Source organism: Bos indicus x Bos taurus, chromosome 6 (genome assembly GCF_003369695.1).
Source record: "Bos indicus x Bos taurus breed Angus x Brahman F1 hybrid chromosome 6, Bos_hybrid_MaternalHap_v2.0, whole genome shotgun sequence".
NCBI classification, from domain to species: Eukaryota; Metazoa; Chordata; class Mammalia; order Artiodactyla; family Bovidae; genus Bos; species Bos indicus x Bos taurus.
The window spans coordinates 110,696,649-110,949,512 of record NC_040081.1 but is presented as its reverse complement, the minus strand read 5'-3'; the positions used below and the strand labels follow the sequence as shown (position 1 = coordinate 110,949,512).

General features: G+C 47.4%; 2 protein-coding genes and 1 non-coding gene across 6 annotated transcripts; all 3 read left to right on the top strand.

Moving 5' to 3' along the window:
* The first annotated feature begins 79,461 nt into the window (after positions 1 to 79,461).
* PROM1 (prominin 1) lies at positions 79,462 to 202,999 on the top strand. Of its 4 annotated transcripts, XM_027545079.1 has the most exons (25): positions 80,260 to 80,347; positions 85,667 to 86,111; positions 127,490 to 127,545; positions 138,536 to 138,741; positions 150,827 to 150,947; positions 151,809 to 151,872; positions 152,728 to 152,817; positions 159,759 to 159,976; positions 162,371 to 162,445; positions 164,787 to 164,850; positions 168,781 to 168,940; positions 171,904 to 172,056; positions 176,905 to 177,028; positions 179,305 to 179,408; positions 184,117 to 184,201; positions 186,025 to 186,171; positions 186,894 to 186,965; positions 187,651 to 187,743; positions 190,082 to 190,135; positions 190,733 to 190,813; positions 190,919 to 190,987; positions 194,639 to 194,731; positions 200,139 to 200,269; positions 200,751 to 200,828; positions 201,246 to 202,999. In XM_027545079.1, exons 4-25 carry the CDS (start codon positions 138,599 to 138,601, stop codon positions 201,298 to 201,300), a joined length of 2,274 nt encoding a protein of 757 aa, XP_027400880.1. In that variant the 5' UTR covers positions 80,260 to 80,347; positions 85,667 to 86,111; positions 127,490 to 127,545; positions 138,536 to 138,598; the 3' UTR covers positions 201,301 to 202,999. The 4 variants fall into 4 exon arrangements, with proteins under 4 accessions (XP_027400879.1, XP_027400882.1, XP_027400880.1 ...); XM_027545078.1 differs by lacking the exons at positions 80,260 to 80,347; positions 127,490 to 127,545 and adding an exon at positions 79,462 to 79,536; XM_027545081.1 differs by lacking the exons at positions 80,260 to 80,347; positions 200,751 to 200,828 and adding an exon at positions 79,462 to 79,536 and having other exon boundaries at positions 201,752 to 202,626.
* On the top strand, positions 169,105 to 169,211 carry LOC113894865. The gene has a single exon (XR_003511702.1). It is a non-coding gene; the product is annotated as a U6 spliceosomal RNA (small nuclear RNA).
* Positions 203,000 to 239,168: 36,169 nt separating the features above from the next.
* LOC113894745 (fibroblast growth factor-binding protein 1) lies at positions 239,169 to 242,203 on the top strand. Its single transcript, XM_027545412.1, has 2 exons — positions 239,169 to 239,277; positions 241,125 to 242,203. The coding sequence occupies exon 2, from the start codon at positions 241,145 to 241,147 to the stop codon at positions 241,847 to 241,849; it is 705 nt and encodes a 234-aa protein (XP_027401213.1). The 5' UTR covers positions 239,169 to 239,277; positions 241,125 to 241,144; the 3' UTR covers positions 241,850 to 242,203.
* Positions 242,204 to 252,864: the final 10,661 nt, after the last annotated feature.

The window sequence follows — 252,864 nt, the reverse complement described above, 5'->3', positions numbered from 1 at the left end:
ATAAATTCGATTTTATAATCTTTTTTTAAAACGGCCACTGAATTTATTTTAATTATATTGACTGCTATATTTGGTGGAGTGAATTTCCCACTCTGTAAGAATTTCCTTCCAATTCACAAGTGACAGGACTGTCTAATTTTAATTACTCTTTTGGTTTTAATGAGAGAAAAATGTTTGATTTCTTACCTTTGGAGAGAGAGATAATTAGAAAGTGTTCCGTCAGAAATGTTCCTACCATCCCTGGTCACTCAACAGCGTTGTGTGCTCAGCTGCTAAGTCATGTCTGACTCCTTGCGACCCCATGGACTGTAGCCCACCAGACTCCTCTGTCCATGGGATTTCCCAGGCAACAATACTGGAGTGGGTTGCCATTTCCTTCTCCAGGGGATCTTTCCCACCCAGGGATCGAACCTGCTCAATAGTGCTCGTTGTCCACCAGCATCTTCTGTGGCTAAGCAGAGTTGTAGCTGGGCACCTGCCTGCTTCAAGGGGGACTGCTTTCCCGGGCCCTTCTTGCTGTTATGAATACATGGGGTCAAATGACAAATTCTCACCAGGAGCTGGAAGCTGAAGGGTATGTGTCATCATGGGTCTCCTCCAGCTCTCCGCTTCCCACCAGCTGGAACCCGGAGGTGTACCTTCGCCCTAGCCAGGCAGGTGAAGGCACAGGGCTCGCTGGATGGCAGAGCCTGGGGTGGGGAAAAAACCCAGGTCTCTGAATGCCTCTGGGAAGCAGAGTTGCCCGTTAACTTGGATCAATCAGCACAGACTGAACATGCTTTCGGTTCTGAGCCACTGAACTGGGAGGGTCTGCGTTGCAGCCCCCTGTGCTGTGTGAAGTCACATCAGTCGTGTCCAACTCTCTGCGACCCTATGGACTGTAGCCCTCCAGGCTCCTCTGTCCATGGGATACTCCAGGCAAGGATTCTGCAGTGGGTTGCCATGCCCTCCAGGGATCTTTCCCACCCAGGGATCGAACCTGCCTCTCCTAAGTCCTGCGTGGGCAGGCTGGTTCTTTACCACTAGCATCACCTGGGTGGCCCATTAGAACTCACATTCACATGGAAATCTGAAAGGGCCTATTGATAGAGATCCTCACATCAAAGGAGTGATGTTAGACCTCACTTCCCAAACACGTGCTTCTGAAAGGACACTGGGTATTTGCTATTGATTGTCGGGAAAAGGGAAAAGATAAAACGACTACACCCCACTTACTCAGAGGTCAGACTCCCAGATCATCTCATTCTGGGTGAGAAAACCTTAAGTGTGTCTTTAATACACTTTAAACATTAAGTGGAGAAGTCCTCTTTGTTCGTATACTCTAGGGAAGGTGGGCTTCCCAGGTGGTTCAGTGGTAAAGAATCCGCCTGCAATGCAGGAGACACAGGTTCAATCCCTGGGTCAGGAAGATCCCCTGGAGAAGGAAATGGCAACGCACTCCAGTGTTTTTGCCTGAGAAATCCCATGGACAGAGGAGCCTGATGGACTACAGTCCACGGGGTCTCAAAGAGTCAGACACAATTTGGCGACTAAACCTAACTACAGGGAAGATGTGCCTTGCCCCGTGTCTCAGGCCACTGTATAGGAAGAGTAGATCATGAGAACAGCCTAACAGCACAGAGGACTGGAAAGAAAGGGCGTCAGTATATCAAGAGAGTCTCAGAGCCGCGATCATCTGGCAAACGGTGCCACGCACACACGTGATGGCTGCAAATACTCCAGTGTTAGGTGGGAGCAGACACCTCTGATGCTTTAGATTAGGCTTAATCTGATTAAGGAGGAACGTGTACCACAGAGACCGGAAGTTGTTAAAAAGAAATTGGCTTTCTAAGGCAGTTTGCTGTATCAGAGGAGTTTCCTTAAGAACAGCTGGTGCTCAGCAGGTTGGGACTTGCTGTTGTGAATGTCAGTAAGAAAAGAAAGACTTCACACACCAGCAACTGAGTAAAAGACACATTTTGGCTTAGCACAGTAAACTTGCCTTTGAAGTCGTTTGATATTTCAAGTGAAAAAGAAGGTAAGATGTCTGCACGATTTATTTTGCTTTTCACTTACAACTTTGGCAGGTGAGGAAGCTGAGGGTCTTGAGAATACAGTTGGCGCCTTTTTGAGGGAATTAGGTCAGGTATTACTGACTGTTAAAGCTCTTGAGGAGTGAATCACCTCCAAAGTGGGTGCTTTTGAAACTGCAATTATTTCCAAGAAGGAAATTTTCATTTCATTGTAGATATGTATTTATCTACATATCTATTTATGTAGATAAAGATGTAAATACTGGGGAAAGTCAGAGATCGCTATCTTGTCAGGATTAACCAGATAAAGTGAAACCCAACAAAAATGCATAAATAGCTTGTCAGGCTTGATGTAAAATAGTCATGGCTCAGCCCCTGCGCACGCATAGAACTGAAAAAGCTGTGCTCTCAGCTCAGAGTTTATCAGCAGTCTGGCAGGGACCGCTTGCCGAGGTAAAGGGCTTCCATAAACATAGCTGCCGCTCCCGGCAGAACATCTAATTCTGATGGGCTCCACCGTGCCCACTGTAGCCCTGGCATCTTGTACAATTCCTGGCACATGGATGCAGCCAATACATGTTTATTGGATGAATAAACCTGGGAGTCATTCAGGAGGTTCATTTAGGCTTCTTTGAAAATAGAAGAAATTAAATGTATAAAAAAAAAGAAGGGCGATTCAGAAATGAACAAAGGAAGGAAGAGCATAGCATGTTTGCAACACAGAGCTTTGTTCACGGAGACATGCATACCTGAGTGCCTAGAGGGTGCCAGCCGTCATGCTCAAAATACCTGAAAAAAACAGCTTTATCCTGGGGGGGATTTAGAGAAGGGGACAGGCTAGGTCTTACAGAGCTTTTAATGCCTTGCCAAGAATCTCAGATTCCAACCTGTAGGCAATGAGAGGCAATTAAGGGAGTTTGTGTTTTTTTAATTGTTTTAAACCACTGTGTGCTAAGTAGCTTCAAGTTGTGTCCAACTCTTTGCAACCCCTTGGACCCTCCTGGTTCCTCGGTCCATGGGATTCTCCAGGCAAGAATACTGGAATGGGTTGCCACGCCGTACTCCAGGGGATCTTCCCAACCCAGGGATCAAGCCAGCGTCTCTTAACGTCCCTTGCATTGGCAGGCGGGTTCTTTACCACTAGCGCCACATGAGAAGCCCTTAAAACACTATGGTTTATTATAATTAATTAATTATATATTTCAGGAGTACAGCATTGTAGTTCAACACCTATATATACCAGAGTGATCACCGCCTGTCAAATGAGAAGATAAACGGAAAAGAAAAAACTGCAAGCATACCTCGTTGTATTACATTGCACAGATACTGCACTTTTTACAAATTGGAAGTTTGTGCCCCACAACAAACAAGTCTAGCAGCACAATTTTTTCCAGCAGCATTTTCTCTGTCTCTGTATCACATTTTGGTTCTTAAAATATTCTAAACCCTCCCTCAGGAAAAAGACACAAATGAAGGTTAGCATTTTTTAGCAATAAAATATTTTTTAAATTAAATTGAGGTATATACTTTGGGCTTCGCAGATGGCTCTAGTGGTAAAGAACCCGCCAGCCAGTGCAGGAGATACAAGAGATGCTAGTTCGATCCCTGGGTCAGGAAGAGCCCCTGGAGCAAGGCATGGCAACCCACTCCAGTATTCTTGCCTGGAGAATCCCATGGACAGAGGAGCCTGCTGGGCCACAGTCCACAGAGTCACACACAGCTGGACACGACTGAAGCGATTGAGCACACACACACCCACACATATACATTACTTGTTTTCTTAAGACCATGCTATTGCACACTTAATAGATTGTAAGATAAGCATAATTTTATATGCACTGGGAAACCTGAACTATTTGAGTCCCTTTATTGTAATGGGCTTCCCTGATGGCTCAGAGGTAAGGAAATCGCCTGCCAATGTAGGAGATGTGGGTTCCATCTAGGAGGAAGATCCCCTCCTGGAGAAGGAAATGGCAACCCACTCTGGTATTCTTGCCTGGGAAAATCCCATGGACCGAGGAGCCTGGCGGGCCACAGATAGAATCCGTAAGAACTGGACACAACATAGTGGCTAAACAGCAGCAACTTTATTGTGATATTGGATTTGGCGGTGATCCAGCACCCAATCTGCAATATCTTCTCAAAGGTGTCCCCATGCTTTGTAAACTACAGAGTGTTCCGAAACTTGTCCCAGATCCCACATGTTGCACCGTCAGACCACAGAGTTAAAACCCTCTCCTAACTAGAAAGCTGTTCTCTCAACCCCGGTGCTCTGCTGCTTTGGGAAGAGGGCAAAGCAGAGGCAGAGACCCCTTAAGGAGGCGACTGGTTCATTCACGCCAGAGTAGCAAGACCTAAGGGGAGCAGGGTGTGGTGACCTAGTGGACGTCTAGGATGTTCACCCAGCCAGGAAGCCCAGGGAGGGCTGTCTGGCTGTGCGGTGTTGTCGGGGGCTTCCTCTGTGTGACACTGCAAACCTCCGTCTACTCCTCTGTTGACTGGGCTTGATAATATTGTCAGGGCTGTTGGGAGGAATGGGCAAGATAATGCATCTAAAACTCGGTTTGCAAATGAAAAACACTGTACAAGTCCAAGTTGTGCTGACCTGATGCCTCGTGGCCCAGACAAGTGGTCCTCAAGGCGTGGTCCCAGAGCAGCAGCATCTCACCACCTGGCAACATGGAAATGCAGATTCCTGGGCCCTGCCCAGCCCTGTTGAATCCAAAACTGGAATCTGTTTTCACAGATCTCCAGGTGATTGTCGTGTATGATCAAGTACAAGAACCCTTGGCCTAGAGCCATCACGGTGTAGGATGTGGACCTTAAATTATGGGGCCAAAAACAACTCCAGCTGCTCTTCCCAAGGTAAAGGTTGAAAAGACTAAGATACAATTGGTGGGCGGGGCCAGGGGTGCGGGCAGGCGGGGCAAAGAAGGTTCTTTGGTGGTGGTTGTTTAGTCTCGAAGTCGTGTCCAACTCTTTTGAGACTCCATGAATGGTAGCCCACCAGGCTCCTCTGCCCATGGGATTTCCGAGGCAAGAAAACTGGAGGGGGTTGCCATTTCCTTCTCCAGGGGATCTTCCCGATCCAGGGATCGAACCTATGTCTATTATATCTTCTGCATTGGCAGGTGGATTATTTACCACTGAGCCACCAGGGAAGCCCAGGGTTCTTTAGCATATGCTTACATTTTATTTTAAATCTGCACTTTACTGATGCTTGCTCAAGGGGCAGCTGGACTAGGGAAAGCAGGCCTGACCCAGGGGCTTCCAGGTCTTCAAGCCCCAGCACTCCACCGACTGCTCCCTCGAGGCTCTGCGGCCAACCTCTGGCAGTAGAACTTTTCAGATGAGTCACGCAGACATCACAGAGCGTGGGGTCGAGATATCACTCCCAAGTCTTAATCACCAAAGCTGAGGAAGAGAGAAAGGGCACACAACCCATTAAGCTGTCCAAGTGCATGCGTGTGTGCTAAGTTGCTTCGGTCCTGTCTGACTCTTTGCGACCCCATGGACTGTAGCCCACCAGGCTCCTCTGTCCATGGGACTCTCCAGTCAAGAATACTGGAGTGGGTTGCCATGCCCTTCTCCAAGGGGTCTTCCTAACCCAGAGATCAAACCCGTGTCTCTTACATCTTCTGCATTGGCAGATGGGTTCTTTACCACTAGCATCACCTGGGAAGCCTTAAGCTGTGCAACTGGGCATCAAAACCCTTTGTGGAGAAATGTCTATGTCGGTTCTTCTGCCCATTTTTTGTTTTTGTTTTGTTTTTGTTTTTTATCGAGTTGCATGAGTTGTTTATATGTTTTGGAAATTAATCCTTCATCAGTTGCTTCAGTTACAAATATTTTTTTCCATTCTGAGGGTTGTCTTCTCATCTTATTTATTGTTTCCTTTGCTGTACAAAAGCTTTTAAGTTAATTAGGTCCCATTTATTTTTGACATATATATACTACTATGTATAATATTTAACTTCTATGCAGAGTACATTTAACTTCTGTGAGAAATGCTGGGCTGGAAGAAGCACAAGCTGGAATCAGGATTGCCGGGAGAAATATCAATAACCTCAGATATGCAGATGATACCACCCTTATGGCAGAAAGTGAAGAGGAACTAAAAAGCCTCTTGATGAAAGTGAAAGTGGAGAGTGAAAAAGTGGGCTTAAAGCTCAACATTCAGAAAATGAAGATCATGGCATTTGGTCCCATCACTTCATGGGAAATAGATGGGGAAACAGTGGAAACAGTGTCAGACTTTATTTTTTTGGGCTCCAAAATCACTGCAGATGGTGACTGCAGCCATGAAATTAAAAGACGCTTACTCCTTGGAAGCAAAGTTATGACCAACCTAGATAGCATATTGAAAAGCAGAGACGTTACTTTGCCAACAAAGGTCCATCTAGTCAAGGCTGTGGTTTTTCCAGTAGTCATGTATGGATGTGAGAGTTGGACTGTGAAGAAGGCTGAGCGCCAAAGAATTGATGCTTTTGAACTGTGGTGTTGGAGAAGACTCTTGAGAGTCCCTTGGACTGCAAGGAGATCCAACCAGTCCATTCTGAAGGAGATCAGCCCTGGGATTTCTTTGGAAGGAATGATGCTAAAGCTGAAACTCCAGTACTTTGGCCACCTCATGCAAAGAGTTGACTCATTGGAAAAGACTCTGATTGGGAGGGATTGGGAGCAGGAGGAGAAGGGGACGACAGACGATGAGATGGCTGGATGGCATCACTGACTCGATGGACATGAGTGAGTGAACTCCGGGAGTAGGTGATGGACAGGGAGGCCTGGCATGCTGTGATTCATGGGGTCTCAAAGAGTCGGACACGACTGAGCGACTGAGCTGAACTGATAATACAGATAACTAATGAAAACCTATTATATGGCTCAGGTAACTCTACTCAGTGCTCTGTGGTGACCTAAATGGGAAGGAAATCCATAAAAAGAGGGGATATAGGTATACGTATAGCTGATTCACGGATGTTGAAGTTGAAGCTCCAATACTTTGGCCACCTGATGAGAAGAGACAACTCGTTGGTAAAGACCCTGCTGCTGGGAAAGATGGGGAGCGGCAGAAGATGAGATGGTTAGCATCACTGACTCAATGGGAGTCTGTGAAACTCTGGGAGATAGTGAAGGACAGGGAAGCCTGGCATGCTGCAGTCCATGGGGTCACACAGAGTCGGACATGACTGAGGGACTGAACAACAGCAAAAGCTGACTCACTTCACTCTGAAGCACAAACTAACACAATGTTGTAAAGCCACTATCAGTTCAGTTCAGTCACTCAGTCGTGTCCAACTCTGCGTCCCCATGGACTGCAGCACGCCAGGCTTCCCTGTCCATCACCAACTCCCGGAGCTTGCTCAAACTCATGTCCATTGAGTCAGTGATGCCATCCAACCATCTCATCCTCTGTCGTCCCTTTCTCGTCCTGCCTTCAACCTTTCCCAGCATCAGGGTCTTTTTCAGATCAGATGGCCAAAGCATTGGAATTTCAGCTTCAGCATCAGTCCTTCCAATGAGTATTCAGGACTGATTTCCTTTAGGATGGACTGGGATCTCCTTGCAGTCCAAGGGACTCTCAGGAGTCTTCTCCAACACCACAGTCCAAAAGCATCAATTCTTTGGCACTCAGCTTTCTTTATGGTCCAACTCTCACATCCATACATGACTACTGGAAAAACCACAGCTTTGACTAGACAGACCTTTGTTGGCAAAGTAAAGCCATTATACTCCAATAAAAATTTTTTTTTAAATCCTTTGTAGGAGATCGGTCCCCTCTGGGAGCAGCCCTGCTGTTCTGGGAGCCTCAACACAGCAGGGCAGGTAACAGCTTACTCTCCAGTGGAGAAACCAGACAGTGATCTTGAGAACAGCTGAGTAGTTCAGCAGGTGGTGGGTGAGGGTGCCATAGAGAAAGCCAGGTAATGTGACAGGGGTGGGATGCTTTCATGAAGCTGGATGGTCAGGGAAATCCTCTAAAAGGTGACATGTGCAATGTGACCTCAGCTGGTAGGAACCTCGTTCGGGCAGAAACCAGCAAGTTCACAGTTGCAGAGGGGAGAGCGAGCAGGGTATAGTCTACCCACAGAAAGAAGATGGTAGGGCTTCAGGGTGGGGGTGACGGTGGGGACAGGTGGCAGCTTGAAGTGCAGTAAAAGGTGGGATGGGGGGCAGGGGTCCCGCTCAGCCAAGCCCAGGAACCAGGAGGAGCTAGGATGTTCCTGGTTTCAGGACCAGGCAAGGGGTCAGGATGTTGCATTTTCCTGCTGTGTGAAGGACGGGTCCCAGGCAGCTAGTGTGGAATCAAGGACATCAACAAGGGGGTGGTTTTTAGGGAATAAACCACACTGGGGAAGCCCTAGAGTTGGGCCAAGTCAGGCCCAGGAGCAACCCCCAGGCTGACCTCGCTCTGTCTCCACCTCGGAAGGACAAAGGAGCACCCCGTACCCCCTGCAGGAACCTGTAAAGCTCCATTGGCCATACTGACACGGAGCAGAGGACTCAGTCTAGGCTTCCTCCTGCTTTGTAATATCGGCACTTCGGAGGAGGTAAAATCAGTCTGTGTCTGATTTTCTGTTTCTCACCAGGTTATGTTGTGATGAGTGGCCTCTGGGTCTGCTAACCTGAAACGACTGCCCAGGCAGGCTGGGACCCGGTCACCAGCCCAGGGTGGAAAGCACATTTGCATTACAGGAAATGGAAGGCAACACCCCTAGAGCCCCCAGCTGAGTAACAGGAACCCGGGCTCAGCTCCCCTGCTGTTGGGACTGCACTGAGAACTGGAAAAAAAGAAGCCGGTGGCAGGGTGACATCAAGCCATGCAGTTTCAGATTCAACCCATATTTAAATGGAAATCAGCAACAAAGAATATGACTTTCCCTTGCAAATATGGGTGTTCATTTCTCCTTCAAAGGTAATGCTTTTAAAAGATGGTATAGGTCCTAGAAGATGGGATTTTGCCTCAAAGAGACTCTATCAGGCATCCAACCTCTGTCCCAGGGCAAGTTGCTTGTACCCTGATGTTATACAGCAAGAGCTGTAGTAGTAATAAGAATAAGAATGATTTATTTTAGAGCAGTATTTAGGGCTTCCCAGATGACTCAGTGGTTGGTAAGAATCTGCCTGCCAATGCAGGAGACACAGGACACAAGTTTCGATCTCTGGGTTGGGAACAGCCCCTGGAGGGGGGCATGGCAACACACTCCAGTATTCTTGCTGGAGAATCCCGTGGACAGAGGAGCCTGGTGGGCTACAGTGTCCATAGCGTGGCAAAGACTCAGGCACGACTGAGCAACTGAGCATGCACACAAGCCATCATACAAGGCCCTTGTGATTCATAGCTCATCTAATCTGCTCAATATGCCTGTACAGTCCCCATTTTGCAGATGTGGAAACTGAGGCTAAGAGGGTTTTTCTCAACAGTCACATACGTCGGGAAAAACAGGACCAAGATTTTAAAGGCTGGTCCCTCTGATGGCAGAGCACCAGTCCTTCACAATAGCTCGGTGTTCAGACCCCAGGGCAGCCCTGCATGAGAGCTCTTCCCAACAGGCGCAAGGCTTTTTTCTTAAATCAAGGAGTTTTCCGGGACTTCCCTGGCAGTCCAATGGAATACTGTGCCTTCTAACCCAGGGGGTGCGGGTTGAACCCCTGGTGGAAGAGCTAAGATCCCACATGCCTCAGGGCCAACATAAAACAGAAGCAACATTGTAACAAATTCAATAAAGACTTTCAAAACAGTCCACATTTAAAAAAAAAAGAAAAGAAAAGTAGTTTGCTAACAAAAGCACGAGTAGTGAAACAGACTTTCCATTCCTCCAGACCTCTTTTCGGTTCACGTTTTCCGGTTCACACTCTCATATGATTCTAATTCTCCAAAGCCTGGCTTGGCTGAGTGCTATTTTTTTAATTTGGATTAGAAGTGGATTGTTCCAGTTCTGCTTCTTGTTGTTGAATCACCCTTGTTTTCCTCCCCAAGGAACCAAGACAGTGTGAGGCGTGATGGCGTGGCTTTATGTGATGGTGGGCACTTTTCTGGAGTCTCTCCTTGGTCTCTCATCCAGCCCTCCACGGTGGGTCCTGATGTCCATGCACCAACTGGGAAACCAAGGCCTTAGTTTTCCAAGAGTTTGGATGCACGTGCCAGGACCAAGGAGCAAGGCTCGCCACTACTGGTTAGTCACGTGCTTGCTAAACACGTGGAAACAGCAGGTCCTGCACGGCTCTCTCTGTGCTCAGGAAGGAGGGTGGGGGTCCCCGTCCATTCTTGAACAGTGGTAAGTATTTTAAACCCTTATGTTAGTTTCAATCTTCAGGTAATAGACAACATTCATTATAGAAAAATCAGAAGATTTTTTAGAAAAAGGTGGAATGACTTCCCTGGTGGTCCAGGGGCGAAGGCTTCAAGCTCCCAAGGCAGGGGTCCAGGGTTCAATCCCTGGTCAAGGAACTGGATCCCACAGACCACAACTAAGAGTTTTCGTGCCACAGCTAAAGATCCCGCATGCTGCAACGAAGACCTGGGGCAGCCAAATAAATGAGTGAGTAAAATAAACATTAAAAAATAAAAGGGGAGAGGAATGTCCATCATTTCACTGTCTGACTTGGTGCATGTTCTTTCAAATTGTTTCTGATCATATACACACAGGTGTAGGTTTCTACATGTGAATGCATTTCCATCTACATTCCTGGTTTACAACAGGCTTCATTTCCTTCACATGGGGTGGACATTTTTCCATGGCAACGATTTAAGATATTTTCAAGGGCTGCATAGAATTCCATATACAGCCATATCATAATTTGTTTAATTCCTTCCTTTGGTTGGACATTTGATTATCTCCTTAACATAAATTCCAAGAGCTGGAATGCCTTGGACAAAGGTTCCAAACGAATTTTGTTGTAGTTGTGAAGCTGGCTTCCAGAGGCACTGTGAGCACAGCAGAAGCCCACCCTCCCTCCGGCCACGGGCTGGATGGCTGTTCTCATCCTTGCCAGCCTTACGCATGGATTGTGGCCCACCGGACTCCTCTGTCCTCAGTTCATGGGATTTCCAAGAGTACTGGAGTGGGCTTCCATTTCCTTCTCCATAAAAAAGGGTATTTACTGTTAAGAGTGAGATTAAATATTTTAAATATATTTATTAGATGTTTCATTTTAGTGACGTGTATTCATATCTTTATTTATTTACTGGTATTTAGTTACAAACGGGTCTGGGAGATGGAAACCTGAGAGCCTCGTGTTTGGCCTCCACCGGTGATTTGGGAAGTTTTTGATGGAGGCCCGTAATGGGAGGCACAGCTGACCCTTGAACAACATGGGGGCTCGGGGCACCCACCTCCTTGCAGTCAAAAATCTGTGTCTAACTTTATAGCAGGCCTTCTGAATCCACCCTTCCACATCCTTGGATGCAACCAACCATGGACTGCGCGGGACTATAGTAGTGTAGTAGTACTGGGGCTTTTCCAGTGGCTCAGTAGGTAGAGACTCTGCCTGCAATGCAGGAGACAAAGCACACATGGGTTTGATCCCTGGGTCAGAAGGGTCCCCTGGAGAAGGAAATGGCAACCACTCCAGGATTCTTACCTGAAAAAATTCCATGGACAGAGGAGCCTGGTGGGCTACAGTCCAATGGGCTGCAAAGCATGAGACATGTCTGAGTGACTAAGCACAGCACAGTCGTCATATTTATTGGGAAAAAAAAAAAGAAAAGTGGAAGTGTTAGTCACTCAGTCAAGTTCGACACTTTGCAACCCCATGGACCTGCCAGGCTCCTCTGTCCACAGAATTCTCCAGGCAAGAATACTAGGGTGGTTGCCATTCCCTTCTCCAGGGGATCTTTCCAACCAGGGATCGAATCCGGGTCTCCTGCATTGCAGACAGAGTCTTTACTGTCTGAGCCGCCAGGGAAGCCCTAAAGTGTTAGTTGCTCAGTGTCTGATTCTTTGTGACCACATGGAATCCATGTATAAATGGACCCACACAGCTCAAGCCCATGTTGTCCAAGGGTCAACCGTACATGGCACATTGAAACCAGTGCAGCACATAGATGTAACTAAAAAGTAAAATTTCGCCAAATAATACTTACCTTCACTCTGATTCATGCAAAAATAGTCTCTAGATGCTAGTCACACTAGTAAGCTGATTTCATAATCTTGTGATAGATTGTGTCCATAGTTTGAGAAACACCAGCTTACACCCAGCATAATCAACTGCCTGGAGGATATTGGCTGTGAACAAAATCAAGGTTTCAGTAACACAGAAAAGAAGGTAAGGAGGGACTTCCCTGGTGGGCCAGTGGTTAGGGCATCACCTTCCAATGTAGGTGGTGCAGGTTCCATCCCTGGTCAGGAATCCCACATGCCTAAAAACTAAAATATCAAACAGAAGCAATATTGTAACCAATTCAATAAAGACCTTTAAAAAAATGGTCCATATCCCGCACCCAAAAAAAAAAATCTTTTAAGGAAAAACGTGGGGAGAGACTTCCCTGGTCGTCCAGTAGTTAAGAATCCAACGGCCGATGCAGGGGACACGGGTTCGATCCCTGGTCTGGGATGATTCCACGTGCCATGGGATAACTAAGCCCCTGAACCACAACTACTGAGCCCACCTGCTCTAGCGCCTGTGACCCATAACAAGAGAAGCCACTGCAGTAAGAAGCCTGCACACTGCAATTAGAGAGTCGCCCCCAATCGCTGCAACTAGAGGAAGACCACGTTGCAACCAAAACCCAGTGCAGCCAAAAACAAACTTTTTAAATTGTGTTAAATATTTTAAAATAGGGGAGGAGACCTCAGGTAGACATCTGAGCCAACATCAGTCCTTGAAGGCTGGGCAGGTGTGCACACGTGAACGGGTGTGAACACGTGAGCCCCAGGAGAGCAACAGGGTGAGTGAAGAGAGGGATGCAGGAAGGCGAGTGTCCAGCGCCAGGGGGCTGGGTTCTGGGACGGCCGGAAGGAGGCTTGCTGGGGAAGTTTGAATGCCGCCTGCCCTGGAGGCTGTGATGGCCAGGCTTCAGGAGAGCCTCCTCCGGGCTGTCTTAGCCAGTCAGGCGGCTGTAACAAATTATCTAAGATGGGGTGGCTTAAAGGACGAATCTTCCTCAGTTCTGGAGGCTGGTAGGCCAAGGCTGGGGTGCCAGCAGATCTGGTCCGATGAGGAGCCTCTCCCGGGCAGGCAACCATCTTCGGGAAGAAGAAAGAGGAGAGAACACTTTCTCTCCTGTCTCTCCTGATAAGGGCGCCATGATGGCTAATTTAATGTGTCAGCTTGACTTGGACTACAGGCACACAGGCAACTGAGACAACGTTGTTTCTTGGCGTGTCTGTGGAGTGTGGGGGCGGGGGGGGGTAGTGTTTCCAGAAGAGCTTAGCGTTTGAATCAGAAGAGGAATAAAGGGATCCCACCCTCTACAAGTGTGGCAACATCATCTAATCTGTTGAGGGTCTGAAAAGAACAAAAGGGGGAAAAGAGGGTGAATTCTCTCTCTCCCTAATCTGGGGCATGCCATCTTCCCCTGCCCTCGGACATCAGCGTTCCTGGTCCCCAGGCCTGCAGACAGAGGGACTTAAAACCAGTAACTGCCCTCCCCACCCAGTTCTCAGCCCTGCAGCCTTGAACTGAATTTGACCCTCAGTTCCTGATTCTCCAGCTTGCAGAGGCCAGACTTTGTGACTTCTTGGCCTCCCTAACCAGATGAGCCAATTTCCAGAATAAATCTCCTCTTGTATATAACTGTATGTTTCCTATGGGGCTTCCCAGATGGCTCAGTGGTAAAGAATCCACTTCCAATGCAGGAGATGCAAGTCTGATCCCTGGGTTGGGGGTTAGAAAGATCCCCGAGAGAAGGAAATGGCAACTTACTCCAGCATTCTTGCCTGATTAAATCCCATGGACAGAGGAGCCTGGAGGGCCACAGTCAATGGAGTCACAAAGAGTTGGATACAACTGACCGACTAAACAACAACTAAACCAATGTCTCCAATTGGTTCTATTTCTCTGGAGAACCCTGACTGACACGGCACTAATTCCGTCCATAAGGGCACCACCCTCATGACCTAATCACCTCCCAAAGGTCCCCCCTCCTAATAGCACCACACTGAGACTAGCGTTTCAGCATATGAATTTGGGGCAAGGCCGGGGAGTGGGGTGGTGGGCGGACACAAAGATTCAGTCCAGAGTGAGGAGACTTATCCTTGGGCAGGAGTTCTCGTCTCAGATACCCAGCGTCCTTTCTTCATTTCAGGGTAGCAGGCTCATCCTCCTCAGGTCTAGTCACCAAGTCCAGTGGTGGTTCTCCAGGTGTGTTCAAGCTTCACCTATTTCTCTGCACTCTTTTTTTCACGTGGGATAAGTTTTCCTTGAGTCTTCTTAAGCACACCGTCCTCACAATCCTCCCCAAATGTCCAAATGTCATTGGACAGTTCTCCGGTGGCTAAGGACAACCGTGCCACCCAGGAGTCGTACTCAGCGGGGCCCGTATCATCTTGAGTTGTGGTGTACAGAGCTGATCTGGTGAACTGAGCCCTGCTGGGACAGCATGGGCTGTCAGTAGCATGGGCTGTCAGAAAGGATGCTCACAGCATCCTTTCATTTCCCTCCATCGTGGTTTCCCCAAAAGACTGAGGACACAGCAATTGGTCCCCATTCTATCCTGATCAGGCTCAAGATTCCCAGTTCTCCAAAGAAGAGCTTTGCTCGGTTCTATTGTGTTCAGGGATAAAGCATCTGTGTTTCTACCCGTGATTTGGGTCCATGCCATCAGAGGGTGCTTCATCAAACCTTTGATCATGTCACATCCTGGGTCCTGCCTCCTGTCAATGTGGACTGTCAGCCTCTTTGTCATCAAGCAGATGCTTGGTGATGATGGATAGAAAAACGGATCCCTTTCTTATGATGCCTCTGGGACTGGATTATGCTCGTAAGGGAGAGATCACCCAACAAGTTATCATGGACTCTGCAAAAGTACACACTCCCTACACAAAGGAATCTTCCTGAAAGGGAATCTTAATTCATTACCTTCCACTCATTCATTCATTCACTCAACAAACCAAGTGGGAAGTAGAATCCCAAAGAATCAGTTGTACTGCACTGCATTGCCTGTAAGAAATAGCCCTCTGTGATTCACCATGGTGTGTATTGGAATGCTGCTAGACTATGTCTGTTTCTATATGCTACTTTGATGGATTAGTTGCTAAGTCGTGTTTGACTCTTTCGACCCCATGGACTGTAGGCCACCAGGCTCCTCTGTCCATGGGATTCTCCAGGCAAGAATACTGGAGTGGGTTTCCATTTCCTTCTCCAGGAAACTTTCCCAACCCAGAAATAAAACCTGGGTCTCCTGCATTGCAGGCAGATTCTTTACCAACTGAGCTACAAGGGAAGATATATATGCTACTTTGAATCCTTGTTAAGTGGTCATCAATAAAGAATTAATGAACAAAGAAACAAAAATCGCCATTCTCTGGTGAACTTGGGCTCCCTGGACATAAGCTGAGAGAAGAATCTAATGTGATCATGACATAACCTTGCATTTGTGTAGGACTTAATACTTTCTGGATTTGTTCTCCTCAATTATCTTTAATAGATGACATAGGTTTGACTACACCCATGTTTCAGGTGGCCAGCGCAGCAGGTAGGGATCAAAAGTGATCAGTGCACAGTTTGAGGGGAAAAAGAAACTAGAGACAGAAATAAAGTTTTAAGATAGGACCAGGGGACTCAAGACCTCTTGGATCAAGAGCCCTGTTCCTCGGAGCTCCATCACGTTTATTAAGTATCTTGGCAAGTGGAAAGTATCTGTTGTGTTATGATGAAGTCAGCCTCTTGTGTCCCCAGTCATGTCTCCCATTTTATTGATTACTTTAAACTATCTTTGTTATTTTCTTGTACGAGGGGTATCACCTCGCTGGAGATCATAGACCCACATATGCCTTGGGAAGACGTCTTGGTGTGTGCACAAGCAGCATTCTGAACTCCACACTATGTTTTTCCTTAGCTTAGCGGGGCATGACGATCCCAACTAATCCACCCAATGTACTTTTATTTGGGTTATGCTGTATTGCTATATTTTGCTTTTATTCTTTTCCCATGGTGATTTTCTCATGGCTTAGCCGGAGTAACAGGCGGATGACTATTAACCCCAGCACCTGCCAATGCAGAAGACATAAGAGACATGAGTTCAATCCCTGAATGGAGAAGATCCCCTGGAGAAAGGCACGGTAATGCACTCCAATATTCTTGCCTGGAGAATCCCATGGACAGAGGTCTACACAATCCATAAGGTCGGAAAGAGTCAAAGACCACTGAAGTGACAACATGCATTCTCATGTTTCAGAGTAGGAACACCAGACCGGGGAAGGCAGACAACTTCCCCTCCAGGTGACACATCTGGCTGGTAATGGAGCCAGGACTCTCCAAGATGCAGCCCTGTGTCCGCAGCCACAGGTTTGCCCCACCCTCCCCCTGAGCAGGACACTCTGCTGCCACTGCAAATTAAATTCCTCTGATTTTCTAATTACAATGGCATTAATTAGCTCTGCCACTTTAACACAGATGACTGATATGGATGCCGTCTTTCCTTCACTTTGCGAAGTCCTTTGCTTCAGTTTGCAAAAGAGGACTATGCAGTTACGCCACAAGACAGCCCCTACCCACCTGTCCCCAGCAAGCTGCACACCGACTTTGAAAAGCTGAAGCCAAACCTCAGTGTAGACGAACTACCTGAGACCTAGAACTTTCGGTCTCTGTGTTCCTGAACTTAGTCCAAACTGACAAGACCAGCCTCCCAACCTTGTTGCTGTTTTGTGCACTAAGTTGCTTCAGTCGTGTCCGACTCTATGCAACCCCATGGACTGTAGCCCGCCAGGTTCCTCTGTCCATGGGATTCTCCAGGCAAGAATGCTGGAGTAGATTGCCGTGCCCTTGTCCAGAGGATCTTCCCAACCCGGGGATCGAACCCATGTCTCTTACATCTCCTAGCACTGGCTGGCAGGTTCTTAACCACTAGCACCAACTGGGAAGCCCAGCTGCTGTTTCGATCAAATGATAAAAAGCCTTTATTTTCAAAAAGCGATGTACAACTCACCCAGAGCCTGCATACTGCAGTTTCATTGGATGTTCAGGGCAACTGGTGAGGTTGAACCACAGAACACTAGTTTGTATTGACGGGGTGCTTCTTCCCAGGTCTGGACTCTCCGCTCACAGAGTGGGGGTGCTTAGCTCATTCCTTCTGCACGTACCTTTTCTGAGCTGGGTACTCTCACAAGATACTCCTTTTTCTAGATAAGACTGACTTCAGATAAAAGCTGCAAGTTCAGAGGAACACAGGAAGGGGTGGAGGCAGCATTCAAACCCAAGCAGTCTAGCTTCAGACCTGACTGAACCACCAAGCTGTTCACTCCATCTGTAGCCTTTCTGCAGCCCTGGGGCTGTGTTTACCCCTTGGATCATGATCATGTGCTGAGAGCCGGTGGAGCTGGCAGAGAGTGGAGGGTCACAGAATTGTCCTCTCCTATGGGTCCCAGAGGGCATGGACACCCACCCGCTGGCTCAGTCCCGGAGGCTGAGGGGTGCAGAGAAAGAAACTCCCTTCTGTTGCTGGCCGGCTTGACATCAACCAGAGGGCTATGTCCTTCCACACACTATTTTAATTCTTCACCGCAAGAAGCACACTCTTTTATTTTTATTTAATGCTTTAATTTATTTATAAATTGACATATAGTTGATTAACAACGTTGTGTTAATCTCTGCTGTACAGCATAGCGATTTGATTATACATTGTATGCATTCTGGTTTAATAATCTTTCCCATTAGGGTTCATCACGGGACATCGACCATAGTTCCCAGTAGAACTTGCTGTTTATCCATTCTGCACGTTTGCATCAAATTTCAAACTCCCACTCCCCTCCCCCTCCCCTTTGGCCACCACAGTCTGTTCCGAACGTCTGTGAGTCGATTTCTGTTCCCTAGATAGGTTCGTTTGTTCTTATTTTAGATTCCACATAAAGTGGTATCATATGGTCTCTGTCTTTCTCTCTGACTTCCCTTAGTATGACCATTTCTAGGTCCGTCCACATTGCTGAAGCTGGCCTTCTTTCATTCTTTTTTACGGCCGAGCAGTATACCACAAGGAGGACAGCCTTATCTCAGGTTTTTAACTGAGGAGCCTGAGGTCCAGGAAGACCAGGTGAACCCCCTAAGGTCACGCAGCAGGCAGTGGAGATGAGAACTGAACCCAGTTTGCTGACACCAGGGGCCGACAGAAAGGTGAGGTCATTAATCCCATCCACCTTCAGAGAAATATTCCCGGGGTTGGCGGGGGTGGGGGCGGGGGGAGGCAGCGCGGGGGCGGGGGTGGGGGGGACACGGGTGTCAATCATGAAAGAGGGTGGAGCCTGTTGAGCACTGATTAGATTCACAGTATCAACCAGACTCAGGCTGGATCAGAAGCTCCTGAGCAAAACACCTTAACAACGCCAGGGCTTTTGTTTCTCTAGGCTCAAGAGGCAGCCTAGGGGGACTGTGCTTGCCTTGTGGGAGACCAGAAAAACCAAGGCTCACGTTGACCTCTCTTCTGGGTGAGAAGGGTGGAACTGAGCCCGTTCTCTCAGGCAGGGAGACAGAGAGGACTCAGGACTCAGCGATGAGACCTGAGCACTCAGCAAAGCTAAAATAGGAAACACACGAAGGCGGGCGCAGTTTCTAGTCGGGGTGGAGCATTAGAAGAGGACTCAGAGCATCAGAAGAGAGATCGGGTAAAGCGGGGAGCGCAGAGGGAGAGGCTTCCTCCAGGAGCACGCCTGTGGGGCTGAGAGAACACAGGCCACAGATTCCACCTCCCACCGCTGCGCTCAGCCAGCCCCGTCCTGATGCCTGAGACCTACCTGCATTCGGAGGGTGAAGCCCCCTAGTACGGCAGGTACGTGGGAAGAGGTAACCACTGCCCCTCAGTACCTGCGGACATGGGGGTGCAGAGACCCAGGGATCCAGGAGACCCGCCCATCCCTGCGAGGGGAGACCCCAGCAACAAGGCACACCAGCTCCATCCTTCATCCTGTAGCAGACAAGGGGCAGGGTGTCCAGGACCCAAGAGTAGGGGAGCAGGATGTGGGTCATGGGGAGTGTGGTTTGCACAGGGTTTGGGCTACGGTGGGGTTCAGCAGACACTTTCTCCTTTCCCATCCCCATTTAAAAGGAAGATTCCCTTGCACCAGTTCCCTGGGGACTAATAGGGGGAGGGTCCTCTCCCTGCCATCTCCCCACAGTCCAGCCATTCGAAGGGCATCACCCGGCACAGCTAGGGCTGAGTCTGTTCTGAGGGGCCGGTGCTAGGCCTTGGGATTGTGAAATATTTTCCCCATCACCCTTCTGTGTGCTGGGCGCTCAGTCGTGTCAAGACTCTCTTGTGACCCTGTGGACAGTAGTCCGCCAAGCTCCTCTGTCCATGCGATTCTCCAGGCAAGGATACTGGAGTGAGTTGCCATTTCTTCCTCCAGGGGATCTTCCCAACCCAGGGGTGGAACCCACGTCTCCTGCATTGGCAGGTGGATTCTTTACCCCTGAGCCACCTGGGAAGCCCCATATCACCTTTGGTTCTGAATAAAAAATGCAATCTGACAAAAATTGTCTACTACTTTAAAACAATTGAGAACCATTCTATTCCAAGCCACTTTTCTCTGTGTTCAAGTTTCCTAACTGGGGACCACAGTTGATTTTGACCCACGAGTGTTTTCAGTTGGGGCCTTCAAAAGGTGTTTTAGAAACCAGACAATTTTGGGGGGGAAAAAAAAAGTATATATATATAATTTCGGTTTTTTAATTTGGTCTGGTCCTATCCCTCACTTTCCAGCTCATCGGTAGCCTTGAAAAATAACTGTCTGCATTCCTGGTACTGGATGGAGCAGAACAAAGCTGGAATTCTTTCAAAACTTCGTTTCCAAAGAATGAGCATCATTTGACATGTCTAGTAGTTCCCTGGAAGACCCACTCAGAAAACGTGTCTTCATTTCAACAGACTCAAAGTCCCCTCCATAAAGAAGTCTCCCTCTAGGATGGCCATAATAAAAATAAATACGTTTTAAAATAACAAGTATTGGCAGGGATGTGGAGAAATTGGAACCCTCACACATGGCTGGTGGGAAGTGAAAAATAGTGCAGACTCTATGGAAAAATTTAGCACTTTTCCAAAATGTTAAATAATGTTACTAAGTGAGACAGCCATTCTCTTGGATACATTCCCAAAGGAAGTGAAAACAGACCTCCACGTGAGAATTTGTACATGAATCCTCATAGCAGCAGGATTCATAGTAGCCGGAAAGTGGAAACGAGCAATTGTCCATCAACGTTAAACGGAGGAACACAACTCCACACAATGCAATATTGTTTGGCTACAGAAGGAAAAGCACTGACTCTAACTGCAGCGTGGAAGAACCTTACAAACGTGCTGACTGAAAGAAACCAGGCACAAGGACTGCATGTTGTAGGATTCCATTTACACAAAACGGGTGAATCCATAGAAACCGAAGGCATGGGAGTGGTTTCCAGGGCTGGGGGAGGGGAACTGGGAGAGACTGCCTAACTGGGATGGAGAGTCATTTTGGGGAGGGATGAAAACATTATGAAATTAGAGAGTAGTGATGGTTGTGCAACCTTGCGAGTGTGAGAAAGCCATTACATTTTACACTTTTAAATGGTAAATTTCTTGCTATGTGAATCCTATCTTAAAATTCTTCATCACTTAGCAAAAGTATAAGGAGGACTTTGCTGTGTTTTTTTTTTTTTTTTTTTTGTCTTACAGACCAAATGTCAGCTCCAGATTGCACTTTTGATATCGACTTTCTATACCTGACGTTCAGTCTGGCTTTTTGAAGCATAAAGTAAAGAATATGAATATTTAATCTGGATTTGATTGGAGAGGAAACAAGAGCAGAGATTGGTTTTAAGCCATTTCAGGGGCTGGCTCTCTAGCTATTCTTAGCTTGTTCCTCGTGGAACTCTGTTGCTGCTATACTCATGTATAGAGGAGTCAGTAAGGGAATCTTTTAAAGTCTAAAAATAAAAGTCAATAAGAAAAAAAATGCAAATTGTCACGTTACAATGAAAAAACATGAAGTATGAAAATATTTGAAAATTATATAACAAAAATCCAATGAAAGAAAAAGAAAAGCATGTTCAAAATTGATTCTTGAGAAAATAAATGGATACAGGCAATAAACATACAAATATACAGTCAGGTAACTTAAAGATTACAGGTTGAAACAATAACAAGACATCATTTTTTTTACTATAAAATATCAAATTACACAATGATTACGATGAACTGTAAAACCAGTGTCGCTGAGAGTCAAGAGTACATTCCTGTAATTTTGGTAGGGCAATACAGGAGACCCAGGTTCTATCCCTGGGTCAGGAAGACCCCCTGGAAAAGAGAATGGCAACTCACTCCAGTGTTCTTGGCTGGAGAATCCCATAGACAGAGGAGCTTGGCAGGCTACAGTCCATGTGGTCGCAGAGTTGGACATGACTGAGCAACTAACACAAGACATACATTACCACGAACTTTCTGGAGGGCTTTTTGACAGAAGGTATGGAAAGACTGAAAAGCTACAGAAAATTATTCCGTGTGTTTAGGGATCAGAAAAAATTAACAGTATAAGTTCTCAGTTCAGTTCAGTTCAATTCAATCGCTTGGTTGCGTCCAAATCTTTGCAACCCCATAGACTGCAGCACGCCAGGCCTCCCTGTCCATCACCAACTCCTGGAGTTTACCCAAACTCATGTCCATTGGGTTGGATATGCCATCCAAACATCTCATCCTCTGTCGTCCCCTTCTCCTCCTGCCCTCAATCTTTCCCAGCATCGGGGTCTTTTCAAATGAGTCAGCTCTTCACATCAGGTGGCCAAAGTATTGGAGTTTCAGCTTGAGCATCAGTCCTTCCAATGAATATTCAGGACATAAGTTCTAGAATCATGTAAACCTAAGTTTGATCGTAGTCTTCACTATTTACTAGCTGTTTAACTTTGGACAAGTCATTTGATGTCTCCAAACCTCAGTCACTTCACCTGTAAAATGGAGTTAATTCTAGTACCAGCTTCCTCAATTTCTCTGAGCACTTGTTAACTGAGACAACATTTGTACAGCACTGGAGCAGTCACTGGCCCTTGTAAACACTCAACAAATATTCACTATTTATTGTCATTAAGAATTTATTCTAAGAATGTGTGAGGTTTGTGACAATATTCTTTATACTAACACAAAAGAATGTCTAAAAAGGTGAAATGTTAAATAAATTATAGCTCATCTACATAACAGATTTCCATGCAGATATTTTAAAGTATAATAAAAATCTTTATTGACTTAGAAAAATGTTTACATTATACTGCTGCTGCTGCTGCTAAGTCACTTCAGTCGTGTCTGACTCTGTGTGATCCCATAGACAGCAGCCCACTTGGCTCCTCTGTCCTTGGGATTCTCTAGGCAAGAACACTGGAGTGGGTTGCCATTTCCTTCTCCAATGCATGAAAGTGAAAAGTGAAAGTGAAGTCGCTCAGTTGTGCCCGACTCTTAGCGACCCCATGGACTGCAGCCTACCAGGCTTCTCCGTCCATGGATTTTCCAAGCAAGAGTACTGGAGTGGGGTGCCATTGCCTTCTCTGACATTATATTGCTAAGTAAGGAAAAATGGGTTAAAATACTATAACATGAAACTATATAAAAAGTCTGCAAAACTCCAAGCACACAGTTCAGATGGTTGAGTGAACATGGATGTGTGTGATCAGTCTCTAACTGATTTTTTTTCCTTCAAATGACTTATTTAAAAAAAAGTAAGCCTTATTTTTTAAGGCCAGTTTTAGGTTCACATCAAAACTGAGTGGAAAGTGTAGAGTGTTCCCATAAGCACTCTGGATTCAGACATTCACAGCCTCCACCCTCTGATCAAGATCCCCAAGGGAGTGGTACCCATTGAAAGGTTGTTGTTGAATCACGCGAAGACACTGGGATTCTTGGCCCCCGGAGGAGAAGAATTCAATCCAGGGCCAGAGACAAGGCTTGATCGCTCAGAGCTTTTGTGTAATAAAGTTTTATTAAAGTGTAAAGGAGATAGAGAAAGCTTCTGACATAGGCATCAGAAGGGGGCAGAAAGAGTACCCGCCTGCTAGTCTTCAGCTGGATGTTATATAGTCACTAGCAGTCTGTTAATGAAAGAAAGGAATGTCTTAAAACTCAGAATGGGACCAGGCTCCTCACCCATAAGATGCATTTTGGGATAATCTTGGCACCAAATGGTTCATCCTGGGCCATAAAATGATTAACTTGAATCTTGAAGAAGGGCAGACCACCATACAAATAGTTTCATTTACATAGATTAGGGGAACAATATCTGAGTATAACATACTGGTTCGTCAAGTAGGTTCTGAGCCAAGAGGCGGAACCAACTTGAAGACAGAGTTTGGGGTAAATGCATAGTACATTAGCATAGCTTAAGACAAACATTCCCATAAGGAAAAGGCATTGGTTATCTCTAGGTTTGAGAATAGTTAACTTCAGATGAAACCAGGTGTCATTATGGCAACATAGTATTTTAAGAGAAACCTCCTTTTAAATTTGTATAGAGAAGGAAAAAATATCGCTAGTTTGTTTCCTCCTGCCACTTAAGAGAGATAAAAATGTCTGACTCTTGCAGGCTATTTCCTCCGTTTGGAGACCCCTGGCCTTCCTGCCTGTTAGCCTCTCACCATGATACAAAGATGATCCACGTGGACACTTCATGATCACCCAATGTCCATAGTTTACAGGAGGGTTCACTCTTGGTGAGCACACATTCTATGAGTCTGGACAAATATGTAATGACATGTATCAACAGGATCATCCAGAATAGAAGCACTGCCCTGAAAACCCCCTGGGCTCTGCTTTTTCATCCCTGCCTCCATTCCCCCAAACCCTGATCTTTTTGTATTCTGTGTAATTTTGACTTTTCCAGAAAGTCAGATTGTTGGACCCATATAGTTGCACTTACCTCACACGCTAGCAAAGTAATGCTCAAAATTCTCCAAGCCAGGCTTCAACAGTACATAAACCATGAACTTCCAGATGTTCAAGCTGGATTTAGAAAAGGCAGAAAAACCAGAGATCAGATTGCCAACATCAGCTGGATATCAAAAAAGCAAGAGAGTTCCAGAAAAACATCTATTTCTGCGTTATTGATTACACCAAAGCCTTTGATTGTGTGGATCACAACAAACTGTGGAAAATTCTGAAAGAGATGGGAATACCAGATCACCTTATCTGCCTCCTAAGAAATCTGTATGCAGGTCAAGAAGCAACAGTTAGAACTGGACATGGAACAACAGACTGGTTCAAAATTGGGAAAGGAGTACGTCAAGGCTGTATCTTGTCACCCTGCTTATTTAACTTCTATGCAGAGTACATCATGTGAAATGCCGGGCTGATGAAGCACAAGCTGGAATCAAGATTGCTGGGAGAAATATCAATAACCTCAGATACACAGATGACACCACCCTTATGGCAGAAAGTGAAGAAGAACTAAAGAGCCTCTTGATGAACGTGAAAGAGGAAAGTGAAAAAATTGATTTAAAACTCAACATTCAGAAAACTAACATCATGGCATCTGGTCCCATCTCTTCATGGTGAATAGATGGTGAAACAATGACAGACTTTACTTTTTTGGGCCCCAAAATCACTGCAGATGGTGACTACAGCCATGAAATTAAAAGACACTTACTCCTTGGAAGAAAAGCTATGACCAACCTAGACAGCATATTAAAAAGCAGAGACATTACTTTGCCAGCAAAGGTCCATCTAGTCAAGGCTATGGTTTTTCCAGTGGTCATGTATGGATGTGACAGTTGGACTATGAAGAAAGCAGAGCACTAAAGAATTGATGCTTTTGAACTGTGGTGTTGGAGAAGACTCTTGAGAGTCCCTTGGACTGCAAGGAGATCCAACCAGTCCATGCTAAAGGTGATCAGTCCTGAATATTCATTGGAAGGACTGATCCTGAAGCTGAAGCTCCAATACTTTGGCCACCTGATGCGAAGCACAGACTCACTAGAAAAGACCCTGATGCTGGGAAAGATTGAAGGCAGGAGGAGAAGGGGACAACAAAGGATGAGATGGTTGGATGGCATTACCGATATAATACACATGAGTTTGAGCAAGCTCCAGGAGTTGGTGATGGACAGGGAGGCCTGGTGTGCTGCAGTCCGTGGGGTCACAAAGAATCAGACATGACTGAGCAACTGAAATGAACTGAACTGAAGGTTCCTCCATGTCTTCCCATGGCTTATGGCTTTTTAACTTCCATTGTCTGGATGGATCACAGTACCCCTTCACCTACTAAAGGCATTTTGGTTCCTTCCATGTTTTAGCAATTATGCTATAAAAGTTGCTATAAATATCCATACACAGATCTTTGTGTGCACATAAATTTTCTTAACTAATTTTCATGACAGCTTCATTGAGTTATAATTCATACACCATAAAATTTACCCATTAAGGAATAAGATTCAGTGATTTTTAGAATATTCATAGAGTTGTACAATTATTAGCACAATTAGTTTTGAACATTTTTATAACCAAAAAAGAAACCCTCATCTCGCATCCCAACCTTGCTGCTGCTGCTGCTGCTAAGTCACTTCAGTCATGTCCAACTCTGTGCGACCCCATAGACGGCAGCCCACCAGGCTCCCTGTCCCTGGGATTCTCCAGGCAAGAACACTGGAGTGGGTTGCCATTTCCTTCTCCAATGCATGAAAGTGAAAAGTGAAAGTGAAGTCACTCAGTCGTGTCCGACTCTTTGCGACCCCATGAACTGCAGCCTACCAGGCTCCTCTGTCCATGGGATTTTCCAGGCAAGAGTACTGGAGTGGGTTGCCATTGCCTTCTCCATCCTAACCTTAAACAAGCACTAATATACTGTCTGTCTCTAGATTTGCCTGTTCTGGACATTTTTGCAACATGTGATCTTCTGTGAGTTCTTTCACTTAACCTAACATTTTCAAGGTTCACCCATGGTATTGCCTGTGTCAGGACTTTGTTCCCTCTGCCCCCACTGTCTGGAGAGAGCACCTTTTTCTATACCTCTTCATCAGCTGATGGACATGTGAATTGATTCCACTTTTCGTCTCCCGTGAATAATTCTGCTGTGAACATTCGTGGGCAGGCTCTTGAAAGATTGTTTCTTTTTTTTTTTTTCAGTGTTACAGCTCTATTTTATTTAGAAGATAGCAGGAGAATCCAAGACTTGAAGAGAAGAGAGTGGAGGAGTGCGTGGGGAGGGAGGGAGAGAGAGTGAGAGAGAGAGAGAGAGAGAAAGAGAGAGAGAGCGCGCATGCACGTGGGAGAGAGATTCCAAGAGAAAGCGCTTTGGCTCCTCCTTTTATATATTTTTTCCTCCACCTGGGCCTGCCCTATGCAAATTGGGCTTAGCCAGGAGTGCTGTTTGTTCTGCCTGAAGTCTTCACTCTGGTCCTCGGACCTTCCTTGTCTTTCAGCCACTGCCGTTTTGGACTCCTTTTCCCTATTCTACCTACCTAACATTCCCCGCTCAAGAGATGGGAGGCCCAATTCTTTGGGAATAGGGGCATCGAGGTCTTTCTGGCTACTTCCTGCTGAACTGGGATGGCGAGGGGTATTGGGCCTCCCCCTCTTGCTAGTCTCACTCCTCAGAGTCCTTATAGCGGTGTCCAACGGTGTGTGATATTTTCTGTGGTCAGCTGTAGTTTTATATCTTTGTTGAACTGGCACTGCATGTTGTAGCTGGTTGACCTGGTGGCAGAGGCTTAGCCTCTATGGTCTCAAAACTGGAGACTACTGCATACCCAGCTCTTCTTTTTCCATCCAAGATAAAGCTGCTTCCATCAGTGTACCAGATTTCCTCAGGATTGGTCAGAGGATCTTCTGAAAATCCCTCTCGGGGTTTTGTCCAGTGGTCCAAGGTTTCTGCCACATCCAGTTGCACCCTTGGCTCCAGCCCCGTGATGGTTATCTGTGACAGGCGGGCTGGCTGGAGCGGCCGCTTCAGTCCTCTTGAACCATCGTGAGGGTAGGCTTGGCGCTTGACCTTGAGGCTCTTGGGTCCCGAGGGCAGAGTGCTGCCCAGTGTCCCAGTTGATGGCATTTGTGGCAAGCCGTTCTAGGAGACTTGTCACAGTTTGGACACTCTTTGGCCCAATGCCCTGCCCGTCTACAGATCAGGCATCTGTCTCGTGCCTTGTCCCTCAAGGACTCGGGGTTTGCCATAGGGCTTCTCTGGAGGGCGGCCAGCATCTGGGCATGCCTTGTCTTTCTTTCTCTCCTTCTCCTGGGCCTTGGCCTCCTTCTCCTGTTCCCTGTTATAAAAGGTACTGGTGGCTGTCTGGACCATCTCATCTAAAGAGGCAGCAGAGTCCTGCTGTTGTAGCTGCTGTAACTTAATTCTGATATCTGATGCACACTGGGACAGGAATTTGTCCTTTAAAATCACCCGTCCCTCGTAAGAGTCTAAGTCCAGGTTGGTAAACTTTTGGAGTGCCTCGTTTAGCCTCTCCAGAAAGGCAATGGGGTTCTCACTGGGCTCCTGAGTTATTGCTGAGACCCGGGCACAGCTAATTACTTTTGTTGGGCTGCTTTCAGTCCTGCCTTCACACAGATTAGAAAATGATCCCTTTCCCAGATGTGCTCAGGGTCATTATAATTCCAATTAGGATCGGAGGAGGGAACTACAGTTTCCCCTACTGAGTATCTATCACTGGACATGTGGAGCCCTGTTGCATACCTCCAGGCTTCCTTTAAGACCCTGGTATGTTCAGGATCAGATAAAGTTTGACTAAATATGACCATGATGTCTTTCCACGTCAAGTCAAAGGCCAAGGTAATATGTTGGAATGTATCTATATATTTGCCTGGGTCATCTGTATAGCTTCCCAGGTCTTGTTTGATCTGCCTTAGTTCTAAGAGGGAGAAGGGCTTATGGACCCGGGTTGGTCCGAATTCTCCACCAGTTTCAACTAAGGGACATACTCGAGCTGGCTTTTTTGGAGGAGGTGCTCCCAGATATGGGGGCACGTTTGGGTATGAGGAAGGAGCACCAGGCAACTCAGGAGCTGTTGGAGGTGAGCCTTCATGAGGGGGGTTCCTTTTCTTGGTTGCCTGTGCCTAACACCATTTGCCTAGTGGGCTCACTTTTAGGGTGTACTACAATCCCATACTTAAGACAGTTCCTTCATATCTCTTAGTCAGAAGAAAATTTGGATACAGGGGATCTCTGTCCATTTCCCTTGTCTTTTGCAGAATAATTCTAATTGCAGGATGGTATTGTAATTTAAAGTTCCATCCTCAGGCCAGTGTTCCTTGTCCCCCAGTGGATACTGTGGCCACGCAGTGGCACAAAAGAATTTCAAACGACTTCTCCTTAGAGCTAGAGGGTCGAACAGTTTCCAGTTATCAAGGATACATTTCAAGGGCGTCTGCCGGGAAGTGGATTTGTTATTTCCCATCTTAACCAGAGGTCTTCTGGAATCTGAAACTGGGTCGTGTGAGCTTCCTGCTGAGTTTGTTTTTCACTGTCCCGGTTTCCAGCACGATGGGCCTTCCCCTGCGCTGGGTTTCTTCGTCTTCTGCTTCTAATGCGGGAGCTTCACTGAGTTGGGCTCCTGCTGTGCTTGGCCTCTTCCATGCAGAGGTTGTTTCAGCCAGGTTATATCCGAGTCACGGCACCATAGATGTCACGCGAGTGTATGTTCCTCGGTTCTTTGTCTCGTCACAACAAAGATTTGGAGCGACAGACATTAAAGCCCTCGGTGCGTCACAGCTCTTGGGTCTTGGACAAACCATGCTACAGCTCTGAAGCAAATCAGTGTTACAGCTCTATTTTATTTAGAAGATAGCAGGAGAATCCAAGACTTGAAGAGAAGAGAGTGGAGGAGTGCGTGGGGAGGGAGGGAGAGAGAGAGAAAGAGAGAGAGAGAGAGCACATGCACGTGGGAGAGAGAGTCCTAAAGATTGTTTCTGAGCCATGAAAGGCACTGGGATTCTTGACCTCCAGAGGAGAGGAATTCAATCTGGGGCCAGTGACAAGGCTTGGCTGCTCAGAGCTTTTGTGTAATAAAGTTTTATTAAAGTATAAAAGAGATAGAGAAAGCTTCTGACATAGACATCAGGAGGGGCAGAAAGAGTGCCCCCCTGCTAGTCTTTAGCTGGGTGTTATATAGCTACAAGCAGTCTGCTAATTAGAGAGAAGAAATGTCTCAAAACTCAGAGAATGGCACCAGGTCTCTCAGCCACAACATGCATTTTGAGATAACATTGGCACAAGGTGAGTTGTCCCGGGCCATAAAATGATTGACAGAAATCTTGAAGAAAGGCAGGTTTCCAAGCAAATACAGTCTCATGAACATAACTTAAGAGAACATTTGCATGAGTAAAACATACTGGTTTGTCAAGTGGGTTCTGAGTCTTATTAGGCGGAACCAACTTGAAGACAGAGTCTAGGGTAAATGCATAGTTCATTAACACAGCTTAAGACCAACACTTCCATAAGAAAAACGCACTGGTGAGCTCAAGATTTGAGAAAAGTTAGGTTCAGGTGGAACCAGGTGTCGTCATGGAAACAGAATTTTAAAAGAAACCTCTTTTTAAGTTTGTATAGAGAAGGGGGAAAAAATCTAACACTTGTTTGTTTCCTCCTGCCGCTTAAGAGAGAGAAAAACATTGTCTGACACTTGCAGCCCATTTCCTCCACCTGGAGACCCCTGGCCTTCCTGCCTGTTACCCTCTCACTCTTCTGTGGCCATATGTTTGCATGTCTCTTGGGTAAGTCCCGAGGAGAGGAATTTCTGGGTCACAGGATAGTTCTGTTGAACATTTTGAGGAGCTGCCAGACTGTTTGGCAGAGCAGCTATGCTAACGCCAGCTGAGTCTGAGGCTCTAATCACTCCACATCCTTACACATCTGCTGTGATCTGTAGCCGTAGAGCAGGTCCCCTGCACAGGAACCTTCAAGCTGCGAACTTTCAAAGATGCAGACGTGCGCTGGCATGTCCCAGCACGTAAGTTAGTAGTTCATGCGTCTGGTGTACATTGTCACATGCGTGTGTCCTCTACCAGTGGTTGTGCTTTTGTGCACGTCACTGTACAGAGTACAGCAGTGCAGAGTCTTTACTTCCTGCCCATCCACTCCACGCCACCCCGGAGGCCAGCTGTTGTACTGTCCTACTGCACTTTTCAAGGTACCGAAAGGCTAAAAATGTTTTATTTTGTGTGTTTCTTCGGCCTTTTATTATCATTTATGTGAAAAGTATTATAAACCTGTTACAGTAGAGTACTATATAGTCCATCGTGTTAGTTAGGGTACCTAGGCTAACTGCTGGACTTTCAAGCAGCACGCTCGGAACGGAACAGAACGGAACTACTTTGTATATAGGGGACACACTGTGTGACCGCTGTTGTCATTGTGGTGATTTATTTTTATACATTTTATGCATTTTGCAGTCTTACAGTGAGTGTGCATCACTTCTGTAATCGTGAAGGATGAGTTGCTAATACAATCCATAAAAGTTGTGAGTGAAAGAGTGCAAAGAAATGCAGATCTCTTCTGGAAAATTGGGCGCAACAGGCCAAGCTGAAACATTGGCCTCTGTTGACATAGGGGAGTGCTCTGTGGTCTGCCACCCCGATGCCCTCTGAGTTCTGCTCACCAAACAGTTCCCTTACTTTGTTCCCCAACTCCAGGAAATGCACATTCAGGGATTGGCCCTCCCTGGTTGAATTTGGGGTTTGCCTCCTCATCACCCTGCTTTGAGGCTCGCCTCACTTTGCTGCTTGTGGGCAGCAGAAAACACACCACGTGTGGAAGAACTGTTGGGATATTTCAGGAAGCTGCTGGAAACCATCCTTGTTAGCAGGTCCTCTTGTAGGCAATATTATCCCCAGCAAGGCCCAAGTCCTCATGGAAAAATGAGGTTCACAACTACTGGCTTATCCCCAGGACACTGCTGTTCACTTGAAGCTGGCACATCTAAGTGCTGCTAAAGAGCCTCTTGATGAAGGGGAAAGAAGAGAGTGGAGAAGACGGCTTGAAACTCACCGTTAGAAAAGCTCATGGCATCCGATCCCATCCTTTCATGACAAATAGATGGGGAAAAGTGGGAGCAGAGACAGATCCAAAATCACTGTGGATGATGACTGCAGCCATGAAATTAAGACTCCTGCTCTTTGCAAGAAAGCTATGACACATGCAGTGCACGCTCAGTTGCTTCAATCCTGTCTGACTCTTGGCGACCCTATGGACTGTGGCCTGCCAGGCTCCTCTGTCCAAAGGATTTTCCAGGACCCTGGAGTGGGAACATTCCCATCTCCAAGAAATCTTCCAGGGGATCCACATTACAGGCAGATTCGTTCCCATCTGAGCCACCAGGGAAGCCCTTGACAAACCTAGACAGCATATCAAAAAGCAGAGATAACACTTTGCTGGCAAAGGTGCATATAATCAAACCTATGGTTTTTCCGGTAGTCATGTACAGTTTTGAGAGTTGGACTATAAAGAAGGCTGAGCAATGAAGAACTGATGCTTTAGAACTGTGGTGCCAGAGAAGACTCTTGACAGTCCCTTGGACTGCAAGGAGAAGAAACCAGTCAATCCTAAAGGAAATCAACCCCAAATATTTATTGGAAGGACTGATGCTGAAGCTCCAATACTTTCACATCACACCTGATGTGAAGGGCCAACTCATTACAAAAGACCCTGATGCTGTGAAAGATTGAAGGCAGGCAGAGGAGGGGGCAGTAGAAGGTGAAATGGTTAGATAGCATCACTGACTCAATGGACATGAATTTGAGCAAACTCTGGGACATGGCAAAGGACGGAAGAGCCTGGTGTGATGCAGTCTGTGGGGTTGCAAAGGGTCAGACATGACTGAGTGAGCAACAACAACTGCTGCCAAGTAAGCCCATGTGATCAGAACTGTGCTCCTGGGATACTGTATTGTTAGTGGGCAATCAGATGACAGGGACGATTTCACTTTTTAACTGCAAACCTGGTGATACAGTCATTGTGGAGCCCAAGTACACCGTTCAGAACAATAATGAGAATGGCAGTGGGCACTGTGGCTGGAGGACTTGATGCCTCAGCTCTGCTGCCGGTTTGTACACACCTCTTGATCCTCTGACTGACACTCGGTAGCTTCCTTGCGGCCTGTTTCTTCACCTTCCAGAAGGTTGCAGACGCCATTCCTCACGCAATCAGTCAGTTCTGCAGTAGCAAAGAGACCATTTCTGTATTAATCGGGGCATTTTACTCTACATTTTTTGGTGCTTTGACATCTTGGGCTCCTGCTGACCCTGCAACCCCTCCCAGGGTTTTCCTAGAGACAGCCAGTGGCTGGTCTATACTCACATGTTTCCTACGCAAACTGACCAGTAATAAAGAGCCCAGACCCCCAGCCACCTAGTCTAAGACTGTCGCCATCTGAACCACCGCTCACCTGCCCTACTCACCCCAAAGGCAGGGACCAGACTACTAGGGACAGCGTCCGCGCCCCAGAGTCTGCTGAAGTTATTCCCACCAGCCAACCCCAAGCCCTCAGCTAGTCCCTTCCCCTGGGAACAGGGTAGAGGCTCTTCCTTGTCCATGTTTTCCTCTTGCTCTCATTGCCTCCAAAGGACTCTGGGGCTTTCCCATGTGGCCCTGCATAGCTCGCTAGACCTGTTTCGGGGGATCTGTGAGTATGACACACTTCTTCCGTGACAGCAGTCACTTCCGGGTTGGTATCCTAGCATGCTGATGAAAACAAGTCCTGACTACTCTTTATACACTCCTGGAGACTCAGTTGACTTATTTGTGTGTGTGTGTGTGTGTGTGTGTGTGTGTATGCCTGGATGTGCTTGTGCTGTGCTGTAGCAGGATCTTACTTCCCCGACCAGGGATCAAACCTGCGTCCCCTTCAAGGTAAGCACAGAGTCTTAACCACTGGAAAGTGAAAGCCGCTCAGTCATGTCTGACTCTTTGCGACCCCATGGACTATACAGCCCATGGAATTCTCCAGGCCAGAATACTGGAGTGGGTAGCCTTTCCCTTTTCCAGGGGATCTTCCCAACCCAGGGATTGAACCCAGGTCTCCTGCATTGCAGGTGGATTCTTTACCAGCTGAGCCACAAAGGAAGCCCAAGAATACTGGAATGGGTAGCCTATCCCTTCTCAAGGGACCCAGAAATCGAACCAGGGTCTCCTGCACTGCAGGTGGATTCTTTGCCAACTGAGCTATCAGGGAAGCCCTTTAATCACTTAAGCACCAGGGAATCCTGGAGACCCAGTCTGGAACTCCCCCCACCTCCCATTTCCTCAGTAGCCTTCAGATGACTTTGTAACCACCTAATTCCCTGTCCTAATTCTCTTTCTGCCTAGAAACCACTAGAGGGTCTTGTTTCCTGCAGTAAAACCCGGTGATAAAGCCACATAGCCAATTGCACAATTGGCCAAGAACAAAGACCCACACCATCTGCGCCAAGCACCCAGCCCCTCAACCAGGAAGCCCTGATCTGTTTGCACTGGCATATGCCTCACCACCTCCAGTCTCAAAGGTGTTCCCCTCTCTGAAAGCACTTCCTCACCACATACGGCTGGTCAGCCTCCAGGGGAATCTGTAGCTTGAGCACAGTGTTTTCCAATTCCTTGAAGTCCAGATCACTTCCCTGCAGTGACCTGAGCTCGGGGTTAGGTTTCGGTCCCCAGAGAAGACTTTCTGTGAAGCTGAACTGAGTGTTCTTCCCATTTTGGAAAGTCACCAAGGATGGCCGGGATTTTGAGATCACTTCCTGCCACCACCTGCGTCTTCAGAGTCACTCTGGCTCCGGCTGCTGCAGCTGAGGGGGGAGTTCCTATCAGAGCCCATCAGATATTTCTGCCTGCATGTGTCCTTGGAGTCCTTTCCCAGTCTGAGATCTTGGAGGCAACTTCCCACATGATATAGATGGATCTGGTAGCTCATTCTGGCCATTTTCAGAGCATTAAAGATTTCAGTCTAATCTGAGGCTGACTTGTTTTTTTTCTTTTTCCTTTTTCATCTCATATCTGGTTCAAAGCCATGCCCTTCCCCCAGTGCAGGCAGAACCACAGCAGGTGCGAGGACATCGTGTGTCCTTCAGCTTATCCTGTTCCCTCACCTTCCAGAAGGTTACAGAAATAATTCTTCACACAATCGGTCTGCAGTAGCAAAGGAACTATTCTTGTATTAATCAGGCCTTTTAACTCTGCATTCTTCGATGCTTTGACATCTGGGGGGTTTGCTGACCCTGGAGCCCCTCCCAGGCTGGTTAATTCCTAGAGACAGCCAGTGGCTGGTCTCTACTCACGTGTTTCCTCTCCTTTCCTCTGTACACCTGGTGTGTCTGGATCCTCTGGAGCTGGGGGAGGAGGGTGAGCAAAGGGGATGGAGATGTGCTGACAAGGCAGCTCTGTTGAATTCCTGTTGGGATCTCTGGCTGTTGGTTCCTGCTGTATGGGCTTCCCAGGAAGCTTGTGATAAAGAACCTGCCTGCAGTGTGGGAGATGCAGGAGACTGGGTGTAATCCCTGGGTCGGGAAGAGCCCCTGGGGGAGGAAATGGCCCCACACTCCAGTATTCTCACCTGGGAAATCCTCTGGACAGAGGAACCTGGTGGGCTACAGTCCATGGGGTCGCAAAGAGTCAGACATGACTTAGCAACTAAATAACAATCACAACCTGCCATGCAACCTATGCTCAAAGGCTGGCCCTTTTGTTAATTTCTTAGGGCTGATGTACTAACAAACCACCACCATCTGGGCACTTAACCCAACAGAAATCTATCCTCTTACAATCTGGAGGCCAGAAGGTCAAAATCAAGGTTTGGACAGGGCCACACTTCCTCTGAAGTCTCAGGGGAGGCTCCTCCCTGCCTCTTTCAGCCTCTGTTGGCTCCTGGTGTCCTGGGCTGTGGGCAGCTTCGCTCCAGTCTCTGACTCTGTCTTCACATAGCCTCTTCCTCTCAGTGCCTGTGGAGTTCCCTCTTCTTATAAGGATGCCAGTCACAGGGATTAAGACCACCTCCTACTCCGGGGTGACCTCATCTTCACTAATGACATTAGCCACAAGCCCATTCCCAAATAAGGTCACATTTACAGGTCCTGGGGCTTAGGACTTCAACATACTTGTGTGTGGGGGGTTATACAATTCATCCTTAACAGCCCCCTTTATCCTCTTTCTTTCATGGGGTGTTTTGTGGGCTCTTTGGAGCTACCCCCATCCCTCACTTCCTGCCCTTGTCACCTCCTGGGGCTCCTGGCGGGGGAGGTGTACTCTCTCTGATCTCTCACATCTTTTTTTTTATTTTTTGGTTGTACCGCTTGGCATGTGGGGTCTTAATTCCCCCACAAGGGATCAAACCCGGGGCCCCTGAAGTGGAAGTATGATATCTTAACGTTACCCTGGACCCCCAGGGAAGTCCCATCACATCTCTGACCCAAGGGGTTCACCCTGGAGTTCCCCTTGCCCGGCCTGCAGACTCCTGAGCAGTGTTTTTCCAGGAAGGCTCTAGTCTGGTTCCTTCCTTGACTTCCCACGGCCCGCCTGGCTCCAGGGGCGCAGATTCCACCCCTTGCTGCTGCTCCTCTGTGGGCCTCCAGAGAAGCTCCAGGAAGGAGGTGCCACTTGCCTGGGAGCCCCTGAAATCCAGAGGCCAAGCCCTCAGGCCCCGGCGTCCCTATCGTCTGCTCAGGAGCCCAGGTCTGCAGCTCAGGACACGTTCAGGAGCCCGAGGTTGGAGGGATGCAGCCCCCAGCCAAGGGATGCCCAGAGTCTCCAGGAGCTGGAAGAGATGGGAAAGGACATGCCCCCAGATCCTTCAGAGGGAGCACCACCCTGCCACCACCTTGACTTTGGATTTTTCGCCTCCAGAACTGTTCAAACATAACTTCCTGCTATTTCAGGTCACCAAATTGTGGTAGCCCTGGGAAATGGCTACAGTAAATACTAGAGTAAAAGTCTGCGAAGTGAGTGAATGAATGAATGAATTCAGCCCCTCTCTATGGGATCCTGGGGAGCCCATTGCATCAAGACATCACCCCAAGGGAAGAGCAGGGGTCAGGACCACTGAGGGTAAGTCCCCACTCTGCTGCTAAGTGTCAGTTCCGCCCTGGCCGCAGTCTCCCAGTTGGAGAGGGGGTCTCCAAGGTCCCTGGAGTCGCCATGATCTGACAGGAGCATGCAGAGACCTAAAAGGCTCTCTCCAGGCAGCTGCACACACCCTGGCTCGGAGGCCTCAGCTGGCAGAGGACCCCCGGGAGCCACTCCCCCACCCAGAGCAGCGCACAGGCTGTGTGCCCAGCAGCAGCAGCTGCTATGAGTCTGTGTGTCTGCCCCCGGGTTACCTTAGTGACCGTCTCTCCCCCAGGCTTCCCGCGGCAGATGGGACCAGCCGGCGGTAGAGCTGGGGGAGAACTGTCCCCTGGCTGGGAGACAGCTCGGTGCATCACGAAGAGCTCAGCCTCTCGGCCAGGGCAGAGGACCAGCGGTTAAGAGAATTCACAGCGGTGCTAGAGACAGGCTTGGCTTCCATTCAGGGGGTGCAGGGAGGCACCCTGGGATCGTCCTATCTCCTGGAAAGTCTGGCCGGATTCCCCGACACAGAGAAGGAAGACTATTTTTGGCAGCTTGTAACAACCCGCAGAAATGTATCCACAAACCCTGCCTCTGTATTCTCCGGAGAGGATACTTGGATGGCCAAGATGGATGGTTAATTTCAGCAGGCTTGCATGGGTTTTTAAAACATTCAGATCTCAGTGCATTTAGGGTGAAGCACAGCTGACTTCACTCTTGGGGCCTTTCCAATGACCGATTCTTCCTGCGCAGCTGCTGCCCAGCGGGGTGGCCCCTGCCCCTGGCAGCTGGGTGCAGTTCGAAGGACACTGGCCGAGGTCCCAGGACACGTGCGCATGAGAACAACCTGGGTGACTTTGAAGAAGTTGCTGCTATGCTCCGGGCCTCCGCGGACTCATTTGGGAACTCAGATTACAGTGTCTGTTGTGCCCACCTCCAGAGACTGGGAGAAGGTCCAGGTGGGCAGACATGTTGGAGGGACTTTCTAAGAAAGGACCTGGGCCCTCCATTCCGGAGAAACAGATTGAGAAGCTGGAGGTAGAGGCAGCTTGGTGCGCAGTAAGGCTGCAGTCCCCAAGTATTTTGGCGTCAGGCTCAGGTTTCGTGGAAGACAATTTTCCCAAGGACAGTGGGGTTGGGGGACACGTGGGGAGTGGTTCAGGCAGTGATGCAAGCAATGAAGAGCACAGATAAAGCTTCACTCACCTGGCACTCACCTCCTGCCAGGCAGCCCACTCCTAACAGGCCAAGGACCAGGCCAAGGACCAGCACCAATCCGAGTCGCGGGGGTTAAGGAGCCCTGCAGTAAAGGATTGATTGTGCCCCAAAGTGTGGCTTTGCCTCCAGCTCCTGGGAGGTAACCTCTAAGCCCTTGGAATGTTCTGCCTGCTACCAGTTCCTTTGGTTACCTGGCTTTGGGGCTATGCCAGACAGTTTCCCCTAACTGTGTGGTCTAGGGTGGGGCCCATGGGCCAAGCAGTATCAGCTTGCCCTGCTGGAAGGAGCTAGATACAAAAGTCAGCCACAGGGGCAGTCAGCTGTGTCTGAGTGGCTCAGCTCCGTAAAGACCCCAGACACCCAGGGTGGCCGCATACCCTCGGCTGGCTAAACCCAGCACACACGTCTCACGTGGCAGCTGGGAGGAGTGAGGACCATCCTGAGTCTCCTGGGAGAGGACCACCCGCTGCTCACCCCTGGGATTCTCCTGGACCCTTCCCCAAGCCCCGTGCCCCTCTTTTTGTTGCTGTTCATACTCGGTGAGCTTTTGCTATAATAAACCACAACCCGTCCAGTCAGACAGGGGTCCACACTTGTTTTAATGCTCTGCTGTCACCATCTTTAAATCTTTTTTCATAATTTTTGGACAAGGAACTCACCTTTGGTTCTGCACTAGGTCTTGCAAATTATGCAGCCTGTTTTGCCTGGCAAGGCATCAAGTATCGTACAAGCGCAGGATCTGGTTATAACCTTTGCTTACCAGGAAATGATGGGATCCATCAAGGTGGTTTTCACAGCTGCCTCTTGCATTATCGTTATTTATTTTGTCTCAGACTTCATGAAACTACCACCTTTCCCACCTGCCGTAAGCCCCTGAGCCTCACCCTGTGGGGGCACCAGAGGCTTCTGAACCCCAGGCTCGCTCCCCTGCCCTGCTGTTGTCTGTCCCTCTTGACTTTGAGCTTTTGGTTCTTCCACTCCATTTCCCCCCCCTTCCCTCCAGAAACGCTGCAGCCTGGACTCAGCCATCGTCGTGGCCCTGCTTTGTCCCTTTCTCCAGATGCTGCTTCTTTGTCTCTCCCATTTCCCTTTGCTCTACTTTCTCCCTGCCCTTCAACCCTGGACGTACCCCCAGAGTGGGTTCCCTCTTGTGTCTGTTCTCCTCTACAGATCTCAAGTCTTCAAAAAGAATTTTTCTGCAGCAGCGTCCAAGGCGGCTGTTCTGACCGGCTGGTGGGCATCACCCTGTGGCTGGGAGGTGTGGATGGACGTCTCCACACGGATGGACATCACCATGTGGGTGCCTCAATCAGCTCCAAATCTAATACCACCCACCTAAGCCACCTCCACTGCTCATCCTCCAGATTGTGCCCATGTGACCATCAGCCTTCTAGCTTAACTAGCCTCAACTTCTTTCCTGCCTCCATCCTATTACCTTACTTAACACGTGCCCATCATTAACATTGTTCCTATAATTATTTCCAATAGGGTGTTGGGTGTGTCAGAATCTCTGGGCAGGGGGCTGGGGTGGAAAAGGGTGTCAGTTAGCCAAAGCTCCCTGGAGCTTCTGACAAATACCCCAAAGAGAGCATGACCTCCAGTTCCAATCCCTAAACTCCCAGTTTAGAGTCACTCCCTGGGAGGAGTTGGTAGCCCCACCCGTGTATTACTTATGATATTTACCCAGCTGCTGCACCAACGGTTAATATAACAGTCCCTAAATCAAGATAGATGTTTAGGTTTCACAATACTGTCTGCCTGTGTGCCAACCAAGTCCGTTACAGACATCCCACGATTGTCAAAGACCTAGTCACCTTCTATCTCATTTCATATCCTCAGTATATGGCTTTTACCCCATGGTCCAAAATGTCTTCTGAGCTCCAGCCATCATTTCTGCATTCCAGCCAGCAGGAGTCAGACTGAAAGTCACTTTCTAGAAGCTGGATTTGACCATCCATCTCCTTTCCATTGGCTAGATATCTGAACCGAAAAAGACAGTCTCTGTTCCACACTGTTATGACCCCAGCTGAAGGTGGTGGGCCACTCTTCATCTAAGGAAGTTACTGTTAGTGGACAGCAACATCTTTGTCTCCGTATACAAGCAAAAGTCGTAGGTGGAACCTGCAGGAAACTCACTTCAATGAAGGAGACATAGACGCTGCTTCTTCCGTCATCTCTCCTTCTCACCTCCAATCCGGCTGTCATGCACTGGACATGGATCAGACCTTGAGGATGTATGACGATAAAGTGAAAGTGAAGTCGCTCAGTCGTGTCCGACTCTTTGCGACCTATCAGGCTCCTCCGTCCATGGGATTTTCCAGGCGAGAGTGCTGGAGTGGATGGCCATTTCCTTCTCCAGGGGATCTTCCCGACCCAGGAATCGAACCAGGGTCTCCCGCAGTGCAGGCAGACGCTTTACCATCTGAGCCACCAGGGAAGCCAATGTATGATGATGGAGAAGCAAAAAAGTAGAAAGAACAAGTCTCGACGGCTGTGAGGTCATCATTCTACCCTGGGCAGTCCATCTTCAGACTCTGTTACATAAGGAAGAGATAACAACTGTCATGTTTAAACCCATCAGTTTCTTGTTTAGTCACACACAGGAGAGCCGACTCTAAGGCCTAAAGGATATAGGCGTGAAATAAGTCAGTCCCTGGCTGGCAGGCAGACCCCAGCTGTGATCCCCACTGTTTCTGTGAACCAAAGACGGATGAATTCACATCGCCATTGAAGGTGCTGGGAGCTCTGCAAGAGACCTCAAGAGAGAAGTAGAATTTTGGCAAAATAAGTCATATTCAAGTCTTAGGATCCAGGGGGTGTGTGGGGGATCTGAAGATAGTCTGGAAGCTGGTGTTTGAGATCCATTCTGACTCAGCTAGTAGGCTCTTTGGGATGGAAAAGGCTTGAAATATAAACAGAAGACCTACCTGCAAACCATAAGGATTATGGTAAAGGTGATCATAACTCCAGCCTGGGGAGGCTTGAAGACATTGGGAGCATGAGGCATGTGTGTGTAATGTGTGTGTGTGAGAGAGAGAGTGTATATGTATGTGTGAGTGTGTGTATGCATGTGCACAGTATATGTGTCCGTGTGTGTGTGTGTGTGTGTGTGTGTGCACATGTGTGTATCTGTGAGTGTGTGTGTGTGTGAGTGTGTGCATTGTGGAGGTCACTAAATGCACATTTGACTAAATTCTAAATTGGCAGATGGTAGAATCAGTCTGTGGTCAAACCCAAGACAAAGCTGCCTATAGAAATCCTAAAAGGAAATTGAAGGAGAGTGTGATGAAGTGATTCTTTCTGCCCCAAGGCTGCCCCTCCTGGGATGCTTGGTCTACGGGGAGCCCAAGTGTCCAGTTGCCACATCCTCAAAGGGATGGACACAGCATTATCGATGCTGTTCCTCCAGGCAGGCACACAGCAGGGCCAGCAAATAATTGTTGAGGAAACGAATGAATGACATGCTTTCTGCTTTCAGGCTCCCTATAACTAATGGTTGTTCAGTTATTCAGTCTTGTCCAACTCTTCGACCCCATGGACCACAGCACATCAGACTTCCCTGCCTTTCACCATCTCCTGAAGTTCACGCAAATGTGTCCATTGAGTCAGAGCAGGTGATAATTGATATTTTCAAGCTGCAGAGTCAAAGAAAAACTCCAACCACAGGGAATCACATTTTCAGGATGAAGCCCTGCAACAAGAATCCTGGTATTTTTGCCTGATGTTTAAATATACATAAATGAAAATCTCATGAAGATACTTGAATTCAAACACTCTGCTGCTTTTCACAGCCTTCATGCCTCCCAGCCTGCCAGGAGCCATATCATCTCATGCCTGGCAACTGGGGTTGCTTCCCAACCATTCTCACCGATTCCATTCTTTCCTCCCCGTGAGGGGTCCAAGGGTTTCATATGTGGACACAGTACAAGAGAAACACTTCATTTTGGGATCTCAATCCCATGAGGGGCGGTGAGAGCCTAAGGTTACTACCAATGGTCAGGTTCTCTGCTACTTGAAGAAAGTCGGTCAACAGAGAGAATAAAACAAAGCCAAGCCCTGGCAACATCACTGGAACGATTGGATCCGGCTCTGCCTGGATTTGCCCCTATTCTTTCTGGACACCTAAGTCAACAACCTTTATGTTTAAGCTCCTTTGGAGCCAGGATTGTGTCCCTTGGCAACAAAAGGCTTCCAGCAAATGCAATTGTCTAGGTCTCAACTTCCTCGTCCGCAAAGCAAGTCACCTCCTGAATCTTAGGATCAGATGAAGTCGGGCTGCATCGGACCTTTGTGAATGTGAAGTAGAGTTCTTTGTTGTCACGTATGGGTGAAAAGCACTTATCAGCTAGGATGCTCTGGGTTGCAAGAAATCGAATGAGTGGCTAAGATGACTTTCAGCCATGGCTACTCTCAGACAGTAAAGAATCTGCCTGCAATGCAGGAGATATGGGCTTGATCCCTGGGTCAGGAAGATACCTTGGAGAAGGAAATGGCAACCCACTACAGTATTCTTGCCTGGAGAATTCCATGGACGGAGGAGCGAGGTGGGCTACAGTCCATGGGGTCGCAGAGAATCGGACACGACTGAGGGACCAAGACTTTCACTTTTGACTCAGAGTGTAGCCCAGGATCAGCACCGGCATCATCTGAGATTTGCTGGAAACTCAAGCTCGGGAGCCTCGCTCACCCCAAATCACACCCCTGTGCTTTAACAAGTTCCCCGAGTGATCCTCACACACACTCAAGTGCAGTCAGCAACAGCTTCAGCAACTACAGATTTACTCTCTCATATACAAGTAGTGGGCTTCCCTGGTGGCTCAGATGGTAAAGAATCCACCTACAGTTCAAGAGACCTGGGTTCGATCCCTGGGTCGGGAAGATCCCCTGGAGGAGGGCATGGCAACCTGCTCCAGTATTCTTGCCTGGAGAATCCCCAGGGAGAGGAGCCTGGCGGGCTACAATCTGTGGGGTCACAAAGAGTCAGACACAACTGAGTGACTAAGCACAGCACGGCAAACAAGCAGCACAACGTCAGCGGGGAGCTGCTGTTCGATTTGACCCGGGGCCTGGGTGCTTTCTGCACCGCTTGGTTCACTGGCTTTTGTTCTCAGGTTTGTCTCATGGCTGCAAGATGGCAGCTCAGCCTCTGATCACGAATCTTCTTGGAATCACGTACAGGAGCAGGAGGGGTGATTTCTCCACACATATCCTTTCCATCAGGGAGGAAATCCTCCCCCAATCCCCAAAGGACTCTGTCCTTTTCCATCAGGAATGAGGGATGCTTCCCATGGCTATGCCTAAGCCATCACGGACGCAGGTGAGGAGGGACCACGGATGGCTCAGACCGAGCCTCACCCATTGCCCGTGGGCTCAGAGGCTCCCTTGTGCGGGTGGGAGAGGGGATGCCCAGACGTGGCGGGGGCTTTGGCAGCAGGTGAAGAGGGTCGAGCCAGCTGAGGGGCACCCCCAGGAGGGTCTGCCGCACGGACAACAGCAGAGTGGTCTGGAGCCGCAGTACCCAGGCTTCTGGGCACCAGGGGCCGGTTTTGTGGAAGACAATTTTTCCACACACCAAGGGTGGGGAGGGGATGGTTTCAGGATTCAAGTGCATTATATTCATCGTGCAAAGTGACAAGTGTGACAAAGTGAAAGTCGCTCGGTCGTGTCCGACTCTTGGTGACCCCATGGACTAGACAGTCCATGGAATTCTCCAGGCCAGAATACTGCAGTGGGTTGCCCTTCCCTTCTCCAGGGGATCTTCCCAACCCAGGGATCGAAACCAGGTCTCCTACAGTGCAGGCAGATTCTTTACCAACTGAGCCACAAGGGAAGCCCATTGCACTTTACCTCTATTATTATTACATTGTGATATACAATGAAATAGTTATACACCTCACCAAAATGCAGAATCAGATCATTAGATTCTCTAAGGAGCATGCCACCTAGACCCCTAGCAGGCACAGCTCACAGTAGGGTTCTCGCTCCTATGAGAATCTAGTTCTGTCCTGGGTTGGACAAGAGGCGGAGCTCGGTAGGTGATGGGAGCGATGGGGAGTGGCTGTAAGTACAGAGGAGGCTTCACTTGCGCCACCACTCACCTCTTGCTGTGCAACCCGCTTCCCAACAGGCCATGGACTGGGACCTGTCCGTGGTCCAGGGGCTTGGGGACCTCTGCTCTAGATGTTGGAGTGATCCTGTTGCTTTGTCCTCTGATCCGTCAATTAAACCCTAGGCCTGGGCATCTCCTCTGTGTCTGGAAGCCTTCTCCATGGGTCTTGGATGAGCAGGATTTTCCAGGTGTATCAAGTGAGTTTTCGTTGGTTCAAAAGGACCAAGGAGAGAGGTTGGGCAGGCAGAGTCCCCCAGGCATCACCTGCCCCACAGGTCTATCCCGTGTGGATTGTTGTGAGTCTTCCCTGATGTCAAGGCCACGCCCAAACCCGCCAGCATCACCATCCAAGCAGCAGGGCTCCACCTGCTCAGTTGTCTCATCACCTAGCAGTGCCTCACAGCCTCCAGGGACACAGTCCAAGGCATTTGCAATTTCTAAGTTCAGGAACAAGACTTCACCTGGGGACGCCCTGGGTAGCAGGAGGTTTACCCCAGTCATCCAAGCCCCCAGCTGGAGGATGCAGGAGCCTCACTGGAGGGAGGGGTGTCCCGCTCCCAGAGTCAGCTTCCGTCCAACAAGCCAGGCTGCCTCCCCGACAGGCCGGCCAGGCCGCCGCCCGGATGGGGCTCCCCGGGGGCGGCCGGGACCCAGGCAGCGCATGGGCCCCTAGTGACGAGGGCGCAGCTCCTGCCGAGAAGTGCCCTCGTCTCCAGAGGCCTCCAGACAGACGGAGGACGAGGGGACGAGCGCCCTGCGGGGATCTGAGCCGCGCGTGAGCCCTGGGGCCCCGCGGTCCTCCAGGGCGAATTACCTGTGATGCCGTCTTGGTCGGGTGATGTTTTTAATTCGCATCCTGGGAAAAGGCTGCAGCCTCGAAGCGCTCCTGTGGAATCTCAGGGAAGGCTCCACGCCCCATGGGGTTGTTCTGGTTACAAAGCAACGCTGAGCATGCTGAGCCGGCGGTGCTGAGAGCTCCGGCCTGAAGCGGCCTCCGAGCTTCAGGGCTTGAGGCTTTCTCGGGGTTGCTCAGGGCTCACTCTGCTCCGGGGCGGAGGGTGAGAACCCATGGACGGCGTCTGAGAGGGTCTGCGGGGGCCTGGCTCCGAGCCGGCAGCAGACGGTGCGTCCTGGCGCGGCCTCCCCCGAGGGCCCTGGACCGTCTCCGAGGGCCCCGGGCGGCCCCGGGGGGCCCCGGAGGCGGGGACCCGGGTGCTGATGGGCCGGCGTCTTCAGGGCTCCGCTGTGCTCTCCGGGGGCCCTGCAGGGGTGAGTCCAGGTGCCCCCGGGCGACCAGAACGGGCGGCCGGAGGGGACGCCGACCGCAGCCCTGCGGACCCAGGAGGGAGAATGGGGAGCTTGGAGCCGCACAGAGGTGAGAGCCCCGGTCAGGGGTCTCCATCCCAGGTGAGGGACCTCCGGCACCTGGGAGGGGGCCGTGGGGGCGGGATGGAGGCAGACAACAGGTCTGCTGGGAACCAGCTCTGCCCCAGCTCGCTGTGTGACCGCGGACACCAACCTCCCGGAACCTCGGCCTCCTTCTCTGAAAAAGGAGGCAGTGATGACGACCCAGCACACCCCAGACTCGAAAACCAGTATTTGCTTCCTTTTGCCTTTGGCAAATTGCTTAATCTCTCTGACCCCCGGTTTCTTCCTCTGCAGATATAATGATCCCCATGACATTGAGTTGTGGGGAAAATATGATAATAGCTGGGCTTCCCTGGTAGCTCAGTTGGTAAAGAATCAGCCTGCAATGCAGGAGACCCAGCTTCTATTCCTGGACTGGGAAGATCCGCTGAAGAAGGGATAGGTACCCACTCTAGTATTCTTGGGCTTCCCTTATGGCTCAGCTGGTGAAGAATCTGCCTGCAGTGCAGGATACCTGGGTTCAATCCCTAGGTTGGAAAGATCCCTGGAGAAGGAAAAGGCTACCCACGCCAGAGTTCTGGCCTGGAGAATTCCATGGATTGTAGAGTCCATGGGGTCACAGACTGAATGACTTTCACTTTCACGTGTTGGCTCAGCATTTATTCTGTGACTTGCTCCATCTTCAGTTCTTCATATGTATTATTCACTCATTCACCTTCTCAATGGACCCCTGAATTAAGTACTATTATCATGTCCTCATACAGGTGAGGAAAGGAGATACAGAGAAGTCATGAAACCAACCCCATGCATGTAGTCGGTAGAACAGCCTGGCTGCTCACTGATGTTACCTTAGGGGAAAAGTGGAAGATATATCTCTGAAATATTAGTATATTCTGAGCAATGAGACCAGGAGACATTTTAAGTGTCTATTTTGGGATTTTGTCAGTTTTCGGGTTTCCTACCATGACATGTGTGACTTTCATTATGAAACACACATAAGAGAGTCTCAACATAGGATAACACATATCAGAATGGAAACCACGGTTCAGCTCTTCTCAACCCAGTGCTTTGCAGGTCGCTGAGAAGGGAGGGTCGTGCAGTTCCATTTGTGGGAAGCATCCCCAAGAGGTGACCCCAGCAAGACAGATGCAGATGTGGGGGGGCGCCTCCTGGGGGCTGGGGAAGGGGCGGAGCACCTGTTTCACGAGGTTGGAGGTGACCTTTCTTCAGAGGTGATGAAGGCGTGCTGGGAAAGTTGCCCAACATTGTGAATGGACTAAACCCCAGGGAATTGTAACTTGACAAGGGTTAATTCTATGTGTTGTGAATTTATCTCAATCTTTTACAAAGGAGAAGAGACTCCTGCCTGTAGCTTATTCCTGTCCAAGGGTTGGATCTGCTGGAATGAGCCCCCTCGCCCCAACCCCCCACCCCCGGCCCACTTGCTCCCCAGGGAAGGAGCTCCAGTGGGGAAAGCCTCCTCTGCAGGTTTTGCCTGAGGCTCTGGGCCCCCTGTTGGGGTCCCAGCACCCTCGTGGGGGGCACTTATCAGGTCCCTTGGGGCCTTAGGGCCTTTTCTGGATGAGGAGCTCCTCCTACCCCGCCTCCTGCCCCCTCCTGGCTGCCTGGAAGATCCATGCTGTTACACCCCCCACCCCTGGGGCAGAGGGTGGGGGCCGGGTGGCAGGTCCGTGCTCGCTGCCCCTTCGTCAGACTTACTGTTCTTTCCCTGTGATGTGGTCTTCAAGGTGAGTCACTTACCCCCGATGCCGCCCCCCATCCTTCAAATCTGACCCCCGGGGTCTCGCTGGGCCCCAGCTGGAAAGCTGCTGTCACGGGATGAGTGGGATAGAAGTCAGGTGGCAGAACTTGGAAGCACCACCCCAACCCCAGCCCCCAGCAATCTCACGGCCTGGAATCTTCTCCCGGCTACTCTGCTCTCGGGAGAAGCCTGATCCACAAACCCAGACCTGGAGCGATGGGACCGCACCTGCTGTGTGGCCTCGGGGCCTCGGTGCAGGGACCAACCTGCTTCCCAGTTTCAACACTTTTAGGAGACGGGGTGGGTAGGAGTGATGAGAGAGCTCCAAGGCCCTACAGGCCCAACAGAGAGGCGGGCAGGCCTCTGTTTCCACCCTTCCTCTCCTTCCCTCCTACAAAGTCTTCCCTGCGACTCAGATGGTAAAGGATCTGCCTACAATGTGGAAGACCCAGGTTCAATCCCTGGGTGGGGAAGATCCCCTGGAGGAGGACATGACAATCCACTCCAGTGTTCTTGCCTGGAGAATATCATGGACAGAGGAGCCTGGTGGGCTACACTCCGGGGGTCACCAAGAGTTGGACAGGACCGAGTGACTCACACTTTCACTTTTCCCTCCTACAAACAGCTGGCATTTGGCAACGGTCCCTGGAAGATTTATATGGGGAGACAATAAAATCTTGTGTTTCAGTCTCAGTTCTGCTTTCTATGCTTTCTTGAGCTTAGGTTTCCTTCCCTGTTCAACGGGGAGGTAGGAGCAGCCCCTGCCCCCAGCCCCCAGACCCCCCCAGGGGTGGAGAAGCTGGCATAGGCGAAGGGACGAAGGCCAGCAGGCCCTGTGAAGGGGCCGGGAGACCCTGAGCTGCGGGATGGGATGACGGCAGCTGGGAGAGGGGCCGCCACCGAGGCCCGCACACTGTCACTTTGACACATTTCCCCAAGCCACCTCATTTATTTTCCCAGGGTTCAGCCCCCTGGGGTTAAAGAGCTGGAACTCCCAGCGAGGCTTTCATTAGCTTTCCAATGTAAATAAGGAAACTTTTTTCCTCCTGGCCGCCAGGAATCTGATCCCTTCCCTCCCCTGGGAGGGAGGTGTCCTGCCCCATGTGGGCACCAGGGAGATCACTGGACCGGTTTCCACCGCACCCCGGAAGGAACAAGTGACCATGGTTACCGTCGGGGCCTCTTCCGCTGCAGAGCAAGGGTGCAGCCTGCTCCAGGCGTGGGAAACCCCAGGGCCCCCCAGCCTCCCACGCCCCCATCTAGAGGAGCAGCTCCAGGCAGTGGGAGAAGGCTTGGCAGCCCAAGTCTCAGCCTCCGATGGATGTAACACCCTTCTTGTTGGTGGTGCTCAGTTGTGTCCGACTCTTCGTGTCCCCAGGCTCCTAAACCTGCCAGGTTCCTGTATCCATGGAGTATCCCAGACAAAAATACTGGAGCAGATTGCCATTTCCTTCTCCAAGGGATATTCTTGACCCAGGGATCAAACTCGTGTTTCCTGCACTGGTGGGCAGATTCTTTACCACTGAGCCACCAGGGAAGCCTTGTGGGGAACACAAAAACTTTATGAGCTTCAGCTTCCTTATCTGTAAAATAGAGACAACACTTCTCCCTTCATGGGGTGTGAGTTCATTTGCTCAGGCCGCTGGAGCCAAGTACCACACACAGACAGGACTGTCTCATACAAGGGAAGGGTCTGTCCTAAGACTCTGTCCTTGGCTTGCAGACGGGCATCTTCTCTCTGTATCTCTGCACAACATCGTCCTTCTATGTCTGTCTTTCTGTCCAAATGTTCCTTTTTTCTAAGGACACCAGTCAGTGTGAATTAGGACCCATCCTAATGACCTCACCTTAACAATTACATCTGTAAGGACCCTGTCTCTGGAGAAGGTCACATTTCAAGGCATTCGGGGTACAAACTTGAACATGAATTTGGGAGGATGCATTCCACCCATGCAGACCCTAATGCTGGGAAAGATTGAAGGCAGGAGGAGAAGGGGACGATAGGATGAGATGGTTGGATGGCATTACCGACTCAATGGACATGAGTCTGAGTAAACTCAGGGAGTTGGTGATGGACAGGGAGGCCTGACGTGCTGCAGTCCATGGGGTTGCAAAGAGTTGGACATGACTGAAGGACTGAACTGAACTGAACTGAACTGATTCCACCCATATCACAGCAGATGAATGACACTCCGAGGCTGAGCTCTTGTTACCAAGGGAGGGTTCATGTGCTTCATGCGCCAAGAGCCAAACTCTGACAGCTGTGTTGGCAGCAAAGTCAGGATTGACTTGAAGGACATCAACAGAGGAGAACGGGAGACTCAGACTCAAAAGACCTGAACCCCCTGATGGTTTCCAGGAGAGGGTTTTGGAGACAGGGTTAGGAGAGGGTCCTAGGATGCCTGACTGTGGGCCTCCTTCTGATTGGTCTGTGGTGAGGTAGCAGGGCGATGGTTCAGGAATCTCAGTCAACACCCTTCTGGGCCTCAGCCTGGGGTCTCCATGCTTGTGCTCAGCAGTCACCATCCTCCATCTGGTGGGGTCTTAGGTTTTACAGAACAACTCGAGGTGTGCACCAGATTCTTCTCTGTGTCTCCAGGAGGAGTCGGGAGTCCAGTGACTACTGTTCTAATCATTAACTGCGTGAGTCGGCTCTTTGGAACTCGGGGAAGACCTAGGGGACTCAGGACTTTTTTCTATAAACAAGAGACGGGGCGCACGGAAGGGTTTGTGTACCCAGGAGAGCCCCCAGGATCCTGCTTGGCCTCAATCCCGCCTTTTCTTTGACTGTCCTCAAACCTGAGGAGGGCTTCCCTGGTGGCTCAGACAGTAAATAATCTACCCACAATGCAGGAGACCCGGGTTTAAGCCCTGGATCTGATCCCTGGGTCTGGAAGATCCCCTGGAGGAGGAAATGGCAACCCACTCCTGTATTCTTGCCTGGAGAATCCCATGGATGTCAGGCTGCCTTAAAGGGCCAGACGCTGGCCAGGAGTCTGGTGGGCTACAGTCCATGGGGTCGCAAAGAGTTGGACATGACTGAGGGACTAACAGCTTCAGTTTCAATCCTGAGGGGACCTGGGAGGGACAAGAAAGGCAATGAAGTCTTGGATAGAGAGGTTAATCATAACTCTGTAAGTGAACTCAGTGTTAGGGGGACTCGGTTTCACTCAGGAGTGATTAAGCTGGGCTCCAAGCCCCTGGGTGCTGGGCAGGGTCTCCCACAGTGACGCCAGTGTCAATCAGGCAGGAAGAAAAGGATTCTGGGACAGGAAGTGGAGTGGAAGGCGGGCCTTGACCTGGTGAGGAGTTGGCTGCCTGCTTCTCTGAGGGTCCTTCTGTGGGGACCGGGACCCCAGGGGCAGGGAGCTGCCTAGGAAGAGGCGGAGCCAAGTCGGGGGCAGTTGCAGGAGGTCTGGAGGGTTCTGAGAGCCGCCATGGCGGGGGCAGTTGTCAGTTACTCTAGTTACGTCCCTCCGGGGGTCCCTAAGCCTCCTATAAAATCCTGCGAAACCGTCCAGCCCCGTCTCAGCTGGGCTGGGGCCTGTGTTCAGGGTTAGGTCAGAGAGTGAGAGGAGCGGCAGGGGGGTGATGACAGCAGGGAGACGCTCTCGGGAGAGGGGAGTGTCAGAGCCAAGCCTGCCACGGCCCGCCCCATCCTTACGGGCAGCCTGGAGGAGCGGGGTGAGAATCGGATGAGGACGCTGTGGGGAGACACAGCCACCCACGTGACCGCATCCCTGCAGACAATGCCTTTCCCAGCTCAGTGTGTCTGGGCTTGTGCGCCACAGCGGGCACTGGGGCCAGAGGTTCGAGTGAGGGCAGAGGGAGCCTCTGGAGGGTCAAGAGACTCAGTCCTGCAATAGCCAAGTTCAAATCTCGGGAGGACCAAGCTCAGAAGGTCAGAGCATGATTGGGGGGCATGTTATAGAGCTTAAGGTTTAGGAAGCTTCATCTGCAGCCTCAAATCTCCGACCTTGTTTCCTGGCACTGCCCTGGGAACACCCAGGCTCCTGGCTCTTTCCCGAGCCCATGGAGCACCCCAAATCAGGGCCTTGCCACTGTCAAAGCCTCTCTCTGGAAGCCTTTCCCACAGTTATTCATGTAACTTGGATTTCTGCTTAAGCATCACCTCCAAAAGACATCTCTGACTGCCCCTGGGAAACAGCTCTCGTCCATCCTGCTACACTGTTTTTTACTTCACAGCTCTATTCCCCGAATTTCATTCTGTCTGTCTGCTGCTTAGTCGCTCAGTTGTATCCGACCCTTTGTGACCCTGTGGACTGTAGCCTGCCAGGCTCCTCTGTCCATGGGGATTTTGCAGGCAAGAATACCGGAGTGGGTAGCCGTGCCCTCCTCCAGGGGATCCTCCCAACCCAGGGATCGAACCCACATCTCTTGTGTCTCCCGCATTGGCAGGCAGATTCTTTACTGTCTGAGCCACCAGGGAAGCACAAAGTTTATTCTACAGCACGCTTATCTGTGTATCTGATTACTGTGAGTTTGCCCTGGGAGAATGGAACCCCATGAAGACAGGAGCCCTGTTTTGCTCCCTGTTGCCTCCCAAAGGTCTCAGACAGGGCCTGGCACATAGTAGATACTCAATGAGTGTCTGTTGAGTAAACAGTTGCAGGTGATAGGTGTGTACCGACCTTCCACTGGAGTGCCAACACTTGCCTTCTGGACGTCAGGCTGCCTTAAAGGGCCAGACGCTGGAAGAGGCAATGTGGATGAGCCACAGGTATTTCTAGGCCTTTGGCGACTCCGTCTCCCATCTTTATCTCTCTGGTGCTTGGTCCTCTGCTCTGAGTAGGCCCAGTTCCCCGCAGTGCGCCTCGGCCACACTGCACACATTTACTGCCTTGTCTTCCTTCTTGCTTTTGTCTCTTACTGTGTTCTTTTCCTTTTTCCATTTTCCTAATCTTGTTTCTCTTTAGGTCAGAACTACTCATCCTACAAGGGCTAGCGTGAAGCTTTTAAATGTTTTTGTGAAAACCTTTTTGTACCAAGAAAACTAATATTCTTTTCCCTCAGATCCCTGAGCACTTCCATTAGACTTTGAGGACATAACAGGGGTCTGTCCTCCTTAGAAGATGATGAACTTCTTAAAAATCTCAAATGAAGTGTTGGTATCTCCAGGATTTTGCATATAATGAGCGCTCAATTAATGTTTGCTTAATCGAATAAAACTGACATTCTTCTCAGAGAATCAGAGGGGGAAAAGGAAATGAATTTAAATGTGCTCTGGGTGTTTCACACCGTTACATACTTTAATTTCCAAATTCTTATTTCCAAAAAAACAGCAGTCTTACAGGGTATACATCTTATGGCATGTACATTACCATCCCTGTTTTATAAACAAGGATCAGAGAAGCTGTGTCAGCTGCCCAGGGTCACACAGCTAGGAAGAAGCAGAACAAGGGTTTAAAGTCAGACATATATATTTAGAGACAAAATGGCTTATATTTAGTTTAATGGCTTATATTCAAATTATTTTTATCCCTGTCAATTCAAAGTGAAATTCTAGAAGATGAGGTAGCTAGATATAAATAAGCATGGATTTGTAAACCTTATCCTAACAACCAAAGGGTAAAAAAAAGTGACCTTTTCCCTCAAGAATGAGAATAGCTTTTATTGCCTTTGGTGTGTGTGAGCAGTTTCTCTGGGTGACACAGACATCTGTCCCAGTTGAATCAAAACAACTGGCTGCCATGAGGTCGCATAAATGTTTGATGCCTAACTAACGTTGTTCTGGAGGCTGGAACAATTAGTGCAGCTGTACCCAGGGCTTGAAAAGGCGAGAGAGGTATTTATAGCAACAGTAACAGCTTATTGCCAGCATCTGTTTGCCAATGAAACTTATTCTAGGAAATCTTATAATTACCAAGTTCAGTAGCTATCCCATTGGACTCATCAGCTGAAGCTGCAGTTTAAAATTTTATTTTTAAAACCTTCAATGAAGCTAAGAATAGACAAATGAGAGGGTTGCCCTGAAATGGTGTCTCAGGGCAAACTCAGCTCCCTAAATGCAGTTTAGTCCCTGAAGAGATAAAACTTTACAATTGTGTAAGTGAAATAAAAACTATCCATAAAAAAATATTTCCAAACAATGCACTCTGATGTTTATAGAAGTTATCAGGCAATTGTCCTTTAAAGTGGGCTTCTCTTGTGGCTCAGATGGTAAAGAATCTGCCTGCAATGCTAGAGACCAGGGTTTGATCTCTGGGTCAGGACCATCCCCTGGAGAAGGGGATGTCTACCCACTCTGATATTCTTTCCTAGAGGATTCTATGGACAGAGGAACCCGATGGGCTACAGTCCATGGAGTTGCAGAGTTGGACACCACCGAGCAGCTAACACTACACTACATGAAATCCTTAAACTAAATAGTTCCAGAGTGGAAACTGAATGCATCTTTAAACTCTCATTTTTTTTTTCTAGAAAAGTTGGTTACCAAAATTTGTCACTTATAAACTCAAACAATAGAAAAACTTTCAAACCTGAAAAAACAGAAAAGGAGGGATTGGATGGAGGTACATTCATAAAATGCTACTGATTATTTTTTTCCTTCAAAGAGTTTTCTATGGTAATGCTTTCAAGCAAAGGTTTGTAAAACAGAAAATCTGGAAGATTCAGAAAGAGTTTAAGAGAAAAGAAAACGACTTTAGTCCCGTTGCTCCCAGAATCAATCGTGGCTGACATGTCCATCTCCTCTTGCTTTGCTTTGTCTTTTCTCAGTCTGCCTCTCACTGTCTCCAGCTTTGCTGTTACTCATCTGCCCTGTTTTGCTCTGAGCAGTGCTGGTGACCTGGCAGATGGGGTCTTCGGAGGCCCGGGGGGCTGAGCTGCTGTTCACGCGGTGACCACAGGTGCGTTATTTCTCTTCTCCAGGATGGACGTCTGCACAGGTCTGTTCTGAGAGTCTGAAAGAATCAAACGCTCTGCACAGACCCACACCACCTTGCATGCAGACTCAGTGCCCAGGTCCAAACCCCTCCGCCAGCCAGAAGCCTCAGGTTCAATGCCCCAATCTAGGTGATTCAAAGACCGCTTGGCATTAAAAGGAACACATTTGAGTCAGTTCTAGAAAGCTGGATAAACCTAGAGCCTTACACAGAGTCAAGTAAGTAAAAAAGAGAAGAACGGATATCATATATGAACAGATATACATGGAATCTAGAAAAGTGGTGCTGACGACCCTATTTAGAGACACAGACCTAAAGAACAGACTTTGGGGCAGATCGAATTGAGAGAGTAACACTGAAACATATACACTACCATATGTAAAATAGATAGCTGGGAATTTGCTTTATGATGCAGGGAGCTCAGCCCGGGGCTCTGTGACAATCTAAAGGGGTGGGATGAAGTGGAGGGTGGGAGGGAGGTACAAGGAGGGGACGTATGTATACTATGGCTGATTCATGTTGATGTATGGCAGAAACCAACACAACATTGTAAACCAATTGTTCTCCAATTAAAAATAAATTTTAAAAAATAAAAAAGTAAAATTGGAAAAAAATTAAAAAAAAAAAAATCCTTTGGCAGTTGTGACTGCTTCTCAGAGCAGCTTTCACGAGACCTTGCTTATTGTTTAATTCCCCATGAGTTGTGAGCAAGAGGCAGGAGGAGAGAGCCTTTCCAGAACATTCCTGGGCCTCCCCCCTGCAGATTGCTCGCCATCTCCGTGCATCTTGCAGGTGGATGGTAGGACGAGGGCAGGGGCATCAGCAGGCTTTGTGCTCCTGGTCCTGGGTCACTCACTGCGGGAGACGCTCAGATGAAAACCATCTATTTCTGTGCGGGTCTTGAGAAAAGAAGCCATCAGCCAAGGCTTAAGGAAGGGTTTTGTTTTCTCTGTCTCTGCAAAATGGTCCAGCTTCACTACATGCCCTGGCATGCACTGGATGTCGCCTGGGGTGATGGCCGCACCCAGGCCCTGGCCACATGGGGTCCAGTTCACTACATGCCCTGGCATGCACTGGATGTCGCCCGGGGTGATGGCCGCACCCAGGCCCCGGCCACACGGGGTCCAGGGGCAGCAGGACAAAGGCCAGAGCTGCCAACCTCCGAACAGCCTGGGCTACAGTGTGTGCAACCGTGGCACACGCCGTGTCCTCCAGGGGGACAGCCAAGCCAGCAGCGGGTGGCAGGGAACTCGCAGGCCAGTCAGGGGCTGGCAGGCAGGGCAGAGGGGCCAGTGGGGGCCCCGGGAAGGACTTCTCCTGGGAGCCTGGAAGACGGGAGATTGGGATAGAAACCAACAGGGGAGTCCTTCCTAAGCACTGGGTTGGCCACATAAGTTGCTTGGGACGAACATGTTGGACAAACATGTTGACCAACCCAACATTTACTAAACTCAATGCTATCTCTGTAATAATAGTATTGTTCGAACTCATGAGAGATAGGGACTGTTCAGATATTATGGGCTGGCGCTCTGCCCCAGACTCCGGGGCAGATGGCAGCAAGCAGACCCCAGACCTCTGTTCCTAGGAGTTCCCTCTTCTATTGGAAAGGGCAGACAGGAAAGAACTAGACAGGTTAGGTATCTGAGATGACAGGTGCCCCAAAGAAATCCGGAGCCACATTGATGGGGAGCCTTTGGAAAGGGCTGAGAGACCCCAGGGGGAGGATGCAGCCAGCGCTCAGCCTGAGGGCCTGGGGGCCACAGGGAGGCTGGAGCCGGGGGAGTGGCAGGGGGCAGATCATCAGAGGCCACCCTGGGCACTTTCCAAATTGTTCTGAGTCCAGGTTGAGGTGGCGACCCTCAGGGACTTCTGAGCAAAGCTGGGGCAGGATCTGGCTTCCAGGGTGAAAGCCTGGCTCCCCTGGGTGGAGAAATAGACCAAGGTGGTGGGAAAGAGAGAAGGCAGGAGGGCCTCACTTACCAATGAAGATTCAGGGGCCCGGGAAGGGCCTTCAGCATCAGATGGCTCCATGAGGGTCCGGCATCCGTGAGTGACTTCCCTTCGCGTTTAGAGTTAGGGCGCATGCGCGGAGGCGAGCCCAAGCGATCTCCCTCCCCTCCCATCACAATTCCCCTCTCCCCTGTCACTTTCTAGTTTTCTTTCTTGACTCCTCAAAAGGCCTGAGTCAGGAGTTCAGGTGGGCACCCGGTTCTGCCGCATTTAGTCCTGGTACCTGCAGTGTGCTCAGCTCACCTGGTCAAATCCTAGCCGTCTTTCACGTCCTGAACTATCTTTTCTCAGGGAAGTCACTTCGCCCCCATCCACTTTGGTGGCACTGCTCACCTTCAGGGGTCCCTGCCCTTTGGTAATCTCCCCTCCAGGCCGTGGAATACCCACAGCCTTCTCACTGTCCACTCATCAGCCCTACAGCTGGGCCCATGATGATCCGGCAGATGGTATGGACCCCTGCTCGTCAGTACTTTGTGAGTTCAGTAAAACACTTGCCCAAGATCACACAGCTAATTAATACACAGGAAGATCAGGATTCAAGCTTCTGACTCCAACTTCCTTGTAACCTCAGGACTTGGACTCTCGTCTTGGTTTAGCCTAGGAACTGAGTGCTTCTCACTTATTTATTTATTCTTGGGTGCGCTGCCTCTGTGTTGCTGTAGGCAGGCTTTCTCGAGTTGCAGGGAGCAAGGGCTGTCCTTGCTGTGGAACACAGGCTGTAGTGCACAGGGGCTCAGTAGTTGGGGCACACGGGCTTAATGGCCCTGAGGCATGTGGGATCTGCCCAGACTAGGGATCAAAGCCACGTCTCCTGCATTGGCAGGTGGATTCTTAACCACTGAACCACCTGGGAAGCCTGTGGTGCTTCTTAAACATACTTATTCCCGGCCTTATCCTGAGCTGTAGAATCGCAGCTCTAAGACCGACTTGGGACTCTGGTTCTGTCTGTCTGTTAGTGTAATCAAGAACCTCAGCTTCTTATTACCAAGTGTACTTTTGAAACACATTACGATGGGGCTCCTTCCCAGAGGAGGTTCCTAAAAGATAAAGATCAAGGAGAAAGTGAAAACAAGATTCCAGGAACTAGTTCAACTGTAACTGCAGTTCCTCCTCAAACGTCGTCTGTCTTTTACAAAAGGAAACTGCAACTGAAGCTTAATATTTATTTATGTGAGTTATTTGGGGGGCCTAACGGAAGGTTCCTGAGTTTCCACCAAGAGTGTAATTTCCTGGAAAGCTCTAAATGGCACTGCCCGATGAGCTTTGACCAAGTTTGAATTAAGGAACACTTGAAAAGAACACCATCAAAGGGGCTGGGGGGAAGACCCTGAAGGCCCTGAAAGAAGAGACAGAAGACCAGAGAGGTTAAGCAACCTCTCTGAAGGCACACAGCTGGCAGGTGGTACAAGTGGAATCAGACCCAGCTCCTGGTATTTTTCCATCTGAACACTGAGAGTGTGCCAGGGCAATGTGGGCTCTGCACAGAAACAAAGATGCTCACACTTCAGAGGGGGAAGGTGCCCTGTAAACACCACATCAGTGACAACCCACTCTAAAGAGTGCATGGCACACAGTAGGCGCTGAGGGGACAGTGGTCAGCTGACTGCCTGACCCCAGCCTCTTATCACCCAGAAACAGAACACTTCATACTATTTCATTCTCTGCCTTGTTAGATTAAGTCTGTGCAAATCAAGTTCCCACTAGTCAAATGAAAACATGTCTGATGATTTTGAAAAATAATTACTGTGGAATCAAGGGAGGCAGAATGATCATCACTCTGCCATCTCCTTACTTCTCAGAACCTCAGTTTCCTCATCTGGAACATGGGGAGGATGCCCCCCTCATGGTGTTGTCGGTGACAATTCAGTGAGATACCGCATAACCCCTGGAAAGGGATCAGTCAGCGTTTTGGCGGATGAAAATGAACAAATGAATGACGGAGGAAGCGGTTTGTTCTGCCTTAAATTTGGAATTTATCCTCCCGCCTCCCAGCCTCTTGCTCTATTAAGTGTGCAGCAGCTATAGACAGACGTTTCCTGAGCGAAAAGTCAGTGGTTGAAATGAGAATGTCAACCCAAATACACTCTACTAATAAAGGCAGCAATGAATGACAAATAAAAAAGCCCCCACAGGACCCACCACCTTTCATCAAATGTGATATATTGGCATTTAGTTATGAAGATGTTTGGTTACAAGTGATAGAAAAAAATGAAAATAACCAGCATAAATCTTATAGAGATGTTTGCCACTCATAATCCCTGGTGGAAGGAAGGCAGTGTGGGCTGGAGTGATACTCCACTGTTCCTTTCATGTCTGCTGGATGTAGCTTCCAGTCTCAAGGGGAACTCATGGCCCAAGATGGCTGTTGGAGCTCCAGCCATCAACCAAATTCTGGCCAGCAGGTAGGAGGAAGTGGTGAAAAACTACCATCTCCCTTTGTGGTGGTTCATTCAATGTGTCATTCATTCAATGACTGGCCACAGGTGCCCAGTATAAACACTGTTTCTGGGTGTCTTTGTGAGAGTGTTTCCTGATAGGATTAGCATTTGAATGAGTGGCTTTAGTGAATTAGATCACCCTTCCCAATGAGGTAGGGCATTGTCCAACCTACTGAGGGTTTAAATGGAACAAAAGGTTGAGTAAGAAGAGGTTTCCCCCTCTTCTTTTTTCCTGCTTGAGCTGGGACATTTCATTTCATCTTCTCTCTTCTGGGGACTGGGATTTACTTTATCAGCTTCCCCAGTTCTCAGGCATTCAGACTCAGACTGAATTTATACCACCGACTTCCCTGGGGCTCCCGCTTGCTGAGGGGAGATCGAGGAACTCCTCAGCCTCCAAAGTCCCGTGAGTCAATCTGTAGTAATAAATATCCACATAGATCTCCTGCTCAGTTCTGTTTCTCTGGAGAACCCTCCTAATACGCCTTCTAAGGACATTTCCGAGAACTGCCTACTCCACTCTGGCTTCATTCTGCTTGACCCTAATTCAGTGAAGCGGGGCACACCTAGCTCCGAGGAAGGCTGGGAAGTGTGATCTTCCCCGGAGGAGGCGTGGGTAACTGCTTTTCTGAGGTGTCTGTGAGTGAAACAAGATGGAGAGGTGGACACTGGCGGACAAGTGGCAGTTACCGTCAGGCAGCTTCTTCTTGTTTGTGTGCTGCTTGACTCCTTGCCAAGTTCTGGACTGCTCTTTCTTCTTTCTGAAATTTATTTTCTGGCCTTGCCGTGTAGCTTTCAGGATTAGTTCCCCAACCAGGTATCGAACTGGCGCACCCTGTAGTAAAAGTCCAGAATCCTCACCACTGGAGCGCCAGGCTGATTCTAAATGTTGAGGTGGGGTAAAGGATAGATGCTTTTTTTCTTAAATGAAGATCTTATTTAGTAACCTGACTTTCGTAACTGACACCTGGGCATGTGCTCCCTTGAAATAGGGGTAGGACCTGGACCCTGTCCTGTTCTAGGGCTCCCTGCCCCAGAGTTAGAGAACCACACTCAGAGTGGAAGTCCTTTGAGAAAAGGCTTCTGGTGATGGAGGAGTGAAAGGGCTTTTATCAGGTAGCAGCTGTTTCAGATACACATTCCGGTGGTGCCCTTTATTTTGCAAAGCTTGACGCCCACACCTCTCCAGCCCCAACACTCCTTCCGGAAGCAGGGCTAATCTTACCACAACTATTCCTAATCATAACCTTCCGGTCTGAGCTTCTCCAGTGTTCTCTCTTCTCCCACCAGGGGCTGGAAGCAAAGATCCCTGAGCTGAGGATCCGGAACCCTCTGTCCCATCTTCCAGTGACCCCCTAGCGACAGTCTCCTGAATCTGCGTGGCTCCTGCTGCCAGCATCAAGGACCACGTGAGTTTCTGCAAAGAAGCGGGAGGGGGGCAGATCTGAGCCTTGGTGTGAAAGAGGGTGGTTTGAGGGGGCTTTGCCGGCCCTGGGAACACTGGCTGCAGGCACCGCTGGGGCCTTTGGGAGGCGGGTAAAGTGAGGGGCGGGGGAATGGCAAACCGCTCCAGTATTCTTGCCTGAAGAATCCCATGGACAGAAGAGCCTTGCGAGCCCCAGTCCATGGGGCTGCAAAGAGTCAGACACGACTGAGCAACTGACACTTCATAGTGGGGGGCAGGGTGCCTGAGAAGCCAAAGCTTGTGAAGGGGGGCCTGAAGGGGCAAAAAGATCCAGGTTTATTTGGGTCTCCTTGGAGTTTAGTGGGGGAACCCCTCAGACCGACCCTCAGTAATGGGGGCTGGGACCATGGTCCCCAACCTTTGTGGCACCAGGGAGCCGTTTCATGGGAGACAGTTTTTTTTCCCCATGAACTGGGAATGAGGGGGTGGTTTGGGGATAATTCAAGTGCATTGCATTTAATGTGTACTTTATCTCTATTATTATTACATCAGCTCCACCTGAGATCGTCAGGCATCGGGTCCCAGAGGTTGGGGACCCCCGAGCTAGTCTTGAGAATCATTTCCCTGGATGCTCTCTGGGGAGTCTTTTAGCCTTCCACATTATGGCCCAGATTTGTGGATGAGGCCATACGCCCCCGATCAGAGTGGTACCCCTGGAGCTCTGCGTTTTGCAGACCTTGTAGCAATTTGGAGGGGACGGTGGCAAGGGTATTGGTGTCCTGTGATAAGCTCTGTCCGCAGAGGCAGGAGATGGGCTTCCCCAAGTGGTTTTGTAGTCGTGGGTGTTAGAGCAGCAGCTGAAGACGTGTCAGGTTCTGAGTGGGGCGGGCGGCGGGGGACAGACCCCTTTGGTGTGTGCGTGTGTGTGCTCAGTCACGTCTGACTCTTTGTGACCTCATGGGCCATAGATCCCGCCAGGCTTCTCTGTCCATGGAATTCTCCAGGCTAGAATACTGGAGCGGTTTGCCTCCAGGGTATCTTCCCAACATAGGGATGGAACCCGCATCTCTTGAGTCTCTGGCATTGGCAGGCAGGTTCTTTACCACCGCACCGCCTGAGAAGCCAGACACCTGTGAGGACTCCCCAGAACACCCAACTGGTGCTCCAAAAGGCATCTGATTTTCTGCTAGGTAGAGGGGTCAGGGCGTGGAGACTCCTCACTGGGACATAATACCCGACTGGTGCTCCAAAAGGCCTCTGATTTTCCGCCTAGGTAGGTAGAGGGCAGAGCATGGAGACTCCTCACTGGGACATAAGCATAAACGAGACTTTACTTTGTAGACCTGGGATGCTGAGGCCAACAGACGTGAGCTACAAATAATAATTGCCCTTCTTGCCAGCAATTGGAAGGAAACAACACAAGGAGAGATTAAATCTCATGGATGTTCCAAAGACCAAACCCCTTCAACAGAGAGGAAAAAGCCAGAACCTGATTAAGACACCAAGGCCCTCATGAGCCAGCTTCTCAGTACCCACCCTGGGTGGCCTCTGGTCAGGCTCCTCTCTCCCACTCTACACACCCTCCTGGTGCCCAGCTCTCCTTCTGGAATGATCTACCAAAAACTAGTGTCATCCCTTTACTCCTCTACTTTATAACACTGACGACTCCTCTGTTGCTTGCAGCGTGGTCCGAATGCCTTAGCATGGTTGGCGTGTGAGCCCCTTCATAGCCTGACCCTCCCAGCCCCCTGCTCTAGTCTCATCTCTCACTCCCCATTTTATCCAAATTGTATGTTCTAGACACTTTGCAGTGTAGCCCTACAATATCACTAACTGAATCTGAGTGTTATCAAACCCAAGTTCAGTCCCTGAAGCACAGTGAAGACAGACATACTGAAACATCAGAGTTTGGAGCAGAAAAAGGTTTTTTGCAAGGGCCAAGCAAGGAGAGTGGGTGGCTCATGCTCGAGTAGCCCAAACTCCCTGATGGTTTTGGGGGAAGAGTTTTTATAAGCAGAATTTGGAGGGAGGGCTGCAGGGTGTGTGACCTTCCTCTGATTGGTTGGTGCTGAGGTTGCAGGGTGGTGTTCCAGGAGTCTCAGTCATCAGCCTCCTGATTCCAGTCAGAAGGGTCCACGTGCTTGTGCTCAGCCTGAAGTTACCATTCCCCACCTGGGCTCCTACCGAGGAACTCAGAGATGCATGTCAGATTGTTCTGTACACCCCTTCAGGAAGAGCCAGGTCCCTGCTCTACTGCTGGGCCATTGTTTGTTTGTTTGTTTTTTTCCTTGACCGCCTTTCCTCTGTGTCTGCATTCCCTCACTCCCCTGATTAGTAACTGTTTGGATCTGCCCTTTGGAACTCAGGGAAGCTGTAGGAGGCTGGAGCCTTTTTGCTGCAAATAAGAAACAGAAAAGTTTTGGGTCTTTGCTTCCAGTCTGAAGGTTTCTGTGTGTCCCCCTGGTAAGCACTTCCAGCTGGGAGGCAGAAGGTGGGATTTTGAAGCAAATCATCCCATGTACGTATCTGTTCAGGTCCACTTTCCCTCCTGGACGGAACACTCTAGAAAGGCAAGGACTGTCGCCTGCTGTGTTCCTGCCACCCAGCACCTCCTGGCACATAGTGGCTGCCCCCAAATTTTTTGTTTACTTTGCTTGTATAATACCTGCTTCCTATAATCATCTTAAACAGGAAATGAAATATTGAGAATCACGGTTACCTTAATAAATGGTTGGGCTGCCGAGGTGGTGCTTGTGGTAAAGAACCGCCTGCCAATGCAGGAGACATAATAGACACAGGTTCAATCCCTGGGGTGGGGAGATCCCCTGGAGGAGGGCATGGCACTCCACTCCAGTATTCTTGCCTAGGAAACCCCATGGACAGAGGAGCCTAGTGGGCTGCAGTCCACAGGGTCACAAAGAGTTGGACACGACTGAAGTGACTTAGCACACATGTTGTTCTTACTCTTGGAAAAGATAGCACAGCCTGAGGTTGTGAGCCTCAGTTTCCTTCTCTGGAAAATGGGCATAGCGTTGCCCTCGCAGGAGGGTTTAATTAAATAAATGAATGTATGGAAAGCACTCTGCTTGATGCTTGAACAGTCAGACAGTAGATGGTCACCAAAGGCAGCAGCCAGCAGACCACCCCATGGGTGTGGTCACCTGTCTCCCTGCACGCTCACTGCTACTTGATGTCAAGGGAAAAATTAACCAGTAGTCAATCTAAGAAAGACATGGAAAATTTTACTCACAGCAAACCGAGGCTCATAACCCAAGAGAAGTCAGTCTCTCAGAGAGCTCTGAGAGCTACTCCAAAGAGATGAAGGGGGTGGCCACCCACTATATACGTGACTTTGGTGAAAAGAGTTTGTGCAGTGAATCACACATCTCATAGAAGGTTGCTGCTGGCCTCGAGGGATAATCATCTTAATGGATGGTGTTAGGGCTTCTCTAGAATGGGGAGCAGAGGAGGCAATGGCACCCCACTCCAGTACTCTTGCCTGGAAAATCCCATGGATGGAGGAGCCTGGTAGGCTGTAGTCCATGGGGTCGCTAAGAGTCAGACACGACTGAGCGACTTTCCTTTCACTTTTCACTTTCATGCATTGGAGAAGGAAATGGCAACCCACTCCAGTGTTCTTGCCTGGAGAATCCCAGGGATGGGGGAGCCTGGTGGGCTTCCGGGGTCGCACAGAGTCGGACATGACTGAAGCGACTTAGCAGCAGCAGCAGCAGAATGGGGAGATGCAAGAATCCAGGCTCATGAAACACTCCTCTTGGAAGCATCTGAGTGCAGGAAGGCCCAGTTTTCCCAGAACACACAGCGTCGCATTCTGATCGTTGTCCTGGATGCCTAGCAGGTGCACTGCAGGTCAGGTCAGCCTCCGCAGCAGCTAATGGCTCGATTGTTATGGACTGGGTGACAGGCAACTTTCTTTATTTTATGATCGCTTCCCTTTTGGTACGAATTTCAACCAAGGTTTGGGAGGCATTTTGTGACCGGTTTGTCTCACGGTGCTGGGAATCCTCATACCCAGGTCAGGCAAGGATTTTGTTGACAGGCCACTCAGTGTGCTATCACTGGACTGAACCCTGTTAACGATAAGCAAGAGCCATCAGGACGGCCGAGTGGTCTAAGGCGCCAGACTCAAGCTAGAACAATAAGCAAAAGCCTCTGAACCGCCTGCCTCACTGGTGTCCAGGAGATGGTTCCCTTTTGCTGCTTCTTCCCATACCTAGACAGACAGTATTACAGTCACTCATCTTATAGAACTCTACATTTGGCCAGTTGTTTCAAGTCACCTAATCATCATTAATTTTATCTGAGGCTCAGTCACATATAACGCAAGAAGCAATAATCTCGTAAAATGGGCAGAATACAAGGAATATAGCTGGTGACATTAATGGCGTGTTGCCGCCAGTCAGAATGGCTGCTATTCAAAAGTCTACAAACAGTAAACGCTGGAGAGGGTGTGGAGAAAAGGGAACCCTCTTACACTGTTGGTGGGAATGCAAACTAGTACAGCCACTATGGAGAACAGTGTGGAGATTCTTTAAAAACCTGGAAATAGAACTGCCATATGACCCAGCAATCCCACTGCTAGGCATACACACCGAGGAAACCAGAATTGAAAGAGACACGTGTACCCCAATGTTCATTGCAGTGCTGTCTATAATAACCAGGACATGGAAGCAACCTAGATGCCCATCAGCAGACGAACGGATAAGAAAGCTGTGGTACATATACACAATGGAGTATTACTCAGCCATTAAAAAGAATACATTTGAATCAGTTCTAATAAGGTGGGTGAAACTGGAGCCTATTATACAGAGTGAAGTAAACCAGAAAGAAAAACACCAATACAGTATACTAACGCATATATGTGGAATTTAGAAAGATGGTAATGATAACCCTGTATGTGAGACAGCAAGAGAGACACAGATGTATAGAACAGTCTTTTGGACTCTGTGGGAGAGGGCAAGATGGGATGGTTTGGGAGAATGGCATTGAAACATGTATATTATCATATGTGAAATGGAATGCCAGTCCAGGTTCGATGCATGATACAGGGTGCTTGGGGCTGGTGCACTGGGATGACCCAGAGGGATAGGATGGAGAGGGACGTGGGAAGGGGGTTCAGGGTGGGGAACACATGTACACGCGTGGTGGAATCATGTCAATGTATGGCAAAACCAATACAATATTGTAAAGTAATTAGCTTCCAAAAGTAAATAAATAAATAGAAAAATAAAACAACGGCATGTTGCATGAGAACTCAGTCGTGTCTGACTCTTTGCAACTCCAGGGACTGTAGTCCACCAGGCTCCTCTGTCCATGGGATTTCCCAGGCAATAATACTGGAGTGGGTTGCCATGCCCGCCTCCAGGGGATCTTCCTGACCCAGGGATTGTAATCGGGAAAGGTTATTTTTGAATTTATACTGGATCTGCTTCTGTGACTTTAACCCTCATCTTGCTACTTTTGTTATTGTCCACGTACATAATGGCCTGCCCCAGGGAGATAACGTATGCTGCCTACCTGTGAAGGACTCTAAGGAAGTGAAACTAGCACATCCTCCTGCCTGAGACTTGCCAGTGTAGGGGACATTTGTAAGGACTGTATTGTCTTTTTATCTTGTTGCCTCAGTTCAGTTCAGTTCAGTTCAGTCGCTCAGTCGTGTCCAACTCTTTGCGACCCCATGAATCGCAGCACGCCAGGCCTCCCTGTCCATCACCATCTCCCGGAGTTCACTCAAACTCTCGTCCATCGAGTCAGTGATGCCATCCAGCCATCTCATCCTCTGTCGTCCCCTTCTCCTCCTGCCCCCAATCCCTCCCAGCATCAGAGTCTTTTCCAATGAGTCAACTCTTCGAATGAGGTGGCCACAGTACTGGAGTTTCAGCTTTAGCATCATTCCTTCCAAAGAACACCCAAGGCTCACCTCCCCCTAAATCTAATCCCTTAAAAAAAAAAAAAAAAAACCTGGCATCCCGGCCCCACAAGATGGTCATTCTGAGGTGCTAGCCTGCCGTCTTCTTGGTCAGCTGGCTCCCAAATAAAGCCCCTTCCTTTTCTCAACACTTTGTCTCACTTATTGGCCTGTTGTGTGATGAGCAGAGTGAGCTTGGACTGGGCAATGGGACCAAACCCACGTGTCTTATTTCCCCTGCATTGGAGATTCTTTACTATTGATCCACCTAGGAAGCCTCCTTATAAGGGCATAAGTAAATATTTAAGTGTGAACTTCCATCTGGTGCAGTTCAGTATCTCCCCAGGTCATCTGGCCAGTCTGTTGGCAGCAGTCACTATCTCAACGGGAAATATGTTGGCATTGTGAATAAAGTTCACTGAAGATCTCTGCATGTACAAGGTGAGAGTGGGTCTTTCTGACCCCTTATAAGGTTGAGGCATGACTGTTATCTTCTAAGGAATTACTTGGCTGGAGCCAGTAGGAGAAAAATAGATCTTCGTGGTTGAGCTGCTGCTGCTAAGTCACTTCAGTCATGTCCAACTCTGTGCGACCCCATAGACGGCAGCCCACCAGGCTCCCCTGTCCCTGGGAGCAGGTCTGGTTAAAATATAATGCAGGTTCTGATGCACACCAGAGGGGAGGGAGGAGGCCAAAAAGCAGGAAAAAAAGCTTTATATTTAAACTTTTCTTGCCTTGACTTAAAATGTGAATTTCTGTCTCATCACTACTTTTATCTTCTTGATGAACTTACGTTGTTGTTCAGTCACTAAGTCATGTCTGACTCTTTGTAACCCAACAGACTGCAGCAAGCCAGGCTCCCACGTGTCCTTCACTGTCTCCCAGAGTTTACTCAAGATGCTGTCTGTCTCATCCTCTGCTTGCCCCCTTCTCCTTTTGCTGTCAACCTTTCCCAGCATCAGGGTCTTCCAAGGAATCAGCTCTTTGCATCAGGTGGCTGAAGTGTTGGAACTTCAGCTTCAGTATCAGTTCTTCTAATGAACATTCAGGGTTGATCTCTTTTAGAACTGACTGGTTTGATCTCCTTGCAGTCCAAGGGACTCTCAAGAGTCTTCTCCAGCACCATTCAAAAGCATCAATATTCTTCGGTGCTCAGCCTTCTTTATGGTCCAAATCTCACATCCATACATGACTACTAGAAAAACCGTAACTTTGACTATATGGACCTTTGATGGCATCACCAACTCAATGGACATGAGTTTGAGCAAACTCCAGAAAATGGTTAAGGACAAGGAAGCCTGGCTTGCTGCAGTCCATGGGGTTACAAAGAGTCAGACATGACTGATTGACTGAACAGCCAGAACAGTACCCTTACAGAGTTGTGATATAACCTAGTCGATAGAACTACAATCAAATACACACCTCTGTAGGATCCAGTAATTCCCAGAAGGTCCTTTACATCACATGCCTCACTCCACTGAAAAGATGCCCACTCATCTCCTTGACCCATTTCTGAGTCTTGGACAATTTCTTTTGCACAGCAGAGATCAGACTAAATCCAGCTCCTTCAGCCTCTCTGGCTTGGAGCCTTACAAATCCTTAGGATGTTAATACTTGTGGATAAATATTATGTTAATATTTGTGGGATAAATATTTAGCTTGTGGATCCAAGAGCCCTACCGCACTAGAAATTGAAAATAACTTTGAGGGGTAGTGGTGAAAGACAGGTTGACAGAGAGCTAACAGGAGCAGAATAATTGCCTCCATTCATTGCCTACTGTGTGCCGGGTATGTTGCACACCTCATCGCATTTAATCTTTGTAAAACCTTTATTTCGTAGGTGAGGAGACTGAAATTCAGAGAGGTCAAGTACTTACTGAGGAGTATACATGAACTTGTTGCTTTGTTGGCTTGTATGTGTATGTTCTCCTTTGTGAGAGGTTTGGCTCTGGGGGGCCAGGGGTGTCCTTTGTCTTATTCTCTGCTCTGTGTCTTTGCTGAGTCTTGTCCACAGCAGGGGCTGAGACAACGTTGGTTACGGGCAAGTGAATGAATGAGTGAGTGAGCGAGTGAGTAGAGTAGCAGAGCTGGAGCGCATTCCCAGGTCTGTTCAGCCTCCACCTCCCAGGCTTTCCGCACAAAACACACCTCAGTTTTTCACTCTGGCATGAGTAGCTGGTTGGGACTATAATTTAACACTTTAATTGCTCAGGCCAAAAAAAAAAAAAAAATAGTGTTTCAAGTAGCAAAAAAGTATAGTGGGTTTAAAATAAATATCTGATGATAGCTTAGGTAGCCAAGAGTGACGCAGAATAGAATTTTGCAGAGAATGCTTTTTTAGAAAGTTTCACAATGAGGGAAATATGCTAGGAAATAAGAGGAAAAGACAAGGTTTGATAAACGACTTTTTTCATAAGTTTTGAAACGATTATGTGTGATTCAGCATGTGAAATATGAAACTTCCCCACAACTGTCCCTGACACAGGGTGACTGATTTTTTGTAAGGATATTTTGGGTCAGAGTAACTAGAATATCCAGCTGCTAGTGAGGAACTGTGTTACTGAACTCAGATTCAGCTGCTTTTTGCTCAAGAATCTAGGATTTTCCCAGCAGTACAGTGGATGGGAGTCTGCTTACCAGTATAGGTGACATGGATTCAATCCCTGGTCTGGGGGGATTCCACATGCCGCGGGACAGCTAAGCCTGTGTTCTGCAGCTACTGAGCCCGCGTGCTGCATGCTGCAACTGCTCAAGCTCATATGCCCTGGAGCCTGTGCTCCACAAAGAAGCCATGGCAGTGAGAAACTTGCACACCACAACTAGGGAGTGCCCCTGTTCTCTGAAACTGCGGAAAAGCCCTTGCAGCAACAAAGACCCAGCAGAGCCAAAAAAGAAAAATTAATAAGTAATAAAATGTTAAGAAAAGAGTCTCTTAGAAAAGAAGAATACAATACTGAGCGACGAATGTTGGGTGAAAGGAAAGACAGATTTGTTGAGGAAGCCTGAAGTCCTGGGGAGAAGGTGGGCTCACATCCCAAAGACCTACCTCCCAATTCCCCAGGTTTTGCTCAGAGTTTGAATAGGGAAAAGAAGAAGGGGCTATGTGCTGAGCTGGGGGGAACCTTCTATTTTCAGAAATGATTGTCTTGATCACGTGATTCCAAGTAGCCATCAGGTCTTCCTTGCTGTTGAAACATTACCTGAGCCATAAAATGTGAAAGTGTTAGTCACTCAGTTGTGTCCAACTCTTTGCGACCCCATGGACTGTAGCCCACTAGGCTCCTCTGTCCATGGAATTCTCCAGGCAAGAATACTGGGGTGGGTTGCCATTTCCTTTTCCGGGAGATCTTCCTGACCCAGGGATCGAACCTGGGTCTCCCATGTTGCAGGCAGATTCTTTACTGTCTGAGCCAAATCTCTGGTTATCTAGGAGGGCTCTGCAGGATCCTGCTAGGTTTCAGGTGCTGAGAAGATACTACTGAATGAATGAATATATGAATGAATAATATTAATAGATTCTTAATAAGTGCTTTCAGATGCTGATGAAGACAATGCAAATGAGTAATTCTTTAGAGGAAAGTAATAATAGTAATTATTCCCAGATGGGCAAAACAGTGTGTGCATAGATTTTTTTTGTTTTTTTGTTTTTTTTTGTTTGTTTGTTTTTTTGTTTTTCTGGTTTTTGGTTGTTTTGCTGCATTCATTGTCTCTTTGTTGATGTGCAAGGGCTTTTCTAGTTGTGGTGAGTGGGGGCTACTCTCCACTTGCAGTGTGCAGGCTTCTCACTTCAGCGGCTTCTCCTGTTGCAGAGAACAGGCTCTAGGGCACATGGGCTTCAGTAGATGTCTCTCATTGACTCAGTAGTTGTGGCACACGGGCTTAGTTGCCCTGAAGCACGTATAATCTTTCTGGACCAGGGATCAAACCCATGTTCCCTGTATTGGCAAGTAGATTCTGAACCTTTGGACCACCAGGGAAGTCCTGGATATAAGTTCAGTCCTGGATATAAGTTTTGTGTTGCATAAATTAAAAGTTCCTGGGTGAATCTTTCTGGGGCTATGATAAAAACTGAACACTAGAGAATCAGAAATTGTGGGGTTTTCCTGCCTACCTCCTTCTGCAACCTCTCAATAGCATTTGGCTGGAAAAAACCTTACCTTCCTCAAGAAAATGAGAGTGAGTATCCTAACACTTTATAATTCTCTCACCTTTCGCTGTTCTCCTGTTTCCCATACGGTTACTAAAGGCAAATTATGACTCCCCATCTGCGTTAGTACATGTTAAAGATGATGTCAGAGGGAAAGCCAGCCCTAGAGATGAGGCATTTATTCCAAAGTTACCAAATACAGATTCAGCACATAAAATATAAAACTACCCCACAACTGCCCCATTAAATTGTGACTGAGTTTTCCAAGTTCTCCCCAGGTTTCGTGTTTGGAATCCAGGCTCAGAGGCACTGTCTTTGACCTGGCCCCCTCTCTCTCTTTCCTCCTCTTGCTCCAAACCGGATTGAAGTTTTTCCTCTCCATCTTTGAACCAGCATGCAATGGGCTTGATGGATGAGTTCCAAATCTTAGCTGAAGGTTTTCAAAGTTCAAGAATGTATTTCTGACTTTGGGTTATTAAACACCAACAATACTATTTTTTTGGAATCTAAGCCCAGAGGCAAGTGGAAAAAAGCAAGATTAACAGGAAATCACGAGGTAAAACGTTTATAAGAGAACCCTACCTTGTGTGAAGCCATTCCTTTCAAAACTAGTAGAATTTCTATTAAGAACAATTACTTTCTTCCTCTTTCTGTCTCTGTCTCTCTCTCTCCCAGATGGTCTTTACACAAATTTCAGTCTTAAGAAGATAAATCAGTAGATGTTGAGACGATACAGATTTATTTTTCTATAGAGTCATATGCTGCCATATTTGTTAGTCATACAAACAAAATTTTTTTGGAATGTAATTATTCATAGAAATCCTCAGATTAATTAGAATAATATACTCACTAACCTATTTTGTTTTAGTCTTAGACTCAGAGGAAAATATTCCATTCTTCATAAGGAACATCTTGCCAAAGATCAAGGATTGTTGAATGACCAGGGGTTGTGTAGTGACAGTAACGGATATGTCAGTCAACACTTCATTCTAATGTTACATAACCCTGACAACTTTTCCTGAAACTTGAGTTTGTTACTGCAGTCCTGTTGTAATTTTTCTTTTGTTATGGTTCACTCTAAGGCAGCACTGTCCAGCAGACCAGTCTGTGATATTGGAAATGTCCCGTCTGCATGCACCATCCAAGATGGTGGCCTCCAGCCTTCTATGGTCATTGAGTGCTGCCGCTGACCAGTGAGGAACGTGAAGCATAGGGGTTTACATGACCTACTAGGGACCACACTAGCTGTTCGTGACTGAATCTGAATGACTCTTCTAGCTCTTTCGAGGGTCACCTGTTGTGTTTACATTTCGTCTGGGCAGGAAAAGTGAGGAGCGATTTCAGAAAGGGAGGCCTAATTTTTGCATCTACTGACTCAGCATGTATGTGGGAACAGCATCATCCTCTCTGGCCTTGCCTGTAACAGATGATATAGCAATTCAGTTGCACTAAATCAAAAGGTATTCACCTCACACCCATCAGAGTGGCCATCTAGAAAGTGGCCAAAGTCTAGAAATAATAAATGTTGGAGAGGGTGTGCCAAAAAGGGAACCCTCCTACACTGTTGCTGGGAATATAAACTAGGGGCAGCCACTAAAGAGTATGGAGGTTCCTTAAAAAGGTAAAGATATGATCCACTCCTGAGAACATAGCTGGAAAACTGAAACGTTCGTTTGAAAGGGTATATGCACCCCCATGTTCAGAGCAGCAGTTTTTTACCATAACGAAGACATGGAAACAAGCCAAGTGCCCGTCAACAGATGACTGCATTAAGAAAATGCTATATATATATATTTATATATATATGTCTCCCATATGTGTGTGTATATATAACTCCCAGATATATATATCTCCCATATGTGTGTGTGTATATATAACTCCCAGATGTATATATCTCCCATACGTGTGTGTGTATATCCCATACATTATTCAGTGATAAAAAAGAATGAAGTGCTGCCATTGGCAGCAACATGGATGGACTCAGAGATATTACACAGAGAGAAAAGGGCAGGCAGAGAAAGACAAATACTGTATGATGTCACTGATATGTGGAGTCTAAAAATTAATACAAATGAATCTATGTACAAAACAGAAAGAGACTCACAGAGAAAACAAATTTATGCTTACCAAAGAGGAAGGGGTGAGGAGGGACAAATTAGGAACAGGTACAAACTCCTATACATAAAATAGATAAGCAACAAGGATTTACTATATAGCACAGGGAATTATATCCAATATCTTGTAACAACCTATAATGGAATATAATCTGCAGAAAGTAAAAAAAAAAAAAAAAACTCTGTGCTGTACACCTGTAACTAATGCAATATTGTAATCCAGCTAGACTTCTATTAAAAAAAAATAAATAAATTCAGTTGTGCTGAATAGTGAGACTGTTGGATTAGAACCATAAGCCAAATTGAACAGAACAAATTATTAGGTCCTGTTGCTGTCTGCCTAAGGCTGCTCAGAACACATCTTAATATTGTTCTATTTTTACTATTTATTCATTCATTTACTAAACGCCTGTGATGGTCCAGGTAGAGTAGGTGTTGAGGGGTATGAAATGGATAAAAACAGTTGAAGCATTCAGTGTCTGCAGGAAGACCAGTGGCCGACCCTTTCAATCCACACTACACTATCTGTTGGGAGAGTACAGGCCAAGAGGGTTTCATGTTGTCTTGATGAAGGTGAAAGAAGAGTATTTTACTCTTCTTTAAGAATCTATATTAAAGCTATTTAATAGAATAGATCTATTCTATTTAAGAATCTATTATTAATCTATATTTAAGCTGGCTTAAAACTCAACATTCAAAAAACAAAGATTGTGGCATACAGCCCCATCACTTCATGGCAAACAGACGGGGAAACAATAGAAATGGTGACCAACTTTATTTTCTTGGGCTCCAAAATCACTGCAAATGGTGACTGCAGCCATGAAATTAAAAGATGCTTGCTCCTTGGAAGAAAAGCTATGACAAATCTAGACAGTGTATTAAAAAGCAGAGACATAGCTTTGGTGACAAAGGTCCATATAGTCACAGCTATGGTATTTCCAGTAATCATGTATGGATGTGAGAGTTGGACCATAAAGAAAGCTGAGCACTGAAGAATTGATGTTTTTGAACTGTGGTGTAGGAGAAGACTCTTGAGAGTCCCTTGGACTGCAAGGAGATCAAACTAATCAATCCTAAAGGAAATCAGTCCTGAATATTCATTGGAAGGACTGATGCTAAAGCTGAACTCCAATACTTTGGCCACCTGATGTGAAGAGCTGACTCATTGGAAAAGACCCTGATGCTGGGAAAGATTGAAGGCAGGAGGAGAAGGGGATGACAGAGGATGAGATGGTTGGATGGCATCACCGACTCAATGGCCATGAGTTTGAGCAAATTTAGGGAGATAGTGTGGAGAAGGCAATGGCAACCCACTCCAGTACTCTTGCCTGGAAAATCCCATGGGCGGAGGAACCTGGTATGCTGCAGTCCATTGGGTCGCTAAGAGTCGGACACGACTGAGTGACTTCACTTTCACTTTTCACTTTCATGCATTGGAGAAGGAAATGGCAGCCCACTCCAGTGTTCTTGCCTGGAGAATCCCAGGGACGGGGGAGCCTGGTGGGCTGCCGTCTATGGGGTCACACAGAGTCGGACACGACTGAAGCGACTTAGCAGCAGCAGGGAGATAGTGAAGGACAGCCTGGAGTGCTGCAGTCCATGGGGTCACAAAGAGTTGGTGGACATGACTGAGCAACTGAACATCACCACCGCCATCTGTTGGGAGAGTACAAGCACAGAGGGTTTCCTGTTATCTTTTGGGTGTTTTTGGTGTTTTAGGATAATCATGGGCTCTGGAGGCCACTCTGGGTTCAAATACAGTGCTTCACTTACTAGCTCTGTGACCTTGGGCAAATTACTGAAACTCTTTTAGGCTTATCTTTCAGGCGGAGATAATAGATTGCTGTTGTTACTGGTAAGACTACATGAAATAATGCACATAAAGCTCTCAGCCTACTGCTTCATTTGTAAAAAACATTTTTTAAGTTTTAGCTATCACCGTTATTGACTTTCCTGGTGGCTCAGTGGTAAAGAATCTGCCTGCAATGTGGGTGACTCAGACTCGATCCCTGCATTGGGGAAGACCCCTGGAGAAGGGAATGGCTACCCACTTCAGCATTTTTGCCTGGGAAATCTCATGGACAAAAGAGCCTGACGGACTACAGTCCATGGGGTCGCAGAGTCAGACACTACTACCATTGTCATTATTATTACTATCATTGTTATTAGAAGTAAACAAGAGCCTCCTAAGGCATAATTATTTTTACTTTGTAGACGAGGAAACAGGCTCAATGAGATGAAGCAGCCAAAGTCACAGGGATAAAAAAAGGAACAGGGTCCAAATTTGAGGCAGGAGAGCTGGCTGCTCCTGGGAGGGGAGAGCTCATCTCCGGGCCCCACTCAGAGAGGGCTGCCTTTGAGCGGAAGTGTGGGGGTCTCTAGAGGTGTTCCAGCAGAGACCTGGAGCAGCTGATTAGATGTGTCAGGGTACACCTAACCTCTCCATGCCTATAGTACAGGTTTCAGAAGTTTCCTGAGCTAGGAAATATTCTAGAAATATGCACAGTCACGCTCAGTTTAAACTTGCAATTTTCTTGCATTAAAAAAAAAATTTACTTGGTGCCCTGGGTCTTGGCTGTGGTCCTAGTGTGATTAGATTGACTAGTTTTCTGTGAGTATGGTTTCAGTGTGTCTGCTCTCTGATGCCCTCTTGCAACACCTACCATCTTTCTTGGGTTTCTCTTACTTTGGGCATGGGGTATCTCTTCACGGCTGCTCCAGCAAAGCACAGCCAATGCTCCTTACCTTGGATGAGGGGTATCTCCTCACCACCACCCTTCCTGACCTTCAAAGTGGGATAGCTCCTCTAGGCCCTCCTGTGCCCACACAGCCACGGCGTGTGGTAGCTCCTCCTGCCCGCCACCCCTGACCTCGGACACTGGGTATCTCCTCTCGGCCACCCCCCCTGACCTCGGACGTGGGGTAGCTCCTCTCGGCTGTTCCTGCGCCATCACAGTCTGGCACTCTCGGCCGCTGCCCCTGACCTCGGACGTGGGGTAACTCCTCTTGGCCGCCGCCCTTCGGGCATGGGGTCCTTACTCAATGAAACTAAGCCATGCCCGTGGGGCAACCCAAGCTGGGCAGGTCATGGTGGAGAGATCTGACAGAATGTGGTCCACTGGAGAAGGGAATGGCAAACCACTTCAGTATTCTTGCCTTGAGAACCCCAAGAACAGTATGAAAAGGCAAAATGATAGGATACTGAAAGAGAAACTCCCCAGGTCAGTAGGTGCCCAATATGCTACTGGAGATCAGTGGAGAAATAACTCCAGAAAGAATGAAGGGATGGCACCAAAGCAAAAACAATACCCAGCTGTGGATGTGACTGGTGATAGAAGCAAGGTCCAATGCTGTAAAGAGCAATATTGCATAGGAACCTGGAACGTCAGGTCCATGAATCAAGGCAATGTGGAAGTGGTCAAACAAGAGATGGCAAGAGTGAATGTTGACATTTTAGCAATCAGCGAACTGAAATGGACTGGAATGGGTGAATTTAACTCAGATGACCATTGTATCTACTACTGCGGGCAGGAATCCCTTAGAAGAAATGGAGTAGCCATCATGGTAAACAAAAGAGTCCAAAATGCACTACTTGGATGCGATCTAAAAAATGACAGAATGATCTCTGTTCGTTTCCAAGGCAAACCGTTCAATATCACAGTAATCCAAGTCAATGCCCCAACCAGTAACACTGAAGAAGCTGAAGATGAACGGTACTGTGAAGACCTACAATACCTTTTAGAACTAACACGCAAAAAAGATGTCCTTTTCATTATAGGGGACTGGGATGCAAAAGTAGGAAGTCAAGAAACACCTGAAGTAACAGGCAAATTTGGCCTTGGAATACGGAATGAAGCAGGGCAAAGACTAATAGAGTTTTGCCAAGAAAATGCACCGGTCATAGTAAACACCCTCTTCTAACAACACAAGAGAAGATGCTACACATGAACATCACCAGATGGTCAACACCAAAATCAGATTGATTCTATTCTTTGCAGCCAAAGATGGAGAAGCTCTATACAGTCAGCAAAAACAAGACCAGGAGCTGACTGTATCTCAGACCATGAACTCCTTATTGCCAAATTCAGACTGAAATTGAAGAAAGTAGGGAAAACCACTAGACCATTCAGGTATGACCTAAATCAAATCCCTTATGATTATACAGTGGAAGTGAGAAATAGATTTAACGACCTAGATCTGATAGAGTGCCTGATGAGCTATGGAATGAGGTTTGTGACATTGTACAGGAGACAGGGATCAAGACCATCCCCATGGAAAAGAAATGCAAAAAGCAAAATGGCTGTCTGGGGAGGCCTTACAAATAGCTGTGAAAAGAAGAGAAGCGAAAAGCAAAGGAGAAAAGGAAAGATATAAACATCTGAATGCAGAGTTCCAAAGAATAGCAAGAAGAGATAAGAAAGCCTTCTTCAGTGATCAATGCAAAGAAATAGAGGGAAACAACAGAATGGGAAAGACTAGAGATCTCTTCAAGAAAATCAGAGATACCAAAGGAACATTTCATGCAAAGATGGGCTCGATAAAGGACAGAAATGGTATGGACCTAACAGAAGCAGAAGATATTAAGAAGAGATGGCAAGAATACACAGAAGAACTGTACAAAAAAGATCTTCACGACCCAGATAATCACGATGGTGTGATCATTGACCTAGAGCCAGACATCCTGGAATGTGAAGAACTTGTTCACTATGAACAAAGCTAGTGGAGGTGATAGAATTCCAGTTGAGCTATTCCAAATCCTGAAGGATGATGCTGTGAAAGTGCTGCACTCAATATGCCAGCAAATTTGGAAAACTCAGCAGTGGCCACAGGACTGGAAAGGGTCAGTTTTCATTCCAATCCCAAAGAAAGGTAATCGGAAAGATTGCTCAAACTACCACACAATTGCACTTATCTCACATGCTAGTAAAGTAATGGTTAAAATTCTCCAAGCCAGGCTTCAGCAATATGTGAACCATGAACTTCCTGATGTTCAAGCTGGTTTTAGAAAAGGCAGAGAAACCAGACATCAAATTGCCAACATCCGCTGGATGATCAAAAAAGCAAGAGAGTTCCAGAAAAAACATCTATTTCTGCTTTGTTGACTATGCCAAAGCCTTTGACTGTGTGGATCACAATAAACTGTGGAAAATTCTGAAAGAGATGGGAATACCAGACTACCTGATCTGCCTCTTGAGAAATTTGTATGCAGGTCAGGAAGCAACAGTTAGAACTAGACATGGAAGAACAGACTGGTTCCAAATAGGAAAAGGAGTACGTCAAGGCTGTATATTGTCACCCTGTTTATTTAACTTCTATGCAGAGTACATCATGAGAAACGCTGGACTGGAAGAAACACAAGCTGGAATCAAGATTGCTGGGAGAGAAATATCAATAACCTCAGATATGCAGATGACACCACCCTTATGGCAGAAAGTGAAGAGGAACTCAAAAGCCTCTTAATGAAGGTGTAAGTGGAGAGTGACAAAGTTGGCTTAAAGCTCAACATTCAGAAAACGAAGATCATGGCATCCGGTCCCATCACTTCATGGGAAGTAGATGGGGAAACAGTAGAAACAGTGTCAGACTTCATTTTTCTGGGCTCCAAAATCACTGCAGATGGTGATTGCAGCCATGAAATTAAAAGACGCTTACTCCTTGGAAGGAAAGTTATGACCAACCTAGATAGCATATTCAAAAGCAGAGACATTACTCTGCCAACAAAGGTCCGTCTAGTCAAGGCTATGGTTTTTCCTGTGGTCATGTATGCATGTGAGAGTTGGACTGTGAAGAAGGCTGAGCACCGAAGAATTGATGCTTTTGAACTGTGGTGTTGGAGAAGACTCTTGAGAGTCCCTTGGACTGCAAGGAGATCCAACTAGTCCATTCTGAAGGAGATCAGCCCTGGGATTTCTTTGGAAGGACTGATGCTAAAGCTGAAACTCCAGTACTTTGGCCACCTGATGGGAAGAGTTGACTCATTGGAAAAGACTCTGATGCTGGGAGGGATTGGGGGCAGGAGGAGAAGGGGACGACAGAAGATGAGATGGCTGGATGGCATCACTGACTCGATGGACATGAGTCTGAGTGAACTCCGGGAGTTGGTGATGGACAGGGAGGCCTGGCGTGCTGTGATTCATGGGTGGCAATGAGTTGGACACAACTGAGCGACTGATCTGATCTGATCTGATCTGGGTCTTGGATCTTTAACCTTTGCTGTGGCATGCAGGATCGTATTTGCAGCCCGGGAACTCTTAGTTGTGGGCTGTGGGATGTAGTCCTCTGACCAGGGATTGAACCTGGCCCTTGCATTTGGAGGGTGAAGTCTTAGCTACTGAACCACCAGGGAAACCCCAAGATCAGTGTAAAAGTGAAGGTGAAAGTCGCTCAGTCTGTCCGACTCTTTGCGACCCCGTGGACTACACAGCCCATGGAATTCTCCAGGCCAGAATACTGGAGTGAGTAGCCTTTCCATTCTCCATGGGAATCTTGCCAAACAAGGGATCCAATCCAGGTCTCCTGCATTTCAGGAGGATTCTATACCAGCTGAGCCACCAGGGAAGCTCTTTTTTTTTTTTTTTTACTTGTCAAACAAATAATGCTCTTTTGAGCACCTGTTTTCTGCTAGATTCTGGGGTAAGTGAAAGAACTATTAAGTCAACCTTCCTGTCCATCATTGTCGGTCTGTCCATCTTTCCATGCATTCATCAATCCATCCATATCACAAACATGAAACACCTACTGTGTGCCTGACACCATCCGGAAGGTGCTTTTTTCCTTCCATAAGTCTTATTTTTCCCACCAGGGAGTAGGAAGTAGTGAGTGAGGAGTGAGGTGAACCTCCGGTGAGAGCAGCTGGAAGGGGGTGGGGGTGGTTGCTCTTGGTGGGAGCTTCGCGCCCCTCAGCCAGTGGGGATGGCAGGCGTGTGTGTGTGTGTGTGTGTGTGTGTGTGTGTGTGTGTGTGTGTGCGTGTGTGTTAGTCGCTCAGTTGTGTCCGACTCTTTGTGACCTCACGGACTGTAGCCTGCCAGGCTTCTCTGTCCATGGAATTCTCCAGGCAAGAATACTGGAGTGGATTGCCATTCCCTTGTCCAGAGGATGGCGGGTAACTCCCAACAAATGAAAGCTCCGCGTGTTTGGACCTATAGTGGCTGCCTGTGTGTGTATATGGGAGCAAGGGTGGCTCTTAGTGGGTATTCTAGCCCCAGCCACTAGCATTGCGGTTGGTACACGCTAAGGGACCAAAGGATTTGAGTTGTGAGTATGGTTTTACTTGGGTAAATTAAAAAAAAAAAAAAAAGTCTTGGAATCTGGCAATAAAAGCGTCTAAGGCGGCAGAGGCAGTCAACCCAGGCAGGTCTGAGTTAGAACCAGAGAGCTAAGTTTTCAGAAGCGCAGCGGTGTTCAAACGGACTCAGCCTGCCTCGAGGAGGCGTGGGTGCTGGGAGAAGGGCGTGCTCGCCTGAGCCCGGCTCTCGCCGCGGGAAATGGCAGCACCTGGCTCTCCAGGCGTGCCCCGGGGCATGTAGGCAAAGCTGCTCAGCGGGTCCAACCGGGAGCGCGCGTGCAGAACCCTCAGCCGTTCCCCACCGGGGCCCCGGGCCACGCGCTCGGCTCTCCCGCCGCGGGTGCATACGTTTCAGGAAGCGGCGCGTTTCGGCGGCCGCATCCTCAAGTTCCCGCCGGTGAGCGCCGGTTGAGGTCGGGGGGGGGCGGTCTGCAACAGGTCCCCAGGGCACCCCTCGCCCCGGGCCTCGCCGGCGCGCCTCCAAGGCCGGCGCCTTTCCAGACCCGCCCTGTCCCGGGGTCTGTCTGGCAGGCGCGCGGGGCTGCGGGGCCGCCTCTCCGGAAGCCAGCCCGGTGGTCCCCGAAGCCGACTCATAAATCATTTATGAGCCGGGGCGGGGTGAGCCGGGTGGGGGATTGGGGGGGCGAGGAAAGAGCCGGGGGCGGGTGGGCGGAGGCGGCGGCGGCCAGACCTGCAGGACAGCTGGACCCGGCGCGCGGTGAGTAGCCCCTTCGGAGCCCGGAAGGTGTCTGCGGCCCCGACCGGGGGTGCTAAGCGCCCCCCTCCCAGAAAGCCGGGGGTGGGGAAATGGAGGGGGGGGTGGCGAGGGGCACGCTCCGCGACCCCTCTCCCAGCCCCCGGCGCTCTCTCCCCGGCCCGCGGCAGGTGATGCCAGCCCAGAGAGCGGCAGGGGAACCCGAGGGGCTGCAGGGCGAGGTGGACCCCGCGGGAGTTCGGGGCAGGGCGCAGACGCGCGCCAACTTTGCGGGCTGCGTGCTTGGTCTTTCCACGCGGCGGAGAGGAGCCGGCAACTGTTGGTGCGAGCCGGAGATGGAGGCGCGGGCGCGACTCAGACCCCAAGGCCACCGGGTCGCTCTCTGAGGAGGGCGGACCAGGGAGGCGGGTCTGGGGCCTGGGAACTGGTGGTCGGCGAGGGGAGTCCCCGGGGGAGGGGGAGGTTAGTGGAACGAGGGGTGTGGGGCACTGACTCTCCCCGGCTGGATAGGGAGAGGGGTCCCCTTCCTCTGATTTGCTGAAAGGAGTACGGAGTGCGACCGACCAGCACACGTGGGGACTCTGGGGGTGCCGTGGGCGGCCTTGTCGCCGTGCCCACGTGCGAGCGCAGTCACCCCTGGCTTGAAGCATCCCTCAGTCCACTCTGGGCGCGCAGCGCAGGGACCTTCAGCGATTGGCAGACGGAGAACGGGGTGTTGGAGGCGCACCCCGGCCGGTAAGGCGCCGGGGAGGACAACAAAGGGAAGCGTGGACAGAGGAAGAGCTTCACGGTGCCGGGGAGTCGGGGGCCCGAGGTCAGTTTCTCCAACTTCTCTCCGAGAGCGGCGGCGTACCGCTCGGGACCCCTTTCTCACCGGCGACCCCAGTCCACGCCAACCCGCGCCAGCGGCGGCCAAGTTACTCGGCACCCCCCGGTTCCCCCGGGTGGCGAAGGATTCCTGGAGTCTCCGGGCTTCTCGCGCCCGCCGGGCCGGCCGCGCATCCTTTGTCCAGCAGCCCTGGAGAGGCTCCTGGCGCCGGGGGCGAGCGGGCAGGAGGGGGCCCCGGGACGGCGGAGGGTAGCCGGGAAAGGCGGGGGCGAGCGGCGCCGCCAGCGCGGAGTAGCTACAGGTTGTGTCCTGTAGCCCGCGGCAGCTTCTGAAACTCGCTCCTGCCCCGGGGCTCGGAGGAAGGTTTTCCCGGGTTCCGGAGACAGGCAGCTGAGCTTGGTTAAATACAGCAGGTGTGTGATTGGGGTCCTGGAACGTCTCCTCCCCCACCCCAACAGAGACCCCTCCGCCCCCTCCCCCGGAGACTGAACTGTTGGCTGTTCCTGGGTTGCCTGAGCCGGATGACCGTTTTCGAAAGACTTGAATGTAGGCAACTTCCTATTATTCAACGTATGTGAACTTAGGACTTTGGGTGTGCAGCCAGGTCCTGTACCTGTATTCCATCGCCAGCCCTCCCACGCCATTCAAAACCCCATTTTACATTAGCAATGAGAACCACACGGGGACCGTAAACAATTGCTGTCACTCAGGTCATCAGTGAGACTAGAGACTTCCTCCTCTTAAAAGCCAGGGCCCTCTGTTTCCTGGTGCAGTGCCTTTTAATTTAGTTTTCTTAATGTATACCGTTTTTAAAATGAACTTCCTTATGAGTTCCGGGCTTCCCTGATAGCTCAGCTGGTAAAGAATCTGCCTGCAATGCAGGAGACCCCGGACTGATTCCTGGATCAGGAAGATCCACTGGAGAAGGGATAAGCTACCCACTCTGGTATTCTTTCTTGGGCTTCCCTTGTGGTTCCGCTGGTAAAGACTCTACCTGCAATTCGGGAGACCTGGGTTCAATCCCTGGGTTGGGAAGATCCCCTGGAGAAGGGACAGGTGACCCATTCTAGTATTCTGGGCTGGAGAATTCCATGGACTTCATAGTCCATGGAGTCACAAAGAGTGGGACACAACTGAGTGACTTTCACTTTCACTTTCACTTTATGAGTTCCATGCTGGACTATTCCTGTGTATCTAGTGTGGTGAAGCAAAGCGCATCAAAGGACAGGTAGAAAATAATAAAGCAAATACTGTTTTCTTGGGACCATTTCCTGTATGAAGGAAGTCAGTTTGTAGGGATCAAGAGTTCACACTGAGGTTAGTTCAAGGTCAGGATGCATTGTCACAAATGACCAAAAGCAATTCTGCATAATTATAGCAGAAAAGAGACTGGATACTGGGTGGCTTAGTGATGGGACCGAAAGGATGGCTAGCCAGGCTTGGGAGCCCAGAGGAGTGGACTTGGGGCTTGCAGCAGGATTCCTGATGGGTGTATGGACATGGCTGCCATGAGGCTCTGACTGTGGCTGCTCGCAGGTTGCCATCACTGAAGTAGAAACTGCCTCTGCCGCCCTGTGTCTCATGCACAAGCCCAGAAGTGAGCCTCTGGTTGACTGAGCCTGGGCTCAGTTTGGGTACCTCAGTAGCTTCCCAGGTGGCTGGGGTGGGTTGCCATTTCCTTCTCTAGGGGATCTTCCTGACCCAAGGATTGAACCCAAGTCTCCTGCACTGCAGGCAGACTCTTTACCATCTGAGCCACCAGGGGCTCCTTCCCAGGTGGCACCAGTGGTCAATGCAGGAGACGCAAGAGATGTGGGCTAGATCCTTAGGTCAGAAAGATCCCCTGGAGGAGGGCATGGCAACATGCCCTAGTATTCTTGCCTAGAAAACCCCATGGACAGAGGAGCCTGGCAGACTGCAGTCTATGGGGTCCCAAAGAGTCAGACAGGACTTAGTGACTTAGCATGCACACATCCTTACTGAGTGCCTACTATGTGCCAGGCTCCAAGGGCACCAAGATGGGGAAGTCAGGGGCCCCACAAAGCTACTGGGCTAGGTCACCTCAGTGCAATCAAAGAAAGATGTCTGGGGAGGTTTTGCTTCACGCCTGTTGTTCTGCGGTTGTTTTTGGGAGGAGGGAGGTGTCTTTGGAAAGTGGCATGGATTAGTCAGGAACGGTGTTGGTTCTCAAGCCTTCATTGTCTAAGCACCAGTCACCAAATGAGGGTACTAAAAATGCAGATTAATGGGCCACATATCCAGAAATGCAGTCTGATAATCTCATTTGAAACAAAGACCCAGTTTCACACTGATGTGGCTCTTGGGTCTGGAGCCATCCTGGGTTTGTGCGGGCAGTTCCCTGGTGGCTCTCAGTGGCTCTTGCTACCGAGTGTGCCAAAGTACCCAGACCTTGAAAGCACAGCAATTCGAACTGAGATGAAAACTTCTTCCTGGTCACCTTGACTTTTATCTGTAATCTATAGTGTTTTATAAGTAATGAGGTTTCAAAATGTTCTTAGAAGTGGCTCCAGAAGTTAAGAGGGACCTCCACTCGGGAGCAGGACGCATGCACCGCTCGGGTGCTGCCCTGACCCAGTGGACGCCCCATCTTTGCCTTCTCTGAGGGATCTCTCCAGCCCGCTCTTCGCTGAGGATGGCTGGAGTCTGTTTACTCACAGCTCTCCCGTGGGCCTCCTGCCGTCTCCCCTCGCTGTTTCTCTCTGTCCCCAGCGGAGCCTTGGTGGCATTACCGGGAAGTCAGCCTTTCTTAGCACCTGAGCTTTTAATCCTTATAGCTGCTGTGCTCCTGCGTGTCCTCTAGCAGAAAACAAGACGTGTGTGCGGTGTGTGCACATCCGCCTGTGGAGTGTATGCACCTGCTCTGTTGCATGTGTGTTGTGTCTATGTGAGTTGTGTGTCAGTGTGCATGCTCGAGTCGTGTGTGTGATGTGTGTGTGCACGTCCGCCTGTGGAGTATATGCACCTGCTGTGTTGCGTGTGTGTTGTGTCTATGTGAGTTGTGTGTCAGTGTGCGTGCCTGAGTTGTATGTGTGATGTGCGTGCATGTCCGCCTGCCTGCCCGCAGGAGCATGGTCCTATCTGAATAACCACACGCCCCTCCGTCGTATCTTCCTCCTGCCCCATTCAGCCCCGCAGAGGTGCAGACGGGCTTGGCAAAGGCTGCCTTGCCGTGTCTCCTTCTTCTTCTCTTTTCTCTCTGGGAGAGATTTGGAGATGGAGCAGGGCGCTGATTCGTGGTGGAAACCGTGAAATGCTCAAGCGCTTCCGAGCCCCAGCACAGACTGTTGGCAGGGATCGTCCTTTAGAAACACTGACCGGGATCCCTGTGTGTCTGTGTCCGTGGGTGAGGTGGACCCGGAAGCCTGGGGTCCGTGAGGGTGGCACTGGGCACCTCTGAGGAGCCGGACAGCCCGTGGTTTGATAAGGGGAGAGTCGAGGGTCCTTCCATTGGCAGGTCTGTGCGGACGGGACTGGAGTGGGACGGGGCTTAGAAGATGAGGCGGTACTAAGGGGGCCCCATGTGAATGAACGTCTTCACTCCGATGGCTTATTACCTCCTGCCTCTGGTCTGGGACTTTCTTTAACTTGGTGGAATATAGACAGGGGGTCGTCTGGCCTCTTGTACAAATGTGTCCATTTCTTGGTGGTCTATTCCTTCATCTTGTGTGTGTTTCTGGAGAAAGTGAAAGAAAGTGAAGTCGCTCAGTTGTGTCCGACTCTTTGCAACCCCATGGACTGTAGCCCACCAGGCTTCTCCATCCATGGAATTCTCTAGGCCAGAATACTGGAATGGGTTGACATTTCCTTCTCAAGAGGATCTTCCTGAACCCAGAGATCAAACCTGGGTCTCCTGCATTGAGGACAGACGCTTTACCGCCTGAGCCACCAGGGAATCCCTATGTGTTTCTGGAGAACCCCATCCTTATTTTGAAAGTTAGTGAGTGTAATACACAAAATAAAGTCAGGGTGCTCCTGACCCCAGAGGAGAAAGGACAGGCAGCTCATCAGCTGCCTTGGGAAGTTAGTTCTCTTTCAAGTCCTCTCGCCCAGTGCCTTGGCACAAGCCAAGCTCTTGGTCTGGATTGTGTGGTTGCCTGCTCCGCAGCTCACACTGAGCTCTGCCTGTGCGCCCACCTTATGCTCAGCTCTGGGGAGAGAAATTCCAGGAGCACGGGGTCCACGCCACCCACACTGGACGCTGGGTTGGGAGCTGATTTCGGTTCCTGATCTTTCTCCCCTTCCCCAGGGGAGGGTGGGGGTCTCCTGCTGCTCAGCCTCTCATCGCCTGGACCCCGAGTCGCCCAGGGGGTGCCTTGAGACGGGGACTCCCATCAGGGCGACCTGGTGAGCGTGCTAGAAAGACAGACACCAGGTCACCCGGCCTTAAAGAGTTTGGTCCTTGCCCTTGAGGCCATGCTCTTCCAGTTTGGGTTGAGGGGAGTGAAGAGATAAAGTTAGATCAGTGAGCGTATTAGTGAGATGAAAGATGGAGTGAAACACGTCTCCAGGAAGGGGGTTGTTGCTGTTTGTTGTTTAGTCGCCGGACTCTTTGTGACCCCATGGACTGTAGCCCGCCAGGCTCCTCTGTCCATGGGATTTCCCGGCAAGAATACTGGATTGGGTTGCCATTTCCTCCTCCAGGGGATCTTCCCCACCCAGGTCTCTTTCATTGAAGGCGGATTCTTTACCATGGAGCCAGATCACCAAGCACATTAGTAAAATAAAAGACAAAGTAAGACATATCTGCAGAGATGGGGAGAGCAGCCCAAAACTGGAGGAAAAATGAGCACCTTATCTATTGCTGGGGGGCTCTGCCTCTCTGAGACAGAGGGCTCTTGCAGGGAGGGTGTCTCAGAGTTGGGAGAGTCCAGGCTTGGGCCATGATAGCCACCTACTGGGTGTGACTTCTGGCCCACTGTTAGTCAGCCGTTGCCTTTGGCAAGTCACTGAGATTCTCTGAGTCAGTTTCCTCATCTGTAAAATGGGATAATGCCTTAAGTGAGTTCCTACCTGTGGGCATGTAGAACGTTTTCAGATGTGGTTAAGTGTCAGCTTCTGAGACCGCATAGTCACTCCACTGCCTGGTGTTCCTGGGTCTGGCTCCTGGCGGGGGACCTTGTAGCTTTCCTGCCCCCGCGCTTGGAGCAGGCTCTGTGTTTCTTCCCCAGCAGCAGATTAGGCTGAGCGCTTACTCTAAAGCCTGGCAGCCTCTCCACCAGGCGAGCTGCGGGTGCAGGCAGGCTGCAGGCATTAGTGACCCCCCGTCCCTTCTCTCCCTGCCAGGGATGCTGCTTTGATGGACTGAGTCCCCCTCCCCTGCCTGCCGGAGAACTTTCTCTGCTGCCCTTCGCTGCCTGCCAGCCTGGCCAGGAAACTGAGCACACCGTAGGCTCAACCCTCACGACACTTCTGCACAGGAACACGCTCCCGCCGTCCCCAAGGCTTCCAGAACACCCTGACGTGGGCGGCCTCCAGCACCACCTCATGTTTGGGACATCTTGCTAGCCATGGCCCTGCTCCTTGGCTTCCTCCTGCTGCTGGGACTCTGTGAGGACACCCTGTCAGAGGAGCCGTCGTCATCCGGGGTACCGTCCTGATGGTTTGGAATTCCAGTTGCCTCCAACCTCCTATCAGACCAGCGACTCTTATGATCCTGGTCTCGCTGGCTTCTTCTTTCAGATTGTACGCTTCTTTGTCCAAATTGTGCAGCCCAATGCTTTCCCTGAAGGTAAGTCCTGAGGGTGGGAAAAGGTAGAATTTGTCTCCTAACACCACTCTCGGGCACACACGCATTAGTGTTGTTAATGACAGCATGATCGGAGGAGGATATATTCTATGTGGTCAAGTATGAGATTCTGAGTGATTGAATTGCACAGGAGCAGAAAGCATTTAGATGGAAGTTAAGAAAATCAAGTGAAATAGGTTGTCAGGAATGTCATGGTAAGAAAATGAAACTGAACTGTGTTGCCATGTTGTTCTTCCCATTCTTTATCCTCTGTCCCTGCCTTTTTTGTTTGTGTTGGTTAGAGAACTGAATTATCCTCAAGTTCCTACCAAAGGTAAAAGGTAGGGTAAAAATGCGAAGTCCCTGCCATCAAATGAGAAGTTAATAATGACCACCCATGCACACTGAAAGTTACAAATTTAACTCTCCACCTACCACGATACGCGGTTTTGACACTGCTTCGGGCCAGGTCTGGTGAACCAAACCTGTTACCTGGGTAACGTGTTTGCTTCAGTTCTAAGAGTCTGAGTCTGAGGACTGGAGGGAGCTCTGCTGGCCTCGTGCAGCTGCTCTGGGTATGTGCCACTGTCTGGCCTTAGCACTGGGGCCAGTCTGTCCTGGGAAATCTTCGGGGTGTGTGTTTTCAGGAACAGGATTATGAAAATGTAAGTGGTCTATGGGAAGTGTCTGCTGTCAGGGTTTGGCAGCCTAAATTTTTATTGATTTAATGTTAGATCTAGCTTAGGCTTGTTCTTTTAACTATGAAGATTTGCATACTGTCATTGATTATTAAGTGTTATAAAATTTGTGGTAGTCTTGATCTTCATCCTAAGATGGTCAGCCATTGTTCATAAGAAGATTATCTGTGAGAGAGAGAGAGGAGAGAGAATGTATTTAGCGAACTTTAGCACCTGTTTCAGAGAAGGCAATGGCACCCCACTCCAGTACTCTTGCCTGGAAAATCCCATGGGTGGAGGAGCCTGGTAGGCAGCAGTCCATGGGGTCGCTCAGAGTCGGACACGACTGAGCGACTTCACTTTCACTTTTCACTTTCATGCACTGGAGAAGGAAATGGCAACCCACTCCAGTGTTCTTGCCTGGAGAATCCCAGGGACGGGGGAGCCTGGTGGGCTGCCGTCTCCGGGGTCGCACAGAGTCGGACATGACTGAAGCGACTTAGCAGCAGCAGCACCTGTTTATATTATGGGCAGTTTATAGATTTTCTTAATATGCATTTACATAGAATTTTTTACATGTATTTGTCTCAGATTAAGCAGTTGAAACAGTCTGAAGTGTAGTTCTCAAATTTTTTTTAGTTTAAATATCGAATCAGTGGAATAAATCACTCTGAGCCCTTCCGTCGTAGAAGAGAGTACTGGGCAAGCACTGGTTACTGTTTACATCACTGCCTAGAAGACTCAACCTGGAAGTCTGAAGGGCAAAAGCAGAAGACACACTGAGTTTATTTATTCATAGTGAACAGAGGTTCACGCTTCTCAACAGATATCTCTTCTTTTATCTTTAGACTTGATGTAAATATAATTGAATAAATACACGGTTGACCAAAAAGTTAGTTGGAGTTTTTCTGTAACATCTTATGCAAAAACCCGAACAAAGTGTTTGACCAGTAAATATCCGGCGGTTCAGTGGTAAAGGATGCACCAGAAAGCGCAGGGGCCCAGGTTCGATCCCTGCGTCGGGAAGATCCCCCGGAGAGGGAAATGGCAGCCCGCTCCAGTGTTCTTGCCTGGAGAATCCCATGGAGGGAGGAGCCTGGTGGGCTGCAGTCCAGGGGGGTCACAGAGAGCTGGACATGACTGAGCACATGTGCAAGCAAGCACAAGTGCCTACGAGTGACTTTAGTCTTGGCTTCTTTTTTATGTAGAAAACCTAGAATTCAGTTGTTTGATATGAATTTGCAACGACTTCTTTAAAAAGATTGTGCAGCCCCCTTGTGTCATTCGGAGGCGGATCACGTAATCAGCTAATCCTGTAATCTCTTTCCATATGGCTATTTTTCTCCCCCTGGGTTTCATAGGAAGACTTCCTCACACTAGTTTCACAGGGAAAACAGCATTTTTGAAGGTCTTCGTTCGAGTGATCAGGTTAAAAGGTGTCTTATTTCCAGTGCCTTCAAGGGTTTTCACCTCCAAAAACATGATTAGTGTGGAATTTAAATCCTAATGTAATCTTAGGATGTTAGCCTTCCTTGTCCCTTGACCTTCATCAATACTTATTACTTTGGAGAAAGAAGTTCCCAGAAGTAGATCAGAGCAGACTGACACTGCCCCTTTCGAAAAGCTTGTCAGGCTGCTTAGAGGGTATCATAACTGAATTGAGCAGCTGGTGCTTGCAAGTGTTGGCTTTCTTCCACCACTTCCTTACTTACACCCTTCCACTCAGTTACTAACTTACACAGTAGCTTCAAGGTGCTGATTAGGTGCTTTGCAATATAAAGGACCCTAGGGCACAGGCGTGGCTTTCTGGGTTTTTCCCCTTTTTCACGTGCCTCTTTTTAAAAATTGAAGTATAGCTGATTTACAGTGTGTGTCAGTTTCCGGGGTTCGTGTGTGTGTGTGTGTGTGTGTAGTGTATTTATATACGTATTCTTTTCAGATTCTTTTCCCTAGTTCCCTGTGCTGTAAGTGGGTCTTTGTTGTTATCTGTTTTATATACAATAGTCATCACATCCTCCCAAGTGATCCCTCCCTGCCATTCCCCTAAGTAGCCATGGGTTTGTTTTCTGTGTCTGTGGGTCTATTTCTGTTTTGTAAATAAGTTCGTTTGTGTTGTTTTGTTTTAGATTCTACATGTAAATGGTATCATGTGATATTTGTTTCTCTCTGTCTTACTTCACTTAGTGTGATGATCTCCAGGTCCATCCTGCTGCAAGTGGCATTATTTCATCCTTTTTTTATGGCCGAGTAATATTCCACTGTATATATGCACCACATCTTCAGTATCCACTCATCTGTTGATTATTCCATTATATATATGCACCACATCTTTGGTATCTGTTGATGAACACTTAGCTTGCTTTCCTGTCTTCTCTGTTGTGAATGGTGTTGCGGTGATCTTTGGGGCCAGTGCATTTCATGAGCCCCAGAATGAAGGCTGATGTCTTCATAATTTAACATGCAGAGACAGAGAGAGAGAGAGGTGGATTTTTACGTATTAATGACTTAATACATTAATCAAAACAGGTAACTTCAGGATGAGTCATCTGTGGAGTAACATCTTCACAGAGGATCATATCCCACAGGTCTGTTCTTTCATGTGAGGGAGTAGAAGTGTTTTGGGGGCACAATCCCAGTGCAGGGGCAGAAGAGGAAGGGAGGGCCCTGGAACCCAGCTCCCTCTTCTTGTGCCATAGGATCTGAGTGGTTTTCCAAGTTTACATCCATGTTCAACCAAAATGGAATACCCAGTTTTGCATTTGGAACTCTCTAAAGAGAAGCACAGAATGTGGTTCACTGGAGAAGGGAATGGCAAACCACTTCAGTATCTTGCTTTGAGAACCCCATGAACCGTATGGAAAGGCAAAATGATAGGATACTGAAAGAGGAACTCCCCAGGTCGGTAGGTGCCCAATATGCTACTGGAGATCAGTGGAGAAATAACTCCAGAAAGAATGAAGGGATGGAGCCAAAGCAAAAACAATACCCAATTGTGGATGTGACTGGTGATAGAAGCAAGGTCCGATGCTGTAAAGAGCAATATTGCATAGGAACCTGGAACGTTAGGTCCATGAATCAAGGCAAATTGGAAGTGGTTAAATGGGATGGCAAGAGTGAACGTCGACATTCTAGGAATCAGCTAACTAAAAGGAACTGGAATGGGTGAATTTAACTCAGGTTACCATTATATCTACTACTGTGGGCAGGAATCCCTTTTAGAAGAAATGGAGTAGCCATCATGGTCAACAAAAGAGTCTGAAATGCACTACTTGGATGCAATCTCAAAAATGACAGAATGATCTCTGTTCATTTCCAAGGCAAACCATTCAGTATCACAGTAATCCAAGTCTATGCCCCAACCAGTAACGCTGAAAAAGCTGAAGTTGAATGGTTCTATGAAGACCTACAAGACCTTTTAGAACTAACACCCAAAAAAGATGTCCTTTTCATTATAGTGGACTGGAATGCAAAAGTAGGAAGTCAAGAAACACCTGGAGTAGCAGGCAAATTTGGCCTTGGAATACGGAATGAAGCAGAGCAAAGGCTAATAGAGTTTTGCCAAGAAAACGCACTGGTCATAGCAAACACCCTCTTCCAACAACACAAGAGAAGACTCCACACATGAACATCACCAGATGTCAACACCGAAATCAGATTGATTGTATTCTTTGTAGCCAAAGATGGAGAAGCTCTGTACAGTCAGCAAAAACAAGACCGGGAGCTGACTGTGGCTCAGATCATGAACTCCTTATTGCCAAATTCGACTGAAATTGAAGAAAGTAGGGAAAACCACTAGACCATTCAGATATGACCTAAATCAAATTTCTTATGATTATACAGTGGAAGTGAGAAATAGATTTAAGGGACTAGATCTGACAGACAGAGTGCCTGATGAACTATGGATGGAGGTTCATGACATTGTACAGAAGACAGGGATCAAGACCATCCCCATGGAAAAGAAATGCAAAAAGCAAAATGGCTGTCTGGGGAGGCCTTACAAATAGCTGTGAAAAGAGAAGCGAAGAGCAAAGGAGAAAAGGAAAGATACAGGCATGTGAATGCAGAGTTCCAAGGAATAGCAAGGAGAGATAAGAAAGCCTTCCTCAGCAATCAATGCAAAGAAATAGAGGAAAACAACAGAATGGGAAAGACTAGAGATCTCTTCAAGAAAATTAGAGATCCCAAGGGAACATTTCATGCAAAGATGGGCTCGATAAAGGACAGAAATGGTATGGACCTAACAGAAGCAGAAGATATTAAGAAGAGGTGGCAAGAATACACAGAAGAACTGTACAAAAAAGATCTTCACGACCCATATAATCACGATGGTGTGATCACTGACCTAGAGCCAGACATCCTGGAATGTGAAGTCAAGTGGGCCTTAGAAAGCATCACTACGAACAAAGCTAGTGGAGGTGATGGGATTCCAGTTGAGCTATTTCAAATCCTGAAAGATGATGCTGTGAAAGTGCTGCACTCAATATGCCAGCAAATTTGGAAAACTCAGCAGTGGCCACAGGACTGGAAAAGGTCAGTTTTCATTCCAATCCTAAAGAAATGGCAAAGAATGCTCAAACTACCACACAATTGCACTCATCTCACATGCTAGTAAAGTTATGCTCAAAATTCTCCAAGCCAGGCTTCAGCAATATGTGAACTGTGAACTTCCTGATGCTCAAGCTGGTTTTAGAAAAGGCAGAGGAACCAGACATCAAATTGCCAACATCCGCTGGATCATCGAAAAAGCAAGAGAGTTCCAGAAAAACATCTATTTCTCCTTTATTAACTATGCCAAAGCCTTTGACTGTGTGGATCACAATAAACTGTGGGAAATTCTAAAAGAGATGGGAATACCAGACCACCTGACCTGCCTCTTGAGAAATCTGTATACAGGTCAGGAAGCAACAGTTAGAACTGGCCATGGAACAACAGACTGGTTCCAAATAGGAAAAGGAGTTTGTCAAGGCTGTATATTGTCACCCTGCTTATTTAACTTCTATGCAGAGTACATCATGGGAAACGCTGGGCTGGAAGAAGCACAAGCTGGAATCAAGATTGCCAGGAGAAATATCAGTAACCTCAGATATGCAGATGACACCACCATGGCAGAAAGTGAAGAGGAACTAAAGAGCCTCTTGATGAAAGTGAAAGAGGAGAATGAAAAAGTTGGCTTAAAGCTCAACATTCAGAAAACTGAGATCATGGCATCTGGTCCCATCACTTCATGGGAAATAGATGGGGAAACAGTGGAAACAGTGTCAGACTTTATTTTTGGGGGCTCCAAAATCACTGCAGATGGTGATTGCAGCCATGAAATTAAAAGACGCTTACTCTTTGGAAGAAAAGTTATGACCAACCTAGATAGCATATTCAAAAGCAGAGATATTACTTTGCCAATAAAGGTCCGTCTAGTCAAGGCTATGGTTTTTCCAGTAGTCATGTATGGTTGTGAGAATTGTACCATAAAGAAGGCTGAGTACCAAACAATTGATGCTTTCAAAGTGTGGTGTTGGAGAAGACTTTTGAGAGTCACTTAAACTGCAAGGAGGTCAAACCAGTCAATCCTAAAGAAAATCAACACTGAGTCTTCATTGGAAGGACTGATGCTGAAGCTGAAGCTGCAGTACTTTGGCCACCTGATGGGAAGAACCGACTCATTGGAAAAGAACCTGATGTTGGGAAAGACTGAAGGCAGGAGGAGAAGGGGATGACAGAGGATGAGATGGTTGGATGGCATCACCGACTCAATGGACATGAGTTTAAGCAAGCTCCAGAAGATGGTGAAGGACTGGAAAACTTGGCATGCTGCAGTCCATGGGGTCGCAAAGAGTGGGATATGACTGAGCGACTGAACAACAGCAAAGAGAAGCACAGGCTGTATCCTGGTAAATACAAGATGGAGAGTTCCTGTGCAGGTGGGGCTTGAGACACAGGCCTGTTCCTGCATAGAAGAAGGGTTTAGCTTAGATTAGACCAGGAAGACAAGCAGGTAAGCATACAGCTCGGCAGAATGTGCTCTAGAACTTGGTCTGGGTATTTCACAAACTCTGCCCTGATCTGAAGCTGCAGGAGAGATGTAGTGTCCTGGGCTTGGCCCACGAAGAAGCGAGTGATGACTTATATTAGGGAGGAATTGTTAGTCTGTTTATTAACCTAGAAAGGGTGTTGATGGCAGAATGTGTATGTGGGGGATGTGGGGATGGGGAGATGGGGAAAGATCGTGCCAGGCAGAGAAAACAGCGTGTCCAGAGAGTGGAGGAGACAGCGGTTCATGGTGGACCATGAGGTGTGTGCATTCATGAGGTAAGTCAGCCAGGGTTGGGGAGCTAGAGCTGGAGGACCCTGACTGGCAGCCCGGGGAGCTTTGTAGGGGGCAGGAAGCTAAGGCAGCATAAGCAAAGGTTGCGTTCACTTGGCAAGTGTTGTTGAAAGCCGAGCCTTCTGTGGTGCACTTTCTGGGTGCTGTGAACCAGCCTCGAAGTGGACTTGGGTTTTGGGAAAAGAATCCGACTACAGCTGGTAGGGTAGCTCACAGGGAGGGTGATGAACTAACCTGGGAAGGTGATGGGGCAGACCGAGGCAGCTTTCCTTTACGTGCAGGGGGTTTGGTTTAAGTCCTAGGTCTTGCCTGTTGCCTGTTGGGCTAACAATTTTCAGAGCCTCTGTTCTCATAAATGTAGTGTGACTCTATAGCTTTTGTCTGTGAGATTTAAATGAGAAGACGCATGTAAAGCCTATGTTTAAAACCATGCCTGAGAGACACAGAGAAAAATCCTCCATCATATTGTTATTTAGGGCTTCTCTGGTGGCTCAGACAGTCAAGAATCCGCCCACGATGTGGGAGACCAGGTTCAGTCCCTGAGTGGGGAACATCTCTTGGAGAAGGGAATGGCAACTCACTCTGGCATTCTTGCCTGGAGAAGTCCATGGACAGAGGAGCCCGGCAGGCTACAGTCCACGGGGTTGCAAAGAGTGGGACATGACTCAGCAACTAACACATTGACTTTCATATTGTTATTTGCGAGGAAGCATTGACCAAACTTGTTGCCAGAATTATTGTTGGGAAGAATACAAGAAAGAAAAGGTGTCTCCAGGAGGGATCTTTAAAATGTCCTTGCTGCTCTTCCCTTAGGAACATTCTCCGTGGCGATGCCTTGTGAGAAGCAGTTCCGTTACTTTTGAAGGTGGTTGAGCTGTGTCTCCCCAGCAGGCCCCACAGCAGCAGAGCTGGTCTGGAAGCCACGACTTGGATCCAGCGCTGGTTTACAAAGTAGTCTCTACTCCCACAAAGTGTCTGCATCTCATGGGTGCTTGTTTTTCTCTGTTTTTTTCCCCCCCTGCTATCCCCAGGGTCTGCTGGAAGGCATACTGTGCACCATGGCAGCTTGTTTGAATCCCCCACCAACTTTGAGACGTGGATGGTGATCTTATTTCTATTTCTTACAGCCCCTTTTACAGATTGGAAAACTAAGTCAGGATGAGATTACAGGTTCAAAGCATACAACTAGCCAGTGGCAGGTTGAGAACCCCGTGTCTCCAGGACTAGTTATTTCTGCCGTATTCTACAGCTTACTTGGTGGGTAATTTTTTTCCGTTTTGTTTTGGCCAGGCTATGCCGCACACAGGATCTTAGTTCACCAACCAGGGACTGAACCCATGCCCTCTGCACTAGAAGCGCAGAGTTATAACCGCCGTAACACCAGAGAAGTCCCTCCCTTTTATTTTAATAATAGCGCTTTTAAACTGATTGCGAGTCACAGTGAAAAGTAGTGACTTGTCCACTGGCAGCGGGCACTGCAGGAGATTATCTGGTGTGGATGGTGAGCAGTGCCTTTCCAGTTTCGTGTGCCCGTGATGAACTTGGCAGAAATCATGACCCACGTCAGAGCCTTTCTAATGGAGCAAACCAAAAACCCTCCTCTGCTTTTATTTTCATAAAATTATTGTCTACTCTGTTTTAGTACATTTTAAAATTAGATTTGAGGATGAGTGACCTATTTCTAGGCCTTTCCCAGGTGGCGCTCGTGGTAAAGAACCCACCTGCCAATGCAGGAGACATAAGAGACTCGGGTTCGATCTCTGGGTCAGGAAGATCCCCTGGAGGAGGGCATGGCAACCCACTCCAGTATTCTTGCCTGGAGAATCGCATGGACAGAGGAGCCTGGAGGGCTACAGTCCATGGGGTCACAAAGAGTCAGACACGACTGAGCGACTGAGCCCACACACACACACGACCAACTTCCAGCAGCCTTTTAGGCTCATCCGATTTGCTCCCGGGAGGGGTGGTGTGGGGTGGACTTGCGTAAGTGGTGGGAGTGGAGTAGAGGGAGGCGCTGAGCTTGGTGTCCGAGGACTTTGGTGCCATCAGACTGAGCACCGCGAGTCTGTCTGTTGTAGGTGATAAAAACCTATTCGTAAAGGCGGTCCAGAAAGGGATTTATCAACAATAGCATCTTAGTGCATAACTCAGGGGACCGTGTTCAGTATCTCATAATAAACCAAGATGGAAAAGAACATGAAGAAGAATACATATATGTCTTTATATCTGTGTATTCCGAATCACTGTGCTGTACATCAGAAACTAACACAGCATTGAAAATCTGTAGTGAATACTTCAGTTAAAAAATTTTGTTTTTCCAGAGGGGGTTTAATCATCGGAACTCCGGGTTACTTCGTGACACTTGAGGGGCTGGGGAGGGTTTTGATCAGCAGGGACTCTGCCCGCCCCCTTCCTCGGCTCCTCCCTGCCCGTGGCCTCTTCCTTCCTTCTCCTTCTCATCCTCACCTCTGGGTTCCCCCATCCCCTCAGTCCTCATGGTGGCACTCCAGGCTGCCAGCCTCATCGGTTTCAGGCCAGCTTCCTAGAGAATCGCTGGACACTCTCTCTTTCTGTCTCTTTTTAAGTCTCGATCCCGGTGCTGCCTGGGGTCAGTCGCCAACCATGGGCCCATGGGGGTACCCATGCCCACAGTCACACCACACATGGGCCTGGCGCTGAGAGCCATCACAGCCCCAAGGCATCACAGGCAGGGAAGCTGGTTTTCAGGAAAGGAGTGGTCGGGCAGATGGCCCAATAGGTGTGTCTGTGCCAACGTCCCCTAGAGTCAGGGCGCTGTATTATATCCAGCACCTGCGTGTTCCCCCTTTATCAGACAGAGCCAGCACTGTCTCCTTCAAATCACGCGGATGCGTGTTGGCAGTGCGCCCGGCCGTAAATAAGGTCGTGGAGGGAAATGATGACATGAATCGATCCTCTCTCCCCGGTGTCACTCACTGTGCTGGGCAGTCTACCATCGCTTTGCATCCTAACAGTGACAACAGCCAACAGCCACAATGGGCCTGCTTCTGGGGATTTGAACAGCTCAGCAATCTGTGAGCTGGGGACTGTTAACCTCATTTATTCAGAAGAGGAAGCTGAGGTCCCGAGAGCTAGCTAGTTGACCAGGGTCTCACAGCGAGCCAGTGGCAGAGCCAAGGCTGCTGGGTTGGATGTCCAGGCTCATAGTTGCCGCTTGTGTTTTGCTAATAAGGAAAGGGAGACCCAGGGAGGGAGGTTGAAGGACTGCTCCAAGGTCACACACGCCAGTGGCTCAGGGACCACGCCAGGGGCTGACCCAGGGCACTGTGAGCGCATGTCTCCTCCATGGGCTTCCTGGAAGGAGGCGGGTCTGGAGAGTGTGTGTAACGGGCACTCCACTGATCCATCTGATGGGTCTCTTAGTACAGCTTTCATACTATGGACTTGAAAAGCAAGGCCTCTGTTGACTGTCTTCCCATAAGCTTGTCCACGAAGTGTGTGCCAGTCCCATGGAAGACATGAGAAGGCGAGCTTCCTGGTCTCCAGCGATGATGTCCTCTTCAAGGCCTTCAGGTACACGCAGGAAATGAGAGATTAAGTATGTAGTGTTAGCCGCTCAGTCGTGTCCAGCTGTTTGCAACCCCGTGGACTGTAGCCCCCCCAGGCTCCTCCGTCCATGGGATTCTCCAGGCAAGAATACTGGAGTGGGTTGCCATGCCCTCCTCCAGGGAATCTTCCCCACCCAGGAGCGAACTCGGGTCTCCTGCATTTCAGGCGGATTCTTTACCATCTGAGCCATAGAATGTCAATAAAGAGAGGCCCTTTCACCCCAGCAGCTGTGGGATGAGACCCACATGGTGGGAGACATCACTTGTCCACGGAGTGGGAGAGAAGTTCTAAGAGAGACACCCTAGAGAAGCAGCTGTCCACCATGATCTGGAAGTGCTGGGGCAAAAGCAGAGAGATGTTACCGGAGGGGTGGCCCCAGGCCAGCCTGTCGTGTCCCCTCTGCTGGGCTGGAGTCTAGATTCAGAGATGAGCCCGACAGGTCTTGTTGCTGTTGCCTTTTTGGCCACATTACACAGCTTGTGGGGATTTTAGCTCCCGGATCAGGGATTGAACCTGCAGCTCCTGCCTTGGAAGTGTGGAGTCTTAACCCCTGGACCACCAGCAAAGTCCTGAGCCTGACATTTGAGTGGTGGTGAAGAGTCTGCACTCTAGAGCCACTGGCTGGGTTTGAATTCTGGCTCCTGTGTTGACGAGCTGTGTGACCTTGGGCATGCATGACTCGTTGGAAAAGACCCTGATGCTGGGAAAGATTGGAGGCAGGAGGAGAAGGGGACGACAGAGGAGGAGATGGTTGGATGGCATCACCGACTCAATGGACATGAGTTTGAGCAAGCTCCAGGAGATGGTGAAGGACAGGGAGGCCTGGCGTGCTGCACTCGGTGGGTTTGCAAAGAGTCGGACACGACTGAGCGAGTGAACAACAACAGATCAGCAGTGAGCTAGGCACCTGGTGCTCTTTGGAGAGATGGTGCTGCCTGTATCTCCCTGCTCTCAAAAGGCTGACGTTGAGCCAGCAGCCTCTGCCTCAGCAGTCAGCTGCAAGGCTGGAAGGCTGGTCCCTGCTGACTGCCAAGCATGAACAGTGCCCATGACTTCCGGAGGAGGGACTCGTGCTGGTGAGCCATTGTAGAAGACTTCCTGGAGGAATAGCGTTTGGGCTGAGCTGTGTGGATGTGGAGGAGCTCAGAGAGCAGAGTGGAGCGCTCCTGGTGCCCAAGCAGAGAGGCCAGAATGATGGGAGATGAGACAGGGGCTGGAAGGACGGGGCCCAGAGAGCAGGGAGCCCAGAGCCCTCCATATCTGGGAGGTTGTCAGGCTCCTAGCTTGGGGAGGAGCTTATGGGCAGATGGCAGACTGGCTCTGGAATGTTGGCCGACGTGCCTGCACGGGGTCTGATAGATAGTGGAAGGTGGGCATTGCTCAGTAAACCTGTCACCCCAGCCCGAGCTGCAGGAAGGAGGCCATGGGGTGGGGTGGGGTGTGCACAGCCCATTGAGGCTGTTCTTGGGAATTCTCATGTTCACGTGGACACTGGTGGCCTAGCTCAGTGCTACTCGAGGTGTGGCCTTCAGACCAAAAACATCAGCCTGACCTGGGAGTTTGTAAGCTATGCTTGGGCTCCACCTGCTAAATCAGGGGTCGCAAAGATTCAGACATGGCTAAAGGGATCTGGTGGCAGCAGCAGCCTCCTTGCTGTGTCCTCATTTGGTGGAGAGAGAGAAGGTTCTGGTCTGTCCCTCTCTTTCTTTTTTTATAATAAATTAATTTATTTTGCTGCACCAGGTCTTGGTCACGGCACGCGGGGTCGTCTGTGTTCATCGTGGCAGGCAGGATCGTTTTTAGTGCTGCAGGCGGACTCTTTGTTATGGCATCTGGTTCCCCAGCCAAGGCGCGAACCTGAGCCGCCTGAATTGAGAGCTTGGAGGCTTGGCCAGCAGACCACCAAGGGAAGTCCCTTGTCTCTTCCTTTTCTTGCGAGGACATTAATCCCCCCATGAGCCCATCCTCATAACTTCGTCTAAACGGATCACCTCCCACAGACCTCACTTCCAAACTCCTGCATACTCAGGGTTAGGGATTCAGTCTATGAATTTGGGGTGACTCAGTCCATAGCAGGGCCTTAATACATAGTGCTGCAATGAAGATTCCTGTATGTGTCTTTTGTGATTATATATTCACATAATATATTCACATAATATATATGAATTGGGATGAATTCATATATGAATGAATTGCTGGGCCACAGGGTAAACATTTTTTTTCACCTTTACTAATACTACCAAACAGTTTTCCAAAGTCAGTAAACCAACTCAATCCTTATTTTTTTTTAAATATGGAGAATTTCAAATACGTACGCAAGTAGAAAGGCCCTCATCACCCATCACCCTAGATTCTGCAACTCAACCCATGACCAGTCTTATTTCTGCATCTACCCAATCCTCACTCCCTTCATTTGGCAACAAATTCCAGTTTTCCTATAATTTCCTCTGTAAATATTTCAGTGTAGTTCTTTAAAAATAAAGACTTCATGCTGTTATAGTGTAGAAAGTCAGCAGTAGATCTTTGGTATAATAAAATATCCAGGAAATGTTCAGATTTCTTGATTGTCTCATAAATGCAGTTTTTAGAGCTGTTTGTTTGAACTGGGATCCCGATGATGCCAGCACACTGCAGTTGTTAACGTGTCTCTCTCTGTCCGTTTTTACCTTGCACAATGCCCGGCCGTGTCTTTCCCCCTGTCTTGCAATTCATTTGTTGAAGAACTTAGTTACTGTTCTAGTAGTATTTCCCATGGGCTGAATTTTGCCGATTCCATCTTCACGGTGTTCTTTACATGTTTCTCTGTCATCTACGTCTCGTATAAACTAAGACTTGTAGAGCTCAGATGCAGATTTGTTTTGGGAGAAAGAACAGTTTATAGATGGTGTTGACATCTGGTTATCTCTCCTTTTGATGATGTTAGCAGCACAGATGGTCACCATCTATATTCACTCATTCATAACCCATCCAGTCCTTTCAAAATGGTTTGTAAACAGGCTCTCAAGTACATTGGAACTCTTCAGAAAAAACACAGATTTCTTTGCATATTCTGTAACTTGAATTGTTCACTGAACATTTTATGGCAGACATCTCTTCTCGTCTGTTCCTGTAAGTTGTGTTGCCTAAAATAAAAACTCTTCTAACATAAGGAACCTAAAATGTTCATTCACCAATCTTCTGATGTAGGGTCAAGGCGTACATTTTTAAATTATGAGTTCATTGCTTACAGCTCAGCATCAATTAGTGTCTCCGATGTAAACAGCGTCCACGACGCATCCTCCATAATTTTTGGTTCTTTGTTTTGATTTCTTTGACGCGGAGCAAAACAGAGTTCAGAGCTCTCGATTTTCAGTCTGGTTTTTCTTCCGCAGACTTTTACAGTTTACTCACATGTATTTCATCCAATGAACTGGCCTTTACTAAGTCTTTATAGAACATTAGACTTAGTTTTCAAAGCTCATTCTTTTCATGTTCATATTTCCTCAGTTTGTGTAATGTTTTAATCACACATTTCTTAATATTTAGTTACTTATTATATATGGAGAGGCAGAAAGAAACTTGAAAGCAAACCCAGGGTTATGGGTTGCATTGTCCCTCCCACAGTTAGTACATTGAGGTCCTGACCCCCAGTACCCCAGAATGTGACCTTGTTTGGGGGTAGGGTTCTCCTGGAGTAGTGTGGGCTCCTCATCCCCTGGGACCAGTGTCCTTGTGAAAAGGAAAAGCTGGGGACATATCCAGACCCAGGGAGGATGCCACGTGAAGACTGGAGTCACGGTGCCACAGGCAAAGGAAGTACCAGAGCTAGGTGAGATCTAGAACTGGTCTGTCCTGAGCATCTTCTCAGGGAGTGCCTTGACACCCTGATTTCAGACTTCCAGCCCCCAGAAGCGTGGGACAATAAATTTCTGCTGGTTAAGCCACTCTATTGTGGTCCTTTTTTTAAAACACTATTTTAAAATTCATTTTTGGCTGCACTGGATAAAGACACAAAGATACAACAAATTCATCTTTGTTTCTGCACGCGGGCTGTCTCTAGTTGTGGCGAGCGGGGGCTGCTCTCTAGTTCTGGCGCGTGGGCATCTCACTGAGGGGGCTTCTCTTGTTGCGGAGCACAGGCTCAGGTGCCTCCCGGCACGTGGGATCTTCCCAGGCCAGGGATCAAATCTGTGTCCCCTGCACCAGCAGCTGGATTCGTAACCACTAGACCACTGGGGAAGCCCCCATTGCAGTGCTTTGTTACAACAGCTCTAGCAAACCCGTCTGGACGAGTGGACTGGTGTTTGCAGAGGACCGAGGGCAGGGGTGTGCCTTCATGGTGATGGCTGATCCACAGCCGTGTTCTCTGAGGGTGGGATTGATGTCTGGGTCCTCTGCTCAGCTGCAAAGTGGGGTTTAGCTCCAGAATCTCCACCGTCCATTTGTACACTCACACCATCCTTGCCTTGAATTCATGAAGATTCAGCTTTACGTGTTGAAGAGTAAGAAAAAGACAGAGAAGTGGCTTAAGCAGTACAAATGTTTCTTCCTACAGCGGTGCAGTTGCATTATGTAGTATGGAGCTGCCTTCTGCATCAGTGCTTTAAAGAAAAACTCGCTGCTTGCTTGAGACAAGACTTGAGGGGCTTTCATGAATAATTCCTTTTCTACCTGTTTTTTTGTTTCCTACACTTCCTGCTTGACCTTGAGGACCTCACCCCCTGAAGATCAGACACCTCATTCAGTTGCCTCCTTCCCTCCCCTGGCCTTCCGGCAAACTCCTTCTGTTTCTTTAAAACTATCTTCATGTGATACCTGTTCTGGAAATCTGGTCACACTCCTCTCATCATTTGGTTTGTTTTATTTCGGTGTCTTTGTATTTTGTGCACTTTTCCTATTGCATGTTTAGCACTGCCTTTTAATAGTTTGCTGTCTTAGGTTATAGAGCTACTGATGCTAACAGTGCCTGGCATATTGGAGATCCTTCATCAACAGATGAGTGGATAAAGAAGATGTGGTATACACACACATGCACACACACAATGGAGTATCACTTAGCCATGAAGAAAAATGAAATTTGGTCATTTTCAACCACATGGATGGACCTGGAGGGCATTGTGTAAGTGCAGTAACTCAGACAGAGAGAGACAAATAATGTATGATATCACTTATATGTGGAATCTAAAAAAAAACTCAACAAACTAGTGAATATCATGAAACAGAAGCAGACTTCCAGAGTCAGAGAGTAAACTAGTTACCGGTGGGGAGAGAGGGGAGGGGCTGTAAAATGGTGGGGGGATGGGAGGTACAAACCATTAGGTGTAAGATGGGCTCAGCCGTGCATTGTGCAACACAGGAAACAGAGCCAATATGTTGTCATAACCGTAAATGGAACAGAACCTTTAAAAATTGTATAAAAATAAATTTAAGAAATTAAACAATAGAATCCTAAAAGCCAAGTTCTTCTTGAGTAGGATTTTAAAAAATACCTAAATAATTTTAAAACTAGAAGAAAAAGGTTGGAGAAGACCCCAGGGCAGTGGCTTAGGTGAGAGAAGTCTCTGCAGCCCTTCCAGGAGAGGGGTGACCCATTCACAGGAAGCAGCTTGAAAGAGAGACGGGCTTCTGTTTGGTAATTCTTCAGGAGGAAATTTTGGAGTCAGCGCTGTGGACCAAAAGGTGGGGGTGACCTAATTTCTTTTGTGTTTGACATTGTCAAACACAGGACAGGAATCTGTAAGTCCTTGTCCAATTATTTGAAAATATTTAATATTTTAATAATGTAATTGACGGGATTACTGACTCAGTATGACATGTTTACTGACGGAGATGAAGGCTGTCTCCCAACCTGGTTGGCAGTAAATAGCCTTGTATCCCGGAGAGGAGGAGGTTGTGTGAGTTCTAATATCCTCGTGGAGGTTGGCTGACCCAGAAGCTCAGCCTAATGAGCTTTGGACAGCAGGCCTCTGGAAGGGCGATTGATTGTGACATGTGCGCTTAACGTTGCAAGGCTACTGTGCTATAGAACGACGGAATACTCAGAAAGCCTGCTTCGCAAGGAACTGCCTTTCTGTAAGGTCATTCCAAATCTAACTGGAATTTAGTGCAATAGCAATAAAGCAGAGTCGAGATGAACATCTACTCTGAAATTAACAGCTGACTTCAGAAATGCATGCTTCCCGAGTATTGCGTTGTGATCACAGACACAAACCAGTCTCCTAAAGAACCAGCTTGCTCAAAGGCAGACCCATGGTTCCGCTGTGAGCATGTGTATCGGATCCGTGCACTTCTCTGTCCGGGCGTTCTCCCTCTCTGAGGCCACCCATCACCTGGACCCTGTGGATGCTTCAGCTCAGAGAGTGGGGAGGGCGTACACGGTAGCCTCCAGAGGACCATAACAGTTCGCACCAGCTGCCTCCCCCGTCCTCCTGGAACACACCCCACGAGGTCCTGCCGTGACCCTTGGCCTCTGACTGCTCTCTTTGCATGGACCTTTCTTCTGCATGGCTTGCTTCTCACATCGCTTGGTCTTTGCTCGGATGTCATCTCCGTCTCTGGCCACGCTGCCTAATTGAATACCCTTCTCCCCAGTCCTGACCTTGCTTCATCTTTCTGTCTGGCACATATAGTGGGGTTCTAGTATGACCAACCTAGAGAGCATATTAAAAAGCAGAGACATTACTTTGCCAACAAAGGCCCATCTAGTCAAAGCCATGTTTTTCCAGTGGTCATGTATGGATGTGAGGGTTGGACCATAAAGAAAGCTGAGCACCAAAGAATTGATGCTTTTGAACTGTGGTGTTAGAGAAGACTCTTGAGAGTCCCTTGGACTGCAAGGAGATCCAACCAGTCCATCCTAAAGGAGATCAGTTCTGGGTGTTCATTGGAAGGACTGATGTTGAAGCCGAAACTCCAATACTTTGGCCACCTTATGCGAATAACTGACTCATTGGAAAAGACTCTGATGCTGGGAAAGATTGAAGGCAGGAGGAGAAGGGGACGACAGAGGATGAGATGGTCGGATGGCATCACCGACTCCATAGACATGAGTCTGAGTAAACTCCAGGAGTTGGTGATGGACAGGGAGGCCTGGCGTGTTGCAGTCCATGGGGTCACAAAGAGTCAGACACAACTGAGTGACTGAACTGAACTGAGTAAACATCTCTTATCTTGCTGATCTGCATCTTGAAGGGTGGGACTCTTGGGCTCACCTCTTCCGTGCTGTTTCCCCAGAGCCCAGAAGAGCGTACCCGGGACATACACAGCAAGTGCTCCTTAAATGTTTGTTGTGTTCGCACCCGTGGATAAGCTCTTGTATACCGCCGCAGCCCGCCCTGCCCCCGCTGGCCTGTTAGTAACCAGAAGCTCTCCACGTTCTTTCCTGTCAGTGGTGGCTTTGCATGTGGCATGCCTTCCATCTCAACATTTCTCATCTTGGTGGGTGGCTGGTTCCTTCATCTCTGCCAAGTCTCGCCTGCCTGTGTTTCCTCCTCCGATGGTGACCTTCCCAGATGCACAACAGCAAGCTGCCTCCTTGCTTTTCCTTCTCGACTCAGTGCTGCCTCGTCCCAGCCCCTCATCCTGCAGGAGCCCCCTCTGTGAGCACCATCCCGATCATCCCCATCCCCTTCTTCTTCTCTTCCATCTCGATTCTCTTCTGGCAAAACTTCAAATCTGATCGCCCCACTTTCTGGTTACTCCATCTTACGTCTGTGTCAGAGCAACTCACTGCTTCTAAGAAACATTGAGACTGTGCCTACAGGACTCGCTTTAAATGTGTATCCACAGACCTCCAAACACAGCACACCCCTGGCAGTCCAGACATGGGTGAATTCCCTTCCTATTTGCATATTCTCTCTTGAATATGCAAGAACCTCGTACTTCATGGAGAAAATGGGTGGAATCACATGGGAAATAACTTATCCCTCCGTACTTTTATTTCCAATTTTTTGCTAGACTTAATCAGGCATTTAGAATTGTTTTCCCTAGAGTTAACAATCAAAAGCTAGTTTTGGAAAGGACTATCAACTTACCAGAAGGTCGTGAAATGGTTGACGCCACCACCAGTAACGTGTTGGACATTTTTAAGATGGAATTAATTGCATCTCATTACTTCATGTTTCTGATCACTGGGAAGGTTGATTGTTTTCCCACCTGTTTGTTTCCTTTTCGAGGAGTTTGTCTGTGAAATGCCTTCTGCCGGGTTGTGTCTCAGAGTCAGTCTTTTTAATACTGATTCCATGTCAGCAGGTCCTTATACAGACATACTTTGCCTCATTTCTTTATTTCAGTTGGCATTAGGTCATTGGTTTTGGGGAACTTATTTGGGGCAACCATCGGGTCAGAAATAGTCATCCAGTTTCATTGTTCCATTTTGTAGGTGAAAACACTAAGGCCCGGAGAGACAGGAAGATTGCTCATTTTAAATCATCCAGCCAAATGAGAGCTGGCAGGGAGTCAGGAGAGATGATGAGGGGAGTGGTTGGCTGGGAGGCAGTGTCTGCTCACTGTTGCAAGTTGGGTTCCTGGTACTTGAGGTATAGCAGGAGCTTTTGTTGACAGCGTGAGTCATTTATCATTTTTGGCCATGTCGTTCTTGGCAAGTGTGACAGACATACCTTTATTTGTACCCATTTTACAGATAGAATATGTTCATATACAAAATGCACAGAAACAGACGTTTTTAAAAGGGTCCATTCTCCACCCAAAGATAGTTTTCCAGATTTTTTCCCTAGGCAAAGATTTTTTTGGTTATTGTTTTTTTGTGTATCTAAAATCACCCTATGTTCCCATATAGAATGTGAGCATAAAGTTGTGAACTAGAGGAAAAACAAAAAGATACTTAGATCATCTGGTTTCAAACCATTTGCCTGCTGGTGGCCTGTGTATACAGATTATCTAGAACTGACTGTGCTTGAAGGTCTAATCATTTTTTTCTTATGATAAATGAAACAAACAAAAAAAATAGGTTGTGCATTTAAAAACCAGACTGAATTAAGGACTTATAGCTGGAGAGAAATCAGATTTTGTCTGATGTTAATTGTATCACTGAAATGCCCTGGGTTTTAAAGTTCAACAGTAATGGTGATTTGGGATTCTCTTTTAGTTGTAAGAGGGCTTCCCTAGTGGCTCAACTAGTAAAAAATCCACCTGCAATGCAGGAGACCTGTGTTCGATCCCTGGGTTGGAAGATCCCTTGGAGAAGGGAATGGCTACCCACTCCAGTATTCTGGCCTGGAGATTCCATGGACTGTATCGTCCATGGGGTCGCAAAGAGTCCGACACGACTGAGCGACTTTCACTTTAGTTGTAAGAAGTCTTTGATTTCTCAACCCCACCCGTTTTGGTAAGACATGCAGGATTTTCTTTTTCCTTTTAGAAATTATTTCTTATTTTTTTAAATTTGATTTTTATTTAAATTAGAATATAGTTAAGTTATAATATTGTGTTAGTTTCAGGTGTACAGCAAAATGATTGTTATATATATACCCATTCTTTTTCAGATTCTTTTTCCATATAGTTTATTACAGAATAGAGTTCCCTGTGCTATACAGTAGGGCCTTGTTGATTATCTGTTTTGTGTATAGTAGGATGTGTGTGTTAATCCCAAATTTCTAATTTATCCCTTCCGCATATGGTTCCCCTTTGGAAACTATAAGTCTGTTTCTAAAGTCTGTGAGTCTGCTTCTCTTTTATACATAAATTATTTGTATAATTTAGAATTCACATATAAGTGATATCATATGATATTTGTCTTTCTCTGCCTGACTTCAGTTAGTATGATAATCTCTAGATCTATCCACGTTGCAGTAAATGGTATTCCTTCATTCTTTTCCATGGTTGAGTGATATTCCATTCTATATATGTACCACATCTTTACCTATTCGTCTGCTGATGGACATTTAGGTTGCTTCCATGTCTGGGCTATTGTAAATACTGTTGCAATGAACATTGAATGTATCTTTTCAAATTATGGTTTTCTCTGGATACACACTCAGAAGTGGAATTACTGGATGATATGGCAGTTCTATTTTTAGTTTTTTAAGGAACCTTCATTCTGTTCTCCCTAGTGATTGTACCTATTTACTTTCCCACCAATAGTATAGGAGGAGGATTGTTTTAAAACAAAATATGCAGCAAAACTGCTTAAGAATAGTGCCATGATTGTTCCTAGATATTTTTTTTCAAGGAAAACATCCTTGCTTTGAAGAAGTTAGTTTCTTAGACCTGATTTCGGTGTCTTGTTAGGGCATGCAAGTTTTACTGAGCCCTTGCCACAGATCGTAACACTGGTTTAGTGATTATGAGATTTACGTGGGAGAGAGAACATGGCCTACTTCAGCAGTCCCCGGTTGAGGAGCAAGATGCATTTACAGAGAATAAATAGTCCGGGGGACATGTAAGCCAGTGGATCATTCAGTGTCGCAAGTGAGTGATGAGTTGTAGGTATTTGATGACAGGGGAAGTCAGCTGAGAACCTCAGGTTTTAACTTTGAAGGGTAGAAGGAGGGTTTTGATAGATGGAGGGATAGAATCACCAACATCAAAGGGGTCTTGAATAAGGTGTGTTTTGTTTGGGGGGAAAAGAAAGGGATCTGGCTAGATTGGAGGAGTCTTTATTTATAGGTGACATAATTACAGCAACTCTCTATTGATAGTGTGATATGTGCTGGGCATCTCGTTCAGAGCTTTGCACTTACTGCTTTTTAATGATGGGTATCATTGCCTCCATACTACAGATGAGAAAACTGAGGTCCAGGGACAGTAAACAGATGGCCAAGTTCACACAGCATTACATATCAGACCTGGAGTTTGAACTCAGGATCACCTGATTTACAGTGACCATTCAACTTATCATCCAAGCTAGAACGTTTTAAGAGTGGAAGGGAGCACTGATGCTGACTAGGCCAGGACAGCATGTTCGGACCTAGATAGCTTGGAAGATAAGTGGTGGAGGCTGTGCAAAATGGGTTGTTCAGTTCAATGCAGTCACTCAGTCGTGTCCGACTCTTTGTGACCCCATGGACTGTAGCATGCCAGGCCTCCCTGTCCATCATCAACTCCTGGAGTTTACTGAAACTCGTGTCCATTGAGTCGATGATGCCATCCAACCATCTCATCCTCTATCATCCCCTTCTCCTCCCGCCTTCAGTCTTTCCCAGCATCAGAGTCTTTTCAAATGAGTCAGCTCTTCAAATCAGGTAGCCAAAGTATTTGAGTTTCAGCTTCAGCATCAGTCCTTCCAATGAATATTCAGTATTGATTTCCTTTAGGATGGACTGGTTGGATCTCCTTGCTGCCCAAGGGACTCTCAAGAGTCTTCTCCAACACCACAGTTCAAAAGCATCAATTCTTTGGTGTTCAGCTTTCTTTATGGTCCAACTCTCACATCTGTACCTGACTACTTGGAAAAACCATAGCTTTGACTAGATGGACCTTTGTTGGCAAAGTAATGTCTCTGCTTTTTAATATGCTGTCTAGGTTGGTTATAACTTTTCTTCCAACAAGGTTGTAGGCTAATTAATTTGACAGCATTGTATAGGATGGAGTGGAGTTAGAAGAGATGAGAGTCTCAGGGAATAATCAGTAGATGGGTTCATTAAAAATAGGTTACATATGAGGATGATCTGAATTGAATGATGGAGTGAGAGAGAAGTAAGATTTCTTACAAATTGTTGATAATGAAAGTTTTCAAACCTACCCCAAACTGGAAAGAATAATATAGTGAATTCCTACATGCCAGTGGCCCAGATGAAAACATTACCTGGTTTTGTCCTTTTGTTTCATCCGTCTTCCTTTTTAATTCTTTTTTTCAGTTCCCTGTGCCTTTATAAAGAATATGGACATTTCTTACTATCCATAGTGCCATTACCAACTTTTCAAAATTAATGAGAATGCTAATTTTTTACTATTAGTTCTCATTTCTCTTTGATACCCACATTTTCCCAGTTACCTTTTTACTGATTCCTTTATTCCCTTGAATCAGAAACCCAACAAGGAAGGAAGAAACCATTAAGCATTGTGACTTTCCAAAGCTGAGTCCAAAAGTTTTGAGCTTGATATACAGAAAACTAAGTTAATTGGCTAACTGGTACAGGAAATGATATGGAAAAGGAATTTTCCAGATCCCTTTATAAACAAAATAATTTGGAAAATGGTTGCAGGGGAAGATGGGAAGAGAGCCAAGAAATTTTTTCCTCCCAAAGTTTTGTTTCAAATAGTTTTCTAATCTTTAGAAATTTTACAAAAGCAGTACAGGTGGATATCTGTATATCCTTTACCTAGCTTCATCAGTTCTTAGCAGTTTGTCACAGCACTACATACTTCATCATGTATGTCGTAGGAATAAGTCTCTCTCATGAACTTCTGGTTGCTGGGGGGAGGATTTTGGGGAAGAGGTAGTTGGGGAGTTTGGGATGGACGTGTACACACTGCTATGTTTAAAATATATAGCTGACAAGGACCTACTGTAAGCACATGGAACTCTGCTCAGTGTTGTGTGGTGGCCTGGATGGGAGCGGAGTTTGGGGGAGAATGGATACATGTATATGTATGGCTGAGTCCCTTTGCTGTCCACCGGAAACTATCACAATATTGTTAATCGGCTATACTCCAATACAAAATAAAAAGTTAAAAAAAAAGAACAAGTCTCTCTCCAACCACAGGCAAGTACAACACTCAGGGCATTTAACATTATCATAACACTTTTATCCAATGTACAGTTCATATTTACATTTCTCAGAATTTTCCATAATGTTCTATTGTTTAGTTCCCTAGATCCAATATTCAGTCTAAAATCCTGCTTCACCTGTGTAGATAAAGTCTCCTTTAATCTAAAACAGTTCTCTGGGACTTTTTCCCTTTACATAATGCATTTTTTTTTTTAAACCTAAGCCATCCTCCTCCCCAAATGTCTTTTTATATTTGAATCTAATCAATGTCTCATGATTGGATTCAAATGAAATATTTTGTCAGGGATGGCATCCTGTCAGGAGGTTATTGATGTCAGTTGGTCACATTATTGGTGAAGTGCGGTTTTATTTGGTTTCTTTTCTAGGTTTTTCCATAGCCTATCCTGTTCCCCAGCAGTCATTTGCTTAGTGCTTTCAGCATCCATGGACTACACCTGCCTGTATAAATCATCACCATGGTAGTTGTAAACGGGACCGTTCTGCCAGTTCTTTTCCAGTCATTAGTGGGCTTTCCGCTGCATCAGAAGCATCTGGTGCCACGTCTCAGGCATGGGGGAGCCGCAGTCTAGTGCTTCCCAAGGACTCTGGTGACTTTGAGTGGCTGGAACAGAGCTCAGAGCTTGGATTCTGTCTGAGTGCAGTGAGTGTGTGTCTCCACACACAGATGTTGAAACAATGGGGGTGGGAGGCCCACAGGCTGCATCAGTTGCTGGGGAGGCCTCCTCTAGCCTGTGAATTCTCAGCGGGGGCCCAAGAGTGCTCAGACTCAGCTCTCATGAAGCGTTCCTTCTCATCTCCATGCTGCTTGCAGAGTTCCCATTCCATATCTAATAGACAGGCATAGCTACAGACCCAACAGAAGTTGGTTTGTATTGTGTTTAAATCGAAAGAAGGTGGGCTTTGGGCATTTCATCCCCTTCTTTTCATTAGGTAGGAGAGATTCAAAGCAAATAAGCAGTGTTGTGTTGGTAATGGGGTTAGGGACGTTGGCTTTGGGGACCACCAGGCTCTTGTTAATCCCAGCCTCATTCTGAGTTTCTAACTCTCATCCCTGCCACGAGGAGTAACTGGAGGACTGTGTAAAAGGCCAGGCCACCAAACCAGGCTCAGGAGCTGGGCCCCAGGTTTGTTCCTTCTGCTTGAAGCTACTTCCTTTAACTTACTGCATTTCTCCTCCTCTGTTAAGACACAGGTCAGTTATCTCATGCCCTGTCCTTCCTTCCTCCCCAGAGTTCCTCTGCTTAGCCTGCAGACGTTGAATCTTGTATGACCACATTGTCCCACATAGAACACTTACCTTCTATCTCCTTATCTGTCTTCCTGGTGGACTGCGAGCCTGTTAACCACAGGATTATATCTTTTCATCAATGAAACCTTAGCACTAGTATGGGATCTGGGACATATTTGTGCTTACTAAATTTATTTTTTTAAGATGCAACTCTTTATTGAGGTATCATTGTTTCGCTGTGTTAACATTAGTTTCCAGTGTACAACACAGTGGTTCAAAATTTTTACAGATTTTACTCCATTTTAAGTTATTCTAAAGTATTGGCTGTATTCCCTGTGATGTACAGTATATTCCTGCAGCTTTTTAATTTTATAGGTAGTAGTTTGTACCTCTTAATCCCCTGCTCCAATCTTAACCCTCTGCTTTCTCCCTTCTCCCTACTCTCTGTTGGCAATCACTCCGTTGGCAAATCTCTCCATTGGCAATTTGTTCTCTGTATCTGTGGGTTTCCGTTTTGTTATGTTCATTAGTTTGTTTAATTTTTCTTAGATGGACTATGTAAGCAGTGATATATGGTATTGGTTTTTCTCTGACTTATTTCACTAAGCATGAGACCCTCCAGATTCATCCATGTTGTTGCAAATGGCAACATTTCCTTCTTTTTCCGTGGCTGAACAGCACTCCATTGTGCACACGCCACATGTTCTCGATCCATCCGTCTGTCGGAGGACACCTAGGCTGCTTCCGTGTCTTGGCCACTGTGAATATTACTGCTGTGAACACTAGGGTGCATGTTTTTTGAATTAGCGTTTTCGTTTTCTTCAGATATCCACCCAGAAACGGGATTGCTAGATCATATGGTAGTTCTGTTTTTAGTTTTCTGAGGAACCTCTGTAGTGTTTCCTTTAATGGCTGCACAAGTTTATATTCCCACCAACAGTGTCCAAGAGTTCTCTTTTCTCCACGTCCTTGCCAACACTTGTTATTTTGTGCTCTTTGCTGATAGCCGTTCTGACACTTGTGAGGTGATATCTCACTGTGTGTTTTTTGAAATTTGTTTTTGCTTGATTTACGGTCGTGCTGGGTCTTTGTTGCTGCAGGTGGGTTTTCTCTAGTTGCAGTGAGCAGAGACTGCTCTTCCCCATGGTGTGCGGGCTTCTTAATCCCGTGGCTTCTCTTGTGGAGCCCAGGCTCTAGGAGCGCTGACTCTAGCAGTTGCGGCATATGGGTTCATTTGCTTCACAGCATGTGGAATCTTTCCAGACCAGGAATCAAACCCGTGTCCCCTGCATTGGCAGACAAGTTCTTATCTCCTGTTCCACCAGGGAAGTTCCTCATTGTAGTTTTGATTTGCATTTCTCTGATGATTGTTTATGGTGAGCATCTTTTCTTGTGACTGTTGGCATATTATTTAGTTGGGTTTGTTTTTTTCTTTTTATATTAAGTTGTGTGAGCTGTATTTTAGTTATTAACCCCTTATCAGTCATAGCATTTGCAAATACTTTCTCCCAATCAGTAGGTTTTCTTTTCATTTTTGTCTGTGGTTTCCTTTGTTATGCAAAAGCTTTTTAATTAGGTTCCATATATTTATTTTTGCTTTTATTCCTTCTGTTTTAGGAGACTGATCAAAAACAAATATTGCCATGATTATGTCAAAGAGTGTTCTGCCTATGTTTTCTTTTTGGAGCTTATGGTTTCTAGTCTTAAATTTAGGTCTTTAATCCACTTTGAGTTTATTTTTGTATAAGGTGTGAGAAAATGTTCTAGTTTCATTCTTTTACATGTAGCTGTCCAATTTTCCCTGCATCACTTACTGGAGCTACTCTCTTTTCTTCATCATATATTCTTGCCTCCTTTGTTGTAGATTAGTTGACCACAAGTTCAGTTCAGTTCAGTTCAGTCGCTCAGTCATGTCCAACTGTTTGTGACCCCATGAATCGCAGCATGCCAGGCCTCCCTGTCCATCACCAACTCCCAGAGTTCACTCAGACTCATGTCCATCAAGTCAGTGATGCCATCCAGCCATCTCATCCTCTGTCGTCCCCTTCTCCTCCTGCCCCTGATCCCTCCCAGCATCAGAGTCTTTTCCAATGAGTCAACTCTTCGCATGAGGTGGCCAAAGTACTGGAGTCTCAGCTTTAGCATCATTCCTTCCAAAGAAACCCCAGGGCTGATCTCCTTCAGCTGCATGAGTTTCTTTCTGGGCTCTCTGTATGATCTATGTGGCTGTTTGTAGGCCAGTATCATATTGTTTTGACTACTGTAGCTTTGTGATATAGTCTGAAGTCAAGGCATATGATACCTCCAGCTCTGTTCTTTTTTTCTCAAGACTGCTTTGACTATTCAGGGTCTTTGTGTTCCCATGCAAATTTTAGGATTATTTGTCCTAGTTCTGTGAAGAATGCTGTTGGTATTTTGATAGGGATTGCACTGAATCTATAGATTGCCTTTAGGTAGTATGGACATTTTAATAATACTGATTCTTCCAATCTGTGAACATAGTATATCTTTCCATCTACCTATCAAATATTTTTGTGAGTATAGTCTAATTATGTCATTATACCTATGGGAAAACTCAGACCTAAGAGGGTAAGGGATTTAATTGAATATGATAGAGCAAGTAAATGGAGAACCGGGACTAAGACCACAGTCTTATCCTCTTAATCTGCCCCTAATAGATAATTTGCCAATATTTATCTTGGATCCAAAAGCCCAAAGGCCTATCTTTTCATAAACTACTACTTCAGGCACCACCGCCACTGTCACCACCACCATCAACACCACGATTTGGAGGCGTTCATTATCATGTCAGGTACCCTTCGAGGTGCTTCACACACCACATACAATTTACAGTACTTGGGAGCATCCTGCCAGGTAGGTCTTAGTGACTCATTGTCCATATGAAGAAATGGAAGCATGGAGAATTCAGGTCAACGGCCCAAGTCACCTCACACGCCCACAGGTGGCAGGGCTGGATCTGGAATCAGAAACGCACAGGGCTGTGTGCTGGCAAGTGTGTGGGCTTCAGTAGTAAAATGCTCCTGAGTCTGAATTCCTGCCCCACCATTTATGAACCAAGTGATCTCGTGCAGCGTGTTCAGCCTTCTGAGCCTCAGGGTCCTCACTTGGGAATCAGAAGGGCCCTACTTCCCCTACCGGATTGCTGGGAGGATTGTGTGTGATGGCCGTCTTATGTCATTCTGATAACCTCCTAAGTAGCAATTGCTTTCTCTTCATTTTACAGATGAAGAATTGAGGCCCAGAGAGTTTCTGTAATTTGATCCATATTCTAACTAGTCACATGGCTTCTGAGTAGTGAGGGCAGAAATTGAAGACGGTTATGACTGGTTCTAAACTGCATGCTCTTGCTCTGCCGTGCTGCCTAAAGCACACGGCTCAGTGGTTAGTCACAGGGCCCCACGGATTCCCTGGTGGCTCAGACGGCAAAGAATCTGCCTGCAGTGCAGGAGCCCTGGGTCAGGAAGATCCCCTGGAGAAAGGAATGGCAACCCACTCCAGAATTCTTGCCTGGAGAATTCCATGGACAGAGGAGCCTGGTGGGCTACAGTCCATGGGGTCACAAAGAGTCAGCCAGGACTGAGTGACTCACGTAACACTACCTTCCCCTCCATTTCCTCTAAAGGATTCTGAGAAAGATTATAGATATAGGGGCCCACAGGTTGGAAACTTGGACAGAGCAGAACAAATTATAATTCTTAGAGAATTGCCACTAGCTTGATTTATAGTTAAAAACAAAAAAATTAGGATTAATTTAAGGAGAGTAGAGTCCTCTTATTCTATGATTGGTAGTTGATTGGTTAAAGTTGTTAAATTTGGAGTATCTGAAAAATTGTACATACTTTTCTTAGGCATTTTACCTTGAATTATAAATGTAAATCCTCTCAAGAATCCTTTTTTTTTTTAAGTTCCTGTCTGAAGATTTTCTAACATCTGGATTGTCTCTGGATCTGATACTCTTGACAATGGGTCATATTTTTTTCTTTCTTTTACGTGTGTCTTGTAATTTTTTCCTGAATGCTGGACACTGTGTGTAGAATTACAGAAACTGGGGTGACCCAGACACGTCTCGTGTCCTGTCTGGCTGTTCGAGTGGGAAGCTGAGTCCTTCTGGTCAGTTGGCAAGCTGGGTTGAGTCAGTTTGTTGCTATAGTGACTTCAACACACCACCCTGAGTCTTTCAGATCCCCCCTGGAGTGCGCAGTTCCCTTGTGCACAGTGAGGGGCCTGGCGTGCGTGCGGGAGGGCTATGTGCAGTGTCCCCGCTCCGCCCTCATCCCTGATCGCCCCTGCTCACCTGTCGCCCTCCTGGCGCTCTGGCTCCTTCCGCCCTGGTGGAGGTGCTCGTCACTCGGTGCTGCCTCATGGTGGGAGGCAGTGTCACCCTGGTCCAGCTTCAGGCTCAGCCAGGCCTGTGCCACTGAGCCTGGGGGGTGGCAGTGGGGTTTTCTCAGCATTCCTAGGCCTTCTCCCTGTGGCAGCCACTCTCTGACCTGGCATCTGCCCTGGTGTTCAGAAGAAGCAAGTCTCCTGCCCTAAGAGTGCTTTCCTTCCTGGGAGCAAAGAAGTCTTGCTTCCACCCTGCCCCCCCGCTACCAGCAATTGGTCTTTCCCTGTGTCCTACAGGCGGGAGCGTTTCCAGCCTCTTTTCCATGATCAGTTGGGTTTTGCTTCTCCTCCCAGCCTGGAAGAAGCAGTGGCGTGTTGTCTTGGCCACGGGGCTCTGAGGCTTTGCCTTGTCTCAAAGGAACGTCCAGGGAAATATATGGACTTTGTGTGTGTCAGCTCACCACCTCCTGCCCACCTGCCCCCAAGGGGACTTTTTCTAGGTACCTGCCCTGCCCCAGTCTCTTTCATAATCACCCCGTGGAAGCTTCCAGCAAATACAAGCCCCTCCATGATTCTGGGCTGTCATGTAGCCCATGGGGACATGCTAGTCCAGACTCAGGCTCTAAGGCGTGTGAACACTTGCAGTGGTTTCTTTCTGCCTGACCACCAAAGGGGAAATAGCTAGTGTGTCCCTTGTCTCACCTTAGCAGCGTGGTGTCACTGGAATAGATTGCTTTGTGGTCTCAGCTCTCTGATGCATCCAGGAAAAGCAATAATGTCATCTGTTACCTGACCGCTTCTCCATTCAAAGGGGTGGCACTAGTTTGGAGATTCCTGTGTCCTCATTTTCCACCGGACAATCCGAATGTCAGTTCAGTTCAGTTCCGTCGTTCAGTCGTGTCCGACTCTCTGTGATCCCATGGACTGCTGCACGCCAGGCTTCCTTGTCCATCACTGACTACTGCAGCTTGCTCAAACTTATGTCCATCAAGTCAGTGATGCCATCCAACCATCTCATCTTCTGTCATCTTGTTCTCCTCCTGCCTTCAATTTTTCCCAGCATCAGGGTCTTTTCCAATGAGTCAGTTCTTCGCATCAGGTGGCCAAAGTATTCAGCTTCAGCATCAGTCCTTCCAATGAATATTCAGGATTGATTTCCTTCAGGATTGACTGGTTTGATCTCCTTGCAGTCCAAGGGACTCTCAAGAGTCTTTTCCAACACCACAGTTCAAAAGCATGAATTCTTCGGCACTCAGGTTTCTTTATGGTCCAACTCTCATATCCATACATGAGTACTGAAAAAACCATAGCTTTGACTAGATGGACCTTTGTCAACAAAGTAATATCTCTACTTTTAAATATGCTGTCTAGGTTGGTCATAGCTTTTCTTATAAGGAGCAAGCATCTTTTAATTTCACAGCTACAGTGATTTTGGAGCCCAAGAAAATAAAGTCTGTCACTGTTTCCATTGTTTCCCCATCTATTTGTCGTGAAGTGATGGGACTAGATTCCATGATCTTAGTTTTCTGAATGTTGAGTCTTAAACCAGCTTTTTCACTCTCCTCTTTCACTTCATCAAGAGGCTCTTTAGTTCCTCTTTGCTTTCTGCCAAAAGGGTGGTGTCATCTGCATAGCTGTGGTTATTGATATTTCTCCCGGCAATCTTGATTCCAGCCTGTGCTTCATCCACCCCAGCATTTCTCATGATGTACTCTGCATATTAGATAAGCAGGGTGACAGTATACAGCCTTGACGTGCTCCTTTCCCAATTTGGAGCCAGTCCATTGTTCCATGTCCGGTTCTAACTGTTGCTACGTCACCTGCATATAGATTTCCCAAGGAGGCAGATACGGTAGTCTGGTATTATCATCTCTTTAAGAATTTTCCACAGTTTGTTGTGAATGTCAGGGGAATGTCATTCTAATGTCAAAGGAGTGTAAGTCTCTGGGTAGGAATTTCCCCAGCAACACAGCTCCTGTGGCTTCTAGTTCAGGTTTTATTTCACTAACTAGAATCTGTGGTGTCCACTGAGCACTGATTCCCCACCCACTCCCGATTCTTATTGTTTTTCTATCAGGACTTCTGGGCTTCCCTGGTGACTCAGATGGTAAAGAATTCTCCTGAATGGAGACCCGAGTTTGATCCCTGGGTCAGGAATGTCCCCTGGAAAAGGGAATGGCAACCTACTTCAGTATTCTTGCCGGGAAATCCCAAGGACAGAGGAGCCTGGCAGGCTAGAGTCCATGAGGTCACGTAGAGTCGGACACAACTGAGCGACTAATACTTCCCTTTCATCAGAGCTTTTAGAGTGGCTGCTCCTACAGTGCATTCAACAGATCTTTTCATTTGTAAAATAACCTCTCTTTAGTGAGTTTTAAAAAGCATTCAGTTTACAATCTGTATGAACAACTTTAGTTTCTTGTAGTCGTGTTTTGTCTGTTTACATGATGTTTAATTAAGTTATGAAATTACATCAGCAAGGACAACTGCTAGAAAGTAGTTTGGGGACCAACACACGAGACTCTTGGAGACTGAACAGCTCAGCTGGCTCGAGCAGAAAGAGTGGAGGCAAAACCGCAGAAGACGGTGCTTCTGCTGTGTCGGGAACAAAACACTGGAACAGTGTATTTTGCCCGGGCCACATACTTGTCGGGACAAAACTGGGCTTTTCTAGATCGTGAACATTTGATTATTACCTTTCCAATGATTATGTATTGGGAAACATCTGAAATTTTGCAGATTTTAGCTTCATTTCTTTTCAGGTTTTTTCTTGCTTCTTTTGGCCATGCCACAGGGCTTGTGGGATCTTAGTTCCGCGACCAGGAATCAAACCCATGCACCCTGCATTGGAAGCGCAGAGGCAACCACTGGACCACCAGGGAAATAGCAAGGTTTTTTTGTTTGTTTGTGTTTTAAATGACAAGCGCTACATGCCGACATACTGTAAAAATGACTCCGGATCACATCTCCTACACAAGAAACTGTCAAATCTGGTTATATTTATAGGAACTAGAATTTTTTAGCTTGATAGTGTTATAAACTCTGTCCTTTTATGGTTTTTTGGGGAGAGGAGGGCTGGCAAAGGGGTGAAAGAGGATGTCTTTCATATTGTTTCATTGTTAGACAATAAATAGCTTTGTTTAAAAATGTTAAGATACTCTCTTAAAAATTCAAGGAAGTTCAGAGTATACACAGGAAAAATTCTTCCTGCTCCACTCTGCTCCTCGTCTCACTCTGTATCCACGGTTGGCCATGGTCCATAGCTGAGCCTTCTATTGTCACACGAGGGAGCAAAATGGGACTTTGATTTGCACGCTCACGGGAGTGTGTGTGTGGTCACATGGACCTCGGCGCAGACAAAAGATGTGATTCAAACACCCTCAAGGCCAGCATTCCTCAAACGGAGAGCAGACACGAAGTGTGCTTTTCAGGAGTGTCTTAGTGAGGGAATGACCACATACTCTGACTCTGCAGGTATCTCGGCTGTGTTCCCTGCCTCCCCCGTCTTGGATTTACCAGCGGTGGCAACACAGCTGCCGGTCTGTCTTTGTCTCAGGCCCAGGGGCCCCCTCCCAGCCCCGTCCCGTGATCAGGGAGGCCACTGGGCCTTGAGCCCTTATTCCAGTGGCATCTTTGTCAGGGATTCCAAGTTCCAGAGACCCCACAAGTCCCGCTGCTCCTGTGCAATGCAAGAGCCTGCCTTCTCTAAGGCGCTTGAAATGATTGACAGGCCAGCCTGCCCCAGGCGCAGACTTGGCTGTAGGTGGTCTAACAGTGAAATAGAATCCCTGGTGTGGATGGGTGTGAGCTGGTGCTGGGGAAAGCCAAGGGCCAGACTGGTCCCGGAGGTTTTCTCAAGAATCGCGTCCTGTGTAGCGTTTGCTTGGGCTCTTTTCTGGAAGAGTGAGCTAGTGCCAATGAGAATCTTGGTGCAAGCCCGTGTGTCCTCCTGCAGGGAAGCCACTCCAGTCAATTCAAGGAAAACTGTTCAAATGAAGGGAAACCACACCAAGGGTTGATTCAAATTGTATTAAATACAGGAAAAGGAGTTTTTCCCTCTGGGATACTTGGTGACATACTGGAGACACGGAGACTACCTTTGATAAGTTCCCGTAAAGGCAGCTTGGCTTTCAAATATCTGAAGCATCAATCCCTTTACTGAACCACAAACCGAAGGATTTAGGCGTGTTGATGGAGGAGGTGAACTGCAGAAGGAAGTGCTCTGTGAAACTGAAAGGTACGGGATTGTGGCTGCCTGACGGGATTGTTGAAATGCACGCTCCAAGTGTTAAGTTCAGACGCACTCATCTTAGACACTCCAGAAGGAATATGGTGAACTCCAGGACACGAGGCAGTGGCATGGTTTGGGTCCCCAAATTGACATCCAGAAGGGTCAGACGAAGGTGTGAACCAAGGAGTGGGCAGGTCACGTTCATCCCGATGTCAAAGAACAGCAAACCCGTTTCAGCCAATCAGGCTGCTGGAAGATGGGCTCGCTGAAGTGTCTTTGTCAGAGAAGTGACACTTAACCTTGGCAACTGACCAACTAATTTAGTTCTGACGTTTTTGATGGAAGTATTTTCAAGATACAATTGTCTGCCTTTTAGTTCAGTGCACCAAACCTAAGTTGACTCAGGGTTCTCTGTTCCATCATTCAGGATCAGTTGTTCTCAGAGACGACCTTTGGTACCCCGTCCTTGCCTAAAGGAACCCGATGACCTGGCTGGGGGCTCAGGTTGTCAGGAGTGGCCACTACTGAGGGTGACAGGCCTGCTCAGATACGCTCTGCTCCAGCACACCCACAGGGCGTAACCATTCCTCGGGGAGCACAGCTGGCATGGCCAGGTCATGGTTGATCTTCTGTGTCCACGTGGCCAGAAAGTGGTACCCAGTGATTTGGTGAAATGCTAATCTAAGCGTTGCTGGGAAGGTGTTTTGTAGATGTGGTTCACACCTACAGGAAGATGACTCAGTCTAGGGGATTCCCCTCCGTAAAGTGGGTATCCCTCATCCAATCAGCTGAAAGGTCTTCAGAGCAAAGCCAGATTTCCACAGGAAGGAGAGACTCAGCTTCAGTCAGCCGCTGCCTGAGTTCCCAACCTGCCCTGAGATTTCAGACTGGTTCGTGCCCACGAGTCCTTAAGATCAGTCTCCCACCTTCTCTCCCTCCCCCCCGTCTCTCCTCCTGTTTCTGTCTCTAGCTCTATATATTTCTCTGTCTCATCTCTCTATCTCTGTCTCTTTATCTCTATCTCCATCTCTCTCTTTTCCTCTGTCTCTATCATCTCGCCTCTTCCTGGTTCTGTTTCTCTGGAGAACCTGACTGACATAGGTAGCTGTCTCCAGTGTTTGAGGCTGGGGGTGAGGAGGTAATATGTAGCTGGAGAAAAGTCTAGTCCTCTCCCAATTCCAGTCACTGAAGAACTGAATAAGCAAGGCCCTCCCATTTTCAGGCCAGAGCAGTATGAGGGTGAAGGTGAAGGACAGACACCAACATTCTCACGTCAGTGTATTGATACCACATCCCGAGCACTGCGCTAAACTCTGCTCAGGACAAAATGCCTCAAGCTCTTCCACACCCATGGACCACAGTCTTGTCTAACTCAATGAAACTATGAGCCATGCTGTGTAGGGCCACCCAAGATGGACGACGGGTCATGGTGGACAGTTCTGACAAATGTGGTCCGCTGGAGAAGAGAATGGCAAACCACTTCAGTATTCTCGCCTTGAGAACACCATGAATGGCATCCGACCCATCACTTCAGGGCAAATAGGTGGGGAAACAATGGAAACAGTAACAGATTTATTTTCTTGGGCTCCAAAATCACTGCAGATGGTGACTGCAACCATGAAATTAGAAGACGCCTGCTCCTTAGAAGAAAAGCTATGACCAACCTGGACAGCATATTAAAAAGCAGAGACATCACTTTGCCGACAAAGGTCCATCTAGTCAAAGCTATGGTTTTTCCAGTAGTCATGTATGATATGAGAGTTGGACCATAAAGAAAGCTGAGTACAGAAGAATTGATGCTTTTGAACTGTGGTGTTGGAGAAGACTCTTGAGAGTCCCTTGGACTGCAAGGAGATCCAACCAGTCCATCCTAAAGGAAATCAGTCCTGAATATTCATTGGAAGGACTGAAACTGAAGCTGAAACTCCAATACTTTGGCCACCTGATGCAAAGAACTGACTCATTTGAAAAGACCCTGATGCTGGGAAAGATTGAGGGCAGGAGGAGAAGGGGACAACAGAGGATGAGATGGTTGGACGGCATCACCAACTCAATGGACATGGGTTTGGGTAGACTCTGGGAGTTGATGATGGACAGGGAGTCCTGGCATGCTGTGGTTCATGGTTGCAAAGGGTTGCATGAGTGCAAAGGTTGCAAAGAGTTGTACACGACTGAGTGACTGAACTACTGAACTACTTGTCAAGATGAGTGTTGTCTAAACTAAGGAAGATGGATCTGTCATAGACAGAGCCTACACGAGGTATTTTTTTATTTTACATGGCTTGTGTAGCTTCAGACATCAAAAAACTCATGGAGAAATCACACATATACAGGCACACACATAAGGAGCCAAAAACAAAACCCACCCACTTTGTAACTTGGTGGTATAACTAAGGGATTCTTGCTCTTGCTACCACAATTCTTTTAGTATTATTATTTTAATGGATATTTGGCTGCATCTAGAATTCTTGGTGACAACTTTTGTTTGTGTTTTTTCAGATCTATGAATCTGTCATTCATTTCACTGTCCTCTAGCCTCCATAGTTTCTTCTAGGAAGTTACATTATTTGTAGTAGTCTTGTTTCCATATATAATATGAATTTCCTCTTGTTATTTTCAAGACTTTCTATACTTTAATCTTTTAGTTGTTAATTTTTTTTGGCTAGGCCACACGGCATGTGGGATCTTAGTTCCCTGACCAAGAATCAAACCCTGCCCCCTGCATTATTAGCACCGAGTCTTAACCACTGAACCACCAGGACGTCCCGCTGCCGCGTTTCTTAATTTCCATCATCACATGAAGTTTAAAGTAAATCCCCAGCTGAGAAGACATTGTAAGGTCTGGGAGCCGAGCACAGAGAGGCTGACAGTCTATCCAGGAGGACCCACGGAGTCGGATTCTCAGAAACAGTCTTCTACCGTGGAAATAACTTCCGCATCCATATGTCTACATATTTCCTTCACACTGCTGCATCTTCAGAGGCAACTACTATGTTATGGAAAAGAGCATGGAAAGACAGAGTAAGAAATGAATCCGGGGCAGGAAAGATGACCAGACCGCCCTCTGGCCCAGGGCGGGGAGATCTCGCTTGCCCCCTGGAATAGTCCAGTCCTCTGCTCAGTGCCTTTTGGGTCCCATCTCAGTAGGTCTTCCCTCAGCTCTGGAGGGACAAGGAGGTCACTGTTGTCCACGCTGAAGCCTCATCAGGGCGGGCGAACACCGTGGTTTCTCAAGCAAGGGGTCTGATTCCCTTCTATCATGATCAGAGCACCTGGCACCCTGTCGGCACTTAATACAGTGGTTGAGAGCTGAGTGACCCGAAGACTGGGTCAGGTTTAAGTCAGCAGGATTCTTGCAGCAAACAGTACCCACTGCACTCATGGTTTGGACCATTTTATAACCTGCTTTGAGCTGTGCCTGCCTTCCCAAGAACTGAGAAGCATGTAGATACGATGGGGAGTGTTAGGCGAGACTGTCCATTTAGACAGTCCGCCGTGACCGACATCAGCTCTGATACTTTCCAAATGGACCGTGAAGTGAAGTGAAGGGAAAGTCGATAAGTCATGTCCAACTTGTTGCGACCCCAGGGACTGTAGTCCATGGAATTCTCCAGGCCAGCATAATGGAGTGGGTACCCTTTCCCTTCTCCAGGGGATCTTGCCAACCCAGGGACCAACCTGGGCAGCTGCAGTCCATGGGGTTGCAAAGAGTCGGGCACGACTTGGTCCATTTGGAAAGCATCAGAGCTGGTGTCGGTCACGGTGGGTGGTCTGCGGTGAGCACCCCACCTAGGCCGAGGTTTCTGTTTGCATGTTCTCCGGTGCTCTGTACCGCCCACGTGCTAATTGCTAATACTCAGCAGGCGATACGGGGAACTAGTCACAGATTCAGGGGTCCCATCGGACCTGTGGGATGGAAGCAACTCTCTTTCTGGTGAAAGAGTATTGTGTTTGGACGGCATCCACGCCACAGATGGTTCTGGAGCCCTGGAACTTGTTGCTGGGTTGGTTCACAGCCTTGTAGCATGGGGGAGGGGGACCCAGGTGAAATCTGAAACTTGAGAGCAAGGAGAGGCTTAAGAGGTAGAGCCCCCCCCCCCCCGCCCCGCCCCCATGGCTCAGTAGCAGGTTTAAGAAGGAGGAAAACTTACTTTCGAGGCCTGTCTTGAGGGGCTGCAAGATGAGTAGAGCTCTGCACACCACCCCCCCAACCTGAATCTTCCAAGTTAATGTGGGGGTTGACTGGGTTCTGTGGTGTACACAATTCAGATGGTCTCAGCTCACATTACTCTCTGCAGGCCGCGTCTTTGAATCTGGCTCCTCGTGTGGACTGGGTGGGCAGAAAGGACGCAGCAAGCAGAGACGAGGGAGCCTCTGAGTGCCTGGGTCCAGCTGGCAGGCCAGCCTGTGGTCATGTGCTCTCCATGCTCCCCATGACCTCCTCCCGTGTGAGGACTCAGGTGATCCGGAGGCTTGAGGTTGTTTCCACCAGAAGCCTGTCACGGGCTGGTCAGGAAAGACAAAGACAGAAAGGACGGGTGCATTAGAGCGAGTGTGATGCTTGGCGACCACCGTGGGTTGGTGGCGGGGAGAGGTGGGACCCCAGTTCTTGCACATGCTTTTTGAGATGGACAATAGTGGATTCAGAGTTCTCACCAGCAGTGAAGCTATTAGTTCAGAGATAGAGTTTCCTTGCCTGGAGACCTCTGGGCTCCTGGAGGAGGTGTGAGCTGCAGAAGGTCGGTCCCTGACTTGTCAAGGAAAGAGGCTTGCATCGTGTTGCGCAGGCATTTCTCGTGTTCGCTTACCCTGATGAAGAGCCACTTAATTAGAGACACACAGGGAAGCCGAGGGAAGCATGGATATTGTGGTCCTGAGCGTGAAGGGTGCTCATTCTGTGTGCTTGTGGCAAGGGACACTGGGAAGGAGGGGAGGATAAGGAAGTGGATAGAGGCCTTGGGACTTTGGGGGGAGAGGGTGAACCCTAGGGTGAATGTAAGCAGGGGGACACACCACCTCTGGGCCTGTGCTGTTTAGGGCAGAAGTCCCTTACCACATGTGGCCACAAAGCACTTGAACTGTAGCTTGTCTGAATTGCGATGCACTGAAAGGATCCAAGGACAATTGAGAGTCCCTTGGACTGCAAGGAGATCCAACCAGTCCATCAAAGGAGATCAGTACTGAGTGTTCATTGGAAGGACTGATGCTGAAGCTGAAGCTCCAATACATTGGTCACCTGATGCGAAGAACTGACTCATTTGACCTGATCACTCATCAGACTAGATGCTGGGAAAGATTGAAGACAGGAGGAGAAGGGGATGACAGAGGATGAGATGGTTGGTTGGCATTAGCGACTCAATGGACACGAGTTTGAGTGAACTCCAGGAGTTGGTGATGGACAAGGAAGCCTGGCGTGCTGCAGTCCATGGGGTTGCAAAGAGTCAGACACGACTGAGCGACTGAACTGAACTGAAGGGATCCACACTAGCTTCTGAACTCTTAGTATGAAAATAAGACTGTAAAAGAGCTCATTCATATTTGTGTGTGTGCTTAGTCACTCAGTCATGTCCAACTCTTTTGCAACCCCATGGACTGTAACCCACCATTTTCCTCTGTCCATGGAATTTTCTGAGCAAGAATATTGGAGTGGGTTGCTATTTCCTCCTCCAGGGGTGTCTTCCTGACCCAGGGATCAAATCTGGGTCTCCTGCATTGGCAGGCAGGTTCTTTACCTCTGAAACAGCTGGAAAGCCCCTCCAGATTCATATTTCTATTGATACCATATTGAAAAGACCCTGATGTTGGGAAAGATTGAGGGCCAGAAGAGAAGGGAGTGACAGAGAATGAGATGGTTGGATGGCATGACCAACTCAGTGGACATGAGTGTGAGCAAACTCAGGGAGATGGTGAAGTACAGGGAAGCCTGGCATGCTGCAGTCCATGGGATCTCAAAGAGTCGGACACAACTCAGCAACTGAATAGCAACAACATTGAAGTGATACTGTTTTGCATATATTTGGAGTAAGTAAAATATTAAAGTTAATCTTTAAAAAATTTTTCTAATGTTTGTATAGCCTTGACATGGTAGAAACTTTTTGGAGGGCTGGACTGCAAGGCATGTGAGATCTTAGTTCCCCGAACAGGGATTGAACCTCAGCCCCTGCATTGGATGTGTGGAGTCTTAACCACTGGATTACCTGGGAAGTCCCTAAAATTAATTTTAAATTAATTACCTTTTTAAATGGAGCTACTCAGAAATCCGAAATTACTTACGTGGCTCTTGATGTGTTTCTGTAACACGGTGCTGCGTTAAACCCTGGGAACAGAGATGTCTCTGCTTCACAGTCTTGAGATGGGTTTTTGGCCAGCACAGCAAGGTGAGGGCTCCACCTGAGCAACTCTTGTTACCTCTGTGCAGATGAAGCAAAGGGATTGGTTCAAGGCCAGAGGATACCTGTGACCTTCTGGCCCCGGGTTGCCCCTGTGGGACCTTGGAGAAACTCCAGGGTTCCCAGGGCACCTGCCAGCTTGAAAATCCCTGTTCCTGCATCACGTGTCTGTTCCATGTGCCTGTCTGCTCCGTGCAGTTGGGAAGCAGTTTTCCAGAAGGAAACCCCTCACACGTCCTGGGGGGATGTGACTTGCTTTGTTTCCTGGCCTGTACATCTGAACATCTTTGATTTAAAACAGGGTTTACCCTGGGGTTTCCTTTGCCTCCCTAGGAGTGCACTTTGGAAGCGATCGTGCAGGACCCAGAACGTCCTGGACGCTCACTCCTGGGGCAGGAGACAATGGGCAGTGTGGGATGGACCCCCACCAGAGGAAGGAAGACCTGGGCTGGGGTCACAGATTTTAGACAAGTCACCCTCCCTATCAGTGCATTGTGTGTGCTCAGTCACTCAGTCGTGTCCAACTTTTTGTGACGCCACGCACTGTAGCCCGCCAGGCTTCTGTGTCCATGGAATTTTCCAGGCAAGAATCCTGGAGTGCTGGAGTGGGTTGCCATTTCCTCCTCTAGGGAATCTTCCCAACTGAGGGATCAAACCCACTTCTCCTGCATTGGCAGGTGGATCAGGATACAACGTAGCTCCAGACCTACATGAGAATTTTTAAATACCCCAAATGATCATGCCCAGAAAAATCCAACTTTGCTTAGTGTTTCTGGATTTTCATGCACTGCTTGGAGATGGGGAGGGACAGCTCATGTTGAGAGTTCTTAGTAGGGGACTTCCCTGGAGGTTCAATGGTTGAGACTTCACCTTCCAATGCAGGGGGTGTGGGTTTGATCCCTGGTCAGGGAGCTAAGATCCAACATGCCTTGGGGCCAAAAAACCACAACATAAAAACAGAAGCAATATTGTAACAAATTCAGTAAAGACTAAAAATGGTCCACATCAAAAAAAAAAATCTTAATAAAAGAGCTCTTGGATTAGGTTAATTGTAAATTCCTTTCATTTGTAAAATATCATGTAAATGTGGAATTATTAGAGACTAAATTACATCTGTGTTTCCAAATAAGAATTCGCAGTTCCATGGGCTATGGGACAAAAAGCATTAGGGATAAATGGAGTCACAGTTCACTAAGGAAATCTGATGTCACTAACCTGTGTGCAACTGTTAATGCATTTTCCAACTAAAAACAAAAAATCACATTTACAGTTTAGATCTTCATTCTTTCCTGAGGCTGGTTGCTGTCAATCCAATTTGGATTACATAAATTAACTGGCAAATATGAAGCACGCCAGTCACACTAAAACTTTAAACCTTGCAATTCAGCGTCCTGTCAACGTGTTCATATAGACGGGTTGGCAGACTTGTTTTGTGAAGGGCAAGGTAGTAAAGATTTAAGGCTTTGAGGACCATATAGTTTCTGTTGCTTGGCTTTTGCAGTTTGTATGACTGAGCAACCAGAGTCAACATATGGGTGTGGCTGCATTGGAAATTTAAAAAGAAATAATTAAACTTGATTTATTGACAAAAAAGTATTAGCAATTTCAATGTAACATTTTATCAGTATTAAGTAGGTGTATGTAGTTTGCTGGTAAATATGAAGGTGTCTTGTGAAAAGCTGAAAACTCTTCAAAATGGCAACACTCCAGTTCTGCCAACTGGCAAAACTTTAGGTCAAAAGTATCTGCCCTCCATTCTTTGACTGATTAGAGCCTCATTAGCTCAACTATTTACCTACATGAAGAAAGAGAAATAAAAGTATACTATGTCACAGTTCAATAATTTGAGCACATATTTTCTAAATAGGCTTTTTGTATTTTTACTGAAAAAGTAATCTTGCTATTGTTTTGTGGCTTTTTTCCCCCCCCAGATATTTTAAGAAAGATTATACAGAAGAAGTTTGACCTCTCAAAGGAGTATGATAAGGTAATTTTGGATTGATGTATCTGTTATCAAAAAATGGATGTGAGTAAAATATTGGCTGACTTGAAAGTTAATCTTTAAATAACCAGTTATCTGTGAATTCAGCTAATATTTTGACTTAGAAGTTTTATGGAATATTGAAACACCTTATAAATCCCATTTGAACTACAGCAGAAATTTCAAAGGTGGCATTTAGAGAAATATTCACCTTTTAAGCTGTATTTTATTGAAAATCTAGAAGTTCCTTAAATGAAGTCTTATACTGTTTTTTTTTTTTTAAGCCAAGGGAGGAGATCTCTAACAAATGGAGTGGTTTGAACATCCCTAGAAGCGGGGATGCACACTTGTAACAACCGCATGCACACATGTAGAGGAAAAAGAGTGAATTCTGACCAGAGTGCTTCCACGAGGAGGTGACTCTGGTAAAGAAGATGAGCAGGGCTGGACGGGCGGGGAGGTGGCTTTGCGAGTGGTTCAGGCTCTGGGGACCAGTGAGGGGAGGATGGGATGTGAAAGGAGGAAGCCCATAGGTGGAGCTGGTGGGTGAGGGGGGAGGAAGGCCAGGTGAGCAGGGGCCAGGGCAGGGCAGGGCCTTGAAGGCCCTGCTCAGGTGAGTGGCCAGTGTTGTCAGAAAATACCCAGGCCCCTTCATGTCTCTAGTTAGCTCCAAGGTTAGGGTTGGGGTTAGGATGCTGCGAATTTACCTCGTTTGCACCCACGAGATTAACTTCCTTCAAGAGACAAATGTGTTCTTTCGATTCTGGCTTATGATGAATGCAATTTGCCAGTAAAACAAACAGACAAATGTTTGTTGCCATAAATGTTAGGATAATAAAGATTAGTTGAATCTGTTTGTCAAGCTATTAGTCCTGCAGGGTCAGCTGCCCATTCCAACCTTTCCTGGTATGAAGGTGGTTGTCAAGACAACAATCAAAGGGACCAGCAGGACTTTTATTTATTTAATGGCCAGCACAACAGATGTGAATGAAAGTGTCCCCGGTGGGTGTGAGGGCCCTGTACCAGGAGGGCAGTGAACCCTTCTTGCCTGACAGTGGGAACAATGGCTGCATATTCTCAATTTGCAGTAAAGTGACAGTCAAGACAAAACTGAATGTAAAAGCCAAGAGGAAAGCCTCATTTCATGGGCATTTATGTGTATAAAAGAAAATGAGCCATTTACTCCCTGGTGCCCCCAGCCTGCTCTAATACCTCGGAAAGCATCTTTATTCTTCAGTTTCCACTGGCTTCATTTATATCTTCCAGACATGATGCCCTGTGTCTGCCTGCCTCCCTGGGCAGAATAAAATGACTGTTGCTTTCATATTTATGTTAAAAATTTGCATGCCATTAGCAGCCCGGCCGGAATGCCAGTTAGCCCTGCAGAGGTATGGGAGGGGATGAGAGGCCGAGCTTCCTCTGGGCCAGGCCTGGGGGGCCTAGGGCCTTGGACCCCGAGGTGACTCTGAGCGGCCTGTTGAGTATGAGCTGGCATTGCCTGCCACCATCCCTGGACGAGTCCTCTGTGATCGGCTTGATATTAGACCTGGAGTTCCTGTAGACTTAGGGGCCCCTTCGTTCCTGATTTCCTCTCCACCTCAGGTGTCTTTCCAAATGGATAAACACCGCTGGGGTGGAGCTGGGGTGGAGAAAGGAGACAGAAGTGGGCCCACATGAATGAACGGACTCCTGCCCTAGGCGTGGAACTGGGTCACGTTTTCCAGTTATCCAAGGAGAAGGATTTGGTTAAACAAAGACACCTAGGAAGCCAGGGCACCTTGGGAGGGGAGTTTTCTGATTGGCCTTAGTCAGGTAAATGCTCTCTTGAAGCAGGGCCTGAGTCAAGGACTTTCGGGCGAGTCTCTTATTTGGGAACTTCCGGGAACCCTGGCTGGGGAGTGGGAGGTGAAACAGGAAGGAGGGCAGCCTACAGAGGGTGTGTCATTCCACCACCCACCACAGGGGGAGACAGAGCTCCGTCCCGTAGAGCAGCTGCACTGGACCCTGTAGACACAGCAGCGTGGGAATTAGCCCACCAGAAGGTGTGGGGGCTGAGTGCTCTATGCACTGAGAGACTGAAGAGGCACCTTCAGGGCTATTTGGGGCAGGGGCAGTATTAATCCCTCAGCACTCTGAGCTTACATGGTTTTAGAAGATGCCTTCGAGCACAGGTACCAGTAGTAAGATGTCTGGGGAGGCACACGGAGATGGCTAAGGTCCCAGGACTCGGGTGGACTCCACAGCATCCTCTATACTGGCCATGCCCACCGGGTGTAACCTGCACAGTCACACAGGTACCCTCTGTCCAGCTGAAAGGCCCTTGGGAGTTCTTCAGCTGTCCATGTCCTGAGCTCATTTCATCTCCTGGTGAGCCCACAGTAGCCAGGGCTGCTGAGTTGGTGGTCTCCGGACAGGGGCTCTTTCAGTGAACTTCATCCCTTGGGAAGTTGGCAGCTGTGAATAGGTGTAGACCTTTTGTTCCAAGGGGCAGCCTTGACTCTGGATGGAAATATGACTCCTTCCCATGGAACTGCCTCCTTCTTCCACGTCAGCTGAACGTGCAAAGTAGTGCTTTATAATCTGTGGCCTCGTTCTCCTCCGGAGATTTTTTAAAACAGTTTTTCTCCCTTTGTTTAATGCATTCACTTAATGAGTATTTACAGAGTGCACGCTAGAAGCAACGCATAATAGGAGGACACGCATGTGAAAGTTATGTCTTTACTCCAAGAATTTGCAGTTGGTGAGAAGGAGGTCGTGGGGTTAGACTTGTGTATGCTTGGACACTGTGAGCTGAATTGTGTCCAAAACTCATATGCTGAAGTGCTAATCCCCTGTGGCTCAGAATGGGATTGTATTTAGAGGTAAGGTCTTTAAAAGGGTGATTACGTCAAAATGGGGTCATTCAGGTGGGTGTTAATCTAGTCTGACTGGTCTCCTTCTAAGAAGAGATTAGGACACAGACAGAGAAAGGACTATGTGGAGACAGGAAGAAGATGGCCATCTGCAAGCCAAGGAGAGAGGCATTAAAAGAAACTAACCCAGACCACACCTTGACCTTTGACTTTCCAGCCTCCAGAACTATGAGAAAATAAATTTCTATTCTTCAAGCCACCCAGCCCTGGTATTTGGTTATAGCAGCCCTAGCCGACTGGTGCAGTAGATGCCTGCAAGGCAAGATGGAGAGGGATACACATGCCATGAGAAGTTCAGATCCAAGGCTGTTAACGTGCTGAGGATGGAAAGTGTACTGGCACTTGGGGAAATCAAGAAAGCCTCCAGAGTGGCACTGGCGTGTAAACTGAGACTTCAAGGCAAAGGGGCAATGAAAAATAAAGCTGTGAGAGTCCATGAGAAATAAAGTTCTGCTTCCATTTGCAAACCTGGCTCGAAGCACAAAGCTTCTCCTCTGCTTCTTTTATTTTTAAGATTTTTTTTTTTTAATGTGGACAGTCTGTACTGAATTTGTTACACGATTGTTGAACACCATTACTTCTGCTGTTTCTGTACTGGTTTTTTGGCTGTGAGGGATGTTGGGTCCTAGATTCCTGACTAGGAATGGAACCTGCTTCTCCTGCATTGAGAGGTCAAGTCTTAGCCACTGGACCTCCAAGAAGTCCCTTCACTGCTTCTTGAATCATGAACTGTCACTTTCCACTTTGTGATAATGAGAGTCATCATTTCTTGTCTGCCATGTTCCAAGCACTGGATTCGAAGGTTTTTTTTTTTTTTTTTTTTTAAATTGTGTCTAATCCTCACAACACCTGTCCAAGACAATCCTGCACTCAGAGAGTCTAGTGAACTGAGGTCACCCAAAGACTGGATGGCGACACTGGGGTCTGTACCCAGGCCAGACTAACTCTGAGCACATCAACAAAAGTGAGGCTCACTCCAGGTCAGCATGCTGTCCTCCTGAGGTGACTCATCGGGAGCAGCGGCTTCCGTTCGAGTATCATGAGCTGTGAGCACGGAGGGTGAGTGCCCCTGAGCTGCGCCTTTTACCTGTGAAACCATGAAAGATTACTGTGTGTAATTCCCCAGGCAAGAAATGGTCAGGCAGAAGTGGAAGGCCTGGATGGGAAGAGAATTTGGAGTTATGGAGCCGTGAGGAAATCTGAGGACCAGACAGATGAAGCTATAGAAATCCGAGAAACAACTTGAATAACCCTCTCTTTTTTTTTTTTAACGTGTGTTTGGGTTTTTATTCTTTTTTTTTAATTTATTTTTATTGAAGAATAATTGCTTTACAGAATTTTGCTGTTTTCTGTCAAACCTCAACATGAATCAGCCATAGGTATACATAAATCCCCTCCCTTTTGAAACTCGCTCCCATTGAATAACCCTCATTTGCTAGCACTTGGGTAGTACAGGCTCCATGGCAGGCACCCGAGAACGTGCTTTGCAAATAGTAAGTCTTAATGTTCACACTACCCACAGCAGAGGTGTTTCAGTTCAGTTCAGTCGCTCAGTCGTGTCCAACTCTTTGCGACCCCTTGAATTGCAGCACGCCAGGCCTTCCTGTCCATCACCAACTCCCGGAGTTCACTCAGACTCACTTCCATCGAGTCAGTGATGCCATCCAGCCATCTCATTCTCTGTCATCGCCTTCTCCTCCTGCCCACAATCCCTCCCAGCATCAGAGTCTTTTCCAATGAGTCAACTCTTCCCATCAGGTGGCCAAAGTACTGGAGTTTCAGCTTTGGCATCATTCCTTCCAAAGAAATCCCAGAGCTGATCTCCTTCAGGATGGACTGGGTTGGATCTCTTTGCAGTCCAAGGGACTCTCAAGAGTCTTCTCCAACACCACAGTTCGAAAGCATCAATTCTTCTGTGCTCAGCTTTCTTCACAGTCCAACTCTCACATCCATACATGACCACTGGAAAAACCATAGCCTTGACTAGACAGACCTTTGTTGGCAAAGTAATGTCTCTGCTTTTGAATATGCTATCTAGGTTGGTCATAACTTTTCTTTCAAGGAGTAAGTGTTTTTTAATTTCATGACTGCAGTCACCATCTGCAGTGATTTTGGAGCCCAAGAAAATAAAGTCTGACACTGTTTCCACTGTTTCCCCATCTATTTCCCATGAAGTGATGGGACCAGATGCCATGATCTTTGTTTTCTGAATGTTGAGTTTTAAGCCAACTTTTTCACTCGCCTCTTTCACCTTCATCAAGAGGCTTTTTAGTTCTTCTTCACTTTCTGCCATCAGGGTGGTGTCATCTGCATATCTGAGGTTATTGATATTTCTCCCGGAAATCTTGATTCCAGCTTGTGCTTCTTCCAGTCCAGCATTTCTCATGATGTACTCTGCATATAAGTTAAATAAGCAGGGTGACAACATTTGGCCTTGACATACTCCTTTTCCTATTTTTAACCAGTCTGTTGTTCCATGTCCAGTTCTAACTGTTGCTTCCTGACCTGCATACAAATTTCTCAAGAGGCAGGTCAGGTGGTCTGGTATTCCCATCTCTTTCAGAATTTTCCACAGTTTATTGTGATCCACACAGTCAAAGGCTTTGGCATAGTCAATAAAGCAGAAATAGATGTTTTTCTGGAACTCTCTTGCTTTTTCCATGATCCAGCGGATGTTGGCAATTTGGTCTTTGAAGAGAAGTGAAAAGCAAAGGAGAAAAGGAAAGATATAAGCATCTGAATGCAGAGTTCCAAAGAATGGCAAGAAGAGATAAGAAAGCCTTCCTCAGTGATCAATGCAAAGAAATAGAGGAAAACAACAAAATGGGAAAGACTAGAGATCTCTTCAAGAAAATTAGAGATACCAAGGGAACATCTCATGCAAAGATGGGCTCAATAAAGGACAGAAATGGTATGGACCTAACAGAAGCAGAAGATATTAAGAAGAGGTGGCAAAAATACACAGAAGAACTGTACGAAAAAGATCTTCATGACCTAGATAATCATGATGGTGTGATCACTGTCCTAGAGCCAGACATCCTGGAATGTGAAGTCAAGTGGGCCTTAGAAAGCATCACTACGAACAAAGCTAGTGGAGGTGATGGAATTCCAGTTGAGCTATTTCAAATCCTGAAAGATGATGCTGTGAAAGTGCTGCACTCAACATGCCAGCAAATTTGGAAAACTCAGCAGTGGCCACAGGACTGGAAAAGGTCAGTTTTCATTCCAATCCTAAAGAAATGGCAAAGAATGCTCAAACTACCACACAATTGCACTCATCTCACACGCTAGTAAAGTAATGCAGAGGTGTTTAGGTCGCCATTAAATACATTTATCCATTCCGTCTTGAGCTTTCAGCACGCAGGGTGTGAGCCAAGCCCTGTGCTTGTGATGCAAAATGAGCTATGCAAAGCAACCTTGTTATGGAAGGATACATTTCCCCTGGGGACCAACGGGTGTGGGCCAGCCCCTCCACAGACTCTCCACCTGCTGGCTGACTGTAAACAAGGGAAACAGAGGAACATCACTGTCTCACTGCTTACTTGGGGTTTCTGCAGGGAGAACCTCTCAGCCTAGCTTGTCAGAGTGATGCCTGCTCAATTAAAGGACAAGGTTCCTGTCTTCAAGGAATGCACGGTATTGGATCATTTAGGTAGTGACTTAGGATTACCTCCCACCGATGACCTATAAGTGTCACCCACACCTCTAAAACTTTTCAGGGGAAGTTCTCCCAGCCCCCTGCCCCCTCCCACCTGCCATCTTTTATATTCTGAGCAGCACTGTCAGCAGAACTTTGAGTTTCCTTGCAACGACTTCCTGAAATGGTTTTTGTGTAGTCATGGTTCAGCTCCACTCCAGCCTCTTGGTTGATGATCCTCTAGACTCAGCTGGGCTGGATCCTCCTCATTCTTTTCATCCTCAGTTACTACGCTTCCCTGTCTTGGATGAGATGGTTGGATGGCGTCACCAGCTCAATGATGAGTTTCAGCAAGCTCTGGGAGTTGGTGAGGGACAGGGAAGCCTGGCATGCTGCAGCCCATGGGGTCGCAAAGAGTTGGACACGACTGAGCGACCGAACTGAACTTGTCTTGGCGCTGCCTCTGGGGTCAGGTGCAGGGCTTGGGACTGATTGCTGAGGCTTCAGTCCTGACCTCGCCAGAGCTACCAGTCCTGGGATATTGACTCGTGACTTTGTAAATGTCAGCTCATCAATCCAGGTGGGTTTGTGACGTTTGAAACCCAGCCTCCGTGTTTGCAAAAGTGTAAAAATGACTCTGTCCCCCCTTCATGCACAAATCACGTCCCTCTTTTTTAAAAAAAACATGGGACAGTCTCATAACTTAAGCAAATTTCTCATCATGGGAAGCTCACTACTTTGCCATGGATCGGTCCTTGACTGTCACTGACAATCCCCCATCTCTGGACCACTGTTTAGGGATTGTTGGTCTTAGGCAATGTGGCTCCTTCTCTCTTCTCTCCATCAGCTTGTCTGATTGTGATCTGGCACCTCTCGTAAGACAGGTCCTAGACTGAGCACCTGGGAGAGACGGTGAGTGTGATGGTCACGGTCCTCGCCCTCCTGGAGCTGCAGGTCATGTGGGAGCTGTCACTCCATATGAAGGAAAGGCTGTGAAAGGGCGGTTGTAGGACCCCATGGCAGCAGGAAGGAAGAATGTACTGCCAACCCAGATGTGGTTATCAGTATAGACTTCCTGGAGGAAGCAACATCCACACTCAGACTTGAGTTTCCTCAGGAGAAGAGTGATGGGAATAATGTTCAAGCAGCGGGGAGCTCAAAGTGAGGAAGGGAGAGAGAGCACGGTGCTTTCTAGGGACTCGAGTGGCCCAGAAGAAGGGGGCAGGAAGCCAGGAGTAAGCAAGATGGGACCACGTGGGGCAGTTTGAATTAAACATGGCGGCACCCCACGGACTGCTGCTAAGCAAAAGGATACCTGGAAGGTGGAGCCTTGGGTTCTGGGGTTTGGGCAGCCCCAGACTTGGTTTTGTGGGGACCCTGAGGTCAGTATGTTACGCGTTTGTAACTTTCCCTCTCATTCCCGGGTCCATAACTGATCAGCACGCTGATGAAGAGCCTTGCAAGAAACCCAGGTGTAAATTCAAGTGGGAGCCCTAGAACTTGACTCTCCCTGAAACACTGTTTCTCTCATAAATGCTCCTTGATATGTCCTTCTCTCTCTTGATTCTCTCTGTGCGGGATGTTAATATTCTCAGTGGCGGTTAATCACTCCAGTAACATTTTCTGTTTTCTTGATGCACGCTGCCTGTGCTTGCACAAACTCTGTGACGGCTCTGCCTTCCTCAGCCAGAAAACGTAGTCTCGACTCTGAAGGTAACGCCCTCGCTTGCTGTGTCACGTTGCTCTGTGTAAAGCCCGCTGTGATGCTTTTGCCAAAACTCCCAGTTCCCTGTCCTCTCCCTGTGATGGTTTTTGTTTCCTTTTTGTTTTTGCCATTGCCTGCATCTTCTCTTTCAGCTCCAGTAGTCCAGGAAATAACAAACCATCTTGGCAAGCCTAAAATCTTCATCTTCTTTTCAATGCAACCCACAAAGCCCTCCAGAAATCTTGGTATATCAGGACAATATTTAGGTCCTTGCCAGATCTCGGCCAGACTTCAGTCTAGACGTGAACTCTGGAAATGACATATCTTGTTCCAGATACTGTTCGACCCAGTATTTAGTCCTTCCTGGTGACTCAGACGGTAAAGAATCCGCCTACAGTGCCAGGTTCAATTCCTGGGTTGGGAAGATTCCCTGGAGAAGAGAATGACTACCCACTCCAGTATTCTTCCCTGGGGAATCCCAAAGACAGAGGAGCCTGGTGGGCTACAGTCCATGGGGTCACAAAGAGTAGGATACCACTGAGCAACTTTCGCTTCACTTCACTTCATTGGAAAGCTTATATACAAAATATAAAGTTCTTATCTGGAACTAAAGATAGCGCATCTAAAACATTTCAGCATACCTTTCCTGGATTTGGGGTTCTCTGTCTCCTAGAATTCAGAAAGGATTTTAAATTCCTTTAGAAGTAGTAACAATTTTTAAAAATAGTTATAATTTAGAATACTTGCTGAGAAATGATAGCAGAATAAGTAAGAGTTGGTGTGTCTAGAGCTGGTTTTTCAATTGGCCAGTGATATGAGTCCTCAAGGGAGGGTTATATACCAGCAAGTAATGACTCTTCATGGCCCTAGTATCTGGCTTATTGTAAGGAGTATGTTTGATGAATGCATCAAAAATGCACTGTTTTTCCTTTTTATCCTTTTAACCTTATAGAATAAAGGATATCTAATTATATGGAATTAGATAATATTCAAGTGCCATATACACCTAGTTTAATGCTCATAATAAGTATTTGCCCACAGAGTTAGCTAATATTGATTGAACATTTGCTGTGTGCTGGGCCCTTTGCTAGTTGTTTACACATTAGCTCATTTAATTATCTGTCCCTCTCAATCTGCTGACGACGTTAATCCTAATGTAACATTTCCTGCTTTAGAGAATTAAAAGCCACCTCTGCTGGGATTCAGAGCAGGTTCTCAGACTCCCAACGTCAGTGCTGTCTCACAGGGACATCACATTTGCTCATAGGAACAAGACTTGGGTTTCGTTTTCCTTTGCTCTGCTTGGCTTCAGAATGTCTTGCTCTCTAGCTGCTCCAGGAGTTGCAAACCACCAACCTGTAGCTTTTCTGCATTCTTTCACAACGTCTTCCTTTATGTAGGTACGAGTAGCTTGAGGATTGGAGGACTGCAACGAGAATGAGTGTTATCCTCCTGGTGCGTTAATTTTTACTTAGCTGGAATAAAGCCAGTCGTGCTTATGAAAACAGGTTTTGGTCATGTGATTGTGTCTAGAAATTGGGCCCATTAGGAACCTAGGGACATGTGAGATAAAGGCTGCCGAGCCCCGTCCCACTGGCCTGAAATGGGCACTTATGGAGCGTCTGCTCGTGGCAGGTACTCTCCTTGGCGCCTTATCGCTAACTGTATATGCTCTACAATGTTCACGACGACCTTACAAGGTACGTATTTTTATTCCCGGAACCTGGGTGAGGAAACTAACATGTTTGATTTGGAAAGACTGAGCTTTTCCCCCCTAAATTTAGGAATATTCCAGATTCTTCTATAATGCTGGATTTGTCATCAATTGATCCTATCCAAACTACTGTGAATCCTGAATAACTACTGCTGGCTCTGTCTTTCTGGTGAAAAACACCCTTGGTATGTGTGTGTTTAGTCGCTCAGTTGTGTCTGGCTCTTTGCGATCCCATGGCAGTAGCCTTGCCAGGCCTGCTTGTCCATGGGACTTTTCTCAACAAGAATACTGGAGTGGGTTGTCATTTCCTCCTCCAGGGGATTGACCTTCCCTCCCAGGGACTGAAGCAGTGTCTCCTGCATCTCCTGCATTGCAGGCAGATTCTTTACTGCTGAGCCACCGGGGCTTATTCATTATGCAAGGAGTTCTAGCAAAATTTATCATGCCATTTAAAAACAAACAAAGTACCTTTGAAAGTGGAAGTGGAAATGTTAATCTCTCAGTCATATCCAACTCTTTGGGGTTGAAATTAAACCATTTGCAACTTGACTTTGCATTTGGATATTTTCCTGGAAGTTGAAAGGTCTTTCCCAGAACTGACTCACTGGAAAAGACCCTGATGCTAAGAAAGATTGAAGGCAGGAGGAGAAGGGAACCGACAGAGGATGAGATGGTTGGATGGCATCACCAACTCAATGGACATGAGTTTGAGTAAACTCCGGGAATTGGTGATGGACAAGGAAGCCTGGCGTGCTGCAGTCCATGGGGTGGCAAAGAGTCGGACACGACCGAGTGACTGAACTGACTGACTGAAAGAAGGTAGCAACTGCTTGATCCCATATTCTGACAACTCAAATCGGTGCATCCTTTGTTTCAGGAAGGATCTTCAAAATGGACACACACACACACCCCTGAAGGTTTAACCCATGATGGCAAATAGGTTAAAAAGCATGAAATGTGTTCACTGTGGAATGTTCTCTGTGTAATTGGTGTCACAGTGTGTGCTGTTTCTTTTGTTTGACTTGCAGATTATCTACTATGAGATCGGGATTATTATCTGTGCTGCCCTGGGATTGCTGTTTGTTATTCTGATGCCTCTGGTGGGCTTTTTCTTTTGTCTGTGTCGTTGCTGTAACAAGTGTGGTGGAGAAATGCACCAGCGACAGAAGAAAAGTGGTCCCTTCCTCAAGAAATACTTTACAATCTCCCTCCTGGTGATCTGTGTGTTCATAAGGCAAGTAGAACCTTGGACAAGAGCTGAGTGGCTCTGAGGCTGATGAGCAATACTTGTGTTTAACTGTTAAGCACATGAGCTTGAAACAAGAAGAGAATACAGAAACAGAAAAGTAAAAAAACGCAAAAAACAGAAAAGAGAGAAAAAAGATGTTTGTCCCGTGCATCACTATAAACAGAAGTTGGCACTGTCATTGGGCTGCTGTAGTTTAGGTGATAAGCCAACCTCGTGGTACTTTTTTCATTTTGAAGACATCTGAATAAATTCTGGGCCTGCAGAAAGCATTCGCCTTCCAGGACAGCACTTCCTTCCTCTTAAGTAGCTCTCTCAAGACAGGGGCCATGCGGGACGGCAGAGCAAGCATTTACTAGCTTATCTTTATGTCCCAAGGGATCTTTTTTAAAAAAGTTAGTTTTGTTTTTTTTTAAATTGAAGATCAGTTGATTTACAGTATGTTACTTTCAGATGTATAGCACATGATTCAGTTATATGTATATATATGTGTGTGTGTGTACATATATATATATATACATATATATATTCCTTTTCAGGTTCTTTTCTTTTAAACATCATTAAAAATATTGAGTGGAATACCCTGTGCCCTCCAGATGGGTAGTGTCCTTGAATTGGGAGATTAGAATATTGTCGGATGGAATTAGCTTCCTAATCATATAACCAGTTTTCTTGATTTTTACAATTATGCTGGAACCCTGCCTTTTTTTTTTTTAAGTTTGTTCAATGTAGATTCTTATTGTGAGAAAGAAATCTGTTCACTATACCTCTTTCCCCACTGAAAACGATAATTACACTTGCAGTCACAGCTTCTTGAGAGAATGATCTCCAAAACTGTGACTCAGAGTAGGGAATGAGTGTGTGGACATGGGGCTGGGCTTGGGATGCACTGGGAGGTTGAGATTGGCGTATGTGCACTGCCACGTGTAAAACAGAGAGTGGAGACCTGCTGGACAGCACAGAGAGCCCAGCTCGGTGCTCTGTGACGGCCAAGAGCATTAGGATGCGTGTGGCGGTGGGAGGGAGGGCCAGGAGGGAGGGGAGACGCGTATACACATGGCCGATTCACTCCATTGTATGGCAGAAACTAACACGACATGGTGGAACAACTGTACCGCAGTTTAATAAAACATAGCATCGAGACTAGTACTGAGTTAGAAATAAATAGCACATACGTAAATCTAGAAATCTAGCTCCTTCAGGGACTTCTCTGGTGGTCCAGTGGTTAAGACTCCGTGCTTGCAATGAAGGGGTTGTGGGTTCGATCCCTGGTCAGGGAACTTAAGATCCCACATGCTGTGCATGCAGTGTGGCCAAAAAAATAAAATAAAACTCAATAAACTAAAAAAAAAATGTAGCTCCTATAGTGTACCACGTTCTCTAAACATTTCCTTCAGTGTTTTGCGTGGTAATCTGGAGGCAGGTGCCCATACCCTAGTGATGCATTACCCAGTTATAGAATGTGCATATTTCTGGTTCTGTCTGTGTTCTTCCTTTTGGAAATAATATGGAACCCTCTCTTGAAGCCTGGAGCACACTTCATAATTTAGGTTGTTTCTCTGGCAGCCCCTGCTGCTGCCAGAAATTTTCAGTGGACTGACGGATCCTAAGGACACTGCTTTTAAGACGAGGACAATTGTTGTGTAGTAGCTAATTTGTGTCCGACTCTTTTGTGACCCCATGGATTGTAGACGTCCAGGCCCCTCTGTCCATGGGGTTTCTTGAGCCCAAATCAGATCCCTCCAAGAGGAGTGTGCTTCATGATCTTGGCACCCTGGTGGTGATATTTGGGCATCTTTCCACATTCTCTCTGGAGAAGGCAATGGCAACCCACTCCAGTGTTCTTGCCTGGAGGATCCCAGGGATGGGCAAGCCTGGTGGGCTGCCATCTATGGGGTTGCACCGAGTCAGACACGACTGAAGCGACTTAGCAGCAGCAGCAGCCACATTCCCTCATCCATTCAACAAGCGTGTCATATCCAGAAATAGTGCCTATGACATGAGTGATGCTGAGTTTCAGGGAGTCCCAGAGACAGTGAGGAGTGGCGAGTCCCATCCTCCTGGATGTGTCTGCAAGCGTCACAGTTGCTCGATAGCCGGGAGAAAGATTTTTCAGGTTTTGCTAAAGAACTGATATTGGGCAATTTAAGCAGAAAACAGACATTAAATAGAACAATTTAAAGTTCCAAAGTTCTGGCTGCAAACAAAAGAAGAAAAGTTCTTAAAGTGTGGCCATAAGTGGAGGCATGGAGAGAGGTACTATTTGGGGAACTAAAGTTCCCCAGCTAATTTCATGCACCCTGGTTGACAAGCAGGGAGTTTGTGTGTGCGTTTTGTCTGCAAGGAGGGTTGTGGGTTCCTCTCTGTTTCTCTCTTTCCTGTTTCCCTGTGTGTCTGTGCCTCTGCCTCTTGGTTTGTAATTTGAATCTGACTGCTTCTGCACACTGAATTCTGAAAGGCAGCCTAAGGTTGGGGTGATGGTAATTCCAGATGTCCCCAGTCTCTCTGCTTTGTGTTTGAAGTATTTTCAGGAATGTGCAGACCCAAAAGCTAGGGGAGTAGCTACCAGAGGAATGTCAGTTACAGCCCAAGACAAGTCAGACCCTGTGCATTTCCTTGAAGCCTGAAACTTACATCCTTCATTCATCCAGAGTCTTGAACTGTGCTATCTCTTCCTCTCTGCACACCCCTGGACATCAAAGATGAGGTTCAGGTGACAAAGTGTCTTTGGAAAATACTTGTCCTTGGGGCTTCTTGTTAGCACAGTTACCTAATAGTTTCACTTCATATAGATACATGTATTGTAAAGACGTATAAATGTTAAAGTTTCAGTGCAGCAATAAGCTTGGCTTTCATTTTATATAAAATGAATGCTACATAAATTTTTTTATTTTTGAGAACTCAGACTCATCAAACACATTTAGATGAGTTTTTTTTTTTCTTGAGTGTATTTTAGTTTAGAAAATCATTTTAAAAAATACTTCTGTGATTCTATAATCTGCCATACATTCAGTGAAGATATTTTCCCCACTCAAGTAAAACTTATAATTGAATATCATAATTTTAAATTCAATATAGTTAAACCAGAGTGGACCCGCTCTTTGAGGCTGTGACAAATTTTAAACTAATTTATTTCACATAATACATTGAATTTATATACAAATTACAAATAGGTCAAAATAAGATGAGTATTGAGATTGTTTTGTTTACTTTAAATTCAGACTAGAAGCTTAAACTTCTTTACTTTGAATTTTAAAATTTAAATAGTGATTTTTAAGTCCTCCTTTTAGAACGCCTACTTGGTTGCAAGTTTCTTCAACATCATGAGTTGTTTTAAATGTTTGCAAGTAATCAAAACTAGCCAAGAAGATTAAAAACCAGAGGAAAACAGAAATATCCATACTATGACTAGATAAAAACAAGGAGAAACTAGGTCCACAAAATCAGAAGAGTAGATAAAATAAGAGAAGAAGGAGTGTCCACAAAATCATAAGGCAGAAGGAGAAAGAAAAAGAGGTGTTAGCATATGCTTCCAAAGACCTCAGTAGAGATTGAATACCACTGGTATTTAATCTTTGTATGTGATTTTTTTTTAAAGTCCTTTCAGAAGCCCAGAGCAGTCCACTTGCCTTTTATCAGGTTCGGTCCCATTTTGTGGTTCTATACTAAGTGTTACATTCAAAAAGAAGTTGGTTTTTAAATGTCTTGGGTTTTTTTTTTTATATATATCCTATTTTGCAAAAAATTTTAAAATCTTTTCTTTCTAATTGAGAAAGGCATAGGTATCAAGGAGAAAGATCCCCTGGTATACGTGGAATGTATGTGGTCATGCTGTTTCTCCTTCTGAGCTTTTCCCAAGGCGGCTGTGGAATGTTCGAATTCTGCAGACACTGATGTATGTTTACGTAAGTCTGTTTGACCATCAGCAGTAGATTACATCGCCGCGTCTCACGGTGGACTCTTTAAGCAGATGTGTCTTGCTCCAGAAAAAAACAGGTTTTCTCTCCTTTTTTTCCTTTGCATTTATCATCACTGAATTTTTCAGAATTTCAAAAAGGTTATAAGCAACAACAAAAAGGACAGCTGTGCCTTTACTTCTCCAGCGTACGGTTGTTGCTGAGTATACCAGTCAGCTTTTGCCAGTTACTGTGGTGAAAACTGAATCCCAGTCATTTTCAGGAAGGTGGCTGTTTTCAAAGTGAATTTTTGTTGTTGGTCTTAGGATATGATGTCAATTTCCGGGTTTGGAGGCCCCAAGCTTCTAGAAAAGAAATCGAGCTAGCATGCCTGGAAAATCACGAGACTTTTTAATGAGAGGCTATTTGTTTAAGATCGAAACTGAAATTGAAAAGTTATCTTTAAAAAAGTAAGAGGTCAGTCACAGACTTAAAGCATTTATTTGGCTCTTATTGGTGAACTTCACTGTCAGTAGGAATTGGTAGAAAAAAAATTGCTACCCGTCTTAAAGGTTTAGAAACTCTAAAACCTTTTAAACATTTACTTTTAAGTGTATATGAGAGAAAAGTAGTCCATCCATGTAAAATATAGAAAGCGTCATGCTAATATATCATAAAATAAATGCCCATCTTCTGCTAAAAACTTCAAGAGATTTGTCGTACAAACTAAAAGTATGTGTTTTCTATAGCTTAAAATCTCTTTTTGTGTCAGTGCCAGAGAACTATTAGTCATTTGGCTATCATTTGATTGAAATTTTATTCCCTTTATTTTATTGGCTGTCATTTTATTGAATTCATTCATTCATTATCATTATATCCTAAGAGTTGACTGAAGGTGACACTGTTAGTCATTCAGTCATGTCTGACTCTGCAACCCCATGGATTGTAGATGCCAGGCTCATCTGTCCATGGAATTTAATTCCCCAGGCAAGAGTACTGGAGTGGATTGCCATTCTATTCTCCAGGGGATCTTCCCAACCCTAGGATCAAACCCAGATCTCCTCATTGCAGGCGGATTCTTTACTATCTGAGCCATCAGGGAAGCCCAAGAATACAGGAGTGGGTAGCCTATCCCTTCTCCAGGGGATCTTCCTGACCTAGGAATCGAACTGGGGTCTCCCACTTTGCAGGTGGATTCTTTACCAGCTGAGCTACCAGGGAAGCCCTCTTAATTCTCTGTTTCTGTTTGAATAAGAGTTATACAATTGGTTTGTGTAGTATTCAGATTTTTTTTCTTTGATTTGCTGGTAGTATTTAAAAATGGGAAATTTTTTTTAAATAGGAAATTTTATTTAGATTCCAGATTTTTGTGAATAATTGGAAGATCTGGCAAGTCTGGTCTTCTACCATCAAGGGAACACTTACTAGAGGCACAGAGAATCTCTGCCATCACCACCTCTGATCTCCCAGTTCCCCTAGTCCAGCCCATACACTTTGCCCTTCATGCTTTCTGCCTGCCTGCATAGGCATTTGAATTTGCCATCTTTAACTTAAATATAAAATTTGCAGTGAGTATGAAAATCAGCTTTGAAAGTTGGCTGAATTCTATTCCAGAATTCTGTTTAGTACAGTTTTTGAAAAATGATCCATGGCTTTCATCTTAATTAGATTCATAACTGAGTAACAGAAATGTGCCTTTAAATATGTCGGATTGAAAGTCAGTTGTTTTATTGCAATGCTGTGTTTCCTGATTTATGTTTGGAGTGAAGGCATTTATTCAGTAAAGGGATAGTTTCTGCCTGGGACATTCTGCACCTATGGCTAAGCTTCTAAATGGACCAGATGAAACAAAGCCCAGTCCTTAAATCCATCTGCACCCACCTTGGACGCAAGACCCTGTGTTACCCAAGGTTGACCAAGAAGCAGTTCCCACCTCTTTTTAGGGCAGTTCAGCACAGGTGAAAATAAGGCAAAAGAGAGTATGAAGTGAGAAAAACCTGTCAGAACTTCAGGGTGAGCCTTCTGGGAGTTCAAGGCAAGGCATTCTCCTATCCAGGGGATTCAGGGAAAGTTAACAACAAAACTGTGGGTTTGTAACCATACAATGAAAGGTTCAAAGCAGTCCATCCTAAAGGAAATCAGTCCTGAATATTCATTGGAAGAACTGATGCTGAAGCTGAAATACCAATACTTTGGCCAATACTTATGGGAAGAACTGACTCACTGGAAAAGACCCTGATGCTGGCAAAGATTGAGGGCAGGAGGAGAAGGGGGTGACAGAGGGTGAGATGGTTGGATGGTGTCACTGACTCGATGGACATGAGTTTGAGCAAGCTCCGGGAGTTGGTGATGGACAGGGAGGCCTGGCATGCTGCAGTCCATGGGGTGGCAAAGACTCGGACACGACTGAGCGACTGAACTGACTGAGTGGGAGGCTGGGTGTTACAGATCATCCAGCCTGGACTTGAGCTTGCTGCTTGTTTCCCGAGTGCGCTTTGACTTATATGAAAGATGGGCCTGGAGAATGATGAATGACAGAGAACTTGGACGTGATGGGGAAGAGCAAGGGCCTCCCTTTGTGAAGTCCTCTGGTGGGCAGGGGTATCAGGTGGTGATCCTGACTTAGCACATAGAGGGGTGGAAATTTGGTGTGGCAAGAAAAGCTTCAGGAATATTACTGTAACTCAACTTTTTTTTTCCTTCTGTTGACATTACTCCTAAGTTGCTGTTTTGGGCTGTTTGGCTTTATTTTGCATGAATACATCATTTATTAATAATAGCCGTTGTTGCTCTTGGAGAAGGAAATGGCAGCCCACTCCAGTATTCTTGCCTGGAAAATTCCCATAGACAGAGGAGCCTGGTGGGCCCCAGTCCATGGGGTTGCAAAGAGTCGGACATGCCTGAGCGACTGAGCATTATTGCTCTGCTGTAATTTCAGCATCATGAATACTAATGCAAACTTAAGACAGATGAAAATGGATTTGAAGGTGGTCCTCCAAGTGCCAGAGACTATTGTTAATTTCATTTTGAAAGATTATCGTCAGCATGAATGCAAATGTAAAATCCTGGAGCCCTCATGGACACGCAGTACCACTCTCCTTTGTCTCAGAAGCACTGGTCTAATGGCTTTTATGGTTTTGTGATACCACCTGATGCTCACACAAGGAAAGGCCTTTCTCAGGCTCACAGTGTGTGATGTTGGCAGTTGTGGGACCAGACCCTGAGTCGCATGTTCCTGCTCCTACGCAGTCTGCTGCACCTTGCCAACCATGAGAAATAGTTTCAGCATTCTCTTACAGACTGTTGGGGGTTAGTTTGGAAAGACCAATGCATCTGTGTAATATTGCTATGTGAAAGTATTTGTTGTTTTGAAAATTTTAATTTTTTAATTGAAATGTAGTTGATTTACAGTAGCGTGTTCACTTCAGGTGTACATACAGCAGACTGACTCAATTATACACACACACACATATGTATGTATATATACATACGTATACTTATATATAGATATAAGTATATATACACATATGATGTGTATGTGTGTGTGAACATGTGTGTGTATATATATATGAAAGTCACTCCATCATGTCTGACTCTTTGCAACCCCATAGACTGTAGCCCGCCAGACTCCCCTGTCCATAGAATTCTCCAGGCAGGATTACTGGAGTGGGTAGCCATTCCCTTCTCCTATATATATGTGTGTGTGTGTGTGTGTGTGTATTTTACATTCTTTTCCCATATAGGTTATTACAACATACTAAGCTCCGGGAGTTGGTGATGGACAGGGAGGCCTGGCGTGCTGCAATTCATGGGGTCACAAAGAGTCGGACACGACTGAGCGACTGAACTGAACTGAACTGAAGCATAATTCCCTGTTATATAGCAGGTTCTTAAGTCCCTGTTGGTGATTTATTTAATATATAGTAGTGTGTATATGTTAGTCCCAACCTACTAATTTACCACCCCCCTTCTTTGGTAACGGGATCAGCCTTACTTTTAGGAATGACTCATGACCGAAATGGGACAAACAATTACTCATTTATGCAGGACTGAGAGGTGTCCTGGGGACAGTTGAGGCTTGGTGCAAAAAAGGCAGCTGGCCACCCTGCTTGTTAAAATATTAACATATAATTCTTAAGATGCTGCTTTTGGTGAAGAAGCAGAAGTGTTCATATTCTGAATCAGATTTTCCCCCAAAGTTTGCATATTATTTGCAAAACTTTAGAAACATAGTTACACCTTCTATTCTATGGTTACAAACTAAGTTCATTACAAACTAACAATTTTGTTAACTTCTGCAGATAACTTCTGCAGTGCTATTATGTTTATATAACTTTTTGCTGCCACCTATGGCTAAAGCCAACAGCGCCTTAGAGATTCAGTTCAGTTCAGTTCAGTCGCTCAGTCGTGTTCGACTCTTTTAGACCCCATGAATCGCAGCACGCCAGACCTCCCTATCCATCACCAACTCCCGGAGTTCACTCAAACTCATGTCCATCGAGTCGGTGATGCCATCCAGTCATCTCATCCTCTGTCGTCCCCTTCTCCTCCTGCCCCCAATCCCTCCCAGCATCAGAGTCTTTTCCAATGAGTCAACTCTTCGCATGAGGTGGCCAAAGAACTGGAGTTTCAGCTTCAGCATCATTCCTTCCAAAGAAATCCCAGGGCTGATCTCCTTCAGAATGGACTGGTTGGATGTCCTTGCAGTCCAAGGGACTCTCAAGAATCTTCTCCAAATACCACAGTTCAAAAGCATCAATTCTTCGGCGCTCAGCCTTCACAGTCCAACTCTCACATCCATACATGACCACAAGAAAAACCATAGCCTTGACTAGACGGGCCTTTGTTGACAAAGTAATGTCTCTGCTTTTCAATATGCTATCTAGGTTAGTCATAACTTTTCTTCCAAGGAGTAAGCGTCTATTAATTTCATGGCTGCAATCACCATCTGCAGTGATTTTGGCGCCCAAAAGAATAAAGTCTGACACTGTTTCCACTGTTTCCCCATCTATTTCCCATGAAGTGATGGGACCAGGTGCCATGATCTTCATTTTCTGAATGTTGAGCTTTAAGCCAACTTTTTCACTCTCCTCTTTCACCTTCATCAAGAGGCTTTTTAGTTCCTCTTCACTTTCTGCCATAAGGGTGGTGTCATGTGCATATCTGAGGTTATTGACATTTCTCCCGGAAACTTGGGGATTAGCAGTTTTTTTTTTTTTTTTTGTTTTTTTTTGTTTTTTTTTTTGGTTTTAATTTTATTTTATTTTTAAACTTTACATAATTGTATTAGTTTTGCCAAACATCAAAATGAATCCACCACAGGTATACATGTGTTCCCCATCCTGAACCCTCCTCCCTCCTCCCTCCCCATACCATCCCTCTGGGTCGTCCCAGTGCACCAGCCCCAAGCATCCAGTATCGTGCATCGAACCTGGACTGGCAACTCGTTTCTTACATGATATTTTACATGTTACAATGTCATTCTCCCAAATCTTCCCACCCTCTCCCTCTCCCACAGAGTCCATAAGACTGTTCTATACATCAGTGTCTCTTTTGCTGTCTCATACACAGGGTTATTGTTACCATCTTTCTAAATTCCATATATATGCGTTAGAATACTGTATTTATGTTTTTCCTTCTGGCTTACTTCACTCTGTATAATAGGCTCCAGTTTCATCCACCTCATTAGAACTGATTCAAATGTATTCTTTTTAATGGCTGAGTAATACTCCATTGTGTATATGTACCACAGCTTTCTTATCCATTCATCTGCTGATGGACATCTAGGTTGCTTCCATGTCTTGGCTATTATAAACAGTGCTGCGATGAACATTGGGGTACACGTGTCTCTTTCCCTTCTGGTTTCCTCAGTGTGTATGCCCAGCAGTGGGGTTGCTGGATCATAAGGCAGTTCTATTTCCAGTTTTTTAAGGAATCTCCACACTGTTCTCCATAGTGGCTGTACTAGTTTGCATTCCCACCAACAGTGTAAGAGGGTTCCCTTTTCTCCACACCCTCTCCAGCATTTATTATTTGTAGACTTTTGGATCGCAGCCATTCTGACTGGTGTGAAATGGTACCTCATAGTGGTTTTGATTTGCATTTCTCTGATAATGAGTGATGTTGAGCATCTTTTCATGTGTTTGTTAGCCATCTGTATGTCTTTTTTGGAGAAATGTCTATTTAGTTCTTTGGCCCATTTTTTGATTGGAAATAAAAGCAAAAATAAACAAATGGGACCTAATTAACCTTAAAAGCTTCTGCACATCAAAGGAAACTATTAGCAAGGTGAAAAGACAGCCTTCAGAATGGGAGAAAATAATAGCAAATGAAGCAACCGACAAACAACTAATCTCAAAAATATTCAAGCAACTCCTACAGCTCAACTCCAGAAAAATAAACGACCCAATCAAAAAAAGATTAGCAGTTTTAAATGTAATATTTTAATGTTTAAAAGCTTTGACACAAAAACAAACCAGCTGGTCAAATTAATTTGTCAAGAGATTGTTAGTTATTAGTCAACATTAAGAGACCTTAAAATGATAAATGTATAAAACGTAGGCATATATATAAATTTTAAGACATATGTAAAAATGTATAAAATAAAATGTAGACATTTTGGGTGGCTTGAAAAATATGGTTTTTATTTTCATGTAAAGCAGCTTTCATGCCAGATGTCTTGTATGTTGTGTGTGTATAAAAATATTTATTTACTTATTCATTATTTGCCACCAGTTATGGTGGTCGGGCTCAGTAGTTGAGGCGGGTGGATTTAGCTGCTGTATGGCATGTGGGATCTTAGTTCCCTGACCAGGAATCGAACTTGCGTCCCCTACACTGCAAGATGGACTCTTAACCACTAGACCACCAGGAAAGTCCCTCATGCAGTGTTTTTGAAACTCTTTATAGAAGTACATCTTACATGGAGAGAAGTGCATAAGCACACCTGTATGAGTTTCCATGCAGTCAATACACTTGATTACGTCATTACCAGCCCCTCCCCCAAATATAACCAGTGACTTTTAGCTTCATCATTTTGCTTGATTTTGTACTTTGCATAAAATGGAATGACATAAGATGTACCCTGTTATGTGCAGCTTCTCATATAACATTTTAATGCTAAAGTAATTCGTGTTTCTTTTCAACCTGGACAATGCAGTAGTTAACAAAGACAAACTAGATTAGCCAAAAACACGGGAAAGCCCAAGCCAATCTTATGATTTTAGTATTTTTCCTGATAGTCTTCTTGAGGGAAGCAGTGGTATGTATGTGGTACCTGTGTGTGTGTGTGTGTGTGTGTGTGTGTGTGTGTGTGCACATGTGCTGCATGGAACCTATATACATACATTCGCATCTGTACAGAAGTGTGACTGTTTTCCACACTCTGCCTTATAACCTGCGTAACTTCTGTTCTCTCAACATTGTTCTATTTATGAGATTCATACTTAACAGAACGATATATCTTCTAAAATTTATTTACTTTTAATCAGAGGACAATTGCTTTACAATATTGTGTTGGTTTCTGCCGTAATCAACATGAATCAGCCATAAGATACACGTGTCCCCTCCCTCTTGAACTTTCCTCCTCCCTCCCACCCCATTCTGCCTCTAGATTGTCTCAGTGAACCAGGCTGAGCTCCCTGCATCTACAGCGCCTTCCCGTTAGCTCTGTGTTCGTAATGTAACGCATATGTTTCCACGCTGCTCTCTCCATTCGTCCCACCCTCTCCTTCCCCCGCTGTGTCCGTAAGTCTGTTCTCTCTGTCTGAGTCTCTGTTCCTGCCCTGCAAATAGGTTCATCAGTACCGTTCTTCTAGATTCCATATATATGTTAATATATGATATTTGTTTTTCTCTTTTTGATTTACTCCACCCTGTATAACACGCTGTAGGTTCATCCACCTCACTGGAACTGACTCCAATTCAGAACAATGTGTCTTGAATTGGATATGCCTTCTCTGAGAGGGCCGAGTCCTGTTCTGGGGTGCACATGTGGTGGTGGGTGGGTTATGGGCTGGAGGCGGGAAGGCTGCGGCAGTGGAGGGGCGGGGCTTGTGAAGGGGCGGGGCTCTTCAGGAATACCATCTCCCTCCTGGCTGCGGGGCTGTTCTGTGTCTGGTCTCCCGGCCACGGCTGGCACAGTAAATGTGTCCTCTTCTCCATCCCCTTTCCTGCAGCATCGGGATCATCTATGGTTTTGCCGCAAATCATTACATGCGGACTAACGTGGAAGAGACTCGGAAATTGTCAGAAAGTAACTTAAACGACCTGAGAACTCTCCTGAATGTGGTGCCAGGGGTAAGGACCACAACCTGTATTTCCCCCGACGCTTTGTGTCTGAGGCCTTTTGGAGTTGCTTGTATAGTTGGAATCACATTTGAACCTGCTGAAGTCCAGGTGTTGTCTTTTAATTTTGCAGATAAAGGAATAAAGGCCTAGTAAGTGATTTTTTTTTTCAAGAGTACAAAGTCTCATTTCAGAATTAGTGCTCTTATTTCTGGAGAAGGAAATGGCAACCCACTCCAGCATTCTTGCCTGGAGAATCCTGTGGACAGAGGTGCCTGGTAGGCTGCTGTCCATGGGGTCGCACAGAGTCAGACATGACTGAAGCAACTTAGCATGCATGCATGCATGCTCTTATTTCATTTCACTTTATTTTTTGTCTTTATTAAGGTATAACATAATACTTGTTATAGAAGTGCTTAACCATTTTGAAGATCTCATGATTTCTTTAAAAAGCAATATCTCTGGTGTCACTGTCCTTTCTTCTTGGCAATATAATTGACCCCACATCGTTTGCTTGAAATTGCTCTGGTAATGAAACCTGTTTTATAAACACTGATTTGCTAATATTTGTATGTGTGTGTGTTCTCATTGCTCAGTCGTGTTCGACTCTTTGTGACCTCATGGTCTGTAGCCTGGCAGACTTCTCTGTCCATGGGATTTCCCAGGCAAGGATACTGGAGTGGGTTGTTATTTCCTTCTCCAGGGGATCTTCCCATCCCAGGGATTGAACCCTTGTCTCTTGGCTTGGCAGGTGGATTCTTTACCACTGAGCCACCTGGGAGTCCTGCCTAATTTTCAGATGTTAAATCTCTTTTTATTGTGGCTTGGGACCTCAAGCGGAGGTTTCATGTAACTTTTTTTTTTTTTTTTAAGCAAATTGACTACATACTGGACCAGTTTACCCTGCCTAAGGAGAAAGCATTTGACGATCTGGACAGTGAGTAACGTTGAACGTTGCCTCCGATTTGGTTGTTTGTCTTGGCTAGGAGATACTGTGGTCATCTCCCGTAAAACATAGACTAAGAAATGAAGTATGCCGTTTCTCCAATTCCTGCCTGAACACGGGAGAAACCGAACCGTAATTCCCTGGTGTTATTGACAGTGTGTTGTTGGTGACTCAGACACTGAAACCTTGAGTTTATTGTGAAAACGCTCTTGCTTTCCTGCAGCCACGGCACTTCTGCTTCACTCCCCTCGTGAGAGGAGAAGTGGGTCTCTGTCAGGTCTGCTGTTAAAGACAGAGCGGGACCCAGAGGAGCTGTGGCTTCCGGAACAGAGGGGTGGGCGGTGCTGTTTCCCGAGTGCTCAGCTGTTAGCAACCTGGGCCTCTTTTGCCCTCAAGACATCTGGTAACACCTGGAGGCAATTTTAATGTCCTGATCAGCCTCTACCTCTTCGTTGGTAGAGGCCAGGGATGTGGCTAAAAGTCCTACAAGGCAGCCCAGCAACAAAGAAGGATCCGGCTCCAGGTGTCGCTAGAGCCAGGGTTCAGTGACCCTGGTCCAGCTGGAGATGGGGGCGGGACGCGGGCAGCCAGGGATCAAGGTGAGAAGGCACACAGGTTCCCGGGGCGAAGAAACACCAAGTCTGCACTAAGTCTTCTGAGGGGCGCAGCTGGTGTGGGCACTTTGACGTGTGCCAAGAAATCGCCACATGACAGTTTCTGCTCAAGTGGGCTGTAGGGTGCAAAGTGGGAGAGACTAAACCAGGCCATGGGACCCTGCCCTGCAACCTAGAGGTCAGAGACGAAGAGAGCCCATCCTCAACATCCCTTATACTTCTTGGGATTTAGATATTAACTTGTTGGTGGGAGGCAGCATTTACGAGCGTCTCAAACCCAAAGTGCTCCCTGTGCTGAAGGACATCAAGGACTTGGCAGAAGGTAAGCGGCATGGCCCCAGGGCCCAGACGGTGTCTACCTGTCCCGCCTCCACTGGGACAGCGCAGCTTCCCACCCTCCCTCCCTCCCTGTCTTCCTTCCTTCCCTTCCTTCCACACCTGGCCCCACACCCTTTCCAGTCTCCTCTGCCAGCACCCTGCTTTCCACTGCAGCCGTGAATCCCAGTGTTCATTCTCATGTGAGTCCCTGAAGGTGTTGTTCTCCTCCAGACCCTGTGCAGCGTGTGCTTCATCTGCTGAAATGCCACAGAACCTTCTTCAACTAATACACATGTATCCATACATATATATGTATATGTTAACTCTGTGTGTGTGTTAGTCACTCGGTTGTGTCCAGCTCTTTGTGACCCTATGGACTGTAGCCCATCAGGCTGCTCTGTCCATGGAATTCTCCAGGTTACAAACTGGAGTGGATTGCCATTCCCTTCTCGAGGGGATCTTCCCAACCCAGGGATTGAACCCAGGCCTCCTGCATTGCAGACAGATTCTTTACCATCTGAGCCACCAGGGAAGCCCTGTATTACCTCTGTCCAGAAACAACTGGGTTCCTAGACTGTGTATTTAACCCTGTTAAGGACTGAAGTTTAAAACAGTAAGGCCTACCTTTAGAATATCTAAAGAAAGCTAAGTGCTGAAGAATTGATGCTTTTGAACTGTGGTTTTGGAGAAGACTCTTGAGAGTCCCTTGGACTGCAAGGAGAAACAACCAGTCCATCCTAAAGGAAATCAGTCCTAAATATTCACTGGAAGGTCTGATGCTGAAGCTGAAACTCCAATACTTTGGCCACCTTATGTGAAGAACTGACTCATTGGAAGACCCTGATGCTGGGAAAGATTGACAGCAGGAGGAGAAGGGGGTTGCAGAGGATGAGATGGTTGGATGGCATCACCGACTCTATGGACATGTGTTTGAGTAAACTCCGGGAGTTGGTGATGGACGGGGAAGCCTGGCATGCTGCAGTCCATGGGGTCACAATGAGTCAGACATGACTGAGTGACTGAACTGAACTGATCTTTAGATCAGTTAGAATGAGTCTTATCCCATGATTAAATCATCACCAATCACAGCAGAGGCTCAGTGGTATCTGAATAAAGGAAGGTGGATGGAGGAGGAAAAAAGAAAACAACAACAAAAAAAGGTTTCTTGCTTTTGTCCTTCCTGGGGTATTGTTAGGGTATACCAGTTGTCCAGCATTTCACAATGAATCTGCTTAAACTAGTGGAAATAAATCTGCATTTAATGGTTAATCTTGGTTCTATCCATGAACCATAATTGTGAGGGAAGGAGATGGCTTGAGGACGAGCCCTTCTTTCCCCAGGTGGTAAGGAACTGAGGCTTCCTGCCAACCAGGTCATTGACTGAGAAAGCTGATGGACCAGCCCCGGTCAGTCCTCAGATGAATGCAGCCCCAGCTGCCAGCTTGACTGTAAGACCTGGGAGATCCTGAGCCCAACCAGTCAGCCAAGCCAGTCCCAGGTTTTGACCCTCACATACTGTGAGATAATAAATCTCTGTAGCTTTAAACTGCTGACTTTCGAAATAATATCTCCTGCAGCAACAAATAACTAATACAGTAGACAATCATCAGTTTCCTCTCCAGGCTTCAACACATGAGGAAGGAGAATGAAAAGTTTCTGATTTCCTAGTCAGTATATACTGTGCTATTGGTGATTCCTTATCAGACTATAATACTCCTTGATTTTAAGGCAGCAGATATTGTATAGACTGTTGAATTAATAAATAATCTTTTTGGGGGAAAAGAATCACATTAAATGCAATATTGATTAAATATACATCCTCATTTCATGAAAGTTAAAATGTAAAAAAGAAAGTGAAAGGAGCCTGTGAATCAAGGAAATGTGGCAATCTTTAAAAACTGAAAAGAGGGCCTGCCGTGGAGCAAAAACATAATGAATGAGAGAAAAAAATGCACAAAAAGAACAGAGTGTTTAGATAAAGAGCTCACTGTCCAAGGAGTGTAACCTCTTTTTCCTGTTAATTAGTACATGTTCTTACAACTGAGCGTTACCTCTCTTTCCTCCAGCAACCACACTTACGAATGAGCTGTTTGTGATCATGGCCAAGACGTGGCCCCAAAACCGCGTGTTATGGGGTTTATTGAAAGTTAAATGGCATTAGTTATAAAATGGAAAAGACCTTGATGCTGGGAAAGATTGAGGGCAGGAGAAGGGGGTGGCAGAGGATGAGATGGTTAGATCGCATCACTGACTTGATGGACATGAGTTTGAGCAAACTCTGAGAGACAGTGAGGGACAGGGAAGACTGGCGTGCTGCAGTCCATGGGGTCATGAAGAGACACAACTGAGCAACTGAACAACAGCAATCAAGCGACACCCTCCATAAGCAGAGTGTCAGGCTGGAGTATCAGAGATTAAACAAGTGGGTTTGCAATGGAGTAACCTGTGTTTGTTCATTAAGCTCATTACCTAATAGTATGTAGCAGGGGGTCTCATAAATACCATCCTTTAAAGTAGTGATGAGTAGACTTGATATTACCAGACAATACTAAATATGAAATGAAAATATTTCTGCCTTCTTCAGGGACAGTCAAGGCCCTGACGGAGATTTACCGTTTACATTCATAAGAGAAATCAGAGGCTGAAAGTGTAACTGGGGACTAGTGAAATAGGATGGGAGTTTGGTCTGGTATGTTTTTTTTCTTCCAAGCTCACAAAGCCCTTTGAATTCTATGCACAGACCACAGTTTACAAACCGCCTATTTCAGCTCAGTTTCTCCAGGTAACCAGGTTATATTTGAGACAAGGGTTGTCATAGAGTTGAATAACAAATTTTCTGCAATGTCTTGGTCACTTGCTGTTTGAGCATTTCAGCCACAGGAAGGAAAATGAAGCCCAGACTTTATCCCAGAGAACTTTGCCTCTGTAGCTGCCACCAACACCTCCTACCCCGCCCAGTCCTGCGTCTTAGCAGAAAATATTACTTAACTGGCAGGAACAGAACTAGGAGGAAAGATGGGGCCCAGTGGCTCCTTGCCGCTTCACCTTGCGACTTCTTCCCTTGTGTCCAGTAGACACGTAAAAGCCTTCCCCGTCCGCTGCCTCCAGCATCCAGCAGATCCTCTGTGTCTGCTCGTTATAACGTCAGATGTTGGCACTTCGCCAGTGGGTTCACCAGTCCTTGGTCAGGATCTAGATCCTACAGACTGCAGCTAAGAATGCTGTGCACTGCAACTGAGACCAGGCACAGCCACATAAATGAATACATATGAAAAGAGCGAGCTGGTGTGACCACAGGGTGATGCCAGCCGCCTCCGCACCCCGGATCCCTCTTGAGCCCGTTCACTGGAGTATTGGTCTGCCAAGCTCTCCCCCAGCTCCAAAGCTATGTGAACATAAGCACTGTGCAAAAGTGTACGAACGATGCGGCGTGGTTGACACGTACTTTACTTTTTTGCCTCGTCATTGTTTTTCATTCGCTCAGTCATGTCTGACTCTGAGACTCCATGGACTGCAGCATGCCAGGCTTCGCTGTCCATCACCAACTCCCCAAACTTGCTCAATTTCATGTCCTTTGAGTCGGTGGTGCTATCTAACCATCTCATCCTCTGTTACCCCTTTCTCCTCCCACCCTCAACCTTTCCCAGCCTCAGGGTCTTCGCCAATGAGTCAGCCTCCTGGTTTGCCCAGTGTTTAACATTTGCCTTACAATTCTAGCTGGATCAAAATCGATTAAAACAGATCTTATTTTTCTTTTCAGTGCTTCCCGTATTATTGGAGTTTTATATATTTCTTAAAACCAGCCTTTGTGGTTAAATGTTAACCTCTGGTGTTGCCAGTACTTAGGAAACTGCTTCACCAGGTTTTATTTATTTATTTATTTTTTTGGCTAAAAATTCTTTGTAGCCTTAAGTATCTGGTGGCCTTTGGAGAAAGCAGAAATCTGCAAATGGATTTCTGCAAATCATGTTTGAGCTGCAGGCCAGGACCTATAAAGGAAGTATGCTATGAGCTGGTAAAATGTTAATTAGTTAAAATTGAGAATCTAAAATATCTTTCCCCTGACTTCAGATACATAATATATGTCATCTTGGTAGGCTTGGAATGACTCTCAGAGTTATAACCCAGTAGACATTTTATGAAATGCTTTGAAGCCTTTGAGCTATTTCTAAGTCATTCTTGGGGCATGACAGTATAGCCACCCATAAGCCAGGGCGTCTACATGTGGTCCCTAAATGGACTCATGTTTAGTTGGTGATGGACAGGGAGGCCTGGCGTGCTGCAATTCATGGGGTTGCAGAGTCGGACACGACTGAGCGACTGATCTGATCTGATCTGATCTTCCTGGGCCTTCAACTCATTTTATCATCCATCATTCTTTGTTGTTATTTTCCTTCATTCCTTGCCTTGAAATGACTCATCCTGAAGTCAAAGTGCAAAGGGCTATGGGAGTAAACCATGGAACATTAAAGCGTGAGGTGTGCCTTGTGTGGTGTGAGTCATATTTGGGGACGCTCTTTTTCGCTTTCCTGTGTGTTTCCAGTTGTAGCCACGCTCTTGCTCCCCTATGGCAGATACTTATTGAGCCTCTAATGTGAGCCGGGTGCCAGCTCCATGCTTTGCTGCTAAACCTGGGAGGTAGGTGGGAAAGACGAGAGTCTGAGGCTCAGAGTGACTCTTTGATGAAGTCTCTATTATTGTCTCAAATTACTGTTAAAATAGTAGTTCTTCTGCTACCTTGTTATAGCATCTTCGGCAAACTTCCACCGATCGGGACCTTGTCTGCTCACCTGCAGATTAGGAGGTTGGTTGGGTCATCTCTTGGCTGACGAGGAGAGTCTCTGCTTCTAGGTGATGCTTCAGCAGGTTCACACTTCGGAGATGACATTGCCCATGTCATCCAAGATGGCACCCCAGCCTAGGTCTGGCACTCTAAGACCTGGGGAGGCTTCCAGGGTTGCATTGTCTGCCTCTTCATCACAAATAGGGATCGTAGCTTATTGGAACAGAAAATCTTGGGGTCTGCTTCAGACAGTCCTTTGTCTTGAATTTTGATCCAGTCCTGGAAGGTAGCTAGAAGAACTGGGGTGAGACCGCAACATAAAAGCATTAAAGTGTGTGTGCATGTGTGTGTGGTTTTAGAACCAAGTTTTATGTGGTTGCCAGAGACAATTGGGGAAACCAGCTTTTAAGGGCATTCACACTTTTCCTGGGCTTCCCTTGTGGCTCAGCTGGTAAAGAATCCGCCCACAATTCGGGAGACCTGGGTCCGATCCCCTGGATTGGGAAGATCCCCTGGAGAAAGGAAAAGCTACCCACTCCAGTATTCTGGCCTGGAGAATTCCATGGACTGTATAGTCCATGGGCTCGCAAACAGTCAGACACGACTGAGTGACCTTCATATCACACTTTTCCTAGTAACACCCTGTTGTGACCTGATACCCCACCATCTGTTTTGTGAGCCCGGAAGACAAAAAGCAGTATCCTCTAAATTTCACGTCTCTTATGCTGTGATTTTAAGTCACTGGAGAAAAGAGTTATATTTTGCTACCTGCCTGGTCATGCATATTGATTCCTGAGCACCAGAGAAATCAGAGAGCAAACAATCTGTATGGATCGCCGAGGATAAGAATGTGTCCTAGGCTCTGGAGGCTTCTAAAATAAAAGAGGCGGACTCTGCCCTTGAGGGATTTCAATCTGATCATTCTGATCCCTACATTTTGTGATAAACCTTGTGGTGGCCTTACCATTTTTCAGATGAGGAAGTTGCTGAAGAATATTCAGGTATCTGCTTTGGGTTACACAGAGAGTATCTATGTTGAAATCCGTACCTAGACTGCCTGAAACTAAATCTGGGATCTTTTCTCTCTCTCTCTCTTTTTTTTTTTTAACATTCTCCTTTAATTTATTTATTTATTTTTAAATTAAACGTTTTATTTTTCTTGGGGTGTAGCCCATTAACAATGTTGTGATAGTTTTAGGCGCACATCAGAGGGACTCAGCCGTGCATACACGTGTATCCATTCTCCTCCAAACCCCACTCCCATCCAGGCTGCCACGTCACACTGAGCAGAGTTCCCTGTGCCACACAGCAGGTCCTTGTTGGTTATCCATTTTAAATATCGCAGTGTGCACATGTCCATCCCATGTCCATGTCCATGAGTATCCCTTCCCCCCACCCTTCCCCCCTGCCGCTGCCGCTGCTAAGTCGCTTCAGCCGTGTCTGACTCTGTGTGACCCCGTGGACAGCAGCCCCCAGGCTCGTCTGTCCACAGGATTCTCTAGGCAAGAATACTGGAGTGGGTTGCCATTTCCTGCTGCTCCTTCCGCCTTGGCAGCTATAAACTCACTCTCTACGTCTGTGAGTCTGTTAACCATAAAGCCTTTCTCTACGTCTGTGAGTCTGTTGTCAGTCAGTTCATTTGTATCATGTCTTTTTAGATTCGGCATCTAAGGGACCAACTCTGTGATCTCTTGCTGTGTCTACTTCCAGCTTTTTTAATATCCATCACTAAGATCTATCTGGGTGTCATCAGGTTTTCTGTGAATTAAAACTACCTGGGATTGGCGGTGTCTGGGCTGACCTCCTCAAGGCTGGGCAAGGCTAGGGTGGGGACACCTTTTCTTGTGGCTGCTGCTCCAATGCCAGCCACTTAATGCTGCGCGCATGAGTCCCAGTCCCATTCCTAGGTTGATATTCGCCCCTGTGTGTCTGAAGGAGCCCCCAGATGGGGGAACTGAGCTGGCTGGAGTCGCTGGCAGAGGCAGATGGGGCCACGGTAGCCCTGTTTTCCCCTGTCAGGCTGCCCATCACAGCGGGTTCTCCTGGGTGCAAGTTGATCTCAAGTTCCTTTAAGGTCCTTTTGTAGATGGGAAGGGATTTTTTCCCCCCACTGGTCAGCCCAGTGGGTGCCTCTGTTCTGAAGCAGGCTGTGTTCCTAACAGACATGAAAACTAATAGAGATACCCTGGTCCGAATGAACACTGTCTTAACGGACATGAAGCAGTCATCTGCACAACTTCGCACCAGCCTGAGAGATGTGAAAACAAGCATGGAGCAAACACTCATGGATCCCCAGTGCTCCTCACCTGCAGCGGCGCCCACGTGCGACAGCATCAGGAAGTCTCTGAGCGTCCTGGATGGCAGTGCCAATTTTGATCACGTAAGGAGAGGGCAGTCCTGCTCCAGGGCAGTGTCACTGGGACGGCTGGGGAGGCTTCAGCGTGGTTCACCCACCAGGGGACCAGTGGCCGGGGGGAGGGGGGATCTCTGTCAGCCTTCCTGGTTATGTGGCTACCACATCAGAATGGCTGCAGCTGGAGAGAAGGGAGGATGGGAAGTGCTCCCTGAGAGTTCTCTGCCATTCGTTGATTGGAACGTATCAGGATGAATGAGCTGCCAAGGTGGCGCCAGTGGTCAAGAATCCACCTGCTGATGTGCGGGACCCAGGAGACGCAGGTTCGATCCTGGGGTGGGGAAGATCCCCTGGAGGAGGGCACGGCAACCCACTCCAGTATTCCTGCCTGGAGAATCCCTCGGACAGAGGAGCCTGGTGGGCTACAGTCCGTGGGGTCACCAAGAGCCAGAAACGACTGAGTGCGCCCCGCCACCCTCAGCATGAATTCAGCTCCCCACCGTTCTTCTTTCTCTGTTTATTTTCCTTTGACAATTTCAGTGTGTGTTTTTAAAAAACATTGGCTATATTCCCTGTGTTGTACAGTGAATCCTTTAACTCATGTTATCCACAGTACTTTGTACCTCTTCACTCCCAATCCTGGCATTGCTTCTCCCCACTTCCCTCTCTGCATTGGGACCAATGTATCTGTGATGAATTCAGCTTTAAAAATGAAAAAGGAAGCAGAATGCCTTTTTGCAGACATTTAAAAATTAAAATGTGCTTTTAAATGATAGGCCTAGTAATATTAACCACAGATACCAAAATATAAGGTAATATCTCAACAATCCCAAGATTAGAAAAAGAAAGGCTTTGGAGCAACTTGAAAATATAGAGTTCTGGGATGTAGATAAAATAATCATGAGTACTTATATTTTTAATGTTTCATTATAGTGATATGTACCTGTGTGTGGGCTCAGTCATTAAGGCTTGTCTGACTCTTTGTGATCCCATGGACTGTAGCCCACCAGGCTCCTCTGTCCATGGGATTCTCCAGACAAGGATACTGGAATGGCTTGCCATTTCTTCCTCCAGGGGATCTTCTTGTCCTGGGAATCGAACACGCATCTCCTGTGTTAGCAGGTGGCCTCTGTAGCACTGAGCCACTGGGGAAGCCCAGTGAGATGTACATGTCACACTTATGTAAAACACTCTCACATTTCGTGAATCAGTTTTATTCAAACACTTCACATTCAACATTTGTGTTGAAGCTACTACAATAACTTTTGTTGTCATCGAACAGCAATATGTAGGATGTATCCTTGCATCTAAATTCTTTGAAATTGAGTCCTTTTGGGAGTAACTTTTAATTGTGATGTGCTTTAAAAAACATGCAGAGAATTTGTAACAATGGTACCAGTTTCCCTGTCTACATTTTTTTACCTAGATTCACCAGTTGTCAACACTTTGCTCCGTTTAATTATACTATTTTATCCATGTATCGATGTACCTGTCATCTGTTCATACTATCATCTATATGGGTACAATACTAGGCATTCTATTCTTTTCTCAGTCATTTAGAGGAGAGATGTGGACATAATGCTTTGTTACCCTTTAAATATTTTGATGCGTTTCCTAACTTTACATAATGATTATGACTACCAAAATTAAGGTAACATAATACTGATCCAATACCACCATCTAATCCACAGTTTATATTCAAAATTTTCTGATTTTTCTAAAAACGTGCACTTTAAAATTGATTTCTCTTTCCCAGTTCCAGGTCTGGTCTGGGGTACACATTGTCTTTAGTTGTCGTGTGTCTTTAGTTCCTTTAACCCGGAACAGTTTCTCAGTCTTTCTTTGGTGACACTGACATTTTTGAAGACTGCTGTGGTTTCACTGCTAAGTCATATCCACCTCTTGCAACCCCATTGACTGTAGCCTGCCAGGCTCCTCTCCATGGGATTTCCCAGGCAAGAACACTGGAGTGGGTTGCCATTTCCTTCTCCAGGATCCTGACCCAGGATCAAGCTCACGTCTCTTGCATTGGCAGGTGGATTCTTCACCACAGACCCACCAGGGATTCCCTTTATAAGGCTAGTTTTTAAGAAGCTGTTTACAACTGTATTCAACAACATTTAGTCCCGGTATTCAATCACATGTGAGGTCACATGTATTCAATCTGTTAAATTTCTTGCCCTCACTTTTAGCTGACTGCTATGGGAGACCTCCAAACATGTAAACTCAGTACTTGTATGGTCCATTCTGAGCCAATGGTTTTCCTCCAACAATATGCTGTTGTTCAGAAGAAACATAGGTCATACCCTTTATAATATAGATGTCTCGGGAGTTGAATTTAAGAAGATCCCTTGCTTATGGCAAAGAATTGGGGGTGCGGGGTAACCACCTGGCCTTATACTTTGTTTTATAAAATTTTAGCTCCCGTCTTTGGATGGACACATTACTCAGCTTGATGGACTTCTTCAAACAGATTTGTCTGGCCTGGTCCAAAAGGTATGGTCTTTAGAGGAAAAAAAACCACACAGTAGCTTATTTTAGATTATTTTCAAGAGTAGAGTAGTGCATAAGGATCTTAGGTAACACCGAAAAAGCAGAGACATTCTGGAGCCGAGTTGCCAAGAAGGGTGATGGATCTTATCCTCCAGGACCGGAAGGGTGTCGTGGCGGACGTCATGCTGGTGCTCACTGAAGGCGCTCTCACGCTCTGCCGGGGAGGCGGCCACGCGCTCTCACGCTCTGCCGGGGAGGCGGCCACGCGGTGCCCTCCTCACGTCTGCTCATGGGCAGACTGTGTGCTCTGCCTGGCATTTTCTTTTTTTCTCCCTGTCCTTTGCCCAGCTTCTTGGGCTACTAGTAGCTACCTGAAGTTTTATACTTCACCTTCTTAATGAGGCCTTTCCTGGGCATCTTGACCAGATCAGAACCCTTTTTTAATACACTCTTAGAGCATCGCAAATAGTCTTTGTTAAGTTCCTCATCGCAGTGACTATTGCTTTCCTGTCTTGGTTGTCCCACAAGACTTTAAACCCTAAAAAAAGACAGGGACCACCTTGGTCCAGAATACTGGAATTTCCCCAAGAGCTGAAGAGGGAGAGAATAGCTTTTTTCTCAGCTCCATCTTTTAAGCGTGAACATAAAAGAAGTCATCAGCTGTCTATCAAACACCCATCTACGTGTGCTAACAAAGTAAGTGTCCCCTTAGACACGTCGTTAGAGACTCTCGGTCTCTGCGCTCTGATGTCGTCTTGCCTGTTAAATTAAGAAATGGAATCAGAAGATCTGTAAATACCTTTCTAGACGTTAAACCTCTTATGATGGTTGACCTCCCCAAGTCCAAACACAGATAAATGTAGAGGTCAGCTGTACCAAAGCACTGCAAGTACCAGTGTGTGGGGTGGCTTAGCTACTTTTGAGGAAACACAAGTCTTGAACTTCCTTTTTATGCCATCCTTTTTATGTTGCTAAGCTAAAGTGGGAACTTGTTGTCACCACAAATCTTATAAAGTTTGTAACTTAGATTGTTGTTGTTGAGTCACTAAGTCATGTCCGACTTTTTCCCACCCCATGGACTGCAGCAGGCCAGGCTCCTCTGTCCTAGGGATATCCCAGGCAGGAATACTGGAGTTGCCATTTCCTTCTCCTGGGGATCTTCCTGACCCAGGAATGGAACCCACGTCTCTTATGTTTCCTGCATTGGCAGGCGGGTTCTTTACCAGTGAGTCATCCGAGAAGCCTGGACTTCTATAAGAGACTATCATAGACCAGGTGGTTTATAAACAATGGAAATGTATTTCTGACCAGTTCTTGTGGCTAAAGGTCAAAGATCAGGTTGCCAGCCTGGTTGGGTTCAGATGAGGGGGACCTCTTCTAGGTTTTCACACTGTCTCCTCACCAAGTAGAGAGAGCTCTCTGGAGTCCCCTTTCACAGGGCACTAATCCTGTTCATGGAGGCTCCACCCTCATGAGATAATCACGTCCCAAAGACCCCACCTCCTAATTCCATCACTTTGGGGGTCAAGATTTCAACATATACATTCCAGGGAGACAGACATTCAGTTCGTAAGAGGTTGTAATCACTACAGCGTTCCCTAACAGATGTCTAAATACACCAGCAGAGAGTTAAGAAACACAGTTAAACCCCTTCTAGACAGAAGTCTGGCTCTTTAGGTAAGCTGCTTGGAAATAATGACACTGGCCTTTCATGGGGTTAGCCCAAGAGTGAGAGAGCTTGGCATGGCTGCTTTGATTTTCATCTGAGCCTCACTACAGTTTGTATTCTTTCTAAGTTGTGTTTTAGGACATTAATATTCTCCCTGAGACTAGATCTCCAATTTTATCATGCAGTTGCCTTGGAAAACAAGATTGTTTTTAGAGTTTCACTTCATAGCTACATGTGATACATTGTACAGATCAGGGTTTCTTAACCTCAGGGCACTTTGACTGGTCCTGTACACTGTCAAGTATTTATTAGCATCCCTGCCTGATGCGTACCAACGGCAAGGACATTATCAGTTGTGATAAGCAGAACATCTCCAGACGTTGCCAGATACCTCCTGGGGGACAAAGTTGCCCCCGCTAAGAAACACTGGGATAAATACATGGAAACATTTAACATGAACTGAAAATTAAAAACTTTTAATGGATACAAATTAAAGCAAGTCCTCTCTAAAGGGGAATATTTTTTTTTTAGACTTTTAATGACCATGTCATGATCATTTCAGCCTTAAGATAAAGGTTGAATTTTGCTTCTCTGTTCCATTCTAAGCTGAACATGAATACTATGAAATGCTCTTCTACTTACTCTGTATAATGATTTTATTTGAACCTTCTTTAGGCCAATGAATCTCTTTCTAATATACCTGAGGAAGTGCAAAATCAAACCAGGGACTTCATATCAGGTGAGATTGCCGGTTAGAAGTAATTGTGTCTCCTTGTTAAGAGTTGGCTGGTTAGCACAAAGAAATGCATTATTAAGAATTGTTCTTTTTCCCTCTTAAAAAAAAAAATTCTCTCACTAAAACCCCAAACTACAAAACTAAGTAATGAGTATTTCAGTAATGCTACCTTCACCAAATGATATCAATTAAAAAAAAATACTCCTATTAAACACAGATTAACATCCTCCTGTGGCTGGAAGCTGCAGGGCTGAGGGTCAGACTGTGATGATAACCTGGCAGACATTCTAAGAGCCAACAACAGGCATAGCTTAGTCTGGAAGTTCAGATCTGGGTTGTTTTCACTGTAAATGTATTTCCTAAAAGAGCTTAAATTGATTTTTTTAAAGGAACACTCTGTCTAGGGACTTATTTTGTCTCTTTAGGAAAACATTGGTCTGCTTCTGAGGCTGACGTCATGCTGCCCTAGTGAGGCTGACGTCATGCTGCTCTAGGGTCTTAAGGTGCTTACACTTTTGGAGAGGCAGAAGTGATGTCAAGAGAATCCCACTGATCTCAAGCGACCAAGTCACAGTGAATTCAGGTGGTCGTACCTAGGGTGAAGGTACAGAGAAAGAACACAGTATAAACAATTCTTTGTGCAAGAGTGTGGAGTCCCCTGGGCTGTTTGCTAAGGGGACACATCTCTGAAGCTGTGTAAGGCTATCCCCTCTCTTTCTTTAAATCATCTTCTTAGTGCTTCTTTTTATCTGTTGATGGTGAAGTGAAAGTCGCTCTTTGCAACCCCATGGACTATACTATCCAGGGAATTCTCCAGGTCAGAATATTGGAGTGGGTAGCCTTTCCTTTACTCAGGGGGATCTTCCCAACCCAGGGATCGAACCCACGTCTCCCACATTTCAGGTGGGTTCTTTCCCAGCTCAGCCACCAGGGAAGACCTGTTGATGGAGTGGTTTTAAAATGTTGTGTTGGAGGTATTTGATTTTTTTTTTCCCCCTAATACTGTTCTTTCAACCCATTAAGACTTTGAGTAAAAAGGATTTTCTCCTAATACATAGTGCTTTGGGTGTTCTGTGGTTTCCCTTCCATTTAAGATTCTGCTTTAAAATACTGACCTATTCATGACAGAGAAGGCAATGGCACCCCACTCCAGTACTCCTGCCTGGAAAATCCCATGGACGGAGGAGCCTGGTAGGCTGCAGTCCATGGGGTCGCTAAGAGTCGGACACGACTGAGAGTCTTCACTTTCACTTTTCACTTTCATACATTGGAGGAGGAAATGGCAACCCACTCCAGTGTTCTTGCCGGGAGAATCCCAGGGACGGCGGGGCCTGGTGGGCTGCCGTCTATGGGGTCGCACAAAGTCGGACATGACTGAAGCGACTTAGCAGCAGCAGCAGCATTCAAGACAGAGTTCTGGCTTTCCTATGCCGGCATCTGAAGGATAATCCACACTGTACATCGAGAGCCACTTGCTTACTAATCTCTGTGTTTATTCTCTTTGTTTCTTCTTCCTGGACCTCCTCTGCCAATACGTGCCACCCTCCCTTGTAAGTCTGGCCAAGCAGGGCGCGCAGTTTGCATGCGCGAGGCCGGGTATACACACTGCCATTGCCTGAACACGAGCCAGAGTTTTCTTGAGTCTGAGCGAGCACCCCCTGCCGCCCCCCAGGTTGAAGACAAGTGAGGGTTTTCATGTCCTTCCCAAACAAATAACCTTTAGTGCCCATGATTGCTTGCTGTGTGCCTGCTGCTGCTGGGTTCTGGGGATGGGAGGTGAGGGAGGCATGACCCCTGCGTACCCTGCAGCTGGGCATGAACCCTACAGCTGGCTTTTAACACCCTCTGGGAACCTGGTGAGGTGTGTGCAAGGGATCCAGAGGCCGGAGAGAATAGTGGAAGGCTTCCCGGAGGAAGCAACGTCCGAACTGAAGCTGGAAGAAGGTATTTGCTGAGAGGGCGGCAGCTCTGTACAGAGTCACCAAGGCTGCGGAGTGTGGGGAGGAACACAGCAGAGAAGCGGAAGGGGCCAGATTCGGAGATGAGGAAACTGCACTTAGGAGAGGGGATATCTATATGCCACGTGTTCAGTTCAGCTCAGTCGCTCAGTCGTGTCCGACTTCTTTGCGACCCCAGGAACCGCAGCACACAAGGCCTCCCTGTCCATCACCAACTCCCGGAGTTCACCCAATCCCATGTCCATTGAGTTGGTGATGTCATCCAACCATCTCATCCTCTGTCGTCCCCTTCTCCTCCTGCCCTCAATCTTTCCCAGCATCAGGGTCTTTTCCAATGAGTCAGCTCTTCACATCAGGTGGCCAAAGTAATGGAGCTTCAGCTTCAACATCAGTCCTTCCAGTGAACACCCAGGACTGATCTCCTTTAGGATGGACTGGTTGGATGCCACATGTATCAACCCCCAGAAATCTCAGGGTGAACAAAGTGACCTGGAGGACTTGCCTGGCGGCATAGTGGATAACAGTCTGCCTGCCAGTGTCGGGGACATGGGTTCGAGCCCTGGTCCTGCAAGAGCCCGAAGACCAGAGTGCTCTGGGGCTCGCGAGCCACAGTTACTGAGCCTGAGTGCTGCAGTTACTGAAGCCTGTGTGCCTTGTGCTCTGCAGCAAGATGCCACCGTGACGAGGAGCCCGCAGACCTCAGTGAAGGGTAGCCCCCACTCAACTGGAGGAAGCCCGCGCAAAGCAACGAAGACCCAGGGCAATCAAAAATAAACACATTAATTAATTTTAAAAAAGAGAGACCTACAGAGTCTCTGAGTGGAGGGTCCTGGGGTCTCTAGGCATGAGTCATGTGGAGGAGATGTCCACCCACTCTGTGACTCCTAGGAGCTCCTGATGATTCACATGGAGGTGAACCACACAATTTCAAGCAAAAAATTCCCACCAGTGAGACATCATTTCCTTTCGGATGGTACTCCCAGCTCCCGGAAGTTCACCAGGAGCCCTGGATCGCATCCTGAGACCTGCCAGTCTTGGTTCCGCTGCTGCAGAGACGTGTATCTGCCTTTCAGAATCAGCAGACCTTGACCAATGAGTATGTTTCTGGGATGTTTCCCATCAAGAATCACTGTGGATGAGGCCCCCTTCAGGTCCTAGTGAGTGGTCATGGTCCCCACCCCGGCTGACTTTGATCCCAGGACCTGCCCTGATGATCACACACATTCCAGAAAGATGCACCATAACCTCCCTGAGAGATTAGGATACAGGTTAATAGAAACTGACCGCTGGGAATAGTACTGCTTTTTGCATGTAGGAGACACAGGTAGAATTTAGCAAGATTCCATTTGTATGAGTCAAATACAATTTTAACAAGAATGTCACCTGAGGTCACGTGTTCAAAAAATTGTTCCTGGAGAATTACTGTGTTCCTCAGTGCTATTTTGTAGATGGAGGGATTCTTATATTATTAAATAGTTGTGTTTTTTTTTTTGCAAAATCATTTAACAGACGCTTTATAGGTAGGTGAACCTGAGTTTTTAATCCCATTTCTAGTACTTTCTGAAAAACAGACCTATGGTCAAGTGATTTAACCCCTATGAGCCCAGCATCCCTGTTAGTGAACTGGGAATGAGAAATGAGTTAACATATGTAAAAATGCCTTGTCTGCTGTAGGCACACAGTCCAGTTTAGTAACTTGGTCCATTTTGCTTTTCTTTTTTTAGTGAAATAAGTAGAAAACTCTGGCTTGATTTCACACCATGTCATTTAAGTCAGCTCTCATAGCTTGCTTTTTTGTTAATTGCTTTTCAATAGACTTGGCTGCATTCACGCTTGTTGTAGGATCTTCTCATATTTTAAACATCTGCATAACACGGGAGGAACTAAGAGTGGTTCAAGCTTTTCAGTTACATTCCAAAACTAAGTGTCTTGTCTCCTCTATGAACATGCGTAACCAAGGCATCTTTGTTTTCAGAGTTTAAAAAGACCTTGAATTCCCTTCAATCTGATGTCAAAAATATAAGCACGAAGATTCCTATTCAGAAGACACTGTCGAATTTCGTCCGTTACATTAATGACTCTGAAGATTATATCCTCCAGTATTTACCCACTATGGAAGAATGCGATTCATACAGGTCAGTGCCCTCTTTGAGCTTTTCCACTACGAGCATGGAGCTTGCTGGGGAGTGGGGTGAAAATCTGATGATATAACCAGGATCATCTTAGGACAGCAAATTGTACAAAGAGGCCACAAGGTGATATGTGTTCACCCTAGTTTAAGTTCATTGAAGAAGTTGAAGTGTTCACTTCAGCAGCATGTGTACTAAAATTGAAACCATGCTAAGAAGACTAGCATGGCCACTGTGAAAGGATGACATGAAAATTCACGAAGCATTATATATGTGTGTGTATATATGTATATGTGTGTGTGTGTGTGTGTGTGTGTGTGTGTGTGTGTATATATTGAAGACTGGAAGTTCTTGAGCCAAATAGTCAATTATTTGCAATTTTGATGGCTTCCAGAGTCTTGGTTATAATTATCTAAGGTATGTAACAGGATTTTAAAATTTAAAAGAAATTAGAAAGAGCATTCAGATAGTATTTTTTTCTTTATGCTTATATAAAATAAATACATAGAGTCTGGTTCTTACAGAAAAAGCATCCTTGGAACCAGTGGCTTGTCTGAAGCTGCTGTGGGTCCCAGCTCTTTGTCCTTTAGAAAAACACTAATGGGAGGATGTGGTCCTGGGAGAGGCTAGTGGGCATATGTCTCAGACAAGAGCTCGGGGAGAACAGGACAGGAGAGACTCACGGGATCTCCAGGATCACATGAGGAGTAAGACGGAATCCCTTCTCTGAGAGGCTCAGCCCCATAACCACTACTGGAACTCTTCCAGCTGCCTAAACCCAGGAGACCACAGAGACTGCCATCCCTACTTGGAATATTTATTATACAGGAGCACAAGATAAATAGTGAGATAGTAACAGTACTTGCTAGCCTTTAGGAAGAGTCGCAGTGCGCCCACCTTGAGCTCTCCATGTGGCATCTCACAGAAACACCCCGGGTTGTATTGTGCTTATAACCCTGTTTTGTTGAGACTCAGGGAGGTGAAGTGACTTACTCAAGACTGAGGACAACGTGGCAAAGGTGGGTTTTTAACTCCCATCTGACTATGCCCTTACTTATCGCTGTGTATCAGCCGGCCTTTTCCTACCATGTGGCTTGGCCACCCCAGCAGGTGTCAGAACAAAGAATAGAAAGTGAAATCGCTCAGTTGTGTCCGACTCTTTGCAACCCCATGGACTACAGCCCACCACACTCCTCTGTCCATGGGATTTTCCAGGCAAGAGTACTGGAGTGGGTTGCCATTTCCTCCAGGGGATCTTCCCGACCCAGGGATTGAACCCAGGTCTCCCCCATTGTAGGCAGACGCTTTACAAACAAACATAAGACAGACCCTTTCCCAGTGGACTTGAAATCTCATTAGAAGTCAGAGTGGTACAGATGGGAGGAATGGTGCAATGATCTGTCTACATACCAGCTCCCTTTCCTTCCTCCTCCCACGCCCTGAGACTACAAGCTTATTTAAAAAGAAATTTAACAAAGCAGATGAGGCATGCATTAACAGTAAAAGATCCCTGAGGCCAGATTCCATGGCTTATTTAAATTTGTATCCTCGGGATCTGGCACAAAACGTCACAGAGTAGGTGCTGGTGGCTATCCTTGGGATTCTTCAGGCAGGAATACTGGAGTGGGGTGCCATGCCTTCCTCCAGGGGGTCTTCCCAACCCAGGGATCAAACCCCCTTCTCTGAGGTCTCCTGCATCGACAGGCGGGTTCTTCACTGCTAGTGCCACCTGGGAAGCCCATTATTAACAATGATTGAGTTTATTCTTAACTGAATGAAGAACTGCAGTGACAGCTTTTGTTGCAGAGTACATCCTTTGTTTTTTAGCATTTTAAACATTGGGAAGTATTTCTACCCTTGAATGCTTCTGGGTTGCTGTACATTTGAGGAATGCCAGCAAGACCTAACTGAGGATCCTTTATCCTCAAGTGTCTCACAAGACCTCCCATAACACTGAGACCCCCATTCTGCAGGCATTTGATTTGGGATGGGCCTAAAATTCTAAGGCCTTCCCAGGTGGTGCTAGTGGTAAAGAATCGCCTTGCCATTGCAGGAGATGCAGGAGACTCAGGTTGGATCCCTGGGTTGAAAAGATCCCCTGGAGTAGGCAATGGCACACCTCTCCAGTATCTTTGCCTGGAGAATCCCACAGGCAGAGGAGTCTGGCGGGCTACAGTCCATGGGGTCACAAAGAGTCGGACATGACTGAGCATACACTGTTCTCACTTGATGTGAAAATTTGTAAAATGTTGAGTGCACTCATCAAGTAGAAGGTATCTGCCTCAGTAAGGAACACAGGTTACTCCCCACCCCGCTGTCCCTAGTATTCCTAAAATCACAAAACATTTTAGATAAAAGACCAGGGGAACCAGTCCCAAATTCTTATCTGTTGTCTAGCATGATCTGTCTGCATCTCATCCTCTTTATAATAAGCACTTGCAGCCTCAGGAACCTTGAGAGAACTGAAAAGCCTTAAGGGGCGTGGTTGTGTTTGGCGGGGGAAGTAAATCAGTGTTCAGTTTGGCTTGTCCTGGGTCCACCCTCAATAACTATCTGAATACGCATTCCAACCATCACTTACTCTTTTCTCTAACACCCTGATTATCCACACTTGTAGCCTCAGGAACCTTGAGAGAACTGAAAAGCCTTAAGGGGCATGGTTGTCAGTTGCCTCAGAGAGGCTGAGTCAACCCTGCTTCCGGGCCGGTGGATTAAAGTGAAGGGAAAAAAGCGATAATCCCATGACCTTTGAGAGCTCTTTGAAACCAGGATAAATGTTGATTTGGTTGGGTTGGAGGACTCGGGCTGGAAAGACGTCTTTTCACAACGCGCTCTCCCTCTGAGGAGTGAGCAGGACTCTGGTGTTTGATTGCCAAGGGTAGCGTGGACCCCTCCAGCCCCGGCCCAGCACTCTTGTGTTGCGATGATGTCACCGCTCACGTGTGCCTGTTCTGTGTTTGCTCCACCAGGTGGCTGGTTTGCTTGGTCATCTGCTGCTTGCTGACCCTCATCTTGATTTTTTACCTCCTGGGCTTGCTCTGTGGCACGTTGGGCTATGACCAGAAAGCCACCCCAACCAGACGAGGCTGCGTCTCGAACACCGGGGGCCTCCTCCTCATGGTGTGAGTCTCGGTCCTTCCTTGGTCTGTGAAGGGTGGAAACACAGGGTGGAGACCGTGGTGTGACAGGGACCCCGTGGCCTCTGGACCAAGCACTCTGGGTGCCAGCGACAGACAGGGGAGACCTGATGTGATCATGCTTTCATTGGTTTGGGAAATTCCATTAAGCATAAAAATCAAGGAAACTCTAGGTCGGTGGCACTTTGAGAGACAAGCTTAAAATCCATGTTTATATGTATATTCACATGTGTATGGTAGGCTCCTCCATAAAGCAGCTATCAGGAAATTATTTCCAAGTTTGCTTTCTTAATTCTCATTGTTTTCCCCCATATCTGTCTATCTCTCTGGGCTTCCCTGGTGGCTCAATGGTAAAGAATCCGCCTGCCAAAGCAGGAGACGCAGGTTTGATCCCTGGGTTGGGAAGATCCACTGGAGAAGAAAATGGCAACCCAGTCCAGTATTCTTACCTGGGACATTCCATGAGCAGAGGAGCCTGTCGGGCTATGGTCCACAGGGTCGAAAAAGACTCACACACAACTTAGCAACTAAAAAACAACAGCATCTATTTATCTATCTGTCAATCTATCTACCAATCCATGCATTCAGCAGACACTTTCTGAAGGTTGATCTGACACCAGACACTGTTCACTCTGAAGCTCTAAAGACTCGATTTAGAACAAAGATTGAGGAGCCAGCACCCTTGGGAGTTAGACAGGTAGCCTGTATTAGTGGTGGGATCAGGTATGAGGTATCTGATGAGGTATCAGATGAGGTATCTGAGGTATCAGCAGGTGCTAAACGTGCGCACACTGGAGCAGTTTTCCCTGTTTCAGTCAGATTCGTAGCCAAGTTCCTATCTTTGTAAAGAAAACCGTTTACTAGCTTATAACAAAGCAGAGGGGGCATGTGCTGGATGGAAGTGGAGGTGGAGCCAGAAATGTAAACCAGTGACCAGGGGTGAAAGCTCGGAATGGTCCCCAGAGGGGAAGCTCTGTGATATTCTCTTTTCCTATAAACTCCTGGGAATGAGTTGGGGATGGTGGTGATGAGGCTCCAGGGGAGGGTTAAGATTTAGAAGAGGTGTTTTGGGCCATAGGGAACCAAAACCACAGCCATTTCTTGACTTGTGTCTATAGTGACATGCATTAATTTGCTTTTTTAAACTTTGGGTCACTATAATAATCTGGCTACTTATGAGCTGTGACTCTAAAGGCCATTTCCGTAAAGCTTCAGGCTTCACTGTAGTACACGCCTTTATTCACATGAATACAGGCACATGAGTTTTTGTTTTATTGAGGCATAGTTGATTTACAATGTGTTAGTTTCTGCTGTACAGCGAAGTGACTCACATGTATACATTCCTTTTTATATTCTATTCGGTAATAGTTTATTCCAAGATATTAAATATAGTTCCCTGTGTATACAGTAGGACCTTGTTGTTTATCCATCCTAAATGGCATAATTTGTATCCGCTGACCCCAAACTGCCAGCCCATCCCTCTGCCTGCCCTACCCCCTCCCCGAGCAAGCACCAGTCTTTCTCTATGTCTGTGAGTCTTTCTGTTAGGTTCATTTGTGGGTTTGTTGGTTTTTTTTTAAGTGAAGTTTTAAAAATAACCTTAAAGCTGATGACATGGGAGTCTGCCAGAACTGGATAAAGCTGGACAGAGTTCCACCCATGGACATGCCTTCTTGCTCACATGCCTAAGCTTCAGGAATTAAGCCAACAAGGAAGAGTGTATTTGCCCAGCCTTTTGTTTAAATGTCCACAGCTACAGACAGAAGATTAATTTAATGTTCAAAATTTAATAACCCTATCACTTGGCTATTTTGTCAGTATTTTCATGGTGGATTTATGTGTTGTTAATGCATCGTTTTAATTATTGAAGGGAGGAAGTCAATTGCTCTAAAAAGGTTCAACTTTCATAAAAGTCTATTCTACTTTTGGGGGGGAATGAAAGCAAAAAAATGTGGTATCTAGCTCAAAAAAAAAAAAATAAAATAGAGTCATGAGCAAACTGACGGGAGGCTGAGAGCCACCTTAGTTTGGCTGTAATACTCACATCTCACGTTAAGGGATCTCTAAAGGGTTAGAGTCACATGTAAACCTCTGACTTAGGAGCCATAGGACCCATCTCAGCAGTAGGGGACAGGCTGGTAGCTGTCACTTGCTGTTAGGTGCATTCTGGGTGGTCTGCACCCTGAGGGTGTCTGCAATTTCTTTTTTGTCCTGTCGAAGCCCACCCTTCAGCATGGCATGCTTTGCCATACTTGGCAGAATGCTGCATCTTTTGAGTCATCTGGTCAACAACTGGATGGACTCATCAAACTAGGAGAATGCTGTTTCTTCCTTCTAATCACTGACTTGTTTGTAGAAATGAGAAAGAGTATGTTTGGTTCAGCTTCAAGTCAAAACACCACCTGCTCTTTGAAAGTGGTTGATACTGTCCAGTCAAGAGCATGGTCTCTCTACCAACCAAGCAAGAGTCCTTGCCTCCCAGGAGGATCTGAGTGAAAAGATCTGAAAGGAGGAGTCCTGGATTCTCTGTGGTCACGTGTCTTTTGAGGCTCTGGGGAGCATTGTAGAGGCTGAGTGGGGTGCAGTGGTGAATGTCCATCGGCCACACCACGGGGCTCTCCCCTCTTTAGAAATGAAAACAGGAAACCCCCATGGACAACCCATCCTCCCCTCTAACTCGCCTGTCTGCACAGACATCTTGAAATGAAGATCTGCGTCTGCTGCCCCTTTCCTGGTCCCCCACCTCCTGCCCAGCCCGAGCCACTGTGATTCCTCACCTGTCACTGTCAGGCCAGCAGTGACCTCTGCGTCTCCAGTCCAGGGGACTTCTCTGAGTCCTTCTCAAATGTCACAGCAGGGACGGAACAGCTGCCCCTCCTTGTGCAAACACGCCGTAACTCCCAGTGACCTCACACCCTCCTGGTTTCCTTCCCACCCTCCTGAGCCTCCACCTTGGAATCCTTTGCTGACTGTCTTTCTACCACTTCTTGTTCAAATGGTGAGGTGCCCCCAGGCCCAGTCAGTCCTAGGCTTGCCCCTGCCTCCCCCTGCAGCCCCAAGGATCAGTCATCATTTCTAAGCCACTGACTCCCTAAAGTAGGTCTGTAACCCAGGCCTCTGTGCTCCAAACACCAAACTGCACCTGCACAGCATCTCCTCCGCCATGTCTCCCGGAAAACAGGACCTTGTAGAAGTCCATCTTCTCCCCCTTTCCCTGTCCCTGCTGCTGACGAGCCCTGGCGCACCCCGTCTTCCCTTCCTTTCACTTTGAGCGCACGAGTCTTCCTCATATCCTCCTGTGTCTTCCTCCTGGTTCAGCCCTCTTTCACCCTTGACTCCACTCCACCGCTCATAGCTGCAACAGGCCCCCCTGGGGCCAGAGAGAGCCAGCTCCCTAACACCCTCCACTGTGGGCACCTGTCCATCCACCTTCACATGCAGCCAAGAGAGCTTGTTTTTACAGAGAGAATTCGGGGCGTGTTCCTCCCATGCTTAGAGACCTTCAGTGGCCTTCCCTCCGGGATCCTCCAGGCTTCCCCGCTGGATGCCCCTGCCCGCCATCTTGGGCTGTCCCTCACAGCGCTTCTCTGTCTGCATCCCTCTGAATATCTGAATACATCTGCCCCTTTCAGACTCCCCAGAGTACATTGCCTGTAGTCAACTGAAAAAAACGCACCCCCTAAAATCTGAGAATTACGCTGTATTTGGCAGACAAAACTGAGGATTTAAGGCCAGGACACAGCCTCTCAAGTCGCTCTGAGGGAACTGTTCTGAAGAGGTGAGGGAGGAGCCAGGCTATAGAGGAGTTTTTCCGAGAAAGACCTGGTCCTCGGAGCCTCAGAAGATTAGTACTAATTGAAGAACACCACGTGGGGTTGGTCTCTCTGCGTCTGAGTTACTTCACTCAGTGTGTTATATGGTGTTGCTTCTGTGTGGACTCTAACAAAATGGAGTACAAATGAACTTCTATTTGTAAAACAGCAATAGAGTCATGAACGGACTAAACCAACGTATGGTTACCGGGGAGTCAAGGGAGGTGGGATAAACTGGGAGACTGGGGTAGACGCACGCATACACTGTGATATATAAAATAGGTAACTGGTAAGAACCTGCTGTATAGCACAGGAGCTCAACTCCGTGTTCTGTAATGGGCTGTATGGGAAAAGAATCTGAAAAACAAACAGTGGCCGTATGTATAGGTACAACCGATTTACTGCTGCGGTACACCTGAAACTACCACAACATTCTACAAATTAAAAATAAAACCTTACACGGCAGGCGGCATGTCTACAGATTCATCTCTTTAAAAAAAAAAGAGAGAAAAGAAAGGCAGATAGTCTGAGCTCACTGACATCATTCCTGAAACGAGCGCCTCAGCTATCCTCCCGAGTCTCTGCAGGGGGCGTCCTTTCGGGGTGGCTACAGCGGGTGGTGGCTAGATGGGGGGCATCCTGTTTCTGTAGTGAGCCCCCCAGGGCTCACCGTTGGAGCGGGTGTAGCGTCCTTTGCTGATAGGACAGGCAGCATTTTCCACGGACACCAGCTTATAGCCTCCTCCTCACAGGACAGCCTTGGTTCCCTCAGGTGACCCCAGGTCCACATCTGTGCCCCAGTTCCGGGCTGCAGGCAGGCCAGGGACCCAGGGCCAAGTATCCCCTTAAGATGCGCCTTGCACTTCCTGTCTGCACCCTGGGTAGGCTGAACCGGGGTTAACCTGCTGAAAGCTGGCGTCCCAGGTCATTGTATATGTGGAATAGGTGGAATGAGTAAGTTCTGGTAATGGTGAATAACTGCCTGTAGAATTATTAACTTTTTTCCCGTTTGTTTTTCCAGTGGGGTTGGACTCAGTTTCTTCTTTTCTTGGATAATCATGACCATCGTGGTGCTGACTTTTGTCACGGGTGGAAATATGGAAAAACTGGTCTGTGAGCCTTACAGAAACAAAAAGTTATTCCAGGTAAATATGGATTGTGTGTCCGTTACGAAGTGCTTGAGCCAAAGCTTTTATTCTGCCCCCATGCCTAGTGGTCGGAGAAGGCAATGGCACCCCACTCCAGTATTCTTGCCTGGAAAATCCCATGGATGGAGGAGCCTGGTGGGCTGCACTCCATGGGGTCGCTAAGAGTTGGAAGCAACTGAGCAACTTCACTTTCACTTTTCACTTTTATGCATTGGAGAAGGAAATGGCAACCCACTCCAGTGTTCTTGCCTAGAGAATCCTAGGGACGGTGGAGCCTGGGGGGCTGCCGTCTCTGGGGTTGCACAGAGTCAGACACGACTGAAGCGACTTGGCGGCAGCAGCAGCTGCAGGCCTGGTGGGTTTCTTCAAGAGTAAAACGATGAGCACCTGGTGTGTACTCAGTAGGTTGAGATCCATCTATTTGTCAGAGCGAAAAAAAAAATATGGCAGTGCAGGTGCCCCTTGAACACCAGGGCACTGGGGGTGACCATCCTCTGGGCATTCAACTTATATTCAGCCTTCTGTTCACATGATTACTCCATATACTCTTCCTCGGATTCCACCAACCTCAGACCACATAGCACTGTAGTATTTAGTGCTGAAAAAAATTCACATAGAAGTGAATCCTTGCAGGTCCAGCCCATGTTGTTGAAAGGTCAACTGTATTCTTTTTTAATGTCAATGAAATCAATACCAGGAATTAAGGCTTACTCATCAATGCTGGTTGTCATATTCGGGGAGAATACAGTTCTTCTCAGAATTAGTTTCCAAATGTGGAACATCAAAGGATAAATTTTCCAGGTTCCTTCCATAGCTCAAGAGGTTTCTGATATTTCAAAGAACTTCCCAGATGACAGTTCCCCACACAGATGGTGGAAGGGCCCTAAATTTGCAGTGAAAGAGGGGACTCCCTGGTGGTCCAGAGGCTGAGAATCCACCTGGCACTGCAGGGGCTCAGGTTCGATCCCTGGGGGAGGAGCTAGCATCCCACCGCCCGTGGACAACTAAGCTTTTGTGATGAGCCCGCGAGCCACACCTCGAGAGTCCATGTGCTGCAGTCAGACTGGATGCAGCGAAAAATAAATCTTCAAAAAATATTGACGTGAAGGAGACTGCTAAATGGCACGCCTCATGGCGGAGGTGTCCCTGGTGGAAATCTGACGAGGTAGTTGGGAATTAAATTCGGACTTCACTTTCTCCCTCTACAGCCAACTACTTCAGGTTTTAGGGCACTATATCCAAGTTTAGCTTCATTAACTAATAAAGACACTTTGATCTACAGGTCTGTCTTCTCATTTTGACTTTCCAGTGTCTTTCTCCCTATTCTGATTTAAAAAATGTGTTTCCACTTTCCTGTTTTATTGTACATATTCATCTACCTCATATCTGTTATAAAATCAGGTGAGGGACTCCTAAGATAAACCAGTTGTTGTGGAGGTATTTTAATTCCTCAGTTGGTTCAGGAAAAGTCAGTTGGGAGCATCAGTTTGTCACACGTGTGGCCTCTTGATAAAAAATTTAATGCATCAAGCCCGACTTCATCATCTTTTATTCTACATTAAATTGTTAAAATTGGACTTTGCTGGTGGCTCAGACAGTAAAGCGTCTGCCTACAATGCGGGAGACCTGGTTTCAATCCCTGGGTGTGGAAGATGCCCTGGAGAAGGAAATGGCAACCCACTCCAGTATTCTTGCCTGGAAAGTCCCATGGACAGAGGAGCCTGGTAGGCTACAGTCCAATGGGGTAGCAAAGAGTCGGACATGACTAAGCGACTTCACTTTCACTTTCAAATTGTTAAAAGAGCAATTCTTAAAAAGTAGAGGAGAATATTTTGAAAAATGAGGGTATTTCCCATTTGCACTCCTCAAGTATGTATACAGTCACATACTCATTAGTCCATCTAAAATGCATAATGTGAAATTGAAGAATGTGCCTGATTTAACTCCATTTGTCCAGGGAGAAAGAGTGAAGAGCTGGGCCTACTGCTTCATGGCTTCCTATCAGATATTCTGAATCAATTATTCTTCAGCCGTGTCTAATCTTTATTTTACTTAGATGTTCCTCTCAAAAACGTACTCTTAATAATTCCTTCGGTTTGTACCCAGTGATCTGTCTTCTGTTGCAATCACACTTCTATTTTCTAGTTTAATTGAAAATCAATGAAGTAAGTCATGATATAAATAAAAATATCCCAAATATTATATGTTTAACAGAATATTATTTAATTATATGCATATATGTTAGTGTAAAACTGTCTTTACATTTCTTTTAGGTTTTGGACACTCCATATTTACTAAATGAGGATTGGAAATACTATCTCTCTGGCCTAGTATTTAACAAACCAGATATTAATCTCACTTTTGAACAAGTTTACAGGTATGAATAATTGCATTATGCATTTTTTTGCTACTTAGAATGTTGTGTTTTTACAATGACAATTTTGCTCTCAATGTGTTTTTCATTTGAATGGTCAACTTTCCAATTTCAGAAGTAAGCCAGTCTCTGATCTCAGCAGTAAGACCAAAAAGGCAGTCTTCCGCAGAAAACCCTCTAGGAGTTAGGATGGTGCATCCCAAGTCACTTTGTCTTTATCACTATAATTTATTGGTAGAGGTGACCCTAAAATGCATTCTTGGGACCCTGGGAAAATTCTTGTTTGAGAGTCACCCTGCCCCAGGTAAATGCTGTATAACAATTTAGAATTCACTGGATGAGTCTGTCAGTGGAAATGATAAGCGTGGGATTTCCCTGGAGATCCAGTGGTTAGGACTTCATCCTTCCACTGCCAGAGCCCAGGTTCATCCTTTGCTCAGGAACTAAGATCCTGCAAGCCTTGTGGGACAGCAGAAAAAGAGAAAAGAACAGAAATATACTACAGTCTTTAATAGGAATAGGAAAGAGTTTTATGTTGTTGTAGCCACGTGTTCCAGGAAACAAACTCACTCAGAAGGACAATGCAGATAGTGGAGTGCGGTTTATTACACCGGTGGACCCAAGGCAGAGTCTCCTCTTAGCCAAGGACCCCGACCAGTTTTTGTGAAAACCTTATATACCCTAAGTGTACGTTCACAAACCCACCTCCCCGAATTCCCTGACAATCAAAGTTAACCCGTGAGTCATATGCCTTAAGCCTAGGTAGTTCCTAAGTTGCTTCAGTCGTGTCCGACTCTGTGCAACCCCATAGACGGCAGCCTACCAGGCTCCGCTGTCCCTGGGATTCTCCAGGCAAGAACACTGGAGTGGGTTGCCATTTCCTTCTCCAGTGCATGAAAGTGAAAAGTGAAAGGGAAGTCGCTCAGTCGTGTCCGACCCTTAGCGACCCAATGGACTGCAGCATACCAGGCTCCTCTGTCCATGGGATTTGCAAGGCAAGAGTACTGGAGTGGGGTGCCATTGCCTTCTCCAAGCCTAGGTAGTTAACAGTGGACAATTATCAATAGGCCTGTGGTCATACCCCAATAAGCATAGTAGAATGTATGATTCTATTCAGTTACACAGATAATTAGGGTATTCTTTTAGCGATGAAGAGCCCTTGGGCTCTTGCTTCCAGGGGCCTGGTTTTCCAGTTGGTATGTCCTTTCCATAGATTCTGGGCATAGAGCTCAAAGTCCACAGTCCGGCCCAAGATGGAGTCCTGCTCTCAAGATAGAACCTGTTCTGTTTCCTCCTTCAGCGTGAGCCAAACTGCGGACTTTGGCCAGGGAGACAGCCTCTCAGACAGCTCTGAGGAGTTGTTCCAGGAACCATGGCTCTGAGCACAGTTTTATATCTTGTCAGGACAAGTAACGTTAAATAAGTCAGGCATACATGCATTAAAGATTTCAAAAAACAAAAACAGATCAGCATATATATAGCAAGTCAGCATGGCCTTGGCACCTGGAAGGCGGTCTTATCACCTAGGGAGGACCAGCATTGATGTCCCAGGGAGGGAAACATTTAATCTTTATTTTGATGGGTACATTCTCCTGGTCAGTACACCCTTTTCTTTCATAATTTCATTGTATGTAAGCTGACATACAAATGTCTCTTTGACAGGCCACAAGCAATCTGTTTTAGTTAGCATAAAAGTTGAGTTAGATCTTGCAGAAGCCGGAAAGACGTCCCCAGCCCTCCATATGCAAAAATCTCTCATCAGGTCCGAGTCTCTCACGGGCCAACAGTGGTGTAGCCTGAGGACCAGGCCGTGAATCAGGCTGCCTGGGCGCCAGCCCGACTCCACCCCCAGGGCCTCTGTGATCACTCGGTCCCCTTCCTGTCGCTTCAGCAGGATGATCATAGTCAGCTGAGTATCACCAGCTCCCCTCACTTCCAGGGAAACAGACAGTGAGTAAGCAGCAGAGGGGTCCATCTGCCTGGCACCCGGCCCCCATGGCAGACTTGCTCATCACCTGGGATCTTCTGCTTTGCCCAGAGGGTCACAGGAGCCTTCTCAACAGCATGTTCTAGGAAGACACTTTCAATCCATTGGAGTCTGTGCACTCCAATGAATGCAATGAATGAAACCCTCACCAGGCTTAAGAGAAGGAAGCCAAGCTTCTCGGCCTCGTCTGCAAGCTTTTTGGGATTCTGGCTCCGGTGGAACTATCCGGTCTTTCCTCTGGTGGTCAGTGTATCACCAACGCCAGCCTACTTGAGGTTCCCTAGAGAGGAGCGTCACCCCTCCCAGGATTCTGGAAAGTTCTTCTCCCAGGCGTCCCTTGGGGCCGCAGGGCCTTGGCAGCTGCACAAGGGAGCGGCACCCAGGATGAGGTCATCTGGGTGGCAAGGATGTGCAAGGGTGTGGCCACCCTGTGAGCTCACTCGAGAAGGCATTTGCCACGTTTCAGAGAAGTTAGGAGAGGTGAGGCCAAGTTAGGTTTACAGCCAAAGCGGACGTTTGCCAGCCCCTCCCTGTCCCCTACCCTTAGTCCAACCGTAGGTTTATTAGGTAGAGCTCAACCCTGGAAATGTGGAGGGAAATGGTCAGGAAGGGACTTGATAGAGTCTTTATTTTTTTTTAATATTTAACAACCTCAGATATGCAGATGCTGCTGCTACTGCTGCTAAGTCACTTCAGTCGTGTCCGACTCTGTGTGACCCCATAGACAGCAGCCCACCAGAATCCCCCGTCCCTGGGATTCTCCAGGCAAGAACACTGGAGTGGGTTGCCATTTCCTTCTCCAATGCATGAAAGTGAAAAGTAAAAGTGAAGTCGCTCAGTCGTGTCCGACTCCTAGCGACCCCATGGACTGCAGCCTACCAGGCTCCTCCGTCCATGGGGTTTTCCAGGCAAGAGTACTGGAGTGGGGTGCCACTGCCTTCTCCAGATATGCAGAGGATACCACTCTAATAGCAGAGGGTGAGGAAGAACTAAGGAGCCTCTTGATAAGGGTGAAAGAGGAGAGTGAAAAAGCTGGCTTGAGACTCAACATTCAAAAAACTAAGATCATAGCATCCAGTCCCATCACTTCATGGCACATACATGGGGAAAAAGTGGAAGCAGTGACAGGTCTTATTTCTTGGGCTCCAAAATCACTGCAGATGGTGACCACAGCTGTGATATTAAAAGATACTTGCTCTTTGAAAGGAATGCTATGACACACCTAGATACCATATTAAAAAGCAGAGACATGACTTTGCTGACAAAAGTCTGTCTAGCCAAAGCTATAGTTTTTCCAATAATCATGTATGGATGTGAGAGCTGGATCATAAGGTTAAGCATGGAAGAAATGATGCTTTCAAATTGAGGTGCTGGAGAAGACTCTTGAGAGTCCCTTGGACAGCAGGGATATCAAACCAGTTAATCCTAAAGGAAATCAATCCTGAATGTTTATTAGAAGAACCGGCACTGAAGCTGAAGCTCCAATACTTTGGCCACTTGATATAAAGAGCTGACTCATTGGAAAAGACCCTGATGCTGGGACAGATTGAAGGCAGGAGGAGAAGGGGATGTCAGATGAGATGTTTAGATAGCATCACCAATTCAACGGACATGAATGTGAGCAAACCCCAGGAGACAGTGAAGTACAGGGGAGCCGGGTGGGCTGAAGTTCATGGGTTGGCAATGAGCGGGACATGACTCAGCAACTGACTAACAACAAATTTATCTCTTTATTTGACTTCACTGGGCCCTTGTGCAGAGGCTTAGCTATTGGACTGCCAGGAAGTCAGTGGATAAAGTTTTTTATATAATTTTATTTATTTATTTTGGCTGTGCTGGATCTTCGTTGCTGAGCAGGCCTTTCTATAGCTGCAGTGAGCAGGGGCTACACTCTAGTTTCCTTGCATGGGCCTCTCATTGCAGCGGCTTCTCTTGTTGCAGAGCACAGGCTCCAGGGCACGCGGGCTCAGTAGTTGTGGCTCATGGGCTTAGTTGGCCCATGGCATGTTGAATCCTCCCAGATCAGGGATTGGACCCATGTCTCCTGCACTGGCAGGTGGATTCTTTACCACTGAGCCACCAGGGAAGCCCGATAGAGTCTTCTAATAAATATTTATTAAATCTTTTAATAAAGATAATGCTTGGTAATACACATCTCTCTGACATGTGTTGGTTTTTTCAGGTTAGAGTTTATGTCTTCCCAATTTGTAAACTTTGTTATCACTCAGAGCACTAAGGCTGTAGTATTTACCTGTCCTCTTGTGGCCTTCCCTGGTGGCTCAGAGGGTAAGCATCTGCCTGCAGTGTGGGAGACCCGGGTTTGATCCCTGGGTTGGGAAGATCCCCTGGAGAAGGCAACGGCAGCCCAGTCCAGTACTCTTGCCTGGAAAATCCCATGGACGGAGAAGCCTGGTGGGCTATGTCCATGAAGTTGCAAAGAGTCAGACCCGACTGAGCAACTTCACTTTCACCTTTCACCTTGTATCTGTGCCAAACATGGGACGTTAAGGAAAAGAGGGAAAGGCATCAGGAGTGGTGGGCCCCCCGGGGGGTTCCTGAGGACACTGGTGGCGGCTTACTGCATTGACACCCAGCTGCCCCGTCGTGTCCATATTCACAGATTGAACAAAAATGGACGGTTAACCTTTCTCTCCATCCTGCGCAGCGGACAGAGGTAGCCACAACTGCCCTTTTGCATCCTGATTTCTCTGTTTATTCCCTCAGTGACTGCAAAGAAAATAAAGGCCTTTATGCCACACTTAAGCTCGACCACATCTACAATGTCAGTGAACAGCTCAACATTACAAAGGTGAGTGTGTGTGTGTGTGTTAGTTGCTTAGTCGTGTCCGACTCTTTGCAAACCCGCAGACTGTAGCCCACCAGGCCTCTCTGTCCATGGGATTCTCCCGGCAAGAACACTGGAGTGGGTTGCCATTTCCTTCTCCAAAAGCAACTATAGAAAGAAAGAAAGTGAAGTCGCTCAGTCGTGTCCGACTCTTTGCGACCCCATGGACTGTAGCCTACCAGGCTCCTCCATCCATGGAATTTTGCAGGCAAGAGTACTGGAGTGGGTTGCCATTTCCTTCCCCAACAAAGGTGAGTAATTAGGACCAATCAGGAAATCGACATGTTTCTTTACCAAATTCAGTGGTCCCCGTTTTCTCTTTTCAGGTGGATTTCATATTAGATAAAATGAGCCATTTGAAATGATTTTAGTACATTTGCAAGGCTGTGCAAACCTCATGTCTATCTAATTCCAAGACCTTGGCATCACCCCTGACCAGCTGATTTTCTGAGACATGAGTTTCTCCTGTGAATGGAACAAAAGCATCTCCAGGGTTTTCCCTGCAGACCCTTCACGGGGAAATGGTTTAGCTTGCTGAATGTCAAAGTCCCTGGAGGCACAAACCCTACTTGCTTCCCGGGGTATTGATTCTCCCAGACCAGCCATCCTTTTCCGTCACATCGCTGATGAGGGACAAGAACTGTGGCCCACAGAGTCCTTACTCTGTGTGAATGGTGGCGGGACCCCAGGGCTCCTCCTAGGTGGGCCCTTGGCAAGACACAGCATGGCAGCAAGGATGGAGAGAGACTGAATGGATGACCACTTTTCCTCCTTTACCCAAGCCCACAGCCGAATCTGGAGTCTTCAGACTCCAAGGAGAGGCCCCTGCAGAGCACACTGGCTGGGGGGAGGGGTGAGGGGGCTCCGGCAGCCCAGGCCTCCGGTGCCTTAGCCTAGGTGCCCACTCCCTCATGCCTAGAGGCCTGCTGGCTTTCTCTGCTGTGTAGGAAAGAAGCTAAGGAAGCTGGTGCCTTCTGGGCTTCCAACACAGAAGCAGATATCAAGGAAAGTCAAAGGAAGAGGTGGTTCCCCAAGCCCCACGGCTTCTGTACGGAGGCATCACCAAAGGGGTGCCATGAGGTCAAGATGACCTGAGGGTCTTCAGAGGTCAAGAGGCTTATTTGAAAGCTGTGTACAAATTTCGTATTCTCTTCTCTAGACATACCTTGCATGCACTCATAAATACAATACCATTTTGCAGCCAGGCCCCAAAGGGATGCCCTCTGCTCACCCACTCATTATGCCATTTTCTCAATGATGAGCAGTGCCCCCTGGACACACAAGATCCCACAGTCACCAACCGCATGCCCATGATCTGGAGTGTTTCTAGTACCCAGTCGAGGGCATGCCACCTCCTTCCCCTGGAAAGCAGCCCGCCGAGCCCCTTTCATCATCTCTGTTTGTTAAGACTTGGTCAGAAGCCACCTCCTCTCAGAGGCCCTCCCCAGCCCCCTGCCTTGCAAGGCTCGTGTCCTGATGCAGTTCACTTGCCTTTATCACAGTACCGCCTCTTCACTTTGAGATCTTTGGGGGGTGGAGATGCAGCAGGGTTTTGCTTTGCATCCCAGGCCCTCACATGGTGCTTGGTCTGGGGCCCAGCGAGGAAGGCTGGGAGTTGGGGAAGGGCTGGGAGGGAAGACTCGGGGACGAGGAAGACATGCCAGTCAGGTGCATGTGTATTTATTTTTGGCTTGAGTAATTTTATTGCTCCTTTAAGGCATTAAGTCGGTGACATTTTTGGAGACGAGTGGACTTACTAATTTTTTGTTTTTTTTTAAACTATGCAGCATACTGGAGACATAAATAGTAATTTGGAAAATATGAATATAAGAATTGAGGATATAGAACTGCTGGATAAAACAGGAATGAAAACCCTTATGGATCTCAGATCTTCTGGAATAGACGATATAGACTATGCTGCCTACTTGAACGCGGTAAGACCCCCGTGTTCCTGGGTGATCTTTTGCATGTTTTTTTGTTTGTCTTTTGTTTTTGTTTTTCTTTAACTGAGATGAGATTTGCACAACATTGGATTAACTCTTTTATTACCAACTGAATAATTCACTAACATTTAGTATAATTGCAATGTTACACGACTACTGTCTCTAACTAGTTCTAATGCGTGTTTATCACCTTCAACAGAAAGCTCCGCTCCCAGTAAGTAATTGCTCCCCGTCTCCCACTCCAGCCCCTGGCAACCTTCACACCACATTTTGGCTTCTGTGAATTTACCTATTCTGGATATTTCATATGAGTGGGGCGCCCTTTTTTGTCTGATGCCCTTCACTGGCCCATTTCACGTAGCCTAAGTTTTTTGAGATTCATGTCCTTTACAGCAGGTACCAATACTTTGTCTCTCTTTACGGTTGAAAACGAATTATGCTGCTTTGCACGTGTAGATAAGAATACAGGGGTGTCTGCTTACCTTGTGTCCATGGACCCACATTCACTCTGTTGCTTGTTACAGGTTGTTGGTTAGTCATTAAGTCATGTCCAGCTCTTTGTGACCCCATGGACTGTGGCCCGCCAGGCTTCTCTGTCCATGGGATTTTTCCAGGCAAGAGTACTGGAGTGGGGTGCCATTTCCTTCTGCATGTTACAGGTCAAGGTTTAAAAATCCCATCTCCATAACACAGTTTTCTACACCTCTTTGTAGACCGAGAGAAGTCCCACAAGAGTAAATCTTATCTCATTTGCAAATAATCTCCGAAGAAAAGCCAACCAGCTGGTGAGTACAGACGATCCTGTTCAAGGCTGCCTTGCTGTAGAGGATGAAGGTCAGTACCATTCCTAGAGGAGCCATGGAAGAGGTTCCTGTGCCACAGGTGTCCCTGGTATAAAAATGCCCCTCTGTGCCTGTTGAAAAGCTCCCATCAGTGGCCGCTGCCGTGTGGCCCGACCGTCCATGAGCTTGTGAAGCTTCCCAGGGCAGCGTTGCAAGGCTGGCCCCAGCCCCATTGCTTTAGCACTGGTCTGCTCTCATACCATCCCCCCTCCACTGCCCAGCACCAGTGCACGCGTATTAGAAGGAATGGTAACTTGGATGTGGGAGCGAGATCCCACGTGCTTTACGGCTGCAAGGATGAGTGGATACGGAAGGGCAAACACTGCCTCAGACCCTTCAAGCTTCCCCGTCGCCAGCTCCTCTACTGGTTGGTAGCGAATGGCTGCACCTGGTCTCTTTCCTGAAGCAGAGCACAGTGGCCAGGACCCTGGGCTTGGGGGGCAGTGCTCCATGCCCTGGCCATGTCTGGCTCTTGTCCACACCATGAACTACGGGCATCTCAGGACCATCCCTCCAAACCCATCATCATATAAGAAGGGCTTTACATGTGTGTCTGGTGGTAACTAGAGACAGTGTTCCAGAGTCTGGAAGGAGATAATAATGTTTATTTACTGTCTTTTCTTTGTAGCCCTCAGGAAACTTGAAAACCAGCTTGAAAAGTCACACAGATACCTTAACAAATATCCAGGAGAACCAGGTCGTTCCTCTGCAGAATTCAATGGTAACAGTCTACGCCTTTTGCCATTTCACCGTGACCTGTGCAAAGTCCATTTCACCTAGCCCAGTGATATGTTTGCGTCTCACACGCAGGTCAAATTCAGTTAACCTCAGGCTAAGAAACAGAGCGATTTTTAAAAGAAATGATAGTAGCTGGGCTTTGAAGAGGACACATTTTCAATGTTCACACCTCCTTTTCTTATCTGTGTGTGAACAGCTTAAATGCGTGGTTGCCTCCACCTGTTTTGCTCTCATTTTTCACGGCCTTAAAAGGCTCCCCTAAGCCATGCAGGTGGTAAAGTGCTGGACTCGGTCTTCCTAGTTTATTCTTACCAAGCTCTCCGTGTTCACACCTTGCCACGACATACGTGATGGCAATGCGACATCTTTTCCGTCTGCATTTAGCTCTACTCCGTGTTCCCTTTGTCTTCCCTCCTCTCTTCCATCTGACTTTCTCACTTTTCTCTTCCTTTTTTTTTTTGGCTATGAATAATTAATTTTTTAAAAATTGGGGTATCATTGCTTTGGGCTTCCCTGGTGGCTCAGAGGTAAAGAATCTGCCTGCCGATACAGGAGACATGTGTTCCACCCCTGGGTTGGGAAGATCTCCAGGAGAAGGAAATGGCAGCCTATTCCAGTATTCTTGCCTCTGAAATCCCATGGACAGAGAAGCCTGGAGGGCTACAGTCCATGAGGTTGCAAAAGGATCAGACATGACTTAGCGACCGAACACCAACAACAATAGTTGCTTCAGAGTGTTGTGTTAGTTTCTGCTCTACAGCAAGGCGAGTCAGCCGTCCCTGTCTATATATCCCCTCCCTCTTGAGCGCTCTGCCCACCCACTCCCATCCCACCCATCTAGGTCACCATAGAGCACTGTGCTGAGCTCCCCGTCTATACAGCAGGGAGCTATCTACTTCACACACCAGCCATCTATTTTACCCATGGTTGTGGGTTGTATATTTGTCAGTCTTCCTCTCTCAATTCCTTCCTTTCTTTTTATTCTCACTACCCACTGGCTTCTTTCTTAAATGCCAGAAAGGAAGCAGAGAAGGAACATAAGCTCTTGACATGTCAACCTGATTTCAAGTCTTGCTTCTGCTTCTCCCAAGACTGGTAGCTTTAGTTTTTCTTGTTTAAAAGCAGGAGGAGGGGTCCTTGCCTCACTGTTACCTGGCTCTTAGAGATGAAGGATCTGACATCCCAGAGGGACTCTGCAAACAGGAGCTGTTATTATTATGCTTGATGTGTGCTTGGGGCGGGGGGTCATGTATGCAGTTGCCAGGGGAACCAGCTTCCAGAGTCAGCCTGCTCAGCTTTGAAGAAGCTTATTCGTTGGCTTGACTCTGACTTTAGAATCTTCTGGAACCAGTTTTTATCATCTCTCTCTTCGTGTTCCCTCTTGACTTTCTAATTCACAAAGTCCTCCAGAATTTTCTTCATTCGGGTTTGGGCTCATCACCGTTCTCTTTGTGCTATACTTTATGCCCTGCACAAATTTGTTAACATTTTAAATTTGTTTGGACATGTCCCATAAATGCTTTCCTTCAAGTAGACACAGGCTTCCTTGGCCTTTGCGGAGTTGTGCTGACCTACAGTTAGGCAAGCTGTTCTATAGATATTGACCTATGACCTAAACCAGGGCTTTGCAAACTGTAGCCCCTGGACGCCCCCCAGCCTGCTGCCTGATTTTTACTTGATTAATTAATTAGTTTTGGCCACGGCCTGTGGCTTTTGGGATCTTATTTCCCAGCAAGGGATCGAAGCCAGGTCCCCAGCAGCGCAACTGCGGAGTCAGAAACACGGGGCTTCTAGGGAATGTCCCTCCTGCTGCCTGTTTATTAGAAGCAAGGCTCTCCTGGAGCAGAGCCTGGCCCGTCCTGTGTACAGATGCCCTGTGGTTGCTCCCAGCTACAAGGGCAGAGTGGAGAGATTCGGACAGAGCGTGGTCCCCAAAGTCGAAAATACTTCTTATCTGGCCCTGAACTGATAGAGTTTGCCAACCACTCATCTAAACCAGGCAAATGAAGCCACTGTTGTGGGGCAGGTTTTACTCTGAACAACCCACCTCAGAAGGGTCGTGTGGCTCTGTCACACGTGAGTAACTGCCCATCAGAGCTCCAGAAGATGTATTCTGGTTTTCTTCTTCAAATTTTCTTATACCCAGATACGTGAGGTGCATATCGTTCCCCGTGTCTGGTGTTTTTTTCTTGAATGAAACTGTCACAGAGTAAGGTCAGATTTGATGGCTGACTTGGCGTGGGGGTGCGGGGGCAGGGGGTGGACACAAGGATCATGTGATCTTCTGGTTTCACTTACTGGGAAATACGCTTGTTCACTAGAACGCCATGCACCAGCAAATGAAGGGGCTTCAGTACAGGACCAGTGGACTGAAGGTAAGGATGTGTTTCCCTTCTCTGTCTTGGGGTCTTGTTACAAAAGTACACGTGGACTTTCAGTGGTGTTGGGTCTTATTGGCAGTTGGCAGTTATTTTAAGTAAAATCAAGCCTCAGTTATCCACCCATTTGAAACACCGGACTGGGTTTCCCCGTCCTCCCCTTTCTAAAAGACTTCTGTAAGCGCAGACTGCATCCTGGCACATCGTCATCCGCTCAGCGGGAAGCCGTGTGTGGGCGTGGGCGGTGCGCATGTGGGTGGCCGTGGGCCACCCTCACAGAGACACTGCAGCGCCACAACAGCCTCCTAACCTCACGGCCTTCTGCCCACAAGCTTCCATTCTCACTGGGAAACCGGCACAGGGCGAGCCCAGCCACATGCCCTCTGCCAGGTTCATCATGGAGTGGGGACGCACACCCATGCCCTGGGAGCCAAAGCCGGGAGGGCATCACTGACCACGAACTGCTAGTACAGTCTCCACTGGCAAGTCAGGGTGCTCTGGGGCTGCGTGAGCTGTGTTTGCATCGATACACAAACTGTCTGATGAAAGCCCTGTGTCTCTTGACACCGTGTCTCCTGTTGCTGTGTTTTGCAGGTCAGAGTGTCCACCACCATTTTCTTTTTGAATTCTACCCAGGACTTTCTCACCAGCCAGCTGTCTGAAGTTGTTGTTGAAGTAAGTTGTCATACCGGGAGGGGGGTGTGCAACCACAGCCTCGTGCTTCCCTAGGGAGTGGTGGAGTCATTCTAACGGTCTTGTCGCTCTTTGATGTCTTTCCAGGAAAGTAAGCAGTTCGGGAATAAGATAATAAGCTACTTTGAACGTTATCTGCAGTGGGTCGAGATGGCCGTAAGTGGCGTGTCTTTGATGGACCTAAGGGGGCTGTGTCTGGGGACAGTCATTTTCTAGGATAACACCAGGATTCAGAAATTAGACAGGAGATAAGTAAACCTTGAGCCTAGGGGCCACGAGTGGAGGAAACCATAGGAAGTCACCCCAGCGCTGCCCACCCTGGGTGTCTTCCCGGGGCCGCGTCACGGACGGCTGACCCCCACATCCTACACCCCCACCCCACCCCACCCCGGCTCCCTCTGCTCCTTGCTCTAGGAATGCTGGCCACCTCCACTGTCTCCCTTGCTGAACCATGAGCTCCTTACTGTCGGGGCCATTTGCAGCTGTGGTTTGTCCACGCCTTGGGCAGCACTGAACCTGCAGTTCACACGTCATTGGTGTATTTGTGGACTCGGTTCTTAGACAACAGGAGTTTTATTTTCTCAAGATTCTGAAGGCTGGAAGTCCAAGTTCAAAGTGTGGGCATGTTAGTTTCTTCTAAGGCCTCTATCCGTGACTTCTCCTGTGTTTCCACAGAGTCTCCCCTCTGCATGAGTCTGTGTCCCAATTTCTTCTTCTTTTATTTAATATGAAGAGTGGTCCTGCTGGATCAGGGCCGTCTTAGCGACCTCACTGTAACTGAATTGCCTCTTCCAAGACCCCTTCTCCATATATGCTCACATTCAGAGGTACAGGGAGCTAGGATTTACCCTGGGAATGCGTTGTGGACAAAAGTCAGTCCACAAAACTGGATCTCCATGAATCGGTTGGTCGAGAGACGTCGAGGAGCAGAGTGAAGTTTCCAGCGGCTCACGTTGCTCCCAGCACACGGCCAGTGGATAACTTAGCATCTCACAAGTGCCTTTTGTCACCTTGGGCTCTGGGCCCGTCCCCACCGAGGACTGTTCCACAGGGGGTGGGGCTTACAGCTGAGTCACTGGGGGAGGGGCGGCCGGCCAAGAGGAACCCCAGGAAGTCTAGTGAGGCGGGGAGACTTAGGCCACCCTGAGCAACCAGGAGCCCTTCCGGCTCTGCTCCCAGCCCTTCACTGTCGGAGCGCCCTCCTCCTGCTCTCCTGACTCACCCCGCATCCCAGCCTCAATCTGATTCCAGGAAACCTTCACCCCTCTCTCTACATGATGCCCTGGGCGTGTCACACCTCCTCCTCCCCAGGGCCCCACCCTCTAGACCAGCCACCCGCCTCTCTTCCAAAGCCCAGCTTCCTGAGGTCTCCGCTGCCCCCCACACCCGCCCCCCAGAGCTGAAGCCCTCGGGATCTGCTTGGTGCTGGCCCGCCGGGCACACCCAGGGTAGGCAGGGGGGTCAGGACTGCACTGCCTTCACCACCATCGCCTCCTTGCGTCTCCTCACTGGACAAGGGACCGCACGGCGGTCACACGTAATCCCTGGAAGATGAAGTTATTTCCACGTCATGGCGAGTGTCCTTAGTGCTCCTGAAAACATGGGGGGGTGTAGTTTTTTCGAATTCAGGTTCCTTCTTTTCCAGATATATGTCCGGGAGTGGGGTCGCGAGACCAGACGGTAGCTCTGTCTTTAGTACTGTCTTCCGTACTGTTCTCCACAGTGGCTGCACTGTTTCCATCCCCAGCAACAGTCCAGGGCGGGCTCCCTTGGCCCCACGCCCTCCCCAGCACTTATTATGTGTAGACTTGTTGATAACGGCCATTCTGACTGGTGGGAGTTAATAGCGCATTTGCAGTCTTGATTTGCATTTCTCTACTAATGAGAAGTGTTCAGCACCTTTTCATGTGCCTGTTGTCCATCTGTATATCTTTTTTGGGAAAGTGTCTATTTAGGTGTTCTGCCCATTTTTTGATTGGGTTGTTTGTTGTTGTTCTTTTGGATTGAGCACTGCAAACTTATTTTGGAAATTAAGCCATTGTTGGTCACATCACTTGCAAGTATTTTCTCCTATTCCATGGGCTGTCTTTTCATTTTGTTATGGTTTCCTTTGTGGTGCAAAAGCTTTTAAGTTCAATTAGGTCTCATTTGTTTATTTTTGCTTTTGTTTACATTACTCTGAGCCTCAGAGTCTAAGGAAATGGATCCAAAAAATATTGCTGCGATTTATGTCAGATGGTCCTGCCTAAGTTTTCCTCTAGGTATTTCATAATATCCAGTCTTACAATTGGGTCGTTAATCCATTTTGAGTTTACTTCTGTATATGTTGTTAGAGAATGTTCAACTTTCATTCTTTTAGGCCTAGCTGTCCAGTTTTCCCAGCACCCTAGTTGAAGGGATTGTCTTTTCTCCATTGTGTATTCTTGCCTCCTTTGTCATAGACTCTTTCACCTTAAGTGGTGGGATTAATTCTGGACTTTCTGTGCTATTCCACTGGTCCATATGCACCCTTCCCCCAGTTTTTTTAAAACTAACTAACTTTGAAAAAGCCTATAAAGAGAGTATACAGATTTGTTTGAGCTAGGAGAAACATAAGGTTATTAATAACATGAGTTGCCTTGTCATGTAAAGGTGGACGATAAGGGGGAGGTCAGTCAACCAGTAAAGCAAAGGAAATAAGACACACCCCTGCCCTGAAGAGCTATCTAATAGCTTAGTGTACTCACTCCAGAGGTTTTTGAGCGAATGAATATAGTTTTCTTAATCTGATGGGATTGGGGCATCTGTCTGTGATTCATTAAACTTGTTTACTCTAACCTCAGTAATGAGTACCTTATTTTCTGTCTTCTTAGACTGGGTCTGCAGGCAGGTCTTGCCCGTTTTGTAAATAAAGTTTTATCGGCACACTGCCACACCCATTTGTTCCTCTGTGGTTGTTTTCACCCCACCGTGGCCGAGTGGAGCAACAGATATGTCTCTGCCTAGCCTGCAGAACCTAAAATATTTACATTCTGGCCCTTTGTAGAAAAAGTTGGCCAACCCCTGTTGTAAAACATACATGTATTCATTACTTAACTTTCCATTTTCTTCCCACATACTTTGTCAGATTATGAAGGGGTCAGGTAAGAAATTCAGACTGAGACATTGTGCTGGCCACGTGTACTCTTTAATTCTCTCCAGAGTCTACCCAGTTGGGTCTGACTATTCCAAATAACAAGTGTTGTTTTTTAGCTGCTTAGTTGTGTCTGACTCTTTGGAACCCCAAGGACTACAGCATACCAAACTCCTCTGTCCTTCACTATCTCCTGGAGTTTGCTCAAATTCATTTTCCCTTGAGTTGGTGATGCTATCTAACTATCTCATCCTCTGCCACCCACTTCTCCTTTTTTTCCTGGAGGCTTCCTTGGTGGCTCAGTGGTAAAGAATCCACCTGCCAATGCAGGAGACACGGGTTCGATCCCTGGGTCAGGAATATCCCCTGGAGGAGGAAATGGCAACCCACGCCAGTATTTTTCCCTGAGAATTCTCATGGACAGAGGAGCCTGGTGGTCTGTAGTCCATGGAGTCTCAAAGAGTCCAACACAACTTAAGGAATAAACAAATAACAAACGAGGGAACTGAAAACCGAGGCTCAGAGAGAATTGGGGTCTTGTTTTCGAGTACATGCTTTCACGTGTCGTAGAACTCATCCATAGAACCAGCTCTCAGCTCCTTATCCAGGGGGCCTGGAGATCCAGAGCTGAACGTTGTGTGGGATTGTGTGGGTGTGGCTCCATCAAAGTTTGCCTATGTCTCTTATGTCCATAGATCACCCAGCAATTTGCAGCCTGCAGACCGGTGGCCACTGCTCTGGATTCGGCTGTTAACGTCTTTCTGTGCAGCTACATCGTCGACCCCCTGGTAAGAGTTTCATCTTTCGAAGGAAGACACAATGATGCTTTCCCCGAATGATGGTTCATGCTATAACAGAAAACAGGCTCCTGGAGCTCCAGGAGGCCCAGTGGAAAAAGACTGTTCCTGATGCAGCGGCCATGGTTTCGGTGCCTGGCTGTGGAACTGAGATCCTGCATGCTAGGCAGCCAAATAATGGTAATAGTAAAGGAAAAAATTTAAAAAGAGAATAATAGGCTCTGCTTGGGTCTGTTACAGCCGTAGAATTCAAGACCTAAGATCTAAACTGTAGATGAATTTGTTGTGATACAAATAGTCCTCCTGCTTATCTTCATTCCTTGGTAGAATTTTATATACAGAAGTCAGGAGACCCCCATGAAGAAATCTTTTTGTTTGGCCGCACCATGCATCATGTGGAATCTTAGTTCCCCGACCAGGGATGGAACCCACATGCCCTGTGGTGGAAGGCAGATTCTTAACCACTGGACCACCAGGGAAGCCCAAGAAAACTCTTCATTTGTCTGAAATAATTAGAAAGGGACATCAGTGGTGTGCAGATTGCCAGTATTTCCAAGGACTCTTAGTGAAGCTCTATATGTAACCCTAGAACTGCAGCGAAGTTAGTTTAATTGGTGAGTGAGCAGCCCTTTGAGATGCTCCCATTGGGCCGGTGAGTCGAGGTTCATCAGTTTTATTCCTGGCTCCGGATCACTCCTCGATGTACACCGATGTCTCCACGAGTCCATCCTCTGCCTCCTTTCACTGAAGGCACCTCGGTGGCTGGCCCAGGACCACTTAATACCACTGGGTCCTTGACATTACCCACGAGGCCCTGCATGACTGGCCACACCTGTACCCCTGCATCACGCTGTTGACTGCTCCAGACACTCTTGTTTTCTTTCATTTCTTTAAAAGCATCTGTACCTCCCCACCTCAGGGCCTGCCTGTGTCACTTCCTCTGCCTGGAAACTAGACACAGGTTCGCTTTCTCTCATTCTTCCCCTCCAGACCTCTACTCCACCTAGCTGACGCCTCTAGGTCTTAGAATATAATGGCTGAGAACACGGACTCTGAATTCAAATTCCAGCTCTACATTTCCTGAACTCTGTGACTTGGAAAAAATGATTGAACTTTTCTGAGCTTGTTTCGATGCTTCAGAGGGAGATGATATGGAAAGCCCTTGACACTTTCCCTGGTACACTAACACACTGCATAAATGTTCACTATTATTAGCTGAGCTGAGGTTCAGTTTTCAGATCTCAGCTGAAATATATCTTTTTTTTTCCTGGAAGCCTTTTCTGATCTTCCCAACTCCTTGCTTGTTTACACACCCATGGGACTCTCTGCTTTTAGAGATGTTGTGCTGTCTATACTGGGCAGTGGTGTGTCTCTCTGACTAAGACCTGTCCCCTACCACATACACTAGACCTTGACTCCTACAGCACGTGTTTTTGTCACTGCTGCATGCCCGTCATCAGGAGTGGTACCTGGCACAGGCCGTAAGGATGGATTGAGAGCTGCCTGCCATCGTGCATTCACATCACTCCATCCGTCCATCTCCCTGGCCCACGTGTCTCTGCAGGGATGAACCTTCATCCCCGGATGGATGCAGACATCACCCCCCGCCCCTGCCTTGGCCTCCTGGCTACTTCTCTCCTCTTCTGACTTTGTACCCTTGTGTTTGCTGCTTCGAGCCCTTGCTGACGGCTCTGACTGAAGCCCTCATCAGGGCAGCCCTCAGTTAGACTGGCTCATTCCAAGTTGGTCTCCTGGCATCCAGTCTCCACCGCCTGCCTGCAGCCAGTCAAATCACCCAACTAGCAGGCGCCTCTCCCAAATAATTGGGGACCACCGGAAGGGAGACATGGAAGATGCTCAGGAAGACTGTAAGCGAGAGCTTTATAGAAGGTGGTTTAAAGGGGAAGGAAGAGTTCTGACTATTGTCTCTGCTGGGAAAATAGACTCCAGGCTGGCAAACATGTTTGTTTTAATATCTTGATTGTACCCAGAAAGATTGAGGCAGCTTCCAGTAAAAGGTATGATTGTCATAAAGCTCTGCTGCTGCTGCTGCTAAGTCGCTTCAGTCGTGTCCGACTCTGTGCGACCCCATAGATGGCAGCCCACCAGGCCCCGCCGTCCCTGGGATTCTCCAGGCAAGAACACTGGAGTGGGTTGCCATTTCCTCCTCCAATGCACGAAAGTGAAAAGTGAAAGTGAAGTCACTCAGTTGTGTCCGACTCTTAGCAACCCCATGGACTGCAGCCTACCAGGCTCCTCCATCCATGGGATTTTCCAGGCAAGAGTACTGGAGTGAGTTGCCATTGCCTTCTCCATCATAAAGCTCTAAAGACTCTCAAAACAGTGTTGAAAGTGTAGAAATTTACCAATAAAAGAATGTGTGGGAAAGGAGAACAGATTTATTGGAAATTCTGGGCCAAGTGATGGAACCATGTCCGACACTAAGCCTAGCCAGGAACAAAGCAGAAATGCAGTGGCTGAGGTCTAAAGGTCTGGTGGTGGTTTTTTTCAAATGTTTATGTATTTATTTTTGGCCATGCTGGGTTTTCCTTACTTCGCACAGCTTTCTCTGGTTGCAGGGAGCAGGAGCTAATCTTTATTGTTTTGCATAGATGCTGTAGCCCCTCCTGTTGTGGAGGCACAGGCTCTAGGCTCACCAGCCTCAGCAGTTACAACACATGGGCTCAGTGGTTTCGGCTCACGGGCTTAGTTGTTCCGAGGCATACAGCATCTTCCCGGACCAGGGGTCGAACCTGTGTCCCCTGCACTGGCAGACGGACTCCTATCCACTCCTCTCCACCAGTGGGGCGGGCCACTCTAGGGTTCCAGCATTATCCTAAGACAGGGAGGCGGCAGGTGGTAGGTTTACAAAGCACGCCGATGTCAGACACTGGCTGGTGTGTGGTACCCACAGGGCCGTGCAGGTCATACATGGCCGTTGTCAGTTCTGGTTGGTGGGTCAGCTTAATAATGTTGGGTGGCATGCCTGCCAGGGCTAGTGGTGTGGCCTGCAGCCAGCTGGGGACGGGGGGGCCCACTTAAAGGAAGAACCAGCACTTAGCTCCAGGTGATGACGTCCTGGGGGAACCAGGGCTCGGCATTGTGAGGTCTGACTTGAGACTCTCCTGAAAAGATGAAAACCGAGGTCTCTATGTGACCTGTGACTTAGGAATGTTGGCAGCTATCTTTTTTTTTTTTTTTTTTTTTAATTTGCAGCGGGCCATAAGTTTTTTTTTTTTTTAATATTTATTTATTTAGCTGTGCTAGGTCTTTTTCACAGCGCACAAGATCTTTAGTTGCGACATGCAAACTCTTAGTTGAGGCATATAGTGGGATCTAAAAGTTTGTTTATTGAAAAAAAAATTAAAAAAAAAAAGTTTGTTTATTGAAAAAAAGGCCAGATAATATAGGATGCATATGTATATTTTAAGGTGATACAGAATATGTAAAGGAACACTCGAAAATTTTGCCACTGACCTAAGTGGGCTATTGTCTTAATTGTGGTATTTATTTTTTTCATCTTTTTTGCCTGCCTTGAATATGTATATTTTTATAAAAAGGAATTCATTATATTTGTTATTCTGCAGTCTGCTTTTTATTTCAACAGTATATTGTAGAGAGATCTCCATGTCTTTATCTATCGAGCAAAATCATTTTTCATTGTTGTGTAGCAGAATGACACATAGTTTTGAGGGGATAGCCAGAAATCTATTATGTCTGTAATTTAGAGTAAGGAGAGATATTCTGGAGTTTAGAGATACGTCTGTAATTTAGAGTAAGGAGAGATATTATATTCTGGATAAACGGCACAGTCTCTTTCTTATAAAGGATATTAGTTTTCAGGAATTTTGACCCAACCATTTTGAATGGGGTTTAAATGATTCTGGTGGTGTATCTTCCTTTGATGGTTTTTATTGGTTTAAAGTGACTAAATATTTTTGTTGATGGTGGTTGTTTTGTTGATGCGATTCTAGGCAGAATCACAGAATCTTAGAAATGATAAATGATAGCAGAGGGACAAGGGGTTGGAACGCCAAATCTCTGTATTGAGTTTAGTTGAATGAAGTTGACCATCTAGTGCCTTTGAATGAAGTTGCATTTATATTGAAATCAGTTTTGAGATGCCTAGCTAGCTGTTTTGTGTTGAAACGGAATAGTGGTGAATTTTTTGAATCACCACATGTGACTTATGGAATTAAATAAAGCTTTTATCCATTCCTGTTTTTTTGACTCCATAATACTGTCCTTCCACTAGTTTATATTGTAAAGCCACTAGTTAGCAATATTTAAAACACTAGGATTAAAATAGAACATATGATTGCTTTCAATTTAGTCTGAAAGATTGAATCTAAATTTTAAAATCCATGGAAAGCGTGTTGGCCAGTGCCTGCCCTGAGCAATTGCTCAGTAGGTATTAGCTGATTTTGTGTGTGTGTGTGGTAGAATAAACTTTAAAACATTTTTTTAATTAATTTTTTATTGGAGTATAGTTGATTTACAGCGCTGTGTTAGTTTCTGCGGCACAGCAAAGTGCATCTAGTCAGCTGTTTTATATATAGTAGTGTGTATATGCAGAAGGCAATGGCGCCCCACCCCGGTGCTCTTGCCCGGCAAATCCCACGGACGGAGGAGCCTGGTGGGCTGCAGTCCGTGGGGTCACGAAGCGTCAGACACGACTGAGCAACTTCACTTTCACTTTCAGTCCCCTGACCAGGCACCGAACCCGGGCCTCCTGCACTGGGAGCCCGGAGCCTTAGTCCCACCAGGGAAGTCTCAGCAGCTATCTTTTAGAAAATGCTTTAGTGTTGCTTCTCAGAACAGGATTGAATCCAGCCCGTGACTTGTTCAAGATTGGTTAACTTCATCACGGAATGCTGTTGGCAGCCTCGTGTGCACAAAATCATTGCATCTGTTTTCCTCACACAATAATGTCCTGGGAAGAGATGCTATCATCGCACTGTTCAGATGCAGAGCAAAGTCAGAAAGTTTCAGGAGCCACCATCACACGAAAACAGCTCAGAAAAGGACTGGGGCCCGGGTCTGCACGCAGTCGCACGCCTGTGGCCGGCCGCAAAGGGGAGCCACCGAGGAGGGCCCTTCCTAATTGTTTTGGGTCCCTCAGTGCTTAATCTCGCTTCTCCAGCTTTCTGCATCTGTGCTTCATTTATAAAAATAAATACAACAAGAGGATCAATTCCAGATTTTCAGATAGACGGAATGAACTAGAATAATAGGTTAGCCCTTCAGCGGGTAGTTGGCTCATCTGAAGTTCATGAAATTAGAATTCATTAAAAAAAATGCAAAATTAAATTCCCCTCCCCCCAAACCAGTGTTGTTTTTCATTTCTCATCTTTAAGCATCTAATCCTCGTGATTTCCTTTTTCTCCCCCTGCCCCAGAATCTGTTTTGGTTTGGCGTGGGAAAAGCGACCATACTTTTACTTCCTGCTGTCATTTTTGCCGTGAAGCTGGCTAAGTACTTCCGTCGAATGTATTCTGAAGATGTGTATGAGGATGAGCCAGTGAACAAGTAAGAGGCTACGGTGGTTTCTGAGTGGCGCTACCTTCCAAGCACTTGTTAAAAAAGGGCTCTGATGAGGTTGAACTCGACTGCTTTTTAAAGTGGCGGGGGTCACCCCTAATCAGATGTTTCCTTTGTAAAGATTTTCTTACACTTAACTATCTTTCCTCCTGCTTACTCATCTCAACTGTCTTAATCAGCCTTCTTATTTCTTCTTTGCAGTTCCTCTGTCTTGGGGACTTGGCACTTTACTTTGTAACTGTTTTTACTACTTTTCATTCTGACTCCGTGGCCCACCCTTCACTCTGTGCCTAGTGAACTTGTGCTCAAACTGTGTTCATTTTGACTCTGGTCACCTCCTTCTCGACACCTGTTTCTCCTGAACTTGCTTTGTCAGCATCTGTATTAAAGTAAAAATGTGTGTGTGGGGGCGGGGGGTGCAACTGTTGAGCTATAATTGTAATTATCTCCCTTTTTTTGTATTTGATAGGGTTCAAAGTAAACCCAGGGCTCAAACTGTACCCAGGGTTCAAACTGTACCCATGGTTCAAACTGTACCCATGACAAAGTAAGCCATTTTTAAAAGCCATATTTCCCAAGATGAGACTGGGGAGGGCTTTATTATTAGAGAATGAACTTTTAAAATTGAATTAATAATATTAAAATTACATAACTGCAACAGATATACCCAGATAAATATAAAGGTTGTTGCCTCTTAAAATAAGAGCTGGCACAGGGTGAATACTGAAGAAATCCTTGTGGGATGAATGAAAATTGTCTGTTAAATTTATTAATAGATAAAACAGTGGTTTATATCTCTGTTTTTTTTAATGGGAAGGAAATGTAAATATACCTTTTAACTTTTTTTTCTAGCTGTAACAAATTGTTCTATACCTTTTAGATCCATTAAGTTGTCTTTGTAATCCATAATGTAAATTCCTCTTAATGATAACGTGCTGTTTTTGGTGTATTTCTTCTGTTACAGTATAAGACATGCTAATACCCGTTCTCGTGTAGAACAAGGCACACAGACAATTTGAGCAGAGTTTGTAAACAGATCCAACTTGACCAGTTCTTGATCTGCAGCGATTCCAAATGTTGGGAAAGTAACCTCCCTTCAGGCGTTCACAGAGTCCAGTGAGATCACAGGGAATGTGTGCCCAGTGGCCAAAGAGAGGAAAGCACGGGTGTTTTTGTTTTTTGGTTTTTTTTTTTGACAAGTTGTGCTTTTATCATCTGAGCCTTCCATGCAAGTTTAAATATGTAGCACATTTGTTAATTCCCACTTAGCCTTTGGAACAATACAGGAATTTTGGTACATTTCATCGAATGGGAGCTTGGACCCCTTGTTAGAGAACGTTCAACGAGTATCAATAGCAGATATGTGTGTGAACAATAAAAGAATGATTTCACAATTGTGACTCTAATCATTTCATTGCAAAATTGACCCAAATGACAGATGTCAATGAAGTCTCTCTATTATTCTCTTAGGGCGCTGTAACACATCACACAAACCGGTTGACTTAGAGCAACGTCTTCTTCACTTTAGCGGAGGCCGGAAGCCTGAAACCCACACGTCAGCAGAGCTGGCTCTCCCAGGAAGCCCAAGGAAGAGTGTGTCTCGGCCTCTGTCTTCTCCTGGAGCTTTCCCTTGGTGTGTCTGGGTTCTGTGTCTCTCACCTCCTAAGGACAGTGGTCATCAGATCAGGGCCCTTCCTAGGCAAGAACGACTTCATCTTCATTTGCCCACATATGCAAACAACCTATTTTCAAGCATTCACTGAGACCAGTGGACATAAGTTGGCGGGAGGTGGGGGGGGGGGGTGCTTCCCTGGTGGCTCGGTTGTAAGGGATCCACCTGCTAATGCCAGAGACCCGGGTGGGATCCCTGGTCTGGGTAGATTCCCCTCCATGCCATCCAGCAGCTAAGCCCGTGAGTAACTACTGCTGAGCCTACGCTCTCGAGCCTGGGAGCTGCAACTACTGAACCCGTGTGCCGAAACTACTGGAGTCCGCTCGCCCTGGAGCCCATGCTCTGCAACAAGAGAAGCCACTGCAGTAAGAGACGTGGGCCCCACACCTAGAGAGCAGCCCCGCTCGCCCCAGCTAGCGAAAAGTCCAGGCAGCAGTGAAGACCCAGCACGGCCAAAAAAATAAATCAATAAAATTATTTTTTTTTAAAGTGGGGGTGGGGAGAGGATATTATTCAACTTGCATAGTCAGCCAACATCAGTAGCAAGCAGCCAAAGAGACAGAGAAGTGAACACAAAAGAGAGCTGTACCGGACACACAAAAATTAAGGTAAATCACCAAAATCGAGGATGGCAGAAAATAAAAAATGTTATTAGACATGTACAAAACAGTAACTCCTTCCTGTCTTAGTTTTATCTGTAAAGTTTGTCTGTACTTAAGAGCATGTGACTGACAGTGTCAGAGCTTGTGTCAGTCAATTGCTTCTGCATCTGACCCAGTGACGCCCAGACCCCTCTGACTAGCTGGGTTCCTCCGAGGAGAGAGCTTTTTAAAACTACTGATCCTTGGGTCCTCCCCAAAGAGATGCTGACGGATGAGGCTTGAGCACGTGGATTTAAAATTTTTGCCTGGTGATTCTGATGTAAAGCCAAGGTTGAGATATACGGCCTCTGATTAATTGAATCAGAATTTCTGAGATGTATCCCAGGGAATTCTCAAGTGTAACCTGGGTTGAGAGTTACTAATACAGTTTCTACATGCATTTCATCTGATTTATTTATGTGTGTGTGTGTGCGTGTGTGTGTGCTCAGTCATGTCTGACTCTGTGACCCCATGAACTGTTGCCCTGAAGGCTCTTCTGTCCATGAGATTTTCTAGGCAAGAGTACTGGTGTGGATTGCCTTTTCCAGGGGATCTTCCTGACCCAGGGGTTGAACCCACATGTCTTGCATCTGCTGCATTGGCAGGTGGATTCTTTAGCACCAGTGCCACCTGGGAAGCCCAATATATAATATATATATATACACACACTCATCAAATGGGCCATCTTGATTTCCACCTCTGACACTGAACTTCTTGGAGGCTGGAGCTAGCAGACTATATATATCCATTGACCATCTGCACCATCCCAAGCGCTATACAAGACCCTGGGTGGGGTACGGGTGAGCTAACGGACTAGGTCCAGCCTCCTAGGAGCTCTGTCTCAGTGGTGGACACCAAGATGACCCACTTGATGAGTATATGAGACACAGAAGAATGGGGGGTGGGAGTCGAGGGTGGTGGGAATCAGGGGAGGTTTCTTGCAGTTGAATTTCTAAAAAATATATACATTAAAAATCTATGCCACATTTAGCAAGTCTGTTTCCTATGAAGGCTCTGGGCCTTTCACTTGTCCCCTTCATAATCCTCACCGCATCCCCATGAGGTCAGCAGTTTTAGTTCCAATTATAAACTTGATGGTCTGAAGCTTACAGAGCGATTGTGCAGTATGGCCCAGCCCACAGGATCCAGGTCTCCCAGATTCTGCAGCTCCTGGCTCTCAGCACAGGCGAACTGTTACAGAGAACAAACCTGGCTGCTCGTGGGATCCACTCCTTCAGCTCTGATCTTCCTGCTCCGTTGCCTCCGCTTAGTCATGCTGACTCTGCTCGCTTTGTAAAAGAATGTTGCCTATAGCCTGAAACACCCAAGACATCCCATTCTCAAGGCTCTGCCCTGCGAGGTGTACAGTCTGCCATTCATATAGTGATGAACAGGATAACTATTTTTCTTGCTGGGAGGTTTGTAGGAACACTGTGACCAAACCTACATGGACTGCTACAAGAACAAAGGACCCCAGCGCCTTTGGCATTGTGGTATGGCAGAAACCAACATAACGTTGTAAAAAAATTTTTTTTCATTTATTTAAATAAAAATAGTTTTTTAAAGAAGTGGAAAAGCAAATAGCTGCAGAAACCAGCCACACCCACTCCCCTTTTAGTATAAAAGGAGCCTGAATCATAACTGTTAAAATGATTCTTTGGGACAAGAGTCCACCATGTTTTCTGCCTAAGGGATTTCCAAATAAAGTTGTTTTTCCTTACCCCCACAACTCATCACTTGACTTATTTTTCTGTCCTACAGAGAGCAGTGCAAATTGAACTCAGCAGTAAAGTCTCAAGCTAGGCTGGGTTTTGGCACAGACCACATACTCACAGCATTTTAAATTAAAGCCACCGGCTAGCTGTCCCGTGTTCTCTAGTGATGAAACTCAGTATAAATCAGTCTTACCCAAAGTGTGGCCTGAGAAAAGAAGGACCACCCGGCGAGCTCACAAAAGGCTAGTTCTTGAATTTAATCTGGGCTGTGCTGGGTCTTCACTGCTGCATGGGCTTTTCTCTACCTGCAGAGAGGGAGGCTACACTTAGTTGCAGTCATGGGCTTCTCATTGCGGCGGTTTTTCTTGTTGCAGAGCATGGGCTCTAGGCACTTGGGCTTCAGTGGTTAAAGCAGGTGGGCTCGGTATTTCTGGCCCCCAGGTTCTAGAGTACAGGCTCAATAGTTGTACAGAGGCTTAGTTGCTCCGAGGCATGTTTGATCTTCCTGGATTAGGGATGGAACCAGTGTCTCCTGTATTGGGAGGGGAATTCCTTACTACTGAGCTACATGGGAGTCCCACAAAGGCTAATTCTTCCTGCACTTCAGATACACTCAATCAGTCTCCAAGGATAAGGTCCAGGAATGTGTATTTTAACAGGCTTTCCAGATTAGTCCAAACTACGTAAGGTTGGCCCAAGCAATGCTTCAGATCACCCTGATGGAGAATATCCTGCTTCATTTAGAACAGCAGTCCCCAAACTTTTTGGCATCAGGGACCAGTTCTGTGGAAAACAGTTTTTCCATGGACGGGGCTGGGGGGATGGTTTGGGTCTCACCTGCCCCCTCACCTTCTGCTGTGTGGCTTGGCTCCTAACAGGGCTTGGACTGATACCAGTTCCTGGCCCAAGGTTGGCAACCCAGATTTAAAAATAGTTTTTGGTCCAAGAAATGTGGTGAAGTCTCAGTGCAAACTACAGACTGTTGGTGGGTGCCCAGGTAATAGAATGAGACGGTTGGATGGCATCAGTGACTCAATAGACATGAATCTGAACAAACTCCAGGAGATAGTGGAGGACAGAGGAGCCTGGCATGCTGCAGTCCATGGGGTCGAAAAGAGTGAACACGACTGAGGACTCAACAACAACAAGAGAAAAAGGTAAGAGAAAAGGGAGACGGTGGAGCCACTCCTGAGAGAGCGCTCATGGCTGGCCCACTGGGGGTTTCCTGTGGCATCCAGTATCTTAGGACCCTAGAGTCTACTGAGGGCTTCCCAGGTGGCGTTAGTGGTAAAGAGCCTGCCTGCTGATACAAGAGATGTAAGAGCTGCAGGTTCGATCCCTGGGTTGGGAAGATCCCCTGGAGGAGGAAATGGCATCCCATTCCAGTGTTCTTGCCTGGAGAACCCCATGGACAGAGAAGCCTGGAAGTCTGCGGTCCACAGGATCACCAAGAGTCGGACATGACTGAAGCGACTTAGCACAGGTATGCATGGAGTCTACCGAAGGCTGGCAAATTCCAGGGGAAATCTTGGATGGTACATTGTGGTTAGTAGTAGAAGCAATTTTAGTCACTCAGTTGTGTCCGACTCTTTGTGACCCCATGGACTGTAGTCCACCAGGCTCCTCTGTGGAATTCTCCAGGCAAGTATAGTGGAGTGAATTGTCACTCCCTTCTCCAGGGGATCTTCCCGACCCGGGGACTGAACCCGGGTCTCCCACATTGCAGGCAGACTCTTTACCAGCGAGCCTCCAGGGAAGGTTGATCTTGGTCAATTTCAACTCTAAGCTCTGCACCATGGTCCTTTCCCCACCCCAGTCTGAAGGCAGCCAGTCAGCAGTGCGCATGCTCCTTGAGTAGCTTGCACACAGACACTGGGAGCCAAGACGGGCATTAAGGCCCCTGTTCTGCATATTTGGGAGATCTGCCTTCTGATCCCTGCCCACTGCTTCTAATCCCAGAGGTGCAGGCGCTGGAGCAAGCAGCCCCGGTTGCACTCGCTCTGAGGGCCAGCTGCACTGATGCCCACCTGGTCAGGCTCCAAGGGAGGCCACGGTGCTGATAGCACTGTCTCCAGCTGCCTTTTCCAGCCCCAGCGCCCAAAGTCCCTTCTGCCTCTGATGACACCACCAGCTGAGCAGGGGAAGGAGCGGAAACCGCTGTAGAAAGTCATGTTCATCAGCTCACCGTTGGGGCCCCCTGCTGAGAGTGCCGTGGCATCTGTTGGCCGTAAGTGATGGAGATGTGCAGAAAGGTGGCCGAGCTTGACTCACGTGCTACTGTGCTTTGGCCCAAACCTACTGCTCTCACTTTCTGCCATAAGGGTGGTGTCACCTGCACATCTGAGGTTATTGGTATTTCTCCCTGCAATCTTGATTCCAGCTTGTGCTTCCTCCAGCCCAGCGTTTCTCATGATGTACTCTGCATAGAAGTTAAATAAGCAGGGTGACAATATACAGCCTTAATGTACTCCTTTTCCTATTTGGAACCAGTCTGTTGTTCCATGTCCAGTTCTAACTGTTGCTTCCTGACCTGCATATAGGTTTCTCAAGAGGCAGATCAGGTGGTCTGGTATGCCCATCTCTTTCAGAATTTTCCACAGTTTATTGTGATCCACACAGTCAAAGGCTTTGGCATAGTCAATAAAGCAGAAATAGATGTTTTTCTGGAACTCTCTTGCTTTTTCCATGATCCAGTGGATGTTGGCAATTTGATCTCTGGTTCCTCTGCCTTTTCTCAAACCAGCTTGAACATCAGGAAGTTCATGGTTCACGTATTGCTGAAGCCTGGCTGGAGAATTTTGAGCATTACTTTACTAGCATGTGAGATGAGTGCAACTGTGCGGTAGTTTGAGCATTCTTTGGCACTGCCTTTCTTTGGGATTGGAATGAAAACTGATCTTTTCCAGTCCTGTGGCCACTGCTGAGTTTTCCAAATTCGCTGGCATATTGAGTGCAGCACTTTCACAGCCTCTTGATCAAAGCCTCTTGATGAAAGTGAAAGAGGAGAGTGAAAAAGTTGGCTTAAAGCTCAACATTCAGAAAATGAAGATCATGGCATCTTGTCCCATCACTTCATGGGAAATAGATGGGGAAACAGTGGAAACAGTGTCAGACTTTATTTTTTGGGGTTCCAAAATCCCTGCAGATAGTGATTGCAGCCATGAAATTAAAAGACGCTTACTCCTTGGAGGAAAGTTATGACCAACTTAGATAGCATATTCAAAAGCAGAGACGTTACTTTGCCAACAAAGGTCCGTCTAGTCAAGGCTATGGTTTATCCAGTGGTCATGTATGGATGAGAGAGTTGGACCATGAAGAAAGCTGAGGGCTGAAGAATTGACGCTTTTGAACTTTGCTGTTGGAAAAAACTCTTGAGAGTCCCTTGGACTGCAAGGAGATCCAACCAGTCCATTCTGAAGGAGATTGGTCCTGGGTGTTCTTTGGAAGGACTGATGCTAAAACTGAAACTCCAGTACTTTGGCCACCTCACGTGAAGAGCTGACTCATTGGAAAAAGACTCTGATGCTGGGAGGGATTGGGGGCAGGAGGAGAAGGGGACGACAGAGGATGAGATGGCTGGATGGCATCACCGACTTGATGGACATGAATCTGAGTGAACTCCAGGAGTTGGTGATGGACAGGGAGGCCTGGTGTGCTGTGATTCATGGGGTCACAAAGAGTTGGACACGACTGAGTGACTGAACTGAACTACCGCTCTCACAGAAGGTGTTTCCAGTTACGGGGTCAAGTGTCAAAGGCCGTTTGAAGCCACAAGCCACCACCAGATGGCAGCAGAGGACACATGCCGTGTATCTGCCAGAATGTGGCAAGGCTCCCTTTGAGCTGTAAGGGTCGTGGTTCACACTGAGAAAGATGATCTCCAGGCAGGTCCCACATCCCGACAGCCACTTCCTTCCCCTGGCACACACTCGTGGGCTTTCCAGAGCTGCTGTGGCACTTGGTTGCTGCTGTCATGCACAGGACCCCATCAGTTTCTAGTTGCAATGAGCCCGCCCTAAACCAGACCCAGGTGGCCTCAGGGCTTCCAGGGAGCCGTCTCCAGGATCAAAGGCTGGCCCTGGGCTAACCAAGGCAGACAGAGTAGATCCCCAAGCATGTGGCCTCAGCCTTCCTGTGTGAAGAGCACTCATCTGCGGGACCAGTCTTGGTGCTCTATAATATTCCATTTCCTCTTTTTTAAAGCTAAAATCTATTTGTCTTTCCAACTCTGTCTCACTCTTTTTTTTTGGCCATAGCGCCCGTCTTGCGGGGTCTTAGTTCCCCGACCAGGGCTTGAACCCAGTCCCAGCCAGTGAAAGGGCAGAGTCCTCCCCACGGGAAGCCAGGGAATTCTCCCAAGTCTGTCTTTAACCTAGGATGGGACCGGGGCAGAGTGAGGACTCCTGGATGCCATGATATCTGGCCACCCTCTCTAAGGCACTGGATCTCCATAAGAGCCCACGAGCAGGCCAGGAGCTGTGTTTCAAGTTGGGTACCACCGGGAGCCGTGTCTCCAAGAAGCCAGAGCCCCCAGGGCAGACTCTGGGCAGAGCCGCCTCCCTTAGCATTTCCCTTAGCCTTAGAGAGCTGGAATCATTGCATCCTCCGGGTTTACGTACGGGGCCCTGGCATAGTAGCCTGTGGGGACCCTAACACACCTGTTCCCTAGGTCCCTGGTAGGCTGCAGTCCCTGCAATTGTGAAGAGTCGGACACGACTTAGTGACTGAACAACAACAACAAAGACAGAGTTGGCTGAAGCTGGGGGTAGAGGCAGAACCTTCATTTTGTCGGCTATAATTAGCTCTGTGTTGTGCTTAGTCACTCAGTCGTGTCCAACTCTTTGTGACCCCATGGACTGTAGCCTGCCAGGCTCCTCTGTCCATGGAGATTCTCCAGGCAAGAACACTGGACCAGGTTGCCGTGCCCTCCTCCAGGGGATCTTCCCAATGCAGGGATCGAATCCAGGTCTCCCACATTCTCTACTGTCTGAGCCACCAGGAAGCCCATAGTTAGCTATGGGAATGCTCATCAGACTTCATGTGAGGAAGAAATGACCTTCCAGTGTGTTAAGTCACTGAGACTTGGGTATCTTTTTGTAATAGCAGCTGCATTACCCACTTACACACACTGCTACTTCACAGGCTCTAGGGCTTATAAGAGACTCATGATCTGTTTGAGCTTTATTTAGAAACATCAGTAAATATTTGTCCAAATAACTGAATGAATGGATTGAAACTACGGCATTGAGCTCTGTCGTCTCTCCCATAAACTCCTGGTGCAGTGGTAAAGAATCTGCCTGCAAATACAGGAGATGCACGAGGGCTGGATCACTGGGTGGGGAAGATCCCCTGGAGTAGGAAATGGTAACCCCCTCCGGTATTCTTACCTGGAAAATCCCATGGAAACAGCAGTCTGGCGGGCTACAGTCCATGGGGTCGCAGAGTCGGACACGACTGAGCGCGCACACAAACATCTTCTCCTCCTCTTACATTCTTACATTCAGAGTTTCAAAGTTTACTTGAACTTTTGGCCGGTTTGGACACTGAGCCAATTATAGACCCTTTTAACCGCCATCCCACCATCTGAAGGAAGGATTTATTTCAGAACTGCCTGAGAAACGCTTTGGGGTAAGGGGTCTAACTGCTTTGAGTTTAATGGCTAAGAAATATGTGAGCACAAAAAATCCCTTGTGTATGTCATGTTGCTGTTCAGTTGCTCAGTTGTGTCTGACTCTTTGCGACCCCATGGACTGCAACAGACCAGGCTTCCCTGTCCTTCCATATCTCCCGAGTTTGCTCAAATTCACGTTGCAAATATATGGAGGTCTTTGAACTTCACGACAGCAATTTACAATCAGCATAAAGAAACCCTTTGAAGGGCTTTTTTGTGCCTGAAGAGCTCAAGTTTGAGACCATCCTGGAGGCAATGGGTGGTCTTGTGACTGTTCTTTAATAAATATATATATTTTAATGTTTCCTGTCTGGTAGGTTTACTTCTCTTCCTTGGTTCTTGTCTCATTTCAACAAAGATTTGGAAGAAAGGACTAAAGGGTTTAAAACAACAGACAAGTTTCAGTTCAGTTCCACTCAAGTGACAGATCTTTTGTTAGAAAGACACTCCCCAGACGTGAGTGCAGGCCAGCCCCATCTCTCTTGGCTCCTCCCTGTTTACACTTCCCTTCACCTCCTCTGTCATACCTTGTGCAAAATAGGGTTGTACCCAGCACCAGTCAACAGAAGGGGATGCAAACGGGCATACGCTCAAGGCCAGTTGACAATTGCAAGTTATGTAACAGCAGGCTCTGTTGTGTATGTCTTCCCATAATTGGGTCTGTGATAATCAGATGTATTTATGTGTAGAATATTTACAAACCCTTAATGGGCTCCTAGCTCCCTCAGGTTACTTGAGAAAGCCCCCCTGGTTAGTTTGTATCCACTGTGTGCCTGGGGTTGGGGTGCTGGAGTTGGAAAAGTCTCTGGGGTTACTTCTGTAACATATCCGTGAGATCTCCTGGATGTGTCTGGGATGGCCTTTCGAGATCATCCTTTTTGGCTAGGTCACCAGTCCATGGGGTCGCTAAGACTTGGACGCGACTGAGCGACTTCACTTTCACTTTTCACTTTCACGCATTGGAGAAGGAAATGGCAACCCACTCCAGTGCTCTTGCCTGGAGAATCCCAGGGACGGGGGAGCCTGGTGGGCTGCCGTCTATGGGGTCCCACAGAGTCGGACAAGACTGAAGGGACTTAGCGGCAGCCGTAGCAGCCACTCACTGCTCATGCCTAACTTCTAGCCAACACCCAAAAGTCACATATCCGTCAATGCTTCAGAAATCAGGGTTGGGAAAGACTTCAGACCTGCTGAAGATAGTGACTGTTTTATGCAAAGGCATGCGTCCCTATCCCTCTGATGGACCCTGTGTGTCACTCACCTTGCACCCAGGAAGCATCTGTCCTCTCTGCTTCTCCCTCCTTTCTACCAGGCTGCCAGCTGAAGTCGTATCAGGATTTTCCACATGGAATTTTATCTCCTGATCTCCCCCCACCCCCGGCATCCTGCACTCATTTCCTGTCAGGCTGGATTTAGGGTTGTGGTGTCACAAAAAGATGAAAAAAAAAAAAAATCTTGAGAATTTCCCTGGTGGTCCAGTAATTAAGACTCAGCACTTCCACCACAGGGGGCACAGGGGTTCAACCCCTGGATGGGAAACTAAAATTCCGCATACTATTCAGCCAAAAACAAACAAACAAACAAACAAAAACAAAACAGCCAAGGCTATTTCTTTAAAAAAAAAAAAAAAAGATGAAAAAAATTTTTTTTTCTATCATAGAACCAAGAGTGCATACCTGAAGAAGGAGATCTGGGTGCAGCTAAAAGGATGGTGTTCTGACACGACAGGGAAGTCACTTAAGTTATTTTCCTCATCTTTATTTTAAGCATAAATAACAGCCACACCTTACAGCTTTGTTGTAAAAATCTCATGTAAAAATATACAGTGAAAGCATAGCAAGGCTTGGGCGGTATGTGCATGTGTAGTCTGATTATCACTCAAGTAGAAAAGAGATGGAAATGCTCAAAAGGAAGCAAAAAGAAAAAATCCTATCCCAGTCTAGTCTTCAGGGTAAGATCACCACAGGGTGGCGATATGGAGTCACTGATGCTTCTGAAAATCAGGACCAGGAGGCTCTTTATCAACTAAGGACAAAGGAAATTCTACTCCTAGGCAGTAGTATAATCCAGAAGAAATAAAGCATATGTCAGAACAAATAAAAAAAAGGACAAGGAATAAACTAGCCTGTACCAACTCAGACTTCGAGAATGAGCTTGTGATTGCTGTGGCCGGGGAGCGGGGCTGGGGTGAGGTAGAAGGGGCCAGGGGGTAAGAATGGGGAGAACAGACAGTTAGGGAGTGTGGGGGAGACATGCAAACTCTGCTATATTTACAGTGGGTAAAATAAGCTTGTGATTGCTGTGGCCGGGGAGGGGGGCTGGGATGAGGTGGAGGGGGCCAGGCGTAAGAATGGGGAGAACAGACAGTTAGGGAGTGTGGGGGAGACATGCAAACTCTGCTATATTTACAGTGGGTAAAATAAGCTTGTGATTGCTGTGGCCGGGGAGGGGAGCTGGGATGAGGTGGAGGGGGCCGGGCATAAGAATGGGGAGAACAGACAGTTAGGGAGTGTGGGGGAGACGTGCAAACTCTGCCATATTTACAGTGGATAACCAACAGGTCCTACCGAACAGCACAGGGAACTCTGCCCAATGCTATGTGGCAGCCTGGGTGGGAGGGGAGTTTTGGGGAGAATCAATACATGTGTCTGTGTGGCTTGAGTCCCTTTGCCGTCCACCTGAAACTATTACAACGTTGCTAATTGCCCATACCCCAAGATAAAAAGTTTTAAAAAATGTACTAGCCTGAACAGAACCCAAACCATGAACATCTGTTGTAAAAGTTGGTTGTTATCAGTTGAAATCTAAGATGAATTAAATTGTTGAATTCATTCAAATGATTGGTTTTTTTAAAGATATATTTTGTTTATTAGTGAAATTTCTTTATTTTCTATTAAAGTCCCTGGTGGCTCAGAGGATAAAGCATCTGCCTGCAATGCAGGAAACCTGGGTTTGATCCCTGAGTTGGGAAGATCCCCTGGAGAAGGAAATGCAACCTACTCCAGTATTCTTGCCTGGAGAATCTCATGGACAGAGGAGCCTGGCGGGCTATAGTCCACAGGGTCGCAAAGAGCTGGACACGACTGAGCGACTTCACTCACTCAGTGGGAAAGAATCTGCCTGCCAATGAAGTAGACACAAGAGCCATGGGTTCAATCCCTGGGTCAGGAATATCCCCTGGAGGAGAAAATGGTAACGCACTCCAGTATTCTTGCCTGGAAAATGCCATGGACAGAGGAGACTGGTGGGCAACAGTTTATGGGGTCACAAAGATTCAGACACAACTTACTGACTAAGCACGAACACACATGTCAAGGCTGGGAGTGTGGAGACTAGAGTCCTAAGATCAGGCATCAGCAGCAAGTCCATTCCTGGGAGACCTGGGCACTGAGGACCCAAGACGGATTCCTGAGACAGCAAGAAAAAGGTTACCCTAAAGACCTTACAAGCCAAGTAGGAAGCCCTGACTCAGGGGAGTAGGAGTCACGATGTCCTCACCGGATGTTTAATACTGTTGAGCTCTGTGTACACAGTGGCCAGAAAATCAGCCAAGTTTATGCGGGGACCTCTGGACCCCAGGTGTGCTGGGATCCCCACAGGTTACTATGCCGAAGCCCCATAAATCTCCGTAGATATGTCTTACTTTGTCTTTTATTTCACTAATGGGCTCAGTGATCTGGCTCCGTGGTAAAGAATCCACATGCAATGCACGAGACACGGGTGGGGAAGATCCCCTGGAGGAGGAAATGGCAACCCACTCCAATATTCTTGCCGGGAATTCCCACGGACAGAGGAGCCTGGCAGGCTACAGTCCGTGGGGTCACAAAGAGTTGGGCGACTAAACAACAAACAGCAACAACCCCCTTCCTGGAGACGTGTTTCACTCCATCTTTCATCTCACTAATACGCTCACTGATCTAACTTTATCTCTTCACTCCCCTCAACCCAAACTGGAAGAGCGTGGCCTCAAGGGCAGGGACCAAACTCTTTAAGGCTGGGTGACCTGGTGTCTGTCTTTCTAGCACGCTTACCAGGTCACCCTGATGGGAGTCCCCGTCTCAAGTCACCCCCTGGGCAACTCGGGGTCCAGGCGATGAGAGGCTGAGCAGCGGGAGACCCCCGCCCTCCCCTGGGGAAGGGGAGAAAGATCAGGAACCGAAATCAGTTCCCAACCCAGCGTCCAGTGGGGGCAGCGTGGACCCTGTACTCCTGGAGTTTCTCTCCCCAGAGCTGAGCACAAGGTGGGCACACGGCAGAGCTCAGTGTGAGCTGCGGAGCAGGCAACCACACAATCCAGACCAAGGGCTTGGCTTGTGCCAAGGCACTGGGTGAGGGGACTTGAAAGAGAACTCCCCGGGGCAGCCGATGCACTGCCTGTCCTTTCTCCTCTGGCGTCAGGAGCACCCTGACTTTATTTTGTGTATTACACTCACTAACTTTCACTGGGAGAACTGATGCTGAGACTCCAATACTCTTGCCACCTGATGCGATGAGCCGATTCGTTGGAAAAGACCCTGATGCTGGGAAAGATTGAGGGCAGGAGGAGAAGGGGACGACAGAGGATGAGATGGTTGGAAGGCATCACTGACTCAATGGACATGGGTTTCAGCAAGCTCCAGGAGATGTTGAAGGACAGGGAAGCCTGGCGTGCTGCAGTCCATGGGGTCGCAGAGTCGGACACGACTGAGCAACTGAACAGCAACACTAATTTTCAAAATAAGGACAGAGTTCTCCTGAAACACACACTGTGAGATGAGGGAGAGGGACCACCAGGAAATGGACACATTTGTACAAGAGGCCAGAGGACCCCCTGTCTACATTCCACCAAGTCAAAGAAAGCCCCAGACCAGAGGCAGGAGGTAATGAGCCATCGGAGTGAAGACGTTCATTCACATGGGGCCCTCTTAGTACCGCCTCATCTTCTAAGCCCCGTCCCACTCCAGTCCCGTCCGCACAGCCCTGTCAATGGAAGGACCCTCGACTGTCCCCTTATCAAACCTCGGGCTGTCCGGCTCCCCAGCGGTGCCCAGTGCCAGCCTCAAGGACCCCAAGCTTCCAGGTCCACCTCACCCACGGACGCAGACACACTGGGTCCCTGGTCAGTGTTTCTAAAGGACGATCCCTGCCAACAGCCTGTGCTAGCGCTCAGAAGCGCTCAAGCATTTCACGGTTTCCACCACGAACCAGCGCCCTGCTCCATCTCCAAACCTCTCCCAGAGAGAACAGAGAAGAAGAAGGAGATACAGCAAGGCAGCCTCTGCCAAGCCCGTCTGCACCTCTGCGGGGCTGAACGGGGCAGGAAGAAGATACGACGGGGGAGCATGTGGTTATTCAGATAGGACCATGCTCCTGCGGGCAGGCAGGCGGACATGCACACACGTCACACACACGACTTGAGCACGCACACTGACACACAACTCACATAGACACAACACACATGCAACACACAGGTACATACACTCCACAGGCGGACGTGCACACACACATCACACACATGACTCAAGCACGCACACTGACACACAACTCACATATACACAACGCACACACAACACAGCAGGTGCATACACTCCACAGGCAGATGTGCACACACCACACATACGTCTTGTTTTCTGCTAGAGGACACGCAGGAGCACAGCAGCTGGAAGGATTAAAGGCTCAGCTGCTACGAAAGGCTGACTTCCTGGTAATGCCACCAAGGCTCTGTTGGGGACAGAGAGAAACAGCGAGGGGAGATGGCAGGAGGCCCACGGGAGAGCTGTGAATAAACAGACTCCAGCCATCCTCAGCGAAGAGCGGGCTGGAGAGATCCCTCAGGGAAGGCGAAGGTGGGGTGTCCACTGGGCCAGAGCAGCACCTGAGTGGCACATGCATCCTGCTCCCAAGTGGAGGTCCCTCTTAACTTCTGGAGCCACTTCTGAGGATGTATAGAAACCTCACTACTCACAAAACAATGTGTGTGTGTGTGGTAGTTGCTCAGTGGTGTCTGACTCTCTAAGACCCCATGCACCTCCATGAGATTCTCCAGGCAAGAATTCTGGAGTGGGTTGTCATTCCCTTCTCCAGGGGATCTTTCCGATCCAGGAATTGAACCTGGGTCTCCTGCATTGCAGGCAGATTCTTTACTGTCTGAGCCACCAGCAAAGCCCCCACAAAACCAAAGACTACGGATAAATAAGGTAGTCAAGGTGAAAAGGAAGAAGTTTCATCTCAGTTTGAATTGCTGTGCCAGAAAAGAAGGTCTGAGTACTTTGGCACACTCAGTAGCAAGAGCCACTGAGAGCCGTCAGGGAACTGCCAGCAGAAACCCCAGGATGGCTCCAGACCCAAGAGCCGCATCAGTGCAAAACTGTGTCCTTGTTTAAAGTGAGGTTGTCAAATTTCATTTCTGGGGATGTGGCCCATTAATCCCCATTTTTAACAGGCTGCCCTGGTGAGTGATGCTTAGACAACTAATGTTTGAGAATCAGCACTGTTTCTCAGCTCCCACCTGACTAATCCATGCCGCTTTCCAAAGACACCTCCATCCTCCCAAATACAAGTACATACAGAACAACAGACGTGAGGCAAAATCTCCCCCCAACCCTTCTTCTACCACACTGAGCCCAACAGCTTTGGGGGACCCCTGACTTCCCCGTCTTCTTGGTGCCCTTGGAGCCTGGCACACAGTAGGCACTCAATAAGGATGCTGTTGTTGCTGTTGTTTAGTTGCTAAGTCAGTCCAACTCTTTGCGACCCCATGGACTGCAGCAAGCCAGGCTCTTCTTTCCTTCACTGTCTCCTGGAGTTTGCTCTAACTCATGTCCATTAAGACAGTGATGCCATCCAACCATCTCATCCTCTGTTGCTCCTTATTCTTCCCGCTATCAATCTTTCCCAGCATCAATGTCTTTTTCCAATATGTTGGCTCTTCACATCAGGTGGCCAAAATGTTGGAGGCTCAGCTTCAGTATCATTCCTTTTAATGAATATTCAGGGTTGATTTCCTTTGGGATTGACTGGTTTGATTTCCTTGCTGTCCAAGGGGCTCTCGAGAGTCTTCTCCAGCACCACAATTCAAAAGTATCAATTTTTCGGTGCTCAGCCTTCTTTATGGTCCAACTCTCACATCTGTACATGACTACTGGAGAAACCATAGCTTTGAGTACATATATCTTTGTTGGGCAAAATGATGTCTCTGATTTTTAAAATGCTGTCTAGGTTTGTCATAGCTTTTCTTCCAAGGAGAAAGCTTCTTATAATTTCATGATGGTTGACATCAAATAGTGGTGGTTAGAGAGAAGATTGATACAAAATGGTCATGTGGACCTATTTCAAAGTTGATCAAACAGAAAAAAAAAAAAAAAAAAACTAAAAGAAACAAAACAAAACTTCACATCTCTGCACAGAGGGTTTTACCCCTCTGGGAATAACTACTACTATTACTTTCCTCTTTTTGTTGTTCAGTCACTCAGTTGTGTCCAATACTTTGCGACCCCATGGACTGTAGCACACCAGGCTTCCCTGTCTTTCACCATCTCCCGGAGTTTACTCAAACTCATGACCATTGAATTGATGATGCCATCCAATGATCTCATCCTCCGTCATCCCCTTCTCCTCCTGCCTTCAATCTTTCCCAGCATCAGGGTCTTTTCCAATGAGTCAATTCTTTGCATCAGGTGGCCAAAGTACTGGAGCTTCAGTTTCAACATCAGTCCTTCCAATGAATACTCAGGGCTGATTTCCTTTAGGGCTGACCCTGTGAGAGAAACCCAAACTCTTCCTCATTCAGGCTTGCCAGGAGACAGAGCTTGATGATGGGATCCACCCATCAGGGACAGAGATGCTAGTCCTCAGGTCCTGGGATATGAGATCCCAGTTGAAGCTGACTTCTCTTTGCCTATTCCACAGGTGGAGGCTCTTCCTCATGGAGCAACCCAGGGAGGGGCTCCTGGTTTGTGCAGGCCTTCTGTTCCTTCCTGATCGAGCTTAGAAAGAGCCTGGAAATCCTCACCAGGGTGAATGACAGGGTGGCCAGGCACTTTGAATCTCAGTCTGATGACCCTCACTTCCATGAGTAGAAGCAGATCCCAAGTGTGGTCTCCATGCTCACCAAGGAACTCTACCTCTAAAGATAACCATTCCAGCCCACATTCCAACAATCCCTGTCTTAAATGTTTGAGAGGCTTGAATAATGTAATTATTGTATAAGGAGCATTGGGTTCAATAAGTACTTAGGAAGTTAGGAAGGACTCTCCTGTTTGTTTCTACCCCAATCTCCTGTCTTCCAGGCTCCTAGAAGTCCTTCCCGGGGCACTGTTCACCCTGGGGCCCCCGCTAGCCCCTCTGCCCTGCCTGCCAGCCCCTGGCTGTCCTGGACTGGCCTGCGGGTTCCCTGCCACCCGCTGCTGGCTTGGCTGTGCCCCTGGAGGACACGGCGTGTGCCACGGTTGCCCAGGCCCAGGCTGTTCGGAGGTTGGCAGCTCTGGCCTTTGTCCTGCTGCCCCTGGACCCTGTGTGGCCGGGGCCTGGGTGCGGCCATCACCCCGGGCGACATCCAGTGCATGCCAGGGCATGTAGTGAAGCTGGACCATTTTGCAGAGACAGAGAAAACAAAACCCTTCCTTGAGCCTTGGCTGATGGCTTCTTTTCTTGGGACCCTCACAGAGATAGACGGTTTTCATCCGAGCGTCTCCTGCAGTGAGTGACTCGGAACCAGGGGCACAAAGCTTGCTGACGCCCCTGCCCTCGTGCTACCATCCACCTGCAAGATGCACGGAGATGGTGAGCGGTCTGCAGGGGGAGGCCTAGGAATGTTCCGGAAAGGCTCTCTCCTCCTGCCTCTTGCTCACACCTCACGGGGAATTAAACAATAAGCAGGGTCTCATGAAAGCTGCTCTGAGACGCAGTCACAACTGCCAAGGGGTCTTTACTATTTCTTTTTATTTTTTCCCGATTTTATTTTTTTAAGTTTATTTTTAATTGGAGGACAAGTGCTTTGCAACGTTGTGTTGGTTTCTGCCATACGTCAACATGAATCAGCCATAGTATACATATGTCCTCTCCCCCTTGTGCCTCCTCACAGCCGCCCACCCCACCCTACCCTCTAGCTAGTCACAGAGCACCAGGTTAAGATCCGAGTCATACGGCAAATTCCCACTGGCTTTCTATTTTATATGCGGCGTTGTGTATGTTTCAGTGCTACTCTCTCAATTCGATCTGGCCTGTCCTTCCCCTGCCGTGTCCAAAGCCTGTTCTCTATGCCTGTGTCTCTAGTCCTGCCTGCAAATACGTTCATCAGTACCACTCTTCCGGATTCCACATATATGTGCTCATATACCATATTTGTTTTCTTTTTGACTCACTTCAATTTGTGTAAAGCTCTAGGCTCATCCAGCTCACTAGAACTGACTCAAACACGCTCCTTTTTATGCCAAAGTGAAAAGGAAGTCACTCAGTCATGTCCAGCTCTTTGCAACCATAAATGGACTGTAGCCCTCCAGGCTCCTCCATTCATGCGATTTTTCCAGGCAAGAATACTGGAGTGGATTGCCATTTCCTTCTCCAGGGGATCTTCCCGACCCAGGGATTGAACTCAGGTCTCTCGCATTGCAGGCAGACTCTACCGTCTGAGCCACCAGGGAATCCCCTTTTTATGCCAAGCAGTCTTTGAATCACCTAAATCAGGGCATTGAACCTGAGGCTTCTGTCTGGCGGAGGGTTTTGGACCTGGACGCTGAGCCTGCGTGCAAGGTGGTGCGGGTCTGTGCAGAGGGTGCTTGATTCTTTCAGACTCTCAGAACAGACCTGTGCAAACGTCCATCCTGGAGAAGAGAAATAACGCACCTGTGGTCACCATGTGAACAGCAGCTCAGCCCCCGGGGCCTCTGAAGACCCCATCTGCCAGGTCACCGGCATCGCTCAGAGCAAAACAGGGCAGATGAATAACAGCAAAGCCAGAGACAGTGAGAAGCAGGCTGAGAAAACACAAAGCAAAGCAAGAGGAGATTGACATGTCAGCCACGATTGATTCTGGGAGCAATGGGACAAAAGTCTTTTTCTTTTAAAATTCTTTCTGTATCTACCAGATTTTCTATTTTACAAACCTTTGCTTGAAAGCATTACTATTAAGAGAAGAAAACTTTCTTTGAAGGAAAAAAACAATCAGTAGCATTGTATGAACGTACCTCCATCCAATCCCTCCTTTTCTATTTTTTTAGGTTTGAAAGTTTTTCTATTGTTTAATAAGTGATATATTTTGGTAACCAACTTTTCTAGGGAAAAAAATATGAGAGTTTAAGAATGCATTTAGTTTTCACTCTGGAACTATTTAGTGTAAGGATTTCATGTAGTATAGTGTTAGTTGCTCAGTGGTGTCCAACTCTTTGAGACTCCATGGACTGTAGCCCATCAGGCTTCTCTGTCCATGGGATTCTCTAGGAAAGAATACCAGAGTGGGTATCCATTCCCTTCTTCAGGAAATCCCCTGACCCAGGGGTCAAACCCGGGTCTACTGCATTGCAGGCAGATTCTTTATCATCTGAGCTACAAGGGAAGCCCTCTTTAAAGGACAATTGTCTGACAAGTTCCATAAACATCAGAGTGCATTGTTTGGAATTTTTTTTTAATGGATAGTTTTTATTTCATATACACTGTTGTAAAGTTTTGTGTCTTCAGGGACTGAGCTACATTCAGGGAGCTGAGTTTGCCCTGAGACACCACTTCAGGGCAAACCTCTTATTTTTCTATTCTTAGCTTCCGTGGAGGTTTTAAAAATAAAATTTTAAACTGTGGCTACTGAACTTGGTAATTGTAAGATTTCCTAGAATAAGTTTAATTGGCATACAGATGCTTGCAATCAGCTGTTACTGTTGCTATAAATACCTCTCTCACCTTTCCAAGCCCTGGGAAAATCTGCACCAATTGTTCTAGCCTCCAGAACAATGTTAGTTAGGCATCACACAGTTATGGGACCTCACTGCAGCCAACTGTTTTGATTCAACTGGGACAGATGTCTGTGTAGCCCAGAGAAACTCCTCACACACACAAAAGGCAATAAAAAGTTATTCTCATTCTTGTGGGAAAAGGACACCTTTTTTGGTGTGTTACAATCAGTTTTACAACTGTTTATATCTAACTATGTCATCTTCTAAAATTTCATTCTGAATTTACAGGGATGAAAATAATTTGAATATAAGCCATTAAACTAAATACAAGCCATTTTGTCTCTAATATATATACATATGACTTTAAACCCTTGTTCTCCTTCTAACTAGCTTTGTGATCCTGGGCAGCTCACACAACTTCCCTAATCCTTGTTTATAACATAGGGATGATAATATATATGCCATAAGATGTATATCCTGTAAGACTGCTGTTTTTTGGAAATTAAAGTATGTGATGGTATTATTAGCACAGTGTGGAACACCCAGAGCACATTTGAATTTGTTTCCTTTTCCCCAGCTAATTCTCAGAGAAGAATGTCATTTTTATTCAATTAAGCAGACATTAATTGAGCACTCATTATATGCAAAGTACTGGAGATACCAACCCTCCATTCGAGGTTATTAAGAAGTTCATCGTCTTCTAAGGATAACAGACCCCTCTTCTGTCCTAAAAGTCTGAAGGAAGTTCTCAGGGAATCCGAGGGAAAAGAATATTAGTTTTTCCTGGTAAAAAAGGTTTTCATGAAAAGCTTGAAGCACCTCAGGCTAGTGCTTCAAGGATGAATAGTTCTGACCTGAAAGAGAAGCAAGATTTGGAAAACCAAGAACAGAAAACAACACTGTAGCAGACAAAACCATCAAGGAAGACAAGACAGCAAATGTGTGCAGTGCGGCCGAGGCGCTCTGCAGGGAACTGGGTCTCCTCAGAGGAGAGGACCAAGCACCAGAGAGAAAGATGGGAGACAAGCCACCAAAGGCCCAGGAATACCTGTGGCTCGTCCGCACTGCCCCTGCCAGTGCATGACCCTTTAAGGCAGCCTGACGTCCAGAAGGCAAGTGTTGGCACTCCAGTGGAAGGTCGGTACACACCTATCACCTGTAACTGTTTACTCATCAGACACTCATTGAGTATCTACTATGTGCCAGGCCCTGTCTGAGACCTTTGGGAGGCAACAGGGAGCAAAACAGGGCTCCTGTCTTCATGGGGTTCCATTCTCCCAGGGTAAACTCACAGTAATCAGATACACAGATAAGCGTGCTGCAGAATAAACTTTTAAGGAATAGAAGTAAAAGACAGTGTAGCGGATGGACGAGAGCTGTTTTCCAGGGGGCGGTCAGAGATGTCTTCTAGAGGTGATGCTTAAGCAGAGATCCAAGTCATGTGAATAACCGTGGGAGAGGCTTCCAGAGAGAGGCGTTGACAGTGGCAGGGCCCTGATTCGGGGCCGCTCCACAGGCTCGGAGAAGAGCCAGGAGCCTGGGTGTTCCCAGGGCAGTGCCAGGAAACAAGGTCAGAGATTTGAGGGTGCAAATGAAGCTTCCTAAACCGTAAGCTCTGTAACATGCCCCCCAACCATGCTCTGACCTTCTGAGCTTGGTCCTTCCGGGATTTGAACTTGGGTCTTGCAGGGCACAGTCTCTTGACCCTCCGGAGGCTCCCTCTGCCCTCACTCGAACCCCTGGCTCCAGTGCCCCCCCGTGGCGCACAAACCTAGACACTCGAGTTGGGAAAGGCAATGTCCGCAGGGCTGCGGTCACGTGGGTGGCTGTGCCTCCCCGCAGCGTCCTCATCCGATTCTCACCCGCTCCTCCGGCCGTAAGGATGGGGCGGGGCAGGCTTGGCTCTGACACTCCCCACGCCCGCGAGCGTCACCCTGGTGTCATCACGCCCCTGCCGCTCCTCGCACTCTCTGACCTAACCCTGAACACTGGTCCCAACCCAGCTGAGACGGGGCTGGACGGTTTCGCAGGATTTTATAGGAGGCTTAGGGACCCCCGGAGGGACGTAACTAGAGTAACTGACAACTGCCCCCGCCATGGCGGCTCTCAGAACCCTCCAGGCCTCCTGCAACTGCCCCCGACTTGGCTCCGCCTCTTCCTGGACAGCCCTCTGCCCCCGGGGTCCTGGTCCCCACAGAAAGGCCCTCAGAGAAGCAGGCAGCCAACTCCTCACCAGGTCAAGGCCCGCCTTCCACTCCACTTCCTGTCCCAGAATCCCCTTCTTCCTGCCTGATTGACAGCAGCTTCACTGTGGGAGACCCTGCCCAGCACCTAGGGGCTTGGAGCCCCAGCTTAATCACTCCTGAGTGAAACCGAGTCCCCCTAACACTGAGTTCACTTACGGAGTTATGATTAACCTCTCTATCCAAGACTTCATTCCCTTTCTTGTCCTTCCCAGTTCTCCTCAGGATTGAAACTGAAGCTGTTAGTCCCTCAGTCATGTCCAACTCTTTGCAACCCCATGGAGGATAGCCCACAGACTCCTGTCCATGGGATTCTCCAGGCAAGAATACAGGAGTGGTTTGCCATTTCCTCCTCCAGGGGATCTTTCAGACCCAGGGATCAGACCCAGGGCTTAAACCCGGGTCTTCTGCATTGTGGGTAGATTATTTACTGTCTGAGCCATCAGGGGAGCCCTCCTCAGGATTGAGGAGAGTCAAAGAAAAAGAGGGATTGAGGCCAAGCAGGACCCTGGGGCCCCTCCTGGGTACAAAAACCCTTCCGTGGGCCCCATCTCTTGTTTATAGAAAAGAAGTCCTGAGTCCCCTAGGTCTTCCCAGAGTTCCAAAGAGCCGACTCACCAGTTAACGATTAGAACAGTAGTTACTGGACTCCCGACTCCTCCTGGAGACACAGAGAAAAATCTGGTGCACACCTCGAGTTGTTCTGTAAAACCTAAGACCTCACCAGGTGGAGGATGGTGACTGCTGAGCACAAGCATGGAGACCCCAGGCTGAGGGCCAGAAGGGTGGTGACTGAGATTTCCTGAACCGTTGCCCTGCTACCTCACCACCGACCAATCAGAAGGAGGCCCACAGTCAGGCATCCCAGGACCCTCCCCTAACCCTGTCTCCAAAACCCTCTCCTGGAAGCCATCTGGTGTTCAGGTCTTTTGAGCCTGAGTCTCCCGTTCTTCTGTGTTGATGTCCTGCAAGTCAACCCTGACTTTGCTGCCAACACCGCTGTCAGAGTTTGGCTTTTGGTGCCTCAAGCACATGAGCCCTCGCTCAGTAACAAGAGCTCATCCTTGGAGAGTTATTCAGGGATCACAGCTTCTCCTGTGGGCGGATTCCTCACAGCTCCACCTGGTGCCCCTGAAAGTGGTTTGCCCTGCTCTGAGCTGTTTGGGGCAGGAGCTGGCTTGGCACCCTCTGCTCTGTAACCTGGGGTTGGGGGCAGCCAGGAACTGTGAGGGGGGCTGGCCTCTTGCCTGGAACTCTGCCTGTGCTGCTGAGTATTTGGCTGGAGTGGCCGGTGGGCTTATGGTGGAAAGGCAGGGGGGGGGGGGGGCGGGGGCGGGAAGCAGAGGACTGGCAAGTCTCAAGGTGAGCACGTGGCTCCTATTACCCATCAGGCCTTGAGCTGAAGACCTGTCACCCTGCTTCCAAGTGAGACCCCGAAGGAAATGGAACAGAGTAGTTGCCCAGATTCAAACAGGACACAGAGCGAGCAGAGTTTGGACGACCTTGGAGATGGAGACCGAGAAGGACACGCCGTGTAACATGGGCATGGATACTGAAGGTGAACTCGTGTAAGCCTGAGAGATTTGATTCCAGATCATTCTATGTCCCAGACAAAACACATGGGGTCCATTTTCCTGAATCCCAAGGTGAAGAGACTTGGCAAAGCTCCACTGCTGAGGAGTGGAGGTCAGGGATGGGGTGCAGGTGGGCCTGACTTGGGGATTGGGATTGTGGCTACCACACCAGATGGCTTCCTACACAAGGAAGCCTGAAGCTTGTGGTGAGAAAACAAAATGGAAGAATGTGCTGAAGCAGGTCTCTGGGTCACGGGACACCATGCTGAGCTCATGGCCCTTGTCTGTCATAGAGTACAGTGGAATTATCTAGAATACAGTAGGGAACTACCCAGCAAGAGTCCTACAGGAGTTGCTTCTATTGCCCAGGCAAGGAGAGCATGAGAGAAGTGTCCCCAGGACAAAGGCGCCCCTCCTCTAGGAGAGAAAAGAGAACATGTTTATGAACCTTTCCTCACCCCCATCTCCTATCACCATGGCAACTGCCATGATATGGGTGGGATTCATCTCCCCAAATTCATGTTCAAGTTCGTAGCCCTAATGCCTCACAATGTGACCTTCCCAAGAGACAGGGTCCTTAAACAGATGTAATCGTTAAGGTAAGGTCATTAGGATGGGTCTTAATTCATGTTGACTGGTGTTCTTAGAAAAAGGGGATATTTGGACAGAAAGACAGACATAGAAGGACGATGTTGTGCAAAGATACAAAGATGGCTGCCTGCAAGCCAAGGACGGAGTCCCTCATGTGAGACAGTCCTGTCTGTGTGTGGTACTTGGCTCCAGTGGCCTGAACAAATGAACCCACACCCCATGAAGGGAGAGGTGTTGTCTCTACCTTACAGATAAGGAAGCTGAGGATCAGAGATGTTCCATGTCCCCCTCAAGGCTTCCCCAGTGGCTCAGTGGTAAAAAAAAATCTGCCTGCCGATGTAGGAAACATGGGTTTGATCCCTGGGTCAGGAAGATCCCCTGGAGTAGGCAATGCAACCTTCTCCCATATTCCTGCCTGGGAAACTCCTGGTGGGCTACAGTCCACGGAGTTGCAAGGAGTCAGACACGACTGAGCAACAACAACAACAAGAAGGGTGTTACATCCATCGGAGGCTGAGACTTGGCTGCCAAGCCTTCTCCCACTGCCTGGAGCTGCTCCTCTAGATGGGGCATGGGAGGTTGGGGGGCCCTGGGGTTTCCCACGCCTGGAGCAGGCTGCACCCTTGCTCTGCAGCGGAAGAGGCCCCGACGTAACCATGGTCACTTGTTCCTTCCGGGCTGCGGTGGAAACCGGTCCAGTGATCTCCCTGGTGCCCACATGGGGCAGGACACCTCCCTCCCAGGAAGGGATCAGATTCCTGGCAGCCAGGAGAAAGAAAGTATCCTTATTTACATCAGAAAGCTAATGAAAACCTTGCTGGGAGTTCCAGCTCTTTAACCCCAGGGGGCTGAACACTGGGAAAATAAACGAGGTGGCTTGGGGAAATGTGGGCCTCTGTGGAGGCCCCTCTCCCAGCTGCCGTCATCCCATCCCACAGCTCAGGGTCTCCTGGCCCCTTCGCAGGGCCTGCTGGCCTTCACCCCTTCGCTTACTCCAGCTTCTCCACCCCTGGGGGGGTCTGGGGGCAGGGGCTGCTCCTACCTCCCTCTTGAACAGGGAAGGGAACCCAAGCTCAAGGACGCAGAGAAATCCCCAGCCACTTAGTGGCAGAGCTAAGATTCCAACACATTTTATTGTCTCTCCATAGAAGCCAATCGGAGACCACTGCTGAGTGCCAGCTGTTTGTAGGAGGGAAGGAGGAGAAGGGTGGAAACAGAGGCCCACCCGCCTCTCTGTTGCATCTGCAGGGCTCGGAGCTCTCTCGTTGCGGGCTCTCTTACCCACCCCGTTTCCTAAAAGTGTTGAAACTGGGAAGCAGGTTGGTCCCTGCACCGAGGCCCTGAGGCCACACAGCAGGTGCGGTCCCATCGCTCCAGGGCTGGGTTTGTGGAACAGGCTTCTCCCGAGAGCAGAGTAGCCCGGAGAAGATTCCAGGCGGTGAGATTGCTCGGGGCTGGGGTTGGGGTGGTGCTTCCGAGTTCTGCCACCTGACTTCCATCCCACTCATCCCGTGACAGCAGCTTTCCAGCTGGGGCCCAGGGAGACCCGGGGGTCGGACTTGAAGGATGGAGGGGGCGCAGCAGGTAAGTGACTCACCTTGAAGACCATATTACAGGGAAAGAACAATAAGTCTGACAAAGGGGCAGCGAGCATGGACCTGCCACCCGGCCCCCACCCTCTGCCCCAGGGGTGGGGGCTGGATCTTCCAGGCAGCCAGGAGGGGGCAGGAGGCAGGGGAGGGGGGTCCTCATCCAGAAAAGGCCCTAGGGCTCCAAGGGGCCTGATAAGTGCCCCCCACGAGGATGCTGTGGCCCCAACAGGGGGCTGCCTCCCCAGAGCCTCAGGCAAAACCTGCAGAGGAGGCTTTCCCCACTGGAGCTCCTTCCCTGGGGCAGAAATGTATGTGTGTGTGGGGGGGGGTCATTCCAGCAGATCCAACCCTGGACAGGAATAAGCTACAGGCTCGAGTCTGTTCTCCTCCTTAAAATACTGAGACAAATTCACATCATATAGAATTAGCCCTTGTCAAGTGTACAATTCCCTGGCATTTAGTCCGTTCACAATGTTGGACAACTACTGTCTGTCTAGTCCCAGCACACCTTCATCACCCCCGAAGCAGGCCTGACCGCATGAAACAGGTGCTCCGCCCCTCCCCAGCCCCCAGGAGCCCCCCGGCCCCACCGCATCTGCATCTGTCTTGCTGGGGTCACCTCTTGGGGATGCTTCCCACAAATGGCACTGTACGACCCTCCCTTCTTCTCAGCGACCTGTAGAGTACTGGGTCGAGAAGAGCTGAACTGTGGTTTCCATTCTGATATATGTTATCCTATGTTGAGACTCTCGTGCGTGTGTTTTATAATGAAAGTCACACATTTCACGGCAGGAAACCCGAAAACTGACAAAAATCCAAAAATAGACACTTAAAATGGCTCCTGGTCCCATTACTCAGAATAATTATGCTAATATTTCAGAGATAAATCTTCCACTTTTCCCCTCAAGCTAATATCAGTGAGCATCCAGGCTGTTCTACTGGCTACATGCATGGGGTAGGTTTCATGACTTCTCTGTATCTCCTTTCCTCACCTGTACAAGGGCATGATAATAGTACCTAATTCAGGGGTCCATTGAGAAGGTGAATGAGTGAATAATAACGTGAAGTACCAACAATGGACCAAGCCACAGAATAAATGCTGACCCAATGCATACACATTAGCTACTATCATATTTTCCCTACAACTCAATGTCATTGGGATCACTGTATCTGCAGAGGAAGAAACTGGGGGTCAGAGAGGTAAAGCAATTTGCCAAAAGGCAAAAGGAAGCAAATACTGCTTTTCCAGTCCGGGGTGCACTCCGTCATCATCAACACCTCCTTTTGCAGAGAAACTCCAATACTTTGGCCACCTGATGCGAGGAGCTGACTCATTGGAAAAGACCCTGATGCTGGGAAAGATTGAGGGCAGGAGGAGAATGGGACGACAGAGGATGAGATGGTTGGATGGCATCATCGACTCGATTGACATGGGTTTGGGTGGACTCTGGGAGTTGGTGATGGACAGGGAGGCCTGGCTTGCTGCAATTCATGGGGTCGCAAAGAGTTGGACACGACTGAGCGACTGAACTGAACTGAAGGCCGAGGTGCTGGGAGGTTGGTGTCCGCAGTCACACAGAGAGCTGGGGCAGAGCTGGTTCCCAGCAGACCTGTTTTCTGCCTCCATCCCGCCCCCACGGCCACCTCCCGGGTACCGGAGGCCCCTCACCTGGGATGGAGACCCCTGACCGGGGCCCTCACCTCTGTGTGGCTCCAAGTTCCCCATTCTCCCTCCTGGGTCTGCAGGGCTGTGGTCGGCATCCCCCTCGGATGCCCGCTCTGGTCGTCTCTGGGAGGACCCGGACGCACCCCTGCAGGGACCCCGGAAAGCAGAGCGGAGCCAGATACCCTGAGGACGCCGGCCTGTCAGCGCCCGGGTCCCCGCCTCCGGGGCCCCCCGGGGCCGCCCGGGGCCCTCGGAGACGGTCCAGGACCCTCGGGCGAGGCCGCGCCAGGACGCGCCGTCTGCTGCCGGCTCGGAGCCAGGCCCCCGCAGACCCTCTCAGACACCGTCCATGGGTTCTCACCCTCCGCCCCGGAGCAGAGTGAGCCCTGAGCAACCCCGAGAAAGCCTCAAGCCCTGAAGCTCGGAGGCCGCTTCAGGCCGGAGCTCTCAGCGCCGCCGGCTCAGCGTGCCCAGCGTTGCTTTGTAACCAGAACAACCCCATGGGGCGTGGAGCCTTCCCTGAGATTCCACAGGAGCGCTTCGAGGCTGCAGCCTTTTCCCAGGATGCGAATTAAAAACACCACCCGACCAAGACGGCATCACAGGTAATTCGTCCTGGAGGACCGTGGGGCCCCAGGGCTCACGCGCGGCTCGAATCCTTGCAGGGCGCTCGTGCCCCCGTCTTCCGTCTGTCTGGAGGCCTCTGGAGATGAGGGCACTTCTCGGCAGGAGCTGCGCCCTCGTCACTAGGGGCCCACGCGCTGCCTGGGTCCCGGCCGCCCGCGGGGAACCCCATCCGGGCGGTGGCCTGGCCGGCCTGTTGAGGAGGCGGCCTGGCTTGTTGGACGGAAACTGATTCTGGGAGCGGGACACCCCTCCCTCCAGTGAGGCTTCTGCATCCTCCAGCTGGGGGCTTGGACGACTGGGGTAAACCTCCTGCTACCCAGGGCGTCCCCAGGTGAAGCCTTCTTGGTGAACTTAGAAATCGCAAATGCCTTGGACTGTGTCCCTGGAGGCTGTCAGGCACCACTAGGTGATGAGACGACTGAGCAGGTGGAGCCGCCTGTGTGGATGGTGATGCTGGCGGGTTTGGGCATGGCCTTGACACAGGGAAGACTCACAACGTCCACTCTGGATAGACCTGTAGGGCAGGTGATGCCTGGGGGACTCTGCCTGCCCAACCTCTCTCCTTGGTCCTTTTGAACCAACTAAAACTCACTTGATACACCTGGAAAATCCTGCTCATCCAAGACCCATGGAGAAGGCTCCCAGACACAGAGGAGATCCCCAGGCCTAGAGTTTAACTGACGGATCAGAGGGCAAAGCAACAGGATCGCTCCAACATCTAGAGCAGAGGTCCCCAAGCCCCTGGACCACAGACGGGTCCCAGTCCATGGCCTGTTGAGAAGTGGATTGCACAGCAAGAGATGAGTGGTGGTGGCGCAAGTGAAGCCTCCTCTGTACTTACAGCCACTCCCTATTGCTCCCATCACCTACCGAGCTCCGCCTCCTGTCCAACTCAGGACAGAACTAGATTCTCATAGGAACAAGAATCCTACTGTGAGCTGTGCCCACAAGGGATCTAGGTGGCATGCTCCTTAGGAGAATCTGATGATCAGATTCTACATTTTGATGAGGTGTATAACTATTTAATTATGTATCACAATGAAATAATAATACAGGTAAAGTGCAATGGGCTTCCCTTGTGGCTCAGCTGGTAAAGAATCTGCCTGCAATGTGGGAGATCTAAGTTCGATCCCTGGGTTGGGACGATCCCCTGGAGAAGGGAAGGGCAACCCACTCCAGTATTCTGGCCTGAAGAATTCCATGGACTGGCTAGTCCATGGGGTCACCAAGAGTCGGACACGACCGAGCGACTTTCACTTTGTCACACTTGTCACTTTGTACAATAAATGTAATGCACTTGAATCATCCTGAAACCATCTCCTCCCCACCCTTGGTCTGTGGAAGGAATGATGCTTCCTGGTGCCCAGAAGCCTGAGGACTGTGGCTCCAGACCACCCTCCTGTTGTCCGTGTGACAGACCCTCCTAGGGGTTGCCCCTCAGCTGGCTCGACCCTCTTCACCAGCTGCCAAAGCCCCCGCCAGGTCTGGGCATCCCCTCTCCCACCCGCTCAAGGGAGCTGGTGCCTCTGAGCCCACGGGCAATGGATGCGGCTCGGTCTGAGCCATCCGTGGTCCCTCCTCACCCGCGTCCGTGATGGCTTAGGTGAAGCCATGGGAGGTGACCCTGGTTCCTGAGGGAAAAGGAGAGGGTCCTTTGGGGATTGGGGGACGATTTCCTCCCTGATGGAAAGGATGTGTGAGGAGCAATCACCCCTCCTGTTCCCGGACGTGATTCCGAGAAGATTCGTGATCAGAGGTTGAGCCACCATCTTGCAGCCATGAGACAAACCTGAGAACAAAAGCCAGTGAACCAAGTGGCGCAGAAAGCACCCAGGCCCCGGGTCAAATCGAACAGCAGCTCCCCGCTGACGTTGTGCTGCTTGTGTATGAGAGAGTAAATCTGTAGTTGCTGAAGCTGTTGCTGTCCACACTTGAGTGTGTGTGTGAGGATCACTTGGGGTCTTGCTAAAGCACAGGAGTGTGACCTGGGGCTGAGTGAGGCTCCCGAGTTTGAGTTTCCAGCAAATCTCAGATGATGCCAATGCTGATCCAGGGGCTATACTTCTGAGTGAAAAGTGAAAGTGTCTTTCAATTCAGTTCAGTTCAGTCGCTCATTCGTGTCCGACTCTTTGTGACCCATGAATCGCAGCACGCCAGGCCTCCCTGTCCATCACCAACTCCTGGAGTTCACTCAGACTCACGTCCATCGAGTCAGTGATGCCATCCAGCCATCTCATCCTCTGTCCTCCCCTTCTCCTCCTGCCTCCAATCCCTCCCAGCATCAGAGTCTTTTCCAGTGAGTCAACTCTTCGCATGAGGTGGCCAAAGTACTGGAGTTTCAGCTTTAGCATCATTCCTTCCAAAGAAATCCCAGGGCTGATCTCCTTCAGAATGGACTGGTTGGATCTCCTTGCAGTCCAAGGGACTCTCAAGAGTCTTCTCCAACACCACAGTTCAAAAGCATCAATTCTTCAGAGCTCAGCCTTCTTCACAGTCCAACTCTCACATCCATACATGACCACAGGAAACACTATAGCCTTGACTAGACGAACCTTTGTTGGCAAAGTAATGTCTCTGCTTTTGAATATGCTATCTAGGTTGGTCATAACTTTCCTTCCAAGGAGCAAGCGTCTTTTAATTTCATGGCTGCAGTCACCATCTGCAGTGATTTTGGAGCCCCAAAAAATAAAGTCTGACACTGTCTTTCAGTCATGTCCAACTCTTTGCAACCCCATGGACTGTATGTAGCTCCTCAGGCTCCTCTGTCCATGGAATTCTCCAGGCAAGAATATTGGAGTGGGTTGCCATTCCCTTCTCCAGGGGATCTTCCTGACCCAGATTCGAACTTGGGTCTCCTACATTGCAGGTAGATTCTTTACCATCTGAACCACCAGGGAAGCCCTTACCTGCATACAGCAATGAAGACCCAGCACAATCAAAAATGTAATTTTTAAAAAAAGAAATTTCCAATTAATTCTCAGTTTCATTTCAGTTGTTTTCAGTTTTTTATTATTACTAACAGAATAATCTTGATACATACAAAATCCAATTCAATCCAATAAACATTTGCCAAGTGCTTTCTAAGCTTTCTGCTCGAGCTCTGATCTAAGGATTCCATTATTCAGGCTGATGAAGGTGACCAGTACATGAATGAACCCAAATCAGGTGACACATTGAGTGAAATAATGGTGAAGTCTGTAAGAAGCTGTGAGAACCCAGATGAAGGAACAAGGGATTCTGTCAGAAGCACAGGGCGTCAGGTAGAGAGAGAATGGGCTGGATAAATAAGGGTGGAATGGAATTTCAGGCCAAGGAAACAGTTTGGCAGAGGCAACTTGTTCTGAAACAGAGCGACATGGGAGGATAGGAGTGGACAGTGATGTAAAGTTGGAATCCAGGGATATGCGTAAATGTGGTGGGTATGACCTTGAGATCAACCAGGATCAAGACAGGAAGGACCTCAAATCAGACTCAGAAATGTGCACCTTTTCTATAAGCAGTTGAGGAGCACCAGAAGCTTAAAGGCTGAGATGTGATGAGATGTCACTGCTACAGGCATCATCAGAGAGTGAGCCATCAACTGAGCTGACAGTCTTGAAGGTGGCACAGATCACATTCACCTTGCGGTCGACACAGTGACTAACACTGCCCTTTGCCTAGAGTGGTTACTGAGTAATGATTGAATGAATACTGTTTTTTTTTTTCCCTCCAGCTGTTGAGCTGTCTCTTGAGAAAAACTCTTGAGAAATTGCCTCTGGCTAGGTCAGAGGTCCCCACCCTAGGCATTCCAGCCTTCTCTCCAAAAGCTCAATCATCTCTGCATTGTCGAGACTGGCATCCTCATCCTGCCTGTCTAGTGCCATCTCTTTGAGGATGAGTCAGGTTGCTCTTGACTGCATCTCACTCAGTGGCAGAGAGAGCCTGGGACATGCAGCGCTTCACGAGTACTCTCTGGATGAATGGGAAGAGTGAGTGGATGACAGATGGAGTGGCAGAATGAGTGAGGTCTGGGCAGAGGCTAGCCCTGCTCTTCCTGGAGCCAGTAGTGTCTTATCCCCTGCCTCCCTTGTCTTCTCTACAGCTCATAGCAGGCACGAGGGCTGTGCTCTTCAGCCGCGGGTACTGTTTGCCCCAGGTGCCATCACAGGCCTTTTTAGAGCTGTTTCCTGATGGCTTTCATCTGAACTTCTTTTTATTTATCATATTTTTGGTTGTGCTGGGTCTTCATAGCTGTACGCAGGTGCTTCCCTGGTGGTTCAGACGGAAAAGAATCTACCTGCAATGTGGGGGACCCAAGTTCGATCCCTGAGTCAGGAAGATCCCCTGGAGAAGGGAATGGCAACCCACTCTAGAGGTTAGGGGCAGGAGGGCTGAGGGGAGTCGTGTCTGACTCTTTGTAACCCCATGGACTGCAGCACACCAGGCCTCCCTGTCCATCACCATCTCCCGGAGTTTACTCAAACTCATGTCCATTGAGTTGGTGATGCCATCCAACCACCTCATCCTCTGTTGTTCCCTTCTACTCCTGCCTTCAATCTTTCCCAGTATCAGGGGCTTTTCCAATGAGTCAGTTCTTCACAACAAGTGGCCAAAGTATTGGAGCTGCAGCTTCAACATCAGTCCTTCCAATGAATTACATGTGACAAAAGCAGCTCCCTTGCATGCTGACTGACAGCATTCACGCAAAGGGCAACTTGTCTTCTGTCTTCTCCAGTTTTCCAGGGTGGCGACTGACACTCTGTGACAAAAGGGACTAAGGGCTAGAGACCTGGGTTAGAGACTGATAATTCCAAAGGGAGCCTCTCTAAGGCCTTCTGCCCCAAGATGTGGAGGTGACAGGTGTGCATACGTTGCACGTACCCATGTGTGATGTACCTGTGTGAAAGTGCAGGTGTGTGTATGTGTGTGCTTATGTGCAGAGGTGCACGGCCATGTGTGCACTTTGGAAATTTTATTTAAAAGAAGAAGACATCTTTAAAGAATGATTAAGATGTTTTAGAGTGATTCCCTTTTTAAAAAAAGATGTAAAAAGCCTAGAGATAATCAATGAACTTGTACTGAAAAATTTCATTGTAAAACACTAAAGGATGTTGAATATCTAAGGCTTTGAAACAGCTGTATCACTAAAGAAAAAGTCTTCTAAAATCTCTAATTATTATTATTAGTTTGATCTAATTAAAATTTCTGATATTCTATCATTTTAACCTACTACAAACAGCAATTTCATTTGGTTTAAGTTTAAAAATGACTCAGGGTTTTTGTATTAAGTTGATACAACAACCATGAGTCATTTTTTAGATAGGGTCAGAATCAAAACCAAGCATTGCACATGGATTCTAATAAATAGCTTCAATTTTATGAGGTGTGACATAACGTACTCCTTTAAGATAAATAAACATGAATATCTTTTCCATTTGCAACTATACAGAAGGCTGTGCCATCAACTCTTTACCACCTCTTATTTTTCTAAAGTAAACTTTAGCACTGCCCATCATGTGATACACTGAACAAGAATTTTGAAATCACATGAGTAATGAGCATTTTAAGTTTGGAATGCAAATACTGTTCTACAGGTCTAAGATGAATGCTACCTGCCAGCCAAGTTACTATTAGCTGGTATTTATTTGACCAGTTTCCTCATTTTTCTGACAGTGAGTAACTTAATGCACAGAATTTGACCAAAAAATTAATATTGCTTTGATACAGTAACTAAGCATTTTGACAGTACATGAGGTCATTTTTGAAGGAGCAAATTTAGCCTGGCAATGCACAGTTAAGAGTCACCTCAGAACGAAATAACACCTGCTAATACATCTCTAGCCATTGCACCCCCCACCTCTCTACCAGAGACCAGTCTCTAGGTTGAGGAACCATATGGTAACAAATTCATGAGAGTAAAATCAGCTTTTGAGCCTCAAAACTATCTGTGACCAGACTGCCTAAGACATGCTCAACTACTGTGTTCAGATTTTCTATGGAATCCCCAAAGGAACCTGCTGTCCATCACTTCAATCTTGGTTGAAGAGAAGAGTGACATAATCCCAATCTAATCATGAAAAAAACCCCAAATTCCCAATGGGACACGTTCTCCAAACACCTGAGCAATCCTGAAAACTGCCAAGGTCATCACAAACAAGGAACATCTGAGGAAACACCACAATCAAAAGAAGCTCTATCACAAACAGAGGAGTCATGTCTATTAAAGGTCACATGGGATCTCAGGTGGCTTCCTGGACAGAAATGACTCTGTTGTTGTTGTTGTTCAGTTGCTCATTCATGTCTGACTCCTTGCAACCCAGTGGACTGCAGCCCACGAGGTTTCCCTGTCCTTCACTATCTACCAGAGTTTGCTCAAACTCATCTCCATTGAGTCAATGATGCCATCCAACCATCTCCTCCTCTGTAATCCCCTTCTCCTCCTGCCTTCAATCCTTCCCAGCATCAGGGTCTTTCCCAATGAGTAACCAAAGTATTGGAGCTTCAGCTTCAGCATCAGTCCTTCCAATGAATACTTAGGACCGATTTCCTTTAGGATGGACTGGTTTGTGGTTTGGATCTTGCACTGCAGTTCAAGGGTATTATTTTCTAAGTGTATTGAACTATGACTTAATGTGTGGACACAGCCTTAGCACAATGCTGGCATGTTGTAAACAGAAATTGGGAGTGATGGTCTACTTCTCTCCATGAATGTCCATGAAAAGGAGGGCACAGGAAAAGTTCAGAGGACCAAAGACACCAACAGAGAGGAGATGACATTGGAGCTGGACCTTAAGGACCTATGTGTGTCTGGAAAAGCTGGACTGGAAGGGCGTCCCAAGTAAAGGGAATAGCAGGAGCAAAAGCAGGGAGGGGACAAGTTCACAAATATTCAGGAAATGGTGGATGAGTGGTTTAGTGTGGCCAGATTGAAGTGTGTGTGTGTGTGTCTAGAAATGAATTTTAAATAATAGGCTGAGCTAACAGGGAAAAGGCTACAAAGCTTTGTCTAATACCATGACCCCTGTTTAGTAAGGAAGGGTCAAGGCAGAAGTTGGGATTGGACCTTCAACAGAAAGGGTGAAGATCCATAGGAAGTTGTTGGGGGTAAGTTACATGTTTCCTGCCAAATCTTAGAGACATTTCTCAGAAAATATCCTGGAGTCCACATGTTGTCTTCTAAATTTGCTTTGTGTTCTGACCTATAGTCTTTCTCCAGAAAGAATCTGGCTGCCACCTGTGGATAAGATGATATTCTTGTTTTGCAGGAGACCACCTTGGTCTACATCTCCTTGTGGAACAATGAAGCTTTGTCTTGCTTGGGTCCAGTAATCCTCCAAAATACCACTATGTAAGTGCCTGTTTGTGCAAGTCATGATTCAGTGAGGTGATGATCACAATAATGGGGATGGATCTCAGGATGAGCCAATTTTACACGAGGCTTGGAGTTTGGGGAAATAGCCTCATTCAGTGGAATTCATGAGGAACATCCATAACTCTGTGGCCTTGCAATTCTTGAACAGGTGGAACCTGGATGGAATCCCACCACAGTTACAACTTTCTGTATTTTTATTGTGGGCTAGGATAATGTTCTAGAAAATTTTACTTAGATGCCAACCCAGTTTCATATACACACATTTGCATGTTGAGGAATCTTTCAAAAGTTCATGAGATGTCTATTTCTACACAGCATCACCATCTGACCCAGCAGTCCCAATACTGGGCAGATACCCTGAGAAAACCATAATGCAAAAAGACACATGCACCCCAGTGTTCACTGCAGCGTGGCTTACAGTAGCCAGGACATGGAAGCAACCTAAATGTCCATAGACAGAGGAGTGGATAAAGAAGATGTGGCACACACATACAATGGAATATTACTCAGCCATGAAAAGGAATAAAACTGAGTCATCTGCAGAGACGTGGATGGACCTAGTGACTGTCATGCAGAGTGAAGTAAGTCAGATGAGAGAGAAAACTAGATACGTATTAAAGCACATAGGTGGACTCTAGAGGAATGGTACAGATGAATGTGTTTGCAGGGTAGGAAATAGAAATGCGGACACAGGAAGGGGGGAGGAGGGTGGGACAAACTGAGAGAGTAGCATGGAAATATATACATTAGCATGTGGAAAATAGATGGCTAGTGGGAACCTGCTGTATAGCACAGGGAGCTCAGCTCGGTGCTCTGTGGGGACCCAGATGGGTGGGACGGGAGTGGGTGGGAAGGAGGCTAAAGAAGGAGGGGATGTATGTGTGTTTGTATTTATATATATATATATATATATATATATATATATATATATATATATATATATATCACACTGCTGTACAGCAGAAACCAAGACAAGATTGTAAAGCAATTATACTCCAGTAAAAAGTATATGTGGAAAAATTCACTAGGTCTGAGAATGTTGACCTCATGCCCACGTGTTTTCTGTCACCTGGAGCTGAGTGTTGACACTTGGACATCAGGAACTACCCAGTTTGTCATCGCCCCCGGGACTCCTCATTGTTCCCACCCTAAAGGCGAGGGCCAGCTGCCATCTGTTACTTATCACTCTTATGGTTCTTATGCTATTGCTTTCCTTACAGCTGAGTCAAGAAGAAAAGGAACAACTTCTTAAGCTCAAACATCATGAAAAGTAAAATAATAAAATGTAGTGAAGTCCATATAATTGCAGACGTGAGTTCTTTTTACGTTCTCAGTAAGGAAACAAAATGTACCTGTTTTTTAAAGAATACAACTAAAGTCCACCTTATGAACCAAATCTGTTCTGCTTCACTTGATGCTAATGGCTCAGCTTCCTGAAAAATTTAGTCCACCGGCTGCTCTGGCCATGCGGTTTTCCAGACAAGAATACTTCCTGACCCAGGGGTTGAACCCACGTCTCTTACATCTCGTGCGTTGACAGGAAGGTTCTTCACCACTAGCACCACCTGGGAAGCCCAAATAATTCAACACAAGACCCTAAATGAGGTGCTGTTACTGTCAGTTGTCAGTCGATGAGCAGAGGGAGGGTCAGAGAGGTTAAGATCACAGCTAAATGAATGCTGTGTCCGGGGCTCCACTAGATCATCCTACTGCTCGGCCGTGCCTAGAGGAGGCTCAGCAGAGTGAGGACCCCACCTGTGACCACAGGGTGTAAACTTTTAACAAGACCCAGATCAGGAATTTCCACTTTGCTGGCCTCTCAGGGCCCAAGGGTTCCTCTGCCCAGCTGGTAACTTCAAGTGCCTCAGGTGAAAATGGGAATTCAAATGCTAGGGTGGTTTCCCCAGTTTCCCCAGTGTGTCAGGTAAAAAGAGGGCAGAGTGGACCCCAGGAGTCCAGGCTTTAAACCCTGGGCTCCTCATCCTCCTAGCCCTGTGATCTTGGCCCAGCCCCAAATATCTTCAAGCTCCAAAATTCCATCTGTAAAATGGGATGAATTGGATTGGAAGGACTGATGCTGAAGCTGTTGCTCCAATACCTTGGCCACCTGAGGCAAAGAGCTGACTCATTGGAAAAGACTCTGCTATTGAGAAAGATTGAAGGCAAAAGAAGGGGGCGACACAGGATGAGATGTTTGGGTGGCATCACTGACTCAATGAACATGAATTTGAACAAACTCTGGGAGATAGTGAAGAACAGGGGAGTCTGGCAGGCTGCAGTCCGTGGGGTCGTAGGGTTGGACATGACTTAGTGACTGAGCAACAAGAGTGTAGGTTGGTATATCATGGAGGGGCTCTGATGAGATTTAAGGGAGAACTTTGGGTAGAATGAGTTGTTCATAACTCCCCCCCACCCCACCAAGATTCTGCTCCTGGGATCCTCTTCCCATCACAGAGGGTCTTTGCAAGGCTGTGCTCAGTTGGCCACTGGGGGAAAGAAACTGGCTTGGAAGAACCAGGTCTAATGCCACGCATGTAACACTCCCCGCCTCCCACACTTACAGACAGGATTACGCCAAGCACTTTCCCTGCAGGAACTGGCTCTCTCTGAAGGGGCGTGGCTGGGAGGAGTGTGAATAAAGTGACACAGGTATGTGAGGTGTAAAAACCCTGTCTGTGTGGGCTCTTATATAAAGGGCCTTCCCGGCCTCTGACGGTGGATGAGACCACGGTAAGCCTGCAAGCTTCCTCTCCCATCTGGGGTCCCACTGGACCTGCACGCTCAGAACTAGGTAAGAGCTGGCTCTCTGAAGAGTTCATTCCTTGCCACCCCCCACCCCCACCCCAGCTCCCTTGAGGACCTCAGGTTCCTGGAACCTGGATCTCCTCAGGGACAAGTAAGGGCTGAGTCCCACTGCTGTGAGGAATGAGCAGGTCTTTATCTGACATACCTAGCTCCCAGCCCAGCTTCATTTTGGGAGCCCACATATTGTGACTGTCTTCCCTTTATCAGGAAGGGCTTCCCTGGAGGCTCAGATGGTAAAGAATCTGCTTGCAATGTAAGAGAGACCGGGGTCTGATCTCCGGGTCGGGAAGATCCCCTGGGGAAGGGAAGGGCAACCCACTCTAGTACTAATGCCTGGAGAATTCCGTGAATAGGGGAGCCTGGCAGGCTTCAGACCATGGGATTGCAAAGAGTCAGACATGACCGAGTGACTGACACTTTCCCTCTGTCCCTTTATCAGTCCTAACAAGAGGCCATATGCCCAGGGTAGATAATGGGATTGAGACTATTCCTCTAATTAGCCTCTTCTTAAACAAAAGTCTGTATTCTTTTCAAATGGAGCACTGGCAATATGAATGATCTTATCATCAAGAACTAAGCCAGACGAAGTGAGTTGTTCCTAATTGCTTTTTTTTATTTCTGAAAGGCCGAGTAAGGTGAAAGCAAGAGGGATTCAGGGACGGGCGCAGTGGTATAAAGGACCAGGAGAGGTTCCGGCTGCCTGTCCCAACTGCGTCACTTGCCCACGATGGGATATTGAGCAATTTATTTGCCGCTCTGAACCTTAACTGTCATGCCTGTTACCTGGTGGTGATGTATTATGACCCGCCAGGCAAGGCTCTTGTGTGAATTAACAAGGTGAAAGTGAAACACAGGTCATGTGCTTAGCACGGAGTTGGTGTCAAATAGAAATGCTAATTCTCCTCTTTGAGGGCTGGTTGCCCACATGGTAAAATCTCTTCAGTTTAGTGTAACAGTTAAAGTCATCCTATGTCTTTAATGATTTATTTTTAAAAGCATTGACTGGGGACTTTCTGTATGGTAAGGACAGTGACAAAGTGTTCTAAATGCACTGGTGGAAACTCACCTCTGTTCTCCTGGTTGACTTTGCCCAGTTAAACTGTGTGATCACCCATTCTTCATGCCATTCCCTGGGCTCTTACTGAAGCCCAAATGCCCCTGCTCACCAACCCACTCATCTCAGAGCGTCCAGACCTCATGCATATTTAGCCTTGGGTCAGACATAACCTTGTGTGTCACTTAACATGTCCTTTCTCACTGTGTGATCATCTGAGTCCATGTGGAATGGTGAGATAGAAACTCAGCCCACCGGAGCTGAAAGAGAGTTGACAATCATGTCACCCAACATCTTGATTTTCAGATAAAGGAGCTGAGACCCAGAGAGGGAGAGGGACTTGCCCAAGATCAGGCTGGGGGACATGGTTGGGACAAACTCCAGGTCAATGCTTATTAGATTCCCCCAAAGAGTTGCCTCCAAGTTTTTAAGATGTGAGACTTTCTTATTCACCTTGATCAATTCAACATCTAGTCTAGGGCATGGCTAGTAGTCAGTACCCTATGAAAGTGCACTGAATGTTGAATGGAGCTGGAGTAACTGAGTGAGGGGATGCGGGCGTGAGGACTGACGGGGTTCAGAGGGTGCAGAAGAGTAAGCGAAGAGCATGAAGTTTCTGGCATTCAAGGTTCAAGCAGAAATGCGAATAGAGCATTGTCTACTGATTCCAAGAAATAGAAGGTTCTTGGATCTCACCCTGAAGCAGGCAGACCTATGCCAGGTGGAGGGGAGGGTCCTCCTCCAGCCCAGAGCTGACTCACCTGCCTTTTGTCAAACAGGTTCCCACCAAGCTGAAGGCATGAGGACCCACGGCCTCACCCTGCTCTCCCTCCTCCTCCTGGCTGTTCCGATGCTCTTGGTGGAGGCCAAAAAGGAAGGAAGGAATAGACATGGCAGCAAAGCCAGCGCAGATGAATCGCTTGCTCTGGGCAAGCCCGGGAAGGAGCCGAGGAGCCAGCCAACCAATCACCCGATCAAAGGCAAGTTCGTCACTCCGGACCACGCTGACTGCAGATGGGCGGTGACCAAGCAGGAGGAGGGCATCGTGCTGAAGGTCGAGTGCACCCAACGGGACAACACGTTTTCCTGTTTCTTCACTGGCAATCCAACCTCATGCCTAGAGTTGCACAAAAACAACGCCTATTGGAAACAAATTGGCCAGAATCTGCGTTCTCAGAAGGTCATCTGTGGTGATGCCAAGAGTGTCCTGAAGACCAGGGTGTGCAGAAAGAAGTTTCCAGAATCGAATCTCAAGCTGGTGAACTCTACTCTGATTAGGATCAAGAAACCCAGCCAGGAGTTAATGGAGCCCTCTCCCATGGACACGGTTGAAGTGACTACCTCCTCCAGCCCAGAAAAGACCCAGACCATGGCCACCAAAGATCCTCAGTGTGAGGAGGAAGACTTGAAAAACCAAAGGAAGGCAGCCCTGGAGTACTGTGGGGAGACCTGGGGCTCTTTGTGCAATTTCTTCCTCTCCATGGTACAGGGCAGTTCATGCTAATGAGGTTGAAAGAGAACAGGGTCCTTTAGGTGGTGTCACGTCAAAGCCTTTTCATATGCTGTAAAGATCTCCTAACTCCCTGTCAGATGAACATTTGTGCTATGGGTGAGCAATGGACTATTTGAACAGATTTTGCAATTTTTGTCTCTGTGTTTGGAATTTGTTTTGTATTCATTTCCTTAGATGTGATCTTAAGAGGCTATTGTCCTCTGTATTTTTCCATGGCCCACAAAGCTTTGTTTCTATGGGCAGTAAGGACCAGTCTTTGAACTGAATGAGTCAGAGTGGTGATTTCAGTACAGTGCACTTTCTGCCCAATTAAGATAATAAAGCCCTGTGCCTTTTTCAGAAATATGTTCAACTCTTGTTTGATTTCTCTCTGCCTAGTTTCAATGAACTTGCAAACAGGTCCTCATATATCAGTGGAAAAAATATCCTGTTCACCAGCCATCCCAGGTCATCTCATAAAGTGATCCATTCCTGAATCCCTATCTTCACAATTTTAGTCTTTGATCCGTGGTATTTGATGCTTACTGAACTGATTTCAAGTGGGTCACCTGAAGTATCATGTGATGAAGACACCTGTCAGGGGCTCACAGATGGGAGGAGGGGAGGCAGGATTCAAAGCCAGGACATCAACAAACCACATCCATGAGCTGGAGCAACATCCTCTAAGGCTTCAAGTTAGGGCTTCCATCATCACTCGCCATATACAGGACTCCTGAGCTTGGAGAGATGGGCCTGGATAGGTACAGTGCCCTGAGAGGAAGATTCCAGTGCAAGAGGGAAACTCAGGGTGGAACCCCAGAGAAAAGAGGCAGAAACTTCTGGGAGATCTCAGGCTGAGCTTAACAGGAGAGGTGATACCAAAGTTAGAGCTTGGAGAGTATCTTTAGGTAGGAAATGGGCAGAATGGAGGCACGATCGCCAGTTGACAGATATATGAAAGCAAAGAGATGAGAAAGATCCTAAAAGATGGGAGAGGCCACGTGGGTAGATGATGGTGAAATGCAGGGATGATGTTGTTGTTAGCCATTTACATGCTAGTCTGAAAGATCTGAAAGGGTTTGAATTCAAGAGTTGGGGAGAGAGAAGGATGTAGCCCCAAAGTCATGTCACAATTCCACAATGAACAAAAAGTAAGGAGCGGAAGTTGGCAGAAATACTGATCTCTGGGGTCTTTTTAGAGTTGGTGGCAGGGAGGAATGGCAAATGGGGTGGAAGAGGGCCTCCCACACTCATCAGCCTACCAGGACCTACACAGAGGTTTGTCAGCAGTCCACCCAGAGTCTGACAGCCCCAGAGTACATTTGGATATCATCTTTAACAGCATCAACACAAATAGTTCTCTCTCACTCTCTATGGCCCAGACTCTATGCTAAGTTCTTTCCATGGAGTATGCATGTGTTCATTCATTTATTCATTCACTAGTTCACCCAGAACATCATTCATTGAGCACAGACTCTTGCAGCCTCTGTCCTAGCGACTAGAGAGACAGTAGTGCACCAGCGATGAACACTCTGCCTCCATGGAGCTCCCAGTGGGGAAAGCAACCAAAATGCACAAATATACAAGTGACAGAGAGGAAAAGTCAAGGAGGAGAAAGGGGTGAAATCAATGGACAGTAACCAGCCTTAGGTGATACAGTCAAGGGAGGCATCTCGGTGGAGGTGATTTTTGAGATTAGATCTAAATGCAGTGAGGAATCAAGCCAGGTGACTCTCCTGGGTAAGAATGTTTAAACAGTCAGTGAAAATACTCTATAATTAATTAATGACTGTGAGCTCCTACTATGGATCTGGAGGACAAAAATACCTGCAAACAGGAAAGAAAAAATATTTCTGTCTTAGTGGTGTTTATATTCCAATGACTGGACCCCAGTTGGTGTGTTCAGAAACATCAAAGACTGCAATATCATTGCAGAGCAGAGCCCAGGACCTGACCTGTGAACTTGTCCCCCACTCCCAAGAGAACTTAACCAACGTCCAGACACTCCCTAAGCTCCTCCTCACCACACCATGGGAAGAACATTTCCCCTGAAGATATAAACAGAGTGTGGCTCCCCTCTGTCACTCAATTCTACGTAGTCCTAAGATAGGAAAGGACAATTAGACACTTCCAAGGGTCATTAAATAACAACTCTGATCTGGTCTGGGTGACATAAACATTGGAGAATCGACTAGACCTGACTCAAAGCCGGCAGAGCTGGGAGGAGGTTGTTTCCGATATGGCAGAGTCAATTGCACCTGAGCTGAAGGTTTGCCTCTGACACCTCCCGACCAAGGTCTCTGAGCCAATTATTCAACTGTCTGAGCTCCAGTAGGGCTCTCCTGGTGGCTCAGTAGTAAAGAATCTTCCTGCCAATGCAGGGGAATGTGGGTTCGATCCCTGGGTTGGGAAAATCCCTTGGCAGAGAAAATGGCAACCCCCTCCAGAATTCTTGTCTGGGAAATCAGGCAGAGGCGCCTGGTAGGCTAGAGTTCATGGTGTCGCAGAAGAGTTAGACACGACTTAGTGACTGAACAACAACTGAGTTCCAATAACGTCATCTCAACAATGAAGACCATTTGGGTGAAACTAGTACTGCTGGAAAAAGGAGTAAGACAGGAAAAGGAAGGAAGGAAGGAAGGGAGAAAAGAAGGCAATGGGGAGGAGACAAATAATAATAATAATGTCTGTTGATAGTGCCACTGGATTGCTTAAACCAAACCAACCCAGAAGATGCTCTGCCTTCAGAATTTGCAAATACCAGAGTTAATGAATTCAACTTATCATTAAAATTTTGTTAACCAGCATGATGAAATCACCTTCAGACATGTTGAGAGACTTGCACTAGTCAATAAATCTTAAGTGCCCAGTGCCCCATGGCTTACATTGTGGGTGTTTAGCACCATTGACTGTCTAAAGTCCACAGCACAAGACTGGCTTGTGGATGGAGCTCAGAACTTCCTTACGTAAACTCCTAAAAGTGGAAGTTGATCTTTTTTCTAACATGATCAGCAAAGGCCAGCAACCCTTACTTAAGGGTGGTGGGTGCCAGTGGCTTTGTCCCATTCTCTTTTTTATTCCCAACCAACTAACTGGGAAGTGTTTCATCCTGATTTTCTAGATGGGGAAACAGGCTCAGGCTGAGCCTGGGAGGAAGCTGCGTCTAGAGGCCCCCAAGCCCTTTCTGCCTCCGCAGCTCAGGATTTCTTCCCTGGTTGAGAGAAGACGGGCATTTGTGGTCTCTAGACACGGACCATGCCATGATATACGCAGGAGGCATCCATCCGATCCACGTGTGCAGCCCCTTCTGTGTTCTTACAGAGAAAGTGCTAGAAGCTCCAGCTTCCATTTGTCTTTGGTCATAGTCACATTCTGAGGGGGGATGTTTTTAAAACAAATTTAAAATATTTTAAAAGCCAACACAGACTTTACATTAGCTTCTATCTAACTTGGCACTCCATATTTTCTCTCTCTGAGGAAGGCATGGCAACCCACTCCAGTATTCTTGTCTGGAGAACCCCATGGACAGAGGAGCCTGGCGGGCTACAGTCCAGGGGGATTGCAAAGAGTCAGACACAATTAAAGCAATTTAGCACAGCACAGCCCATTTTCTCAAAGTGGAGGAGCCAGCGTGTGTGTGTATGTGTGTGTGCACGCGGGTGTGCACGCTTGTACTTGTGCTGTGTCCCTGAAGGAATGATTTTCTGGGTAACAAAAGACTGGACACTCTCAAGTCAGTGAGATAGAAATTCTGCATCCCGTAAAGCTGCTCAGTCATGGGGATGTCTCTGGTTCCTTATAAAACTACATCTTAGCAGAAAAAAAAAAGAAAAGAAAGCGGAGCTCTTCCTTGCAGCGGCTTGGCTACGTGCTGCAGTGAACCACGATGAAACCAGTGCCGACTTGAACCTCCGGAATCCAGCGCATCTGACCTGGCCTCCTACCCAGACACCTCTGCACTGGCCTCCCTCCTAACTCATTTTTGGCAGGACATGCAAAGGAGGCAAAGTGTTCAGGGCTGACAAACGCAAAGGCAGGCATCACCTACGGGGTTGGTTCTCGTAACACACCACGCTGAATGCCTGCTTGGTGATCTCTCACTCAAACATCTTCCATGAGCAATACACAAGAAAATATTCATTTGGAGGCCTGCTAAGTGAGGTGTCAGGATGCTGGGGGCAGAGAAGATTCCTTCTGGATGTTGGGGGCTGGTGAGTTTGGGGTGGTTTTCCTGGAGGAACTTCTCATCAGGTAGTTGGATACGTGGGTAATAACATGGCAAAGGTGCTTTCCATCCTGTCTGTCACTACAGCCCCAGCCCTTAGGGCCCAGCCCAGCACATAAGAAGCCCTCCAAAAATCTTGGCTGAGTAAATAAAAGAGGAGAGAAAGGAAGGCAAGAACAAAGACAGTAGACTTCAGAGTAAAAGAAAACTTGAGTTTCTAGGTGTGGGACCTGAAACAAGTCATATTTTCTGTCTCAGCCTCAGTTTCTCCATCTATAAAATGGGTCTGAGAATATCCATCCAAGAAGAATTAGACATCACTTAATTAAAGTATGATTCCAAATAGGAAAAGGAGTACGTCAAGGCTGTATATTGTCATCCTGCTTGTTTAACTTATATGCAGAGTACATCATGAGAAATGCTGGGCTGGAAGAAGCACAAGCTGGAATCAAGATTGCCGGGAGAAATATCAATAACCTCAGATATGCAGATGACACCACCCTTATGGCAGAAAGTGAAGAGGAACTCAAAAGCCTCTTGATGAAAGTGAAAGTGGAGAGTGAAAAAGTTGGCTTAAAGCTCAACATTCAGAAAATGAAGATCATGGCATCTGGTCCCATCACTTCATGGGAAATAGATGGGGAAACAGTGGAAACAGTGTCAGACTTTATTTTGGGGGGCTCCAAAATCACTGCAGATGGTGACTGCAGCCATGAAATTAAAAGATACTTACTCCTTGGAAGGAAAGTTATGACCAACCTAGATAGCATATTGAAAAGCAGAGACATTACTTTGCCAACAAAGGTCCATCTAGTCAAGGGTATGGTGTTTCCTGTGGTCATGTATGGATGTGAGAGTTGGACTGTGAAGAAAGTTGAGCGCCAAAGAATTGATGCTTTTGAACTGTGGTGTTGGAGAAGACTCTTGAGAGTCCCTTGGACTGCAAGGAGATCCAACCAGTCCATTCTGAAGGAGATCAGCCCTGGGATTTCTTTGGAAGGAATGATGCTAAAGCTGAAACTCCAGTACTTTGGCCACCTCATGCGAAGAGTTGACTCATTGGAAAAGACTCTGATGCTGGGAGGGATTGGGGGCAGGAGGAGGAGGGGAAGACAGAGGATGAGATGGCTGGATGGCATCACTGACTCAATGGACGTGAGTCTGAGTGAACTCCAGGAGTTGGTGATGGACAGGGAGGCCTGGCGTGCTGCAATTCATGGGGTCGCAAAGAGTTGGACATGACTGAATGACTGAACTGAACTGAACTAAAGTCTAGAGCATGGGCCTTACACAAACAGATCCTTAAAACTTTATATCAGTGAATGAATGAATGAGGCAATTGACTGAGGGAAGAGACCAGGAGACAATTCTCTAAGAAGGTTGCACATATAATAAAAAATAAAACATACTTAAAATTTTCCACCCCCCAAAAAAAGAAAGAAAAAGTAGGTTGCACAAGACTCAAAATCTGCTGTGCCAAAGGTCTGACTGTCAAAGGCAGCCTGACTGTTCGTAATCTACTCCCAAGGACCACGCTCTCCCCGACAGCGCTTGAGCATCTCACATTTGCGGCCTGAACGAGAGGACTTTCCGAGGAGTAGGAGGAAGTGAAGACACAGCTGGTTCTTTAGGACCGCTTTGGAGTTTTTTACCAGCCTTCCAGCTCACTGGCCAGGCTCCTCCCCTCCCCTCCTTCGGTTCTACCGCTTGAGGGCTCTGGGGCTCAGCCCAGCACCTGGTTCCCCGGTCATCTCCCCCAGTGTCTCTGTTTTATATACCATCTGCCCACTCAAAATTCCCACATATACTTCTTCGGTGAAACCTGTTTAGGTTGAAGAGCATAGGAACAAAGCAAAATAACACAAGCAGTCTTCTTTTTGTAAATTTTTAAATTTTGTATTGGGGCATCACCGAATAATCCTGTTGTAACAGTTCCAAGTGAACAGTGAAGGGACTCAGCCATATACCCAGGTATCCATTCTCCCCCAAACTCCCCTCCCATCCAGGCTGTCACACAGCAGTGAGCAGAGTTCCCTGTGCTATACAGTAGGTCCTTGTTGCTTAGCCATTTTAAATAAAGCAGTGTATACATGTCCATCCAAACTCCCTACCTATCCCTTCCCCCACAACTGTCCCCACAGCAACCATAAGTTTGTTCTCTTAAGTCTGTGAGTCTCTATCATAAGCAGTCTTCTTAATTGTATGAGTCAAATAACAATTCCAGATAATCAATAGAAATAAGTTGTTCAAAGAAAGGAGTAATGCGTTAAACAAAGCAGAAAACCATTTTTGAGCAGTAGGGGATTTAGCAAAGAAAACGTCCCTCCATGAATGTTTTTGTACATCAACTCCTAAAGCCATTAACTTATTGGCAGCAATAATAGGAACAACAGCATGTTCTGTCAAGGTATGATTGCATTTATGGATGAAATTTTGTAATTCTTTGGTTCCTTGCAAAATCTTACATAAGGATTCTAAGGGGAAGCTAATATCAAGAATAGAAAGAGTAGGGAATAACATTTGGGTCCACAATACCCAAGGTCTCATGGGGGAATGTAATAAGTGGTCCCCTTCCGATTAAAAGGTGGGCTTCCCTGGTGGCTCAGAAGGCAAAGAGTTCACTTGCAATGCAGGAGACCCAGGTTCAATCCCTGGGTCAGGAAGATTCCCTGGAGGAGGCCATGGCAACCCACTCCAGTATTCTTGCTTGGAGAATTCCATGGACAGAGGAACCTGGTGGGCTGCAGTCCATGGGGTCACAAAAAGTTGGACATGACTGAGCAACTAACACTTTTCCAATATAAAAGATCAACAAATGTTCAGGTCAGTTCAGTCACTAAGACGTGTCTGACTTTTTGCAACCCCATGGACTGCAGCACACCAGGCTTCCCTATCCATCACCAACTCCCTGAGGTTGCTCAAACTCATGTCCGTCGAGCTGGTGATGCCATCCAACCATCTCATCATCTGTCATCCCCTTCTCTTCCTTCCTTCAGTTTTTCCCCCAATCAAGGTCTTTTCCAATGAGTCAATTCTTCCCATCAGGTGGCCAAAATATTGGAGTTTCAGCTTCAGCATCAGTCCTTCCGATGAATATTCAGAACTGATTTCCTTTAGGATGGACTGGTTTGACCTCCTGGCAGTCCAAGGGACTCTTAAGAGTCTTTTCCAACACCACAATTCAAAAGCATCAATTCTTTGGCACTCAACTTTATGGTCCAACTCTCACATCCATACATGACTACTGGAAAAGCCATAGCTTTGACTAGACGGACCCCTGTTGGTAATGTCTGTGCTTTTTAATATGCTATCTTGGTTTGTCATATATATTTTTTTCAAAGGAGCAAGCATCTTTTAATATCAAGGCTGCAGTCACCATCTGCAGTGATTTTGGAGCCCAAGAAAATAAAGTCTGCCTCTCTTTCCATTGTTTCCCCATCTATTTGTCATGAAGTGATGGGACCAGATGTCGTGATCTTAGTTTTTTGAGTGTTGAGTTTTAAGCTAGCTTTGTCACTCTCCTCTTTCACCTTCATCAGGAGGCTCTTTAGTTCCTCTTCGTTTTGTGCCATAAGGGTGGTGTTATCTGCATATCTGCGGGTGTTGATATTTCTCCCGGCAATCTTGATTCCAACTAATGGTTCATCCTGCCCCGTATTTCCCATGGTATACTCTGCATATAAGTTAAATAAGCAAGGTGACAATATACAGCCTTGGCGTACCTTTCCCAATTTGGAAGCAGTCCATTATCCAACAACTGTTAGGCATCCAGAAAAAGGGTTTCCTAACTGATAAGAGGTCATTTCTACATCACAGGTTACAATACAAACAAACTGAGGGGCTATCTTTAAAAAGACATCACAGGATTTAGGAAAAAGTCAATTCGCAATAGTGGATGGAATTCTCTAATAAGTAGGTCTCCCAAGTAAAAGAAGTAGATCCATACAGCAGTCCTTTGGTAGCTTTATCTTAATCTGTCAAAAAGTGGGTATAGTTATGAAAGTCCAAATAATTTCCAGTGAAAAGAGGCAGCCAATATTCCTCTCCAAAAACAATAGGTAATACATGAAAATTGGCACATGAAACTCATATTAACTATACTATATGGTATGAGCTCCTTGGTACCAGGTGTCAGTGCATTCAGTAATGCCTTCAGGGATAAATACCCAATGATCATCAGGAACCCAGTCTCTAAATAATTTTTTCCCATGATGTGTATTAGTAGGGGCTTCCCAGGTGGCCCTAGTGGTAAAAGAATCGATTTGCCAATGTGGGAGATGCAAGAGATGCAGGTTCAACCCCTGTAGGAGGAAACCTACTCCAGTGTTCTGGTCTGGAAAATTCCATGGACAGAGGAGCCTGGTGGGCTACAGTCCATGGGGTCACAAAGAGTAGGACACGACTGAGCAACTGAGCATGCAATTGAGCACACGTGGATTAGCAGACATTACAATTCCTTAGGCCTTATCCTTTTGAAAAAGGTAATATAACAGTTGCATCGAACAAGCAGTCCAATCAAACATGTCAGTTAAGGATTTATTTTGGTGTAACTGAAGGAGAAGAAGGCATCAGAGGATGAGATGGCCGGATGGCATCACCAATGCAATGGACACGAATGTGGGCAAACTTTGGAAGATGGTGATGGACAGGGAGATCTGGCTGTTCCAGTCCGTGGGGTCGCAAAGAGTAGAACATGAGGGGGCGACTGAACAACAACTGAAACATTACTGAGTCTGTAAATAATTGTAAAAAGTCTTTGTCATATGTTCACCTAAGTTCATGTGGTTCTGACGTTGCGGTGGGGGTGTAGTCCCTAAGTCATGTCTGGCTCTTGTGGCCCCATGTAGCCCTCCAGGCTCCTCTGTCCATAGGATTTTCCAGGCAAGAATACTGGAGTGGGTTGCCATGCCCTCTTAAAGGGGATCTGCCTGACCCAGGGATTGAACCCATGTCTCTTATGCCTCCTGCATTGGCAGGAGGGTTCTTTACCACTAGGGCCACCTGGGAAGCCCATGTAATCTGACAGGTAAATTGTGTCCGTAGCTCTTCACAGTCAAGAAAGAACAGGCCATGTTTTCTGGGCAGGGAAGGTATGCTGATTTGGGGTCTGGTTCACGTTTCTCCAGCTGAAGACCCTTGAAGGCTGAGGCATGAATCCACATTACGGGCAGACTTCCAAGAATAGTCTGTATGTTGCTTTTTGTCCCAGACGTCCGCATTTCTGTGCCCACAAAGTCAAACCTTTTAAGTCACTGGAGTCTGGATAGACTTCCTCTGCTTGGATTCAGGTTTGTTCAAGTCATATCCAGACTAGAACAGTGCTGGGAAGTCCCTTGTTAACAGCAGTCTGGGGTCCCAGCTGGGAGAGGGGCCTAGGAGTTGCATCCACTCCACAGGTGAGATTTCCTGTATTGCGCATTTTGGATGGTTACAGCATCCTTGGCTTCTACTCCCTAACTGCTTGCAGCAACCCTCCCCACGTTGTGACAACCAAAAATACCTCCAGAGGTTGTCACATGTCTCCTGGAGACAAAATCACTCTGATACAGAACAACCGAACTAGGGGGAAGTCATAGCACATTGTCAATTCGCTCAGGTTTATGAAACAACATGCATACTGCTGGGGGCAGAGTGGGTGGAGAGAGACAAGTGCAAAGGTGTGAATTCTACAGACAGTCCCACCTGCTGGGGTGCTCGAGGCTGAGCACGGCATGGAGAATGAGAGCTTGCTGCTGTTCAGCCATCCCTGGTCTCCTAGTGTTTCAAGTTACACATTTTACTTTGCTCTAAATTCAAACCAGTGACTTTTTCAGGTACTCAACCACAGAGAGGTCATAAAGGCAATTTTTAAAAAAACATTTTATTGGAGTGAGTTCCAAAGAATTGATACTTTCAAATTGTGGTGCTGGAGAAGACTCTTGAGAGTCCCTTGGATTCCAAGGAGATCAAACCAGTCCATCCTAAAGGAAATCAGTCCTGAATATTCATTGGAAGGACTGATGATGAAGCTCCAATACTTTGGCCACCTGATGCAAAGAGCCAACTCATTGGTAAAGATCCTGATGCGGGGATAGATTGCGGGCAGGAGAAGGGGGGCAACAGACGATGAGATGGTTGGACGGCATCATTTGAGCAAACTCCGGGAGATGGTGAAGGACAGGGCAGCCTGATGTGCTGCAGTCCATGGGGTCACAAAGAGTCAGACACGACTGGGCGACTGGACAACAGCAACAGTGTAGTTGCTTCACAATGCTGTGTTAGTTTCTGCCACACCGCAAAGTGAATCAGCGGTATGTGTGCATATAGTCCCTCTTTTTTGGATTTCCTTCCCATTTAGGCAATTTTGACTAAAGTCAGGTTTTGCAAACCCAGGCCTGACCCCAGACCCTGGCTACCATGCCACCATGTGACTTGGGAGTGGCACTCCTGTACACGTGACAGCCCCCGTTGAAATCAGCCTAGGTGGGGGCTCCTCCTCTTACAGGAGGGCCCCCAGAGCATCTAGGGCCCCTCAAGCCTCTCCTTCTGCACCCACTCCCCCTAGCATGAGTGTTCTGGAATTGTCTTTCTTGAAACTGGCCGCAGGGTTTGCTCTAAACCTGAAGCCTGAGGGCACCCTAGGGCTGCCTAGGAGCCCTAGGAACCCAGAAACCCAGAGGGGCCACCCCAGAATGGACAGCATCGTTGTCAGGGAAGCTTGAGGCTGGAGACCTCAGAATCTGGGAGCCAGGCAGGACCAGGGGCAGAAGTGGGCGTGACCAAACAGGACAAAGCATCTATTATTTATTTGGCGCGTCCTGTG

What these genes read in the sequence shown, in the direction of transcription:
- PROM1 (XM_027545078.1), top strand. Translation starts at nt 85,980, where the DNA reads ATGGTTTGGAATTCCAGTTGCCTCCAACCTCCTATCAGACCAGCGACT. An exon ending in AACAGCTCAACATTACAAAG is followed by an intron (nt 184,202 to 186,024) that starts GTGAGTGTGTGT and finishes TAAACTATGCAG; the next exon opens with CATACTGGAGACATAAATAG. An exon ending in GAGGATGAGCCAGTGAACAA is followed by an intron (nt 200,270 to 200,750) that starts GTAAGAGGCTAC and finishes TGTATTTGATAG; the next exon opens with GGTTCAAAGTAAACCCAGGG.
- LOC113894745 (XM_027545412.1), top strand. Translation starts at nt 241,145, where the DNA reads ATGAGGACCCACGGCCTCACCCTGCTCTCCCTCCTCCTCCTGGCTGTT.